The 288,358-nt window shown below is 40.4% G+C and overlaps 1 protein-coding gene and 1 pseudogene across 2 annotated transcripts; one reads left to right on the plus strand and one right to left on the minus strand.

The window, feature by feature from the left end:
- Nucleotides 1-65,872: 65,872 nt before the first annotated feature.
- LOC308439648 (heat shock cognate 71 kDa protein-like) lies at nucleotides 65,873-67,812 on the minus strand (annotated as a pseudogene). The gene has a single exon. The product of its transcript is annotated as a heat shock cognate 71 kDa protein-like (transcript).
- A 58,703-nt stretch (nucleotides 67,813-126,515) lies between these two features.
- Nucleotides 126,516-231,418, plus strand: STXBP5 (syntaxin binding protein 5). The gene is made up of 28 exons (XM_080941818.1): nucleotides 126,516-127,076; nucleotides 128,416-128,513; nucleotides 154,817-154,898; nucleotides 156,112-156,212; nucleotides 166,518-166,652; nucleotides 167,964-168,027; nucleotides 170,601-170,684; nucleotides 172,527-172,650; nucleotides 179,578-179,656; nucleotides 185,388-185,542; nucleotides 186,577-186,649; nucleotides 190,249-190,396; nucleotides 190,626-190,693; nucleotides 190,950-190,990; nucleotides 192,241-192,461; nucleotides 192,863-193,041; nucleotides 195,763-195,888; nucleotides 197,510-197,661; nucleotides 204,975-205,040; nucleotides 207,490-207,549; nucleotides 207,652-207,699; nucleotides 214,261-214,311; nucleotides 220,615-220,854; nucleotides 221,608-221,977; nucleotides 222,339-222,504; nucleotides 224,056-224,167; nucleotides 226,474-226,694; nucleotides 228,445-231,418. Exons 1-28 carry the CDS (start codon nucleotides 126,924-126,926, stop codon nucleotides 228,484-228,486), a joined length of 3,459 nt encoding a protein of 1,152 aa, XP_080797944.1. The 5' UTR covers nucleotides 126,516-126,923; the 3' UTR covers nucleotides 228,487-231,418.
- The last annotated feature ends 56,940 nt before the right edge of the window (nucleotides 231,419-288,358 follow it).

A 288,358-nucleotide genomic window follows, 5' to 3' on the forward strand; every position in this document is an offset into this window, starting at 1 on the left:
AGGCATTAAGTGGAAGGATGGGGTTACCATCTATACTGGCTGGTTTTGTGTGTAAACTTGACATAAGCGGGAGTTATCACAGAGAAAGGAGCCCCAGATGAGGAAATGCCTCCATGAGATCCAGCTGTAAGGCATTTTCTCAACTAGTGATCAAGACAGGAAGGCCCAGCCCATTGTGGGTGGTGCCATCCTAGGGCTGGTAGACCTGGGTTCTATAAGGAAGCAGGCTGAGCAAGCCAGTAAGTAACATCCCTCCATGGCCTCTGCATCAGCTCCTGCTTCCTGACCTACTTGAGTTCCAGTCCTGACTTCCTTTAGTGACAAACAGCATTGTGGAAGTGTGAGCTGAATAAACCCTTTCCTCCCCAACTTGCTTCTTGGTCATGATGTTTGTGCAAGAATCGAACCTTGACTGACTTGACTGAGACACCATCCTACAGTCAAATACTCTGACCCAGAACTGCTCCTGTCTGAAAGAACTACAGAGACAAAATTGGAGAAGAACCTGAGGGAAAGGGTCCAGTGACAGGCCCAAAGTGGGATTCAGCTCATGGGAAGGCCCCAAGGCCTGACAGTGTTCCTGAGCTATGGTGTGCTTACAAACAGAAGCCTACCAAGGCTATACTCAAAGAGGCCCAACAAGAAGCTGACTAAGACCAATGCAGATGCTTACACCCAGCCAATGGACTGAAGTCAGTGACTTCAGTGGTTAAATTAGGGAAAGGCTACAAGAAGCTGAGGAGGAGGACAAACCAATAGGAAAACCAGCAGTCTCAACTAACCCAGACCCCTGACATCTTCCAGACCCTGAGCCACCAAATGGACAGGGACACATCCAGAGCAGAACAGTGCCTGGCTTGGTCTCAGTAGAAGACACTCCTAACCTTCTAGAGACTTGAGGCCCCAGGGAGTAGGGAAGCCTGGCGGGGGATGAGGGATTGGAGATGAGGGAGTAGGATTGGTATGAGAAAAAGTGTGAGAGCAGGTTGGAAGGTGGGTAACGACTAGACTGTAGAAAATAAAAATAATAAAAAAGAAACCTATGAGATGTGCATTTCAAGAACTTTCCGCTTAATATTTTTTTTTTTTTTTTAGAAAATAGTGGAAACTAATTATGTTTTAAATTATCCTTGAGAGAATCTAGAAAGTAGCAGTAAATAATTCTGTGTCTGTGTGTTCAAATGAGGGTCTTGGGTTAACCTTCAGGAACAGCAGTTTGGTTCTCCAGAACAAAACAAAATGCATTCACTACTTCACCACCTGTCTGTTTCCTCTGTCTCTCTGAATCAGTCTGTCTGTCACTACCACCCACCAAAGACAGAGACAGAGAGACAGAGAGACAGAGAGACAGAGAGACAGAGAGCAAGTCTGACTTGGATAAGCTCAGCAGTGGCCTGGGATTAATTTCTCCACAGCTGCCATCCAACCTGGAGAGCTCATTGTCCCGTTAATCTTTGAACAGAGAGGGTCCTCTGTGTCCCAACCTCCCATAGCATCCTGTACTCTTCTGCGTCTGTTCTTTGCACTTCACTGTAACTAACCAAGAAATATCATGTCCCCCTTCATGGCGTTCCTATCTTAGGGTTTTTGTTTTGTTAGTTCTTCTAATTCCCAGTCTCTGGTTTAGTTTCTAAATTTGTAATTAAACTAAATTAAATTCTTAATTTTAATTTTCTATTTTTTTTCTAATTTTTGCACGACAAATGACATTATGGTGTGATATCATTTTAAATATAATTATTGAAGTTATTGAGTGGAGTCTCTTATTTGATATTCCAGATGGATAGGTGCCTTTAACTTATTAAATACATGTCAAATTCTCTGCTGCAGTCTGAGGATTCCTGCAAAGAACTATAGTCATATTCCTTTTTGCATTCACGATGAATGAATGAAAAAATGAGTAACTTAAAACTATAGAAGAGAATTTTAAAAATTGTATACTGGATTCTGTGTATTTCAAATCATTTCCAGACCAAAACAAAACAAACAAAAACAAAATAAAAAAAAAAAAAAACAAGAAAAGAAGTAAAATATCTTGGTTTGTATTTTTACATCTTAAAGTTGTTTTGTCATTTTAAATTATTTGTTTGGTGTTTGTAATTTTTGATACATAATCTTGCCTAATGGGACATTAAACTCTCTCAATGTGGCTTTATCAGAAATTATGTAAGTTGGAGAGCTTGAAGCCCACACAATGATTAACGTAGACCGGGCACTTAAAATCACCAAAGCAGTATTAAATGGAAAGATATAAATTTACTTTTTAAAATAACATATTAAACAGTTTGACATTCAGTGGATAGTTTTGCATAAAATTTGCCCTCAAATTATGCTTGCTATTTTGGTCATCGAATTTGATGCTTCACCCAGAAAATACAAGTTACCTGAATTATGGAATTGTAGACACATGCCATAGATGAATCACATTATCTAAAAAAAATTTTTTTTTTTTACTTTTCAAAACATAGAGGTGACAAACTGACAGAAAATTTAATGGATAAATATAAAAACAGAATGAAAAAATGTTTTTGTGTAAAGTAGAAAAGTTCTCTCTCTGAACAGTTCTTTAACAAGGCTTGGCATAAAATATGTACTTAAATCCAGGAAACCGTCCTGGAGAACATCAGCTACACCCACAAAAGTAACAGTATAGTCTGCGGTTTGAAAATGCAGATCTGGGACAAGAAAACCCAGCTGCTATTTAGAACATGGCAGAAAATCACCAAGTGTCATGACTTTGCTGTCCCCAAACAAGGGAAACAATAAAACCAGCTTTGTTTTACCATTGTGAAAAGCTGGTTAACTTAGCAGTGAATCTCTTCATATAGGAATATAATTCTCTGCCAACTACTTTTAATGTCAAAGAAAGTACTAACTCCAAAGGATGTGGAGGCTTAGTGGAGGAGACCTGGGCTCTTCTCCCATGCCGATTTATCACTCCTTTTGCCATGAAAGGGCATCTTGTCTGTGAACAAAGAAAGCTTGACAGGAAAAAAAGGTGGAAATAAAAGTTTTATTTCATGAAATTCCTACCAGAAAACATTCATGTGTTCATAAACAGGAAATGGATGGGAATCAAACCTATCAGAAGTCATAATGGAAGTGTTGTCTTGTGAAGAGTATTTTTAAAACCCCTTTGATGTCTACTCTCTCCTAGCACCATATCTGAACGAATCTCATCTCTGCATAGACCTGGAAGAGCTCACCTCCCAACCTAGCTGTGAATTTATTGTTGTGTGCAAATGGTTTTGTAACAGGACTATAGAAAGCAAAGCCTGAACAACCCTCTGAGCATACCTTCAGCATAAATGGTCTCATTCTCAGAATACTCGGAAGAGTATCAGAGATGATAGCTCCATATAAAGAAGGTAGCAAGGATTTTAAAAAGGCATATCAAAAAGGGATAAACACTGTATATAAGCCCACACTGGAAGTCTTGATATGAATGGATTAGTTTCGCTACAAAAGTAAACGGGGCTGACGAGGTAATAAGAAAACTTCCTTATAGCATATAGGAAGCTCTGGGATAGACCTCAAGAACCTCATAAAAGGAATACAAGAGAAGAAAAAGGAGGGGGGAGGAGAAAGAGAAAGTGAGGGGGTGAAACTTCATCAAGAGTTTATTGGAACAGAAGGCTCGTAGCACATCCAAGTGGTATGTGGAAGTGAACAGACAAACTGCTCTTGGGGCCCTTACAATCTAAAGAAACAATCCATGGCAAAGGATTAAATACACAACATCTGCTCACAAGGACAAAGATCAAGGGAAACTGTAGCATGAGCCTCATTGTTTATCATAAGGATACAATGTTTAGAAATAAAGTCTCAACTGTCAATACAGACACTGCAAGGCTGGAAAGGTTTCAGTGGAGGGTGTGTCTGAAAGTCAAGCAAGATGATATCTAAATTAGGAGAGATTCCTTCTGAGTGTGTGTGTGTGTGTGTGTGTGTGTGTGTGTGTGTGTGTTTATGAAGTATGAGTTTGTGAGTGAGTGTGTGTGAGTATATCTGAGTATATATATGCATGTGAGTATGTCTGAGTATATATGCATGTGAGTGTGTATATGCATGGATATCAGTGAGAACATATGTGCAAGTGTTTGTCCATAGGTGAGTGTGTGTTAGTGTGAATGTGCATGTATGTGTATGAGTGTCAAAGTGTGTGTACGTGTATGAGAGAATGCAAGTATGTATGTATGCATGCCCATGTGAGTTTGTGTGATCGTGCAAGTGTGTATGTACATGTAAGTGTGTGAGTATGTGTCTGTGTGTGAGCACATCTGCACTTGAGCAAAGTAGCTACCATACAAATACCCTCACTATGTGCTTATTGGATAAACTTGTTTTATAAATCTAACTCTAATCATAAAGCTTCCAGAAAGTCCTCCCACCTACCTAAGAAACACTTGAAAGCAAGAAGTACAATTTTAATAAACACCTACTAGTGTACCTTTCAGGGCTTCCAGATTTATAATGGGAAGCTTAGACTTGATAATATTTAGAAATCCATAAATACTTTCTCTTCTGCCACAGCACCCGCTCTCTCTCCTTCAGTGAGGTATTCCCTATGCTCTGCGTGTCCTCTTTTCTCGGTAAAATCTGAAGATGTGATTCCAACCCAGGGAGCCAGATTCCATTAGCAATATTGGAAAACAAACTCTGCCAAACGTGAAGAAGGCATGGGGTTGGGGGGTGGGAACCTACAGCCTAATAAAGCAAAGTAAACTGTAGCTTCAGTAAATCCGACATCTATAAATACCTGCTCCTGAGTGGATGGAGATGGGGTAACTAATGAAGTCCAACACCCTGAGCACCTTGTACTGAACAACACTATATAGACATAGACCTTGCTTAGCTAAACAACTAGTGTGTACTTTTCAAATCTATTACAAATAAATGTTAAAGGCCTTGGCAGCAGAATCAAAGAGGCATTATTACTTCCCAAGACGCCATTGTTGACGTGTGATAACCAAGCTCAGAAAGCCAAGTCAAAGTAGGTCAAGTGCTTCTCTAGCTGGCCTTGGGCTGCCATTGTTGGAGCTGTGGAGTTTACCCAGCTCACACCTAAGACAGGAACATGGTGTCACTAGCAAGGAGTTTGAATTCCAGAGACAGAAAAACAACATGGCTCTGCTGAAACAGTCTCCTTGTCCCCACCAACTTCCAAAGAGTACTCCTGTGAAAAGAAATGGACCATGTGTGTTCAGAAAGCCAATCAATTGGAGAGGCAGACAAGTCTCATGGCCCCTTCCTGCGTTTTAACCATCTTGGACAGGAGAAACCTGTGTAGTCAGTGTGTTCCTAAGACAGCAGCAGCATGCCCCAGGGAGGCATCGTAGGGAAATAGTGCAATTGAACTAGAATCTTCTGTTCTTTTTACAGACATTTTCTCAGAACTTCCTTTTCCATTTCTGCCTACAGGCACGGCCTCTCCCTTTCTCAGCAAAGGCTCCTGGTAGCACCTGAGCCCAGGTTCTTTGCCCTGTGAAAGTTTTCTTTAGCAAATGGTGTGTAAGGAGGTTTCACACATACTAACATGCTTTATTTCCCTAATACCCCATTTCTGGATTCACTGTAGACATAAGGCCTAAGATAATCTAACTTGCACCAGATTTCAGATCGGGATCACCCCCCTCCCTTGCTAGAGATAACTGTCATGGCTAACCACGGACATGACACCCATGATACAAATGTCTGAACTGTGAGACTCCAGCGTCTCTAATTCTCACTACGGCTTTTCATTGCACTGCCTACTTTCCAATCTTCCATCCAAGATTAGATGGTAATCTTTGGTACCTGACTTTAGTGATTTGCCCAAAAGCTGCAGCATGAAGTGTGTCTCATGCTCTTTAGTGCGTTAGGAACAGCGAGTTCCTGGGAATACAAACGGCAGTTCTGACTTCTGAAAGTAGAAGGTGGAAATTCCTACCGAGTGGTGCCCTTTGCGAGCAGCCAGCCAGTGGAACACAGTGCTGGGGAGGAGAGGGGGGCTGCCAAGGGCTTCTGGGGAACCAAGTGGTTTTGTCTAAATTTTCCGTGAATGCTCGAAGTGACTATCACCAAGAAAAGAAGACAAAACAGTAAAATAAACCAATGCAAACTCAAAGCTGAATCTATGACCTATAAGCAAATCATACTACATTTATTTTTCCAGAGCAAGTCAATGAATATGCAGTGTGTTTCTATGGTTTAAAATTTCATCAGTTCTTGTGAAATGGAACAGAACTCACATGAATCTCAGCAGGCATGGGATAAGGTGAAAGTTCTATCGAAATTGATCTTTGAAATCTCAACTAAGGCTTGCTGAATTTAACCACAGAAAAACTTGGTGAAGTAACCCCTGGGTGGATGAAAGTAGCAGCTTTCTTAGAAATCTATTTTTGCATTTGTATATGTGTAGCACGTGTATGTTTGTGCACATATGTGTGCAATTAGATATATGCAGTGTGCACATGTGTGTGCATATGTGTGTGGATACACATGTGTTGGAGTACTTCTGCACATGTATTCTGAGTGCAGAGACCACAGGATGACATGAGGTATCATCCCATGCTAAATCCAGAGCCCTCTGATTGCCTAGTCTAGATATCCAACTTGCTCCATCTCAGGGGTGAAGACATCTCATCTCTGCCGGAGTTTTAAGACATGCTGCAGCACCAATCAGTTTTATGTGGGTTCCAGAGATCCAAATTCTTTTTTTTTACTTTTTATTGGATATTTTATGTATTTACATTTCAAATGTTATCCCCTTTCTCCCTCTCCCATCCCCTGTCCCCACTCCCCATTCTTCTAGAAAGCTCCCCCTCCCATCTACCCTCTCCCACCCTGGGGAAATGAGCCTTCATAGAACCAAGGGCTTCTCCTTTTATTGATGCCAGACAATGCCATCCTCTGCTACATAACCTTCTTAGAAGGAAGAACAAAATACTCACAGGAGGGAATACAGGGTCAAAAAGTGGAGCAGGGACTGAAGGGTCATTCAGAAACTGCCTCACCTGCGGATCCATCCACCAAACCCAGTCACTATTGCTGACCATCCAAATCCTACTCCTCACCGTCAGCCAACTCGGCCATGCCTTCTGGAACAGATATGAATGCTTCAAAATTGTCATAGATTAGAGGGAAAATACTAACGTGGATAAGATATTAAAAATCACAATATCATACTAAGCATAACTCTCAAATTCAACCAACGATGAACATTTCGATTAACTGTTCAAAGAAAAAAAAAAAGAAGCTTGGAAATTGTAGTCTGAAAACAAGCAATGATAACAATTTTAACAAAGGTGATTAATTTACTCATCGGAAACTTTAAAGAAGCGCCGCTCTCATAAGGCAAGTTCCTAATAACTTTGAAGTTTTATTCTTAGCAAATGGCATGATCCAGTCGGGATTTCCTTCACTTCTTTCTAGGTCCAGGTTCCTTTCACTTGGCTCAGTCCTATTCGTGCTGCAGTTAAGTGCTGCCTCATAATGATCTTTCACCACCTTTATCTCCACAGTCACCTAGTTAAATAACTTTGATGTCCAGCGTAGGGAACAATGGTGGTGAGGCGAAAGTAGGTGGGTGGGAGGGGGAGCACCCTTATAGAAGCAGGGGGTTGTGGAGGGGAAAGTGGGAAAGGGGATAACATTTGAAACATAAATAAATAAAATAGCCCATAAAAAGTTCAAAAATCAATAAACATTTCTTTGCACATAGCCTGCTCTTCTTAGAATGAAGTAATTAATGGATAGGGTGGGTAGTTTCAAAACTGTCATTCAAAATCGTTTATACGTGGTTTGGGTTTGAAACCACATAGATCAAGATTTTCTTGTGTGCTCTAAGAAAATAAAATACAGGTAGAGTTAGAGGAAGTTTGGGAATAGAAGTTGATCACTGATATGTTAAACTGATGTGTTTTAACCGAAATCTGAGGTTTTAAGCCAAATTAGAACCAAATGACATTGTGATCTAGCATCTCTAAACCGAGGTGTCTACAGAAATAAACCATGTTTCATCCCTTTTACCAGTCTTGTTCATATTTTTTTTCCTAAAATATATCAAAATGCTTCCAAGAGCAGCATGATTTTTAACAGTTTCAAACTTCCATTTTGTTATGATCCTGGTTCGTATAGTTGGTAGGTTCTGTTCAAGGTTCAAGGACACACCACTCCTTGAAAAAGGCTGAATGGGAAATTGAGCATCTTTTGGGAGAACACTTTAAACATGTAAAGCTCCACAAGGAATCAGACCCTCAGGGCAACCCTGAAAGTAGGTAGGACCATCTCACCACTAGCATATAACAGAATGAGGAAACAAAAACTCTGTAATGGCTTTGCCCATGTCACGAGAGCTGTTAACAGTTAAAAAAAAAAAAAAAAAAAAGACACACACAAATCTCAGGCATTGGGACTTGGGCTATTTTGTGCCTGGAACTTTCAAGTCTGAGTACATCTTTGGGATTGTGAGTGACTGAATTCTATTCCTAGGACTTCAGTGTTTTCCTATTGAACGTGTTTTGATTTGATAATTGGCAGTGATATTATCACGTATTGACAGCTCACCCGGAGCTTCTCGAGGCTTCCATGCAGCTGTTTTGACAACAGCGTCTTGTCACTCTTCCTGAGCTGTCAAGCATCTCACAAGCCTGCTCCTTGCTATGATCATTCACGGATGCTTAACTGGATTCTTCGCACAAAGGAAGCCAAACAATAAACCACGGCTCAAGAAGAAGGTCAAAGATGGCCACACCAAACTGCACGTTACCTGCACGCTCCTGACTCTGTTCATTTTAATTGCTCTACAAAAACAGACAGCATAAAGGTCACCAAGAAACATACCCAGCGATCTCTAGAAACTGGTTTGCCTGCATTCCTCAAAAATGACAGCACACAGACTATGTCAGTCAGGAGGCAAAGGTGGCTTCTAAAACACTAGGAGAAAAGCGTGTGTCCTCGAACTAGCACAATAGCTGCTGGTTTAGTCATCACATCGGCATAATTCTGAGAGCTTCAGCTTTCGTTTTTTGACTGCAGTAATAAATTTGTTACAGCTTTAAGAAAGTTCTTAAAAATATTACATAAGATTTCTACTGAGAACTGTAATTAATTATCCCACTCTCCTAGCTAGGGATTACTTCTTGATATTAATAGTTTCTTTATAATGAAGGAAACCCTTTTTATTTCAAGTTTGTCCACTAAATCTAACTCTTGATCTAATCTGCTTCCTATTTGCCTCTTTTTTAATTAGCATTGGCTGAGTTTGGCTGTTTAAAATCTGTAATGTTTCCAAAAGAATTAAGTATAGTTTAATGAATAGGCACTAAATACAACTCAGCAGTGTTTTTCTTTTGTTTTCTCGCCTCTGACTTGAGTTTAGGCAAGGCTAATTTATAGTTGAAGAACTATGTCAAAGTGAGCTCAACTGAAAATAAAATCAACATATAACTTCCCAAAACATTCTGCCTCGAATACAAGACTGCAGTCGATAAACAGCCAAATTATATTTTTAAAAAATTGCTATACCTAAAAGCATGAGTTCGGTTTCCTTTTATAGGGTCTAAATGAGGACGGGTGCATCTTGGGTTCTCAAACAGCTAAGCAGAGAACATTAAATGGCTTCCTTTCCAGGAGAGGCACCACCTAGCCAGCTGCTGGAGCAATCCAGCAGGCAGAGAGCAGGACTGGCTGGTACTATGGGGCCTAAGATCTTCCTAGTTCGGAACCCTTGTGACAGCTCGCCTACCCTCAGGACCGCCAGCCTTCCACTCCTATTGAAATGATTAATAAACACACCTAAAGACGCCGGCCGGTAAGATTGCATATGCTCAACTGTGGAACCCAGGCCTGATTTGGGTCTGTGTGCCCAGCACCAAACTCGGTGCTGCTTCTATTCGTGAGAGGTCTCTGTTGACAGACACAGGAGCCTTGGCATGAAAGGTTTGGCTTTTCTGCCCCAAATTTCCCAGGCTCTGCCCCACAGTCAGCGAGAATATTCACAGTACTAAAATCCTCACAAGGATCCTTGTCAGTCAAAGATTCAACATGCCTTAAGGCAAGCAATATCTCTGCCTCCAGACCTCAAAGACACTGGGAGACAGTCATTTCAATAATAATTGTGAAAACCTCGTTTTTAAATTTTTCTCTATGAGCCCTCCTACGCCCCAGATTCCAAATTTCATATTTTATCGTGTTGATTTTACATAGTCATACTCACAAAGAACCAAACCAAATGCTGGTCTTTATGCAGACTCACAGTTGCTGCTAAACTAATCAAGAAGTGTGCTTGTGCATTTAACAAAGGAATCTGCTACATTTGCACACTTAACTGCTGCTTAAGGAGTACATTTGGTTCTGATACACAAAGTATTAGGAAATTTAAAAAAAATAATAATTTAAAACCCAAACCAATGCTCAAGTCTTTTGAAAACAAATTTACAATTCATGGATGGACTAAGCTGAAATATTCCTTCTATAACTCACTTTCCTTAGAACTGAGAAAATATGTCTCGAAGAATCCCCTTGAAGAGCCTAGGCATGTGCCGAGACTCCATAAAACAAAAGAACAGAACAAAACAAAGCCAAACACCAAGCTTGGAGAACCACAGGAATCTTAGTGCTACTGGCCCATCTCGCGTCCGTCAGCTGAACCTCTCAATACTAAAACTGGAAAATGGACCCTGGCATTAAAGATCAAACTTCAGGGCCACTTTTGCTCTTGATTTGTGCTTAGATTTTTCTGTTGTTGTTCAATGAATCTTTGTAAAATCTATGAAGGTCCTCTCCAGAAACAGTCATATATGGAAACAAAAGACAGACACAGTAACAAACAAACCAAATAGCCATGAAAATTCAGATAGGTATCCATAGTCACTAAGGTTAGCTGTGAACCCTTATATCTATTTCTCATGGCAAAAAAAAAATCTGTACTCTGGGTCATGGATCAAGAAATGATAACTTTGAACAGGGTCCCCAATGGAGGAGTTAAAGGATTGAAGGAGCTGAAGGGGTTTGTAACCTCATAAGAACAACAATACCAACCAACCAGAGTTGGTATTGCCAAGGCTTGAAGCCCCAGCATAGGGGAATGTCAGGGCAGGGAGTTGGGAGGGGTGGATTGGTAGGGGGCACCCCCATAAAAGCAGGGGGAGGGGGATGGGATAGGAGGTTTATGGAAGAGAAACCAGGCAAAAGGATAATATCTGAAATGTAAATAAAATATATCCAGAAAGAAAGAAAGAAACAAACAAACAAAGGATAACTTCCTTCACCGTAATAAGAGGAATGGATTTCCCACTTTCCTTCTCAAACTACCCATATTGTTTTTGTAAACAACTCTGTTAGCTTTGGAATTTTATGCATGTATACAATGCAACATGATGGTCCCAATCTCTGATGTCACCATCCAATTCTGTCCCCTTCAGGGACACACTCTCACCTGTCCTCATGTCTTTTATAACCTATATATGAACTCCCCCTTTTGCCTTTTTTGCCAATATGTACACATAATTCTTAAATTTTTGTATTAGTATAGATGCCTGAATTCCACGGCAGTTTATCTAAATGCCAAGCAAAGACTCATACTTTTAAAAGGTAGACAGGAATACCTCAGCCTATTATGTTTTCTGAGGCTCAACCCACAAATGCATCACAGATGTAGAAAGTTACCGGGGAGACAGCAACCCATCTGTTGCTAGAATGGCCACGGAGGTTAAAAAATCCTTCGTGGGTATTAAATACCTTACTTTTCATTGTTCATAAAATGCAATTTGAGCTTTTTTTTTTTCTTACTGCAAAGTAAGTGTTAGCCTGGATTCAGATTTATCATTTAGAAATATCACAAGTACACTGACAAAATTCAGCTCTTCCAGCTAGAGACACTCATGTGACCTCAGACCACATCCTTGATATAGAGGTGATAATTAACCATTGATAATTTACAGAACAAGAGGCAAGCTGAGGATATGTAGACTAGCAGATATATTTCTGTATTTTCAGAATTCAAACTGCCAAAATGACTAAATATTAGTGATCTTCTAAATGGCTTATTGTAGGACATAATTATCTTTTAACTTTCATTCATCTTAAATTTCATAGAGTGTGAATAATAAGGTTTCTAATTTGCATTAAAATTGTTAACATTGTTGTTCATTGGGTACTCTAGAATCTACTATTTATCCCCTCTTTTAAATTAATTTTCTTTTTCTTTTACTTTTATTTATTTTGTAAATTCTAATTCTATTCTCAGAAGTATAGACATATGTAAATACATTCTCATATGTGATCGAACCAAAACAATACAAATAGCATCATGACAAGATGAAATTTATTCCATGAAAATTTTCTTCCTGAATTCCTATAAGTTTGGGTCCATTTCTTCTCCTTAAAATTACTTTAGAACATTTCTTGTCTCAAGTAGAATGGTTACCACGTCATCCAGAAATCTTTACATTCAGATGTTTTCAATTTTCAATTATATTATTGATAGATTTTATGGTGACCAAATTAAACTTTACATTGTTATATACGTCAGGATATGTAATTTTGTGAAATGAAAAGACCACATTATTTTTTTTTTAAGGGAGAAAGAGAAAACTGATAAAGAGGGGTTTGTTGTATTTTTGTTGATTTCTATCCTTGGGTTTAACAATTTATGGAGAAAATGTTAAGTTACCAGGCACATGTTTACAAGTTAAAGATGTAGAAACAAGGAAGAAAGATTTATGATACAAGACTTAGTGATTATGGCAAAGACATAGATATACAAAACCAATCATGTTTAGCTATAATCTAGTTGTGCACGTTTCCTCCAAGACTAAAAGATCCCATTTTGCTGGGAAGCTGTTTAACAACTCCAAAGAGCTTGAGAAAGTTCCTAAAATGAACCAGTTTCACTAGGCCATTTTCTGCCAGCTTCTGCAATAAAGCTACTGAGAGTCAGTCTCAGACAATCAGAGCAGCATGGAAGATTCTGAGACCACACCAACTGCCCAGAAAAAGTAGAAGCCAGCACAAATGCCTATAAGAGTTTTAGAAGCAAGTTACTTGGAAAAGACATTCTCCCATCTGCTTAGCTGCCTACAGGCTCTTTAGTGGGCTTTAGGTTCTCATGCTCTGAGCTTTCACCCATAATGGGTTGGCTCTTGGTGATTCAGCTGTCTTTGAGCCATTTCTCCTCTTGTGGGTAAGTCCACATCCATATTCCCTGTAAGTAACCCCAATAAAACTCACTGGTTCACCAAGTTGGAGTTTCATGATATCCATACTTTGGTCTGTCATGGGCACCCTATGTACTTTGGTCTCTCATGGGTACCCTATGTACTTTGGTATGTCATGGGTGCCCTACCTGGGGTGGGTAAATAGCGTGTTTTGCATCTCCCTAGGAAATAAATGGTTTGTCACATAACAAAACTTATAAACTCTGTTCATGACCAGTTGACATTTCCCAAGGGTATCATCAGGTCAACGAAGGGAAGTATCTTCAACAAATAATGTTTAAGCAATTCAGCTTCCACATGTGAAAGAGGAATGTTGAGATGGGACTATACCTCATTAGTACAGCCCTTGACTAGAAAGAAATATACAATTGGTTAATAAGCACATATAGCATCAAATTAGTTGGAAGAAAATGGAAAAGGCAGGAAAAAAAAAAGACTAGATGAGAGGTTCAGAGGAGTACAGGGTACACAAAAAGGCCTTGCTAATGAAATAGAAGACATGCAGTGTACAAACTTGCCATCGTCTCTCAGATGCCAGTTTGGACCAATATCAACAGAACATCAATGGATCACAACTATCCACAGAAACTCTACATACAAACAACAACACTTTGTACCTGAATCATTTCCATGATTCCAAAACCACCTACCTCTCTTGACTCTGGTCTTAAAAATATGTATACTCATTTTTTTTTCTTTGACTTTCTAAGAGAAATAGAAAGGAGGAAAAGTAGGAAGAAACCTTAATATATTTAAACATTCAAAGTACTCTGGAATGGTTAAAAAAAAATTCCCCAGTCTAGTCTTGCTGCAGTGTCCCTAGTACATGAGGTATTATGAAAAACCAGTCAGACAAAAGTGAAAAAAACTGCCAAGCACATTTAAAAGGCAAATTTCTATTTTTGCATTGCTTATAGAAATATTGAGAACTGCACTGTAGATTTTATGGGGTTCGAAGAAACCAGTGGGGATTATGTGAGCTCAAAACTAGAATCAGGTCTCAGATGGTTTCAATGTAAAGAATGTTCCCAAACAGCTCACATGTGCAAAGGTTTCTTGGTGGCTGGTGGTTTTTGAGAGATAATTAAGTCATGGAGGGACTAACTAATCCACTGATGGATTTATATGTATAGTCAACTTGGCGTGACCTGGTTTGAGGAAGACGCTCACCAATGGGATGCTTTTCAAGGCTATGTGTGCACCAGCCCCTTCCTCCATGTCTCTTTTCTATTATTATTATTTCCTGACCTCCATGAGTGGAGCAGCCTTCTTCACTCTGTCTTTGTCCATGATGCTTTGCTACACCATAAGCAATAAATGCATGTGATCATGGACTAAAACACATGAAACCAGGAGCCAACAAAAGAAAAACAACAAAGTTGCTTTTTATGTTGTTTCTCAAGCATATTTGGTACCATAGTAGGGGATGAACAGGACTCCGCAGAGAGAGGTAACATTGGGTGAAAGTACCTGGAAAACCATCATGAAATGCTTCCAAAGGCTGTTTCTATAAAGGCTATTTCTCATCACTTTTACCTCATCAGAGAAGTGGTTGCCACCCTCATGACCATAAACCAAGAAAACTGAGTCAAAGGACATTCTGGAGGAAAACTACTTCTGGGTCACCAACATGAGAGCATCTCCCATTAATAACCAGATTTCCCCAAATGATGCTGTAACACCTTAGGGCAAATGGTATGATGACTCCACACTCACACCAGAGAATCACGTGGGGAGAACCTTCTTGGACAATGTCTGAATTCTATTTTATCATGAGATTAATGCCTCAGTTTGGAGGATGGGATCAAGGCAGCAGAGCGCTATGTGATTTCTACATAGAGAAGGATATATAGCATGCAGAATAACGCAGGGAAATAAAATTTTGTGAAACCAAGCACTCTCTATTCAGCCTTCTCATCACTCTTCGGCAACCTTTCACCCACTGCATCACTTGACATTTGTTTCCTCTGTGGAATGGTAGAGGCCGCTCAGAATATGAGTCAATTGAATCTATAAATACATTTTAAAACTCAAAAAGGAAAAAAAAGCAATAGTTTGAAAGCCTAGTATTTTGATTTGCAAGAATCAAGCTCCTTTGACAAATAAGGATTTTCAGTACTGAAAGCTTGACTTATACATAAAGAGTAAAAAACCCAGAGATCCAGAAATAGAAGTTGAAAAGAATGTTGCCTCTTCAGTTTTCTTAACTCCCCCCAGAAAAGAGATTTGTAGGCTAGTGGAAGAGAATGCTCAGAGATGGAAAGGAAAGAGATTATATTAGTTATCTCCTTCAGGGTCCTCTAAGAAATGGGGGTCCTGTGGCCCATTTCTGATAAAGAGTTGAGTCTGGAGCATGGAAACACAGCTATGTCTGCATTTCAGAGATCCTCTCCAAAGTGAAGCCTGGAGGCACTTCAGAGATCCAAAGCACCAGAACAATAAAATATCTATTGCTGATGAAAATATACAGACAGATAAGGCTGTGAGGTGGTTGGTAATGCAGTTAGGTAGCACTAAAGTACTCTAATGGAAACAGGTTCTGATTCCTCTGAAGTAGTGGTTTTCAACCTGTCGGTTACAACCCTTTTGGGACTCAAGACATCCATTCATAAGAATCACATATCAGACATCCTGACTATCAGATATTTACATTACGATTCCTAACAGTAGCAAAATTACAGTTATAAAGTTGAAAGAAAAATAATTTTATGGTTGGAGGGTCAATACGACATGAGGAACCATACTAAAGAGTTGCTTTATAAGGAAGGTTGAGAACCTCAGCTCTGAGGATATAAAGTTGAAGGTGAGACTTGCACTATAAGGAAGAAGACTCCAGAATATTTGAACTGTCCACCCAGAATGGCTGACATCACAAACAGATGCCAATGGGCAGAAGATACTAAGGAACAGACCTTCAAACCCAGTAGTTCCGTTGGAAACTTAAACATATTCCAATAAGAGGTTTCAAGAGACACTGAGCAGACCTGGAGTGCCAACTCCACACCCATTCCCACAAAACCCAGAGGAAGCCTGACCCCCTGGTGCTCTAACATGCCCAGGATCATAGATGAGGAGGTCACAGCATCTGCAACAACAACCAGAGTAACTGGGTCTCCCAGGATCTAGGGACTGAGGAACCCATACCCAGCCAATGGCACAGATTTCTTCTAGTCTGAACCTCTCCGGGAACAGACCTCGAGTGATGGCTCTGCATCCACTCTTAAAACATCTAGAGGGAGCATGACTCTGAAACACCCAGGATCACAGGATCACAGAGAAAGCTCAACTGCAAGGAGATCAGACACACCTAGGAGCACAGGAGCTCTGATACAATAAAGATCACAGTTGAAGCTTCAACATTTTTTCCAATACCCAGTGGAACTGAGACCCCCACAAGAACCTGTGCAGAAGCATGGTTCCTTCTAGCTTGCACCTGTACCTGGAACAAACACAGGGCTCAGGCTCCCCACCCACTCCTGCAACTCTCCGAGAAAGCTTGACTCCAGGAGCTCTGACACAACAGAATCTCAGGAACACAGGATCCAAGAATCACAGAATCACAGAGACTGCTGGACTCTGAGGAGTTCTCACACAACCAGGATCACAGGAGAGATAGGCTCCAGTCAAAAACAGCAAAGGCAGGTAGCATTAGAGGCAAGTGTAAGAATTTAAGCAACAGAAAGCAAGGCTACTTGGCATGACCAGAACTTAGTTTCTCCCACAACAAGTCCTGGATACCCCATCACACAGAAAAAGCAAGATTTGGACTTAAAATCACATCTCATGATGATGATAGAGGACTTTAGGAGGGGAAAAAATAACTTTTTTAAAGAAATACAAAACACAGGTAAATAGGTAGCAGCCCTTAAACAGGAAACACAAAAATCCCTCAAAGAACTATAGGAAAATATAATCAAACGGGTTGAACAAAACCATCAAGGATATAAAAATGGAAATAGAAACAATAAAAAAGTCACAAAGGGAGACAACATAGAAATAGAAAATCTAGGAAAGAAATCAGGAGATTCAACAACAGAATAGAAGAGATAAAAGAGAGAAAGCCCTAACCCAAAACATCCAGGAAATCCAAGATACAACGTGAAGAGCAATCCTAAGGATGATAGGTATAGAAAAAAATTAAAGATTCCAATCTTAAATGGCAGTAAACATCTTCACCAAAATTATCAAAATCTGGAGGAAAGGGACAATTATCTAGAGAAATATTGGGTACCAAAGTTAATCAGGATCATATAAACCATTTAAACAGTCCCCAAACCATAAAGAAATAAAAGCAGTCGTAAAAAGTCTCCCAACCAAAAAAGCCCAAGACCAGATGGATTTAGTGCATAATTCTATCAGACCTTCCAAGAAGACCTAATACCAATACTCTTCAAATTATTCTACAAAATAGAAACAGAATGTACATGACCCAGTTTGTTCTATGAATCCACAATTACACTTATACTTAAACCACAAAAAGACCCAACAAAAAAGAGAACTTCAGACCAATTTCATTTATGATAATGATGCAAAAATACTCAATACAATTATCATAAACTGAATCCAAAAAACACATCAAAATGATCATCCATCATGATTATGTGGGCTTCATCTGAGAGATGTAGAGATGGTTCGGTATACAGAGATCCATCAATGTAATCCACTATGTAAACAAACTCAAAGGAAAAAAAACCACATGATCATCTCATGAGATGTCGAGAAAGCATTTGACAAAATTCAAAACAGCTTCATGTTAAAAGTCTTGGAAAGATCAGGAAGTCAAGGCCCATACCTGAACATAATAAGAGCAGTATACAGCAAACCAGTAGCCAACATCAAACTAAATGGACAGAAACTTCAAACAATCCCACTAAAATCAGGGACTAGAGAAGGATGCCCACTCTTTCTCCCTACCTATTCAGTACAGTACCCAAAGTCCTAGTGAGAGCAATTAGAAAACAAAAGGAGGTCAAAGGGATACAAATTGGAAAGGAAGAAGTTAAAATACTACTATTTGCACATGATATGATAAAATACTTAAATGATTCTACAAATTCCACCAGAGAACTCCTATAGCTGATAAATAACTTCAGTAAAGTGGCTGGATATAAAATTAACTCAAAAAATCAGTAGCCTTTCTCCACTCAAAGGCTGAGAAAGAAATTAGGGAAAAGACACCCTTCACAATAGTCCCAAATAATATAAAATACTTTGGTGTGGCTCTAACCAAACAATTGAAAGAGCTATATAACTAGAATTTTAAGTCTCTGAAGAAAGAAATTAAAGAGCTCAGAAGATGGAAATGTCTCCCATGCTCATGGATTGAAAAGATTAATATAATAAAAATTGCCACCTTGCCAAAAGCAATTAATATAGTAAAAATGGCTATCTTGCCAAAAGCAATCCACAAATTCAATGCAATCCCCATCAAATTTCCAATACAATTCTTCATAGAGTTAGAAAGAGCAATCTGCAAATTCATTTGGAATAACAAAAACCCAAGATAGTGAAAACCATTTCAACAATAAAAGATTTTCTGGTGGAATCACCACCCCCGTGCTGGTAAGATGTGGAGAAAGAGTAACATTCCTCCATTGTTTGTGGATTTGCAAGCTGATACAACCACAAAAATCACGGCGCCAAATTTCTCTGAAATTTGGACAGAAGCTGGAAAGAACCCAGATGTCCTTCAACAGAGGAACAGATCAGGAAATGTGGCACACATATACAATGGAGTACTACTCAGCTATTAGAAACAATGGCTTCATGAAATTTCTAGGCAAATAGGTGTAACTAGAAAATATCTGCCTGTGTGGGGTAACCCAGTCACCAAAAAACACACATGGTCTGTACTCACTGATAAGTGGATATTAGCCCAAAGGCTTGGCTCAAGAAGAAGGAAGACCAATGTGTGGTTGCTTCAGTCCTTCTTAGAAGGGAGAACAAAATGTTCACAAGAGGAAATATAGAGACAAAGTGTGGAGCAAAGACTGAAGGACAGGCCATCCAGAGACTGCTCCACCTAAGGATCCAGCCCATATACAGTCAACAAACCCAGACACTATTATGGATGCCAAGAAGTGCTTGCTGACAGGAGCCTGATATAGCAGTCTCCTGAGAGGCTCTGCCAGAGCCTGAGAAATACAGAAGCAGATGCTCACAGCCAGCCCTTTGACTGAGAACAGGGGCCCCAATAGAGAAGTTAGAGATAGAACTGAAGGATCTGAAGGGGTTTGCAACCCCACAGGAAGAACAATAATTTCAACCAACCAGACCCCACAGAGATCCCAGGGACTAATCCACCAACCAAAGAGTACACATGGAGGGACCCATGGTTCCAGCTGCATATGTAGCAGAGGATGGATTTGTCAGGTATGAATGGAAGGAGGGGACCTTGGTCCTGTGAATGCTTTATGCACTAGTGTAGGCGAATGCCAAGGTGGGGAGACAAGAGAGAGTGGGTAGGTAGGAGAGCATCATAGAAGCATGGAGATGGGAGCTGGGATAGGAGGTTCCTGGAGGAGAAACCAGGAAACAGAATAACATTTGAAATGTAAGTAAAGAAAATATTAATAAAAGAAAAAATGAGGTTGCAAGGAAAACTCTGGAATTGCCTGAGCATATTACTTTTGCTAGTTGCTTTGATTAATTTTACCTACATATCATCAAGTCTAGTACTTTGTCATATGATACAACTGAAAATTCAAGAAAATCTCTCCTATTTTACAGAGAATTTAAGAATTCTGCAAACTTAAATGTTCACCCATGAACTTCCTAACAATGACATGTGCTTTCTAATCCAATTGTGTTTAAAACCTAGTATTACACTCACATTATTTTATTAAATTTGCATCTTTTCACTCTAGTGATAGCACCTGCACACTTCCCCATGTGGAGCCACTGATTTCACTCAATCAGTCTTGGATAATTTGCCTCAAACTAAACCACTGTTCAAGGTGTTTGGCTTGGTTTAGATCTGAACACATGATTACATGAGCAAAAAGTGGAGTAGACATGCCTACTCTACTCTATTCTTCCCCAGGGAAGACGAGCATTAGGTTTATGAAGAGGAACAACCAACCCGCTTTTCTTATTAGTGGCTACCACGATAACATTGCACATCACAGATGTCCAGCTAGTAGTTGTGACGATAGATCTTAATCATCAGTTCTGCGAGATTTATCGTCGCCATGGAAACAAACTTCTCAGTATCTCTTCGAGGGATTTTCTAGACTTGGTTAACTGCGGTGGAAAGATAAAAACCTGTACCTGAAATGTGGGCAGCATCATGAACTGAACACTGCAGAAAGGGAACTGAGGAACAACAGCATCAATCTACTTCCTGACCATGGAAGCAATTCAGCCAGCAGCCAGCTCATCCCAACAGCAGCTTTGTCTAGCCATGACAAATTATATCTAACAGAATTGAAAGCCAAAACAAACCCTTCCTTAGGTTGCCTTTGCCTGGTCCTTTGTCACAGCAAAGAGATGGGCAACTATTACGATAGCCATGTGTGGACCTAGCTGAAAAGAAACAGAATTTAAGTAAATTGGTGCCGCCAACTTCTGCTTTGAATTTGGCCATCCAAATACTATGTGTAAAGGACTTACCTTTTCCAACTTACGACAGTATGAAACGGCCACACTCTGATGTGTAGAAAGATACATTTAAATAATGGCCACAAATGCAGCTTTTAGGAGGCATTGATGAACTTGTATGTGATTTGTATGGCTTCTACACTTCACCTGTGAAGGTACTTGGCATTCAGTTTCCTCTGAGTCCCTTGACTACCGCTAGGTCTCCTGTTGTACTAAATCTGTTTCAGTGTATGAAGGACACAACCACAGTGCTATGAAGCTCCTGCATTCAGTGACTGTCTTGTTCAGAGTGTGAATTCAAAAAGGTTACTTGGCATCTTCAAAGTGTGGGCTCTTTATATTTATAAAGCTTGGATAGGTTGCTGTAATCTAAAGTGTTCATCGGAACAAGCACTGTATGAGAATATAACTCCTAGGCTATTGTTCAAATGCTTCCAGGATAAACATGAAACAAAATCGTATGTCTCTTTAGTTTTCCTGCATTGTATTATATCTGCCTAAACACGTGCTATAGAGTAGATAAAGCTGGAGGGTTATGTATTGAAATGATTCTCAAGGACAACACTGGAGGTCTTTGTGTATCATTTAGTCCATAGTTACCAGGCTGCGTCTTTCATTTAGCATCCCTCCCTGAACTATGCTATGCAATGTGTGGACAGTCTTTGTCTTCTGATAGCTCCAAATGAAGCATCCACCAGTTCACACAGAAACAACTAAACAAACAAGATATACAAACAGATTTGAAACATAATAAGGGAAAAAACTTATTAGCCATGTGTAAGCTAAGCATAGGGCTTAACAAGGAAAAGTCTTCTAAATAGGTCAGCCCATAAAAAACCAAAATACTTAGCATATTCACATCTGCTTTCAAAAATATACAAATGAAACATGTGTGATTTTACTCCTCTGAGCTCCTCATAATCCTTTTATTTCCATTCAGAATACATTATAGACGTTTGAGAAACACCAAAAGCAGCATTAAGAGTCATACATGTCCCACCACTAATCACTCTTGAGTGCCTATGCATACTGGTTTCTGTAATTTATTTACTGGCAAATTGTTGAACCCTGTATGAGGCATGATTGCAATGCAAAATGTTATTATTTTTATTATCTCGTGAAACTCAGCAATCTACACGCACATGCCAGGGGCTAGGAGTGCTTTTCTGACCCCAAAACGGCCACAGATGTTTTCATTGCCTGTTCTTTCCTGTGTGTATTTCTGAGACTCACTTCATTTCTTAAATGTGACATTAAATAATACACCAGATCAAAAATGGAACTCATAAAGCCTTCCAGATGTTTACCATAAATAAAACCAAAAAAAAAAAAAAAAAAAAAAAAAGAAAAGAAAAAAAGAAAGATGGATTGGTAGATTAACTAACCCTCTTTTATGTCATTTAATTGGGGAGCTGTTATTGTATTTGATGGTTGAATTTATTTTTCAGACTTAGTAGGAGATCTTGCATGCATGTCTTTGTCAGAAGTTCGGCATGATACTGAAGTAGCTCTACCACAACAATACTAAGCTGCTACAATTGCCTCATTTTCTTGGTAGACTGATGTCAGTATCTTACTGTTTTCTGTCAAACCAAACAACAAAACTGGCTCATCTTGGTTCGGTTCTATCTCTATTTTCCCTCTCTGGCACACGTTTGTCTACCTAAAGGTCATATTCTCTAGCTTGGACTTTTGCCTTGATTTCATGATGCAAGTCAGCAGAAGGTCACATTCAAGACTACACTTCTACCCTGCAGTCAGACACGATGATTTCATATCTGGTTTTTCAATTAATGTGCAGTGAAATAGACAGTTTTCTCACTCATGGGTAGGCTGTAGGTAGTCCTACAACCATTCGTATTTTGATATTAATCCCACTTCCCCAAGAAGGGCTGCCTAGTCATATACTCATGTAGATGACTTCATCTGAGTCTTTCCATTTTAGTTAGTAAAATAAAGGTGAGAGCTGGTGATTGGGCAGGGTGAAGGAGGTAGAGAGAGAGGGTCAGAGGTCAGAAAGTGAGAGAGAACTGAGAGAGAAGTTCCTAGATGGATCTCAGGAAGGATGAATTAGATCCAGGTGGTTTTAATTGGCGTTAAGTAATTATGAACATTTTAAGGGTTTTATAGGTCTTATATCTCATATAGAAGGGCATTTTGTATCGTTGTCTATTTGATGTTATCTTATTGTGTAGAGGGTTTGTGGATTGAGAGTTTGATATATAAACTTGCAGGAAAAGCTATCGGGCACTAGTGTTGTATTTGTGTTGGGATTTGGGGTAAAGAAACACCCCAGGAAGGAGGCGGTAAACAGGCAGAGTAAACTGCCAAGGGAAGGGATGAGACAGAATGAGACCATGTGGGCAGCTCGGACTGAGCAACAAAATCCATGCGCACAGACCCGTACTAGAAACGGTGCCCAAGGAGTGAGACTGTGCAGCTGATAAAAAGATAAAATCATTTCCTTTTTAATATTTACTGCAGCAGGTAGGTGCTAACAGGATTTGTCTAACAGCATTAAAGAACTGAGATGTGTCCATCAAAGTAAACTAAGCAAGATTCACCATGAATTCTCTTTAGTTTCCACCCCTTTATTCGATTGTAAGACTTTGACAAAATGAATCCAACCATGTTCACTCAGCCCGTCTACCTCCTTGCCACCACATGACATTCCAGGCTTCCTCCACCCTCCCCATGCCTCAGCACACTGGACTTTACTGTGTTTTGCATACTTAGGTGCTCCGAACCTCTCAGCTTTGCTTAGATTGTTCCCTGTCACTGAGTGACCCTATCTCATTCTCCACCCAGTCAGAGTCTACAGCCCTCCAGGGCCAGTTCAGATCTCAAGTTTGTAGTGAAGTCATCCCTTAAATGACCCATGCAGATAGAATTGCTCCTTTGAGTATTTCTCCATAGGCTTTTCAAAGAACTATGTAGGAGCCACACAGATGCCCAGTATTGTGGTCACTTGCTTCTGATTTTCTTCACTTAAGTTTATATGCTATGGATAGAAGTCATGTCTCAATGATATGTACATCCAGACAGTCCAGTATCCTCCTTGACATCTTCTAAGACCTGAATAATGATGTCGAAGAAAATAAAAGCACAGCTGGCCTTGCACCTGATTCTCTAGATGATGATTCCTATCAGAAACCTCTACAAAGCTCACATCTTAATTCCCATTCCTCTAAAGAAAAAAAAAATTGTTCCATCTTCTTCAGATGAATTGGCTTCCTCTACTTTGAACTTACGCACTATTTATTCTAGTTGTCTTTAATCTGACAGTTATAATTTCAATATCTTCTTTTCATTTATCTGTGAGTCAATGTCACCCTGAGCCTAACACCTGTAAGACCTGAATGTGTTTCAAACCCCTTCCAGCCAATCCTACACCTACCTGATGACTCCAGGAAGTTGTTGGAAGACATCTGTGCTGTTATCTCCAGCTCTGAGCCTCTGAGCCTCTTCTTTAAAACTTATTAAGAACATAGATCCTCTTACTCTCCTCTACATGTTATTCATTTTCTGATCCTGGTCAGTTTAGAAGTCATAGTCACCCTCTCTTTTGTCTAATAAATAAAAGTAACCGAAGGCACACACACACACTCTTCATCTAAGGTTTTGCAAAAATGTCAAAATTGACTACAAGCTTGGAAAGACACACATAATCTCCTCCAGAGTCCCATAATGATCTAGTTAGTGGCTCGTTTACACTTTATTAACTCAGAAATGAGTGTTGATGCGTGGTCTCTAAAGTATGAAATGGCCATGGTATGGTAGCTCCTTCCTGAAATCTCAGCTTTCAGAAGGTTGATGCAGGAGGATGATTGAGAGCTGAAGGCCAGCCCCACTGGTGCAGAGTGAGAACCTGCCTCAGATAAAAAACAAATTAATAATAATGATACTAATAATAATAATGGGAGGAAAAGGTTTCATGTTATACAGCCACATTTTTTTTATTCAAAGCTCACTACTAAACAACAAGAGAAATAAACTAATTTAGTTCATGTCTCCACAATCCTCAAATGGTACCCTAACAGTGCAATCTGGAAGATTAGTCTTGGGATTTCAGGGCCCTTTTCAGCACATGTGATACCCCAGTTTCACTTCCCATCACTGGCTTCTGATGCCCTCTTCTCAGCCCTATTCCTCTTCATGATCCTTGGCTGTACTTTCTTCCTGGAGCAGTTTCTAGAAATTCCAAATTGCATTCTAAATGCAATTCCGATCTCTGCTGTCTTAATTTTTGAGCATGAACACTAAGCCTCCAATTATATATACAAAAACACCCTGGCGATCCAGCAAATTAAAATAAATCCTTATTTACGGGACATATTTCCCATATTAGCTGCTGTGTGTGAACTGAGGACTTCTTTACATATATCTGCTTTATTCTGCCAGCTAGGCTTTTGAGTCCATGAAAACAAAAACAATTTTAGAGTGTTTCAATCTCTTAACACACTGTTTTTAGAATATTATTTTACTCAAGCAGACACATATAAGCTGTTAGAAAGAGATTCTGATACAGTCATTCCCAGTGTCCCTAGGAGAGTATGCATGGGTGAACAGAGACCTACAGTGCACCGTGGAGGTGCCAGGGACTGAACTTGTCCCCCAGCCCTAACTCTGAGCACTCATGAGAATGAAGCTTTAGCACAGAAGTGTGGTCTTCATCCCAGCATTTCAGAGGCCTATCACAGCCTTCTTGAAAGCAAGTCTCACAGGAGATTCTTAACATCCACAGAAGCCGGTGGGTGAGTAGATATAAAAGACATTATAGTCTCCCTCAAAGCATATAAAAAGACAGAATGGGATAAAAAATAGATTGTTCACAAAGGCCTCTAAACCTTGCTGGTTCTGATAACCCTGCTCTGGGAGTCACTGATGTAAAACTTTAAAGAGACATTTAAACTCCGGTGGAATTTCTTTTTTTTGAAGAACACATTTATTTCATAAAGCAGTAGGCATCAGGCATGCGTGTCTATATGGAAGCTACTAGTAAATGGATCTGCATGGCAAGTTCTGCGCTATTCTTTTAATTTACCAGCACAGAGCCAGACATTTGCTGCAGGTCTGCTTGTAACGGCACAGTAATGAGGTCTCCAGGGTCCGGGAGAAAATGGCTGGAGACGTCTCTTTGAGAATATACTCCGAGTTACTGTGAATTGGTTTTGCTTTGTGAGATGCTCAGAAGATGAAGGAAAAAAAAAATCATTTCACAGTAATTTTTCCCAAATGGGAGTAGAGGCCCTCAGCTATTTTTAGTTCATTGTTCTCAAATCCAAATACGGTTTTATTACTGTCTGTTTCAAGTAGAACCAGGCACATGTTAAAAGTTATTTGTAAATTTCTTGTTTAAAGGCAATGGTAATCAGCATGTGCTCTGCAGGGAACAAACTACTTTCATACTGAAGTTGTCTTAAAAAAAAAAAAAAAACGAAAACAAAAAATTTAGCTCTTTGAAGCAAAAGCTCACGATTCAACTTTGGATCATTTTCCTCTGTTTTATGAGGCAGATCAATGTGGAGATTAGAAAGGAAATCACAACTCAAACTCAGACCACTAGAGAATCATTAAGAGAGAGGAAAGAACAAAAATAGAAAAGAATATGCTTTGCCTTAAAAATTATAATAAACCGACAGATCTGTTAGCTGACAGAGCTTGTATATGCTGTGGTGCACACAGCCCATCTGCTTGGGCTCCGTACCTGGCCACAGGAGATGCTAACTCAGAGCAAGCATTCACGAGGAAGTACTTACTTGTGCACATTCTTCTTGTGTGGCTCAATGGGTTGTTTAAACGGTATCACGAGTGCCAATAGCTGCTTTGAAGTCGGTAGTGCATTTGGCTTCATGACATATAGAAACTTTCGGGAAGAACAGAAACTATTTTCTAAGCAAATGGAAACATTGAAAGACTATGATTATCATACCAACAAAAGAAAAGGAAAATAAAGTGGGGTGGTACTCCTTTCTTCTTCCTGGAATATTTCCGTTCTTGAAACCTAGGTGACTTGCTGCCTTTTATTTTTCAAATATCACCATGCATGTCACCATCTCAAAGACATCATTTCTAAACAGAAGAAATTGCAGTCTCCTATTCCCTAGCACTATATACATGACGTCATTTCCCTTTCCCCATAGTTCTTGAATCTTCTAATAAGCTACATGGGGCAATTTTGCCTGATTCTCTTTATGCAAGCTCCAAAAAGCAAGGATTTTTTTTCATGTTTCTTTCATTTTTTTTAACCTATGGGTCATTGTATGCTCAAGAAATCTGTTCAGAAAAGAGGTAATTATGTGTGATGAAAGATGTGTGCAGATTAGCTGAGGAAGATCTCTCACTGTGCTATTTGATTGGTCTCCATTCTCCAATATTCTTAGGACTTTCCTAGGCACATTAAGTAAATAAATAAACCCAGGTTTATTTACACTTCTTTTCAAATTCCTATAAGCTGTTCTGTAAGACAACATGCTTTTTTGCTAAAACAGATAATGTTATAAATGGGATTTTTCCAAGCAGAATAACAATAAAACCATCCAATATTGTCTCCACTATAACTAAAACACCTTAGTAATTGCACAGAAAATAAAGACACAAAAAATAAATAAACTAGTAGTAATCAAAGAAAGAAATACACATTTATGTTAACTCTTCGGGGGGCATAATCTATAACCAGAATATGAATCCGATGAAGACTGTTTTCCTCACACAATAGAAGTAAACCAACATGGTCAATTCATCATTTAATCAAAATGGTCCCTGAAGTAAAGAGCCACACTAGGAGCTAAGTGTTGGCTTCTGCTCTGGACAGGTCCAAAATTCACAATAGCAGTAGCCGATTAGCCTTGGTAGCAAATGTATGGTATTTCAATATGTCACATGCAGATAACGTATACATATACTTCTAAGTCAGAAGGAAGACCACAAGTAATGTATAAAACCCACATGTTGAGATACACTGTGTGAAATTGTGTCTTTGTCCTTTTTTGCTTATTGGCTTTAACAAAATTCTAATGGGCAATTAGCTGGGCGGGAAGTAGAAGGTGGGACTTCCTGAGAGTGAGAAAGGAACTGTGGGAAGGAGAAAATGTAAGTTGAACCAGCACCATTTGTAGAAAATGCTATATTGTTTCCACTGGATGGTTTTAGTTTTTTGTCAAAGATCAAGTGACCATAGGTGTGTATTCCATTGATCTACCTGCCTGTCTCTGTACCAATGCCATACAGTTTTTTTTTTTTTAATCACTATTACTGTGTAATACAGTTTGAGGATAGGGATGGTGACTCCCCCAGAATTTTTTTTTTTTTTTTTTTTTTTTTTACTGTTGAGAATAGTTTTTGTTATCCTGGAATTTTTGTTATTCCAAATGAATTTTCAAGTTGTTCTTTCTAACTACATGAAGAGTTGAGTTAGAATTTTAATGGGGATTGCATTGAATCTGTAGATTTCTTTCAGCACAATGGGTATTTTTACTATATTAATCCTGCTAATCCATGAGCATGGGAGATCTTTCCATCTTCTGAGATCTTCAATTTCTCCCTCCTCTCTTCCCTTCCCAGTACTTCTCCAGGGCCAGTGTAACTGGTGTGGTTGGAGATTCAGGAGTCAAGGAGACTATTGCAGCCAGTTTATTCTGAGCCTTATCCAAGAGACCTAGGCAGTCACTAAAAGATAAATGACGCACACAAAACTTATATACTCAGGGCTTAGGATGACAGACACAGAGGAGGGACAGCAAGTGTCCCTCATATGAGCCAGACAGGGCAGAGCTGGAGGCCCCAGCTCTGCCTACCTCCAGTCATGGACTTTTTAATCACCTGACTGGGTGTTTACCTCTAAACTTTGAACCCCAGAAAGCTGATAAACTTGTGGCCCAAGGCATAAGGGAAGATGAGGGAGGGCAATCCTAAAAAGACTGCCCAGCCAGCTGATAGAAGCTTCATATATTCTTTGGGAAAGGAAACAACAACCGAGGAAAAGCAGACTTAAAGGGAATAAAACCCTGTGGCACTGCCAAAGAAAGTTTTGAGTCTCCACTCAGAGCTGAGGGTCTTTCGGCATTGGGTAAGATCTCACTCGGAACCTGCAGCAAACTCTAGAGCAAAGATTTCTGGTTCAAAGGCCCTAACATCCCATGGACCCTAATAAGTTCTTTCTTCTGTGCCTTAGCCCACAGGCTATAAGCGCAACACACATGACCCTGCCACTATGATAAACTCTAAAAGATACGAAAGGCTTCAGATATGATGGAGACAGAGATGTCACTCTCACAGTAACAGAGAAATCAGAGTCCCACTGTTAGAAGGACAAATGTTATTATTTTCTGTCTGTCAGGCATGAATGTTTTAATAAGTAATGGAATCCACAGAACCAGTCAATATAATCAACATCATTTTTATTGTTGCGGTTTGAATAATATCTCCTAAGGTTAAGGCTTTAAAAGCCATGGTACTGAGGGATAGAAGGTACTAGATAAATATCCTTAAAGAGGATTTTAGAGTTACAGGCTTTCCTATGCTTCTCTCTGCTTCCTGACAATTGTGAAATAATCAACTCATTCCACCTTGTACTTCTGGTCATGTCAAGAATACCAAGCAACCATGGGCTGAATGAAACCTGTCAAACTATGAGCGAAACTTAACACTTATTCTTTGAGGTTCATTATTCCATACATTTGGTCACAACGATTAAGACTTTTTTCCACTCTGTGTACCTTGGTAGTAAAGGCCCACCCCTGTCTCTCCACTCCACCTCTAGGATTTTATTATCCCCATCAAAAATGGAACATCAACCTAATGGCAGGATTTTTTACTATTACCTCAGTTTACAGGGCAAGGATCAGCAAATTTTCTGTACCACCATTTACACTGTAGCAGCAAAATTCTGTGGCTAAGTTTCATTAACATTTCATCAATGACCATTGACAAAATTTTGCATATGGCATTAGGAAGATGATTAACATCTTAGAAATGTAAAGTGTATTAAGTTTCTCCAACCATCCATATTGTTGAGGCATTGTGGTTGAAGAGTCCTTATAGGACTTACTAGGAGACAGAATCTTACAGCAATTTCCCTGGTCCTCTGTATCTTAGTATCCTACCCAGCCCCGTTCTCTGTTCAATCTGTTCTTTGAGCTCTTTGTGTCGGACAACGTCACTAAGACATGCAAACTTAGAAAAAGGAAAATTTACAGGCCTGGATCTGTAGACAAAGAACTGCAGGTAACTTGGGGTTTCTGAGAATGGGATCAGTCTTCTTCCATCAAGGAGACCCTAAATTAGTTTATTTAAAACCAAGTAGTCAGCCCTGAAATCATGTGTACGGGACACTAAATGGACTCAGCAGGTTGTGTGTGTGTATGTGTTATTTAAATATGTATGTAGTCTTTTAATAAACATTTAGATTCTTTATAAATTATTATATAATTTATGTGTAATTTATATAATATATTATATGGGTATATGATTGTGTGTGTGTGTGTGTGTGTGTGTGTGTGTGTGTGTGTGTGTTTGGCCAGAAGTTTGAGAAGAAAGTGTGGGCATAGGAAAGTTAGAGAAAAGAAAGGAAAAGGATGAAAATGACTTGATCACATCTTAATTAAAAATGTTCATAAAATTCTCATGGTTTCAGGCCATAGAAACACAGGAAGCTTGTCATGGACCCACAAACTAAAATCTGACAACCTCAACACTAAATCCTTAGAATATATTCCCAAGTATTTACCATCCTTTTTGTTCTTTGATGAACTGAAAAGCAACTGGAATTCTTTGGCTCTGTTTTCTATGCACCCCCCCCCCCATAAGTAAGCTCAGTTCTCAGAGGCATTCTGTGGAATTAACACTCTGTAGAAGTAGCCATGTGCAGGGACTATCCTCAGAAACAACACCTCATAGAGAGAGGTGTACCTGAAGTGAGGAGAAAGCACAAAAAAGAGAACACTTCTCTCCTGGAACCTCAGATCACCTAGAAGGATTTCCTTTCCATTGGCCAACTGCAGCTGGAAAATGAAGGTCAGACACCACTGATCAGTCTTAGGACAGAATGAGGGAGAGCATGAGGGAGACAGATTTGAAAACAAATAGAATAAAAGGAACGTATGCAGATGTTCTCCTTTTAAAGGTATAGAAACAAGCAATCATTTGTTCTTGGCCACATGTCGAGAGATGAAACCAAAGTCTCACCACATTCTACAGCTTTGGCACATACTTTAAATCATCTGACAAGTTAGAAGAAAGATAACTTTTGGTGCTTCTTGAAAAGAAAGACGTCACTTGATTACTAAGAAGATCTGATGCCTTAGAATTTTATGTATCAGTGTTTGATAAATATGGCTAAGGAAGACAAAGTCAAGTTTTAGTAACTGAACACACTATTAAAATAAAATACCACAAAAATATACAGTTAGTAGATAAAGGTAATTCCTTCATCTTTATTTGGAGATGATCAATATAGGTCAAGCCAATAAGAACTGAAAAGTATTTATTTTAAGAGAGAAGTTTAAAAACAATTTTTTCAATGCCAGGTATCTTTCCTTTTTCCTGCTTAATTGTTCATAAACAAGACAGATAGACAGACAGACAGACAGACAGACAGACAGAGAATACTAATACCATGTTTCTGTTAATTTCTACTTTATGTTTCTGTATTTTATTCTTGGTTATACCTTAGTGGTACAGTGAAGGAAAGTATCTTTTAAAATGAACAATGATCTGGAAACAAAATAGGAGAGAAGATTCCAGCTTTCAGAAACGCGCATTCTGACTCTAGGAAGTGGTTAGGACTTAAAGGCATGAGAATTGTTTAGCATCTTCTGTGTCACAAGGACTGTCCTATCTGAAAGAGCTGCTGCCTATCTTCAGATGGCAGAGATAAGCTCCCTCAGAGTGCTGCTCAGGCAGAGCCTCAAGCTGTTTCCTAACAGGTCTTCTTGGATTCAGTGGTTTATCTCACACAGTAGGTCTACTCTTCTGCTTTTCCAGTGGTGGTTTAGTCAACTCTCACCCGAGAGGGGCATTCGTGGAGCAGTTTGAGATTCTCAGATTATCTGCTGCCTGACAACAAAGCACGAAATGACAGCTATTGGTGTATTTTTTCCTCATTTTTTCTTGAAGTCTATTTCTTGTTTCATTTGCAGATGACCTTGGCCGTCTGATGCTGACTCCATCTGTTTTGACTAATCATTTATCACCTTATTTTTATCTCTCTTTCACCCTTCCTGGTTAGTCTTTAATATGTCATTCTTTGTCTTCAGACCTGTACCCACTGGAAAGGCACCAAGCTCTCCAAACCTGTTGACATAGAGATATACCTAGTCACAGGGGTCACAAAACAAAAGACATAAATGTAGGGGGAAAAAAAACTTGTAGAAATGTGGGAATAGACAGGGATGAGAGGGAGGCAAAAGAGGTTAGAAATGAGAATAATTAGAATATACATAGATAAATATAAAAAATAAAGTTAATTAAAAATATTTTATAAATATTTTTATAATCAATAAACGTTGGTCAGTTTGAAAAGTAAAATAAATCCCTGATCTTTGTTGTATAACCTCAAAACTGGCCAATGTATGTTCTTAAAGAAAACTATCATCTCCTGGTTTTAATTTAATGATAATTAAGTGGAGAGTGATTTCAGACACTTCAATATCTTGTCTTTGATATTTTGCAACAGAATTTTACTCTGTAGCTCATGCTCTTCCTTAACTCACTACATGTCCCAGGATGCCCTTGACTTGTGCAGCCCTCCCACAGCAGCCTTTTAAGTGCTCACATTACAGACATGTGCCACCAAGCACGCTCTTATATACATATATATTTTTTTTCGAAAAATGTCATATATTTCTTTGCACTATGATTTGATCTTTTTGGTCAGTTTTCAGAAACATTTTATATAAATTCTAATTTAGTGGATGGATTATGTAATACTAGACATGAGATTTTATGCATTTGCAGGACAAATAGTGATTCTTAAAACTTACATTAATCTTGATAAAAGTATCTGATCTAATTATATCCAATATAATTATTAACACGCCAAATTTTAAGTGTGCCATTTGGTTTTGCGATTTTCATCATCTTTTGTTAATAACTTTTTTTCTTATTTACTAACTTTCATTGCATATATAATTGTATTTTTGTATTTTTCTTCTGTTAGAACAGATCTTATCTGATCCGTGTATTTGCTCCTCCCTAGTAGGTCCAAACAGAGATGCGTGGTGGTTTTCCACAGTGTTCGAAGTACAGTGTCGTTCATCACCTCCAGTGGGTTTTTCCAGACCCTTTGTGGGTACCAGCACCTCACAAATTCAAGTTGCTGTACAAGATGGTATAGTGTTGACAGACGCCCTATGCAGTCCTGTCACAGCTCCTGTCACAAATCATTATAGATTACTGAATCTACAAACATTACACGGGGTTTGTTGTTGTTGTTGTTGTTGTTGTTATGTTATTTTAATGCCAAGATAAACAGATGACCATGTTCAGTAGAGCAGTAGAGATACTTGGTTTTTTCCAGTGGCTTTCCACCCATGACTGGCTGGAACTATGGAAGCTGAGTTCACAAATACAAAGGGTTGGCTGTACTTTGGGCCTCCTTTTTTCTGGAGCATTAGTTCCTGCTGGGATCCTGAAAAGCAACTGGAGCACAAATTCTGCCTTGCTTTTCCTTATGTCTGTCTTCACTGTGCTTCGAGATACGAGCAGCCCTATCTACAATGCAGATGTGCCATTGTATTTGGCCTTCTATTCACTGTGTTTTACTACTGACCTCACTCAGGTAAGGACACATTACATTAAATACAACCTTTTTTCCCTACATATTCCAAACTCTTGTTGTTTGGGAGGTTATTTGTCTTTCATACAGTTATATTACAAACATTAAGTAGATAAGAAAATCACAAGTTTCTCTCTCTGTGTTTCTTTCTTTTTTTTTTTTTTGTGATGCTGTTTGTCTATTTCAATACAGGGTTTCTCTCTGTAGCCCTGGCTACCCTGGAACTCTCAGTAGACAAGGCTAACCTGCCTTTACCTGCCTAATGCTGGGATTAAAGAAAGGCAATGCCACCACCTCTTGTAAGAAGGTTCTCTTTTCTTTTGATATTGACATGGACTTAGCTCAAGTACAGTAGATATAACATTAAATAATCAAAGGAAATAATCATACGAACCAAAACAATCATCATTTTATTAAAATCATATTTTAATTCAGTCAAACTTTGTAGAAATTTAGACCATTGAGCTACTAAATTTGAAGGGGAGGGTTGAAGAATAATTCAAAGAAAGATTTGGAAATGGTTGTTCAAGTGTATGTGGCTGCTTGCATGCATATGTGCATTTGTGTGTGTCTGTGTGTGTGTGTCTGTGTGTGTGTGTCTGTTTGTGTGTGTCTGTGTGTGTGTGTCTGTGTGTGTGTGTCTGTGTGTGTGTGTGTGTGTGTGTGTGTGTGTGTGTGTGTGTGTGTCTGTGTGCTTTCTGGAACAGGGACTATTTATTAATTATCCTTGTATTCTTAGCTTTTAACATGTTTCCTGGAAGGGGCTCAATAAATAAATGTTGAGTTGAGTTCAATCGGTGTATTGATTGTTAGTAATTTGTAAGAAGGTCTTCCACGTGGAAATGTTTAGCACTTTAAAGCTCAGGTGAAAAGTTAAAGTTATAAAGACATTTGGTGTTGATTTATTCTTGCCTTCCTGACTGATTCCCATGAGTTAAATTTTACTAAATCAAATACATTGATACTATATATTGATTAATGTTTACAACGTTATTGTAATGATTTCCATGTACACCTAGTACATTGTAATAATAAGCAGAGATTGATTTTTCTAACCTCTCTTCTCTATCTTTGTCAGTGTGTTTAATCCAAGGAATTTTTTTTTACTCAAAGATAATTTAGATACTCTAAGATAATAAATTTAAATAATTGATTTCCCAACTGATGGCAAGTTTAAAATAAATATTCAGCACTGTTTTGACTAGTTTAAAAGGGCAATTAAGTTGGGGAAAAGGACAATAATCAAAATTATGTATGTACCGTTCTACACTGGAGTTTCTCTTTCAAATGCAGCATCTACACATTTTTTAAAAGTTAACTGGTTATTACTAAATCGCTATGTTATAATTTAATCTTAATTTGCTATGTTCAGACAAAAGCAAAGCACAGCTTCTATTTTCAAGACTGCTATGCACTCCTTCTCCTGGACATTATTATTTTTCCATCCATAAGCCCTTAAGTAGGTGTTTTTAAAGTGGAAGTGAAGAAACGCAGCTTTCTTCACGGTTTCCTACAGCCATCTTCTTTCACAGTTTCCTGTGGTACCTGATAATTCAACACTTAAAAGAACTCAAGGGATCTTGACCTCACCTTGCAACTTGGCCAAGTTCCCTGCCTGGAGACACAGCAGTTGTTGCCTTGGTGACCAGCCTTGAAGAAGAGAACATTAGCTAGTCAAGCCCCGAACTGCTTAGGATGAAGGAGTGAAGTTCACAAAGGGGGCGTTCACAAAGAAGGGCTCCTCTATGCTTCCTAATTGGTACCCCGCATCTTTCACTTCTCATTGGGAAAAAAAAGAAAGTAGTTCATAAACTACCTGTCACCCAGCTGCAAACGCAACAGAGAGGTCTCACTTCTAACCAAGAGAATATTTTGAAGCGAATCTCAGCGATTTTCTCATTTCACTTATAAATATTTCAGTGCCTATATTAAAGACAGTCATTAAATACATAATGTAAGCATCACTCTCCTTAAGCTTCCCCCAAGAATGACTAATATTCTCCACTGTCTGGGAAGGGTGCAAACCATATTGGCCCATGCATTCTGCCTTTCTGGTTGCCTTTTTTGGTTGCTTTGAGTACAGAGCCAAACACAATGCATGTACTATATTTAACATTTATGCCTTTTAGTTCAAATATACTCTCCTCTCTTAAGAACCACTGACCAACCAGACACCCCAGAGCTCACAGGGACTAAACCACCAACCAAAGAGCACACATGGAGAGACCCATGGCTGCCACCGCATATGTAGCAGAGGATGGCATTGTCTGGCATCAATAAGAGGAGAATCTCTTGGTCCAGTGAAGGCTTGTTCCCCCAGTGTAGGAGAATGCCAGGGTGTTGAGGTGGGAGTGGGTGAGTGGGAGGGGGAGCATCCTCATTTAAGCAGAAGGAGAGGGGATCAGAGAGAGGGGAACTGGGAAGGGGAATAACATTTGAAATGTAAATACATAAAATAGCCAATAAAAAAGGGAACCACTGAACAGATCCGTTCTTTCATGCAAAGCTTAAAGTCATTTAAAAGATCTCATTTTTATACTCATAAATTTTAACATATAATGTACTTCAATCTGTTCCATTGATATGCAAATGTTCCTGTTTGGCTGGTAGGAACCTTTTCTGGTTTGCTCCTGAGTCTTTCTGATGCAACCTCTGTAGCCTGCTGATCTCCTAATTCTCTTATAGAACATATGTTTCCATTCCTAACCAGGGATCAGATTTGTTAGCAGGTACAAAGGTACTTTGATCCTTATAATGGATATATGAATATATATATATATATATATATGTATATATATATATATATATATATTCATAAGCTCCAGCTAGAGCCTATGAATTGGTCATAATTTGACTTTTCTAGCTACAATTACTGTTTTCCAGTGTATTCTTCTGATCGAGAGCTATTTATGTCTGCGACTTCCTCTAATAGAACATTCTCTCCCTATTTCCATTCGTATCCATCTAACCTGCACTCATCTTTCATATTTCAGCTCAAACTGCTCCAGTTTCTGCTGCCCTACCAACTTGAGTCCCTGCAGTGCTTCCCACACCTTATCAGTGAATCCCTTATTTTCATGACAGACACTAACATCCACGAGAACACAAGTGCACCTTGGACTTTTCTCATTGCTGTGTCCTGATCTCCAACAACGTCCAGACCTACACTAGCCTTTCTTAGTGGACCAATGAGGGTGCCCCAGCATGCTTGCCTGCTCAGAATCGAATGACACTACTCCGATGAAAAGAAAGGGGGTCCTCAGACATGGATTATAGGAAAGGTAGAGACCGGCATTGAACAGCTCTAAGCAGAGGAAATGCCAAGTGCTCCTGGGTATTGGGAGTGGAACAAGGCAAGAAAGAATTTTTTTCTCCAGAGCCTCTGAGAAATCAAGGTCTTTCCTTGGTGTCACTCTGAATTTGAACATCGAAAATCCTGTAGCACTGTGAGAAAGTAAATACATTTCTGTGGTTTAAGCCATTGGACTCCTGGCATTTCCTGATAGGAGCCTTGGAAAGCTAATATAATGGATAGTCTATCATAAAGTGGAGTAGGAAGGGGCTGTTGAAAGAATCAGCGTGTTGCAGTGTTCAGGTACATAGGTAGTGTCTCCTATACATACTGAAAGTCCCCTCCCTCCACTTACTGCTCCTCCCTGTTCCTCCAAACTGGGAGCGTTCACCCTTTTAGTAGAGGCCACTGAAGATCTGTCCATACAGTCTGCACAATACTTGCTCAGGAATCACGGGGGAAGATATGAACGTTCTCTTTGAAAGTGCCGGGGAAATGGTAGTAATTTAAATGGGGACAAAGAAGGCATGGTGCGAAGGAAATGCACGTTCATTACAGAGTCAACAGGAAAGCCCGGTACCTGGGAGAAGCAGTCAGGAAGCCTGGTGGCAGAGATACGTGGTCTGTTAGATGGACGAGGTATCCCCGCCACCAGGCTTTCTGACTCCTAAGGAAGGAGTGTTATGGTAACAAGACCCACTGCATGTATTTGTCATCCTTTGTCTAACCCTGCTGTACTATAGCCATTCTCTCTGCAGCTCTGCTTCCCTGTACTCTCAGCCATGGAACCAAGCTTCCTTTCCTCCAACCCTTTATCCTGTGATTCTCACTCATTCCTGATACACATGCTTCATTCAAAATACCCCCCCAGTTGCTCCATTTGAATGTCCAGTGAATCGATTTTCATCAACAGAGGAGTTAGTTTGGGGGCTGTATGAATTTCCAACAAATAAAAGCAAAGAATTGCTTCTACAGAGCACCAAAATGAAGGCTAAATATCATTTCACATAGATACCAAGAATGTAAATTATAAATAAGGATGACTTGGCTTTTAAACCAATGCTATATAAAATAAGTTCCAATAGCGAGTCTTATGGTATCTTTATTTCAGAAACAGCCCTGGGGATTGTTATTATTTGTCATTGAGGGGGGATTATCACTGAATGCCCCATGTCTAATCATTACTCTTTATCTGACTATTGCATTAATTAAGAGGTTAGCATCCCAGGACAGAAGTGCTATTCAATATGAAATCATTAGATTGGAACCCAATCCGTGGCTCCATCACTTCCACACAGCATACAGTTGGACGGACCATTTCCGCATGCATGGATAAGAAAAGTATGTAGGCATCTAAGTTCACTGCCTGATACATGTTCACATTTAGTAAGACTGAGACTACAATTTGGTCAAGAAGACAAATGAAGACACAATGGCTGCAAGAGCAATGGTCCCACTTTCTGGTGGTCCAGTTGAGCCAACGTGGCTTTCTTCAATCTCCTCCTCTAAAGGTGAAGAACCAGTTCCTAGTGCCTCAAATACCAACAGCCATTAAAATGTACGATTTGTAAGGAGACCTTACCACATTGTAAGTGTTTGATGAATCTTTTAATACTTCAGAGGGATACTTTCATAATTCCAAACATTCCACATACTTTGCATGTTTCAAATACTATGTGACTGAGTTTAAGTCACCACAGGTTAAAATTTGGTCTTTAAAACAATAATAGTGTTAGCAATATAAAATGTAAATAAAATATAAAATTTGCTGGCAAGTAATATGTAGGAGATACAATTTATTTGGCTCTTACTCTCTTGCTCTCTTTAATAATGTTATCAAAATTTGGTATGAAGAACAAGCCAAGAAAGGCAAAGTGCATTCTAAATTCATTTTTCAGTTCCTTACTCTGAGACGTTGGAAATGGTCTTTTCTGGTTTTTCTCTCATTTCTTAATATCCAGGAGTCAGTCATTAGAGATTTGATTATTTGTCTTAAAAGCACATTCCCTGGGAAGAAAACATGCTCTCATACACAAACACCAAAGTGAAGAGGGAACTATCAGAAGTATTTCAAAAGACAACGTGGAGGCGCAAATGTTCCAGAATCAGAAAGGCTGGCTACAGAAATAGCGAGGTAATGCTGTGATGTCACTTTCTCTGATGAAGCTGCCTTCCAGTAGTGGCACAGAAGACGAGGCCTTTGTGTAAATAAGATTACCTTATATCAAAAATCACGTGTATTCTCATATCTGTGCCATCATGAAGAAAACAATGAAAACACTACAAAGTTTTTAGACTAGCTTTTAGTCCTTTTAGATTCTGTAAACAAGACAGGTATTTTGATAGCTGAACAAAGAGAATACAATACGACCATAGGAAACTTGCCCCCTCCAAATGTTTTCCCATCTATTCTGGTGCAATAATTTGTCTAAAGATGACGCAGTGCCGTGATAAATGCTCTAAATCACCCATTTTTTTTAGTTTTTACTTACATATAAAATAATATAAAATATGAATAGGATTGGCAAGTCTGACTTTTGGCAGCCACTGTCACAGCGTCAAAAAGTATAATTATATAATCACCCCCAAAACTATTTTGTCATATTGTGTGGCAGGTAAATAATAGGTGACTTTAATGAGTGAATTATTTTAGCAGCTGGTTATGCAAATGTAGACATTTGTTCAACTGAAGGTTAAGGCTCAGAGAAAGAACAGCAAGCATCCCTGTAAGCTCTGCTCTGCGTCCTCAGCCCTGAGGATACGTTTTTCTTCTGACTATATCAGAATATTGTGGCTCTTTATTTTTAAAGAGTTTATAAAATCTCACAGAAAATACATATTTTAAGAGATGACAACAGAAAATACATATTGATGTGTAGAACATTAATGTACTCGGTTTTCTCTCTGTCCTGTTGTCTTGGTGTCTTGGGTATATGTGCACACACCTCACACGTGCAGAAACAGATGCAAATAAAAACAAGTGTTCAAGCTTATTTAACATGTTAGGATACAAAGACAAGGAAGTAACTTGTGTATAATTAGCACGTTAGAAGCACTAGGTTCTCTGTCCTGTAAGAAAAACAAAGAAAGAAAAGTCTAACACTATGATCTTTGCATCAGCTCAGGGAAGAAGGTTTTCAGAAGTCTTCAGAATCAGGACTGTTTCATGCTAACATCACAAGGAGTCTAACTGATTATGTGTATGCATGTGTGTGCATGTGTGTGTATGTGTTTTCCAAACATGAATCTTAGCTATTTGTAGCTCAGTTTTCCAGCATAGCATCACATAGGTGTATTCACCAAAGCCAAAACAATGGCACCGACAGGCGGACTTTGAAGTTAGTTAAAAGTCCAGTTTAAATATCAGATTTTGGTGAGATTCTGAGACCTTACCCAATGTGGAAAAATACACTGCAATTCCCAGGAAGTCAGCTGCAGAGCTTCCATGCCCGAGTGAGAACGGTTCTTCCCCTCAGTAAAGAAGAGGATTCCTCAGAGGATGTACATTCATATTCCTGTGATTTCTGACACTGTTCAGCTACCAGAAAGTGCAGGTCAGTGTGATAAGAGAAACAACAGGATCTGGGATGTGTGAAGCCTTTCCCCCACAAAATTCATTAAGTCAGAAGAGTCGTCTGAGTCTGCGGTATGACTTGGGGTTTAATGTGAAGGTTGCCATCATAGACCTGAACTCGTGAAGCCAACAGGGGAACACACTTCAGCTTTCTGTGACACAGGGTCCTGCAAAGAATACTTCCAGACAATGAGTCCAACATGACAGGCTGCAAGGCAAAACCATAGAATCATTGACCAAATCATAGGACCATTTAAATGGGTGACCTAGCTCATGAGGTTACCGGTATCCCGTGAGACAATAGTGGGTGTCTAACATGATGGCTGTTTACTGAGATGCTCAGTAAGAGGATGCAGCTGCTTGAGCACGGGGTGGGAGGGGAGGACGGCCTGATGGAATTTAAAGGCAGCATGGAAGATCTGAGAGCAAAGACAAAGGAGAGGCCAAAGTGGTGAGGAGAAAAAGGAGGAGCTTGGGCCCTACCCACCTTGTGTGAGCTGTGGTGCCTGCCCCATTGTCTTCAGTTTCCCCAGTAATAAACTGCAATGAGAAGACCTACCTAGGATTGTTCTCAGTGGCCAGTGAAATGGGTAAGCACCTAGCACAATGGTACAAACACGGGGAACGACAGTAGTAAAAATACCTCACAGGATAAATCTTCTTGGCTTTTATGTGAAACGGACATCTCCAAGAGTTGAAGTCAAGCTGAAGTTGCCCTTGGAAATCAGAATGACCAGCGTGGGTCTCTCAGACCTCTCCCCCTGGCTTGTGTCAACAACAAATGACCAGTACAGGTCACATGGAACACACATGGAACTAGGGGGAGATGCCCTCAGATGGAATTCTGTCAGAGGATTTCAAACCCCATAAGGCCGTCCTCCCCTCCCACCCTGCAATCAAACAATCAAACGAGTGTTGCCCAAGCCATTGCAAGGGAAGGAAGTAGTAACTGTTAACGTTGTCTGTAGAGGCTGCGGGAGATATGCAAACGTGCTGAGCTTCTAATAAAAGGGAAGAACCAGGGCATGGCCACAATCGAATCAAAGCAAAACCAAACTTTAATGTGTAAATAACTCAATATTCAACGCCTGGGGTTCACTCATGATCTCCTAGGCTCCTCCAAGGACCTTGAGTCATTTTCCAGCTCTGCCCTCTGTAGCACACGCGCTTATATTTTAGACTTCCGCTGACTGTGTTCTGTAGCTGCTACTGTGCTCGGACAACCCAGTGTATTGGCATCTCGGAGATGCTGGAATCTTCTGGAATCTTCTGCTGCAGTAGGGCTGTCATTTCACCAATTGCCTCTCCTAGGCATTCTTCATAGTGCCAAGCCACACTTCTCTGAACGACCCCTTCAGTCATGGGCCTTCAACTACCAAAGAAGCTGAAGCTCGCCTCTCCTTGTCCTAACTTGTCTTCATTACAATGTTTGAGCACAAGCACAAAGCAAGCTGGGGAGGAGAGGGTTTAATAGCTTTCTACTGCCACGTTACTGTTTACCATTGAAGTAAGCCAAGACAAGAACAAAAACCGGGCAGGAGCCAGGATGTAAGAGCTGTGCAGAGGCCATGGAGAAATGCTACTTTCTGGCTTGCGTCCCATCGCTTGCTCAGCCTGCCTTCTCCACCAGCCCAGGGACGGCTCCATCCACAATGGTCTGGGCCCCCTCACATCCATCACTAATGAAGAAAATGCCCTACAGGCTTTCCTAAGCTTCTATCCCACGGGGGCATTTTCTTAACTAGGGTTTCTTCTCAGGCTACTACAGTTGTGCCAAGTTGACATAAAAGTAGCCCGTGCGATGACCTCTACGGGTGACCTGGACCACACACGGTGTTTAAGTAGGAAGAGAGGTTTGAACATGGAATTCCCTCAAATGGGTCCAAACCCCATCACCCCATGATCAAACAGCACAATGGTCTTCGCCCTGTTGCCCAAGCCACTGAAAGAAGAGGAAGCGATAGCGCTAATGCTCTTTCTGTGGAGGCTTCGGGAAGTTTGCAAAAGCATTACGCTTGTCGCAAACTTCCTGACCTCTCTGAAGATATCCTCGTGGCAATTGCACATCCTTTGTCCCTTTCATAATTGCCCACACCAGGAGAATCTTCAGAGCTAGAGCAGACCTGAGACTAGAGGGTGAGGACTGGAGTCTGAGCTGTATACTGAGTGGGAAGGAGGAGAATTCTCTATTATATTTCACCATTTGTTAGTTGGGCGGCATCTGTACCTAAGCAAAGGATCTGAGGCAAAGAATGAACGATGCGCTACGAACGATGTAAAGACACAACTGTGTGCATCACAGGTTCAAAGAACAAAAGGAAAACATTGAGAGTCCATAACACCAGAGGACAAGCGAGCACACCCTGGATTCAGTCTCCACCCATCTTCTTTGCTCCTTAATAATCAGAGAGTGAGCTCAGTCCTGCCTCTAGCTGAGAACAAAAGGCAAAAGGAAGGATCTTTTCTCCTTTATTTTCTACTGTACTTAAATTAAGGTCCACAGGAAGCAAACTGTGCAGGAGACAGCGCAGGGAGACTATTCCATCTCTTAAATCAGGCTTAATGACTCCTCTACCCAGGAAATATCCTGGCAATGCACCCGAAGCTAAAAGATGGCTTGCTTCATCGTTTTGGTTTTTTTTGAGACAGGGTTTCTCTATGTCTTGATTCACCACCAAAGACTTCACCTTCTTTGAGCTTCCCCTGCCCTAATAAATACCTAGGATGCATCTGAAATTTGGGGGGGAAAAGAACACAGTTCACAAAATACTGTTTCTCCATCAATGCTAATCAAAAAACATGCCTTCAACACATTCATAATGTGTTAGGATCATGCTTTTCCTGACAACACAGACTTTAGTCCTCATCACATCAGGAGTTATAATTTAAACCAAATAATGTAGTTGTGAGGTTTCATTATATGGACAAAGAGTCTGAACACACTTAGGAAAGAAAAGGCAGGTAGACTGGATGTCATCAAAACCAGAAACTTTTGTACAACAAAGAATTAACAGAATGAAACAACCCAAGAGTTTGCACATGTGATAAACTTGTATATGAGATTTTAAAATGTATATGTGATATACAATTGACCTGCAGAATATATAAAGAATTCTTCAGGCTAACAACAGTGCAGAAGAGCATCGCCACAAAAATAAGAAAGGAACTTGAATAAAAGTTTCACCAAATACTTGGTTGGTCCCAGGTTTAGTCCCTGGGAGCTCTAGGGAGTCTGGTTGGTTGATATTGTTGTTCTTCCCATGGATTACAAACCCCTTCAACTCCTTTAGTCCTTTCTCTAACTCCTCCATTGGAGACCTCGTGCTTAGTCCAATGGTTGGTTGTGAGCATCCTCATCTGTATTTGTCAGACTATGGCAGAGCCTCTCAGGGGACAACCATATCAGGCTCCTGTCAGCAAGCACTTCTTGGCATCAGCAATAGTGTCTGGGTTTGGTGACTCTATATGGGATGGATCTATAGGTGGGGCAGTCTCTGAATGGCCTTTTCTTTAGTCTCTGCTCCACACTTTGTCTCTGTATTTCCTCCCTTGAGTATTTTATTCCCCCTTCTAAGGACTGAAGCATCCACTATTTGGTCTTCCTCCTTCTTGAGCTTCATGTGGTCTGTGTATCTTGGGTGTTTTGAGCTTTATTGATATCACTTTATTTGATATAAATGAGCCTCTTCCTTTTCTGAATCCCAGATAGAATATTATCCATGTACTACTAAGAACCTACTGAGTGAAGTATTCACGCGCCAGGATGTATCTGCTCACAACCACTGGTTATTCTTTCGACACCAAATATAAATCGGTATTGATTCCTTCATATTCTTGATAAAAGGATCCTTAAGCAAAAACCAAACATTTATAAAGAGCTGGCTAAATTGTCTTCAAAAAATATATATAACTCACATTGATATGATACAATGCAAAGGGAATCAAATAATTATTACCAGGTTATTAGGTCATTCTAGCCAGCATGGAGAGTCAGCCACAGAGCATAAAACCACATAACTATTTGGGACAGAACCACGCAAAGAAGAATAAGTTAACTAGAGGGCAAAGCCCATTTGAGGAGCACATAAACTGAAATGTGACAGACAAAAAAACACAAGCAATAAATTCTGAAAGAGGTTCAGGACCCACTTCCAAGTGTCAAGGTAAATGTGTAAGGAGGCTATTGGTTTTGAGTTTGGGCCATGACTTCTTTGGCTTTTGCTAATTCTACTTCTGATGAAGGTAATTTAAAATAAGTCTCTACCTTTAAATTAGTATAATAAAATATTAACATCATTGTTCAAATAGAATGAGTGATTTCTGAAATGTTCAGGTTTTTCATGAGGTTTGCCTAAGACCAATTGTTAAAACCTTGGATTATTGCTGTCTTCTGAAATAGCCTTCTATCAAAGTGAGAACAAATTCTTTTAAGGATTACTCCTCCAACAGTTTGAGTGACTCTTTCCCACAGTTATCTTTCTCAGAACCCAAACCCTAAAGCCTCATAATTCCATTAAATCAATGCACAGCTGGGCAATTCTTTCTTTGCTCACATTATAGTGATCCCCAGGGAATTTATGTAAATCTATGGAAATTCATTTTAAAGGCAGTACTCAGAAAGGGTGCATCCTCATTAACTGAACGATTATCTCTACAAACAAGCTAAAAGCAACATGCGGAAGAGCTAAATTAAATGTTCCATCAGGAAAACTAAGCCACTCTCCTTCTTGTTGAAGCTTTATCGAAATACAATCGAAACTGTAAGACAAAAGACCTTGAAGACATACAAAGAGATAATGGGGAATGTAACCGCTATCAGGCTGCAGGGTCTGACTGCCTGGCTCTTTATTATGCTCCTTGCCTAGACTCCACTGTGCAATGTTAATAACAAATGACTATAGTGTTGTAATACATGGGCTCTCTGGAAAGACTTGGATTAGAAGAAATAACCTTCCCATGTACTTCAAAGGATACTAAAGTCAATCAGTCCCAAGAATCTTCAAGAAGACTGGAGTTGACAAATTAACATCCATGGTATCGTGTGCTTGAAAGAGGTTTTATATTTAACTTGCCTTCATCCAACCTAGTTTCCTTACTTATTAGCTGACAAAACCATCCAAACATCAGGCTTTCTTTTCTTAATGTGTGGACTGCGGATAATTCTTGACAGTTTAATCAATGTCTTATGAGGTAAACTATACAAAGGACTTAGACCAACCCTTGGTACATAGTTGACATGCAAATGCCTTCATATGGGGGCAGAAGTGTAAGTGAGCAAATTTAAGCTATAGAAATAAGGAGCCTAAGCAGAAGAGAAAAGAAGAAATTCCTCCATTTAAATGTTTTGGAGCCTCTAGCACAGTGGTTCTCAACCTGTGGGTCATGACCTCTTCACAGGGGTCAGCTTTGGAAACCATGAATATTGAAATCATGATTTATAACCATAGAAAATTACAGTTATGAGGTAGCAATGAAATAGTTTCATGATTGAGGCCAACCCCGTCATGAGGAACTATATTAAAGGGTCACAATGTCACACATTAGGACAGCTGAGAATCACTGTTCCAGTAGCTATAATGCCCCACAATTCCATCAGATAGATGTGTGATGTCCTGTGGCTGGAAGGTGAGAAGGCATCTCATTCTAATGCTATCTGCAGCATCACTAGATTCTTACTAGGTCATTTTTAGGCTTTTCTCTTATTGGAGTAGAATTTTCTCACAACCCAAACGTCTATATAAAATATATAATATCCTTTTTGGATCCAAAGTTAGAAACTAAAACTGAAATTCTCAAACAATCAACTCTGCTTATGAAAATCCCTTAGGGCGTGGTTAATGAGGTGGTTGGTGGGTGAATGCCTCAAGCATGATCGCTTGAGTTCAGTATTCAAGACTCATGTGTTAGGAGAAAAGAATCTGCTCCTAAGAATATCCTCTGACCTCCGGAAATGTTCCCTGGAACAATTTCTCGGTGAGACTAGCATAGGCCATTTGTCATCCATTATTGGGACAATTAGCTGATTCTTCAGTTGATCTGTGAGTGAAACAGATGAGCTTATTTGTGACTCATACTAGCTCAGAGCAACTCTCTCCTCTTCCCTCACCACATACACACTTTTGTAACTATGTCTATCTACCCCCATATAAAATGCATAAATATATAGAGGGACACATATACGTGTATGCAGAACATTTCGTTTAGTTAGCTGATCATAATCCATAAGAAGTAGCCTAAGGAAGGAACGGGTCTCCATCTCTATGCCAACATAAGAGAATAACTGATTGAGTGAATTGCCCTTCTTTGTGGTAGATGTCTAACCATGGAAGAAATATGTGACATATACATATACAATATATATATATATATATATATATATACAAATATGTCACATACACACATATATACATTATATATGCATAGACATTACACATATACATATATGTATACATATATATCATTTATAAATATACCATATACATATACATTATACATATACATAGCATGATGTGAGCAGATGTTTTACCCCAGTACCCCAGAAATCAGAGCTAGTTGCAAGTAACTTAAAAGCAACCATTTTCACTAAGAAAGTCAAGTATAAACACAGAAAGAACCAAGACAGGCAAGAAGGTCCTGATATACAGAATATATAACTCTGATATATCGCATATATAGCTATGATAAATAGAATACACATGTGTATTCAAGTATACATGTGTGTAGAGGCAAAGGATTTGCATCAGGTGTCCTCTTCAATCTCTCCTCTGTATTATGTTGAGAAAGGGGCTCAGGGTCTGAGGGAACAAACCCAAGTTCTCACGCTCCTACTGAAAGTTCTCAATGGATTAAGTCATCTGCCCAGTCCCAATTTTCTATAAAATACAATGCACACTTTGGCCTTAAGTTTAGATGATCAGATTCTGACACTTAATCTTTCACTCCGAGTCTAAATGTGAACAAAACAGACTCAGTTAAATAGAAACCTTGGAGTCCAAGCAGGCCAACCTCTGTGATCTCTAGAACAGAACTTTTACCTTAACTCCATTGTGACCGATAGACTATGAAGTCACTGTAAAAACTCAACAGGCACTCAAGTCACACCACCAGGAGGACAAATCAGAAAAGTGAAAAGCATGTTTAGAAACACAATAGTTGTAATATATATATATATATATATATATATATATATATTGATATATATATATATATATATATATATATATATATATATATTGATATATATATTGATATATATCAAATAAAATACAAGTAAAATATCTAAAGAACTGATGAAAATGCAAAAGTCCGGGGCAAGATAAAAATTTCTTTAAATATTAATAGTTAATTGTTAAGCAATATTTTTTTTTTTAAATTTTAGAATAGAAATTATACTAAAAGGAACCATAACAAAGTTTTCTATCTCAGTTCGCTTGCACCTTACATGGAGCTGGAAAGTGCAAAGGACCTCCCCAAAGAAATTACCTAATGAGTCACAGAGAAAACAGTAACGTGGGAAAGCAAGGAATTTCGGAGGGAAAGATGAAGGTGTCATGACACTACGTGTCAATGAATGAGGAGCAAATGATCCAGATGATGAAAATGTGAAAGGCATGTGACAAAACACATACCCCTTTGTGCCTGTCACCCAAGCACAAGCTGAGCAGATACTGAAGGATTGGGAAGGTCGGGAATTCAAGGCTGACTTCCACTACACAGTGATTGTATGCTAGCCTACGTTACATACAAAACATGTTTCACAAAAGAAAAAGGAGGAGAAGGAGGAGGAGGAAGGTGACTAGGGGGAAAGAATGGTGAGCAGGATATCAGCTTCCATTTCCCAAGCTGGAGTGTGAGAATCCAAGAACATAAATAAAGAACCCAAAGCTAAAATTAAGAAAGGCTTGTCAAAATGAAGAACTAAAACATAATCTAGGAAAAATGGCTATAATCAGATTTTTAAAGTCACTTTAAATTTTTGTTCCCTACCTCTGTGAAAAGAGAGATCTATTTATCCTCTGGGAAATCTATGTTCCATGGCTGCTTTGAAAAAGTTTATGGCAGGCATGAAGCTCTCATACAGGTGTGTCTGGGATTTTAGAGGACTAGGAGTTTCTATTTTCTGTTCCTAGGACAATCTTGTAGAACTAGTTAAAATGGCATGTGACTACTACCCTTCAGTGGGGGGCGTGAGGCAAAGCTCTGTTGCTACAAGGAATGAGAGAGCTGGGTTCAGCTCTCCATGAGTCCTCACCAAACCATAAGACACAGAAATGCAATTGTTCTGGACTCCAGGAACCTTACAGCATCATGTTTCTGTCATGAGAAAGAGTGGTCAATTCCACATGGGCAAAGAGTGAACTGGACATTTCACTTGACGGCTCAGCTTGCAAAATCACAAGAGACAATAAAGCAGTGGTTATTTTAAGCCGATAAAATGTCCCAGTATTGCATTAGACAGCAAAAGACAAAAGGGGCAATAAGCAAATCCAAAGGTAGCCAAAAGTCGATTTTTAAAAAACCTGACATCTGTGCGCCATCTCAGTGGCTAGGGCTAGAGACGCACAGCCCAGCAGCAGCCTTGAGCTGCAGATGTGAGCTCTCGGTTTAGTTTCCAGCCAAACTTAAAAAGAGAAGCATAGATTAGGCATTTAAAGGCTAAGTAAATGCTTAAAAACAAACAGGTGCATTTCTAGAAAAATGTATAATTTCCCAAAGAAAACTAGTTAAGGAAAAGGAAAAGTGGAAAAATTGAATATTTATAAGCATTGAGTACAAATTATCAGTGTCAATAATTTCGCATTTCTCTTCAAACAGACAAGAACACCGGTTCCTACAGCATCACGGGCATTTCTGCCGTCATGAACAGACTCATTCCTCTTCCAAAACCAGGAATAACAAAGGCCCACGCCGCTTTATAGAAAACTTATCAGACACTGAACTACGAGCAACAGATACAATTAACTTTCCTGGAGAGAGAGAAAAGTGAGGGATACGAGCAATAGATACAATTAACTTTCCTGGAGAGAGAGAAAAATGGGGGAAGATTCCAAACACATTTTTTAAAGGATCATATGATTCTCACTTCAAAAATTAAGGATAAGGACGAAAAGGAAAATCTCTCTGGAAAAGAGTCAGAAGATTGTGAATCCGGTGTCATTAAGGTGAACCCAGATGTGCAGTAAATGACACTGTTGTGACTGTGCTGAGTGGAGGCCACCAAGGAAGGATGGGGGAGGGGGAGGGAAAAGGATGGGAGGGCGAGGAGACGGGAAGATGGAGACATTTTATTCGGTGGTGGAAATTCTTATATGCAGCCCGTGCTCTTGGCTCTCTTAGTCTTAATAGAATTCAGTGGGTCACAAGGAAAAACACAAGAGACATGAAATTAGAAAGAACTTTAATTAGAAGAACCCTCACTTTATAGCAAATAGTGTTTCCTCTGAGGTAGAAACATCCTAGGAAAGTTCATTAGGACAGAAGGGAAATTAACTCAAAGTAGAGCAGATTCAATAGGTTTCTCCCTTCCCAAGAGTAAATAGCCAAGACCACTGAGAGTCTAAGAGAAATCAGCTCAGATGCCCACAAGAGGTTTAGACCAGCTGAGTCACTTGTAAGGACATTATCCAAGCTGTTGAGATGCCCTATAGGCTGCACAGTGTGCTCCAGGTTTTCTAGCAGCTTTCATGGGCAGTCGTCTATAGTGGGTGGACTTTGATGATACAATTGTCCTTGAGTCGTTTCTACCTCTAAGTAACCCCTCATTCATATAGCTGTATGTAACTCCAATAAAACTTACTGGTTCTTCAGGTTGGACTTGGGTGGCATCTTGCATCTGAGCTTTGGTCTGTTGCAAGCTCTTTCTAGGGTACATTTTGTGTGTGTGTGTGTGTGTGTGTGTGTGTGTGTGTATGTATGTATGTATGTGTTGGATTTCCCCAAGAAAAAGGCAGCCACACAATAAATGAATAGCATTACCACTACTACCAACGCTGTCACCACCACCACTAACAAAACTTGAGAGGATGCAGAGATCAACAGATACCGGGGAGTCTACCCCCATAAGATACATCTACACGCCTGCATCTACACAACTCCTGCATCTATGTCTTAGAAAACATAACCAGAGTAAGGAAGAATTGTAAGAGGCAGAATACCAAGAAGTCTCTCATAGAAATGACTTCATAATCAAGACTAGAACAATGATGTCCCTAGACAAAAATATAGGCAACTGAGAGAGAGAGAGAGAGAGAGAGAGAGAGAGAGAGAGAGAGAGAGAGAGAGAGAATTAAACTCTCCCAGAGATGAGCCCCCGTTACTGGTTGTACAATATAAAGAGAATTGACCCTGAAACCAGATTCATGCAAAGCCAAAACAGACTCATCAAGCTGTTTCTATAAATATCTGTGCACAGGCACATGTGCATATATATGTACAATAATCATCATCATCAAAGAAAAAGGAGGTATCAACTTGAGAGTGAAGAAGGCATGAGACAGGTTTGAAGTGAAGGTAACTGGGAGAAGCTAAGAAGGTAAGAGAAGATGATATAATTATTTCAATTAAAAAAAGTAAAAAGTAAATACATATTTTTAAAAAAGGATTGGAGAAATGAGGTCAAGAGGTGGTAGTAGGTGTTAAATGATTGAAATATATTATGCACTTGTATAAAAATTTTCCAATATAATATACCTTTATATATAATAAGATTCATAATTAATGTATATCAATATATTTTAAAACAAAATCAAATTAGCAGGTATATAAAAATACAGCTAAAAAGTATTTACTGGACAAATTTTTATAATGCTCAGAATAAATTAATCTCAGAAAACTAAAAATAAAATAAAATTTAGCATCTAGGATAAAAACAGCAGCTCAAACAAAACAAGAGGGCATATTTTCTTTATCTATACTCATTGAAAAACAGCAGACATTTTCTAATTCATTTTGCTAGGTTATCACAGTTATACCAAAGGCTTTAAGCAATAATTAATAAGTAAAGCAGTATGATACCAACATTGGATCATGGAACAGAATTATAAAAGCCACAGACAGACCGGGGGCATATAACTCAATCTTAGGCAGAAGGCCAAGAAGCTGTCAAAGTCAGGTTATGAAAAAGAAGAAATGTAAAACAACTGGAAATTTTTCAAATGAATTTTTACTCTATTCCAACATGTTACATGAATATATACTCCAGATGAAATCAATGACAATACCAGGAAAAGTACACAAATGTCTACCTTACATATGTTTATGTAAGCACATGTGTGTGTACATGTGAACACCTGAGGTCAACATTAGGTGTCTTACTCAACCACTTCCCACCTTAGTTTTTGAGAAAAGGTCTCTCACTCAACCTAGAACTTGGCAATTAAGCTAGAAAATCTTCCTGTCTCCATCTTTCCAGTGGTAGAATTAAAGATATGCACCCTCTTTGATGCCAGTGCTGGGGGCTGAACTCATGTCTTCATGTTTGCATAGAAAATACTTTACTGACTGTGTCACCTTCCCATTGGATGGTACGAAACCCAGAACAGAAAGCACATAAAAACATGAAGTAACAAGAAGAAAGGGACTATGAAAAATGGCAAAATTTGGGTTTCATTTGAATTGAAGTGAATGCACACACACACAAAAAAAACATGTCTAGTGCCATGGGATTCCCAAGTGAAGGAAACAAGTTTGTTGTAAATACTATTTTCCTCTAACAGTTTGCTATAGCTAAAAATTATGCTCAAACAAGTCTCACATTTTTTTCTGTTTTTTTTTTCTTATTGGATATTTTCTTTACTTACATTTCAAATATTATCCCCTTTCCTAGTTTCCCCTCTAGAATCCCCCTATCCCATCCCCCTTCCCCCTGCCTCTATGGAAATGCTCCCCCACCACCCACTGCCTCCCATCTCCTGCCCTGGCATTCCCCTAAACTGGGGCATGGAGCCTTCACAGGGCCAAGGATCTCTCCTCTCCTTGAAGCCTGATAAAGCTATCCTCTGGTACATATACAGCTGGAACCAAGCGTCTCTCCATGTTTACTCTTTAGTTGGTGTTTTAGTCTCTGGGAGCTCTGAGGAGTCTGGTTGATTGATATTGCTGTTCTTCCTGTGCAGTTGTAAACCCCTTCAGATCCTTCAGTACTTGTTCTAACTCCTCCTTGGGGACCTCATCCTCTGTCCACTGGTTGGTTGAGAGCATCTGACTCTGTATTTCTCAGGCCCTGGCAGAACCTCTCAGGAGACAGCTACATCAGGGACCTGTCAGCATGCACTTCTTGGCATCCACATTATTGTCTGGGTTTGGTGACAGTATATAGGATGGATCCCCACAGTCTCTGGATGGCTCTTCCTTCAGTCTCTGCTCCAAATTTTGTCTCAGTATTTCCTCATGAAAATATTTTGTTACCCCTTTTAAGAACTGAAGTATCCCCTCTTTGGTCTTCTAACTTCTTGAGCTTTATGTAGTTTGTGAATTGTATCTTGGGTAATCCAAGCTTTTGGGCCAATATCCACTTACCAGTGAGTGCATGTCTGTTCTTTTGTGATTGGGTTACCTCACTCAGGATGATAGCTTCTAGTTCCATCCATTTGCCCAAGAATTTCATGAAGTCATTTTTTTTAATAGCCAAGTAGTACTCCATTGTGTAAATGTACCACATTTTTTTGTATTTATTCCCATGTTGAAGGACATCTGGGTTCTTTCCAGCTTCTGGTTGTTACAAACAAGGCTGCTATGAACATAATGGAGCATGTATCTCTGTTATATATTAGAGCATCTTTTGGCTATATGCTCAGGAGTAGTATAGCTGGGTCTTCAGGTAGTACTATGTCCAATTTTCTGAGGAACTGCCAGATTGATTTCCAGAGTGGTTGTACCAGCTTGCAATCCTACCAACAATGGAGGAGTGTTCCTCTTTCTCAGCATCCTCACCAGCACCTGCTGTCACCTGAGTTTTTGATCTTAGCCATTCTGACTGGTGTGAGATAGAATCTCAGGGTTGTTATGATTTGCATTTCCCTGATGACTAAGGATATTGAACATTTTTTAGGTGCTTCTCAGCCATTTGGTATTCCTCAGTTGAGAATTCTTTGTCTAGCTCTGTCCCCCATTTTTAATAGGGTTATTTGATTCTCTTGGGTCAAAGGTTCTTTGTATATGTTGGATATTAGCCTTTTATCAAATGTAGGATTGGTGAAGATATTTTCCCAATCTGTTGCTTGCCATTTTGTCCTATTGAAAATGTCCTTTGCCTTACAGAAGCTTTGCCATTTTATGAGGTCCCATTTGTTGATTCTTGATTTTAGAGCATAACCCACTGGTGTACTATTCAGGAAATTTCCCCCTGTGCCTATGTGTTTAAGGCTTTTCCCACTTCTTCTTCTATTAGTTTTAGTGTACCTGGTTTTAGGTGGAGGTCTTTGATCCACTTAGACTTGAGCTTTGTATAAAGAGATAAGAAAGGATTGATTTGCATGCTTCTACATGGTGACCTCCAGTTGAATCAGCACCATTTGTTGAAAATGCTGTCTTTTTTCCACTGGATGGTTTTCACTCCTTTGTCAAATATCAAGTGACCATAGGCATGTGGGTTCATTTCTAGGTCTTAGGTTCTATTCTATTGATCTACCTGCCTGTCTCTGTACCAGTACCATGCAGTTTTTGTTGTTGTTGGTTTTTTTTTTTTTTTTTATCACAATTGTCCTGTAATTCAGCTTGAGGTTAGGGATCGTGATTCTCCCAAAGTCTCACTTTTATGATTGATTTGTGACTATCAATTTATGTGCTTCTGCAAACCACTTCAAAAATAAGTATGAATATTTATATAACTTTTCTTTTTTTCTTTTCTAGCAATTCCACTTTCTAAGGTTTTATAGTCAAAATAATTAAGTGTCTATCAATTATACATCAAATAATTTGAACACTCTCTCATGTAAAAATCATACAATACCTTAAGATTTTATATAAAAGGAATTTAAAATTAAAGGTGTTTTAATATATACATGATGTCAGCAATAAAATAAGAAAATGCTATCAAAATGATTAAGGTGTGTATATATATATATATATATATACATACATATATATATGTATATATGTATATATATATATATCTTAATATAACTTTATGTTACTTAAATTAAATTATATAAATACAAAAGCCTAGCCACGTAATACTCCTATATAAAAAGAGTAACTTACAAACCAATGTGAAGTGTATATAGTCATTTCACTTAAAAAAAAAAAAAGATTGAACCTTACATTTAGACCTAAATTTTTAATGTATGTTTTTGTCTGTCAGTGTACACATATGTGTGCAGGTACCCTCAGAGGTCAGAAAAGGGTACTGGATCCCCTAGAGATGGAAGTCGGGCAATTGTGAGCTCCGGGAACTGACCTCAAGATCTTCAAGAACAGTAAGTGCTCTAAACTGCATAGCCAGTCCTCCAGCCCCCTTACCCTACAATCGTGTGGGAAATAAAATGCACAACATGGAATAAACACGTGTTCAATTGTGCCACCATCCTGTGTGTTCATAACTATTTTACATAGTGTGTCAATCATAAACATGAATGGTTGGTGTGTTGTATGATGAGACAGAACAAGATGGTGAACAAAAGCAATGAAGATGGAGAAGACTGACTTCGGTCAGTCTGTCTTCCACTGAGGAATGCTCTTTGTCTACACGCACAGCAGCACCGCACCTGGCCGCCCACGTTCTGGAATCCTGTCAGATCGTCTGCATAGAGTTTTGACAGCAGGATGCCAGGAACTTGATTTTGTTTCCTAATTGTTTTGCCTTCCAAATCAGTGTCACTCAGCCAAGTTTTATAAATATTCTTAGACTACTTTCCAACACCATAACATTTCAAAACGTTAAGTGAGTTTAACTGAATCACCATCGGCAGCCAACTTTAGTTTTTAGTTACAAACTTTGCCGGAAGAACAGAACCTGAAAGATAGATGGTGCAGAATTACCGAGGGTTGATAGAGCAGTGACTCTGGATGGAAGTCGTTGAGCAAGACAAACTGAAGTAACAATATGCTTGCACTTAGCGGAGGTTTAAATGCTTCTGCTGGCTAACTTAGGGAAAGGTCCCAGAACGGAACAGATCATATGAGATGCGCATCACAGATCTCCTCTCTCTCTCTGTCTCTCAGGCTCCCTGTCTCTGTCTCTCCATCTGTCTCTGTCTCTGACTCTCTGTCTCAGTCTCTTTGTCTCTCTGTCTCCCTGTCTCTGTCTGTCTGTCTCTGTGTGTCTGTGTCTGTCTCTCTCTGTGTCTGTCTCTGTCTCTCTCTGTGTGTGTCTGTCTCTCTGTCTGTGTCTCTCTCTGTCTTTCAGTCTCTGTCCCTCTGTCTCCCTGTCTCTCTCTCTCTGTATATGTCTGTGTCTATCTCTCTTTCTCTCTGTCTATCTCTGTCTTTCTTTGTCTCAGTCTCTTTGTCTCTCTGTCTACCTGTCTCTGTCTCTCTGTGTGTATGTATGTGTGTATGTGTTTATCTGTCTGTCCATGTCTGTCTTTCTCTTTCTGTCTCTCTTTCCATCATCATGAATTTTTTGTGTTTGTGATTTTACAGTGCTTAGTGTTTGGTCCTTCAAACAACTATATTTTAGGAACAGTGGAATTGACAGAAAGACCAAGTAGGATAGAGATTAACGACCAAATCAGTGTTCCTCTTCTGAACCTAAGATTTAAACAAAATATTGACCTATATTTTAAGAAGCATGTGAACACTTCACCTGTCATCCATCACATGACGTTCAGCTTATTCAGAAACACACCCAACCTTGTGCCACATTTCACATTTTTTCAATATTAACTAAAAATTTCCCACGAGTTGAAAAGAAAGATGTATCCTTGGGGAACAGTCAATAGAAAATGGAAATAATGAAGTTCTGTGGCACAGTAACATTTTGCTGATGATTTGAAAGGATTGATTATGTGGATAGGGGTATGAAAGGTTATAGCTCCCTTTAATTAAGATGCTTAACCATAATAATTTACATTAAAAATTAAAGCCTGTGTCTCATTCTACCATAGCCTCTGAAGAGCAAATTGATTGTTTTAATGTAAAATATTCTTATCTCAATTCTTAAATGCAGCGTATAACAAAAAGTACTCGATAAATGAAAAAAAAAAGTCATAGAAACACACGGAAAAGTTCACTTTTTCTTTGAAATGGGACATAATTAGTTTTAAGATTTTTTTTTAATCTTAGATTAGAGGGGCCATTCCCCTGTTTCCTAATGAGGATCAACATTGCCATGGTAAAACTGAGAACTATTACTTATAATAGATACCAAGTAAACATGGGAAGCAACTCACCAATTAATAGACACAACAATGTTTGACTCCACACTGAATGCTGCAGAAGAGCCTTTAGACGGACACAGCAGCGTATGAAACTCATATACGGGTTTTTTATGGAAATTGACATTGAAGAGTCAATATTTTTGTTGTTGCTGATGCTTCTGCCGTCTAGGCAACACAACCTTACAAAGTAAACAAAGAAAGCCTAGCAGGGTGCCTCTTCCGCATTCTCTTTCTGAGCTAGCTACTTGCCTACTTAACTACAGAACATTAGTACACTTTTTTTTTCTTTCTCAATTTTTAGGACGTTTCAGCATTATTTAGATTTCTAATAAATACAAACCATTTTGGTATTCTGAGTGTTTCCCCTGCCCTGTCCGGCCCAGACAGGAGATTTTTTTCCCCCTTCAATTCCCAGTGCACACACGTAAACATGATTACTCAGAGCAAGGCAACAAGTGAGAGGCGCGGTTAAAATAAGAACTCAGGCGATCTGACTCACAATCCAGCACTCAGCGCTTAGAGCTTGCTGCTTCTCTTTGTCCTCTTTGCTGTGAATCAAGATACTTGCTCCTTAGCAGGGTGTCTCTGCTGCAAATCCACTTTCTACCACTGCAGTATGCAATGAAGTCAGAAGCCTGAGCTGGTGACATCAATACAGGTTGCTATGGTTACTCCTGCCATAAGTATTACAGGTTCGGGTAGGCTCAGAAAAGGGGGGGTTTCAGTTGAGAAGCAAAATAAGGAGCATTCTCAGCTTACATTGCAACAATAATTGGTGGGAAAATATTTTCCAAATAAGCCATCAATTTCATAATTTCATGTTGGTATATTATTATTGAAATCAATCCTTTAATATCTTATTTTAAAAGAAACTTTCACAACAGAGAAGGCAATGCTGCTGGCCTCCCAAATAACACAGTCACATGATCCCTGTCCAAAAAAAAAATCTCACTGCAACATAGCAAATTATCCCTTTGTCTTTGTCCTTAGAGAAGTCAAGTGGGGTGTGTGTGTGTGTGTGTGTGTGTGTGTGTGTGTGTGTATACATTACCGGTTATGCATAAATCCATAATGGAATAATCACAACAGTTTTCCAATCACCAGAATTATAAAGGGGCCTCAGCATTGCATGTATGAGAGCAGTTTTAAAACAGAAGTCTATGTTTAGCAAAGTAGTTGTAAAGAACACCTTCCTTATTTCCCTAAAATATCTCCCCAGTGCCTCACTTTAAGTAGTGAGATGTATTACTCATGGAGTGTTTGTTTTAAAAGATCCTTTTGGCCTCACATTTTTCAACCTGAATTGTAAAGCACACAAGACAATAATTCCCAAGACTGGACTCTTCCTCAGATCCTTTGTCTGTTCACCACTTACATTGTCAACAAGAAAACCTTAATTCAATTCTGCAAACATCTCCGCCCGGGCTACAACCTGTGGCACCTTAGGTATAAGATTCAGGCAACATAAAGGTGCCCATAAAAAGTTCACAGGTGACACTGATAATTACAACAGTAATAACACAAATGATCACAAAAAGCACAGCAATTGCCACGCACACACTTAACTCTAATCTGTCTCACTTAATACTGAAGCTCCAAGTGTCTTGCCTAAAAGTACATAGCTTCTAAGAAATATGGATGGCACTTGAATTTGGGGTGGAGTCCAAATTTTTACTAACCAAAATTTATAGACGGCTTCTGATTACCAGGATAAAATTGGAAAGCTGTACCATGATGAAACTGAGCAGCCCATTCCTCAGTAAAGAACTGGTCGGCACAAAGAGCCCTTTGCACTGGATGAGTGCCATAACTTATTTTCTTATTTATAACATTTGGCAGTAAAATCTATGTTCTCCTGAAGATGCTGTTTTACACTTTGGACAGAGGATGAAAATACACAGGCTTCTCATCAGAAGCTGGAAATGCACATACGAAAGGAACAGCAGACATCCAGTCTTACACCACACACACACAGAGCTCACAATGAATTAAAGATTTAAACATAAATGTGAAGTCCTGTGGGAAAAAAATAAGAGAAGCCTTTGGGGCCTCAACTTCTGAGCTGGCCCTCTTTTGGGGAGCATTTGTCCTTTCTTAAGGAACCGTTTCTCTCCTTGCACCCCCACCCTCCAGCATTGACGTCTGGACTTGCACTAAGCAGCTCTCAGCACAGGAGGCAGTAATTACAAAGACTGGCCTGCCTCCTTTCCATCACAGAGCCTTTGTTTTCAATTACCTGCCCTCCTCATGGAGGAGCCATTAAGTCAATTTGCAACACCCTTGGGACAGTGCTGGCACTACAACCTGTGGCACTAAATTCTCACCTTCCACCCTTCCAAAGCTGAATATGCCTTTTCCTCAAGAACCTAATTTTAAAATGCAGAAGTTTCTCCCTGTTTCTTTCTGCCTCTCTCCTGTCAGTTGCCAAGATTTAAAGTGTCTGCCTTGAATTTCTGGCCAGCTCTTATCAAATGCTCCCCAAGCTTTAAAAAACAAGCAAGCAAGCAAACAAACAAAACCCTTTTACCTGACTGTTTCAATCTGATACAAAAGACATGAACAACAAAATCAAGAGCTACTTACAGAACAAGAGAAAAATATTTGCAAGTTGTATGTTTATCCAATAAGCATGAATTTCGAGGATATATTTTATACAACTCAATAGCAAGAAGATAATAATCCCAATTAGAAAATGGGAGACATAGCTGAATAGACTATATACAAAGACACGAAAATGGCCAGCCAGTATCCGAAGAGACATTAGCATCACTAATGATCAGAGATCAGCAAACCAAAACCACAGCTTCTTTGCCTTTTTAAGACTGGCTGTGAGGAAAAAATAAGACAAAGACAACATGTTGGAAAGGATTTGAGTAAGAGGGATGATTTTTACACTGTCTGTGAGACTATGAGCTGATACAAACATTACAGAAATGTAGGGGTGGCCCTCCAAACTTAAAAAAGAGAACCGATACATCATCTAACAATTATGCCGCTGAGGGTATTTCCAAAGAAAATGAAATCTTTATCTCATCGATAAATCTCCACTTCCATTTTCTTTGCAACTTTATCTACAATAGGCAAGACAGAATAACAACAGACTGTTCATCAAGAGATAAATGGATAAAGAACAGTGAGAAACGTGGATACACACACATACACATGGAGTCAAATAGTATATAGTGCCCTAAAATTCCCATTATTGTAACAATACAGATGGATGTGAAGGGAATCTTGCAAAGTGAGAAGAACTAGACCTAGGAAGACAGTTTCCCTTTCACGTAGAATAAAGAACAATGTACCCCTCAATCCCAGTAGAAGAGTGTTTTCCAGGAACCAAGATACAAAATGTGAAAACATACCGGTGTCAGCATGAACGTTTTTCAGTCATAAGTCAGTTCCGGACCTGGAGAGGTGGCTCACTTGCATTTACTGTCAAAGCATGAAGACTTGAGTTTGATCGCCAAGATCTACATAAGACACACATCTATAGTCCCAGAACTGTAGAGCCAAAGACAGGAGCAGCCCTTGGGCTTGGTAATCAGTCAGTGCAGCTGAATTGAGTCCAGGGTTCTCTATCCCATACACATGTGGAAATGAGTAAGTTCTAAAGTTCCAAAACACACCGTGTTGACTATAGTTAATAATAATGTCACATGCGCTTGGAAACTGCTAAGACATATCTTAAATGTCCTCATCACAAAAGTAATGAATAAAGTGAATTAATAATAGCTCTTATAATAATAAGATTAGTGCTGGCTAATCTTATGCCAATTTGACCCAAGCTCTAGTCATCTAAGAGGAGAAAATGCCTCCTTAAGACTGAGTTGTAGGAAAACCAAACCTGTAGTGCCCTTCCTTCCTTCCTTCCTTCCTTTCTTCCTCCCTTCTTCCCTCCCTCCCTTCCTTAATTTCTTTTTATATTTTTGTTCTTTATTTTTAAGGTCTTATATTTAAATTGTTTACTGTTTCATTTATTCATTATTTCCATATTCACCAATTTCAGCTCCCTCTCTCCTTCTCCCAGTCCCTCTCCTCACTGTCCCTCCTCTTCCCCTCAGAGAAGGGAGTGTACCATCCTGCCCTGAGAAATCCAGTCACAGTAGACTAAGCACATCCTCTCCCTCTAAAGCCCAACCAGGCAGTCCAGTTAGATGAAGGACATTAGTGATTGATGTGGGAGGGCCAAGCCCATTATGGGTAGGTGGTTCTGAGTTCTATAAGAGAGCAGGCTGAACAAACTAAGAGGAGCAAGCCAGTGAACAGCATTCTTCCATGGCCTTCTCATCAATTTCTACCTACAGGTTTCTGTCCTGCTTGAGTTCCTGCCCTCACTTTATACGGACCTGTGAGTGAAATAAAACCTTTCATCCCCATATTCCCTTTGATCACAATGTTTCATTACAGCAGTAGTAACCACAGCTAAGACAGTCATTTCATAGTTCATAGATATAGAAATATATACAAACATTGCAAAGTGTACCCCAAAATGTCATTTTATTTTGTTAATCGTACCCCAATAAAGCTAGGGAAAATGTTGGATTCATAACTTTGCACGAAGTTATTTTAGTATTCTATATGCCTCAAATTGATATAGTATCTTCAGCTTAAACAATATGTTGCATGGTAGCTGTTAAATAATCATTAATTTGACAAATATTTATTTGTTGAGTCCTTGTTATGGGTCAGTTCCCACGCTAAATGCTAAACACTATGTACAGATAAACCTGAAAAGGTAATCCAGGTAAAGGAGCATACTTTTCACAATTAGAGAAAGATGTGAATTATATGACAATATAAAGAAACATACAATCGCAGCAGGACTTATTTAGCTAGATGCTTTACTTTCCTAATCCCACCCCATTTTGCTTTGCATTCTAACTTAAACTCATTACTTCTAACTCCTCATCCAGTGTGACTGAGGGTTTCAACCATTCTTCCAAATTTGCCTTCATCTCACTGAACTCAATTCCATCCATCACCTCGTGCCTTAACACTCATCACTTCAGGCCTCAAGTGTCACAAGAGCTCCCGACACCTCTCCCTCATCTAGTGTCTTCCCTAATACGTACTAGCATATGTCCCTGTAAGCATGTACCATGAAACATTGTCATGGCCTCCATGACATTAAAGATCCCACCTGAACCACATACTTGAGCCACCATTCTTGTCAGAAGATTGAAATACAACTCTTTGACTTGGCATTCCAAGTATGGGGGAATCCTACCCCATCTCACGATCTATCACTCCCTTGTAGGAATCATCTACCAAATCAAATGGATGAATTGTCTCTTCAAATACATATTCACTCTTCAGCCAGTGAGCTTTGGCAATGCCGTGTCAACCATCAAATTCCACATTCCTCTTGCCCAGTGCTTCTCACCCTTCAGTATTCCAAGCATCTTGGATACATTGTTAGACAAATTATTGTACTGATCTTTTGTTCTTGGGTTTATGTATATATTGCATTTTCTCAGCTAGACTGTGAACTCCTGAAGAAAGAAATCCTCTAAGTATATATATTTTATATATATGTATATATGTGTGTGTGTGTGTGTCTAACTAATGTTTATGCTTCATCATAAGACAATGAAAGCTTATCCTGTAAGTTATAAGCCACAAATATTTGCACCAGTACTGTATTGCTTGTGTTTTTCTCTGATCATGATGGATTCAGATACGTGTATTTGTTTCAGTAAAATCTCATGTAATAATGAAAAGAACAGAGTAAGATTTTGCACTTGAATATTCAGAGAGAAAACCCAGATTTTGAATTTTAAGTGACTTTCAGGAGGATGTTTCAAACACAGAGAGTAGAAGCTGACGCAACTTGTTTGTTTCAATCAGAATTCTTACAGTCACAAAGGACAAAGCCTAGCTTACAATTAACTTGAGCGAACAGGGAAGATGATTCATTGGTTTGCATAACTGGAAGGCCATGTGTAGCTCTGGCTTGAAGCACAGCTGGATCCAGGGGGTTGCTTAATGGTATTAATAAGTTGTACTGTCTTTCCTCCAAGGGTTCATCTTGTTTTTTATAGCTGTAGACAGACAGCCTGCATGTGATAAAGACAAAGTTACTTATGATGCCAACACCATGTTAAGTAAACTGAGCATGTTAATTAAACAGGAATCTTCCTACCTACCTTTATCTGTCTCTCATTCACCACCACTCTGTACCCAGAGTTCAGAAAAAAAGTTTGAGGAGGTAATTAAATCTTGAATAGTTATATACATAACTTAAAGTCACTGTACAAGAATGAGAACACCATGAACAACACGTGAACTATGGATTTGGGGAAAGAGAAAACTGCTAGAGGCTGAATGTGTGAGAGACACAAAAAAACGTTGCAGAAATACAAGAGAAAATCAGGAAGGTCTTTGGGTTCCTGTATAATTTAGATTGCTTTACATTCCATCCCCCAATGCTTACTCAATGCTTACTGGGTACCCCTTTATGCCCAGGGGCCCTGATAGGGATATGAATAAATAGAATATATCATCTTCATCATGGGGAGGATATATTTACAGATGACTCAAGGTATTACACGCAATACATCACACACATATGTAGCAGAGGATTCGGGAATAATATACAGATGACAAAATAGGTGGAAGAAGATAAGATGGCAGCTATGGAATGAAGGAGACTAAATATTATTTCAAATGCTTATAAAAGGAAACTCATTGTCCTAAGATCTTTCCATGAATTGTTCCGCTTAATTTTCGAAGGAATTCAGTGAAATGGGTTAATATTCCCACCTAACACATAAAGATACTGTGATGCAGAAGCATTAATCATCTGAAAGAAATGAAGTGCTGGTTTCTTAGCAAGCTGCTCCAAATCTATAATATAAGCTATTTATCATATTACAGAAAACATCACTCCATGTAAGTCAAGATACAAATTCCATTTCACAGAACTTCCTAGAAACACGTCCTCTGAATTCGTAGCATTATCTCTCTTCAGTCCCTTGCCTAATGCATATCCAACCTCACCCCTTTCTAACCTATTATGATGGCTAAAAACAACAACAAAGCTCCTGTTTGTCCAGACAGTGAATAGGAAAGACTAAGGAAAAGAAGAACATGGTTACATCATAGAATACAGTTTGGGCTTTGTACTATGGATTATGCATCAATAGTGTGTACTCCAAAAGACAAATGATGAACTTCTAAGCTCTAATGCTTTATGATATTTGTGACCTAAGGTAATGGGAATATAGCTTCCTGCAGAGTGCTTACCAATTATGTGTGAAGTTCTAGGTTCAGTCCCCAGCAAGTAAACAAACAAACAAAAGCCAAACAAACAAACAAAAACCCAGCTCGAATAAAAAGATATAACTTTACTTTGAAACAGTGTCTTTAAAAGGACATCAAATTAAAATGTGGTTATGAGGATCCGTTCTAATCCACTGTAACCGGCATTCTTTAAAAGGGGAGAACTTTAGTTGCAGATGCTGAGTTGCCCAAGGAAAAGATTATGTGAAGGGCTATAAAAAAAAAAAAAAAAAAAAAAAAAAAAAAAAAAAAAAAAAGGTCAGGTAAAGATTAGGTTAGAACCAAGGGTGAGGCAATATACAAATCCAAGATTGCCAGAAAACTACTAGAACCTAGAAAGAGGCACATGAGAGATGCCTTCAGAGCCCATACTAAGAACCAGCCCTGGTGATACGATATCTCAAACCCCCACATCCTGGAACTGTTAAATCGTATAACCTAAGCCATTTCTTGAGGAACAAGGCAAGGTCCGCTGCTTTCTTTCATGGGACGCCACAGCACAGCGTGCTGCTGTATTGCTTCACACAGAATAGCCAAATGGTTTTATGACCTCCCAGCAAACACTTGCAAATATTCTGCATATTATGATTTCGCCTTGTATTACATGTTTTCATATTTTGTTAAGAGAAGATGAATTTTTTTTTTTCTGGGAAAAAAACGCTCTTCTATCAGAAATCTGATAACAGATCCATAGTGATCACTAAAGGATTCTATGCTTTGCACCCAAGACCTATCTAAGCACTCAGAAAATCAATGTATCTGCTCATAAGTTAAAGGCACACTAAAATATTCTCAAATGTTGCGTTTTATTTTAACAGCCGTCAGTAGTTCATCTAATGGGCTAATTGCTTTGGTGGAAAGCATTATAGCACAGGCTTATGTAAGTATTTTTTAAAAAGACAAACATATGGCATAAGTTTATAGTTGACATCTGTATTAATAACTGTATTAATAACACCAAAGAATAGACAAAATTGCAACACTGAATATTTATTACATTTTTGAGTAAACTGTCAATGCGACTATGACAAGTGTCATTATTGGGGTGATGAAATGGTTCTGCACAGTACTACAATGGTGGATATGTGACCCTACACACTTGCCAAAACTCATAATACGGGCACTATCAATCTAATTAGATATAAGTTTTAATTAAAACTATTTTCAAAGATGAGGTTAACCCAAGATGGGATGCATAATGTGACAAAAAAATTAATTGGACTGGAAATATATCAAATTAACAGAATTAAAGATAAAAGTCACATGGTCATCTCAACAGATGCAGAAAAAGCTTTTCACGGCGTCTTCCCTGAGGACAAGTAATGTAATTACAATTAATGAAAAAAAGAAAAAAAAAGAAAAAATTCAGTGTTGCTAAAAATGTACAAAATATCCTTGCCCCCCAAAAACTTGAAGAGGAATGATGACCCAAATAATGTTGCCAAAGGCAAATAACTTGTCTATAAGTTTATTTGTAATATCTACTCCAGACAATAAGTTTGTTCTCCACGATGTTGCATGCAACACATAGTATTAACTTATATTCACTAGAACTAGACAATGAACTTAATACAGATAAAATATGGTAGAGGTCAGTTTTCTCGCTGCTAGCATGAGAAAAGAAAGACAAGCTATGCACGTGGGGGTCGATGGGAGTTGAAAACATCAGTATGAACCCACATTTCACATATAAGAGGACACACTTGAAAACAATTTTAGATATATATGTATTATCATATATGCCTTCTTTTGGTGACAATCTAGATAGTTTTATTATTCCATGTTACTTGTTTTGGGTCCCTGTGGAACAATGCTACACCCCCTACTTGGACTGACTTAATCCACCTCTTCAATGGTGGGGCCTGAAAAAGTACTACCAGATGGAGGAGCTCCACCACCAGGGAAGCCACCAGGCATTCCTCTAGACATGCCACCAGCACTCTGGTACAGCTTGGGAATGATAGGGTTGCAGATGTTCTCCAGGTCTTTCTGCTGATGCTCAAATTCTTCCTTCTCTGCATCCAGCCAGATGATGATGTCATTGCACTTGTCAGGAATCTTCTGTGTGTCTTCATCATTGATCTTGCCTTGAAGTTTCTCATCTTCAACAGCTGCTTTCATGTTGAAGGCATAAGACTCCAGTGAATTCTTAGAGGAAACCTCATCTCTCTGTTTCTCATCCTCAGCCTTGTACTTCTCAGCTTCTTGGACCATGTGCTCAGTTTCCTCCTGACTCAAGCGGCCCTTGTCATTGGTTATGGTGATCTTGTTCTCCTTTCCTGTGCTCTTGTCTACAGCAGAAACATTGAAGATGCCATTGGCATCAATGTCAAAAGTAATCTCAATCCAAGGAACCCCACAGGGTGCTGGAGGCATGCCTGTAAGCTCAAACTTTCCTAGCAGGTTGTTGTCCTTGGTCATGGCCCTTTCACTTTCATACAGCTGGATGAGTCCACCCGGCTGGTTGTCAGAGTAGGTGGTGAAAGTTTGTGTCTGCTTGGTCGGGATGGTGGTATTGCACTTGATGAGGACAGTCATGACTCCACCAGCAGTTTCAATACCAAGGGACAGAGGAGTAACATCCAAGAGCAGCAGATCCTGGACGTTCTCAGACTCATCTCCAGATAGAAGGGCTGCCTGGACAGCTGCACCATAGGCAACAGCTTCCTTGGGGTTAATGCTCTTATTCTGTTCCTTTCCATTGAAGAAGTCTTGCAGAAGTTGCTAAGTCTTGGGGATTCTGGTAGAACCACCCACCAAGACAATACCATGGATCTGTGACTTGTCTAGTGTGGCATCTGGAAGGGCCTTTTCTACAGGGTCCAGTGTGCCACAGAACAGGTCAGCATTCAGTTCCTCGAATCAAGTCCAGGTAATGGAGGTTAAAACGTCAATTCCCTCATAGAGAGAATCAATCCCAGTACTGGCCTGGGTGCTGGAGGAGAGGGTAGGCTTGGCTTGCTCACAGGCAGTTCAGAGATGCCGGGCAACTCTCTGTGCTCACTGATATTCTTCTTTTGTTTTTGCTTAAACTCAGTGGTGAAATGGTTGACTATTCGGTCATCAAAGGCTTTTCTACCCAAGCGGGTGTCTCCAGCTGTTGATTTGACTTCTGAAATTTTATCCTCAATAGTGAGGATTGAAACATCAAAAGTGCCACCTCCCAAGTCAAAAATCAGCACATTCCTTTCAGTTCCGACCTTCTAATCTAAGCAATAAGCAATAGCAGCAGCAATTGGTTCATTGATAATTCAAAGTACATTGAGGTAAGCAATAGTTCCAGCATGTTTTGATGCCTGCCACTGAAAGTCACTCAAGTAATCTGGAACGTGACCACAGCATTGGTAACAGTCTTTCCAAGGTAAGTTTCTGTACTTTCCTTCATCTTTGTCAGAACCATTGAGGAAACTCCCTCTGTGTAGAATCTTTTTGTCTCCCCCTTGTATTCAACTTGGACCTTGGGCCTGCCTGCATCATTGACCACCATGAAGGGCCAGTGCTTCATATCGGACTGAACAACAGCATCATCAAACCTACGTCCAATGAGACGTTTGGCATCAGAAACTGTGTTGGTGGGGTTCATTGCAACCTGATCCTTGGCCACATCCCTCAATTAATCATTCTGTGTCAGTGAAAGCAACATAGCTTGGTGTGGTGTGGTTACCCTGGTCATTGCCAACTATTTCCACCTTTCCATGCCGGGAGACACCCACACAGGAGTAGGTGGTGCCAAGATCAATGCCAACTGCAGGTCCCTTAGACATGGTTGCCTGCATGTAGGCCCCGCTAGCTATGCTGATGACCACACAAATGCCTGAGAGCTGGCTCCACCTTCAGTGAGCTTATATATGCATTCTCATCTCATATCCTTGCCAACATGACGGGCCAGGAAGCAGCGGTACCCAGAAGACCAAAAGGGATACCATCATGTTTTCTAATGCTATGTTCTAATAAAAGCAATTGGGGATCCTTGCCAAAAGACTCTCTCCTGGAAATCTATTTAAAAATACATGAGCATATTTGTGTCATCATTTGGTCTGAAAAATTATAGAAAATTCAAAAAGAATAACAAGAAAACAAGTAAGAGAATCCACAACAATAAGGTATTGGGGAGACACAGTAACTGACTAAAGAGAATTCTTAATGGTCAAAGCTGAATTTTTTTTTTTAGCAAAAATAAATATATTCCAAAGTGTATATATATATATATATATATATATATATATATACATATATATATGATTCTATAAGACACAGCTAAATAATTCAACAAATTGGAGAAATAGACAAATACCCCTTGCAGAAGAATTTTTGAAATATGTAAATAACTGCTCTTCAGGACATAAAACATAAATCTCTGCTCATTGAGCATGGACTCCATGCATTAGCTTTCTTCCAAAGAACACAGTCTTGGAATGGAAGGGGGACAGAACTTCACAGAGAAGAAACCCAGCAGATACCAGTTCTAACAGCTGATCCCAATGAATCAGCAACAGTAATAGTTCACGGTAAGAGGACACCGATTTGGTGTTACATGCTAAGCGTGACACTTAACCTGCTAGACTTTCATCCCAAAGCTCTACAGCTCCTGTCATAGAATAACGAGTATCAGACAACTCCCAAATGAGGTATATCATGTAAAATACCTGACCAGTATTCTTCAAAACTACCAAAGTCACAAAAAGTCTGAATATCTGAGTAACTGTCACAGCCAAAGGAGAGCCAAGAAGACATGATGACAATCTACTGTTGCACGGCGGTTGGGAGCTTTGAGCAGACTAAGACTGTGGATTCACACACCTGCAATCTAACACTCAGGAGGCCATCAGGAGCAGAGGGATGTTCAAGGCCAGACAATGTGCAACAATGTCTCAACATATCAAAGCACAACAATGTCTCAACCTATCAAAGCCGAAGAAAACAAGCACCAAGGAGAGAGGACCAAACTACCGGCTTTAGTTAAACTTTCCAATCATGACTGTTCAGTACAGATGTGCAACTATAAGATCATAAATACACCAAGGGATATGAGAATTTGCAATAAGACTTCTTGTTCTAAAAAAAAAAGGTTGGCAACTAACACATTGAGTCGAAAAGCAAAACTGCCAGCCAACACAATTAAGCAACTTTTATAATTTTAGATGACAGAATAAGGAACATTCAATAACCATTAGTGTTTCCTTAAATCGTTTCCTCATTTTTATTAGATACTCTGTATTTACATTTGAGACATTATCCCTCCCCCCTGCCATGTTCCCATCCCCTTCCCCCCATTTGTCTTCATGAAGATGCACTCCCACCTAATCACCCTCTTCACCCCATTGCCTTGGCATCCCCCTACATCAATAAAATGTTCCCTCTCTGGACCAAAGGCCTCTTCTCACATTGATACCAGACACTGATATCTTCAGCTACATATGCAACTGGATCAATGGGTCTCTCCATGTGTGCTCAATGGTTGGTAATTTTGTCCATGTGAGTTATGGAGGGTTTGGTTGGTTGATAATGTTGTTCTTCCCATGGGGTTACAAATCTTTTCAGCTTCTTCTGTCTTTTCTCTAACACCTTCACTGGAGTCCCCATGTTCAGTCCAATGGTTAGCTGCAAGTATGCTCAGCTGTATCTGTATGACTCTGACAAAGTTCCTGAGGAGGCATCCAGATCTGGTTCCTGCCAGTAAGTACCTCTTGGCATCAGCAATAGTGCTTGGATTTGGTGGCTGCATATGTGGTGGATTCCTGGGTGAGGCAGCCCCTGAATGATCTTTTCTTCAATCCCTGTTCCTCTATTTGACCTTGCATTTTTTCCTGTGAGTGTTTTGTTCTCTTTTCCAAGAAGGACTGAGGCATCCCCATTTTAGCCTTCCTTCTTTTTGAGCTTCATAAGGTCTGTGAATTGCTTCTTGGGTATTCAGAGCTTTCGGGGATTAGTATTCACTATCAGTCAGTGCATATCATGCGTTAAATCATTTTTAATATTGCTTTAGACTATACCATACTAATTCTTATCCTTGGTCTAGGTCTCTTTGAGTCTTAAACTTAATTTTTTCAATTAATCCCACTTGGAATTTTATCTAGAATGTTCATTGCCTTTGCCAAACACTTCAAAGAAATAAATGTTAGCAGGCCAGTGGCCTTTATGTTCAATTATTGGCCCCTAGCCTTCTGAATCCTCTATTATCCAGCAGTTCTTCATCTATAGATTAGTGCACAAATTGCTTGCTATTAATATGTATCAAAATAAAAGCTAAGTCACACATTAGGTTGATTTCTAGTGACACAAATCCCTGCAGACCATTTTTGGTAACAAAACTAATGTCACTTGTCTTTCCCTCCTTTGCTTAGTTCTTTAATTACTAAAGGTGGAATTCACATATGTAGTTTGTTTTCAAGTATATCTTTAGCAAACTTCACTATGCATGATAGAATTTACACATCTCTTTCTTTTAAAAATAATAAAGAATAAAGATAAAAGCTGCAACAGGAATAACTAAAATACATATTAAGATAAATGTAGGTTCAATAGGTGGTAAATCGCTGTGTAGAGATTGTCTATTCTCACAAAGCTGCCCCTTCTTTTTCACACAATGAACTAAGTGTGCCTGGCTGGCTCAAGTCTTGCGTGAAATCTAGGACAGTGATGATGGAGCAGCGAGATGGGGAGGTGACTAAACTAACTCTACAGTGTTTGACTGAGCCATTTGCCTTGGCGTTCCATCTCTGTCTGGCTTCCCTCTGCACTTCCTGTCACAAGTCCTGCTTCTCCCTCTGTGGCTCTCGGGTCTTACAAGTCTAGCATCTGGGTATACTATACACATAGCCTAGAATCTTGTGGTTATTTCTTTTATTAATAATTCCAATCGTTTACATCTCAAATGATACCCACTTCTGGGTGACCCTTCCACACCTCTCCATCCCACATCTGCCCTCTCCCCCCTTCCCCTTTGCCTCTATGAGGGTGCAACCACCCACTCTCTCTCCGCCACACCGCTCCAGCATCCCCCTATCCTGGGGCATCAAACTTCCACAGGACCAAGGGCCTCCCCTCCCACGGATTTCAGACAAGGCCTTCTTCTGCTACATATGTATCTGTTCTCTTCTTAGCAGATGAACTTTCCTGTAGTGACTATGCCCTGATTCCTTTTTATTATTGTTGTGATAAAACACACTAGTAAAATCAACTTAAGAGACATTGGGTTTTGTTTTTCTCAAAGTTTTAGCTATGTCGTTCATTCCGTGAAGGAAGCCAATGTAGCAGGACCTTGAAGTAGCTAGCCATAGTGCATCTGCAGTCAGACAAAGAAGAAAACAGAGGATAAAGGGACTGTCAGATTACTTTATTTAACAGCCAAGGATGCTCTGCCCATAGAATGTATTACATCTAAGGTCACACAAGGATGGATATCTAGGAAGCTAAGCAAGGTTGGCCATTAAATTTATAAACATAAGATGTCTGCCTTTTTAAGGTTTTCTTTACTTTTAATATATTTTGTGCACAAGTTGTGAATTTCTTTGAGTAAACTTAATTCTAGATACTTTGTTACTTCTGATTCAACAGCAGTTAGAATTTTGTTGTAGGATTTAATTGCTGCTACACAAATGTGCAGTTAAGTATCTTTGCATCTTAAGTTTTATACCTTGCACTTGCATAAATAAGATTCAATTTTTCTCCAGCTATAATGTCATGTTTGTGTATGGTCTTCGTGCTTTCTACATGCAGGGCAGTGGCTTTCCAAAGATATCTGCATGATTTACCATTTGATCCCTTTCGTTCCTGTCTCCAACAGTCTTACACCGTTAAGGAAGAGAAAGCCAACAGCCTTGTCTTGCTCTTAATCTTCGGGACAATGCATTTAGCCTCTCCTCCGACGATAACATTAAACATTGACTTAGTTTAGCTAGTCTTAAGTAGACTGAGGAAGGTTTCCATAATTTCTAACTTGATGAGTATTTTATCCTAAAAATGCCACAGGATTTTGTCAAGCATGCACAGCTGTGAACCATGTACATTTCTGATGCTTCAGACGGCCAGATCCCCTCGACTGGAGTTACAAGGTCCTTGTAAGCCACTGTGGGGGTTCTGGTGCTCAAATCTGGGTCCTCTGGAAGGACAGGCAGCATTCTTAGCCACTGGCCTATCTGCCCATTCCCACTCACTGAATTTTTGATATAAAAATTCTCACTTTGTACAGCTGTAAACATTTTAACACATCTTAGACTTTATTTGCTAGTGTTTGCTAAAAGTGTTGGTAAGTGTAGTCATACAAGTTATTTCTGGGCTGTACTCTACTTTTCTTGTGATGTTTCTGTTTTTTGTGTCAGGGTATGAGTACTCTCTGGATGAACTAGGAAATAGTTTCTCTTTTTGTTGGAGGGCAGGCAAGTTTATAAAGGGTTTCTGCTAATAAGGCTCTAAGTAGTTGGTGGGATTTTGGCAATAGTTGCTTTCTAATTGTGACTAATTCTGTATTTATTGTCCTTTGTCACAGGTGGGCTGTCACAAGCTAGCCTAGTGATCAGACATTTCTAAGTGCCTAAAATCAACATGGGTTTCAATCATTATTGAGGGAGTGTATGTTCATGCTGGACTTTGCTTTCGGTATTTAGTTTACATCTCCTGTTCACTTCTATTCCCTGCTGTAGAGAGAGCCACACAGTAGCTAACCATAATTCCATGTTCAATAGTCCCAGGCCCCTACATCTGTTGATAGCCTTCTAGAATCCCCAGAAATTTGTCGGTTTTTCAAAGCTCTTTAGAGACTCCATTTTTTTTTATGTTTTCCATATAAATCCTGTGATCTGCTATTTTTCTTGATCTTCTAGCCTTAGCCTCTAGTTATCACAAGTTTCAAACACCAGCCCGAAAATACTTTCAACAAATGTCTGTGATGGAGTAGAGACTTAAGCACCAGAAAAGCCTGGATCAGTTTAAATAAAGACAATCCTTTCCGGTTGGGTCCCCCGGGGAATTATCAGGCAAATAAATCCATGTTAACTCTTTGGGAATGGAGCTTTGATAAAGCACCACAGATGGTCTACTTGGATGCTGACTCTTCCTTTGCTCTCCTGTTTGCTTGCTGAACTGGGAAGAGAGATAAGATTAGGCTAAAACACCCAAAAGCTTAATATTTAAACCACAGTTCATTAGTTTTTCCTAAATAAAAAAAAAAAAAAAAAAAAAAAAAAAAAAAAACCTTCCTAGGTTATATGAAACATTGTCTAATTTATCATCTTTTCTGTTTATGCCATTTCAAATGTACACCACTATTAATAGTAATAACCTTATCAAAGTAAAATAATGAATTGTAATAAATTCATCACTAATTCCTTGTAAGCAAGTCATTGCATACTAACAAATATGTAAGATATTAAATATTAAAGCAAACCCTGCATTTCAATATTTCAACTGTGAAAGTTATCACAAAAATTGTGACAGGAAAACATATAAAATGAAGAACATTTAAATATGACTAGTCAGGTATCCGAGAGGCAATTCAAAGAAATGCTATTCATTAATAGCTCTAAGAACTAAATATAGCAATCTCTTTAAATTAGGATAAAGAATTATAAAGTAGTCTGTAACACAGCTTAGCAGGTACCAGTCCCCGTCTCCATGCCCGAAGTCTTGAGTCTGACCCCACATACGCAAATGTTGGAATGAGAAAACTGAGCCCCTCCTTAGATGTATATACTGTCACATGTGCACATCCTGGTACATACATCCACACACACGTGCAAGCAAACACAAAATAAATTAATAAGATGATTTTTTTAAAGATTGTAAGTTACAACCAACATATTAATAGGAAATTGTACCTATGATATCATTTTTTTGTGGCTGTTCTTGCTATTTGCTGAACAGAAAATGAATCCGTAATTGGAAAACAGATGCATCTAAATATGTGAATATTTTATACTAACACAACAATTCAGAAAATTCTAGGCGTGACAACAAACTTGATTTTCCAGTTATTGCATGTTCTGTCTTTATTAAGTTTCACTTTTTTCAATCCGGTTTCTCTGGTTAAATGAGGATCGGACTAGTAAATATCTTTTACACTGTTCCTCAGAGTAATTGATGTGGGCGATCGGTGTTTAGAGCGCTGCCCTATAAAGCAGCGGCTCTCAACCTTCCTAGTGCTGCAACACTTCAGTACAGTTTCTCAGGTTGCAGTGATCCCCCAACAATAACATTGTTTCATTGCTAGTTTATAAACTCTGCCGGGACATCACTCTCCCCTATAGCCCCTCCCCTCCCACCCATCCCAGAATTCCCACAAAACAGTTGTATTTCTGTCTTCATGTTTCATGTCCTGTGTGTCTCTCTGTCTCCATCTATCAATCTATATAAATGTATTCACTTGCAGGGAAATGTAATATTGTGTCTCTCGCCACTTTACCTTCTGTTGTTTCTCCCTACCTTTAGTTCATCTCTGCCAGAACAGTTCCCGCCCCCCCTGCTCTCTCTCTCTCTCTCTCTCTCTCTCTCTCTCTCTCTCTCTCTCTCTCTCTCTCTCTCTCTTTCTCCCTCCCTCCCTCCCCGTTTGCTGTGTGTGTGTGTGTTAAGTCTAAACACTACATATGAAAGGAAAAGGAAATAGGGCATTGTTGTACTAAGTTTGGCTGATTTTACTTTCTATAACCATTCCCAGCTCTATTCCTTTTCTATCCATACATGTAAATATATCCTACTATATTATATTGTAAAATGTATGGTATATTTTCTTTATTTTAATGAGGGGCATTTAGGTTTTGTTGTGATTAGTGTTATAAGAAGCAGACCTATGAAAAAAGTAAGCATTTGAGGAAAGGAATGAGGCAGAGGTTAAGAAAACGGTCCCAAGAGGTAGAGAAGGAGCAAAAACTGTGAAATATTTAAAAAACAGAAAAGTCTGTTGTGTGGCAGGTTTGGCGATCATTGGCACAGCATGGACATGCAAATGTCAGAGCCGTAGCAGTTAAGTGGGTATATATGCGCAAGTGGCTTACCTGGACCACAACATCATAGCTCTGCTTTCAGGTCTTTGGGGGACCTTCCGTATTGATTTTCTACTTGTGATGTCCTTCCCTCATACCCTCACAAGCATGTGTTAGCTTCTGATAGCATATGCCAACTGGAATGCAGTGAAATGAAGGCTGTCTTAAATCCCATTTCCCTGGTACATCCCCCTAAATTAATCCTTAATCTCTGACTTTAAATTAGATCATAAGCAACTTTACACAAATAGGTATGTCTTCTATCCTGTTTTTCTGCTTGTTGGTTTAAGATAGACTCTCACCTACAGCTCAGACTTCCCTAGAAGTTTCTATGTAACCTATGGCAAACATCCCATCTCAGCCTCCTAAGTCCTGAGATGACAGGTATCAGAGACACAAGACAGTTTTGTGTCTTCTAAGTTTGTCTTTTCAACTAGCTAGAATCTTTCAATTTCAAAAACAGTCTTCTCTCCTTGTTACTCAGGAAGGAGTGTACCGTGAGAACTGTTGGCTTAAATAGTTATCCTGACACTGCTTACTCCTTACAACCTAAAACACTTTCATATATAATGTCGTGGAGATCATTGTGAAAGCCAGAATTTGGCCTAACCTTGTCTCCCTAAGCTCCGTTCCTTCCCATAATCATGCTATGCATTGTAAGTGTTATTAGTTTTACTTTCTCAGAGTATCTCACATTCAACTGCTTTTCCGATATTCACATCCCTTCCTTGTTTAACTCTTAGATGGCTGCAGTCATTAAAATGGACTTGTCTAAGTCTCATGGAACACAGCTACCCATGATGCCTCAAGACAGAGATTTCAGATGCAGGATTAGTTTGTTGATCATTTCCTACGACATCCTGGTGCCTGCTAGGTCACAGCTCAGCCTGCACCTCAGACTGCAGGTCTGATTTTCACACACTGAAGGCTCCTTGGTGTCTTGTATTTGCTATGGCAACCCTCCAGCCTCCCAGAACATCTTCTTCCTCATGGCCCACAGTATCCCCCATTCCTCACTGTGTTCTCCAAGGCTGTTCTGTCTCCCCAGATCCTGCCTTCTTCCTCTTTGTTTAAATTACACTGATCGAATTTCTAACTTCAGTTTGAATAGTTCTTTCTGCAAGAAGTCTTCCCCAAACTATTTTTTTAATTTTTATTTTAAAAAAATGTATGAGGCAGGGGAAAAAAAGCGAATGGAGTCTCATTTGAAAATAAATCATATCTTAATTAATCAGTCTGAAAACAATACCAGGACTCAAAATGTTCCATGTAGAGAATAAACAATATAGGTCTGTAAAAACTTTAAAGATATATATGTACATATATCTTTAATTTTTTTCATAATTGGAGTTTTTCATAGTTACAAAGAGAATGAAGAAATACAGAAAACAGCAAGATTCATTTTTCTTTTAATAACCGATCCCTGTAACAGTAATAGAAATTTACTCTAAGCTTCCTCTGGTTGTGAATTTTATATCCTTCCTGGAAGATCTCAGAACACTATGCCCCAGCCACATTCATTTTGGTGCACTGCAATGATATGTCAGCTTTATACATTCTGGGAGACCGGAAGCCAGACCTGTGTCACCTTCCATGTGACTCCCACAAAAATGACTCTATTTTTTGGATCAGCATTTTTTCCTCTTCAGTGACTTTTTTTCTATTAGCATCTCCTCCACCACCTCATTTTGAACAACAACTAAAAAAAAAAAAAAAAAAAAATCAGAAACGGAGTTGAGGGACTCACACAAAATGCTTTACTCAGCATGTTGATCACCCCATATTTTGTACATAAGGAAGCTGAGGTTCAGTGGCTTGGGGACGTTTTTTCAGGAGTCATCTAGCAGAGAACAAGAGCAGGAGAACAGGGGCATGCAGCTGTCAGGGCTGCTTCCCAGACGTCCTTCCTTCGAAATGTAACCACCTACTGCCCTTCCAGGAAACCACCATCTGCCCCTTCCCCATCTTCCCTCTCCTAAAATTTCCCTTCTCAAATCACCCGCTCAGTGGCCCATAAGGACAAAGCTCAGCTGGAGTTGACCAAAGGACTTTTAGTGTTCCCATTGGCAGTTCCAGCTCCGCTGGCTGCCCCACCCACCCACTACTAGAAAGCTGACATTTTCACTTCACAGGGGAGAGCAGGCCTGCATTAAACAGACAGGATCTCTTTCCTGAGTATTTTTGTTGCTTATTTGTTTTTTGTTTTTTTTTTTTAAGTTTAAAGACTGGATTCATTTGAAGGAAAAATAAAATAAAACCTTAACCCAAAGGATGAAATTTTGCATCTCAAGACAGATCCCAAGTGACTGCTACAGATTACACATCATTTTCATAGAGGATATTTTTGTGCAAAATTTACATGCATCCAGGAGGATGTAAGTCAACCCCTGCTTTTATTTTAACAAAAGAGAAAGGTAGGAGAGTGGGGCAACACAGCTGTCTTTTGGGTGCAACTATCAGGAAGGGAAATAGACATGAAGAAGGCAAACTACCTTCTAACTCTCCAGCCATGGTTTAAAAAAAAAAATTCAACTATGGGTATCTCTGCAAAAGCCCACTTCCTAGCTACTAGCAAATCAAATCCACCAGAGAACCGACTCTATAGCACAGTCATCAGTGCTCCTGCACAGCAGGCCTAGGACTTTGTGCTAAGACCAAAGTATCATTTGTCTTTGAGTACCATCTCTGGAGCTGCCCCTTACAAAGGTGCACAGACAGGTCAAGCTACAGTGTTGCGAGAGAAACCAGGACCTGGCTCACCAGTTCTTTGAATTCTCCTATATTCTTGAGGGGAGTAAAGAAGCCAACCCTCCTAGGCAGAAAAACCAGTCAAGGTCACATACATCATAAACTCATGCACCAGCATGGGGTCCCAGTGAAGGACATTTCTAGAAACCTTAAAACACTCCAATCAAGCCTAAGGGCCCCCAACTCACCCCATTTACACCCCTGTTCATCCAAGCTCATCAGTTGGGGAAGAGAGCAGCAGGAACAGGCAGACAGGGGCAGGAATCAAAGACAGCTCTTGAGAAAAGCAGCGAGTTTTCCTGAGTGTTTAAGGCAACTTTTCTGTGCTTCGCCTGAACTGAGAAAACACGTGCCTTCAAAGGAAAATGTAAGGACCAGGGTACTGCTTAGGTTGAGAGAGAGAGAGAGAGAGAGAGAGAGAGAGAGGGAGGGAGGGAGGGAGGGAGGGAGAGAGAGAGAGAGAGAGAGAGAGAGAGAGAGAGAGAGAGAGAGAGAGAGAGAGAGAGAGAGGATTGTTGATAATACTATATTCAGTCCACCCATCCTTTCTGCTACATATGATTCTAGCCCATCTCCTTGGCAAAGACATGCTCTTTGGATCCAAGCACAAAGACTGTTTTTCATCCTTAGATGCCTAACTTCAGGTACAGTTCCTTGGATTAATAACTGTTTAAGGAAAGAATGAAGCACTTGTGCATATAATAAGCCAAGGACGAGAAAAATGTACATCCATGCAGGTTTCTCCCACAGCAGGAGAAACCCCACAGAATAGCTAAAACAGACGTCAGTCAGTCTGGAAAGTTAAATTTCTTTCTCTTCTGTTGCCTCTAACCTTCTGAGGACAGACAGTCATTCCACCTCCTTTCTAGTGCACCCACAGTTTTCCTGTGACCCTTCGCACCTCATTGTCACAGTATGCTAAGCTTCACTCTGTACTCTTGCTTCTGGGGCAGCCTGGGTTCAGCCTTTCACTTTATAGACCAGCAAGCCTCTTAACACTATTCAGTGCTTTCTGGTGATGAGGTCACAGACTCTCTCATCCAATGTTAACAGAAGTCGGAGACAAGATAAAATGCAGCTCTGAGAGCCCATCGGCTATTCCTCATTCTTATTTCTTCTTCGGGCATCTGCCGCCCTGGAGACACTTGACAGCAGGCTGGAACGATCAGTTCTTGAGAGGGATGAGTTTTCTTCAGTCAGCACTGTGATGCACCTTCCGGAGTAGACATATAGCCTCAGAGCTGAAGCTTCCCGAGAAAAGAACGTCCTGATTATTTGAACTGTATTACTGAAGTTCTTCCTAACTACCGGTGATTCAACCCTGTTTGTTCACGGCAAACACAAGCAGAGTTACATCTTAAGGGTGTTCCTAGTTAAACACATATATAACTTCCTCTATATTAAGACAAATATCTGGCTAGAAACCACAGTTCATTTTGTGCTGAGTGTCACACAGAATGAATACTGAGAGAGGGAGAGATATACGTTCATAGAGGTCGGGCGACACATGCATTTTTCTCCCTAAGGAATCCTGTCGGGACAATTATCAAAACTTAAAAGCGTAATAATGTTTAAGGGTTGCTGTAATATCTCACTGTCCAGTTTTTAGTCGTTTTGTGTGTGTTTTTACTGGCTATCAAGCAGATTGGAAAGTTTTGTAAGCAACAGAGAAACAAGGTAACTCTTTATTATCCACACGGTGTAAACAACCCCCTGGCACAGGTGCTACTGATGGAAACCGCAATGCATCATGGACGAGGAATCCAACAGAAGAGGAGAAACTGCTTCTTGAGGTTTTCACTACCAATGACACTTCCTTTAATACTGCTGAAGACGCACGAGGGCTCAAGTCACAGGGAAGCAGATTTAATCCCACCCTTTCTTCGCTGAGCAGAACTTGAAATGAGAAGAGAGGCAACCCCATTACAGCATCGAATTCTTCCAGCTCAGCGCTGAGCGGCAGATGACTCACTACCGTGGGGCATCATGTCTACCGAATCTCTAAACCGCTACCTGTGTCATTCAACCTAACTCAGTTTAGCACATTTTGAGTAAAGCTAGTTTTTGACCGGGACACATTCTGTCCCGGCTGTGTCCTCCCTGCCTGCAGTAGTGGACCGCATAGCATCTCACCATTCGAAGAAGCAGTACGTACGAACTTGGCCTCGTGGGGCATTTTGCCATTTTCCTATTCCAATAGCACGTATAGTAAATGCACGGATAGTTATCAAGTTCAGTGTTCAGTAATCCATGGTGGTGGGCTATGTTAGAAAGTGAGTATACATTTCCTAGAGGTGCTAAAAGTGATGGGAGATAATGAACATGGGTAAATTCCAAAATACAGACATACAAGACATAAATACATAAGAAATTCAGGCATGCCTTGTAACAAAAGGAACTCCTTTTCCCTTTCCCCATGCTAAAATATTTCAGTCTCCATCCCTTCCCTTCTCTCTCCACTAGCCTCTAAGGCTTCAGGACCTACTCTAGGAGCTCAGGAAATTCATTTCCCTGGGAAAGTCAACATACTTGGAGTATTTATATACATATATATATATATATGTGTATATATATATATACATATATATATATATATAAAGAGAGGGACAGAGAGAGACAGAGAGAGACAGAAAGACAGAGAGAGTCAGAGACATAGAGACAGAGAGAGACAGACAGAGAGACAGAGAGACAGAGGTACCTTCCCCCAGGTTGAGAAGCATCATAGTTCTTATATGGACGTGGCCCTGTAAGCATCCCTCCCAGACCTCATCTCTTCTCTCACAGTAGACATAGGCATAGGTCTTAGAAAGCAATGGTAACAAGGAAAAAAACTGAAGCACAGGAAAAGAGAGAGGAAGGACAGGTTAAAGATTCATATTCTCTTTGTCTTTGTCCCTCCCCCTCCTCCTTTCCCCCTTCTCCCCATCCCCATCCTCCGTTCCTATCCCCATTACTATCACTATGCCATTCTCTCCTCCGTGACTTTGTCTCTCCAAATTCTGCCCGACTTTCTATCTTTCATTTCGGAGTAGCGATAAAGGAAGTTGCTTCCTGGTCCTTCTGCCCATCTTGCCTCAGCTGAGAGGCATCAGAGCCCCCTTCCCTCCATTATTCACCCCACTTTCGCTCAGAAAAGAAGGTCACTCAACCATATTGGCACTAATCTCCTTCCCAAATATATACAGATCCCCAAATTGAATTTATTAGGATCCTTTGTATCTGGGTCCTCACCAAGCATCCCTTACTGTTAGAGTCCCAGCTAGGATCTTGTACAAAAGACAGGCTGCTCCTCACCTCCTGTCAAACTGCCCACAGGCCCCAGGGGCTGTCTGTCCTTAGATATCTCAGCTTCAGAGAACTGCATGGTTAGATATTGGGGTAGTTACAAGCATACTGGGACAAGGATGCAACATTTGAACTTCATCTGTTAACATGCTAACTTTTCCTGTGGATCCTCCTCACCCACACCCCCAGCAAATGTTCTAAATCCTCTGCAAGGGTGGGGCTTCGTATTTTTCAAGTGTTGCCTTGTAAGCGCCTCTGTGAGTAATTACAGCTGCTCAGCCATCAGTAGGGCAACCTGCATGCTAACCTCTTAAGATGGAGTTCAACGACACCTGAATTCTCTGGGCAACTTTTCACACTTGAACGCCCTGTTCCCCCTTTATCCTCTTTCACCAAACACAAACACCACTCCTAGGACTTTTCAAAACTGCTGCCTCATCTGAGTCTCCTTCCTATCACAAAACCAAAAAAATGGAGAACTAGGGGGTGGGGAGAAAGGAGAGAGGAGTCAAGATAAAGGAGAGGGGAGGCAGAAGAGAAAGATGAATAAGAAAAACTGGGAATACTCTAGTCATGCCAAATTGTGATTAGTCACAGGAAATAGTGCCTACCATTACACAGGCATTTGTAATGAAAATGCTCATCAGGAACTTATTTTCATCTTCCTAAATATTACGTCAGATGCTCTTAGGAAAGACTCTTCCTCAGCTGTTGTCTGTGCTGTTGCTGTTATCTTTTTGTCAGGAGATCCCTATGATCCAATGGAATCTTATCAAACCTTGACTCAGATATTCCGAGCTACTTTAAATCACTCAAGTTTGCTTGGGATCACGAGGAAAACCCTATTGTGGTTCAGTAATGCATCCTTCAAAGTGCAATGGTTATTATTTTTATCTTGCCCTTCTAGAACGGAACTGAATCAAAACCAAGGAGCAACCTGTATTCGGCTGTCTGTGGCGCCTCAAACTTGTACTCCAGGTATAGAAGCAGATCTCTTTATTAATAAACTGCTTGCCGCTCAGACATATTTGGATACCTCCCAAGTGGAAACGCAGTTGGAAAAGAATATAATCTACAATTTGAAGGCTATCTTTTAAAAGAAAGTTACTAAACTGAAACAGAAACAGACAGAACAAACAACGCTTATGTGCACTTGGGATTTCCTATGTCTTTACCCTAGAGAAGATCTCTGCAGTGGGACGTCCCTGAGTGTTAAATGTTTCTTTCAGTATACTCTATCAATATAGTTCGGTAAACAATAATGTTGCACATTTTATGAGTTGCCATAAATAATGTCCAAAGCAAATATTAAATTTTAAGCCAATGGCTAAATAAGCTGCTGTGTTATTTCTCAAGAACTATTTAGAAAGAAGATGGGTTTGAGTCAACAGTTCAGCAGCTGTCATGACTCAGACTCAACTCCCAGATATAGGGAGCCAGGTTTAGGATACTGAGCATAGTGAAATGCTCTTAGTTTGTGCACTGAGCTTCGTGAAGTATCTTTCGTGTATCTGGGCTGACTCATGAGCAGTCAAGGTCCTTACCAAAGTTCCCAGGCTCTGTGAACACGCTCTTATCTCCTACTGGACATTTTACACAGCATTTTCTTTTATTTCATGTCTTCATTATTGAGCAGCACAATCATTCCTTCCTATCTGATACTTTTCTCTATACTACAATTATTGTAATACAGAAAAAAAAAAAAAAAAAAAACTTCACACCAACTTGTTTCCTTCCCTTCAAAGTAAACATAGGAAGAAGTCCATGCTGATAGTAAAAAGTAGTTGAAAGGTTTCAAAGGAAAGTCCATTTTCCGCTTAGTGTTTTTCAAGGAATGGCCAACAATATGTATAATTGATCCACTTAATCATATTATATTGATTTGCTCGGTAGAGTTGCATGTAAAGCAATGAAAATATAGTTTTAAAATTGCCGAACTGGTAACACCAGGATATCAACAAGATTATTTGTAAATACAAATCTTTAAATTGTGCCACAAGCCACCCATTTGACTTATGCACTGCCAGCTGCTAATGTAGAACCTGATTATAGTAACAGAGAAATAAGTGTTTGTTTACACTCATAAAATTAAGCAGAAAACTCAGAGAAAATATCTAGCTAAACATGTTTGCATGTTAAGGGAACGTGGAGATTTCAAATATTTTTTTTTTTTCTTTTCTAGAAGATAGAAATGATTTCTATGCAGCCAACTTTAAAGTAACTTGAAATCTTCTTAAATTGGTGTATATGGGACACCAATGCTCAGTCATTAGCCCCTGCTTGGATGAGAGACCGCAGCTACTTTGTGTGCTATGAAGTAACCTCCGTCTGTACCATTGGCTCTTAACCTCCAAACCACACTGCACGCAGCCACTTCTTGGAACACAGCTCCTAGTGCAGAACAATTCTCCAAGGAGGAATAAATTAAACATGTTGCCATTTTGCAAAGTGAGTTTTTCTTGCACAGCACTCTAAATATTTATATAGCAAAGCCTCTGGAATGCTCTGAGATTCTTCATCAGAAACACTGAAAGCTGTCCTACGAAGGCCCCTTTTAGTAGACAATAGGTAAAATGCAAGCCAAGAACCCATGCTATGGGGCTGATCCATCTCGTGATGCTTTATAATGTCACTCAGTTTTCTTCCCACCTCTCTCCAAAACATTATAATCCAAGAGCAATGTTCCAACTTAAACATTATGGGACATTTAAGAGACATGGGAGAAACAAATGACCAATCTGAATGACAAACGAGATGCAGAGATTTGGGGTCTGCTTAAGACATGTGTGAGAAGAGGGGGTGTTGTAGGGGAAGAGGCCAGAAAGAAATAGAGCAAGTGGTGGTCATGATACAGTTACCAGCCCAATCCAAAGAGACAGGATGGACAGACCCAGGAAGGCTTTCCTACGCTTTGGAATGTGTTTGGGGGGGGGGCTCAAATACAGTTAATACACAGAGTTCAAAGATGGAAAGAGGTCAGTAGACAGGGGTGTGGAGAGAATGTGAAAGACAATGCCATGACCCACCTCACGCCGACATCAAGCACTGTTATCAGATTCCATTAAAAAAAAAAAAAAACATTAGACTTTAAACGCTTCTAGTTTGATATAAATCTCCTGAAGATCCAGCCCGAGCTAGCTGAGACAATGGATAAATGCTAAAAATTCACCCCATACTACATTCTGCCACTGGCTTCCTTTTATCTTTCCAATCTTCGTCTGAGGAGAAAAACCACAAAACTCTTTTTTGTTTTTTTCCTCTTGCTTATAAGTCCTTATGAATGCCGTTGAGATTTCTCATCAGCAATTCTGAAGACTCTGGGGTCACGAAGGAAGCACACAGTTTCCTCTTTTGAAGATGTGTGTGTGTGTGTGTGTGTGTGTGTGTGTATTCATGTGTTTTCTATGTGTGTACAGGTACCAGCTGGGGCCAGATAAGGGCAACAGATAATCTGGAGCTGGAGTTGCAGGTAATTTTGTGTGTGGCACCTAACATGGATGTTAGGAAATAGACTCAGATCCTATGAAATCATCAGAAGCAGAGAGTCCTCTTTTCAGCCTCCACAGCATACATTCTAGCAATAATTTTCAATTTTTCTTCTATACCAAATAAAATAGTGTAGATAATATATTTTAATATCATCATACACATTTCTTAGAGATCTTATGGAGAGATTAAATTCTTAGTTTTAAAAACTGATTGTGGATATGAAAAATCATATACAACACAGTGTTTATAAAATTAATGAATACCCGAATTCTTAAAAAGTATTCTTCGATGATGTGACCCCTGGTAGATCAACCACACTCCAGGGAACTCCCCACACTTGAAAGTAGTTGAGTTACACACGTTGGACTTAATGGGGGTAGGGTGAAGAAAATACAACATTGGGTGTGTAAAGTTAGAGAGGGTAGACATAGAAGTAGGTAGATACAAAAGGTGAATATGATCCAAATACTTTATATGAAGTTTTTGAAAAATTATAAAAATCATGTTTAATTGCATCATTTCAGAAGAAAATATACTAAAATATTATATTTATTTTTGAATATTGAGACTCTGGCTTTTCCTTATTTTTTCCTAGTCTTCTGAAATATTTTGACCATGAAAAGGAGTCCTTTTTACATCAGTGAGTGGTATTGAAGAGATGTCTGAGGGTCACACTTGGTAAAATTGTTTTTGTTATAAAGTGGCATCTGGTTCATCCGAAGGCAAGCAAGTGAGGGCACTCAGTCCCCTTTCGATGTGGAATAGATACCTCGCTTCCTAAACTGAAGCAATTTGATTCTTTGAGACCTAAGTACATATTCTATCTCTTCTTGAGAAACTCAGTCAGTCCCTCTCAGAATTTAAGTATATATACCTCATAAAGGAAACACATTAGGTTAAAACAAGGGGAGAAAGAGGAAAGAATTATAAAAAAATAAATAAACTGAAGTAATGAGCACCTTTTGAAAACATACTTTTTAAACAAATTTTTATTATGAAAGATTTATTGAAGTCACTTAAAATATGGGACTTGACTGCAATCCTCCAAAACTGAGTGACACCTGAGACACCGTTTTAAAAACAGCTTTCTAGAGGCCTGCTCTTTCAGGATGCTACCCCACTTGTGGGCTATGCTCGCTGGTGTGTTTCAATGCATATCACAAGTATCAGTAAGACAAGAGATTAATAACAACTTCCTTCCCATTCTAAAACTAAACCTCACCCTAAACAGATGTGTACATCTCATGGGTAAATCTCTAAGGGACTAGCAGAATCTCCTTAGTATATGTAATAAATATATTGGTTTAAATGAGAGGTCCTCTATAGTATTAGGCTTTTGAATACTGGGTCTACTATTGGATAATGCTGTTTGTGAGTTTTGGGAGGTGTGGTCTAGCTAGAGAAATCATGTTGCTGGAGGCGAGCTTTGATGGTTGAGAACTTGTGCCATTTTGAATCTGGGCTGTCTTCTGCTTGAGGTTCATGATGTGAATGAGTTCTCAGTTTTTATCTGCAGTTGTAGAACTGGCCACTTTTATGCACCCTAAAATCCTAAGTCCAAATATACCCTTTCTGCTATATGTTGTCTTGGTTATGGTGTTCGATCATAACAATAGAAAGTAGTTAATCGTATATTCTGGATAAAAGTGCCATCAATTTGTTATATACATGCACAATAAAAATACACCTGTCTTTTCTACCTCAGGCAATATGTTAGCTAAGTAATGAAATGAGTAAGAACATCTCCTACCCTTAGGAACTTCTCGCTCTCCTTTACCCAAGATACTAATAGAACACAAAGCAACATGGTTCTATATTTGCCCTGAGCCTTAACTATATAATTAATAATATTTTTGTAGCTTTGAAAGACCATTGATCTTGTTTCAAAGGAGTAAATTTGTTCATTTCTTTTCCATCTTTCCTTCCTTCTTGCTTGCCTGCATTTTGTTGTATCAATGTTGGCGATTTTGTGCTAAACTTAATGTATGCACTGACTGTATCTGATATATGGTTACACAACAAATAACATGTGGCCAGCAGAATTGTGTGCTTAATATAAAGGACACAACCCATTTCACAGATTTGGTGGTTTTTAAAAAGAAATGTAAAAATGACATCAATTTTCCCAGTATTTACTTACTGAAATAGTTGGGTAAAATATATTAAAGTTAATCTCATCGTTAAGTAGGTGGATAACACTTCTGTCAATGCAGCTACTAAACACTTCAAGACTGTACACATGCCCCACACTCTTGCAGAACACTTGCATTGCACTAAGTGCTTATTGCTCCTTACTCTAATTGGCAAAACACAGCAGCCTGCTGCTTGTCATGAAATATCTATGTGAAGCATGAAGGCATAGGCTTTACCCAGTAGATTTTTATACGGGTCAGTGGGTAAGCACTGTGCACGACTCAACCATAGATTTGCACATATGACATTTGTATATGTATATATATGTGTGTGTGCGTGTGTGTGTGTGTGTGTGTATGTGTGTATGTATGTATGTATGTATGTATGTATATGTATATTAGAAATGGAACAATCATGTTTTTAATAGTAATGGGAGAAATTCTTGTCTTCTAATATAGCTTCCTTCAACTTATTGAAAACAAGCACCTCATTTGTAAATTTCATTAACAGATCCACTTTAGTGGGTTTTTAAATTTATACTTCTCAATGGGACTATCTGGTATTCTAAATATGAATGCTGTATATGGATTGCTATAAACACACTTAGACAAGAAAACAACTTCTTGTAGACATGGTGCTATAAAACCAATAGGAAGGAAACATATTACCTCTATTTCTTTGTAAGAGTAGAAAATATCAAAAATTATTTCCAGTTTAACCTGAGTCTGAATTGGTATGTTAAATTGGTAGATCTAAAAGAAAAGTACTTAAAAGATTTTAAAGACTCTGTAGCTTCCTGCTTACCCACCCTAGGCGAATCAATGAGCTCTAGGTTCAGTGAGAAACTCTGTCTCAAAAAACAATGTTGAGTGAATAAAAAAGACATTTGAAATTCTACTCTGGCACACGCACAAACATGCATGCATCCACATACACATGCATACATATACACATGCACATATACATGTACACACATGCACACACACACATAAACACACACATGAACATATACATGCACACATATACACATGCATACATACACACACATGCACATATACATGTACAAACACATACACATGAACACACCCACTGTCATCTTAACCATCATCTTCTGCATAAATCTCATATAAAATTACTTTGAAACAAACAATAATAGCAGGCAATATAAGGTGAAGAGGAGATTGTAGTGGCAAAGGAGAAGAAACAATAAAACAAAAACTAGTATATGCAACATGTCAGAAGAAAATTAACCCCATTTGCCCAAGGTACTGAAAATCAGAGGATTCAGACCCATGTGAGCCAGGATTATGAAAGAGGAGGCTGAGGAGAATGACAGATGGTATAGTCAGCCCAGTCTAATGGGCTCCTTACTTAGTAACTGGAACGTCAAAGCCAGGATTTGAAGGTCACAGGTCAGTGGTGGTAATCTGTCAGTTTGGTTTATTGTACATTGTAAAAGAATGTACTTGCTTCTAAAATATGTAAGTAACAGTATACAGGCAACTAACTTGACCATGACTTGTTGGGGAGAAAGATGCTCTTTGTAAGAGACTTCCAGCTTTTAAGTATGCAGGGAATTGTTTCCAGTAGAAGAAAAATAATGTTGAATAGTGAAAGTCTTTCTCTTAAGCCTCTAATGATCTATTTCATTCAGAACTAAAGCAAAGAATAAAGAGAAAATTAATTGTCCTTTTGTTGTATTTTGTTTTGTTTTGGGTGGGTTAGGTTGGGTTGGGTTGGGTTGGGTTGGGTTGGGTTGGGTTGGGTTGGGTTGGGTTGGGTTGGGCTGGGTTGGGTTGGGTTGGGTTGGGTTGGGTGTTGAACCCACTATGGATCTGAGGCTGGCTTTGAAACCCTGATCCCCCTACCTCCACTTCTGAAGTGATGGGATGACAGGTGTGCATCAGCATGCCTGACTGTGGAACACAATCATTTTGAGGTGTTCAAGAAAAATTACTTGTGAAATTATGTATCCTCCTCTACCGAGGCTCATAATGTATCCTTGAACACGTCATTTTAGGGGAAGTTACTTCTAGGCTTGCCTTGAATTGGACTTTTTTCTTTCTCCCTTTTATTGTTTTGTAACAGGAACTGGTTGGAACAAGAAGTACCCACCACGGTAATGTGCGTGAATGTAGTCCTGGCTGGTAGCCCTGAGAAACTGTGGACACTTTTAGGCTTTGAAAGTGAGCCTCACTTCCAGTTTTGTCCAGACTTCCCTCTGGTATATTTTCCTCTAAGATGGAATAACTATTGAAGGTTCCTGCTGCTCTCCACAGAACCATTGTAGTAACTGTGATTTGACCACTGAGGAAGGACTGATAACCCTTAAAACCGTGAGCCAAAGTAACCACTCCTTCTTGTGCCTGTCGGGTATTTTGACATTAATACACAGACCCTCCCTGCACCACCCCTGCTCCTACATCATGCTCTCTGGTGTATGGCTTGTGCTAATGCATCCAGCCAGGATTTCTCTTTACTTCCCTTTGATGTTATTTTAATTTTTAATTAAACTGGTTTCACCCTTAGCTGAGCACATGGTGCACAGCTTCTGGTTAGCCACCCGAGAGTCACCTTTTCCTCATGCCAACAAGTCAGTCAGGGCATAACTGAAGCATTCCATTTTCTCCCTTCTCTAACGCATTTCCCCTTCCTGGTCTTCTGCTCACTTCACGCCTGTGCCAACACACACCTAATGAAGGCTGACTCCAGCTCCAAGTACACGGCCCTGGTTGATTGTCACGTGGCCACTCTCCATTTATCTCCACACCAGCAGACATGGAAACTTTCATGCTCACTACCGTCCATTGCAATAACGTCATGGGCAAATTTACCGCAACTGTATTTTTTGGTTAATACGTACTTATCATTTATTACATCAAATCATTTAATGCCATCATATTATCATGAAATTTTCAGTTGTGTTAGTTGCCTTGTAAGACCTAGATATGGCTAAAGAGAAAATGGAATTTAGAAGGCTTATAGAAAATATTCACAAAAGCTTCCTACATTGTTCGTCAGAAATGAAGGTGAACTTTCCAATAGTAATTCATACTATAAATTATAGCTTCTCTGAATCTTGCATGTAGAAATGAATCACTACTAAAGGGTTTAAACTACGATGTAGTTTCTTTATTAAAAAAAAAAAACATGATTTGTAAAAAGGCTTTTTACATAATTTGCTTAACAAAAGGGTGTTAAATTTGAGAATATAATGTATCTTATTACTGCAAAAGCATGTGGTAGGAGGTGGAAAAAAACAGGTCTGGAGCAGTAGAATGCCATTAGTCAATACAGGCTGGAACTGCAGCAGAGGTCTCAAGTTGAATGCACTCTTCTCGCAGTGAGCTGCTCCTAAAATCTGTGACATGGAGACATTTTAAAATTCAAGCCACGAATCAGAAGAACTCATTTTGCAAGACAGATAAAGCAACTGGTAAATTCTAATTTCAGTGTTTTCTGGTTTTTGCAGATAGCAGCAAAACCATTTCCAAACTGCAGCTGCTTCGCCCTCTCTCTCTCCCTGGGTGCTGGCCTACTTCAGCTTTTTCAGCTCTGCTCAGTTCTTTTCTTCAACCTTGCTCCTCCCACTGGTCCAGCCTGCTCTGAGGTGGAGGTGTGGGCTGCTCAGTAACAGTCTGCACAGCAGCCTAGACAGAGCCTTTTAAAAATGCAGATGACTGGGTCTGTCTGTCAGAATTCCAGGGGGTACAGTGAATTTCTGTTCAGGACATTTTAGGTAATCTCTGCATATCTGTGTAGAAAATTATTACTAGACAGAATGATCTACCTCAGAAATCTCAGGGTCTCTTGGATTCACAGATAAGTTAGTATGCTGATAAGATAAACTGTATTTTCTTTCATTTTGCTTCTCATGTGAAATCCAACTGTTTTCTTGAAGTTTTGGTAAGATATTGTGGCATTTTTTTAATCGCTATTGCTCTGTCATACAGCTTGAGATCAGAGATGGTGATTTCCCCCAAAGTTCTTTGATTGTTGAGAATAGTTTTTGTTACCCTGGGTTTTTTGTTATTCCAAATGAATTTGCAAATTGCTCTTTCTAACTCTAAGAAGAACTGAGTTGGAATGTTGGTGGGGATTGCTTTGAACCTGTAGATTGCTTTTAGCAAGATGGCCATTTTTACAATGTTGAGCCTTCCAATCCATGAGCATGGAAGATATTTTCATCTTCTGAGATCTTCTCCAATTTCTTTCTTCAGAGTCTTGAAGATCTTGTCATACAGATTCTTTACTTGCTTGGTTAGAGTCACACCAAGGTATTTTATATTATTTGTGACTATTGTGAAGGGTATCCTTTCCCTAATTTCTTTCTGAGCATGTTTATTCTTTGAGTAGAGAAAGTCTACTGATTTGAGTTAATTTTATATCCAGCAACTTTTTTTTGCAGTTTAAAATATACATTTCAGGAACACAACGAAAATTACCACAGAACAAAGCCTAGGTCACTCTGAGAGAAAGGAGCCTGGCTTTGGAGATTAAAGCCATGAGTGGGCAGATCAGTCTGATATGGTGGGCAGTTCTCTAAAGTCTGATCAGGGATGTAGACTTTAGCCGGTTTTATCATTCTGGCTCATTCATCTTCCTCCAAGTCCAGTATGGTGGCTAAAGAAAGCCATTATAGGCAGAAGGGGAGAGATAAAAAGAGATAAAGAGCCTATACCAGTTGACTTGTAAAAAAAAAACGTTACTTGGGGTTCAGAAGTTAGGAATGCTCCAACTGGGAAAAGATCTTTACCAATCCTTCATCTGATAAAGGGCAAGTATCCAATATATACAAAGAACCAAAGAAATTAGACTCCAGAGAAGCAAATAACCCCATTTAAAAATAGGGGACAGAGATTAACAAAGAATTCTCAACTGTAGAATATCTAATGGCCAAGAAGCACCTAAAGAAATGTTCAACATCCCTAGTCATTAGGGAAATGCAAATCAAAACAACCTTGAGATTCTACCTCACACCAGTCAGAATGGCTAAGATCAAAAACTCAAGGTGAGGGCAGATGCTGAGGATGTGCCTTATTGCAAAATAGTATGAAGGGATAAGGGAAATCTCTTCCCATGCAGTGGTGTTACAGCTCTTATGACAAACACTCTACGATGATGGAATAATTGCTGCACACTTTTACTTTCGGGACAGGCCTCATAGATATACAGTTTTGGGGATGGTTCAGAGTCTGACAACAGGTGCTTCCTTGGCTTGGCCTGAGGACTTGAGAAGACCTTCTCTACATATTTTGGGTTGGTCCTGCTTCTGTCCTGAGTTTGGTCACCTCCTCACCTGAGGAGGAGGGACTTGTGTGACTTACACCAAGTTATGGGGAGCTGTGGGCTGCAAAGAGGCCTATTTTCTCAGGAGACTAGGAAGCGCCTGCTGTCTCACCTTAACCTCCCAGGGCTTCACTTATCTTGACCAAGAATCAGGATATCCTTCAAGCCCTATTGCTCCCCCATGATTCATATCCTCTGGTTAGAATTCTGCAGTCTCTTATCAAGGGTCAGAAGCCTAGTGACCTAGAAAATGAGTTACAGTGGCTTCTGCCCTCACCAGCCACTGGTTCCAACTCTCAGCTTTTCCTTGGATACAGTTGCTGATGCTAACTATGTCCAGGAGACATTTTCAGACCTGAAGATATGCCAAATTGGTTTTTTTTTTTTTTTTTTTTTGTTTCCTACCAAAATGTCTAAATATTTTGTTTGACTTTCTACTTTGAAGATTCTAGGGTACCTAAATTGTGTGCAGCGTATGGACCCAGTGTCTAGCAGATGGATGTGGGAAGTCAGTAAGGATGGAGCGTGTGAGCGTCCAGGTGAGTAAACACTGAAGCCTTTTAGTGCAGGAGACAGTAATTTACACCCTGTAGGTCACATCCTGCTGTGTCACCTGCTTACCTAGTTCACAGCAGTCTAATGAAGAACGCCATTTTAAAGTTTTGTGAGCATGCACTCTTCTGGCTCTCTTTTCACTTCCCTCCCCGCTTGTCAGGATCAAAACCATGGCCTCACACTCACTTGGCGAGTGTGTTCTGCCAGTGAGCAACACTGCACGCACACCTTATCTGAAGCCCTTGGGCTTCAGATCTTTACAGCTCCTTTCCCGGGACAATTGTATGATTGAGTGCTTATGGCGAAAGAGAACAAAAACAAACATACAACAAAAAAAAAAAAACCCCATAAAATAGTTACTATCATCTCTTTACAGAAATATCTGTCTGACTCCTTTTCTAAAGCAGTTTCTCAGGCAACGTGAAAAGTAAAAGGTCATCTGAGCAAAGAAAGTGAATGGGCCTGAGTTGGGCAATTGAAAAGGAAAAAGTAAATGTGTTCCATTGGACTCTCTTAAATTCTCTTCAAATGGCCACATCCTGGTTAGTTTTAGGCTCCAAGAGCATTCGTCTCTAGCACATGTAAACTGCTAGTAAGTGTTCATGAAACGCTCCATCTTATCTCTCACCTTTTCTTAAGTCATGTTTATACATTTAACACACATATGTAACCATTTCTAGATGTATGTGATGTGTTTCCGTCCAGAAGTTGTAAGCTCCCACATAGTTAAAATAAAACCAAAATAGACAACACTCACATTCCTGTCTGTACTGGGTAGTTTGTGTGTCAACTTGACACAAGTTAGAGTCATCAGAGAAGAAGAAGCCTCGGTTGAGAAGATGCCTTCATGAGATCCAGCTGTAATGCATTTTCTCAATTAGTGATCAATGTGGGAGGGCCCAGTCCATGGTTGGAAGTTCCATCCCTGGGCTAGTGCCCTGAGTTCTATAAGAAATCAGGCTGAGAAAGCCATGAGAAGCAAGCCAATACGCAGCACCCCTCCATGACCTTCTACCCTAGGATCCTGCTCTGCTTGAGTTTCTGTCCTGACTTCCTATGTGGAAGACTAAGCTGAATAAACCCTTTCCACATCAACTTTCATTTTTTTTTTTTTTTGGTCCTGGTGTTTTGTTGATAGCAGTAGAATCCAAACAAAGACAACTTGTATTTGTATAATTTCTAAGCCTTAAATGCTGCCCTTATGTAAACGTGCTCACAGTGAAGATGAAAATGTGTCTGCTGACTTATAGAAAAAAAGATGAACCAATATAAAATACGTTTTTATATTTTATTGATTACAACTGTATAAATTTTGATAGAGCTGAACCCATTGGATGGGTTGCAGTCTGGGAAATCAACAAGTATCTAATAAAATATGTGTTCCTTTGCTTATGCTACCTGAAGAAAAGGAGAAACTACTGTGTACTTAGTTGTGTTAGTTGTTGATGTTGCTGTGTATGTACCTGAGGTATGAACGTTTGGGAGAATTCTTTAGGACCCAATCACTGTGCTAGCATTACAAGCCAAGTGTGTGCCGAAATCTTCAGATTTGATGTGGATTCTAGTCATTGAAGCTGGGTCCTCCAGCTTCTGTGGCAAACACTTTACCAATTGAACTAAGTTTTCAGTACCTCAAGAAGAGCTTGTCTTAGTCACAGAACTTATGGAATGTCTCTATATTGAGGGAATCTATTGTTGTAACTTACAGTCTGTAGTCTAAATAACCCCGCCAGTGGGCAGCTGTGGATGAGAAGTCCAAGAATCTAGTAGTTGCCCAGTCCCACGAGGCTAGTTGTTTCAGCCAGGCTTTTGGAGTAGGTCCCAACAGATATACTGACAACTAAGTGCAAGCAGGTGAAGAAAAGTGAATCCTCCTTCTCCCAAAGTCCTTAGGAAGGTCTCCAGCAGAAGGTGTGGCCCAGATTAAAGTACCACCACCCTTGGACCTGGAACTTGCATTGTCCCAGGTTGACCTTGAACTCAGAGATCTCCTTGCCTTTGTCTCATGGGATTAATGGCATGTACTATCTTGCCTGGGCTTAAACTTTTCATGGCCACTATGCTTCGAGATCTCCATGCCAAGATTCTGATCAGAAACTTGTGTTTTCCAGCCTCAAGATCTGGATCACAGGTGAGTCCTCCAGTTCTGGATTGTAGTTCATTCCAGATATAGTCAAGTTGACAGCCAGGAATAGCCATTACAAAGCTCACTCTATTTCCTTTTCTTTGACACTCCATTTCCTTCCAACTTTCCCTGCAACACACACACACACACACACACACACACACACACACACACACAAACACACACACAAAGAACACATGAACACAGGAACACACACAAAAGAACACAGGAACATATACACACACAAAAACACACGATCACACACAAGAACACATGAACACACACACAAGAACACAGGAATATCTACACACACAAGAGTACATGATCACACACACACAAGAACACATGAACACACACACAGATGAACACAGGAACACACACACACACACACAAGAATACATGACCACACACAAGAACACATGAACACACATGTGTACCACATTAATAATTCCACTCAGGTCCACTACAAAACAGGAAACTTTCTAATAGTGAAGCAAAAGTAGAGAAGAGATCCATTTCTCTATCACAAATGAGCTCATACTAAGCCACGAGAGCTAAACAATCACAATTCCACACACTTCTAGGCAATAGAGTGTACATGTTTAATTTTCTCTCATGTTCTGGTGCACGATTATTGTGCTACTTCTATTTAATGAAACAAGACATCGCTTGCAGCCGTAACCCTCCCTCTTGTGAGCCTGTCTTACTGTGACTTAGTGGATATAAATTGCTACCATTAGAGCTTTAATGAGCTTCTGGCTGACGAACTCAACTGGGACCTGTTGCAGTTGTTAAGTACACAACTGGCCAAGACACTCTTAGCTATGTTTGAACATCATCAAGAACAGGAAGTAAGCTTTTAAGTAATTTCTAATAGGCACTGTCTGAAATACAATTTGAGAGCTTTAAGAGACTTAGGTAAAATTACAGGTTACCCCATTTAATCTCAGAGAAAAGAATTACACATATAGCAAAATCTTATTCACTTGTATAGTCTATAAATGGTAGGAAAGACACTTTAATATACATGCCTACAAGTACTTCTTCTCTATAACCAATAAAGTGAAATGGAAAGAAACAGGTAGGAGGTAGGAAAGACAATATTGATAGAGAAGAAAACAGCTGGCCAAGTGTGATCTAGCTTTAGGAGTACTGAGAAGTGATATGACCATTAATTCATTAAAAATCTCATCATCTGTTCTACTACCACGTCAAGAGTTTGATGAGATGAAGATGGTGTTATACCACCATGTAGACACTCGTAGCTTGGACTGAAAATGATGTGGCATTGGCTACTTTGCTAGAACCTTTCAAACTCAAATTGAATGAAAGTTTATAAATATCAGTATTGTGGATCAAACTGTCAAGGGCAAGCAATCATTAAATAGAGCCCCCCCCATCATAAATGGATGGCCATCACCATTTCAACAATCCTCAGGTGGGACTACAAAGCTGACATAGGCCAGCATGTGGCAGATGTTCAGTAATTGTCTTAGGCACTGTTCTATCACTGCGAAGGGACACAATGCCCAAGGCAACCCTTATAAAAAATGTGTTTAATAAACCAGGAGCTTGCTATGATTTCAGAGGGTTAGCCCATTATCATCATGACTCGGAACATGGCAATGAAGCTGTAGCTGAAAACTATGTCCTGATCCATACACACACACAAGCACAGGCACACACACAAAGAGAGAGAGAGATTGCTGGGCCTACTATGGCCACCTCAAAGCCTGCCTTGTAACACACTTCCTCCAACAAGACCACACCTTCTAAACCTATCAAATGGTATCACACCCTTATGACTAAGCATCCAAATATATGAGCCCATGGGGGTCATTCTCATTCAAAGCACCACAAGGAATCATCAAAACAGAAGCTTTTAGCTAATTAAGCTTCTTAGCTGAACAGGCTAATAGCTAGCTGGAAGCTTGGGTATATAGCTCCACACAGTTACTTTCAGTCTGGTTAACACAAGGCATGGATTAATGCTCAGGGTCAAACTAAACAGGAAGCCAAGGAATGGTCCAACACCAGAAACTTTCGGAGTGGTACCATTATGTGTGGAAAATTTGATACCTAGCCTCAAGAGGTAGGTCACAACAAGTATGCAAATACTAAAAATGCTGCATAAAATTGTCCTCAGGTATGGATAATATGGTGTATATAAAACAAAATCCCACTCTCAAGTTACGTGATTCTGTATATGTAACCATTGCACGCACACCTCTGTAAGGAATCCTAACTATTGCCAGACCTGTGAATTTCAGTTCAAAGTTACTGAGCTTGAAGAGTGAATGTGTGCAAACCTTTCCAGCCATTATCCACCATGTGTGACCCATGTACAACTAGTTATGGGGGCAGTGGGGAGGATGTTTATAACTGTGATGAAAACATCGTATTATGAAACATTTCTAAACTAAAGTCTGTTCTTGCGGTCACTCCAAGAGGAATTGTTTATTGAAGAATTAATGTCTTTTAGAGAAAGGGGAAGCAGTTGTGATTGGCTCTAGCAAAGTGTCCTCTGCAATTCTGCTAAAATGTGCATCTTCAATGGAGACGAATATATGGACAATAGCATTAAAGATATTTCTTTGTGCCATTTCAGTGCGACTCTATCTAGAATCTAGGGAAAGGGCCATTTTGTTATTCTTAAGAGTTGAGAAACTGACTTTAATCACCTATGATACACAATTGAAATAAATATATGTCTTCTATACTAAAAGCAACCCTTACAAATTGCATGAATTCGCTTCCATTCATCCCTTAAAAATAATGTTTTATACGTGACCACAAAATCAAATGGGTAAGGGGTAAAGCATAAAAATTTGACACAGTGGAATGATTCCTGGGGTTACAATGTGACACTCAGGCCCAGGTTTGTGAGAGAAAATGGTGGCGACTTTGGTATGAAGGCTCTTATTTTCTCAGAGAGCAGAAATTCAGATCTGTGTATATGGCTTTTAAATTTTATTGTGTCTATTTTGGTAACTAATTAAAATGTAGGACACTATAAAGGTCAAAACCGCAGGCCAGACAAAGCTTGTCTGTGGGTTGTGTCTTGCAAGGGGCGATGCTTCACTTCCCTTTTAAATGACCAAATTGAGCTAAGGGAATATTTCACTCTTTATCTTGACTGCCTTCTAATTTATCAGCAATCCATCACATTAAAGGAGCTACATGAATGCTCTCAGTAATGCAAATGTTGATAGAATAACTGCCCCTCCTCCTCCTAGCATGTCCACTTAAAAGGACAAATGATTTTATGTTGTGAAGGAATGATAAATGGAGAACTGAAATTCTAGAGTTGCATTTGAATCACATATGTGACAATGACAAGCCAAGTAACCTTATGAAAGGGAGTGAATCTTCTGATGGTTCAGTTATACACCTGGGAGACGGAAGTGGTGACAAAGGCCATTACAGTGTCATGATTAAATATGTGTGCATGCACGTGTGTATTACGCACTTGCTTACAAATGTTTGTAGTATGTGATAGTTATTATTCACTAGCAGACCCAAGCTTTGACATCAATTAAGCAGCAACTAATATTATATGTTGCCTCAGATACCATTCCTCTTCAGACAGAACACATGGGAGAACCAGGTCCCTGTGGCAAATCCCTGCTGTTTGTTCTTAGCATCAGATATCATAACTGCACATGTCAATAGAGGAGATATACAGTGTGTTTCAGAAAAACTAAAAATACAATCAGCTAATAATATGTCACAATCTCTATTTGTTTTACTGTTTTGAAGACAATCCATTTGAAAGTTAGGGAAATTTTGTCTGTGGCATTGGAAAGCTTGAAAATCCAATGGATTATTTTTTCCTCCATGAGTTAGTGAAGCATGGACACTTACTGACAGATGCTTGAACTAGATATAATTTGCCATGTTAGCTCAGTCAAGCTCCTTTTTGCATTAAATGACTAGTGTGTTCAATTTCCTAAAGGGATACCAAAAGGTTTTTGAATGCCTACAAATAAGAAAAACAGTCACATGACCTCATCTCTACTCAGAGGATCAAATGAGTTTATCAGCTGTAAAGGATAACCTAAAACTGATTCCCAGGCAAACATACTTGTTCACTGGAACAGTTCAAATGCATTCTGCCCTCTAAAGATCTATAACTTGTTTTCTTGTTCCATGGATTCCTACAAATAAATAAAAGTCAGACCTACTGTAATTCCCACCAAGTTTTCCTTTTCCGGTGTCGTAGAAGACAACCACAAACTCTCCAACGTAACTCTGATTTAGGTAGGTCTTTGAAACCCATTTCTCTCTTTAAGTGGTCCTTTTCAGCTCCAGTAAAATCTAACCAGGAGCTAAGGAGAGCACAATCCCAGAGGATGAGAAAGCATCACTGTGTCTTTCGTGTCTGAGACGTGATCAAGACACACTCGTTCGCATGTGCCCTTAACAATAGAAGTAATGCAGAGTTCACAGCTCACGGCACTCACTGCAATCAAACCTAATATCAACTGAATACAATATGTGTCCTCTCTTGAAGTGAGTCCACACGTCTTCTGTGCCATATTAAAATCGAGAGTGCATGACTTGTAAGCCAGCTGTTTCTTCTCTCTAAGCCCTTTAAAAGTCTGTCTCTCCTGGCAGTGCACACACGTAACCGTAGCTACTCAGGGAGGCTGAAGCAACTGGAGCTCGAGTTGGAGATCAGCCTGAACTACTTAGTGAGGCACTCTCTCAAAAGATAAACGTGGAAGAAGGAGGAGGAGAACAAGAAGAACAAGAAGAGGAAGAGGATGATGAAAACAGAAGTAGAAAGAGAAGATGAAGAAGAAGAAGAACAATGACAACAACAACATTCAGGGGTGTGAGTCAGCACTAGAACATTTTCTATATGTATAAGACCTTGGGTTTATTCTTCTGTCTTGGGGGAAAAAAAACAAACAAAACAAACTGATCCGAATATGTTGGGTAGACTTTCAATATCACATCCTTTGAGGTCTTGTTAGAATCTCAGAGTCTTCCATTCACCCTAGATCTGCTAGATGGGTTAGTGTATAAAATCTGAAAGTGCACAGTTCTGAAAGACAACTCAGGGTGTTGTTGTGAACAACACTTAAGTACTGTTAATATCTAGACTGTTATAAATGCCAATACACGTGGAATGGTTAAAACTGGAAAAATGCCTTTAATTTTCTTGAAAACCAATACTAAAATCTCAGATCTTCATGGTTAAGCTGCTAGTACATTCCCTAGAAATCCAAACCTAGGTCTTAATGGAAGCACAGAGCTTATAGTTGGGGTGAGGCACTGTGTATTATATTTTGCTGTTTAAAAGCACAGCTAGCAGTTAATCTTGTAGTGTTTCCCAACAAAGACAGTCTAAATGCTGCAGTTATTTCAAACCAAAAGAATGGTTTAAAAACTGTCATCAAAAGTAATGACTTTCAGTCATATCACTCTCCCTATTAATGTAGTTCCTACTCTACAAAGAAAATATCATAATTATAATTAAATACTACTAAAGGTTAGGTTAAAGTTATGGGTCAAAATTAGAATCACGATATTAAAGTTTAATAAACCAGGAAATAACACGTCAAATCTACAATCATTTATTACTCTAACTTATTTCGTTTTCTTCTCTGAAGAATTAATACAAATTAATGCCTTTGACTCATTTATATCTTAATATAGTAATCATCAGTAAGATCCCCACTAATGTATGCTCAATGTTTTATAGTTCAGCACTCTCTCACTATTTTCTGAGTATGAGTTAACATTACGGGATTGCTCCTCTGTTAGAATTATGGTATACTCTTCCTAGTATTCACAGTTCATCACACTGGAGCTATTGATGACAATTAATCATTAAGAAGTTGGAACATCATGGCCTCTGTTTATAGGTACTTAGGATAATTACATCTTAAAGATAATTAGAGGTGTAATTCTGAACAATGATCCAACAACAACCTAAAGAAATGAAGAAGGCCAAAGCTATTATTATTTTTGTAATTTAAATACTTGGGAGGTTAAGACAAGAGAAGTGTGAGTTTGTGGTCCTATGTAAGTACACTATGAGTTATAGACCAGTCTGGACTACAAAATGAAACCCTCTCTCAAAAACATGAGGCAAAATTGAGAAAAACTATGCATATTCATACAGTAATATTCCTTATGAAGTTTTTGAGTATTTTTCCATTTCTGTTCACTGTTGTATAAGGCAGTATCATCTTAAATGTTTTAAAGTATTTTTTTAACCGAGCTATTATAATCCAGGTGGGTTTCGATGATAGTTTTCTATAAATAGCTATTGAAAACCCTTAAATAAACTAGACAGCGCTAGCTAAATGTTTGAGTATTTACACTGGATCAGTTCTACAATATTGGGAAAGATGTCTACAACCTTCTCTAATGAAAACTGCTTATTGGTGTTTGTGGGATGTTTACAGGCTAAGTTCAACTCATTAATAAACACTACACAAGAATTAAGCTCAAGTGCATGTTAACTCCTGTAAGACAAAAGCAGGGATCTAGAGCCTTCCTTTCCTCAGGGAATGTTACAGACAGGCCAAAGCAGGGCTTGCTGTGAAATTCCACACCTGAAAACACATTTCTGCACCTGGCCAGCTTCCCACCTCTTATCAGTAATGCCCTCCTCTACACTCCAGCCCAGGTCAAAGAACTGAGCTACCTCTTACTTCTACACCTAACTCTCCAAGAGCCCTTACGTTAGGGGCTGTGTTAAATGCATACAATCCAATTTCCTTTTACAGTTGTTAAACACTACTTTAACAAAGAGATGGGGGGGGGGGGATCCTCGAGCTTGCAAGGCTGTGGTACTTAACTAGAAGCTTCTTTTTCTGGGGCTGCTAGAGTATCTGTGGGTTGATGGGTTCCTCAACCTTAGCAAATATTCTCTGGAAGGATATTGCATGTAAACCGTTGATGTTTTCAAAGCATCCATTTTTATCATTGGGGCTCTGAGATAAGTGTTAGCAAACTGTGGTCCTTCTTCTTAGACAACTGAAGTTGCAGGGGGTGACTGCATGTGACGGTTTCATCCTAAAACATAGAATGAAGAAATTGGGGAAGCCCCTAGGCAGCTGCCATACCCTGGAACATACAGTGAAATCATAACCAAGCTAGGTCTGGAACTTGGCCCTTCAGATGATTCATTCAATATTTTCCTAGTAATCTGTCCACAAACACTTCTTAAATTTCTACTCATTCAGTTCTTATATCTTAAAACTTCTATGAATGTAATTATTCTGGAAATATACAGCTCAGCTGGAATATGGAACTAAGCTCAAAGAAGATGTAGGTGGAAAAGAATATATATATATATATATATATATATATATATATAATCTCCACACCACATCTTAAGCATGAAAGAAGACAGTTTCTGGAATACTGGGATTTATATCTGCAAAAGAAAAGAAAAGAAAAAGGAAGTAAGGATGTAAGGCCTCCCTAGGTTTCGGTTTCTCTAGTGACAGCATCTGAAGGACAGAGCATCTTGTTCCATGCTGGCCCCCAGCTGCCAGCCATTGTCATTCTGAATAAGAACTGTAAAGAAACATGTACAGTAAAAGGAACACACACCTTAGCCATTCGCATTCATTCGATTAATGATTCAATTCCTGTGCAATTCACCAATAATCAGCATTATCAGAACTGTATTTATTTATTTATTTATTTATTTATTTATTTATTTATTTATTTATTTACTACAAATCTGTACAGCTACATGAACAACACCATACACTGGGGACGAGCCTCTTTTCAGTTACTTGCACGAAGTTTCTACGTTAGTGAATCCCAGTTCAAATCCATCAAATAATTGCTCACTTAGTTTGGTTTCTGTCCAGTTTCTTATTAAATTTCAATCCTATGCCTCCCACGGGATCCTATTTTTCTACCTGTTTTTTACCACTGCTTTTCTATATTCTACCGATGATTTCATATGTGTGAACTTGACATGTTCTTTCCTTTTTAAGGCATGGACTCTGGCTCTAAAAAGCATCCATGCCTCATAATTTCTGACTGTATATTCATCAGTCAAAGCTGCATAGTAAGTCGGTTTGATACAACAACTTTTCTTGGCCTACTGTTTACATATATGTGATTCAGATATAATAAGTAATATAAAGCCCCGTATAAATAATGCCAGGAAAGCCAGGATAATTGCTAGGGAAAAGAAGATGGGAAAGGAAAACACCAAGAATGTACCTATGTAGTAAAACTCAGTTGATTATCCTACTTGATGCAATGAATGAGAAGGTATGTTGTTTTGAATCTGCATAGACATGCACTTCAGCTAGACCACAAAGCACTATGGGAAGTTTGTGAAGGTGGTGAATGCAGGAGTCTATCTATGTATTCAAACTGAGCTTGGAAACGTGAATGGAAAATACAGGGAAAGACAGTGAAGCAGGATGCTCATTCGGAGGACCCGGCATGCACAGGGCTAAAGAAGTCTGGCATCTTGCAGCAACAAGTAAAAGTATCTAATAAACCTCATCCTGGGAAGGTAATAAGACCAAAAATAAACCTGGAGGACTAACTGGGAAGTGAATTGTGAAGTATTAGTCGCTGGGGAGTTTGATTCTATCCTGGAGTCAATGCTAAAAAGAATTATGACACAGAAACATCAATTCTAATATAAGAATGTCCTGGGACTAACAGAGCCAAAATGCTAATGACTGTATACATCATAATAGCTAGCGTATATCTCAGGCACCGTGCTAAGCGCTTGACAGGCATCATCTCAGCCAGCTCTAAGGCAACTCCATAACACAGATGCTGTTATCAACCCTGCTGTCTAGCTTGATTGTGTTAGCAAATGCAAGACCACCATGGAATCTAAGGGAGATGAGATTAAAAACCAAAACACAAACAAACAAACAAGGATGGCCATCAACATTGTTGTATTATCTCTGCCTGGGAGGACGTCATCTTAATACAAAACATTAAACTAGAAAGCAGAGAAGAAAACTGACAGAGGAGGAAGAAACGAGTCAGATATAAGCAAAAATCTTGTTCAGAGTAGATTCAGACAAAAGGAAAGAGAGACAGTTGATAATGGCCCCACTTACTGACCTAGGAAGGTAATAGAAGCAGGAGAAAAAAAAAGAAATTTGAAGAAAATAAAATATGTTAGACTTGAAACAATCATAGTGTGAAAAGTACAATTGTGTCATGAGCAAATGAGAAGGTATTCAGAAGAAGCCTGAGAAAGAAGATAGGTCACATGAAACAGAAGGTGATTCAGATACAATCACATAAAGCATCGGTATTTCGGGTCAGTGACTAAGTCCCATAATTCTCTAGCATTCTTGCTTAGAAAAGTGCAATCTAAAGTCAGATAAGTCGGCAAGTAAGTAAAGGGTGAATCGTGTGCCTTTCTTTCTAGTGAGACTAGAGTCTTCTAGGAGGCACTTCGTGTCCACATCTACTGCAATGCACCCCCACATAGACAACTGTGAAATTCTATTGTAATGGGAAAAGGACTAACTATTTCTTTACTCTAGAAGAGTCTTTGGAGAGTTTAAAGACATAGTAGACTAGATCACTTAGAAGAAGAGGACACACACACACATATACACACACAGCCACACACACCCCCACACACACCATCAGTACTTTCCAGCATCATCAAAGTATGAAAGTCAGATTCTCTCTTTTTTAAAAAAAATTTTTCTAGCATATTTCTTACTTTACTTTCATTTTCTTTCTTATAGTACTTAGTGCCTGTTAATTTTCTTTTTTATAAATTACCATGGCTGTGATATGAAACAATCCACAGTTCTTCCAAGGTGAACACACGCACACACATTCAGACACATATACACATATACACACACATGCTCACCACACACACACACACACACACACACACACACCAGCATGCTGCACCTTGATACATCCATATCTTCTGATTGATCTGATGTGGAAATTAGCCTAAGCACAGAACAAACATATTCTAAATGTTCATATAACAAGTTTAGAGGAAAAATTAGTATTTAGCTAAACTATAATCAAAAGACTTTGAGGATAGGGAATAGTGACATTATAAGATTTGACAGGCTTACAAGCATTAGAGTTTCTTAAATTTGAGTACATAAGGAGAGATGTCAAAACCATTTTTCAACATCAGTTAACAAGAAAGAGCTTGATTTTATTTGACTATAAGATCAATATACAAGAAGTCTCTGATAGAGCTGTTAAATCTTACCTTTACTTCTACAAGTGCAAAAAATATTGGTACACAAAAGAGTGCATTCAACACTAATATAAATTTCTTGTTTCTTTCTTTCACACAGCACCTAATCACCATTAAGTCTCATCTATTAAGATAGTTTATGGTCCTTTATGATACTAAATCCCACTTTAAAGTAAAGAGATAGGAATTAATTCTCTATTGACAATGAGGGTCCATAATCAGTTATTAGCTTACCATACATCTCTAGGCAAGAAAGAGGCATAGCTTGGTCAATAGTCTACAGTCCAAGTGGAAAGACATGGGAAAGGGCAGTAAACCAATAACCAGGACACACACAAGACTACTTTCCTGTTTGGACAAGTGATGCATGGCCTATCCAATTGTGCAACAGACATGTTGGACACTTCTTGGTTCTGTGCATAATGAGCTCACAAATAACCCATCTCAATGAAGACCACCTCAGTCTCTATCCAATTTCCACCATAAATCTTTTAAGTAATTGGGCAAAGCAGCTCATCGATTCCTTCTCTTGGAATCCTTCTCACTCTTAAATACTTTTACCTTTTTTTAATGTTTATTTTGCTCACTCCCAATCCTTGTTTCCTTATGCTTCTTGGGTGTGAGGTAATAAATCCCAGAGCCATCTCTTGGGGTGACTTTGATGACTGTCAATTATCATAAAACACTAGCTCTCCAAGTTCAGGCTGACCAAGAGCTGAGACTCTTCTTGTCTCACTCAAACACCTGACATCACTATCAATATTAAGTCACTGAATATAATTATACATTATAACATAATGCCCACATTATACAAATAATACATGCATAACCTGGCAGAAAGAAATATATAAAACACAAGCCCTTATGTGCTTTTTAGGAAAAAAACAGAAGACCATTAGCATATCAAATGTAGAGATGTTGGTTTCTAAATATTTTTTATTAAACAAAAAACAGAGATTCTAAAAAGAAATAAAGACATCATAGGCTGGGTTGGAGAAACTCTTAAATGCAACTAAAGTGTTTCTGCTGTGTCGGGAACTAAGAAAAATCCAAAATGTTAAGTATAGGTAGAAAAAATGAAAAGAACCCTAAGACTAGTAGAAATAAAAACATGTTTGATGAGTAAGAAGGTATTTACAAAGTAGTTTCAGGGTAACCACCTACAAAGTACTTAATTGCAAAGAGAAAATAGTAGTGTTTTGATAGATTAGCCTAACAGTCACAAATTTTAAGTAATGGGAATCACTATGAGTAAACTCAGAATGAATTGCCATTATGAGTATTTTATGCCAACTTAACACAGGCTAGACTTATCTGAAAAGAGGGAACCTCGATTAAGATAGTGCTTGGTCTAGCTGTAGAGCATTTTCTTAATTAATGATTGATGAAGGAGGGAAGGGCCCATTCTATTGGAATGGTGCCAACCCTCCTGAGCTGGGGGTCCTTGGTTCTGTAAAAAGAAGTCTGGATGTGTCAGTAAGCAGCATTTCACCATGACATTGGCATCAGCTCCTGCCACTGGGTTCCTGCCCTGACTTCTCCCAGTGATGGACTGCAATGGGAAAGTGTAAGCCTAATAAACCTTTTCCTCCTGTCTTGCCTTTGGTCATGGTGTTTGGTTATGGTATTTCACCACAGGGTTAAGACAATGGAAGTCCATAGAGGACTCCTTGAAGATACAAGACCACTCGAGTAAAAGCAAACATACAAACCCAACACTAACTGTGAGGGAACATGAAAGAATATTCTACAGACTTGCAGCTTTACTCTACCCAAAGCATTATAATCATAAAATAAGTCTGAGGAACTCTACATGTTAAAGAGACGAGACAGTGTATACGCCTTGAGAACTGTGAGCAAAAATTCCTGGACAGAAACTGTATCTGCAAAGACTGATTGATGAGAGTGTACAGACTGTTGCCATCTAGACAGCTCAGCAGTTAACAGCACTTGTTGTAGGAGAACAGGGTTTCACTCAAAGTACCCACATGGTGGCTCACAAACATCTGTGATTCCAAGGAATTGGATCCCCGTTTGACTGCTACAGGCATCAAGTATACATGGTGAAACACATATATGCATGCAACACATACATGCAGGCATCAAGTATGTCCATGGAGCCATACCCACATGCAAATAAAACATGCAGACGTAAGTTAAAATGAACAATTATAAACAAAGATCACAGTGATGTTGCAAGCCAGAGCCCAATTCGACTTTATTCTGAGCTAATCTTACTCACCTAAATAAAACCATTCCATGCCTACCCCTGTGTCAGAGATAACATTCTGTGATGAGTACATTTAAAGTCTTTTGGAATCTTTCAACTCAGCAAACAATTAGTTTTCACCAAGCCAAAAGTTAAGACTGTCACCAGATAGCATCTGGGGCCTATAGGAACCATTCCTCTACATTGCTGTAACCAGTCAGTGAATTTCCCATCAGTCTATTCTTTACTCACCTTGATTGACAGATCTCTTTGCTCTGTGACTACCAAATTCTATAAAACTGTTTCCACCTGGGAACACGGAACATGGAGTAAGCTACCTCCAGAGCAAATGGTCTCTCATTTCCTTTAAGGTGAGAGTTGTAGTTTTTGTGAGGACAGATCAAATCCTCATTGAATGCTGAGCCAGAATTTTATTTTAAAGTTATTAGAAGATCATTCTAAGCTTGTGAGATTTAAACTAGTACTGTGAAATCGATAATAATATTATATTATGTTGCTAGCTGGTACAAAAGTTCTTTGGAGATGGACGTAAATCCCGTGTATTTATAATACATTGGCATAAAAAGAAAGGAGAATAAATGTTAAGCAACTGGAGCAAAATGTTAAGAATCCATTACAGTAAGATCATTTTTGTGTTTTATTCTGTAACAACAACAACAACAAAAAGGTTTAAATGTGACCTAAGGAATTAGCAAGTTCTGTTTTCTAGATCTGGTAGATAGGGCCAGTGGGTAATGCGTCTTTATTCCACTAGTCTGGCAATTTGCATCAGTGGTTTACAAACATAAAAATATAGGAAAGACTATGGCTTCTTTTGTTTACATCAGCCTTGTACTCTTATTTGATATAATTCCTGTTTTAACCCATCCTGACAAGATGATTTTCTCATTTAGCAATCATGTAGTTGTCAGGCTTCAATAGCATAATTTTGAAATAAGAAAAAAGTTCGATCTGAAAAAGTATGATTTGGGATAGTAAGAAATCAAAACATGCTACAGGTATCACATCTCAGGCCATATCCACCCCCAGTTGATTTGAGATACTGAGTGGAAAAGTCTCTTCAGAGAACCAGAAGTTTCGGTGAACTCATCCAGCTGTCCTAGCCACTAGACAGATGCTTAAAACTATCTCATGGAGTTTCTGCAAGTATACTCCTAAAGGAACACTATAAAACATTATTATCTAAATTGTATAAATTAACCAAGGAAGGGCTAAGGATACAATTCAGTGTCAGAGTATTTACCTAGCATGCACAAGACCCTGAATTCAATTCCCAACACTACCAAAAAAAAAAAAAAAAAAAAAAAAATTCAAGTAACAAAGTAAAGATATATTGAGGGACTTTTACAAGTTCACAACCTGTACAAACTTTGAACTAGAACTTTGTCCTACCAGCAAACACAAGGACAATTCTCTTATCACCCTTATTCTGCTCTGTGAATGACATGAAGACCAAAGACAGCAAACAATTCCAAAAAGACGACCGAGTTGGGAGACTGAAGAGAACTGCACAAGAGGGCCCAAGTGCTATACCCTCTCACCCAACAGTGCCTTTCCAGACTCTTTCCCCAAGACACAGCCTACACTGTGTAACAGAAGTCACACCATAAACAGTTATAAAAAAAAAAAAACTGAACCGTCAAATAATGAAATCATTCAAACATACAATAAGCTCAATAAAGCTGGAGAATTTTAGTAATCACAGTAAAATACTATGTGTTTCAGTTTGTCTTCGTTGATATGATGACCACCATAACCAGGAGCATCTTGGGATACAAAAGGGTTTGTTTCGTCTGATACCTTACAGTCCATCATGAAGGGAAGCTAGGTCAGGAAATGATGCAGAGCCCATGAAGGAATGCTGCTTACTAGCTTCTTTCCCATGGCTTGCTCAGCCGACAGTCCCATATAACTCAGGACCACCTAGGGTGGCATTACCCATAAAAGCCTATGCCTTTCTGCCACAACCATTAATCAAGAAAATGCCCACAGATGTGCCTTCCCTTCAATCTAATGGAAGCAATTCTTCAACTGAAGCTCACTCCTCCCAGATGACTCAATCTGTATCAAGCTGAGGGGGAAAAAAGCACTAACTTTCACATTATATTTCATGAAAAATGAGAATATAATGTTTTTCAGAAAGCATAGTTCAGACTGTGTAATTATATGTTTGGCACAATTGTGTTTGTGTACACACACATATGGGGGGTAGAGACAGAGACAGATGCAGACAGACAGACAGAAATATATAGAGAGTGATCAATACTAGAAACAAGAACAAATGCTAGCATAGTAATCAGTCACTGCTGCAGACTGCTTTGGCTTGTTATTATGAATGTATGAATGTTGTCTTCATTTTCCATAGTTTCCAATATTACTCTTGATTAGTTTTGTAATTTTTAAAACTTCTTAACAGTGTTGCAGAAAATACAGTTAATTAAAAAAAAAAAAAAAAACATTGACATTCATGAGAATGAGACTTTCTTATAAATTCGAAGATGAAACACAGTGTATTGGAACATATTTATACTCCCAGGCCTCGGGAAACTGAATCCATCTTGGGCTGCATATAAAGCAGACTAGGGAATATGAAAGACCCAGTCTTAAGTAAAAACAAAAACACAACCCTGAAAGGCAATTCGTTAATCACTCCAACTGTGTCATGAAATCACTGGGACAGGTTTAATTGGGTTAATTCAGTTTGAGTGAGATTTCCTCTAATTGCGTGGAATTGAAGGTCTCTTATCCGCCACTGTATTTTGATGCTTAAATTACCCGAGAAGGAGAATTAATGTTTAGGACTGATTGTGTTGACAGGCAGGTGAGAAGATGGACGGATGCAAAGGAAGAGGGAGAAGGAGCCCAGTGTGAGCTCCTGACGATTTAAACAAGTAAATGATGGTCTTGTCCTTTAAGAGGATGAAATCTAATGGTGATGGATAAGCCAGATGTTTTGTGATATTCCCTCCTGTAGTCTAGGGAATGAATGGTATAACTCAGAGTGTCTCAGCATCCATGAAAAAGTTACAAAACCAAAGAAAGCTTGGAGAACTGCATGGCTAAGTGTCTTGGAAGAAATGACAGTCTTCATAGATCAGATGGCAGAGGACGTGACACTAGCCAATGAAAGAAGCGAGGCGTCTTAGAAGCACAAGCCGAAAACAAGACTTGGCAGGGGAGGACAGCTCTCCATATTTCTGAAATTTGAAGCGCGCAAGGTGGGCAGTGGCAGGAGGAAAATCGGAGGAACAGGCTGGGAGCGGATGGTGAAGATACAGAGAATCCTACTGGATCCTGGAGGCAGGGAGTGAAGAAACATGCAGAGCTTTGAATAAAGTCAGACGTTAGTAGGTGCTGATTTATAAATAAATAATAAATGAATGAACGAATGAATGAATGAATAAATAAATAGATGATGCGGTTTTGTTGAAGACGTGGCTAACCCATGTGAAAGTAATCGAAGTGAAATAGTCAGAGCCCACAGTAAAGAGTGGCAGGAGACAGAGTGCTGCGCCTTGGTAGCCAGAAGCCTAGTTCTGGAACTTGGTGACTGGGTGTCTAGTGCTGGAGGGCTTTGTGTCTGGATAAATAGCAATGGTCTTGTGTGAGGGAAGCATAGAGAAGAAATGGACAACCCGGAGTCTGGGGTTCTGTATGAGGAGTCCCTGTGTAGTAACCCTGGAGGAATAGTCAGATGACAGCTGGCTGCGACATGGATGAATGGGTGTCTTCAGGGTGGACAGCGTCCCGAGATTTGTTAGGTATATACATGGTGGATCAGACAACCTGCAGAAGACAGTGACTTGGTATCTAGGGACTGTCCTTGAGGGGAAGACTGTTGCGGACTGAGGGGCATCTGTTCCCTCGCAGTCAGGATGATTGTGTATCATTCAAGGGCAATTAGAGACCTAAACTTTACATAAAACATGGCAAACTGGCACAAACCAACACCCTAGGCTAAGGCAAATAAGCATGAACAAGTATGTATTCTGAGCAGTGGGAAGCGTGGAGAAACAATGACGCTCCCTTCAAAGTGTATTTTCAAAGCTTCATTGAGGTCTCAAATTTTCAACTGTTTATAGAATGTTGGGTTTGGTTTTGTGGAAACAATAGAACTCTAAAAGAAAAATCCTGGAATGACTTAAAAGAAGGGGTGAGATAATTGATTGAAAATCATTATTAGGAGAGGAATTCATAGGTAAAAGATGGAAACCCTGCACCCCAGAAGGCTTTGCGTATCAATACTGACACAGCGTCTCTGCTCCACGCTGGTACCTGTTCCACTGGACTATGCAAATGATGGGTGCCGGTAAAACCAGCCCAAGTTGCACCTTATTAAATAGAAGTAATTTTTGAATTATAGCACAGTATTCGACTATGCATTTTCGGCAGGCTGCATTTGGATTTGTTGTTTCTATTGTTGTTTGAGTTGTTCAGTTTAAGGATGATGAGCTCCTCCAAGCATGCGTGTTTTAGAGGTTAAAATACATTTCTATTTCAGCTTGAGCAGAAGAACCCTTGAATAACAAGGTAATTATGTTCGTTTCTTTTATCCTTAGTGATTAGAAAGATTAAAAGAAGCTGGGCATGGTGGCTTACACTTGTAATCTGAATATTCAAGAGGCAGATGTAGGAAATTACCCAGAGTTTATGACCAGTCTGTGTTATATGGGGGGGGGGGGTGTTCAGGTCATTTTGAGCTGCAGAGAGAAGATATGTCTCAGAACAACCTATCCGTCTATCTATCTGTCTGTCTGTCTGTCTGTCCGTCCGTCCGTCCGTCCGTCCGTCCGTCCATCCATCCATCCATCCATCCATCCATCTATCCATCTTTACATAAAACATCTATCTACCAGTCATCTATCTACTTATTTATTTATACCCTACATTGCCTTCCAGAAATTAAAGGAAAATCTGACCAAGTCAACGGGTTCTACAGGGAAGGAGGATTAAAAAGAAAAAGACGATTAGACAACACTGTAGCATGATCCCACCCAGTTCTGAGACTGAAGCAGGTTGCTTTTTTTTTTTTTTTTTTTTTTTTTTTTGTCTGCTTTTATATCATTCTAGGTACATACAAAGAATGCGGTCAGCCCTAAGTCATAAACAAAGTACTTAAGGAACAAACAAAGCATTGACAGGGTGGGTAAGAAATAAACAAAGCAATAAACAAAGTCCAGTGATCACTGTTTCTAGGGGCTTATCAGGATGCCCCGGATTATCTGAGCCTACTTCCATGTGCTAGCCCAAAGTCAAACTCTTGCCTGAAGCCTACTTCTTCATTCTAGCCCAAAATTAGATTGCTGCCTGAAGCCCACTTATTTGTCCTGGCCCAATGTCAAATTCCTGCCAAGTTTCTAGAAATGGCCCCAAAAGCTCTCCACATAAGTCCCTATTGCTAAAGGCACCATAGTGGGTTCCAGATATTCCTAACATCCAAATCCTTCATCCTGAGGACTATCCTTCATCTGGATGCACAGATGTCAGGGATGGAGAGTGACATGGGGCCTGGCTTGCACACTTGAGACCTCAACCCTCACCCTTGTGACACACTTCTGCTAAGAAGGCCATACCTACTCCAACAAAGCCACACCTCCTAGTAGTGCCACTACCTAGTGAACAAGCATTCAAATCTATCAGTTTTATGGAGGTCATTTGTATACAAACCACTACAATGTGTTTATATTATATGCATTTATCTCAAACAATAAAACTTGTTGAACATATAAATAAATATTTATAAATATTTTTATAAATAAATAAATATTTATAAAAGAATAAAACGTGATGAAAAGATAAATTCCCTGTGAAGGATACACTTTGTGGACTAAGGACCTTGGTAGAAGTTCTTAATATCTTTCATTTTAGAGCCTGAAGCTTTTCTTGTTACAACTACCTGTTATATATTTCCCAAAAGACTAGAAGGGCTCGGAGACTCCAAATACAAGGATACGATAGGAGAGAAACACCAATTTCTCTTGTTTAGTCATTGCACGCATATATTTATTGCACGGTGACTCATACAAATACACAATTATCACATATTGATACAATTTTTTAGAAATCATTTAATGATTTGAATATTAATAGAGACACGGCCGTAATTAGTACATAAAATTTAACTCCCGTGCCTGTGTACTCAAATGCAATTGAAGAATATACTCTCTAGCAGTCTTAATGATTAGGATTAATTAAAGATCGTCAATGAGGAGAAAACAACCCATCAGGTGAAGAGAAAACAGCTTTCAGATCCAGACCAGATCTCACCCGGAAGGAGAAGGGACCATAGGGAAAAGTCCTTTGAGGGGGTGACAAAAATAGGTCTGGTGGCCAGCAGGGACTGTGACTTAAAGCAAGAGGCAAACACGTTTGCTACAGTTAGCGCTACAGCCTGTACTCGGATGGCTCACAAACACTATGGTAGAGAATAAAGAATTCTCGGCACAGATGTCCAAAGAGCCGAGATCTCACCTTTGCCCAGAGCCTTTCTGACCCTTGTTGCCTCAGTCTTAAAACAGCATCAGTGATATGTAGATGCCGTGAGAAATACTGGCTAGACAATAAAAATGAACTTTTTAATATAAAAAAACCACTTCATTATAATGATCATATTGATAAAAATGTCACAAAGCTAGAATAAGGTAGCCAAACAAACAGAAGCCCAGTGCCGTCTACGTCTCAGTGGATGTCTATACAGATGGAGTAATAACATCTTAGTTTTTTCAGATTTTTACTGAACATTTTTCTTCCTTTCTTTTTTTTCCGTCTGGTTTTGGCATTATCGTGGTGTTCAGGTTTGCTGAGCTTCTGAGTTTCTTAGGTAGAATAGGCAGCTTGGTTACCAGAGAGAGAAGTGCTCCTAAGTTGAACACGAGGCATCATTACAATCCTGAGCCCACAGTTGAACACATGCATACTCAGGGGCCAAGTCAGTCCAGGAAAGGTACATGCCTTGATCTGGAATCAGTAAGGACCCAAAACGTACACTGTAAAGAACGATTGAATTCACACTGGGTATGAGGTACTGTATTCTCTTAGCCTGGAGACCCTGAAAAGGTGAAACTAACTGGTTGCTGTAGCCAGGTGGAGGTTAATCTATGTGTACGGATATGATACCAAGTTCTTCTTCCCTTCCTCACCTCTATACTCTAGGGAACTCAGCTAGAACAGCATCCCACAGGACATGGCAAACAGGAAAAACACAGAGGCCATGTCTTTATTTCTTAGTTACCGTGGTGGTGGGTGAAATTAGGAAAAATAAATAAATAGAAGCAGACATTGTGCCCAGAGAAATGTACTCTCTGCCCTCAGCCTTGAGGTTCAGCAGTAGAGAGTCATGCTTCGTATCCACTGGGGCCTGACACAACTTGCATCAGCGATTTGTGGCAGACAATGGAATGAAATGAAAACATAGCGTCACCTCAGACAAGATGAAGAAAGACTCCACCCTCGGTTGTTTCTCCCCACGGTATAAAGGAGGGCCACTTGAGACACCACTGGAAATCTGCTGATATCCACTGCTACCAATAGCGAGTTTTTTCGGCTACCCAGAATCAAGTCAGCTTCTCAACATCATAATTTGTGTCTTTTAAGGACTGAGGTCCACTGCTGTATGAAAGACTTGGAAGGGGCAACCAAGGTAGGTGTGATGGTTTACGTTGATTGTCAACTGCATAAGATGTAGAATCTTGCAGAGCAGCTTCTGGGCGTGCCTGTAAGGGGTTTTCTAGTTTAGGTTGACGTCTGGCCATGCCTGTCAGAAATTTTCTTGATCGAATTATTTTAGGTAGGAAGGCTCAACTTAAATATCCATAGCAACGTTTCATGGGCTGTGTCCAGAATTGAATAATGATACTGCTGCTGCTGCTAGTGGTGGTGACAGTGATGGTAGTGATGGTGATGGTAGTGATGGTGGTGGTGGTGGTGGTGATGGTGGTAGGGATGATTGATAGTGGTGGTGGTGATCATGAAGGTAGTAGTGATGATAGTGGTGGTAGTGGTGGTGGTGGTGGTGATGGTGTTGGTGGTGATGGTGGTGGTGGTGATGGTGTTGGTGGTGATGGTGATGGTGTTGGTGGTGATGGTGGTGGTAGTGATGATGGTGGTGGTGCTGATGCTGGTAATGGTGGTGGTGGTGGTGATGGTATTGGTTTTGGTGGTGGTAATGGTGGTAGTGGTGATGGTGTTGGTTTTGGTGGTGGTGATGGTGATGATGACACTAAAACACACAGTACAACCCATTTATCTCCGCTTGCTGACTCTTGGTGTACTGTGCCCAGCTTCGTTAAGCTCCTGGTATCATGAGGCACTAGGACTATGAGCCAAAGTGAACCTTTCCTGCCTTAGTTGCTTTTGTGAGAATTTTTTTTTTCTCAACAATAAAGAAGGTTAACACACACAGCAGGAAAGCAATGCTGCTGCCTCTCTCCACTTAGGCATCACTGCAACGTACACAAGGAGCAAACATCTTGAAATGGATGGTTTTTAAACTTCAAATGGCGCTCTTCTTAAGCTTATCTGATATAACAAGATTAATTTTCTACATCAAAGGAAAAAAAATGAGAGGTTAGTCTACACATCAAAAATTAATCTTAGCATTTGAAAATGAAGAATGTCTCATGTACATGCGGATTGCTGTTTGCTATGGTGATCATAATGCCTCAGATGGGATCTTTTGGGGATTTCTGTCCCTCTCCCTAAAGTGTTCCAGGATAATCACTTGGCTGCGACTAAAACAGCAATTGGAGTTGTACAGAAGCCAAGAGAACCTCAGATCCTATGTTTGCTAATTGGACACAACAATCCACGCTCAAGGGCAGGAGACAGATTGGCTTTGTTCTGCCACCATTGTTTTGGTTTATTTTTCTTTCTGTTTGCTTGTTTAGTCATTGAATAGCCCCACCCACCATCTCTTTTCCAAGTTCTCTCAACTCTAAAGTACTTCTCCGGCCACAATAGCATTTCTACTACTTAAAGGTAGAGAAAACATTCACCCTAATTTATCTGAATGTGTCAAGTCTTTTGCTGGGAGATTATGGTTTGATATTGAACATGTCTTTCTATATCTCAAAAACTTGATCACTTTACAAGTAATAAAAACCAATATTAAAATTAGCACAGGAACTCCCCTGTGTACTAGGCAGAGACAGTAGATACTAGTGTGATGTATGATTACTCCACTTAAAATATAATTGATAGATTTCAGGTTGAATTACTAAGAGAAACAGGTAGGTCAGTGATACTGCTGTAGGATCGGCTCATTAAAACGTAATAACCTACAATTATTAAATGGTAACACACGGGAGCTTGAATTATTGCCCGTGCTTGGTCTTTGTAGTGGATGCTTGAATTATTGGGTAATTGTTGAGGTAAAGGAGAAACAATTCCACTGACTATACGAATTATTTCTGAAGATGTAAAATTAGACAGAGAGGATGGCCAGAAATGGGAACATAAAACTGTAGAGGAATTTTAATCCAGATATGGGGCTGCTATAGCAAGGAATCACATCCAAAGACCTCCAGCAGGAGTGCAGACATGTCCTTGCTTATAGTATAATCTGACTGCAATGCAGACACATCCTTAGTATTCATCTTTAATCCCTAACAATAGAGGAAAGGTTAGTTTGTACAAGGAAGCAGCCATGTTTAAAAGTGACATTTAGTTGTGGGGCAGACAAAGTGACAATCAGAGAAAGATTTGACGGAATGAGTCAGAGAGAGGATGCGCCCAAGAACAGCATAGGAAAGAAAGGCTACTTAAGAGTATCAAGAGGACAGTTTCACAGAGACAGATCGCAGAAAGAACAAGGTAGACACAGGTGAAGACAGATGAGCCAGAGAATGAGGAGGATCCAGGAGATTAGAACATATTACCAAAGTTAGGGTGAAGCCAGGTAGAGCAATTCAGTCAGCAGCTGAGAGAAGCCAGAATGAATCTGTCAGCGTGGAAGATTAGATTATATGGAGGCTAGAAGCTTCCAGTCCCAAGCCTAAGGATGGTTTAGAGTAGAGAGAAACACTCTGTTGTATAGCCTGGGTACGGCTGTCATCTCACCCTTTCATCTGAAGAGATAAAAGTGGCATTTATGTAAACCAACAGCCACCTTGACTTTTGAGACTCTGGTATCAAGTGAGTATTTTGATGTGAATTGAGCAATGGGTATAACAGCAGGGGGAGTGAGTTTCTGTAGCTTGGAAGGACCTTTTGTTTGTTAGCACTTTTGACTTGACTTGTTCTCCCCAGCAGATCATACTTTCTTCCCATTCCAGAGAAATGTTTGTCAAGTGAGTAGTGGGTTAGATTGGCTTAAATTGAAAGGTGTAAGATGCTCTGTCTTCTACTCCAAAGTCTTCTAATTCACTCTATCCTAGTAACTGTCCCAGGGATATGATAAAGAAGAAACCAAGTCCCTCACATATGAATGCACAGTGTTTCAGACAACAGTGCAAAGGAGAAAGTAAAAATGGGGTAAGGGTACTATATGGAGCCGGGAAGAGCCTGTGTCTGTGCGTGAGTGTGAGTCTCTCTCTCTCTCTCTCTCTCTCTCTGTGTGTGTGTGTGTGTGTGTGTGTTCTGTGTGTGTGTGTGTGTGTATGTGTGTGTGTGTGATTATTCCTATTTCAAAGGGAAAAGGTCAAGGAGAGCTAATTAATAAGGTGAATCTACTGTGTCCTTGTACTATTATCAGCTTGTGACAATCAGGGAAGCACAGGAAGGAACTGTAGGGATGCATCCTGAAAATACCTGCTGTAAGAGGCAGGTAGGCCAAGTCCAGTCCAGCCATCCATCCTCATAAAGTTTACCAGCGGTCTCCCATTCTCAGTCATTTAACCATTGTCTATGGCTGCTTTGGCAATGTTGACTCATTGCCCATTCAGAAAATACATGCTCCAAAACAATGAAAAATACTTAATATCCAACTAACCGATAAAACAGTTGCCGACCCCTGGTTTATTCAGAGGGAACAACCCTTAAGATGCAAGTCCTCTTGTCTTCAGAGAACATCAAGAGAGCAAGTGTCCCCATGTGGGAAAGGGTGAGAGGAGACAGAGCAGGAGAGGGGACAGAAACTGCCTGGCCTTTCTTGTTCTAGTTTGAAGAACTTTGGCCTTTATTTACAGGGCAATAAAAAGGTCTCAGAGATGTCTAATGCAGGTGTAACATAATTTGCCTTACATTTTACATGGGTTTCTTTTTTTTCAGACTGGATGACAGGGGTTAGTTCAATGTAAGCTGTTAAAAATACAGATGAAAAACAGTTTGGCTTAGATTAAAAGGGTGGTGGTGAGAATTTGTTAAATTTTGTATTATAAAGTAATAAAAGAGCTGGTAACACTTGCCACTGGACTTTATAAAGGTGTGTGTGTGTGTATGTGTGTGTTTGTGTGTTTTTGTATGTGTGTTTGTGTGTGTGTGCATTTGTGTGTGTTTGTATGTGTGTATGAATGTGTGTGTTTGTATGTGAATGTGTGTGTTTATGTGTGTTTGTGTGTCTTTATATGTGTGTGTTTGTGTGTTTTTTTATGTGTGTGTGTTTGTTTGTGTGTTTTTGAATGTGTGTGTGTGTGAGCTATGAATGGGGGTAAGGGAGCAAGTCCTCAAAGCAGTCTGGCACGTGTGTAAACACTTGAAAGGGCACACACACAGAAAGACTGTGTGAGGTATAAAGTACCATTTGCAGTTGGAAATGACAGATTTAGTTGGAACATTAAATTTTAAATGTCTTCTTGAAGATCCAAATGGAGATATGAAAAAGGCTTTATAAATCAAATCTGGGGTTCAGGGAAGAGGTTTGTACATATGCATAGGCATACAGATGTGGGAGCCATCCCCATCTAGGCAATTTATAAGTCTTAAGAACAGAATAAAACCACCACAGCCTGGCTATAGGCATTAGACAAGTTCATCTTATGACAAGTCACTGGGTTTATGTGAGGAAATGTCTAGTCTGACTCCATTTTCACAGTGCTTCCCTTAGGTAGTAGGTCTTTGTGCCTTTGATTGTCAAACTAAGAAACAGAAATGGAACTGTTAAATGACTATTCTGACTCTGCTTAACTAAGGTTCCCAGTATCTTTACTTCAATGGCCTAAGCTTCTGTTTCATGACTTAACTACAAATACAGACTCATGGAAATCAGGCAGGTGAGCCACAGCTGGGGCCTGCTGCCTGCTATACACTGCCCACCCCACACTGGCACTGACGTTGTCACAGGTAGGCACCTCTCTCTTAGTTTCAATTGCAATGAAAAAGTCCCCTTTTTAGGAAACCACTGGCCTTGGGGGTTAGGATAATGCTCTTACCAGCTTCCTCCCAGTTTCCTGAATTTAACACATGTCCTCAGCATGAGCAAGCAGAAAGGTTCTGGCTGAGAAACATAAAAAGAAGCAGCGGCTTCCAAGGAGCTCATGAGTCGGCAGCGCGCGCCGCCTTCCAGCCACACCACACATTCCTTTGGGTGTTTAGCACTGTGCTAGGACCCTGGAAAAAAAATCCTGCTTTCAATTAGAGGGAGCAAACTTCGTGACTTAGAACTAAATACGAGCCACGTGAAACCGCAGAAGGTCAGAGGTCACTGCACAATCAAGGGATGTGACCCACAGCGGCATTACATACTTTACCACATTCTACTTACCTTCACAAATACATTAGCCCTGAGCAAAAGGCCTTTGGCTTAAAACCCAGTCTCAATTACTGTTGTGACTGCAGACTTCTCCAAAGTGCTGCTGTACTTAACTACTGCAAAATAATGTGAAACAGCCACAACAACAACAACAACAACAACAAACCCTCAGAAATCTCTTACTTTTATTTATTGATTTTCTCCCCCCCCCCCCCCCATAGACTGGGGTTAAATGGATCGTAAAAGTTCAAAAGAGGCTCAGTAGCCCACGCTGAACGCCGGATAGGAAGTAACCCATACAAAAGTTTCAACACGCTCACATATTGCAGCGATGAAGCCACATTAGCACCCTCATTACAGTTATGAAGAAACAAAGAGAAACCATGTTTGTGGCTTCTTTAAGAAGATCAAGTCTGGATGGAATTGTATGGTTATGGTGGGCTGAGCAGAAGGGAAAGTGGCTGGTTTGGAATGAGTAGTAGGGAATGGAAATCATTTTAATATCCATCTTCCCATCCTTCCTGGTCCCTGTCTTAGGATGTTCCACTTAAGGAAGCTCATTCTCTGGGGAAAAAGCATCCCATGAAGATGCATGCTGGCAACGCAACTGCAAAAATAATAAATAATAACAATCCTCAAAAACTAAAAATGCTTTGCTCATGGCTGGCTCTTTTGCCTTTTTACAGGTTTAGTGCTTTCTTGTGGGATGCTCCAAGTCAATTTTATCATATGATCAAGACTGCAAAGCTCACAGTATTCAGTAGAGTGCCTGCCACAAGGTCCTCACACAGCAGACTGCTGTGGGATAAAGCACAAAGCAGCAGCCCGTTGGCTGTAAACAGAAACACTAAGACTCAGATTATAGGCTCTCTCTTCGGAAACTCTATGGGTACTTGACTATCCATCTCCCTTTGCTTTGGGGACCTCAAGCGTTGATGTTTTTAAAATCATAGTCATTTTCTTTTTGGCTGATTTATGGAACAAGAACAAACCAGAACTAAACTACGCACAGACCAATCAACTGTGGTCCTTCTCTGTCTTCTGTAAAGAATATCCTTCGGGTTCCCGGGCTGCTTATCCTTCATTCCCTTAATTACCTAAGGATATTAGCTAATAGAATAATCATGCTCCATAAGACAGAACAGAGAAGTCAGGGCCACCAGGGTGGCTTGGCAAGTTAAAGAGCACTGAGCGTCACGCCTGGCTACCTGGGTCTGAACCCCTGGACTCCTGGTTTGTCCTCTCACCTCCAAATGCCAGCCATGGAAAATGCTCCCTGTGTCCCTCTACACTCCCCTCCCCCAAATCACACAGTAAATAATGTATTAAAATTTCCAAACAGGGTGGAGGGAGACACACACCTGGGTAATTACCTCAGATTCACATTAAACATCTAGACTGGGCCCCGTGGATAATTGTTTTCCCCTTTTCGTACTGAAGTTGGATTTAATTAGATAGTTTCTGTTTCCACTTGGGGATGCTTTTTCATGGTGGCATGAACTGTGTAGAGTACAAACAGATGACTGGGTCCTCCCTGGGCCGATCAAAGTCCCCTCAGCCTCTCATTCTTCCCAGCTCAAGAGGAAGCAGTGAGGCTCCAAAGTGATCCTGAGAGGCAGGGCTGAGACCAGCTCCAGTCAGCCGGAAGGTGAGAGGCTCGGGCAGGATGCCTGAGCAGCCAAGTGAGCTGAGGCACTCTGGTGCATCTGCGTCAGGTTAGAGGCCTATGAGCACTCGAGAGCACACGGAAAAGAGAGCGTGTGAGGGACTCCGGAGCACACGGGAGGGGCACAGGACTCCACAAAACTCTGATGTGGGGCGCTGTCTTGACTTTTTGCCTGTTCCTGTGAGTGTTGTCCCAATCAGTGTCAAACGGTTCCATGCGGGATCAACTTCCGGTGGCTAGCATGGGTGTGGCCAGGGGACCAATATTAAATTAAACTTGTGCTCAGAGCTTACTCTGCTACTACATGTGGGTTAATTATATGAGATATGTTGTCAGCCCTTCACCTCTTCAATCTCATTTTCCCGAGTGATTCAGAAGCAAAGCCAACCTTGGGATAAAACAGCACAATGCTCACAATGCAATATTTGAATCTCAAACTAAGGTCCCGTAATTAAAAATAGTGAGATGCACATTCGTTATCAAATATGATCCGTATTGGAGAAGTGACATTTGAACTACTCGAGAACTTGAAGAACCAGTTGCCTAAGGGTGTCCTGCAGAGAGAGAGAGAACTTGACAAGATTGTTCTTTTGTGCCATATACAAATGCACATAACTGTTTCTGTTAATTTTGCTTTGTACTTCTGGAATTATCTTTTCGGTCGACCGAATCGACCTTTCTGACATGTCTTTGCTTATAGCTTAACGATATCTTGGAAGAATGGGTAGTGTACGGGCTTCTGAAGTCTGACTTAAGCGTCTGTCCGATCTGTTTTTCTGGAAACGTTAGAGCTGGACAAAGATCGCAATGTGGTAGATCCTGCTTTTTTGCACTCTGGTGAGCCTTGCTCATTTAGCAGATTGTGTTTGTCAAGTCCATTAAGGTACACGTAGTGACCGAAAATTACCTACCCATAATGCATAGCTGTGGGAATTAAGCTATTCGAGCTTCTTTCCAGCTGAATTTTGAGGTGTGTGTGTCTTGCTCCTTTTCTTTCTCTCTCCCCATGCCATCAGCAAATCCTCTTAGTGCTAGCATTAAAACACAATTCAGGGTCTGACTGACAATTTGCATTACTACCACCATAGCCCTCCTGGCCCGAGTTACCAACCCTGGCTGACTTACTGTGGTAGCCTGTGAACTGTCCGGAGAACTGAGAGGAGGAGCTAAAAGTGGCCAGTGGAGAAAGGCTACACAGCCATGCTTTCTTTTGCCCCATGAGGCAGCTCCAGCCTAAGCTTTTGTTAAGAGACTTGACCTATAAAAGGAGAAGTCTGTTTAGCTACTCTACACAAAAGGGGAAGGAATGGAGAGCTGGTGGCTATTCAGGGAAGGCCGCTGGGGAGTGAATGGCAGGTTTGGAATAGACATCCTACTTTCTGCCAGCCTGGAGTTCAGGGACTGATAGTTGCTTGGTTGCCGCTCTTTAGACTCACGTGTCATGCTGAGTAGACGTGATGTAAAATAAACCACCCAGCCTTATCTCCGTAAGACTTCAGAGTCCAGCCAACCTGGGTGCTTCATAATTATATCCACACTTCCCAGAATTCCTAGTCAAGGGTTTGCTTGATTTCAGATTCCTACCTCCGAGTCAGTGAGCTGCGAACAGTATCCCCCGACTGAAAACCCAGGCCCTTGGTTTTAACAGAATCTAGAAAGCCCTTTCCAAAAAGGAGCCTTAATTAATTAACATCTATATAGCAATTTAAATTCAACACTCTGCTAAGTCACACTGTGAATCAGTTACTGTCATTCTTATAACCCTTTGGGACTTCATATGCTAAAGTTAAGTCAATAAAAATGAATGTTAGTCAGATTGGTTTAGATTTTATTTACTTTCCAGAAAGTGCCAATAAAAAAATGAAATATAAAAAATACTAACTCTCGGGTCTCAATCATTATCAAACTTCCTCCGTATATGGCCTTCAGGCAACTCCCTTTTACATAGCCTCCATCAATCTGGTGACTAGTACATCTGATAAAGAAGACAGGTAGATTCTGACATTTTATACCATTCTGGATTTCTGCATTCCATGTCTTCTAATATAATGAACTCTTATTCTCTCTCTCTTTCTCCCCCCTTCCTCCCCTCCCCAGTGTGTTTGTGTGTGTGTGTGTGTGCATGTGTGGGTGTGTGTATATACATATGCTTGTGTATGCATATGTGTGTGTGCATGTGTGTATGTGTGCATGTGTGTATGCATGTGTGTGTGTATGTGCATGTGTGTTTCCTTGTGCCTGTGCTTAGATTTCTTTTTGCTTTGTATCAAGTAAGGCAGCATTGTTTAGTATCTCCCCCGAGTCAGCTAAATGCAATCTACTTATTGATAAGCTGGCAGTGGACTGCTAGATAGAACACAGTTCATCCTTCGATAAGTAGGTAAGAAAAATCTGAGAAAGAGGCCATCGTTTATCCACAGACACCAAGCTATTGACCTGCTTGACGTCAACTTAGGGATTCATTCATCAAGAGGAAACAGAAGGGTTGCTGAGAAATTGCTACAGGTAAAATTAGATGTTTTCTTTCTGCTAAAAAATTAAATGGACCCATAAAAAGTTTTACTCTATGCCAAATTTTCACACTGTAATTTTTTTGCATATATTTCTTAAATTTTCTATCCTTTTAAGAAAAAAGCAATCAGTTAAAACTGATTTATAAGCCATACTAGGAGAGGCTAGTACAATGGCTCAGTGGATGAAGGTGTGTACCACCAAGCTGAACAACTAAGGTTAATGCCTTCTTCAGACCCACATAATGGAAGAGAAAGTGTCTTCTCTCTAGAAAGTGTCTTCTGACTCCTCTGTACATGGTTCCTGTGCGTACACCCACCCCACCCCAAATATACACACAGGGAAAATAAACACAATGTACAAAGAAATAAAAGGAGTTTGAGGACACCTCATTTTATCCTTGCTACTAAGATAATGACTTGTTTTTTTTTTTTTTTTAACTAAATGGATTTCTGGATATGTTCCATTGTCCTGTGATATCATAAAAACATCCGTCAATTTTGGTTCTAGGGTCTTCTGTATTGATGTTGTGGCCAGGACAGGATAAATGAGATTGATAAGGTATGGAAATCAAAGCAGTAGCTCTACAGTAAAATAAGAGGGGCCCCAGCTTAACTTGGTGAACGCTTAGAGTTCTTTTTCATCTCAAGGATCCTGATAGTCCAAGAAATTGAGATTTTTGAAGAGCATCAGAAGATAAGGCAATGGAGCACTAACATTTTTGGTCATTCCACCCTCCCCCTCTAGTTAAGTAATAAATCTCATTTCTACACATGAAGCATCTCCCATGATGAATCTGTTTCTGAGAAAAATAAATACATTTGCACAGGTTTGCACAGAACGTCAGGGCAGGGACTGAAATTCTTGTCAGGCATATTGAAGCCAGGATTCATCTGCCTCATCACAAGGCCTCTGAACAGAAAAATTGTGGTTTCCCTAGAGGTTTTGTTTGTTTGTTTGTTTTTTTTAATAAGTGGTGATGATTTACTCAGCAAATTTAATTGATACCTCAGTGGGAAAACATATCATAGAATTCAGGGATGGTATTTACCTGTTCCGTAGTTTGGATTTATTTAGTTTGCAGTCACTTGGATTTTTAAGAAAGCTATCTAGGTAGTTCAGTTTTTAAAGTCTCCTTCTACATTCTTGGGAAGACATTCTCTTGAATCTTTGGATCCCTGTCTGTTCATTCAGCATTGGACGGCTGTTCCCATTTCCAGGCCTTCCCTGGCTAATTCAGTGTCCCTAATCAGGCCCCCACCATTGAACTTATTTGGTAATGGGAGGTCGTTCCCTGGACACAGCAACCCATTTGTTGAAGACATGTTTTGCATTTTTAACTCCTCTGTGCCCAATACAATGTGTCAAACTAGAAATATGTGTTTCAGAGAATTAAATAAACCAATAGCTTAGTCACTTAAAAATAGTTTAGAAAAGACGTTAAATTTGGTTTATTACGTCCCCTCCCTTCCGTGAATTAACTTCCTACTCCAACAAGTTTTAAACAGTAAATCAAAGTTTTAAAAGTTCCAACTGAAAGGCATCCTCTTGGCGCACGGAACTTTTAGAGAACTACACTTCCCGAAATGCCCTGCGTCCAAAGCCTAATTGGTTTGCTGATTGTTCTTGAAGACCTGTTCCGTTTGCCCATAGGCCAATGCTGTGAGGAGACTGTACTGAACGGGAGAAAGAAGCCAATAACACAGCAAAGGGAGGTGCTTCTGATTTCGGTGCGGAACTAACAAATCCTAGTAGCATTTCTGTCCCCACCCCAGTCCCGTTCCGCGGTAGGGGCTGGGTCTTATTAAACCTAAGATTGGCTTCTGGCTGTGACGCCCTGGCTATAGCAAAGCAACAGTTCCAACGTTTTCCCCTTTTGATTATCCACTCCTATCACCTTTGCTTACAGAATGCACTGGCCAGAAGGATTTCTCTCTCCGCCCCCAGCACCAATTTCTCTCCACCGGTGCAAACTTGAACCACTCATCTGCCTCTTAGCTCTCTGGGAGACACGCAGGAACAGATCTAAGCAAAAACTTCACCCCCTTCTCCAGCCTGATGATCTCAGAGATTCTCCAAGGGGTTGTCGATTGGTAAATTAAACTGGAAGGTAGACGGGACTTTGTAACAAGGAGTGGCGGGCAGTGCTGGCTGCCACCCTCCCTGCCAAACGGATTTAGGATGATGGGTGACCAAGGTCCGGCTGCTGGAGTTCTTCCCTTCAGGAGAGCCATCCCTCCACCCGCCAGCCTCATTTTACCTCCAGCAACACCTTCATGAAGGAGGCTGGGCTTCTCTCCCTTGGGGTGTCCCTTAGCTGTCATCTTGCCACTGACCTAATCGTTGCCTGGGTGCTCCTTTGCGAGCCCAGATACAAAGCAAGCCTGAAAGCACACTGCGGGAGCTGTGAGTGATAGGGCCGGAGGCGCGGGCCGCCGAGCCCCGCGGGTCCGCCAGCTGCTGCCCCTGGTCCTCTGCGGAGGATGATTTAAGCCGCCGGCCGGGGGCGGGGGCGGCGGCGCGCATGCGCACCGGGCAGCTCGCTCCGCGGAGGCCCAGCTGCCGCCACCGCCGCGGCCGGCGCTGGAACCGCGGCTCGCCGCCTGCTCCGCCGGGCGTTGAGGGCCGGGGACCGAGGCTCCCGGGAGGCGACAGCGAGCGACAGGGGACAGAGCGACAGGCGGCGCGGGGAACGGGCCCCGGATGCCCGGGGCCATGCGGGCCGGGCGGCTGCGCTGAGCCGAGGCCGATCCCCGGGACGCGCCCGAGGGGACTGCGGGCCATGGATGCGGCGGCAGCGGCGCGGGACGGCGGGAGCCCGGCCGCCACCAGGTGAGGAGGCGGCGTCCGGCGCCACTGCAGCCGCGGCGGCCTCGGAGGAAGAGGGCTCGCCGCCGCGCGCCCGCCCGTCGTCGCAGCCCTTCCTGTTGGGATTATCTTCTGCTTCCCCGCTGCTCGAAGCCGCCGCTTGGCTCTAGCGGCTCGGACTCCTTCGCAGCCGGTGCCTCGAAGCCGAGAGACCCCCCTCCCTCCAACTCCCCAACCCCCTTGGGCGAGACCATGAGGAAATTCAACATCAGGAAGGTGCTGGACGGCCTGACCGCAGGCTCGTCCTCGGCCTCGCAACAGCAGCAACAGCAGCAGCACCCGCCTGGGAGCCGGGAGCCCGAGATCCAGGAGACGCTCCAGTCCGAACACTTCCAACTCTGCAAGGTGAAGGGAGCGGCGCAGCCCAGCCAAGCTGCCGTGGGAAGATTGGGGTCGTTTGAGGGGGCCGCTGGGCAGTGCCTGGGAAGCGCCAGGGCAGAGCGCGCCAATAGAGCTCATCGCTCTAAGAAAGCGACCCCCCCCCCCATTGACAGACGTGCCTTGCTGGGGTATTTGGACAGAGACCCCCCTACTTCTTATAAGTCGTTGTCTTTTCCCTTTTCATGAAAAGCAATCATTTCAGGGCAACCCCAGCATACCCCCTTGCCTTGAATCCCCATCCAGATGCTAGTCGCAGTGGTCTGGAAATACTTTTCTCTCTCTCTCTCTCTCTATTCGCGCATATTTTATTATCTTCCACTGACGTCGAAATTTTCCAGCAGTGTGTGATACACGTCGTTTGTGGACAAGGCAAACCTGTTCAACCAGATCTCTCTCTCTCTCTCTCTCTCTCTCTCTCTCTCTCTCTCTCTCTCTCTCTCTCTCTCTCTCTCTCTCTCTCTGTTTGCCCATCACTTTTTTTTCCCCCTTAGAATGCGTGCGAGCGGCTCACACCACCCAAAGTCACAGGATTCTTTTAGCTTGTTTGGTTAAAAACTTAGCGCGGAGGGTTTTCTCTGTGAATTGGCACCGGTGGTTGCCACAAGGTCCTGTATGTAATTCAGAAAGAATGATGCAGCGGATTAATTCCCAGCTGCTAGGTGAGAAAAGCCCAGGAGCCTCCCTATTCAGACCTGCCTGCCTCTTACATAGCCATGCGGTCCTTCCTACGCCGGGGGCTCAAAAGCCTACATACAATTCTGTTCTTCCGTCCTAAAATTATTACAGACCTAATAGAAAATTACAGGATTATCCTTCGCACCCATTTTCCATCGTTAGAATTGCGAATGTTGGGTCCTCGACTAAATCCTTAGATTAGTGACAACTTTTCTTTAGAAATCCCTCCCTTGAGCATCCAAATGAAGACACGATTGGGTGATTTGTCTTAAGATGCAATACGAATCACCCTTCGCAAAGATTTTACAGAATTTTGGACCACTACAAACTTGAGTAATGTGGCGTCAAACAGAATAGTATACGCTAGTAATAGGAAATTGCCCTCCCTCGGTGAAGTTACTAGCATTGTAGCAAAGCAGGAGTTTAAGTGATTTGTGCTTCTGTTGCTTGTCCCTTAGGATGGAGTCCACCCCACCCCCGAACTCCCCCTTAAAGCTGTAAGTCTCTGTGTGCTTTGATCCACTGTAGTTGGTTCCAGCTCTAACGCGCGCCTGTGCGCTGTTCTGTTTTCCGATTTTGCCTGCTGTCCTGGTGGGTTCCTGCGATGCCACTCACGGCCCGTCCCCAGACTGTTCGCCATGGATTCCCCTATCAGCCCTCAGCCCTGGCCTTTGATCCTGTTCAGAAGATCCTGGCGGTAGGAACTCAGACTGGTGCTTTAAGGCTGTATCCTTTCTTAAAAAAAGAAAAAGAAAAAAAAAATCTGCTTGCTTCATTTCCCCAGTCCGTCTGTGTTGCTCATTAACCCTATTTTTCCTCTTTAATCTAGAGTCATATCTGTGTTATAAGAAATTATGCGGTGCAGGCATTTCCTTAGTGTAAATGTGTTCAGGTGGTATGTTGCTGTGTTGCTGTAAGAATGGCTCCTCCCTCTTAGTAGTTCCTAAACACGAATCAAAACAGCAGTCTAGAGTTCACTATAGTAGCAAATTCTATAAATGTAGTGGTATGTCTGTATGATACATATATATATATATATATATATATATATATATATATATATGTATATATATATCTCAAACTATATGGTAGAGTTGTTTGTAATGGCTATAAGATCCTGAGGGGAATGCACATGCTTGTATTTGGGGACTATTAAAGCCCAATGACATTAAAAGACCAAAGTACAGAGTTCAGGACACCATGAACTGCTTGTTAAAGTATTGTATCTAGTTGATGTTGAACTTAACTGTCATTACTCTATGAATTAAAAGCTGGATTTGAATTCGATTTGTTTTCCACATGCCCATCCAGAAAAAAAAAATCAAATTAGATTTCCATAAATAAAAAGGGCTGACATTTTTTAGAGATTCCAGGGCATTGTTTTGTAAAATGCAGACATAGCTATAAATGTACCATGTTGAAAGACTTGGCCTTCTGTAATCTGTTATGCATAGCAGAAACTACTAAGTTAGTATGTTAGTACGTAGAGAAAGACTTTTTTCTTGGCTTTATTTGGATTGTATAGCTTTGGCAGAGCATTTTTTCTTTTCTTTTCTTTTTCTTTTTTTTTTTATTCTTCACAAGAAATTCTCTGAACAATGAAGATGTCCTCATTTTCTCATTTATACTTACTATCTAACTTCGATTAGGATGTGTGATTGCCTTTGTTCTGACATTTGAACACACTTGAGCAGCCCACACTGATGCTGTGCTGGTAATGAGCTGACAGGCTGCTGAGTGAGCCCACTGGACATTGTTGACAAGCCAGGGGTGGTGGGAGGAGCCGGCCTATTCTATTTGCATTTTAGGTTTCTCAGCATTTGAGTTCAGAGAGAACCAGGAATCTTGCAATCTTTTAAGATATTTCGAAAGGAACCTTATATGACATTAAAATATACCTCAAGTTTTACTTGGCCTGATTGCTGTCTTGAAAACGTGACCAGGGGCTTTCCGGGAAATGTATTTCAAACACTGGCAACGCAGGCCTGTCTTTAGCGGTAAAGTCTTCACTTGGTGATTTCTGCAGCAGTGTGCATAAACTGCTCTTGGCCAAAAAGCTAAATTGTCGAGACTAGAATCTTCTTTGACTTCAATTGCTTAGATGTTTTTATTTTTACAAAGACTTTCTATTTTAGTTTTGGAGATAGGGATAGTTAATTTTCTCATTGTTCAGCAAAATTTGGTGTCAGGATCACTTGGCATTGTTCTGGAAGGACTGTTTGGAACCAAAAGAGCTTTCCCTCTGACAAAATCATTCCATTATGTGACTGAGAGAAAACATATCAGTTATTTTTAGATCATTTTACTTTTCTTTCAAAGGTTATTTTTCCTTTTTTCATGTTTTCCTTGGCCTCAACAATTTTATTATATAACTTTTTAACAGCCATTTGCTCCTTTTTTATATTTAATTATATGTGCCATCAGCAAACTGACTCTGTAAAGCAATTATTTGTCTTACAAATCCTTTCAACTCTAATTTACATAATTAGCAAGTGCATCCAACAGATAAAGTTACCATGTCAGGCCTGTGTTAATTCCTAGTTCAAAGGATCAAACGTTGAAAATGGCGCTTCACAAGAGCCTTTGGGCTTACATATCTTTTTATAGTTAAGTATTAGTGAGTAAAAGTGGACATCTGATTACAGTGACATTCTCTTTTAGAAATCCTTGTCGTGTTTAGAGTGAAATCCTGAGAGCTGTTTACTGAGTCTCTTCTGCTTTTCCTTCTTAGAGGTTTGCACCAAGTTCGGCAAATTGGCTTGCTTACCAGCAACATCCCCCAGTCATTCCTCCGGTGAGGGCCAAGAAGAGCATGTAGCTTTGTTTATTGTGGCTCTGGATTATAGAAAATGACAGAGACCTTTTTAGTTTAACATGTATATTGGGTTATTTCCATTTGTTAAATAAAGACATCTAAGTGTATGCCTCCTAACTTTGGAACATTTAACGTGCGTGTCTCTTACAGGCCTGCCTAGGACCACATTTGTCTGGCTTCCTTTTTCAAGCTGGTTTCTTCTAGTCATTCTGTTCCCATTTTAAACTTTCATCATCTACACTATATTTCCCCAAAAGGGTGTTATTAGGAAAGAAAAGTACTTTTAAATAAAATATCCATTGATTAATTGTATAGCAAGATAATAGGTAATTTCTCACTTAGGATGGGGCTGATGAGATTCTGGGTGCAGTATAGCCTGTCTGTAGTGGGATAGCTTCGTAAATGGTGGCAGTGTAGACTGAGTTGACTGGCTTACATGGAGGTGAAAGCAAAACACACCCAAAAGACCAAGTAAAGAACATTTGATATGTAAGGGTATGCATTTAAGGGTAGTGACAATTGAATCCTTAATACATAACATTATTGAAGCAAAACATCTAATTTATTTATTGTGTTCATGTCCGACACATCACTGGTGAAACATACCATTTTGTTCTATCAACCATCGTCCCCTCTAAAGAGGACAAGAGCTCGTCATGCATTTATTGGTAAGAAACAGGAGAACACAGTTTTATATACCAGGCCATATAGTAGTGATACAATTTGTTTTCATTCTTTTTTTTTTTTTTTGCCATAGAGAAATACATAACATTTGATTTTTTATGAGCTAGATGTCAGCTTTGGAAAGAGAGGCCATACTGAAGAATGGACTTATTTAGTGCTGTTAGATTCTTTAGATTTCTCGGTCACGAGTGTGGTTGGAAATTGCTTCATCTTAAGTTTTCGAGCCCTTCATGGTGCTATAACATAATATGTTCTCTATAAACAGTGGGGGCGGGGTTAAAATTGGGACTAAGGAAAATCTATTTCAAATGAACTGAATGTTTGATAATTTGAGGGGAAATTATTGAATAACCTCCTTTTTTGTAGCCCTGACTTATGAGAAGTTCAGTGTGCAGGGCAGTGTCCAGTTTGCTGCGATGAAGTCTTCAGTTGCAGTGTAACGATGCCTACAAGGTTACAAAATGGTGTCTGTATCTGGGAGCCCACTTGGCAGGACTTGGTGAGGTCACAGAGAGATTATAGACTTTTGGCCTGACCGCCAGTTCTTGCCTTTTTAAATCACGGGATTGGTCTTTCTCTTTAAAGTGAAGTTAAAATGAAGGTGCTTTCAGTCCAGGACAGTTCTGTGAGTTTAGATTTCTCTGTGTCGAGGTGAGTAATTCAGAGGAAATGAATGTGTGACCCCTCTAAAGGCTTCTAGTTCTAATCAAAGGGCTGGGGCTTGTCACATACTGTAGTGAGACCTGCTGTCTCTACAGGGTCAGACTCCAGATGGAATTTCTGCACCTGATGAGACTTTTTCCACATTGGTAGACGAGCAAGGAAACCTGTGCGCATAAACATTGCTTAGAAAATAGCAGCAGGTTGAGGGAATGCTGGGGGGAACATCCTGGTTGGAGGAGTGATCCTAATTGAGTTGAGAGGAGAAAGAAGCTAATTAGAGGTCTGGGAATTAGCTGGATTCCTAAAGCGCTTACTGTGCAGCTGTATAAAGACCCATGTTGAAGCCGGGGGTGGCAGTGAGTGCTGGGAAGGTAGCTGACCACTAGCAAAATGGCTGTACTTCAGGTTTCAGTGAGAGATAAACCCAGAGAATAAGGCTGGCCTCAAGACTGTGTAACATGTGCACACGTGGATCTCCACCCACTACACACCGCACACACCACAAAGAGTAGCCAATTGAATTTTAACCTGGAGGTGTTATTCCACTAGAAATCGTATAAGGAGAGATACTCAAGAAGTATAAGGAAGGAAGTGTGATTTATGTGCATGTATTTGGTCAGGCAGCCATATCATGGCTGAAAAAAAAAAAAAAAAAAAAAAAAAAAAAAAAAAAAAAACACAGAAGAAGAAAAACTTACTGAGTTACCATAATCATGTAGGTAGCAACATGGGCCCCAGACACACGCGCCAGAGTGGGCGCTCGGAAAGGACTAGACTGCTTTCTGTGAAGTCTCAAGAGTGAGTCAGGATGAAAGCACCCAAGAAGCGACAGGAGCAGAACAGGATGAATATTGATTTGGAAATTATGTCACCTTCTACTCCACTGGAGTGCCATTCTGAGAAGGCAGTCTGGGCTGCTTTCAGCTCGAGGATTAGATACATTTTTGTGGGTGATACTGTGAATTTTATAATTGAATATATAGCATGATTAATGACTGTTTAGCTTTTGGGATTTGTTCTGTGTTTCTCAGTAGTTCGTAGCGGGTCGGGCAGTGTAATTCTGTGAGTTGGTCCAGCACATCAGGACACTTTATAACTGGCTCTCACCTACTACGTGTCCGTCAGCTTTTCTGTTAGTATGGCAGCTCCATGCACACGCTTCAGATGTGTCTGGTTGCAAATAACTGCCTTTAGCCTAAGTTTTCCATTAGTTAAGAAGAGTCAATAACCCTCTTCATGAGGGTGTCAGGGTTCAGTACAAATAAACTTGGGTAGCTTTTAAGACTGCGGTGTGCAGCGCTGTTTGGTGAATGCTTGTCTGTGCTGCCGTTATTATGAGAGCTCTCCATAGTTTGGATTTTCATTTGGTTCACTCATGTGTTCCTTCAGATGCTGCGTGAGAAACAGCTGTGCTCTAGGCCTTAGAATGGCCTCAGTTTGTAATTTCATCAGCGTTACGGCTGATACAGTCTTTGAAGAAAAGGTCATAAAAATGGTTGGTTTTTGCTTTAATTTTGCCTTTTAGTGTAATTTTTTTCCATGTATATGGAGGTTTTGGCTACATGTGTATCTGTGCGCCATTTGCTTTCTGGGAGGCCAGAAGAGGGCAGATAGTTGTGAGCTGCTGTGCGGATAGTGGAAACTGAACCCATCCATGTCTTCTAGATGAGAGGCTAGTGTTCTTCATCCGTGAGCCATCTCTCTAGCCCAACTTTGCCTTTTAAAGAACTATACTGTTTTCAACCGTAAGTTCACAAAAGTTACTATTTAGATATAAATAGTGCACATAAATGCTCTTATACACAGGGCTTATTAAATTAATAAGTAACGACTCTATACTTGTTAGATCGCATTAGAATGTTTTGGCTTCCTGCTCATTAATGTTATTTTCATAACATAATTATAGTACTGAATGCAAGATTTGGAAAAGATCTTTGTTTGAAATAAAAATGAAGTGAGCTAGTTGAAAATTCATCAGACTTCCATCCGGTTTTTCCTTGTCAGTGTTGTGTTTCTAGGTGAACCCTTGTCATCGGGAACAGAGCTGTGGGGAAGGCAGGAACTCAGATACTATTACACTTGAAGTTGGCACTGTTGAAGAGCACTTAGCTTAAAAGGAAGATCAAGGCCCATGTTGACTGTAAGGTTCACTTCTCAGCATATGTTATAAGAAGCAGGACTTGTAGAAACAGATTTGCAGTGCTGTTTTTTTTTTTTCTTCTGATGAGAAATAAAACATGAAAGAAAGTCTATGGACTTGAAAAACCATGTTAAATATGAAAAATCGATTCTTTACCTTATAAAGATATTTTGCTTTAAATAAAATGACATTTTTTTGTCTGATAGTATCTGCTTCCCTTTTGAGTTTTAGTGTAATTCTTTTTAAAATCACTGTACCAGTTCTAGAGAAGTAAAAGATATTCTAGTGCCACCTTAATAGATCAGTGTGTAGTCTTGAGACTGTTTTATATGATGGGCAAACTGAGATCTTGGTGTGGAATCAGAGGACAGTAGTTCTGATGAGTCCTCCTGGCGCTGTGAGACTCCGTCCTCTCTGTGGAGGGCTTGGGGATTCTTCATGACCTGCTTTACTTGGCTAGCTCTTGAGATCAACTTTGTTACAGACATGCTTCTGTGAAAGAAACTGTATACACACACACATACACACACACACACATAAAGTCTACTATTGGCAACTAAAGTTGTAGACTTTTCTAAAACGATGTTTCATAGAAGCTCTCTGCATCATTTTCCAATAGTAAATATAGATATAATTTTAGGGGAAAAATTACCATTTCTTCTCCTTTTCCTAGTATTAATTCGATGGGAACATTATGTATTTCATATACATTGAAAAGCGACAACGTTCTGAGCATGTTTATTTACATTTACTTGTGCTGAGTTTTAATACATAGGAATCTACAGTGAGATTCTCCTATAGTAAGAGAATGAAACTTTAAAATAAGTAGCCAGTAGTTTGATGCTATGTTAATCTTCATTTGAAAAATGAGGTTTGCTCAAAGCATGATAAAAAGCCAAGATAGAACCAGACTTAGAATGCATATGGTCATTGTAATATAGAACCAGTCTTAGAGTGTATATGGTCATTATACAGTGATTTTTCAACCTTAGTTCCTTTTCTTGTAGATTTGATTCTGTTTCCCTGTTGAATAAGTAGCAGCTGGGACATTTGACACTTTTGCTGGTGAGATTGTCTATTAGTAATGGTTAATTCTCCTCCTTCAACAGTTCTCCACCCGACAGCTCTGCCTCTGCTCTCATCGCAAGAGTACTTGCTAAAGAGAGGTGGCACTTGGTGGCATCAGCTACTGAAGCTCCTTCTGCTGAAGGCCTTTACTTTGTATAAGTTCTTTTTATTTCTGCCTTTGAAAAGAACAAAGATAAACCATATTGAAATGTTTTTCGCCATTTATTCAGTTTATGGACTACATTTCTTCTAATGTGTTATGTTTTTTGTTGTTGTTTTGCTTTTTATTTATTTATTTGTAAAATTACCTTTGTTTTGTTTTGTTTCCTGATTCTAGCTTGCCTCAAATTCACTGTGTAGATCAGGCTGGCCTTGAACTCTCAAAAATCCATTTGCCTCTACCCCCCAAATCCTGGGATTAAAACTATGCCCCACCACACAAGGGCCACTTAGTTATTCTTAGAAAAACAAAGTGAGCCTTTGGAGAGCTTCTCGATGCTAGGAAAATAAATGTCTTTTGCTTCTATTTTGTTTATGAATAAAAAGTGGTCTTTCTAAAGTAACCAGTTGTCCCTTTCCACGGTCAGTGCAGCCACACATTAATTCACAGCTACAGTCACTGCACTTGACCACCATCCAGAGGCCAGAAGGGAGTCCAGTTACTTGCTGATCTCAGTGCTGGTTTCATTTACCTTAAAAGAGGGGTGGCTGACAGATTCCAAATACTGCAGGGCATTTCAATACAGTGTTAAAGCTTATCAATTTAAAGAAGGCTTGGCTTCGCTACTACTACCACCTGTTGCTGTTGCTGCTGTTTTCAGTCAGTCAGGGTCTCACTTGTCTGGAACTGCTGAGAGTCCAACCTCAGCCTCCTGAGTATTGGGACTTCACATTCGAGCCACCATGTCTGGCCAAATTAAATGACTTTTCTTTCCTTTGTAGTTATTTTTAGCATTAAAAAAAAAAAAAAAAAAAAAAAAAAAAAAAAAAAAAAAAAAAAAAACTAAAGAACTAAGACATAGTAATTCATTTAAATGGCAGACCACTAGAGTATTAGCCTTAAAAATCGGCAGAAAAAAATTGAAGTTCACCATTTTCACTGTGAGGCTGTGGCTGTCTTTTACTTAATCTATTAACATCTAAAGAGAGTTCAGATTTCTCAGATTTCTCAGGCCTTTGGCACACCCGTGAATTATGATAGACACATTCTTCTCCCCCAACCTGTTAGAGCATTACACTGGGGTTTCTTCCTGGTGGTGTGTAGATTTGCCAGGCCAGTGATGGCGCACATGAGGAGCAGTTCCAGTGCTCAGAGGTCCTTTCTCCCTCAGCCTCTGGTCTTACCACTGCCTCTTAGAGTGGACCACACATCATTTATTGTGTTCTTTTAGTTTCTATTTATGTAGATCGCGTTTTATACCTTCTTTCTGATATTCTTTACTGATGCTGCTCTGTTAGGGCGACTATAGCATTATAGCAATTCTTGAAGTTCCTTGATAATGGCAAACATCCTTTGATATAATTTTAGATATTTTCCTTCTCTGCATAAACTTAAGCATGTTTTTTTGTGTTGTTGTTGGTTTATTTTTTATTTTATTTTTTTGTATTCACAAAATAGGTCAGAGAGAAACTACACTGAATCTGTAGGTCAAGATCACAGAATTGACCTGTTCATATTATTTATGATCTTTATCCACAAAGATGGAATATATTTTCACTTACTTCCTTCTACTTTGATTCTTTGAGGATAATTTTGTGTTTCCTTATATAGATTTTACACATTTTGATTTTCTATTTAATTCATTTTTAAGGTGTGTGTTTGTGCAAGCATTTGTGAATAACACTTTGTCTTAATTTGAAGTTCCACTGGTTCGCACAGGGAAATGCATCTCATGTTTGCACCGATCATATATTAAGAGCAGCTGTGTCCTGTCTGAGCGACAGATGATCATCTGAGTCTATTCTTCCTGATGTATAATCCAATTATTTCCTTACTGCATGGGTGAGGGTTTCCGGTGATTATATATGTCTTCTTTCTGCTCAGGGAGAAAGCTTTGGATTTCTTTTCATTAAATATGCAATACTTTGGTTTTGGTGCATGCCCCTGTCAAGTTGAGTATATTAAATAGTTACTATATCCCAGTTTACTAACTTTAAAAAAATTATTTTATTGGATATTCTCAGTATTTACATTTTAAATATTATCCACTTTTCCGCTCCCATCCTCCCTCCACTTCACAAAGGTGCTCCCTTTCCCAATCACCCTCTCCACCTCAGTGCCTTGGCATTCCCCTACATTGGGAAAACGTGCCCTCCCTAGACCAAAGGCCTTTTCTCACATTGATGCCAGACACTGTTATCTTCAGCTACATATGCAACTGGAGCCGTGGGTCTCTCCCTGTGTGTTCAGTGGTTGGTGTTTTAGTCCCTGGGAGTTTTAGAGGGTTTGGTTGGTTGATAATGTTGTTCTTCCCAAGAGGTTGCAGATCCTTTCAGCTCCTTCAGTCCTTTCTCTAGCTCATTCATTCGGGGCCCCTTATTCAGTCTCATAGTTAGCAGCAAGCATGCTCAGCTGTATCTGTATGACTCTGGCCTCTGAGGAGGCATCCTTACCTGGTTCCTGCCAGTAAGCACTTCTTGGCATCAGCAATAGGGCTTGGGTTTGGGGGCTGCATATGGGCTGGATTCCCAGGTGAGGCAGCCTCTGAATGATCTTTTCTTCAATCCCTGCTCCTCTATTTGACTTTGTATTTCCTCCTGTGAGTGTTTTGTTCTACCTTCTAAGGACTGAGGAAGCCACATTCTGGCCTTTCTTCTTTTTGAGCTTCATAATTTTTGTGAATTGTTTCTTAGGTATTCAGAGCTTTCTGGGGCTAGTATCCACTTATCAGTGAGTGCATACCATGTGTGTTCTTTTGTGACTGGGTTACCTCACTCAGGATAATAGTTTCTAGTTCCACCCATTTGCCTAGGAATTTCATAAGGTCATTGTTTCTAATAGCTGAGTAGTACTCCATTGTGTAAATGTACCACACTTTCTGTATCCATTCCTCTGTTGAAGGACATCTGGGTTCTTTCCAGCTTCTGGCTATTATAAATAAGGCTGCTATGAACATGGTGGAGCATGTGTCCTTGTTATGTGTTGGGGTATCTTTTGGGTATATGTCCAGGAGTGGAATAACTGGGTCTTCAGGTAGTACTATGTTCAATTTTCTGAGGAACCACCAGACTGATTTCCAGAGTGGTTGTACCAGCTTGCAATCCCACCAACAGTGGAGAAGTGTTTCTCTTTCACCACATTCTCACCATCATCTGCTGTCACCTGAGTTTTTGATCTTAACCATTCTGACTGATGTGAGGTGGAATCTTAGGGTTGTTATGATTTGCATTTACCTTATGACCATTCTTTGTTTATTCTTTGTTGAGAATTCTTTGTTTAGATCTGTACCCCCTTTTGAATAGGATTATTTGATTCTTTGGAGTCTAACTTCTTGAGTTCTTTGTATATATTGGATATTAGCCTCTATCAGATGTAGGATTGGTGAAGATCTTTTCCTGATCTGTTGGTTGCTGTTTTGTCCTGTTGACAATGTTCTTTGCCTTACAAAAGCTTTGCAATTTCATGAGGTCCCATTTGTTGATTCTTGATCTTAGAACATAAGCCATTGGTGTTCTATTCAGGAAATTTCCCTCTGTGCCCATGTGTTCGAGGCTCTTCACCATTTTTGCCTCACTTTGTTTCAGTGTATCTTGTTTTATGTGGAGGTCATTGATCCACTTGGACTTGAGCTTTGTACAGGAGATATTGGTGTTTATTAGTTATTGTTTCAGAATACATGGGAATTTTAGTGATGGCTTGTATTCCTGACATTAGAGAATTGTGTGTTTTTGTTTTTAACTATTAGCTTGACTAAATCTTCTTTCCATTCTTTCTCTCTTTTTCTGTGTGCTTTTAAAGATACATGTCTTGCTGCCTTTTTCAGATTGGATCCATACTTTGGACTTGAGAAAGTATCTTACTGTAGCCTTCCACGTAGCTGGAATGTGGGTATCCTCAGTCTGTAAGTTCCTCATTAGCTCTGTACAGTTCTTGCTGAACGCTCTTTCTTCTGGTCCATATGTCTGGTTAAAATGCATTTTTCAGTTTTATGAAAGTTAAAGTATTTCAATGTTTTTTTGAGGTTTCTACTTTGACTCCCATGTTATTAGCTTTGTGTTGCTTAATTGCCCAATATTTCAGAGAATTCCAGCTTTCATTTTACAGTTTCATTCTGTGGTGGATCAAGTGCAGATACTGTATGATTGCTATCGCTTTTGTTTGATTTTGCCTGTGTATGCACAGGTGTGTGTGTGTGTATGCATGTATGTATGTGTATGTGCTAGTAAATGTGTGTGTATATACATGTGTGTATGTGTGTGTACGTGCATGTGTATGTGTGTATGTGTATCTGTGCATATATTGTATAAATGTGTGTGTACATGTGTGTATGTGTGTATATATTGTATATGTGTGTGTTTGTGTGTGTGTGTGTATGTGTGTTCACATGCATGTGGAGGCTTAAAGCTGACATCAAAATTTTACTCTGTCACCCTTCCCTTATTTATTGAGGCAGAACCCAGACCTTGACAGTATGGTGAGTCTAGCTGTCACGCCTGCTCCTGGGATCCCCTGTCTGTCCTTTCCAAGTACTTGAGTTACATACAGGTGGCTGCCATGCCCTCAGTACTTGTGTGGGTGCTAGGGATCAGAATCCATGCGTCTAGTTTGCCAGACAAAGCACTCTATCCACGGAGCCAACGTCCATCCTTGATGTCTTAAGGCATTGTTCTGGTTTGCTTCTATTGCTGTGACAGAACACCACGTCAGAAAGCAATCTGGGGTCAAAGGGTTCATTTCACCTTCAGATACGGTCGGTTATAAGGGAGAGTAATGGACATCTCAGAGAAGGAACCAAGGCAGAGATGATGGAGGAAGACTGCTCACTGGCCTACTCTCTCCCCAAGACTGTGGAAGAGGAATTTTAATCCACCAACATGGCTGCTCTGGCAAGGATCTCACTCAGAGACTTAGGTCTATATGAGCTGGCTGGAATGCAGACACACCCTCAGCACACACCTTTAATCCCAGACAATGAAAGTAAGGTTAGTTTGTAGAAGGAAGCAGCCGTGTTTGAAAGTGCTATCTAATTGAGGGTCAGAAAAAGTGATGAGTCAGAGAAAGAGTTGACAGCGTAGCATCTGCCCAGCTCTCATGAGAGGAGAAGGAGGGCAAAGGAAGGGGTGGTGAGCAGCTGTGTCCCCCAGATTTGCTTGCAGGCAACCTGATGGAGGCATTTTCTCAATGGGGACTCCCTCCAGCTTGTGTCAGGTTAAGAAGAGCTAACCTTTACAGGTCTGTTTAAGTCTGCAGTAGCCTGTCCTGTGTGAGTTCGAGGAGGAGGAGTACTGAGATGTTACTGGGTGGCATGGCCTATAAATGTTCACTATTGTTGCCTGTTCCACTTAACTTCGTGTCAGGGCTGAGGGGTGTGGGCCAGAAGTCAATGCTGGGTGCCCCATGCTGCTCCTCACCTGAGGTTTTAAGACAGGGTTTCACACTGAATCTTGAGTTCCTCCATTTGGCAAGACTATATTTTCATTCATCTGAATTTTTCTGTGCCTGAAACTAATCTCCGCAGTCCCACTTGGTTTTGATTAGTCACAGAATGTTAAACAGCTCTCCCCATTCATTTACCTTTGATCTGTACGTCTCTGTAGTAAAGCAGATGCTTTGTAGATGATACGTAGCTGAGTTTTGTCATCCTTCTCCCCTTTCTACCTTCATGCAGCAGTCTCCGCTCTTCTGAATTGCTGCAGTTAGATGGTGGACGTTCAAAACTGCATCAGTATCTTTGGATGCGCTTCTGTGCCGCGGTTCACTGTCCTTCTTTCTTAGCGTCAAGGCCTTCACTGGAATTGGCATCCTCCTTCCTGTGTTTACTGACTCGCCAGTGAAGAGCCGTTCCTTAGAAAGGCAACTTGAGAACCAACTGCTCCGACATAAATGTGGTTTCCTCGCCTCTTTCCTGTGCTGAGAGGAGAAGGGGATTCTTCCTGTCATGCTTACTGTGAGAACTTCTTTGGCTTTCATCTGTAAAATTCATGGATGTGTGGTGGCCCTCTCCTCCTTGATGGAACTCTGCTTTCTTGGGTTTCAGACTCATCCAAATGGTCCTCCAGCAACAGTTAATGGCAGTGCCCATTTCTGCACTCCATGACTTCCCCTGTGCCCTGGTTCTCTCTAGTCACCTGTCTGTCCAGGTTGGAACAGTTGTTTGTCTTGAAGCTTACTTCTCTGGCAGATCTAAAAATGGCTTCCTGACTCGTTGGTTCAGCTTTTTTGCTTCTTGTTAACAGTGATGGCTCCCAAAGATCCTTGTGTACTAGACCAGAAATGGTGATTCTATAGTAATGGTTAATAGGTGTGGGGGACGTAACCTTAAAAAAGAGGTCTTAAAACTGACATTTGCCAAGTTAATGAAACTTTCCCCTGGAAGACATTTATGTAGAAAATGAAATGAGGCATACACCGTTCTTTGGTAAAGTTCTTACACCACTGCCTTTATTGCCTTTTCATTTTGGTTTGTTGAGACAGCGTTTCTCTGTAACAGCCATGCCTGTGCTGGAGCTCACAGAGATCTGCCTGCCTCTGCTCCCTCCTGAGGGCTGGGACTGAAGGCATGCACTACCATGCCCAGTTTCTCATACCATTGTTAGGAGCCTGTTTCTGCTACACAATTAGAAGTCACACAGGAGTAGGAAATAACTACAGGTCTGGGGAGTAGTAACTATGGAGGGGTGGTTGAGGGAATTCATAATTGTTGGAAGATGATATTTAGAAATTGATGTCTCCTATAAATCATTTAAAGACAGAATTATATGTTAGAATCATTTGTAGAGAGACAATAACACTGGGTCCAGGCACACGCTTGCTTTTCTTCTCTTGAGATTCTGATTCCCCAGTCTGACATAGAACACAACATCTGCAGGGTTTGTTGTTGTTGACATTGTTGTTGTTATTTATTTTTTTAATCCCCTGGCCACTTGTGATTCAGAATGAGAATTGAGGAATCCTGGATTAAATGCTTGGCCATATGGACAGCAGTAGTCTGAGAGAGGCAGATGGTAGATGAGAGCCATATTCATTACTGTCTGCTTAGAGAGGGCGTCATCTAAAGCACTCATGCCAGCGTGAGTGAAGAGACACTGTGCTGTGTGCTGCTGTCTGCAGAGCAAGCCCTGCTGGGGAGAGACTGGCATTCTGGCTTTGAGCTGTGCTGTTTCCTCTTCCTGGAGGTTTGTCTGTAGACATGAAGCCAGCAGTAGGAAGAGGATCTGCAGCCTTAATAACGAGGTTTGAAGAGTATAGCCCTAAATCTGCAGGTCATCATGGCAGTGTCCTTTTACACTTGACAAGACTCTCGCACAGATACGACATTGTCCTCATAGATCCATCTGGATCCCCGTCTGTGTTATAAATGTCCTGCCCCTGAACCCCCAACCTTCAGCTTTTAGAAATGTCAGTCTTGTTATTTAATTTTTTGTCTGTCCGTCCATCCATTTATCCATCCATCCATCCATCCATCCATCCATCCATCCACCCATCCATCTATCCACCCTTCCATTCAGAGTCTTACTATGTAGCACTTGCTGGCCTGGTATTTACTGTACAGACCAGGCTGGCCTCAAACTGAGAACAGCTGCCCTGGCTCAGCCTAACAATGTGATGCTAGCATTGTCCAGTTCTTCAACACAGCTGCCTTGAGACATCCCATTTTTAACAGATTTTATTATCTTCAGTAAAAATAAATGTGTGATATAATGTCCCTTTTTCCATGTTATTTTTCCTGTGTGGAATTGCAGTTAAAGCAACAGCAAAGCTCAGAAGACTTCTTTATGTTCACACAACATAAAATGAGAATACTGGACCTACCCTAAAGTTTACCTTCTTCCCAGAGGCTTCAGTTGGTATCCGTGGACCACAGAGTGGTACTTCAATGTAGCCACTGGAAGAGTAGTCACATTATGTAAAATCTACAAGATTTCTGCCATTAAGACTCGCTGGCGCTATTGGTACAGTCCTAAGATAGCAGAGCACAGCACCTGAAGAGATTCTAGAAATGGAATCTGCAGCCCCAAAGGTGAGGGAAGCCTGGCTAATTACAGTTGCATAATTACAGCAACTACAGCAGCACAGACGATTACAGTTGTGCTTACTGATAGGTGTTTCAGACAGGGCCATAATGTAGCGTGCCCTGCGCTCACTGGGTAGCTTGCCTGACACTGAGCTCCTGATTCTCCTGCCTCAGCCTCTCAAGGGCTAAGGTTATGGGCATGATCCATCTTACTGGGATGTATGCAGTGTTTCTTAGAAATAAAAATTATGTGGTGCACATGTAGCAGATTCTCTAGGTGGGTCCTGAGTAACTGGAGAGGGGGCTATTCCAAAAGCTGTTGCCTGGACATGTTCTAGCTGGGCCGCTTTGTCTGGCCTCAGTGGGAGAGGAAGCACCTAGCCCCACAGAGACTTGAAGTGCCAGGGTGAGGGGAATACTCGGGGGGTCTTCACCTGCTCAGAGGAGAAGGGAATGGGGAAGAATTGTGTGTGGGGGGTGATCAGGAGAAGGGCAGTGAGCAGAATGTAAAGTGAATAAATAATAAAACAAAAAATTAAATTACAAAACAGAAACCAAATCATGTGATGGTACTTAGCTGTACTGGGATTGCAGGGCAGCAAGTTGCCCTTAAAATCCTTCCTTGCTTTGGAAACAGAGTATCTGCTCAAAAATCACTTTTGTGGAATATGTTGTGACAAAATATAGAATGCAGGGAATTTTGTTGGGTAAGCAAGAATTTGGGGAAGACATAATCGTTATCATATTTATTTTCAAGCTTTCTCAGGTGAGAATTGGCTTTTTCAGAAATGCCCAGGATGTGAGAGCCAGGGAGTTCTTGCTTCTGTTTCATGTTCGCTCTGACCTTCTTCTGGTCTAGTGTTCAACATTGATTTTCACTGTGGGAGAGGACAGAATAATGCCATTCCCTCTCCTTTATCTTAGCCACCAGCTATTGATGAACAAATGCTCAGAGAAGTTATAATCCTTAAGTCATTAATAACCTCCTACCTTCATTTTAGTTTTGTCCTTAAAGCATTCTGTCTGAAACAGTAGCTACCAGTTACATATCTGGCATTTTCCTAACGCACTAGGGAAAGCTTGCCCAAGAACTCTGTGTGTGTGTATGTGTGTGTGTGTGTGTGTGTGTGTGTGTGTGTGACATCACATTGACAAAACATAAAATTTAGAGCACACACACACATTGCCTGTTCTTTACTACTTTTGATTTCACTTTTCTAATAGTACAACCTAAATCCCAGAAACTAGAATAACATGCAAAAGCAGTCCAACAAATAGTTGGAAGATGTGGTAGCTTTAATTATAAGCTTGGCACAATTTAAAATGGTCTGGAAAGGGCTTGTGTAGGTTGGCTTATGGGGAATATCTTGGTTATGTTCATTGGTATGAAAAGACTTGCCTCCCGTTGGTGGCACCATTCCCTAGGCAGGGCACCCTGCATTACACAAGAGTGGGGGAAGCAGCCTGAGGGCCAGCATGTACATACCCATTCACACTGCTTTCTGTGAATCCACTGTGACCGGCTGCTGCACGTTTCTGCTACCTTGGCCTTGCTTGCCACAGGGGTGGACTGGAACTTGAGAATGTGAGCCAAATCCTTCCCTTAAATTGTCTGGCTATCTTATCACAGTAACAAAAAAGGAAGCTAACAAAGAAGATTAAGTGAATGGACTAGAACTGTTTCATGGAAATTTAATAGCCCAGTCTAACTGTATCGGCAAAAGTAGAATATCTTTATATCATGCCATACTTTTTATTTACGTAAAAAGTAATATTGGACCAGAAGTGATATGCCTGGATATAAACATGCTTCTCGTTTTGAAAAAGCTCATTTGGTCACATATTTATTATCTACTGTCTGCATATTCTTTTTCAGCTCTGGGAATAAAGAAAGGAGCTTATCATGGCCTGATGTCTCCCTAGGCCAGAATAGTTTCAAACAGAAGTCGAAGATAGTTCCTGTGCTGCATGGTTTTATGCCAACTTGACAGAGCTAAAGTCATCTTTAGCTTAGGGAACCCTAACGAAAGCGCCTCCATAAGAGCTGGCTGTAGGCAAGCCTATAAGGCTTTTTCTCACTGATTGATGAGGGAAGACCCAGCTCATTGCAGATGGGGCCATCCCTGGCCTGGTGGTCCTCGGTCCTAGAAGAAAGCAGGCCGAGCAAGCCGAGAGAAGCCAGTGTGCGGAACTCTCCTGTGGTTTGCCCTCAGGTTCCTGCCCTGACTTCCTGAAAATGGGCATCGAAGTATGACCGGACCCTTTCTTCCCAAGTTGCATGTTGGTCATGATGTTTCATCAGAGCAGTAGGAACTTTATGACAGTTCTAAAAGGAGGAAATGAGGAAGTGCCCGGGATACCAGGATCCAGTGTTGCTGTAGAATCAGTAAGGGGAACAGAAGAGCAGTGTGGCACAGCTGGAGTTGGGGACTCTAGTCTTGAGTGAGCTGGGATTTGTTCTTTTCAAGTCGTATTCGTCACTAACTCTTTCCCTTTGGCAGTGTCTATGGATCTGATCGTTGTATTATTTTATGCTTCTATTGCTGGACCTTAAGGCCTTTGAGGATGAAGACTTATAATTTGCCTGTTAAAGTTCTCAACTAAGAAACATTGAATGGGTGGGTTGCTCCCTAGGAGCTGCAGTATGGGAAAACACAGAGACAAATGCATGCTCTTCAGTACAGATAACTCTCTGTCATTTAATTTGTCCGTAACCTCAGAGTTGGAAGTGGAGTGGGAGGGCTAGAATTGGGAAGAAACCGGGTTGGTTCTGGATAAGGAAGAGAGTCGAATGCTCCTGTGGATACAGGGAAAGGCTCAAGTTCAGCTTTGCTGGCAGTGGGCAAGTGGCTGACTGTGGGGATATTGAGGCAAATCAGGGTGCTGCGTCTGCTTCCGTCTTACGGCCATCTGCCTTTGAGAACAGACTTAAGGGAAACTAAATCAGTAGATAACATTCATTTTTAAAGATGGTAAGTGGTGTGGGTGATCTCTGGTGGAAAGTGCATTTGGCCGCCCGTGCCCTGGCCTTCTCAGATGATGCCACGCTGTTCTGCCAACCTTGCTGTCTTAAGTAGCTCTCCGTCTGTCCTGGTTCATCACTCCTGTTAGGGCCTGCACACTTCCTGTACTGCTAACGGCTTTGCTGCTGCTTCCCTTCTTTCTGTCCAGCCACGCCGTTGTTGTGAGTTTCTGCTGACCTACCACTCTTCCTGTGTGGATTCCTTGTTTCTAACTCCAGTCACACATATGTGTCTGCTGTACACTTCCCGTTTTAAACGCTGAGAAGAAACAAGCTGTGTGTACTGTGGCTTGTTTTCCTGCTATGCATATCTTGGGGAACAGCTTTTTCTAAACACACTTAATGGCTTTGAGCCATACATCTTTAAAACTAGAAACCACAAATTCAATATATTTTCTTCAAGTCTCTTCGAAATTGAGTTCTGTCATTTATACTTCAAAATAATTTTAAGTCATGTGTGTGCTTGCAAGCATGTCCACCTGTGTGTGTGTGTGTGTGTGTGTGTGTGTGTGTGTGTGTGTGTGTGTCCATAAAGGTCTGAAAAAGGCATTGGATCCTCTCAAGCAGAAGTTATAGACTGTTATGAGCCACTTAGCTGATTTGGATGCTAGGAAGTGAGCTTGGGTCCTCTTCTGGAGCAGCTGCTGCTCTTCATCGTTAAGCTGTATCTCCAGTCCTGCTGGTAAGTATGCTTTTGTTGTTGTTGTTTTGTTTTTTAATATATAATTGTAATTTAATTTAATTTTCCCTTGCTTCCCTCCAAACCATTCTGTATACCCCTCGTGCTCTTCTTTAAACTCATGGCTTTTCACACACACACACACACACACACACACACACACACACACACACACACTCTTAAAAATAACCTGTTCAGTCTCTACAATGTATGTGTGTTGTCAGGACTGAACATTTGACACTAGACAACAAGTCCTGTGTGTTTTCCTCGGAGAAGACCAACTCCTGTCTTGGCCTTCTTCACTTGGCTATATAGTTCTTTGGGGAGGGTGGAAGGCTTGTGGGCTTTTCTTCTTCCAAATTGTCACCTTCACCAGCGTCATCCTTGTTCAGCTCATGTGGCTATATTGGGGAGACAGCCACAGGGTTGGCATAAACACACACACACACACACACACACACACACCACACACTAATAATATACACTCTAGTGTAACATTGCTTGATGATTTAACCTCTAAGTTCTGGTATTAAATATCTTAAGTCAAATCCCAGCTTCTTTGCCAACTTGCTGTGAGTCTAGGAGAGCCATTTAAATTCGCACTTGAATATTCTTGTTTTGTGAGAATAGCTGACCTCAGGTACAGATGTGACGTTATCAGTGCGTATAGGAAACGTTCCATATATCACAGGTGGGAGGACAAGGGACTCAGTTATCTCTAAATTCCTCTTTGGCCCCTCCGTTTCTTCCCTCTCCACCCCTTCACCTCCCAGTCACAGTAACAGTGAAAGTCACTTGGGTGAACTCGAGGTGAATTTTGAGATAGATATGTGGTGCATTAAGTAAAATACTTTGCTAGCTGTGATTTTTGTGGTGTATGTGTGTATTGCGTGGATCTATGCATGCTGAGTGTGTATCATTAGACAATGTTGATGTTGGCTGCTTTACCCCAGCACTCTCCACTTTATTTATTAAGGCAAGGGCTCTCGAATAACCTAGAGTCCCCCGATTGTCTAGCCAGCCACCTCACCCCAAGGACCCTGTCTCTGCACACACATCTCCAGCTTCTACATGGGCTTTGAGAGGCAAACTCATGTTTATTCAATGAGTGTTTTATCCTGGATCCATCTCCCAGCTCTCCTGATGTTCTGTTCTGTTCATCAGTCTTTATGACCTTCTGTGTTAGGGCGTGGATCATCAGTAGATAGAGTGACCTTTGCAGCATGTGTATGATCCAACATTCTATACTCAGCAATAGCAGGAAGTTAAGATCTTATTGGCTCCAAGTTTTGTTCTGTGTATCCATCTCATACACTGCTTCTTTGTCATCCCTCATTAATTTCTACTTTCATTATATTTTCTGTTTAATTCTTTACTCCCAACCACCATTGTATAACAAAGGATCTTTGAAAGACTCAACTACATGTTTCAGCTTTGCTCTCTGCCCTCTTTATGAATGTGTGTGTGTAATAAATTTACTATTCTAGCTAACCCTTAGAAAAGACACAAAATCCGCTTTCTTTGTTTACAAGCCATCAGCCCAGACTGGGCAAGTTTGGAGCTATTGTAACTTGTCCCACAGCTATAGAGTTCTTGGTTACTTGCTGTGTCTCCTGGCTATGTTCTTGTTGGTCCATCTCCTGTCATGGTGTCCTCCTCCATTTCTGTCTCCTTTCTTCTTCCTCCTCCTCCTTTTCCTTCTCCTTCTACACTTTTTCCTCCTCTTCTTCTTTCTCTACCTGCAACCCCCTAACTCAATCCTCAAGACCCCCCTTTCTCCATCCGTTGCCCAATCATAGGTTCTATCTATGACCAGTTAAATTGGGGAGAAGGTTCATGTAGCATCCCTTTGCGTATGTGAGGACCTGCTCATCAGGGCCAACCACATCTTGAGAGTCATAAGAATACAAGCAGCAGCAGACCAACCCACCACATTTCTCCTTTTGTCTAAATTAAAAGGCTCTTTCTCTTATAATAATAAAGAACATACAGTAGGAACCATTATGAAACAATTATGAAAACTCTTAGGTAAGAGTTCCATTTGTAATGTCCAGTCATTTTATATTTGACACCTTAGATCGAGTTTTCTATCATCTACCCCATCTTGGTGAGTTTAGAGTTCTGTACCTAAATCACTTTCTACCTTAGCTTGTGTTACCATCCTAAAAATATCTTCTTAGATCAAGAACATCTTTCTAAATCCTAAACAACTTAAGCTCACAGTAAGACTATGACTATCTAGTTTTCAGTCCTTAATAGATCTTAGAAGGAGTAAATATTACCTGAGCGTGCGGGAAACACAGCGATGCAGCTTCAAAAATTATAGAAAGGAGAGAGATAGCTGACTGCCTGGGCAGTGCCCGGCATTCTCTGAAACACTGGAGCACCATCCTCAGCCTCCTGGCCCAGAATATCTGAAGGGCCTCATTTGAAGTAGGAATTATGAAAGATTTGCTTATCCTGTCTTGGCAGAGCTTGGCAGTTGACTTCCCTGACTCCGTCTGTCCTTTCTGGACAGCATTCTATCTGCAAATAAAGTTAGGGTGTTTTCTTTGCCTGCTTACCAGTGTGCCACAAATGAAGCCACCTCCAACTTTAATGCTCACCATCCCCCTCCAGGCTGAATGGTGTGTTGCCAGGAGCTGACATGTCTCAATGTCAAAAAAGCCTTAGATCAAATAAAACATTTTAAAATACCATACTTGTGAGTCTCTGAGGTTTCTGAGGACCATCTATCCATAGCGTATCTGAAAAAGCAAGCATTGCCTGTCTTCAGCTCCACATTGGATGCATATATGTGCATATATGTGCATATATGGATAATGCATATTTCTCTGATGATGTAGACTAGTATCATGAGTTTGACTGTCAATTAACTTGTATTTCTTAGTCATACATAATAGTTTGTAATAGCAGCAATCAAAGGGAGTGGGACTTTATATTGTGTCTTTAAGAATTATATAGAAACAATATTTCATATAAGAATTTAAAACATATATGTGTGCCAAATAATCTTAAATTTGTATCGATATCTAATAATCTAAACCAATGTAACCTTTAAATTTGTATCAATATACAACATTCTGTATCAGTGTAACAAAATATAGCCTCATCTTTAAATCATAACTCAAAGGTAAGATTATGGCTATAAAATTGTTTTTGGCTTAAGAGCAGAATCAATAATATTCCTCTTTTTTCTTATTCCTATAATATTTCTATATCTCCCCTTTCTTTCTCAACTTTTTCCTCTTACTTAAGAAAGAAAGAAAAGGAAAGGGAAGAGAAGAAAAGCAATCCATGAATCTACCTCCTATTTCATTTCTCCCTGTCTAAGATCATAACTATTTGTAAGAATCCCCGTAAGTGCTGACAAACTTACAACATCTGATAAATGACAAAAATTTTTCACCCCACCTCTGGGAAAGAAAGGGAGTTTTCTTAAAATTGCTGCCTGCCGGATTTGAGGGCTGTAGTTTTCTTTTGAGTGCCCCCCCCCCCCCACATATACATGGAAAGTCTTACGGCCAGCTGTGCGCTGAGAACGTTCAGGCTGAAGTAATGTCCTCATCAGATAAGTCTATGAGGCTGGACCTAAAGAACTAGCTGTTTTGAAGCTGTCTTGGAAACAAGGCTTTTGAGGAACCAGAATTGATGCAGTCTAAGGTAGGATAAGGCAGGAAGCTCTCAGCATCCCTGAGAGTGGATCTTGTCAGGGCTGTATTCTCAGTTGTTTTTTCTGTGAACATAAAGCTTTCAGAGGTAATATATATTTTTGTATTAACATAGTGCATAGAATGTTAAAGATGACTTCTGCTTCTTGCTTGAGCAGGTATAAGACATCTATCTGTCTTTCTTAAGCTTGTTTGGATTATAATCAAAATTACAGTCTATCTCCATCTTTGCCATATGAAAGAATGGCAGAGTGAATCTTGAGGACTTTTGTAGCCAAAGATTTATTGGCCATATATAGCTGAAGTTATGACTGGAGACATTTATATGTCCCCGTCAGTTTCGGACTTGTTTCATTTCAAAGGACCAGCATATACATTACCCGTCTTTTGATTTTATTCTTGTCTGTGGCTGAGATCTTCAGCATGTCTCCCTGTCATGTTTGATTTTTATCAATTTGGAAGGAGCCCATAGGTTTTTTTGTTTTTTTAATTTCTTGTAGAAATAGAGGCATAACTTCTTTCCTAGCATAACATATTTTCTGTTTTCCATCCGAGTTTAGAACATCTTTAAAATAAACAGGCTGGTTTAGCTCAGCGGGGTTTTCCCCCCCATAAACCACAGTCTCTCAGCAGCTGTAGTTTTTTTTTTGTTTGCTCGAATTCAAAAAAAGAAAATAAAGTTAACAAAACACTATGCGCCCTTTCTGATGACACTTATCTGGATAAATAATACCAGGCCAAGTCCACAAGCAGTGTCTGCCAGCTGTTGTTCCTCAGGGCATTGATTTGCTCCGAAAGCAAAGATGACCAGTTAGTCGGATACCCTAGTTATTGGCAGGCAAACAGCAGAAACACGTCCAGATGGGTATCTGAATTAGGAAGTCTGTACCCCTTTCAGGAGAACGCACTGGAATTCAGAGTGACAAGGCACAGTAACACAAGGATAACATTTATCATTAGTAAGTTTGTTCCATAATTGTTCTGATATGTCAGAGTACAGGACAATAAATTAACATTTTCCATTTAATAGATACATTACGTACTTATAATTTCAGATAGTTTGTGATTGTGAATGTAGGTATGAGGTGTAAATATTTAACCGAGTTGATGGTTGTTAGAAAGTTGGATTGTTTTGTGGTAAGGATGTTCTTTCAAAACTGTCAGCATCAGGGGGAGCCATGTGTGCACAACCACCGGTATGCACGGATGTGGAGATATTTGTGTCTGTGGTTTTCTCATCTGTGACCTAATATATCCAAGGCCGATGTTTTCTTTTAGTGTGTTTTGTCCACCGAGAAGTAACAGTTATAGCTAATATAGCAAATATGTTGAGTCAAGTAACTATTACTTGATGAGTGACGTGTGTTTTAATTCTCACTGCATTTCTGCATACTAGACTACATAGGCCTTATATGTAGTTTACAGATTAGGAAGCTGAGAGTTGAAAAATTCTTTGAAGGTAATAGTGAAGATGATAGGGCTGGCACGTGGACTCACTTGAAAGATGAAATCTTAATTCTCATTGTACCTCAGATGGTCTTGTGGCACCCAAAGTACATCAGCTACCTAACCAGTCTGCCCACCCACACATTTCCTCTGGCAGCAGGTTGGGCTGTGCAATAGGGTTGAGATTCTTACCTTCTACCATGGTCAGAGCTACTTGCTCTAAATTTTATGTTTTGTCAATGTGATGTCACACACACACACACACACACACACACACACACACACACACACACACATACACACCCTATCTACTCACTAATGTTTATTAGTCTTTTGTTAAGGTCCTTCAATACCTTCCTACTCCAGCCTCTGTTCATAGTGCTATGGACAGAATTCTCCAGGCCAGGAGATGACAGCCCCAGCGAGGAAAGCTGCTCTTATAATCTTTGCTTCTAATGTTCAGATAATCAGTTCTCTTTATTTTTACATCCGTTTTTATCTTTCAAATTTTACATTCTCATAAGGCAGATCTCCATACTATTGTATAACTTATTAAAATCCAAATTGAAAAACAGGTCTGTTCTTAAAAAAAAAAACAAAAAACAAAAAAAATGTCTACTTTAAGATCTCACAGGGCTAGTCTTTACAATTTTCTGTCTTATCCAGGGTGGTTAAGAGAGCTGTAGGTGATTGAAGAACAAATAATGAGAATTTCTGGTATATGTGTTATTGGAGACTGAAGCCCAGGGTTTATACAAACTAGACAAGCTTGTAACACGAGATATACTATCTTTGGTTTTGGAAACTCACATCTCCAGCTGACTTCAGGCTTGAAATCCACCTGCTTCTGCCTTCAGAGTGCTCTGTGTGTGTGTGTGTGTGTGTGTGTGTGTGTGTGTGTGTGTGTGTATGTGCACATCCTCCTGTGCAGAGTGCTGGGTGTGTGTGCACATCTTCCTGTGCAGGGTACTGGGTGTGTGTGCACATCCTCCTGTGCAGTGTGCTGGGGTTGTGTGTGTGCATATCCTCCTGTGCAGGGTACTGGGTGGGTGTGCACATCCTCTTGTGCAGGGTACTGGGTGGGTGTGCACATACTCCTGTGCAGGGTACTGGGTGGGTGTGCACATCCTCTTGTGCAGGGTACTGGGTGGGTGTGCACATCCTCTTGTGCAGGGTACTGGGTGGGTGTGCATTGCCACAGTAGCTCATGAGGCTGTCAGTGCTACACCATGTCTCATTGCTAGTACCTTCTAGAGTGCCACAAAGGCCAGGCTCATGTAGAAATCTTACAGTTGGACAGCTATGGCTGTATTTTACTCCTGAAAACTAACTCTGTGCTCCAGGTAACACACCTAAACTCAAAGACATGTCTTTGACTAATATAAAAAGATGAGTGGCCAGAGGGATACAGAGCCCAATGGCTGAGCATTTGTTTTCCATAAGTGAGGCCCTGAGGTCAATGCATAGCGAGAAAAGGCAAAACAGAATTCGACTTATGGTGCATTTGTTTTGTATTATGTAGAACGTCATGGCATATTTTATTAGAATATAAAATGGTCCCTGTAAGTTTGCACACAGAGGGCTGGGAGTTATTTAAACTCAACTACATGTTTAAAGCTTATTTTTTTTACTTTGTATTATTTATTAGCTACCCCAAAATAGATTAGCAGTGCGTGAAAATGACTGTGTTCTTAGTTCAGGTTATTGAAACTATAATGCATGTAACAGTACCTCACAGAAAGTTCTGGGCATGTGTGTGGGCATTTTGTTAGGTGTTGATCTTTATTCAGTGTATCTCAGAGAACAGGACTAGGGATGTAACCCATGAATATGTACTTAATATGCACAAAACCCAGGTTTATCCCAAGCTCTTGAGAAAAGCAAAGGAGGTGGGGAGGGGACAGTGGCCACCTTGGAGCCGTGATACATGCTTGGCTGTGTTCTACACTGAGCACACTGGTTCACTGCTGTGCTTCCCGTGCCTGTCTGTTCAGTTTAAGTGGGATGGTAAGAGATTCTTGCTGGATTATGACAGTTAATGAATGACTTTACATGGCATTTCCAGTAATGCCCAACACGTAGAGACTTCGTTAATGTCTGCTTTTACATGTTCAGAGTGTTGGTAGTCCATATCCATGCAAGTCAGAGCGTGGGGACATCTATTGCGATCCTCTTGTCCCCTTGAGCAGCATGGCTGCATAGCCAGTTCTTGATTCTATTTTAGTTTACAAATGACACTGTAGGATTAAAAATTGGCAGTGAAAAGAATATTCCAAGCTGACGCTTGCCTGCCAGGGGAAAAGTCTGTACTCTGAAGATCAATTACCATGTTTCCTCTTGTTATTTTAAGAGGAATGAATAGTTTGGGTCAAAATAAAGTTATATTAAATAACCTTATATTATCTTGGTTGTTGTATATCATTGCTTTTAATGCTTTATTTTTTTTTCCTAGAAAGAGCAGGGTTATTTATTTATTTATTTTAAAGCTGTAATTTATAAGACTTGTGATTATTAAAAATAAATAAATAAATAAAGCTCTGGTCACATCAGCTTCATTAAGTGGCCTGGATTGAATATCAGGTCATCAGAGTATTTATTAGTTACATAATCCAAAAGTTTCTTTTAAAACTGCACATGGTAAAAACTCCTTAATGGGGCCGCTGGCAGCTTCGGCCGTCCAGGCGTGGAATGTCATTGTCAGCACGACAGTGGGGCAGCAGTCATTCAGCTCCAGTTCCTGATCAACGAGGTGAGCACTGCCCTTCGTTCCTCCTACTTACACGCCCAGTTCTTCAGATTGCCCGAGCACACTTACAAGTAAATATTTGAACAAAAACGTAATTTCTTGAGAGTCAGATGCAGACGTAATTCATTCTAAGGCACCACCGCAAATAGTCACACAATATATTTTCTCAGAGTAATGCTGCAAGTAAACTAAAACTATTTTTGTTGCCTTCTGGTATATTTTAACTATTAATTCAAAGATTTTAGAGGTTACATAGCATTAAAACATTGAAACTGTGTTAAGTCCAGCGTTCATTATAGTACATTAACAAAGTGTCCCACCATACCCCTGGAGAAGCAAGCAGCTTCCATTTGAAAGTGCTATGTTCTCCCTGGCTTTGATTCTGAGGATGGGAAGTGTGAAGGGAGCTAGAGGAAATTCCATTTCACAGCACAGGAGAATGCTGCAGAGAGAGCACCCGAGAAGGGCTCCGCTGTCCTTAAATTTGAGGATAGTCTGTGAACATCTTATTTCCCTAAATTCCCAGGATCTATAGCATAAGTCCCCAAATGTGTGTGAGAGATGGGCCAGTAAGACAGTCCAGTGGGCAGAGGCGTCATAATAAATCTGGACATGTGACTAGTTCCCTACTAGTCTACAGACTGTTACTCTTTTACTGTGTCCCTGTCTTCTCTAGGGCTTTTATGAAGAGGTCCTGGCTCTGAAAACTGACGTGTTGAGCCTGGGCAAGACTGAGCCCCTCTGTGCCTCTCTTACCCACGAGTGACAAGATGTGGCTGATTAGTGTTTCCAGTTGTTCAGAGTTGAATACTGTCACAGACTGTTGTTACAGTCTGAGTAAAGGACTTTAATTAGTATTTGTCTTACATAAATAACACGAGGTCACTTTAGATTTTGTTTTCAGTCAAGATACTATCTGTATTAATAATAAAATAATTTGAGGTCTGATATCTAATAATCTTAGTGATCTTAGCCATCCCACTAGATCCTAGCATACTTTTGTATTATGAGATGGTAAATTAATTAAGAAGTGAAAAAAAAACATTGGATGCATATGTATACATACTCTTCTCTATTTGCTGTTTGGAATTTGGGTGAGACAAATATTTCTTAAAGCTATAATCTATAGACAAAACGGTTTTAAATTTAGGACGTTAGTTGGCAGCTATTTGGAAACATAAAAATTGCTACATATAAAATATACTTTATTTTCAAGGGAGCCCTTGTGAGTGCCTTGGCTGACGACACCTTACACTTATGGAATCTACGTCAAAAAAGGCCTGCCGTACTACATTCACTTAAATTTTGCAGAGAAAGGTAAGAAGTCTCTGTTTTCATACAGATAGAACATTTGCTGTTCTGTTTTGATGAGCTTTTTGAACAATATTCTTTCGGGGTTGGAGTGTGATGTACTTCCTGTAACTTGGAGAAGTAATTTCAGCGTCAGAGGACACACAGAGAACTGGGTAACATCTCTCTCCCTTTGACTCCTACAAATAACTGCAGTATATGCATAAAGGAAGCAGATCTCTGGGTGGCTTCTTAGCTCTTCTTTCTTAAAAAGGACATTGTATGATCTTTCTACAACTCAGCTCACCTGACTGCATACCTGATAGATTATCTCATATCAGCCATTTTCATAATTACATTCTCTCCTTTTGTGTCAGAGTATCATAGTGTACCCAGGAAATCTTCATCACAGACATATGTTCCTTTTGCTTTATTATGTTGTACTATGTAATTATATGTATGTATGTGAACATATGTAAGTATATCTAAAAGATAAATTTCTGGGAGCAGAATAGTTGGCCTAGAATATTTCTCATGATAAGACTTGTGAGCTTTAGGTATTGACTGAGGAGATCTTCTTTACAGTTTTGTTAACCACTCTTCTCCATGTGTTTTTAAGAACTCCTAAGTTTTGATTATTATTATGAATCTCCTTTGATTCATATGGTACTTACATTTGACATGGAATATGAAGTAATGTATAACCTTCACAGTTTGTGAGACTGTGTCTAGATGAGTGTGTGTGTGTGTGTGTGTGTGTGTGTGTGTAGTTGGCATTGAGGATAAAATGACTTCTTTTGTCTAGGAATTAGCCTATGTTCCAGTTTTATTGAGTGTTAAGTTTAGCTGTCAGTCTTTGTGGTCTTTCCCCATCCCCCATAACCTTCACACTAGAGCAAGGCAAGCAAATGTAGCCTCTGAAGATACAGCAGTTCACAGTGCACCAATCCCAGCTCGAATCCACACTAAGTGCACGTGGGTAGGAATACAGAGTAGACCTAGCGAGGACTCGGTAACTGTTGCTGTCGGTCACAGTGTGACTGGGAAGATGAACCACATATGCTATGTCAGTTCAGCCATGCTTGCTTCTAGAAGGGCGAAGTCCATGGGGAAAACAAAAAGCAAAATGTAAACTTGTTTTCTACCTCTTGACTTCTGAGCAGAGGCCTTTAATCTGTTGGCTGATGGTTTCTCAGGGGCGCTGTATCGGTTTCAGTGCCATAGACTGCATGTTAGAGGGACATCTGGTCCTGGAATGTATTTCTCGTCACTGTCATCACTGTCATACTCGGGGGAGCTGGAGGTCTAGCAGGGTGGTTGTCACAATCATTTTGGCTCCAAGAAGGCATTTGGCCAAGTCTAGAGATGACTTGCAGTGTCTCAGGTAGGCAAGCTCTGGTAGGTAACTGCCGGAAGCTCGACTGTCCCTGCTGCAGTGCACAGGATGATTCCTGCAGCAAAGAGCCATGTGCCCTGAATTGTAGCACTTCGAAATCATGCAGTGATGTAGAGGTTCTTATAAACAAACTCTAACCGTTTGTCAGAGCATGCTGGGAGCAGGCGTTCTTGCAGAGCATCTCTGGTGCCTCCTTTGTCAGTGACATGCCCATTTTCAGCTGAGCAGAGGACTGGACAGTACATAGTCCAGGCTCGCAAGCGTGTTCAGTATGAGGTGCCTGTTAAATACCCAGGATAAGACGACTGAGCGTGAGGGATCCAATATTAGGAGCTGATGGTAATCCGATATGAATGTTGTTTGCAAAGCAGTATCTCTAAGGATGGGCTGCAGTGTTTGTGTGGCGTCCTTGTGCTTCTTGCCCTGTCCAGTCCCAGAAGCCTGTCCTCAGTTGTGGGCCCTGTTTTGTGATATTGTGGAAATTAGGACGTCAGACCTAGTAGAAAGAAGTAGGTCATTGAGTGTGGGGTCTTTCATATATTGCTCCTTTCTCCTTTCTGTTGCCTGCTTGGCTTCCTGTTTCACATGCAATGATTTTCTCAGTTACAAGCTCCTTCAGTTTCTGCACAAGCATGTGGCACCAACCTACTATAAACTGAACCTGAGAAACACTGGGCACAAATGAATCCTTCCTCCATTAACTCCTTATTACCAGGCACTTGGTCACAGCAATGAAAGAAATTGTAGGGCCTGATGGGCAGTGGCAAGTCAGTCTAAAATGCGTTGGCAGATAAAGGTCCCTTTGTGAGAAGTGCACAAAAGTGGCTTTTCTGTGTAAATGAAGCCTGGTGTTTGTTGTCTTCCACACTCCCTTGATTGGGCACCGCTGACACAGCCCGGCAGTTTGCACCGTTATATGCCATGTTGTAAAACTGGCAAATGAAATGAATTGACGATTTTCTAATTCCAGACCTGGAAGATGTTTATCCACATAGCACGAGGAAGCTTATTAAAGGTGTTCAGAGTTTAGGTCCCCTGAAGTGTTTATGAGCGCGGTAGTAAACAAGAGGTTCAGGCAGGACTAAATGTTTCTGGAATCCATCCTTCGGACGATTTCCTGTGCTGGCTGTGAACAGTTGGTGTGGTAGAACTTAGCTTAGCAATGGGCCCTGGTCTTCACAAGTAAACCTAGTTCTGCTACTGTTTCTTCGCCTTTCTGGATATAGGCGGTGGCCTCTTCAGGTTCCATGTTTCCAATGTAGTGAGTCACCCCTGTTGATTCTTGTCCCAGACTCTTTACTGTTTTTTTTTCCTTTTAAATGTTAAACAGTTTTTTTTTTCCAATTTCCTGTTTACCCTAACGATAATTATAGAATATATAGCTTAGTCCTGAGTGCTGAGCAGAATTTGACATCATAAACAAGGACTTGGGTCTTACCTTTAGGATAATGGTCAATGCTAAGAGGGCAGTCAAACTTCCCAGATACCCAACTAAATGGTATTTTTCATACGGAATGAATAAATACATATTATAGTTTCCACAGGATGATTTTTGACTTTGCATAAGAGAAAACCTAGGATTGTGCTCCCAGCTCAGCAGTCCACTGCTTGTCCACAGGCAGCCAAAGCACTGAGTTCCCTCTTCCTACAGGCCTTGGGCTGGTTCCGAAGCTATAGCCTGAGGATGGACTGTCCTCTCCCTGTGTTCCCTGACTCCCTTCCTATTTGTAAATGCACACAAGCCGCACTGGATTAGCGCTAATAAATGACTTTATCCTAGTAAGGCCTTCCAAATATAGTCACAGTCTTCTCTGCATAAACCAGGAGTGGCTAGGACTTCAGAGTAGTTTACAGCCAACCAGAGTACAACGTACAAGTGAGCACTAAAAAGAAAAAGGGGAAAGTAATGTATTTTCAGCCTTCATAAATGAAACAGTTTTGGTTCTCCCTACAGTTAGTATGTAGGCTCTTATGGTATCAGTAGGTTCAGAGCCTTTTAGAGATTAATCTGCCATGTAATAAGGGATTCATTTGTCAGTAGTGAGCTATAGCATTGAACGGATCTGGAAACGGTGATGTGTGTTAGGGAGTTCCTGGGTGTGGTCTTCGCTGCTTTGACCCCTGTCACAAACTGAATGATGGCTCCCAAAACCCAAAATGTGAACTTATGTAGAAAAAAAAATTTTTTCCAATAAAACTGGTTACTGTGACCAGCACTAATCTGTCTCTCTCACACACACACACGCACAAACACACACAAACACACACACACAAACACAAACACACACACACACACAAACACACACACACACACACACACACTCACAAACACAAACACTCACACACACAAACACACATGCACACACACACACACACACACACACACACACACACACACAGGAGGGAAGGAAGCGTGGATATCATGTAGAATAGTGAATCTTTAATTAAGGAGTAAAGATAGCTGGCAGTACCAGAAGCCAAGCTGCAGAGCGATTCCTACTCCGGAGCGCTGAGAACGCTGCAGCTTCCAGACGTGTCCATGCTAATTTACTGCGCCCGTCCTAGAAACTAACATCGCTTCTGTTGTTCTCGCCACGCACCACTGAGCTCGTTCATGTGGAGGAGGAGGAGGAGGTCTCGGCTTTGATCGAAACTGAGAAGTTGATAAGTGAACTTCTTTGTAGCACTTGCAGAATATGTTCCACTTGGCTTACACTTTGATATTTTTTCCTTTGAAGGGCATTTAATTATGAAGAAGTTTTGGATTAATAAGCAGATACAACTCCCTCTCCGACTTGTAATGTATCACCATGAATTTGAATGAACATCATTTTCAACAATGCTAAATTTTCCTATGAGTTTTGAAATAGAAAGACGAACAATCAAAACCAAGAATTAAAGTAAATATGTAGACTTCCTATTCTGGGCTGAAGTTGTCTAATATTTACATTGAACATACAGTTCTTACTATTTATGAAACTTCCACATAAATCTTACTTATCCTCAGGAAATGAAGAAAACACTCCTCACAGAAATGCTGTAAGGAGGACTTTCCCTCAAAAGCCCTAAGAGTTGCAAGGATAGATACTGAAATTTATTTCTAAAGGTGCAGTCTTTTAATACTTTGATTTGCCATTTACATATGGCTGTTTCATTTAATTGTAGATGTATCTTTTAATCTAAAGAGTAGTCATTTATGCATCCTAAAGTAAATTATGGGATATATTAGTTCTCATACTCAGAATTTATTTTAATTTAACTATCATTGGAGAATAATTGATAGTTAATAAACATCACATAAGAAAACAACTATTTGGTGATAGGAAAAAATCATTCCTATAGCAAGTGAGCAATGGAAAGTCTGTGCTCCCCGTGTGCAGCAGCCTGTCTGCTGTCCTAGCCCCACTTCTCAGTGGCATAAATAAATTAACAAAGCAACAAAAGGCCCTTTACCACATCATACAGTTCCTTTACTGTAACATTGACCGAACTTGCTTATTTATGAAGCTTCTGATTTCCTCAGCAGGCATGTGCGCATCATAAACTAAGAGCTGGAACATGCGGTTGGCCAAAATCCAAAACAAAAATTTCCATACAAGTCTTAGGAAGACTTTGAATTGATCTTTTTTACATATTAAACAAGAATAAGTACAGTTCAGTATCGAATCAAAGATCAAAAACGACAACCTTTGTTGTAACTGCATCATATTACCAAAAGACTACAGCATTTTGCTTTGTTTTTAAAGCATGGGGTGTCGTGTAGCTCAGGCAGGTCTTGAACTCCTGATCTTCTTGCGTCTGCCCGACAAGTGATGGACTGCAGGCAGTGCGCTGTCACACGCCACAGATCACGCCTTTGACAAAAGGTGTAATGAAAGGGTACAAGCCTGACAAACAAAGATTTGATTGGATGAAATTTGGGGCTGTGAAACAGGGATTTGAGAATGGTATTCCGCACTATTCAGAAGATGAGTGGGTGCAGTCTATAACTTTGTAGACCTAGCTGATTCACAGAAATAATTGGTTACTGGTACAGACACAAGTCATACTAGAAATAGATATGCTTAGACAAAATTTTAACAATTTTTTTCAGTGTAAAAAGAGTTTTTATGTGATGAGTTTGAAACTTTTAAAACAAGGTGAGTAGAAAGTTTTGGGTAACTTCTGCGATAAGGTATCTGTACCTTGGACAAAACTTTGGACAAAAGCTATTCAGAGAGATTGGTCAGATTTACAAAGGTACCTTAAAATAAATTAACATTAAAAAGATGAGATTAAAGAAGGGCCCATATTACAAAATGTGAATATGAGAGTATGTTGATATCTTTTATTCAATAGAATCAGTTCTATAAAAATGCCAAAAAGAAAGGAATGGTTACATGGCCGCACTTAGCCAGTGGTCAGCACAATCAGAAGTAGCACAGTTGGTTGTAGGAACAGTGGTCAGAGCACCGTGCAGAATGCGGAGGAAGCTGTCTTCTGCGTCCTGGCCCGGGCAGGACTGCTCAACAACAGTGCTGAGAGTGTAAAGAAGTGTACTGAGATAGCTAATTAATAATGTAAACAATTAAATTAGATAACAGTTTAAATTTAAAAACCTGTTACCAAGAAAGTACAAACTAAGACCACAGTCACCTTTCAGAAAGTAGGAGGAGGCTGAGTTTTTCATGAGCTGCTGGTAAGAAAGCAGTATTCTAGCCTCTCTAGAAAAGCGGTGGCACTTATTCACATGCCCCAGGACAGTCCCTCTCCTCAGTGGTAGCCAGGGACCTAAGCACCTGCCTGACACCACAGAGCTAGCCTTTGTTGTTTAAAAACACACTCATCTAGGTGAGGTGTGACTTATTCGTACATTAGTTCTCCTTAAAATAGGAAGGTTATCCCCACTGGGCTTGATTTAATCAGGGGAATGTTGTAAACGGGCAGCCTGCAATCTTCCTGACACATAAAGCTTGGGGTTTAAGACAGATTTAACAAAAGGGACCTCTGTCCCAGTACTGGGCACAGAGATAGAGTAAATCTCACTGTAAGGGTCGGAGGGAGAGCCAGAACGTGTTGACTGTCTAGCAAGTGCAGACACTGGATTTTTCTAGCAACCCAGATGAGCTTGAAGAAGATTGTTTCACAGTGTTTGCAAAAAGATATTTAGGAACGCTAAATACTTGGTTTCCCAGCACCCTGCCTTTCAGGTGCTTCTGTTGCTAAGCAGAGAGCCTCCAGGTGCCGCGTCCAAACACGTTGAGATCCCACAGAAACTGAAATAGTAAGGCGTCTTGTTTTAACTCAGTGAGTTTGTAGTGATTTGTTACACAGCAGTAAAAACTAATACAATTTTAGAATCCAGAAATGCTGTCACTTAGCAAGGTCTGTGTTCTGAGAAATGAATCCTTCTGTGGTTTCATTTTGCAAATATATATTGGTTGTTTTCCTAAAGAGAAGCAAACATTTATTCAACTGGGTACCATTCACAGAGATAAAAAAGACTCCTCTTTAGTCAAGCTTGCTGAGCCAGTGAGTAGAGGGCTGGCCACAGGAGCTTGGGAGGGTCCCAGAACAGCTTAATCACGGGAAAACCTCAGGCCAGGAAGGGTGGCCAACTTTTGAGGTTGCAGAGATGAAGTCCTCCCTTCAGTTGTGCCCCCCTCCCTCTGTCTCCTCCAGAGCCAACACCACTTGCAGCCAAGACAGGGTGGGAGGGAGGGACAGAAGGAGGGAGGGAGAGAGACAGACAGACAGAGAGAGACATTAATCTCAGGCGGGGATCTTGGGCAGATCTTGAGTCTTCGGTGTGGATAATCACAATGCTGTAGTTCCCAGTCGGTAGCAGACTTACTCTCCTAGAGAACAGCATTTCTCAGCACCATTGTAGAATGTATTTGCGTGAGCTGAGCTGTGACGTCTTAGGCTTCACATGTGTTTGCTGACTGGAAGAGAGTGCTGAATAGGAGGAGAATGGAAGGGAGAGGAACCAGAACTCCAGTAGACGTCACACTCCAATGGAGGTGGCAAAGGAGAGAATGCTTTTGAAAATGTAGCCTAGAGAAAAATACAAGATGACGCTCACCAGATGACTCAGGGTCTCCCCATGGTGTGTATTCTCACAGGAGGCCCCTTTAAGAAATAAAAGGTAAACCCTGGCTGAGATCCAGACCGAAGACCTATGAAAAGTTTAAGCATCTCACTCTTGCTGAGCAAGGTCTAGGAAGGTTTACACTCAGAGGACAGCGTGGCTGGTGTGAAATGGCATAGGTACAGTGGCATCCACTGACCTAATTAGTTACTGAGACATCCGTGTCACTGAAAGCATTGCCCGTGTGGGATGGGCTAGGACCAGGTGACAGGAGCCTGTGACTCCACGCCTGCGGACGTGTGTGATCCATTGTGTGTGCGGTGACGGTCAGAGCTGAGACTCTCTGTAGTGTACTGAGGGCTCACTCTTGTGTGCACTGTAGTGTTGTAATGAGTGCTCATACTTGTGTGCACTGTAGTGCTGTACTGAGGGCTCACTCTCATGTGCACTGTAGTGTTATACTGAGGCTCACACTAGTATGCACTGTAGTGCTGTACTGAGGGCTCACACTCATGCACACTGTAGTGTTGTACTGAGGGCTCACACTCGGTGTGCACTGTAGTGTTGTACTGAGGGCTCACACTCATGCACACTGTAGTGCTGTACTGAGGGCTCACTCTCGTGTGCACTGTAGTGCTGTACTGAGTGCTCACACTCATGCACACTGTAGTGTTGTACTGAGGGCTCACACTCATGCACACTGTAGTGCTGTACTGAGTGCTCACACTCGTGTGCACTGTAGTGCTGTACTGAGTGCTCACACTCGTGTGTACTGTAGTATTGTCACTACGCTCCCTTTGTGCTTACTGTCACTGCAGTTCTTCACTTTACCGTATTCTAATTGTGCTCAGTTGGGCTTCAGCTGCTTAGTGTCAGAAATAAGCTGCTTTCTCCACTTAAACTTTAGAGTGCTTGAATGGAGGTGAACAGTCAAAGGCGGTGAGTCTGAGATCAGGGAATGATGTGGAGATTTCCTCCACAGACCTGCAGGGGGGTAATAAACACAGAAGGGTGGAGGGAACAGGGCAGTCAAGGTGTAACTGAAGGAAGCTTACAGCTAAAATAAAAACACGCTTATGCTGAAAGAACTGCCTAAACTTGCAGTTAGTCACATTTAAAAATAAGAGAAGAAAAGCTAAGCAAAGATACTCACGGACCCTCCCTTCACGGGTGACCTCCTCTCTGTGAGTAGAAAAGGGCGATCGGTCGTTGAGGTCAGTTGTGTGCCCACTGCTGACAGAACTCACACCGACAAGCATTCATCTGTAAACTCAATAGCATTGCACTCGGGAGCTTTGAAAAAGGCTATTCCTAATTCTAAAACTTACATGGCAAAAGGAAAGTTGTACAGCACCCACAACTACGTGTTTTACTGGGTACCCTGTGTTTTCGTGCCAAGGCTCTGGAAATTAAATACAGTGATGACAAGAGGGACAAATGAACGGAACCCAGAATGTCAGTCCAGAAGTCCACATGTGAGAAGGTGTGGCATGTCACTAACAGAGACGCCTGGGCTGCATGCATGACACACTGACTCAAAAGCAAACAGTAAGGAGCGGTGGCTCAGGATGTAAAAGGGGCTTGTCACAGTTTGCCACAGAAGACTGGCAAGTTTCATCCCTGGAACCCATGGGAGAGGAGAGAGTTGTTCCAGAAAGTGTTGTCCAGAGCTGTACGTGTGTACCATAGTGTACATATATCCACATGTATACACACTCACACACACATCATACCACACACACTCACACATATATTCACACACATCATACCACATACACACACACACACACACATTCACACACATCATACCACACACTCACACACACATACAAACATTCACACATCATACCACATACACACACACACATTCACACACATCATACCACACACACTCACACATACACACATTCACACACATCATACCACACACTCACACACATACATATATTCACACACATCATACCACACACACTCACACATACACACATTCACACATCATACCACACACTCACACATACACACATTCACACACATCATACCACACATACTCACACATACACACATTCACACACATCATACCACACACTCACACACACATACACACATTCACACTCATCATACCACACACTCACACACATACACATATTCACACACAGCAGAGGCCTGAGGCTGCACTTGTACACACAGCTCAGTAGTAGTTATTCTCATTGCATAGTGTCTGTCTATGCTCATTATTATTAATAATCATTATTTGTCTATGTTCACTATTATTAATAATCATTATTTATCTATGTTCACTATTATTAATAATCATTATTTGTCTATGTTCATTATGAATAATCATTATTTGTCTATGTTCACTATTATTAATAATCATTATTTGTCTATGTTCACTATTATTAATAATCATTATTTATCTATGTTCACTATTATTAATAATCATTATTTGTCTATGTTCATTATGAATAATCATTATTTGTCTATGTTCGCTATTATTAATAATCATTATTTGCTTGTCACCAGGGTTGCACGTTGGCCTAAATATTAGGTCTGCTCACAGTTGATAATGTAGCCAGATTAAAAACCCATTCTTACTTCACACCCCTTTCCCTTTCCCTTTGATTGTGCCCTGCTATTTCCTGTGACACCATCTACTTGACATCAGTGTGACGTAGAGATGTATTTGAGTTCACATGAGCTGAATTAACATGCATAACTGTCAGTCCCAGCGACTGGAGGAATAATTACAATCATATTATCCGTTTCTCACTTTTCTAGTTATATATGATGAGTAACCATCTAACACAGTCAGGAAAAATATGTCCGCTACTTTTCATCTGGGCCCTGTCTGTGTTTGCTCTCGCAGGGTTACGTTTTGCCATCTGCCTTTCCAGAGTAAGTGGCTGTACGTGGGCACTGAGCGAGGCAACATACACATTGTCAATGTGGAGTCCTTCACACTCTCAGGCTACGTCATTATGTGGAATAAAGCCATCGAACTGTAAGTCTGAGCAGACACTCCAGATCTGCACGTATCGAGTCTCTCCGTATGTAAAAGCCAGTCAGTGACTCATGTGGGATTGTCAGTGCCCTATGCAGATGTTTTGGTCATTTATTAGTATTATCCTAGTTTCATGACAGTCGATACGTTTGAGCCTTTTTATAGTCTCGTGTATTTATAAGTGAGACCATATATTTTCACCTGTGTGCAAACCATTGCAGTGGACAGTCGCAGTGTACTAGTTATTCCTACTGGGTTGAAACTCATTTATTATTTATCTTCTAATTCAGTTATTTCTCTTTAATCTGCTAACTTTTTTTTTGAGTAGTGGTCATAGACCACAAATGTGTTGTTGCCAGTGTTTATAGGATACAAACGTAAGCTCCTTTTATATCTAATAATCTGATATGTAAACGTTTGTAAAAATTATTATATCACCAAGATTAATAAAAACCAGATTGCACTGTGATAGCAAAAATACGCACTTGTAATTTTTATTGACAGTTTTTTGTATCATTTCTTTCATAAGCTTTGTGTAGAATGTTCATAAAGGTTTGAGGCAGTTGGCAACAGGCTTTGGAAAATGCGTTCCACAGTTTTCATCCTCTGACACAGAAGTGACGTATCTCAGACATTTTGCTATAGCTAGAACAGTGTGCTTAGAGTTGGCTTCCTTTCCGTGGCAAGGATGTCTCTACCCTTCCGTGGAAGCTGGGGCAGGGGCCAGGCAGGGGTTGTGGAGAGGTTCAGTCTGCTCTTTGAGTGGGTCATGATGTCTGCTGGGTGGAGGTGGCCTGAGTCTTCACAGGTTTGAAGTGGTACACTGTCCCAGCCCTCCACATTCACAAACAGATACATTTTCTCCAAATGCATGGGCATCATTCCAGTAATATTTTACCTACATGCTCCTTCTTTCTCTAGTATAGGAATAGAGAGCAGTAATCTGCATGTTTTCAAAATAAAATAAAATAAAACAAACCATTTTTCTACTCCTAGCATGAACTGTAGCACTGAGCCCCTCCTGCCGCCACGTTGGCCGCCACATTGCTTTAGAGTCTTAGCGTCACACCAAACAGGGATTCTCGATGTTAAATTATGTGTTTTGACTAAGTTGAAAAGCTTTCCTATGTAGAAAGTGCAGTTATAAAGCTTGTTGTCTTACATTCATATCATTCTTCCCAATTTTTCTCAGATTGGCAACTGACTGAACTATTCTCTTCATGAATGAATCTGTTTTGTAATGAATATTGAAACTATGAGTAAAGATCTCTCTCTCTCTCTTCTTTTTTTTTTTTTTTTTTTTTTTTTCAGGTCATCTAAATCTCACCCAGGACCTGTTGTCCATATAAGTGATAATCCCATGGACGAGGGGAAGGTAGAATTTTTTCTAAACAAACACTTGTTAATTAAATCCATGATGTTTTGACTTTTAAATATGCAAACTGTCCTAGGACTGCCCTTGTGCTGAAAGGTTGAGATTGAACCAAGGTTTGTATATCGAATAACGTGATGTTGCTATTCATTATGAAGAGCCAGTTGAAGAATTAGAATGATTTCTAATTAAAAGGACTAAAACTACTAAAACATTAGTAAGGTTTAATAAGTGTAGGCTATTCATTTATCTTCTTATTTAGAACTTTTCCCTGATTTTCTGATAATGCAAACAGTCCTTTTAGCACTTATCACATCTTATATTGTCTTGTAATAGTCCGTTGTAAATTATCAAATCCAGGCCTGAGGTCTATACCCTGCCTTTGATCATTTAGTCCTGGGATGAAAGACACACACAGCGTTTATATTTACAGTAAGCCTTAGGCAAGCAAGAGCTGGGCAAACACTACTCTCTGTCTTAGGATCTACGTTCCTATCGGTAACCCCGAGTTATGTACTGTTTCCTCTGGCTGTTCTTAACGTCATTGGCCAGCCCACAGAGCCACATTTTACTCCTAAGCCACCTTCTCCTCCCTTCTTCCCCTTGTACTCCACCTATGTCTCTTCTGCTCAGCTATTGGATAATAGCACCTTTATTTATCAATCAGAGATAACTTGGGGGCAGGTCACAGGGGCTACCTGCAGACTCCGGGTCTTGGAGACCTGCACTTAACGTTACAATAGACAGTAAAAGGCAAAACCTCAATAATAGTCTGTATCTCAGCCTCCTTAACATTTCCTTTATAAATAATCCAATTAGTAATATAGAAATGGTTTTGTTGTTTTAAAGTCTTGCTTATTTTTTTGTACTCCTGCAGTTTGTATTCAGCTGTTGTTAATTTGAGTTAGTTAATACATTTAAAAATGATAAAATTTTCTTTTCTATGAATTTCAATTTTCTTACTTAAACTAATCATCTTTCAGGTAGTTCCATTTAGTGACAGCCCCTACCTGAATGAACTCCAGAACATTTGTTAGAAATCTATAATCTAAAGTTTATTTTATGAAGGATTTGACTCATGTTTTCTTCTCGAAGTTAGTGCAGAAGGCAAAGCACTAAATTATTGCCCACAGTTCTCCTAGCTGCCCCTGGGAAAGAAGAGTGTGCCTGGGCTGTGTGGAGTTGGCTGATGGCCATGGAATCTAATGATTGGAAAGAAACTCTACATACAACAAATATGTAGTAACCTGATGATCACTTCCTTTTTCTTTTGCTGAGATACTGGTTTAAAAGCTGAGTGGATAGCCTGAGAATTCACAAGGTCTCTCCTACCTGCAGTCACTCCCTAAGTCATTTCCACGCTTGGTAGTGTCTCTTCTCCTGAGGACACTACAGGTGACAGCAGTCCAGCCAAGTGTTTTGTTAAAAAAAACTTATACAATATATTCTAATGATGTTTCCCATCCCTAGCTTTTCCCCAGCTCCCTCCCCAGTGACTTCATGCATGATCTGTCTTTCTTGTCTCTCTATCTCTCTCTCACACACATATACAGCGAAACTCAAAGCAAACAAAAAAATCAGTTAGGCCAACAAAAGCCAGAGTGAAACAAACAGTCCTTCCCCAGTGCCCGTGAGTTTATGAGCACAACAGTCATCATATGTATGGAAAACTTCTCATACCCTTCCCCCTTTGTCTGACTTTCATATTCTCTGTGTTCCCTCTTCCATGATGTTCCCCAATTGTGTGTGTGTGGAGGGGCATGGATAAACACTAAATAGTCACTTTCAGTGCTTGACTAGTTAAAAGTGCATTAACTGCTACCATTGCAAAATGAAGTATTCTGATAGGAGGAAATTCTCCTGACAAAGGTGAAGTAAAAGCATCCGTCTCTCCATCAGCGTCAGACTTTAAAACTGTTCCTACAACTACAATGTAAAATGGGTGAGGAAAGAAGTCTTTTACACTTTTTCAGAAGGTCGGTACTAAAAATGCAGGGATAAGTTAGAGAGATGGAAAACATCACCTTAAAGTTCCTGGACGGTTTTTCCATATTGGCCAGCATTCATGAGGACTGCGGTCTTTGAGAACTGATTAGCTCTGGGGGTCAGGACACAGTAGAGAGCCAGCAGGCTCCTGGGTCATCGGAATGGTGAGAATGAGTTCAGGAAGGAATATGGAGCGATTATTTGAAGTGAATCAGTATGTACATTGAATGAAATTCCTTGGGAAACTACAGATCCTGGAAAGTATGTAATACCTCAAGCACATGCAAATGTACATTTTATTAGTACTTTTAAAAAATGCATTAGGATGTAAACTCATGATTTCAAAAAGTCTGCTTTCTCTTTCCATTATCCGTTATATTTTGAGTCGCTAGTGACCAAAAGCATGTAAATCCACCCTGCTGCATTCTCGGTTATCTTCTGTGTGATTGGTAACGCCCTGTCCAGGTGCTTAGTGATGCTAAAGTTTTACACGTGAAGGGTGTGAACAATGATTAGCTTTACTGTCCACAGATAAGTATTTTACCGAGTAGGTAAACCATCCTCAGTAACGTGGCCTTTCCTTTCTCCAGCTTTTGATTGGCTTTGAATCTGGAACAGTAGTCTTATGGGACCTCAAGTCCAAGAAGGCTGACTACAGATACGCGTACGACGAGGTAACGGCTCTTTACTGTCGCCAGAATCTTGCCGTTGCTGTGATTCATGGCATCCATCTAAGAATCCAGTTTTCAGGTTCAGCTTAGGTCTGATTTTAGGTTCGTCACAGAGTGTTTCTAATCCCACTGAAGCGGAGGCTTTCTTCCATCCATAAAACATCCACATCACCTTCATGCATCTGTGTCAGAAGACTCAGAGCACAGTGTATGGGTGCTGCCTTTCACCAGTGAGCTTCTGAGTCCCGGGGATCTCCCTGGGAAGTGACATCATCATTACACACACACACACACACACACACACACACACACTCCTTCTACAGCACCCTCTGGCAGCTTCAAGGAAGACTGTTCTCTCTAATGTTCTTCCTGGTCTAGATCCAGGTCACACTGCTCACCAGTCACATCCCAAAACAATAGATGTGCTTCTTCTTACTTGTTAGAAATGTTAAATAGCATTGCTTTAGCATCTCAGCACCAATCACATTTCACTTGCCGTATATATAAAGGAATGGCTCATTTTAAGATTGAGGTTTTAGAGTGACGTGAGTGTATTTTAGACCAGTTTATATTAGTATTCTATTTCAAGTTTTGATAGAAACTCCTTGATACAGAAATGTTGTGTTTAATGCTGGCATTTGTGGTATCTGCTCACCAGCATGTAAATGTTTTTACCCAACCTGTATTAGAATACTGTATAATTTTACCTTAAATTTATAAGCACACAAAGAACCCAAATAAGCAGCCACTGACTTAATTGAAACTCTTGAGAATGTATGTGTGTAAAAGACCTTTTCTTGAGTTTCAGTTGAATGCCTTCTTGCTGTGCTGTGCAATTCCGGTAGTTCAACAGGGCACCTTTGAAAGTCCATTAACCATTAAGACTGAGAAGTACATCACCATGACTTGATAATAAGAAATTAATCAGCCCACAAGAATTGATTTTCTAAAAATAGGTTCTTATAGAGAAAATTCATAATTTAGAGCAAAAGAAACCCCCCAAAACAAACAAAAACAAACAGTGAACACCTAAAAATACTTTCTAGATAGTGGATTAAAAGTATAATATTGTTATCACAAAAGGGTCTGCTCATGGTTCTGAAGAGATGGCACAGCAGGTAAGGGTCTTCTTGAGGGACTAAACCGTCTTGGAACAATAGGTGCTTTTCAGAAGATGCAGGTTTGATTGCCAGCATCCACATCATACCTTACATCTGTTTGTAACTCTCATTTATAGAGGATCCCATGCCTTCTGACCTCTGTCTGTGTGCACTAGGAATGCACACGGTTCACACACACACACACACACACACACATACACACTCAGACTGATGTACATGAAACAACATAAGTAAAAGGAGAAGAGGGTGCTCTCCCGGATCACAGCCGGCCTCCACAATGAAGAGATGCTCTGAGGGTCGTCTTGTAATTGATCTTAGTCCTGAATATGTGCTGTGAATTTTACTATAGATTTGCAGCTCTTTAACATAATTTATAATCTCAGGTAATGAATTCCTTCAATCAGTCATTGTTTGTAGTAACTTGATAGTTTATGCATTGCTAGGACATATTTTGGTAAACTCTAAGAAAATTATTTTCCTGAAGGTGTCAATAAATAGCACATATTTTATTATTATAGCTTCCTAATGCAAATTTAGGAAATATAGTGATTAGGAAGGAATAAATTGTTTCAATTGGAAATGTTTTATTTGAATTATAAGAGGACTAAGTCATTTTGAGAATGTAGGTAAAATATTGTCCATCTTGGAAACCTGAATAATTCATTAAAATCACTACCAAAGAATTCATTAGTAGTTTAAAACACAGTTTCTCACCTTTCTGTAGGCTATTCACTCTGTGGCTTGGCACCATGAAGGAAAACAGTTTATTTGCAGTCATTCTGATGGTACATTGACCATATGGAATGTGAGGTCCCCTGCTAAACCTGTACAGACTATCACTCCTCATGGTAAGGATCCCTTTGCTTTTAAAGACCACCCAAATTGTAATGGACTTTTTGGGCTTTGTTTTAATGAGTGAAGAGTAATGTGATTGTTTCATGGAATGAATATTATAGAATCTTTTAAGTATCATTTTTTTTTTATTTGTCCAAAAGCAGATAGTGTGGTAATGCATGCCATTGTTTCTGAGACTTTTACTCTCCAGTTTTTGGTTCTGTTGATGTTTCTTGGATGGGTTGGAGCCATAATGTTGCCAAATGATTTTTCTATTTAACCTTGACTTTTTATACAACAAATGCATTGTTTTTTCAGAGCAAACCTGAGGAGGCAATGTAGATAAGTTCCTTTGGTATTTATCGTCTCTTGGCAGAAAAGAGTCACTAGCTGAACTTACTGTTAACACAGTAAGGAAAAGAATATTTGCTTTACTTTTTTTTCAAAGTTAAAGGCAAACAATATAAACAAAGCTCATTATTTTCCTGTGACTTGTGAAGAAATAGACTAGCTTTGCTTACACAGTACAGCTGTTGAAGTATGCATGTTTAATTTTATTTCTTTAAAATATTTTGTATATAAGTACATTTTGCAGGAAGTAAATTGTTTTCTGAGTTTTATAATGTCTTCCACTAAGCGCTTAGCCTACCAACATTACATTTTAGTTACTATCGAGTTTTATAGCTAACTCATTCCACTTTAGTACATTACAATGCAAAACTATTATTCTATATGTAGTATATTTATGGTACATAATTTTCAGAATATCAATCACTCATTCTAATAGAACAAAACTTAGTCCTTCCTTTTTTTCATACTTATACTATAACTTCTTGTTTTTAATTTTTAGCCTAATGATTGCTAAATTACTTTAAGCATACTTTATTTTTAAATTTTTGTGCATTGTTAGTTTGGGTGAATTTTGATTAGATGCTGAGAGTCCCCTGCACAGTATAAATAATGCCTTAGCACGGTACTGTGATGGTGTGACCATGTTTAATGCTACCGAATTATGCTTTCTTCTTGTGTTGCTGAGGATGGAAGCCAAGCCATGCATGCTAGGCAGACGCTCTGCCATTGTGCTTATTAGGAAGGTATGCACTCTGCCTACTGAGCTGTATTTCCAGCCCTGAGCTTTATACTTTCTTGAAAGATGTGTTCAGAAGACACAACAAAACATTAGTGTAATGTGGGATTTTAAAGCAGGAAAGCCAGTTAGCATTTTTGAATCTCATTAATATCTATAACTAGAAATGACAAAATTTAATCTAGTTTCCTCATGCTGCTCTGAGAATTGTGTTTATTCAACACATGTTTATTGGCTCTAATATATGGTCATAAACTATATATATATATATATATATATATATATATACACACATACATACATACACACACATACATATATAACTGAGTATCTGGAAACTATGATGTACTGTGTATGTATGTGATCTACTAAATAGAGATTTGAAAATTGTATTTACTCAGTGAGATAAACGAATGTTTGCACATTCATTTTTTTTGTTTACATATTCTGTTTTTATAAATACCTGTTGGTTTGTTTTAGGGTTATGAGTTGTTTGGTACAAGAAGTATATCAGAATTTAAAAGTTTTGGTCTTGCTGAAATAAAGTTGAAAATTTTCTTTCTGGTATGACACAACAGTGATTTTGATTACCTAAAACAAGCTAAAGTATTGTCTCCTTTTATCACAGTCTTTGTGAATGTCAAACCATTTCTGTGGGAACCAGACAACCTGAGTCTTTTTCCAGCTTTGAGATACATGATAGACTTTGTAAAGGATCTGAAAATGTAGCTCAGTGGGCAAAGCATTTATTTGCCCTGCAAGTGTGAGAACCAAAGTTCAGATCTTTAAAATCCTTATAAAAGACCAGGTTCATAATGACAGCCACCTCTAATGTGAGCATTCTCATGGCAGAGGCAGGAGATACCTTGAGCAACATGACTGCCTAAATTAGTAGAGATCATCAGGCTCTGAGTTCAGTAGGAGGCCCTACCTCAATTTTAGTGGAGAATCATTAAGGCAGGACATCTGACATCAACTTTGAGTCTCCTTTTATATGCACATATATATATACATGCATTTCCCCTTAAAGACACACACACACCCAAACACACCACACACACACACACACACACACACACACACACACACACACGCATCCCCCACACACATGCACACACCACTTATAAAGATAGTTACTAGCCTACTCTCTGATGATCCTTTTTGGTTTGCTTTTCTGCTGTGACAGAAGCGCTTTTATTGAGAAGAGAATTTTTGACAGTCCTGCCATGGCTGTTCTTATTCCGAAACCGTCATCTTGCTTCAGTGATTTGTTGAGTCAGAGCCCCACACAGGCTGCATTGTAGCCCCGGGCTGGGTGATGTACCACTGGATGAGAATTTTTGTAATTGTCAGCTTCCCCAGAATCATTGATTCCCTGAGGAAATGGAGATGCTAGACAGTCACAATCAATAGATGTCCTCAGTAGGAAGTGATGTCTTAATTTTCTAGGTGTTTTAAGTTTCAAGAGTATTCTCATCCTTGCAGTCAACAGTTTACCCATAGTACGCAAAGGAGAGGTTTTATCTTATGAAGGGTCATTGAATTAAAACTAAGATTCGGGCTCATCACTATCAGAACTCACAGCCTACATGCAGAGATCTGAGCAACCAGGAGCACTCTCCCTCCTGATCCCATGGGCTTACAGACCCACAAGAGAGATAAGCTCCAGTCAGAGACAGCAAGGCCAACTAGCATCACAGATAACAAGATGGCAAGAAGCAAGTGCAAGAACCTAAGTAATGGAAACCAAGACAACCTGGCAACATCAAAACCCAGTTCTCCTACCACAGAAAGTAGTGGATATCCCACCACACCAGAAAAACAAGATTTGGACTTAAAATCATACCTCAGGTTGATGATGGAGATCTTCGAGAAGCACATGAATAACTCCCTTAAAGAAATACAGGAGAACACAGGTAAGCAAGTGTAAGTTCTTAGAGAAACACAAGCAAACAGGTGAAGGAATTGGTAAAAACCATCCAGGATCCAAAACAGAAATAGAAACAATAAAGAAATGACAAAATGAGACAACCCTGGAGATAGAAAACCTAAGAAAGAAATCAAGAGTCATAGATACAAGCATCACCAACAAACAACAAGAGATGGAAGAGAGGATCTCAGGGGCAGAAGATGAAATAGAAAACATTGACACAACAGTCAGAGAAAATGCAAAAAACAAAAAGCTCCTAAAAACATCCAGGAAAATGCAGGACACATTGAGAAGACCAGACCTCAGGATAATAGGTGTAGAAGAGGGCGAAGTCTCCCAACTAAAAGGCACAGTAAATATCTTCAACAAAAATCATAGAAGAAAACTTCCCTACCCTAAAGAACGAGATGACCATTAACATGCAAGAAGCCTACAGAACTCCAAATAGATTGGAACAGAAATGAAACTCCTACCAACACTTAGTAGTCAAAGCACAAAATATTCAAAACAAAGAAAGAATCCCAAAAGCAGTAAGGAAAAAATAACAAGTAACATGTAAAGGCAGACACCACCTTAGAGTAAAAGGATAGGAAAAAATTTTTCAAGCAAATGGTACCAGGAAATAGGTTGGAGTAGCATTTCTAATATCCAATAAAATAGATTTTTCAACCAAAAGTTACCAAAAACGATAAAGAAGGACACTTCATACTCATCAAAGGAAAAAATCTATCAAGATGAACTCTCAATCCTAAACATCTATGCCCCAAATACACGGGCACACACATTCATAAAAGAAACTTTACTAAAGTTCAAAGCATATATTACACCACACACAATAATAGTGGGAGACTTCAACATCCCACTCTCATCAATGGACAGATCATGGAAGCAGAAACTGAACTGAGACACAGTGAAACTAACAGAAGTTATGAACCAAGTGGATTTAACAGACATCTATAGAACATTTCATCCTAAAAAGAATATACCTTCTTCTCAGCAACTCATGGTACCTTCTCCAAAATTGACCATACATCTAATCAGCCACAAAACAGTCCTCAACAGATACAAGAATATTGAAATAATCCCATGCATCCTGTCAGATCATCATGGACTAAGGCTGGTCTTCAATAACAACAAAAACAACAAAAAGCCCACATACACATGGAAGTTGAACAAATGTTCTACTCAGTGTTAACTTGGCCAATAAATAAATAAAGAAAGAAATTCAAGATTTTTTAGAATTTAATGAAAATGATGGCATAACATATGCAAACTTATGCAATACAATGACAGCAGTGCTAAGAGGAAAACTCATAGCTCTGTGTGCCTCCAAAAAGAAAGTGGAGAGAGCATACACTAGCAGCTTGACAGTACACCTTAAAGCTCTAGAGCAAAGAGAGGCAGATACACCCAAGAGGATTAGGCTGCAGGAAATAATCAAACTCAGAGCTGAAATCAACCAGGTATAAACAAAAAGAATCAACAAAACCAGGAGCTGGTTCTTTGAGAAAATCAACAAATTGACAAACCGTTAGCCAGACTAACTAGAGGGTGAAGAGAGAGTATCCAAATTAACAAAATCAGAAATGAAAAAGGAGACATAACAACAGAAACTGAGAAAAATTTTAAAAACTCATCAGATCCTACTACAAATGCTTATACTCAACAAAACTGGAAAATCTAGAGGAAATGAACAATTTTCTAGACAGATACCATGTACCAAAGTTAAATCAGGATCAAATAAACCATCTAACAGTCACATAACCCCTAAAGAAATAGAAGTAGTCATCAAAAAGCTCTCAACCAAAAAAAAGCTCAGTACCAGATGGGTTTAGTGCAGAATTCTATCAGACGTTTATAGAAGACCTAATACCAATACTCTCCAAACTATTTCACAAAATAGAAACAGAAGGAACACTATCCAGTTCATTCTTCAAAGCCACAATTGTGCTCATTCCTAAACCACACAAAGACTCTACAAAGAAAGAGAACTTCAGACCAATTTCTCTCATGAACATTGATACAAAAATACTCAAAAAAAATATCTAGAGTATGTTTAGATTGACTGTTTCTTCTTGAGTCAGTTTCAGTACTTAACTTCCTAGGACTTTTTTTTTTTTTTTAATTGTGTGTTGCGTGTGCATGTGCAGACAGGTCAGAGAGGGCCCACTGGGGCTGGAGTTCCTGTACAACTGACTGCCTGGAGCTTAGCTGAGATCCTCTGTGAGAACAGTACACGTTCCTAACAACTAGGCTGTTGCTCCAGCTCTCTCTATTTGTAATTCTGTCTCTGACTCTGTGGTTTGGTCTTTTTTCTTTTCCCATTCTGGCTAAAGGTCAGTTTTCTCGTTTTACCTCAAAGAATCATCTGAATGTAATTCTAGTTACTTGTAATGTGTTAACGTTTGCGTATCTTTAGTATCTCAATTTTTCTTGCTATTCATTTCTAACTTCATTCTTTTTTGGTTGGAGACATTATCTTGCATTAATTAATTCTTTTAAATACTGTTACGATTTATTATATGACCTAATAAGGTCTTCTTAGAAAACATTTTAAATGTACTTAAGAATGTATATTCTGTTTTGTTCAGTGGTGTACTTGGTAGATGTCTGTGGACCTAATTAGAGTTAGAAGCTTCAGTTTTCTTGTTGATTTTCCGTTCCCCTTTCCATAGGAATTTCTGTCCTCTAGAAACTGAGGTGTTGAAGTTCTTAACTATTGTTATTGACATGTCTGATTTTACCTCTGTGGTTCAATTTTTTTTGTTTTATATCCTTTAATGCCCTGATAGTAAGTGTGTATCATTTGTATGTCTCCCTGGTGTGTTGGCTTTTAGCCTACCAACGAAAACACATAAGGCCATAGACTTTTGGAAAACCGTTTGTTCAACTGTCCTTTACCTCAGAATTTATCCCAAAGAAATAACCAGGACTTGTCCGTTAATTTTACTGAATACTAGCCAGAGTGTGAAAGAAGAAGTATTTAGACACACACATGCACACATACGCAAACACATACATGCATACACACACACACATGCCCTTACAAACACACACATGATTGTGAGCACACATAGACACACACACTTGCTGAACAATAGAGAAAGGGAAGGAGCAAGGGTGAAGTGGAGAATGTGGCAGGGTCTTTGGCCCGCAGCTCATGTTGTGACGGAGTGTGCATAGTGTTAGCTTGTGAGGATCCTTGAGACCATTTCCTGTTTCTGATTTGCCAGACGAAATGGGATGATACTGAGAGTAATTAATCTGCTCTTTAAAAAAATCTGGAGGATAGATGTTTACATTTTCTTGGACTTTTATGTCTCAGTCATGAACCTCTAAAACTAGATAACAAATAACAATATTTTTTAAGTAATGAAAATGTTTATAGAAGTTGTTTTGTTTATCATCATTTGATCATAGTAGCCCTGTGGGGTTTTTTTCTAGAAGAAATGTCAATGAATTTATTAACAATTTTGCAGCTCTTGGTAGTTTGGTGAAAATGTGGTAGATTTCTTTCTCTCAGATTGTGCTGTTTTAAGATGTTTATTCACTAGGCAGACTGAAATCCTCTTTTGCTTACTATAGGTACAGTTAACATTCGGGAAGACTATCATTTTATCTTGCAAGGATTTAATCACATAAATTAGATTATTCAGTCTATTTGCTTTTTGATAGCATTTCACACAGTAATTTAACATCATCACTATAAAATATCTTACTTTGTACTTAATTTTTAAAATTGTTTTAAAATATTCCTTGGTGGGTTTCATTATATTTTATGTTCATCTTAATAGTTACGCATAAATGAAGTTAAGAGCTATTTTGTCTAATGGTGGGTTTCACTATGTTTAATTTTCAGTTTATAGATTAGCAATGTAAGCACTTACAGTAATGTAGAATTTAACGTGGGGAAATATATTTTAGGAAAACAGATAAAGGATGGGAAGAAACCAGAGCCATGCAAGCCTATCCTCAAGGTGGAGTTCAAGACGACACGGTCTGGGTAAGATTGCTCATCCCTTGCTCCTCGTTACAGGGCAATGCCAACGGCGCCGGAAACTACACAGTTAACTCTGAAGCCCTACTATGGAGTAGTCTATCCTGGTCTTCAACTTTAGGCTTTCATCATTTAATAAAATACATAGAAAACATTACCCATGGGCCTTCTGGCTTTAGCAGTTTATTTCTACATGTTGGAAAGTGAATTGTTTTTCCTACCAACCGTGACATGTTCTGTTGGTCTGTGGAAATGGAAATGTGCCTTTGCTAGTGTGACACGTGTGGAAAAGTGATGAAGGGAAATAATTAAAATATTCTCCATCCCATGTGTGTTGGCTAAGAGTCGTCCCTCAGAAATCACACTTCATAAGAATATTTGACAGTCACAGAAATGAGTGCAGCTTCCTAGGTAAGAAGGTTGTCATTGGTACCCAACACTGAGACCCTGATAACGCCGATATGAAATGATGTAAGCATTAGTTGGTTCCCACAACCTAATTGTCTTAATTTCCTGTATGAATTACTGTACTGAATATATAAATATAACATGTATATTTAGAGAAAACTTTTAAGTATTTCTTTGAAAACTTATTCATTTTAACTTCGAAAGGCATTTTATTCTCAGCCGTGTTCTGATAGTCCTTGCCCACAGTATCTACGAGAGGGGTGTATAGGATAGTTGAGTGGGTGGTCCTCAAATGGAGGGAGCTGAGCCCACAACACGACGACCTGACTTGTCCCTCAGTCCACTCAGGCAGTGAGTCAGAAACTGCACTGAGAGCCAGAGGCCAGTTTTGACCTAATCTGCAGGAAACTCTGCTGCTGTTGGCACACATCCGTGCAGGAGTTTGTAAACATGGTGCTAGGGCTGCCTGCCCTCGTTCCCTTTTTAACGTGTTACCTGACTCAGCTTGGTCAGACCTCTGTAGAGAAAAGGCCGTGGGCTTATTTTTTTAGAAAGAAAGAAAAGCTTATTCTTGATTTGTTCATTTCTTCATCGTCCTGTCCTTCCTGTGAGATTGCAGACAGACACACAGACTCGATTCAGAAACAGTCAATCATCTGGTTGACTGCAGGGTTAAGAACACCCACTCAATTGACCTTGGAAGCCCTCACTGTATGATCTTTGACACAGAATTCTTTGGCTGCTTTGTGCTTTTATGTTGTCACTTTTATATGCATGTAGAATGGATGCGATGATTTCAGTGAGTTGCTCGTGTGTACAGAAATCGCACATTACCCGGTAGATAATAAACCACAAGTGGGTAAGAAACCTTTTTGCATTAGGAAAGCTTCAGGCACCAATTACATATAGTTTGTTACATTTACCCTATTACAAAAGAATCAAAATGGGGAAAAGAGAAGGGCCAAAGCAACAGCAGCAGAAGATAAAAAAGGAAACAAAACAGAAAAAAAGAAAATTCTGTGCTTATGGGCACCGTGGAATGAGGTCTTTAACCACTGCAAACAGAGAGGCATTCCCAGGCCACTGTCCTCCCTGTGTCAGCCTGCTGCCTCTCATGGACCCAGCCACTTCCTACTGTCCATACACCGAGGAAGGCAGCATTGATTTTAAAACGGTGCATTGCTCTTTGGTAGGCTTTCGTATGAACTATTTAATGTCACCAATAGGCTCGCCCTTTACTGTCTCCCCACCCCCACCCTCTCTCTCTTACCTGGAATAGAAAATTCAGTAAATTAAGTGAGACCTTGTTTTCCTCTGCTCCACTGTCCATCGCTTTCTTCTTTGGTTTGATCGAAATACTTACACTAGCCCCTGCCCACCTGCTGCTGCATTTCCTGTGGGCAAATCATGAGATCTTAGAGGACTGTTCTCACCCATTCAGGGGTCTTGTATTTTCTTCTGTTTTCTTAGACGTCATTCTAGGAGTGAGCACTTTCTTTTCCAATCTTTCTCAGGTTCTTCAGAAAGATGCTCTTGGCAGATGCAGTTTTCTGTTCTAGGACCTGTGCATGCAGTTTTATTTATTGTTTGCTTGTATCTGTTTCCGTGTTGAACTTGGGGAAAGCAGCTGTCTCACTCTAAAGCCCCACCACCCTACACCTGGCCATTTTCAAGATACATAGGACAGCAGATGCTGACAAAGGGATATGGGACAGGTGACCCTTTATGCCTAATGGGACATAGACTGTCATAACGGAAAAATGAACTTGAAGCCAATATCAGATATCCAGTTATATACCACTTTGAGATATATACCTGAAGAATAAGTCAGTAATAGGCACACATTTGTAATCCTATTTGGGCAACAAGACAAAGGTCACTGATCACTGCAAAGGTGAGGCCAGCCTCTTCGACGTACTGAGTTTCTGGTCAGTCCAGGATACACAGTGAAACCTGTCCCCAGGCATTGCAGTCATGAACGTACAGCAGCTATAGGTGCCTGCACTCTCGTGTGCTATAGGGTCTGCAGAAGAGTATATGGGTCAACAGACAGGCCGTGACGAAGGAAGGAAACGGGGTCCACTTCTCATTGCTGAACTGTGTATGACTGATAATGCGGGGGACGGTCAGCCTTCAGTTGTGCACACACCAGCGACCCCACTACAAAGTCTAAAAATGAAGTCACAGAGTAAGTCCAAAGACTGATGACAGAAAAGCCGTTCACCTCAACCAGAACCAGCAAAGAACTGTGTCCATTCTATTTGTGTGACAGACACCTCAAGCAAAACCAAACTAGGGACTGTGTACATGCTCTTGGCTCTGTGTCATTTTGACAGAATGTCTCCTAGAAACAGCTTCAGAGAAGAGGGACTTACTAAGACTCACTTAAGAGTGTATGCATGCCATCGTGGAAGGGGCCTGGCGTGGGAGCAGCTCTGGCTGCGTGAGCCAGAACACTCACTGGTCATATTGTGTACAGCATGAGGAAACGGAGAGATGAAGGACTCTATTTCTGCACATTTCTCACCTGTTTTCACTCCAGGACCAGCATCTGTAGAACAGCGCCCCCAACAGTCCAGGGTTGTTAACTCATCACAGTTAAGCCTCACTGCAAACTCGCCTACAGCCACACCCAGCTGTTTACAGGATGTCAAGTTGACAACCTAGATTAGCAGACATACAATTTCCCATTGGCTTGAGAAGAGCCGACCAACTAGGAGACTCTGAAAACCACAACCTTCTGCTTCCATTCATCCTGTGTAAAACACGCGGGTCCTTCAGACAGTCTACAGAGTCTTGACGGTTTCAAGGTTGCTCAGAAATCTATATCTGGAGTCTTTACTGGGACTCAGAAAATCTCTTGAGTGCAAAGCTTAAGTATTAACAGTGTACATTAATACAGAGTAAACATTTCAAAAAGGAAAAATGGGGCATGGCACCTTCTGGGGTCACGTACACAAACACATTTATTCACAAGTCTATTTACTATTATATATTCAACAAAATAATGCAAACAACTTTTTGATACAAGATGTTAGGCCTTAGACTTTCATCAGACCACGCAGGTTAGACACTGAGCATTTACAGTAGAGCTTGTGTGCTCTGTATGGAAGAGAAAGCAAGTGCTGACGAGGTAAGAGATAAGCAATATATATAGTTAGTAATGTAGACAATGACGGAAAACTGACAGTGTAGTTTCATGTCCGATTAATGAATAACATAGAGTGCTAATTACGGCTCACACTCTGTGAGGAGGGCTATTATCAGCCTATACTCTTACATTTCCACAGAAGCTTACTAGGACAGTAAACAGCACTGTTATACGCTCACTGGTCTTTATGTGCTTCTTCATTATTTTTTAAGGCACAGAGTCATTTACTGCTTGACTCTTAAGTGACTTTATTTAGCTTTAGTGTGAGCTTTGGTCCTGGCTTTAACAGGAGGCTCACTTGAGTCTTCTGCTTCTTGTGTGACTAGACGGGATGTGAGAACACCTTTTATTCCCCAAAGCCCTGATACTCAAAAATATTTGAGTCAGAAAATAGATGTTACCATAGAACTGCATTGGGTGAATCATTTATTTGTATGAATTCGTAATTTAAGATGAATTTTTGAGATTGGATTTTTGGAGTTTAGCTAGAAAAATCATATTATCCCAACCACATTAATAACGAATGTAAATAATAGATAGAAATCAGTTAATGAAACATAACTTTGTTAATACATTTGAAGGACAGTATAACTTTCTGTAGTGTGGTGAGCACTGGTTTAGATAAAGCAGCAAATAACAGATTCTTTTTAAAAAGGATTCATTGACAGTATATTTTGATGAGACAGAATGAGCAAAATAAATTAGTTTTCAATTGTAAGTGCTGTAGAAAATAAAGCAAATGAGGAAGGTAGGTTCATCAGAGTGAAATTGCACAAATCCATTATATAAAGAAACACAGATACTTTTTATTCCCTCACAGTTTCTATACTCTAAATAAAGTTGCCCGAGTAAGAGTTTTTTTTTTTCATTTGCCACAATACTATATTTACTTACAAGATATCTAACTAGCTGCTAATCTAACTAACTAAATTTTAGTGAATGTATTCTTGTTTTATATAAAAATTGTTCGAGGTTTTAATTTTCATCTTGTATTATTTATTGTGTATGTATTTTGGTGAATGCTCCCCATAAGGGAAAGTTTCCATGCACAATTGTGATGGTTTGATGACATCAACAGTTATAATGGGTAACGCTTACCGAGAGTGTTGTGTGGAGCAAGCACTGCATAGGTGGAGTAGTCTGAGGGGTAGGGACCTGTCAGTATGTCTCTCTTTTCTGGAGGTAGAATCCAACTTGTAGAAGATCAGAGTTAACTAGAAATGCAGGTGCTAGAGCTTCAGACCTGGCTGCTACCCTCACATGTCAACACCTGCTACTTATGGTAGATTTGAAGCTTGAAAGGTCCACAAATGGGAAAAAAGGATGATATCGTGAAAACTAAATGTGTAGGCCTTACAGTAAGTCTTTTCTAGATACACAGATACACCTTTCATTGAAAATAAAGTAAAAACTTTTAGAATTCTTCAAAATTATGAAAAGATTATTTTTAAAAATTATGTAGGTGATTTTGAATGATTTACATGCTACACATTAAATAACTTTATATAAAAGATTATCAAATCAAGTCAAGGATTAAAAAACAAAGTCTACCCACATTGTGATATATAAAAAGATACTTAGGAGTAGCTTTTTAAACATAGGTATAGCTAAATTGTATACTTTTCATGGTGACTAATATGGGTAACATAAGGCTTACAGAGGCAAGCAGCCCACAGAATATGTGCTGTAAGACTTGAATGCTAATACAGGAGATTCTTGGAAACATTAGAGCCTGTAGGAAATGCTGGAATGACTCTTTCCCAGTTGTCAAAAGTGGTCTCTAACTACCACAGTTCTTGCTGTATCCTTGAAGTCAGTGTCACTTACTGTAGCTACCTGATGTCGGGGGACTTTCTCAGGAACATTTGTTAAGTAGCCTTGCTAGGACCAAAGGAGAAGCCACTCAGCAACTTAAAGAAGCCTTTATGGTGACTCTTCACAGGTAATAAAATAAGGACCCAGAGCTGGTTGACAGCCAAGTGTGGCCCCTGACCATGTATATATTGTAATTTAATTTCAACAAGCTAGGTTTGAACTTAATCACATTAAAAATTCTACATATAATTCTTCCCTTGTGTGATATATAAACTTCTTAGAGGGTCCTGTCACTGAGTTAATATGATGCTTCAGAAAAGTGTCCATTCAGATGTTTGCAAACATACTGTGTTTTTTTTTCAGGGAGCCTTTTATTATTTTGTCGGGAGGCTTATCATATGACACCGTGGGAAGAAGACCTTGCCTAACAGTGATGCACGGGAAGAGCACGGCAGTGCTGGAAATGGACTACTCAATTGTTGACTTTCTCACACTCTGTGAAACGCCATATCCAAACGGTAAGTCCATCAACACACACACTAACATTCAAAGGAGACGCGTGCTGTTGTAAGGGGTCTCCATATCCCATTGACTTAATCCCTTAGGAGAGAAGGTTCTGCCTTTATAACAGATTTTATTGTAGCTGATGGGTTGTTCTCAGTACACTTTATCTCTTTCATATTGTACATTAATATTAACTGCTGTGCAACGACACTGAGCATATTAAGTAATTTAAATTCCACAGGACAGTATTTTTCTAGATTTCTCCAAAGTATAGGTATATGCATCTATATATAAAGGATTGCACTAGGTATGTGTGTGTACATGAAGGATCGCAGGCTAACAGTCCAAAAAGTCGAGAATGAGTTAAAGCCATGGTTCTGAAGCATGGGAATCTCCAGGAGGAGTTCTGGGTTTAGACCTCACAGAGTTCTGTCTTTGTTAGGAAAGTTGTCTTTCCCTTAAGACCTTCACTTGATATGCTTAAGCCCAGCATTTGGAGAGCAACTGCTTTGTCCCATGTACCCAGCTGACTGCTAGTGATTTCTAAACTATTCCCCCATGACAGCACCTAGACTGACACAGCTGGGGCGGCTGGGGCCGCACAGGTTAACACAGAATGTGCTTGAACGTCTCTTTCATTACGTTTGGATCTCTTTAATGTTCAAAGATGTAATTCACATTGTAGTTATTAACAGACATGTATCAACTAACATGAAAAAGAACACAGACCACTATCAGCTTATTCTGAGATTCTATAATGATAACTGGCCAGGATTAAATTGGGTGTCTCTGCCCCATCCTTGAAAATGTAATATCAAAAAACGTTTCTTTGGGGTTCCTGTCTTACTCTTTACAAATATATAAGAATTTTGAATGAAGTATTTTGTACATTTATCTCATCCAAGACGTATCGATTTTATGAGCTGTCCTGGGCCCATGAAAATGGTAAACACTCAGGAGATGGAAACAAGGAACTCAACTGGATGTCTGTCTCCTGTGCTGCCCTGGAGTCTGTAAGGTCTGCTCACGCAGTGCTCTTGTGTTCTAGATTTTCAGGAACCCTATGCTGTGGTTGTTCTCCTGGAAAAGGATTTAGTGCTGATAGACCTTGCACAAAACGGGTAAGGACACCGAGTGGGCACCTCTGTTACTATGTGGGAAACCACAAGATCTCTTTTAGCATGACATTGAAGTATTAGAGTCCCCTGAAAACTTTACATTTGTAAACATGATCTCTTTTTAATGCTCCAGATTCCCATTTCTAGTCATTGGAAATGTATTGATTATAATGGAAATCATAGATTTTTGTTTCTTTTCTTTTTATTGAAAATAGTTTGTTTCTCTCACTTAATATATCCTGATTATGTTTTCCCATCTCACCTCTTCCTCTACCTCTTCTCCCATCTGGATCCACCCATTTCTGTCTCTTCTTAGAACATAAAGAGTTCTCTAAGGGATAATAATAAAATACAATATGAAAACATAACACACAAGGATTCAAAACCCAAGAGAGCCGAGACCCACTGTTTACACACTCAGGTATCCCATAAACACATTAAACTAAATGCCATAATATACACAAAATACATATAGGGTAAAAGAAGAGGAAAATTATATATAAATACAATAAAAATAACAGTAATGATAAAACTAATAATAATTATAAAAAATAAAAAGGGCAAGCCCTGCCATGACATTATGAGACAGTGAGCTGTCGTAGGCAGGGATGACTAGTTTTCTGCTGACCGGTCATTTGCAGGTGGTTAGCAATTGGTTATGGGCTTTGGCTTAGAGGTTGGGGCAAATGTCCTCTTTCAGCTCTGGGATCTCATCTGACGCAGACCTGTGCAGACCCTGTGCATGCGCCTCAGACTCAGTTCACAGCTACATCGTTCATGTTGATTTCAAAGGCCTTGTTTCCTTGGTGCCCTCCATCCTGTCTGGCTCCTACTCTTTCTGCCTCCTCTTCCATGGGGCTCCCTGAGACCTGAGGGGAGTAACTTGGTGAAGACATCCCGTTTAGGGCTGAGTGTTCCATGGTCTCTCATTCTCCTCATAATGTCTGGCTGTGGGTCTCTGTATTTGTTCCCATCTGCTGCAGGAGGAAGTTTCTCTGATGATGGCTTAGCAGGGACTAGTCTATGAGTATTAGGGGAATGTCATTAGGGGTTATTTTATTACTATTTTTTAAGACCAGTATTATTTGGTTTTACCTTAGGTCTTGGTCACTCAAGCAGTGTCAGGTATGGGTTCTGTTTTCTGTAGCGGCCTTCAGTTAACTCAGATGATTTTTAGTTATTCTCACCAAGTCTGTTGCCACCATTGCCTGACATATATTTCAGGCAGGATCCCATCGTAGATCAGAGGGATTGTGGCCAGACTGGTGCCTGTGTTTCTCCTTTGGTAGCATGCACAGGACCTTCCTGTACCAAAGATGACAGCTCCTGTAGGTACCAGTTCAGCTTCTCCATTCTCAGTAAATTGTGATTTTTCTGTTACTTACCTCAGGTTTCTTTAGTTTCTTACTTTTCTGCTTCTTGCTTGTGTCTGCAGAAGCCATATATAAAAATGGACCCCTGTCAAGTTACCTCTGATGACCATTTTAGTCTTTTGCCCTCTCTTCAGTCTGTTATGATATATTGTTTCAGATCCCTGACAGGTTAATTATAACCTACCTCATATTCCTTATGACTCTAATTTAAACTGTTGGTTGCTATTATTGTTTTAACTACTCTGCCTGCTACTTTACAAAGGTGGGTATTACTTCTAAGCTGCTCTCTTGCTATCTTCCCATGCTGGCCTTAATTTCTGAGGTAGCAGCACTGTGTGTAAAGATCACATTCCTCATCTTCTCTCCCTCCATTGTTCCACTGTCATCAGAGTCCACACAGTGTTCTCCTTCTCCGTGTGGTAATGGCTTTCCTAGTCTACAGACATGTCTGATCCGTAAATCCCTCCCCCATCACAGCTCTTTGTAAGGGCTCCTGGTGTTTCCTCTATTTGTTGCCTGTTGTCAGGGATACTCTCTGTCTTGTGAAGGGAACCGCCATATTGCTTATGGTAACAATCATATGGTAAATGATTATTGTATATGGTAAATCAAGCACAGCCTCAGGCCAAGGTGGCTCTCTCCCCAGGGACAGTTCCACAGGCTCTATGTAGATACTTTGTTAGGACGCTGCTGGCATCTAGTGGGTAAAAGGCAAATAGCCTTCAAACATCCACAATGCACAGGGCGGTCTTCCAAGTAAAGGCTTCTCCCAGTGTGAGCAGTACTAAGGTGAGGAACCTAGCACACGAGTGGTGCTGTTCGCTGGCTTGGTTTGTGAGCACCTCTCAGCTTAGAGGCTGGTATGTGTAAGCCATTCAAAAAATAAATTATTTTTTGACAGCCCTAAAAAATAAATTATTAATGTATTTTTCTTTATTTTCATCTATTACATAAGTCATTTTAATAATGGGAATTTGTTGCACATGATTTGTATTAAGATATGATTAAATTAGGAAAAATCCTATTGAAATCAAATGGGAAAAGGTGTGTGTTTTATCTTGTGACTGGAGTAAAGATAGAGATGATTAGACTCACAGTTTACAAATGTTTTTTTATTTATAAAGACATTTTAAATATTATTAACAGGGGACAAATTAATAAATCTTATACAGAATAGCCATTTTATACTTTTTAAGTGTCTCAGCTAGTTTCTACTTTTTACAAAGATACTTTAACTAGACTAATTCTAAGAGACTTTGCTAAGTTTCTAGTTTTAAGCACATTAATATTTTAATGATTTTAAAGCATTGTTTGATTATCTTGATAAATTAATTACATGGCTATAAAATGAGGTAACCTCATGGCTCACCAGTACTGTCTCTGATTCCATATATAAAGAACATAAAAGGTATAATTATAATTTGGATTAATGCTGAACTAAAATGCATTAGCTTTTCACGAGTGTGACAGATGCTTGAGAGAAAGGAAGTATTTATTTTTGCTCATTGTTTGAGAGGGTTTCGTCCATTGTGCGGTCTCACACTAGGCAGCATCTCATCCTTTCAGGAGATATCATAAAGCAGTTGTTAGGCTCCCAACCTCCCGTCAGCCAGAGAGCAGGCAGGTGTGCTGGAGCTGGTCCTCTCCCCCTCCACTGCACTGGGGTGGGGCAGCCTGTGAGCTGGCTCCGTCAGAGTGACACACAGTGGGCTCTGCTCACTGTTCTCTCGGCTCAGCCACACTCCGCTTGTGGCTGACTATCACGGGGAACAACACTGGATGAGGTTTACATTGATGGAGGAAAAACAGAATTGAAAGCTATGTTAGCTACACCAGCAGAAGGGTAAGGTGCTTGGTTGACATGCACATAGCTCTTTGATTCACGGCAGTTTCAACTTCTCCTTCAGCTACTTCCTAGCTTACATGGCTGACAGACACTCAAAGCCCGTGTTGTTCAGGAAAATGTATCATAAACGAGGTATGAGAAGCACATGAGGCAGATGTGTGGAGCGCAGTCTTCTGTGTGGCCATGGTTTATGGCTGCAACCACAGCCTTTCTGTTTATTGGTGGAAAAAGAACATCTTCTATAAAAAAACTCCTCAATGTCTTTACATAGTTACATAATGAAATCAATGTACTCTTAGTAGAATGTATAGTAATGTCTTCATGGTTGTGTTAATCATAGCTTACAATGTGTTAATGTGTTTTTCTTTTTCCTGTTGTTAAAGATACCCTATATTTGAGAATCCCTACCCTTTGAGTATACACGAGTCCCCTGTTACATGTTGTGAATATTTTGCTGATTGTCCTGTGGACCTTATTCCTGCACTTTATTCTGTTGGAGCTAGACAGAAACGTCAAGGTTACAGCAAAAAGGTACCAAACCTGAGTTTCACTGTTTAATGCATCATGTTATTTTCTTAAATTTGTCTCCTTGAGGTGTTGATAACACTGTTAAATTTGTAGGAAATCAGTTTTTGGAAGTAAATTTTGTGTACTATGCTCATACATTCCTAATATACCTATAATTTGTATACTACTTATCTGCTATAGAGAATATATATTTCCAAGTCAACAGTCAATGATTGTTTTCTTTTGGATATAGGAATGGCCCATCAACGGTGGTAATTGGGGCTTGGGTGCTCAAAGTTACCCAGAAATAATTATTACAGGGTAAGTAAAAGTATATTCTTACCAACTAAATCAGTAATAGTTAATATACTTAGTGACAGCTAAATTTTAATTCATTCAGTAAGTAAAGCTCTCTTTCATGTTTAACTTCATAATAAGAACTACCTGTAAGATTTCATTGATTTACAATGATATTTGCTTTTTACTCGTCTAAGTGAATGAACTAGTTTGCTTAAGTAACAATATTTTTTCTTTTTTATTTTTCTCTTTATATTCTTCTCTGTCATGTTTGTCCTAGGCATGCTGATGGGTCAGTTAAATTCTGGGATGCTTCTGCAAGTAAGTGCTTCAAAGGCTTAACTGCTTGTCATATTTCACTGCTGTTTTCTTATACATGATGCTTTAAATGACTGTACAAAAAATTTTATACATGACCCTTTACATGACTGTACAAACCATTTTATACATGACGCTTTAAATGGCTGTACAAACCATCTTAGATTCGAAAGTACCAGGTTATCAGCTTAATTTATTGGCTTATCCAATATGTGAGTTTAGAATTTTTAAGAATAAAGATATTTTAAAGTTATTAGTACACCAAATAATAATTCTCAGTAGTGTTCCAATCTTTTTAAATTATCTTCAGAACATCTCTTTAGAAGTCAAAAATAGAAGAGAACATATATTTCAAATCAGAAAATGTTTATGTCCAATTCTAAGTTAATACTACAAAGGTTTACATTGTCATTGTAAATGAGACCTCGTGATCAGACAGGAGCAAACATGGGAAGATACAGCCTTGGAGGTTAGAGACCATTTATAGCAAGCATTTAGGGGGATCACTTCAGGATAGCTAATATTTTATAAGGATGTTTGATAATCCCGGTGCCTTTTGGGGAGGATGTGTTCTCCATGAGTTTACACCAAAGATTTTGTGCCAAATTCCTTTTGTAGTTTTTTTTTTTTTTTTTTTTTTTTTTTTCAGATTATCTAAATCCTTTGTGAAGGTGGAAATGTCTTAGTATATAAAATATTAGAAAATAGATAAAATATTGTTTATTAAGTATAGGTTGTATTTTTTTCTATAATATGATGAGTAACCATTATATTTGAATGTTTAATGATTTGATGGAGTTTTTATTTACAAATTTTTATACAGTATTTGGTTATGTTTCTTTTCCTCCCTCAACTTCTCCTGGGTTGTTCCTGCCTTTAAACTCCTTTCGGGCTTCTGAGGAGGCATGTTGTCTTGGTTGCTCATGTTTGGGATTTTACCCTAGAATCTAGATATCTAGAGTCATGACTCTTGAAGTGTAGATATTTTGTATAGATATTTGTTTTGTCCTGGGAGGTCGTTCCATTCTTTGCTTGCTGTTACCCACTCTGGGTTCTAGCCAGGTGTGGAACTTATGGTTTCCCAAATCCCAACAAATATGGAGGTTTTAGGTCCCTGGTAGAGACAGATTAATGGTTGGCAGAGAGTCATTCACAAAGAAATGGGGATGGGCAAGAAATATCTGAAAGGGTGGCAGGGAAGAATTAGCAACTTTTGACTTTTCAACTAAAATTTGTAATATACTTTTTTCTAGTAACTCTACAAGTACTGTATAAATTAAAAACATCTAAAGTATTTGAAAAGTCAAGAAATAAAGAGGACAGACAGAACACCGACATTGTAGATGAAGATCCATATGCCATTCAGATCATCTCCTGGTGCCCAGAGAGCAGAATGCTGTGCATAGCTGGAGTGTCAGCTCATGTCATCATCTATAGATTCAGCAAGCAGGAAGTGGTGACAGAAGCCATTCCGGTAATCATCTCATAACTGCCTTTGTGTCAATTTCTGATATTTTTAAGCTTTTAAAAAGTGTTTAGTAAGCAGTTTGCAGTTGCTTTGTATAAAAATTTTGGAAACACATTAGTATTTAAAACACCACTTATTTTGTAAAAACAAAAAAAAAAAAATAGCAGTAATTTAACGGACTATCCTAATCTTTAAGTATATTATATCTTTTATTTCTATAGGCATGATTCATGTGCATGTGCGAACTCATACCTAGATTCACAAGCTTTTAAAAGTTTAGTCAAAACTCATTTTTAACTTTTAAATATAGCTTTTTAAAAAACTTAAAAAAATATTCTTTCTGTTACATTATAATACAATGAGTATTAAGCACTAGGAATTGGTAAACAGCTATTCTTTCATGACAGATGCTTGAAGTCCGACTGTTATACGAAATAAGTGACGTGGAGACACCGGAAGGCGAGCAGCCGCCACCTTTGTCCACCCCAGTGAGCAGCTCCAACCCTCAGCCCGTTCCTCCCCAGTCTCATCCGTCTACCAGTAGCAGCTCATCTGATGGGCTCCGCGATAATGTACCTTGTTTAAAGTAAGTTGCAGAGATGTAAGCCTGTTTTATGTTACCTCTTAATTTAGATACATAGTAATTGTTGGTAAGCTTATAATAGCATTTTCCTGTAAGTGTCTCTGTGTGTTTGGCTGTGGTTAACTGAACCGGTACTTTTATGGTTTAAGCAGGATGGTGACTCTGTAGTGTCACACCTAAGATGACTAAGGTTTAAAATGATGAGGTGTGGTGACTACATGTCACCCTGTGTATATCACTAGGTCTTCCCGTGGTCTCAGTCTGGATCTTCGTTTAATGTGACTCATGTTCCTTTTTTTCTCTAAACGCTGAAGGTTCTGCCTCCTTTCATCCTCACCTTGAATTTGCTGTTCTCATATTTTTTTTTCCTCCAATCACTTTATTGTTACTTAAAAGACTCAATTTTTGAGTCATTTTAAAACCATACTTGTCCACAATGCAAGGATACATGGGATAGATGTTTTCATTTTTCTGCTCAGCTTCTACTTTTGAGTAGTTAAATTCTTAGGACATAGAGGAATGAAGCAGTGAGCACATAATGAAGATCACTGGATTGCACGAGGACTGTGTGACTCGCAGTGTGACTCGGGAAGTAGCTGGAGTCAGGACGGGACGAAAGCCATCTCTGGGGTGTTCTGAGTAGAGGGGTGGACAGGACAGCGCTCGTTCTAACTGAAGAACTAGGCATTGTATCACTTCCACGGTGCATCTTCCAGGACCTCCTCTACTAGTGAGTATATGGCGACTGGCACCAGGATGGTCATATAATAAAAAAGTCACTCCTCCAGAAAAGGCCAACGGACTTTGAAAAATCACAATTATACTTAAATTACATGCTTTACAGAAATTCTCCACATGCTCTTGAAAACTTGAGTATAGATTTTAAACGTGATTATCAAGTAAGGATGATCTTGCCTATTTCAGGATATGTGCCAATGTCTGGAGATACTTTTAGCTTCGCAATAGGGGGTGGAGCTGCTGGTGATGTTGATTTGGTAGAAGGACATCTGCGATGAGGGTCACTTCTACAGTGGGCACAGCAAAGAATTCTCCAAACTATGGCAGTCCAAAGTCCCTGCTTTCCCATTCCTTCTCTCCATCTTGCTTTCTCCCACCGTCCCCTCTCTCACACTTAGGAACACACATCTCCTTTTAGCTACAGTTACAGCATATATGATCTAGAATGAAGCTTACAGAATTGTATGGCTTTTATTCTTTTATTACTCAGTACTACTTTAACATTAATTTATAAATATTACTATGATTTTTAATTTTATATTTTTAGTTTTTGTTAATTTTAGAGGTGGCTAAAATATAATTTACCTTTTATGTGTATTGGTGATTTTCTATTTTCTTAATTCAACCAGTTATATTAAGTAACCTTTTAAAAATATTTAGCACAATGTTATTACAAATAATGTGAGATAATTGTGTCATCTTCAACAATATTACTATACCTTAATTTGGGCTTTAAAATTACTTCCACCTCTACATGTTGATAGATATTTAACAGTCTAAAACAAGAAATCTGTTTTCCTACCCAAAGAGTAAGCACCATCAATACATTGCTTTCCCATGCCAAGAGAGGCCAGGGAATAGTTATGACAAGGGACACAGTGCTCTCAAGCCAGAGTGGCACGACCTCTGACCTTGGCTTCGCAGATAAGAATAAGAAGCAGGTCTAGGAGGCGCATCTCTGTCCTTTGACTTTGCTTAGGTGGGTGTTAGCACCTGCAGCCAGTAAGCTGAGCACAGAGCGTGGCATCTAACTACTGCCCACTGACTGTGACCTAGTCACCCGCCCTTGTCCTCACACTTGCAGCTCAGGGCCCAGGTTGAGTTGAAAGAACACAGCAGAGCAAAGTAGGATTTCAAGGACCAGCCAGCATCACCAGTTGTTTAACAGGTGCCAAGCAGTGATAGTGGCTTCAGAAAGCCATCAGGAAAAAATAATAACAAAACCCTTAGCTTTTCCAGTAAATGTTTTATTGCACCAAGAAAGGATGCAAACTGAGAGTGGGCCTGGTGCCAGAAAGGAGCTGTGTGTTTTATGTCGGCAGAACTGGAGCAGTGAGGCTCCTCGGGCTGTGGGGCCCAGATGATGCTACCACACGCCCCAGGCACCAGACGTGAGTCTGCAGGGTATGGTGGCTCTCTTAGGATTTGGTCTTCATTTGGTATTTCTTTTCTCCTTGTCTCCTGTTTCCTGCTTTTGGAATGGGGATCTTCACTGTATACTGGGAGTATGCATCTTTTTATTTTCTTGTTTTCAGGAATGCGCACGCATGCTCTCATTGGCTTACCTTGTCTTCTACTCTGTATGGCATATACCCACCAAATGGGCCTCAAAAATCAGAGAAGTGCTCTGCTTCATTTTAGATGGTGAAATAGTTACCCACTAAAACTTAGCTGCTCCTACTTGGTTTTGAATTTCGTGGTGTGTCTTTTGTGATTTTAGGCTTCATGTTTTCATGCACTTTTCCTCTCTGGTTTCTTACCAGTCATTTCCTACCTTGGGGATTTCTGTCACTTAGACATGTGTTCCTATCTACTGCTTGGTCAAATACTTCTACAGTGTAAGGTTCTGATTTTCACGTGTGAGGAAGTCTAGTGTTGTTTCCTGTATAAAGATATTCTTGCATAACCATGTATGATTTGATGTGCATAGGACACTCAGGTCATTGGAAGAGTGTTAAAGCTAATGTGTCTCCCTTTTTTTCTCAGAGTTAAGAACTCACCACTAAAACAGTCTCCAGGCTATCAGACAGAGCTAGTCATTCAGCTGGTGTGGGTGGGTGGAGAACCCCCACAGCAGATCACCAGCCTGGCCCTCAACTCTTCCTATGGACTGTAAGTAGGAGGATTTTTGTTTTGTTTTCTTTTGTTTCCTCAGTCTCTCATAATATTCCCTATATAATTTGTATTTAAGTTATAAAACTATAAAGAACTTAGGCTTTATTGTATCATCACCTAAAATGTTGCTGGGTAAGTCTAAGTTCAGACTTTACTGGATGCTTTATTTGGGACCTGGTTTTGTTTTGCATAGTCTGTACTGAGACTACAGATACCAAGTATTGGCCGATACTCATGGAGATAAAGGGCCAAAGTCAGCATAAGCTCTTCACCAATTTCCTACAGAACAATTTTCTCAGCTTCCCTTAAGACCCTAGCGTAAGACTGCATAAATGGATTCTGTAGTTAACAGCGTCATTTCTTCTTTCTGCTTCCGAAGTTAACTTTGTAAATCGAAAGGGCATAGTGGTGGTTTTAAGGAGGTTCTCTTCTGTACATGATTGTAAGTTTTCTCTGGTTTTGTTGTAGAGATCAAGCATGTGTTAGTCCTTTTTCATTTGTAAAAACCCAGCTTTGCCATAAGAAGCTGCCTTGTGCTGAAGTGTTTGTCTTGCATAGCCTGCCATTGTCCTCAGGAGCAGCCCTAGGAGTCACTTGTCCCCCGCCCATCCCTGGTCATTACAGCCCTCTGTTTCTTGGTTGTAAGCTGAGGGACTTCTCTGATATCTCTCATTGGCTGCTTTCTAACAGAAGAGCACAAGCCCCTACCTTCTAAGTACTTTATTAACCATAACCGTTCAAATAGAAAGGCAAACAGCAGATTAAAAACAAGAATCAGTAGGAAGTTTCAAAAGTAATTCAAATTAACTGATTAATTATAGGACTTACCATGTTCATGGGATCGTTTCTTAGTGGGAGTTTTTGCACTTTCTGTATATTTTAAATTTAAATTATTTGCCGAGACTACATAAGTATAGGTGCATATTTAAAGCTTCAAGTGAAAAATCTAACTTTGTGCTCCCTTTGTGCATCTGGGCATTGTCTGGACCTTGGCGGTCATTGCCTGCTTTCCCAAGTCTTAGCCATACTCTGACTGTGGTGGGAACTCTCCGTCCATGCCTGTGTTCATGACAGATTGTGGTCCCTGAACTGTAAGGAGACAGTATTCTGAGCACCTCAAAGAGAGCCTTCCAGGAATCACACTGTCTTTTACTTTAACAGAAGAATGACTAGACGTTACCCAATCTGTAATTTATCTTCCAAGGGGCAGAACAAAGCTTCATCTTATATGTCAAATCTCCTTAGAAATGGCGTAGATACTTGGTTCAGTGTTGTAGGTGATGCCTACAGACAGGTAGGCAATCCCTTGAGCAGGGCCGTGTGTTCTGTGTCCCCATGCCAACTGAGGCAAATCCCCAGACCCCAAGGTGGAAGGAAAATACCTAACTCCCAAGGGCCATTCTCTAACCTCCACATGTGAGCTCTACATAGCACACACACATACACACACACACACACACACACACACACACAGAGAGAGAGAGAGAGAGAGAGAGAGATAGAAAGGGAATAAAGATTTTTCTGAAACACCCATTACCCTATTTTCTTCAGCTTTATAGTTTATATTTCTTCTTAATAACGTGTTTGCACTAAAATACATATGCTTTTCCGTTGCCAGGGTGGTTTTCGGCAACTGTAACGGCATTGCAATGGTTGACTACCTCCAGAAAGCAGTTCTGCTCAACCTCAGCACCATTGAACTGTACGGCTCCAATGATCCTTATCGGAGAGAACCTCGGTCGCCCCGTAAATCTCGACAGCCTTCAGGAGGTAAAGAAAAGAGCAACTCCCTGAGCTTTAGCTGTGAACAGTCCCACGTACGGGATGTGTGTCTGTGATGCTTCAGTTAAGCAGTGGTTAGCGGTTCGTCTGATCTGAATGTAATGTAAACAGCCAAAGCCTAGCTAGAGATACAAGTCTTATGTTTTTGTTTCGTATCACCATTGTTGTCGTTTGTTCTTAATAATCTAGAGTTTTATTTACTGTCTGGAGAGAATTTGCATAATGCTATAATGTATTTCCAGTTATTACAGAGTAGAAATAGATTTCAAAGTTCTATTGTTTGGCTCTTATAAGCCAATAATTGAGTTTTAACTATTTAAGTCAAAGTCATGACTCCTCATGCAAAAGTGTGGCCACAGAAGTGATCACATGCCGATTTTTAAAGAATCTCTCTAGCATTCTTCAGTGTTTGCTAAGTATCTAGTATTCATATTAAAGGTTTTTAATTTGATACCTCTTAGAACATAGAGTACAAGTATTTCTAGCTATATCCTGTACCCCTTGCCTGGTTTCCCTTTATGATACACAGCAAATAACCCTGCTTGGGCTCGTTTACTCCTCTGCAGAGTCCTGGGAAGTACTGGACCACTGATCAGGGAACTGGTCTAAACATTCTTTACACCCAATGCAATTCAAGTTCCTCTTTATTCAGAGCAGTCATGGGGTAGAAATTTGCCCAACATCTGCAAAGCTCTGGGCTGGATATACATTCATGTATAGAAACACACACACACACACACACACACACACACACACACACACCAACCCTCACACATAACATTTTAACATTCTCTCTGAGATTGTTTAATTGTTCTCAGCACACGTTTTGGCTAATGATAGCTACCAAGTTTGTAAATACACGAGAAAACTAAAAAAACAAGCAAAAAAGAAAAGTTAATTTTAGGTTTTTCTATCATTTTGCCTAATGGTCATAACTTTCTTTTCTGAGTCCGTTTCACGTTTTTTGTCTGAGTTGGATCCTTTTGTCGTGTATGATGTTCAGCAGTAGCTCTGTTCCAAGCATGCCATTTTAGTGTGTGTCTCGTTTCTTTCCCTCCCCCTCATCGCACACTGAGGTATACTGCTTGGGACTCCTTGCATGTGCGGCCTTTCTAGCTTGTATTCTGAATCTGTGAAAAAACTCCGCTCTTCTGTCTTAAGTAAGTCGTAAAGTCACTGCTGCCTTCTTTATTTTACTTACTAACTAAAATACTTTATATCTAAGAGACTAAACTCATTATTTAGATTTATCTCACAAGAGCTATTGAGACAGTATGCCCCAACCAAACTTCCTTATAAAGCAAAGGCAAAAATATTTATATTGGGGGCTGGAGAGATGGCTCGGTGGTTAAGAGCACTGACTGCTCTTCCAGAGGTCCTGGGTTCAATTCCCAAAAACCACATGGTGGCTCACAATGGGAGCCAATGCTGTCTTCCTGTGTGTCAGAGGACAACAATGATGTACTCACATACAGAAAATAAATAAAATATTAAAAAATATTAAAATATCTTCATGACAGTTTTTTCCTGGAGAAGAAAAATTCAGATTATACAAAGTTGTAAAAATCTTACTAGTCTTAAAATTAATTCTCCTCTTTATACTTTAAGAAGTTTATATTAAATTGCTAGTAATTAAGTGTCCAAACTTATCTAAGGGTAGCAACAAGTTTTATTATACCATTAATTTTTTTTAAAATTTTACTGCATTCCTACTTTATTCCATAAATCGAATAATATCATTTATATTCTTATTTACTTTATTTTATAAGGAAGAATTAAACGTTAGGCATATGAGAATTATTTGAAGTTTTTATTAGTTTAAAATATTTCCCATTGTAATTATGCCTCACTTCATTATTTAAGCTTTCCTAATAAGTGAAAAATTTAGGCCTGGGGATACATATGTCTGTGATAGAAGAAGCTCTGCTTCATGGAGGGGGGGGCAGGAATGACGGTTAATTGCTTTTAAATGGTTTCAATAATATCTTGAGATTATTTGTGACTCTAATCCCAAAAATGTCTTACTTATTTTTCTTATAAAATTAACTGTACAATAATTGGTACTAAAATTCTTTCATTGTACTAATTAGTGTTGGGGTGCAGGCCCACAAATTTAGGGTGTCGGAGTCTGAGGCATGAGGATCTCTGCAAGCTCAAGGTTAGCCTGCTGGAACCGTATCTTAAAACCAAAAGTTAGGTGAGTTAAGAAGTACACATGCCCATGCCAACCCCCCCCACACACACATGCATACACCATACCACACGCCACGCATATACACATACATACCACACACACCACACCACACTATACCACACACACACACACACACACACACACACACACACACACCACACCAGCAGTGGGTCTGTAGGCATGCTGTGATAGCTAACTAGCTTGCTTGCCGCTTGCTTGCCTTTTCATTTTTTCTTTTTTCCCCTTGTTTTCTTTTCCTTCTTTTCTTGTAGTGAGTTCTTGATCTGTAGCACAGGTGCTGTCACGCTGTCCTTCACCATTTTTAATAGGGCAGTTTGATGCAGAATTGGATTTTCCACTGACAGATATAGTTTATTTTGATTAATCAAGACTCTACGGTCACTTATGAATGTGATTTATGAGATAAAGCATTATCACTTGAAATTTGAATATTACTATATTGAATATAGCTATTACATTGCAGGTGAATTACTGCTTGAGATAGAAAACTGTTAGGCGGATGCCTTGGTGGATATTGGGCCCATTCCAGACCTTCTGTGTGTTGTGGATTCTTGCCTTTGGTACGGCCTGTGCAGTGACATTGCTGCAAAATACCGAAAGAAAGGGGCGCCTAACTTAAAATTTAGATTAGTTCTAGAATTTACCCCTTAACATTTCAGATCAGGTTAACTGTGAGTAATTAAAGCCACAAGAAGGGGAATTGTAAGAAGTGTGCGTATTCAGTGTGATAGGTTCGGAGTCGAGTCTGTAAGTGTTGGGCTGAGCAGGTCGGTGCTAAGCCTCATGTGCTGGGCTCAGTTTCCAGCACACACGTGGCAGCTCACAATCACCTGCCTCAGGCCCTGCATGTGAATGACACAGACATAGGTGCAGTCAAACACCCAGACACATCAAATATAAACAAATATTTAAAGCGAGAAGATGGAGGTGACTGGACTACTAAGGTGGCCGGGTAGATAGAGGTGCTCCCTATGGGAGCCTGGAAACCCGTGTTTAATCTCTGTATCCCACATAAACTTAGAACCAATTCCACGGAATTGTCCTTTGTCCTCCACATATGCCCCATGGCATGCAAACATCCTGCCACCACACAACCCTCCCAAAAAATAAAACAACAACAGGCAACAACAACAACAGTTTCCAAAGACCTAAGCTGGAGTTAGTAAGTGCCAGCAGGGGTTAAGAGTGACTAAAGTAAAGTACAGTCTAGCCGGTGGGTTTGCCAGGCTCGATGCCAGAGCAGGTGTCCATAGTCCTGGGGCTGGGAGGCCGACGGCAGGCGTGGCCCCTGAGCTCACCGGCTAAGCCTCCAGGAGTTCAGTGAGGCTCTGTCCCCAAAACTAGGGTGGAGGGCCTGTGCGTGCGGGAAGGACACATGCAGAGCTGTTTCTCCCCTCCCTTTTCACCTGCATTCCAGGAATTGAACTCACAGCGTCAGGTTTGGGTTGCAAGTGCTTTACCTGCTAAGCCTTCTTCCATGCACAGCACTACCTTTAAATCTGATAGCGACATGTTTCATGAAGTTAAGTAGGTATTTAATGCTGAACTCTGACAGTTTTTTCAAACCGAGTCAGCACCACTGACTAAAAGTGACACTTGGCACTTGATTGACATAACCTGACTTAGCAAACAGTCCACTGCCTGGTTCTCAGGTAGTTTTACTGTAGCAGCGCCGTGGTTTTCATGACGTGGCATGCCTAGTATGGAATACGCACGGGCACATAGTTCACACATAATTCCGCTGTTACGTAGCTCAGGTAGTAAATCGTGCTTCCTATGAGATGTCTGAAAGAGAAGGCAGACTTACTAAAGCCACCCTGTTTAAAGGGCCACTGCTGCACTTCGAGGGTTGGAAGCTACTTCCCTGCTTCCATCATACTTCTGTGACTACAGATTACTGTGTGACTGGGGTAGTTTAGGTCTTTGAAAAAATGTCATTATTATTGTAGTCGTCCTCAGTGTTGTTGTTGTTGTTGTTTTCTTTGGGAGGGTTGTGTGGTGGCAGGATGCATGCCATGGGGCATATGTGGAGGACAAGAAGGGGGTGGAAGGCAGAGGGAAGAAGAGGAAGTAAAGGGGGAGGAAAGATGTCACAGTGACACACCTGCACCTCTACCGTGTAGGGCTGGGGGAGACTGACGCTCAGCAAGAGCAAACTGACGCAGAGGGCTTTGCTGCTATATTTAACTCATTTACTGTGATGCAGTATCCGTAACATTCATATTAAACTGTATCAGCCCACTTTGTTTAACTGGGCCTCTATCTTTTCCTAGACTACTTTTAAAAGATAATTTTGTCTATGTGTGTATGTGCATGAGCATGTGCGTTGGTGTATATGGAGTTTCTTCAATTATTTCTAGCTTTTGAGGGGGAGACTGTGGCTTGAGGAAAACTGGAATTCAGTGTTCTGTCTGGGCTCCCACCTCACCAGTGCTGGGCTGACAGATACCTCACACCTGGCTTTTGTGGGGGTTGTGGGATCTGAACTCCGGTCCTCAGGCAGGCACCTGACTGACCAAGTCGTCTCTCCAGCCCCTGCAATGACATTTTATGATCCAGTGTTTTCTGGACTTCAGTAGAATTTATAGTGCACTGAGAGGGCAGTGTTGACAAAAGTACTGAGGGGTTAGAGTCCCCAAAGTAAGTTATGGTTCTTATTCTTTTAAGTAGTAGGAGAGCAGACCCCGCCCACACAGCGTGAGTGACGACGGACTTCTCATGAAGCTTTCCTGTGCTGTCCAGTTTCTGAGATAATCTACTCTTCCCAACAGTCTCCCTCCTATTTTAATGAGATGTGTGTATTTGTGTGTGTGAGTTTATGTGTGCTCATGCATATACATTTGCATGTTTGTAAATGTGTGTCTGTCTGTATGTGTATGTGTGTGTGCATTTGTGCTTGTGTATCTGTATGTGTCTGTGTATGTGTATCTATTTGTCTGCATGTGTGTATCTGTGTCTTGTTTGTATGTCTTAAGTATGTATGTGTCTGTGTGTGTCTTTGTGTCTTTTATGTGTATATGCCTCTCTCTCTGAATGTGTGTGTATCTTTCCATCCATCAGTCCGTCCAGCACATTTAGTCAGTGTTTCATGAACGTGGGTAGGGAAGGTTATTTACGTGAACAGTTTACTAAGTACTAAACCACTGAGACGTCTGCCCCTCTACCTCAGTAACCATTAGCTGTCTATTGCTTTGCAAAGAGCAGTGGGGCCTCGTGATCCCTTCTACACTTCTCGTGGTAAGTTGTGTGTCCCTGTCACAGAAGTCTTATATAAGTAACACTGCTGTGAGTCCATGGGCGTAACAACAATGCCGTGTTCAGAAGACAGCAGTTGGCAGCACTCGGTCCTAACCTTCAGCTCTTTATTCTTTCTGCCCACGCTGCTGCACTGTTCCCTAGGCCTGGGAGGAATTAGTACACACGTTCTGTCTAGGGCTGAGCACTCAAAGCAAATATTCTCAGCAGTGACAAGCTATGTCTCTTTCTTAGCTGTCACCCACTGCAAGAAGATTCTCTAGAAAGGCGGAGAGCGTTGATCTATGAGTATCCACAGAACTGTTTAGAAGGCTGGAGAGATGGCCCAGGGTTAAGAGCACTGACTGTTCTTCTACAGGTCCTGAGTTCAATTCCCCACAAATACATGGTAGCTCACAACCATCTATAAAGGGATCTGATGCCTCTTCTGGCGTGCAGATGCATATGGAGTAGAGCACTCATGCATTAAGTAAATAAAATTTAGGGGAATAAAGATAGTTTGACCCTATATCAACTAAGCAAAACAACAGTGGTAGATTATACACAGAGAGAGAAAGAAAAAGGTAACACATATGCACAGACATGCATACACATAAACGCACATATGCTGCATAGACACATGCTCGCGTACACACACACACACACACACACACACACACACACACACACACACCATCACCTCCCTGGCATAGATTTTGGTCCCTTTAGAGTACAAAGCATGAATTTCCCCCTGTGGAGCAGACCTAAAATCCAACTAGGAGCTGGTTTGTTCAGTAACCCCATGAGTGTGCCCAGTGTTTCACACCATGCCTGGAGTGTCAGCACTGTAGCTCAGAGGGCCAGCTGTGTAAGATTTTTGCTGACTTTTCCCTGGAAGCCCACATAGCACTTGGCAGTGCTACGATGCCAGCCAGCAGGGAGGAAGCTCCGTTCCTGCTTGGTTTCTGTGCAGCCCCAGTACGTGTTGTCTGTAACAGGAAGATCGTACGCTCCGGTTCTGGCAGGCATCTCAGTGCACAGCCTGTACCGTTTGGGGCGGGGGTGGGGTTCCGGCCCCTTCCAGACCAGCAGCTCAGAGGGAGGCATCTCACACCGGACACTGGCATTAGTGTTTAGTAGTCTGACTTGGGAACAGCACCTCTCAGGGTGCCAGCCTTTACAGTCTTTATTATCATTACTACCTGTTTTACCTCCTCATAAAATACTTCACAGTGTTTTATATAGTAATTTAGGTCAACTTATAGTTTGACTCATGTATAATATATATAATTCATATGGAGTTGAGAAAATTCTTTGTTAACAGGTTTTAATATGTGATATTATAGTTTTTAACAGAGATACTGTATAGGATAAGTAATGTGAAATATAAATTTAAGAGATACAAAATGTTTTCTTAAGTATTTAAAAATATTTAAGTGATATAGTCAAGATTTACTTGAGGAAAACCACTTAGAAATTTAAGTTGAGGATTCTTGGGATAAAAAAAAAAAAGAATCGCCAAGCTTAAGTGTTTTTTCTTCCTTGCAAAATTTAAAAGGGCATGTCATATGCCTGTACATCCCTGGTGTGTAACAGATCCTACATCATGTCTGATATCCTTAAAGGACAATAAAGGACCTCACTAAAAACACTGTTTCTATATCCCTTGTCCAGGGGGCTACAGCCGTATTAGTTGAATGTATTTTGTTTCCAGAATGTTCCCATTGCAAGCCCATCGTTGCCACAGTCTGTTGGTCTGCCTTCAAGTGGGTCATCACAAGGTCGACCCTAGAAGTAGGAGATCAGTTACAGAAACTGGCGTGGGCTCATTTGCTCTTGGTTTGCCTTTCAGCGGGCCTGTGCGATATCACTGAAGGGACCGTCGTCCCTGAAGATCGCTGCAAATCTCCGACTTCCGGTAACCTGGTTTTATTTCATTAATAATTATGAGTTTTTTAAAAAAATTAAGATGGCATATTGGTATTCTTTTCATCAACACTTAAATCTACATGTGAGAAACATGCCACCTGTCTTTCTTAAAGTTTTAACTGCTTTAATAAGTGGAAAGAAGCATCATGTGCTAATTAAAAATCCATCGCTTGTGCCTGTTGAGGGCTGTATGGTTGCCCAGTTAGCTCTCGTATAGTTACAATGTTAAATGTACTTTCTACTTATCAGTAAATAGAAGGTCTAGTTAGGCTTCTAGATACTTCTGGAAATGCTTCTAGATACTGCTAGAGCTATGCCTCTGGAGTCTACTGGCAATCCTTAGTAGAAAGGAGTAAAAAAATAAAGCCACATATTTTATTCTTATTTTATTTACTTTTGGTATTTTGAGATAGGCTTGGTTAGCCTAGAACTCACTACGTAGACCAGGTTGAGGTCTGCTTCCTACGTACTAAGATTAAAGGTAGCCATACTTAGTTTTGTTATTTGTGGTTTTTTTTAAGTTTTTTTTCTTTTAATCCTATGAAAATATCAAAAATACTTGTCTGAAATACTTACAATGAGATAGGATATAAATAAATAAAATGGTCAAATGGCACGTTGTAAATTATTTAAAACAACGGTTAATATTTTAAAAGTTAGTATTTGTAGGAAGGAAAATGATATGTATAAAATGGAATTGGAACTTAAAACGAGTCCTTCATAAGTACTAAGAAGAGATCAATATTTAAAAGTATAAGTACACACGTGCCTTCTGTCAAGTCTGCATTGACCAAACGTTATGCACTCAAACAGAGGAAACTGAGGACATTTTAAATCTATAACTACCCAATGTGGTCAGCTGCTCATCTGATTTTATAAATTCTTCAGAAAGCATGCAGAGTTTCCCTTTGCATTTATTTAAAAAGAAACCAGTGGTCTTTCTGAAGCTGACACCATTGCTGTCTGCAGCTGGATACACCAAATAAGCAGAGGTGGAGAGGGGCAGGCGCGCGTGGTGTGCCTGAAGGCTTGGCTTGGCTCAGCCAGCACCGCGGAAGTGGGGCTCCTGTGACGCATGTCTGTAGTCACACACAGAAAGTGGGAATCAGGCTATTTTAGACTAGAGCTTCACACTTGGCAGGATGTAAATGCTGCCTTTGGTGTTCATATGTGGACTGAGGACATAAGGAACTGAAGACACCTCGCGTGTTTGTTTAACTACAGTAATCTGGCAGAATTAAATAAACTTTGAAACTCAGTTTTCAAATATAAATTAAAACAACCAGTAGTAAGCATTTTCAACTAATATTGCCTGTTTATAGAAAACAGCAAATATTTCTCTAATATTTACATATGGAGCTGTTAGCCTGATATCTATCTTGATATGAACTACATAAAATAAAGCTATTATTTATCTCCATTTTACCGTAAATGTTTGAAGTTACTTGGCAGCAGAGATGATAACATGTGGAAGTTTCTATGGCCATTATACTCTCTAAGTATTTTGTATTTGTATAAAAACTACTGTACTTATTTCTAATCTGGAACTATAACTTAGATCAGTATTGGTTTTATGTTAGTCCTGTATGAGATTTGGGAGAATCTATGGTTGTCATTGACAAAAAGAACATGGATTATTCAAGGAACAGTATTTGCAAACCTCTGTGTGTGGTTGCGTTCTGCCCACGTTGTGGGTTTTTCTTGATGAGAACGTCCCTCTGGCCATAGTAAAGAAAATGATTTTGCGGGGTGTTGGGGTCAAGTTCAAGTTTTTCTGTTTCTCCCTAATTCACTAAGGTCAATTACTTTGATTGGGATTCTTTTAAGCACAGAAAAGGAAGTCTTTTTATTTACCTCCAGTGATTTTTTTTTTTTTTTTTTTTTTTTTTTTTTTTTTTACATATTTGCCTCTAGCAGAAAAGCTTCTTTCGTGTAGCTGATCTGAGCACGTGACATCTCCATATGTCCACGCCACAGGTCACGGATAGGGCAAAACAGTAGAAGTCTGTTTCAGTGAGGAAGGTCATTTTGTATATTAAAAATACTACATAATTAAATGGTGACCACTGTATCAGAAGGATGTAAAGTGTCATGAGGGCTCAAAGGGGACAGTAATCCCCAATTGGGAGGGTGGTGAATAATTTAATCTATGAAATACATTGAACTGTACTAATAGGCGTCTAAATGTCATGTTTCCTCTCTGTGTTCTCTAATTTATTAAGTGCAGTAAAATTTTGCTCAGTTACTATGTATTAAATAAAAATTACTAGAAATAGTGTTTTCTATAATGGTGTCTGCTGTAAGAAATTGTTACTATTGACCTCGGTACTACAACAGTCTCATGATTGTGGTCACTGGGGTTTTAGTCTGTGGTTGTTGCTGTGCTCTGTTTGTGATTGACCGTGTGCCCATTCCTCACGTTGTCTTTATTTGTGTAGGTTCTTCCTCGCCACACAATTCAGACGATGAACAAAAAGTGAATAATTTTATAGAAAAGGGTATAGTATCTTTATTTTAAAGTATTTTGTTTTGTTTATACTTAATTTATCTAGTTTACGCTGAATAGATTTTGACATTTTATATTAAAATATTATTTTCAGTGAAGACCCAAAGCAGAAAGTTTTCCAAGATGGTAGCCAGTGATCTAGGTAGGAAATAGAAGTTTTTATTTTGTTTCTAATCGTTGCTCCATGCAATGCTAACCCAACACCAGAATATGATCCAGTGCATTGCATCTTGTGTATGTTAATTTGTTATTCTTTCGCTAAATAATAATCTTTGGGCTGTATCTATTCTAAATGCATTTGGGAATTAATTTTTAAAATCGGTTAAATTGGGTTGTGGCTCTTTCTCTTGACTTACAGAGCGAATTATTCTGTTAACCTTTAGTTTCACTTTGTTTTCAAATAAAGCAGGGTTCAATTTATGCTCCACACACCAGGAGCACACTCTTCAAATCGTGAGTCACTTTTCCTTTATGGTTGTACCTGGATTTTTTTTTTCTGCCATTACTCCCGTCTCTCTCATATTTCACAGTCCCATTTCAAGGGAGTGATCCTCTAAAAGATGGCACTGCCGGTCTGTAATCAGTATCGGTATCAAGGGCATTCACAGTTTTCTGCTAAGTACCATCCCATTCACAAGTAAAAGATGTTTATCTACTCTTGGTGTTCTGAACACAGTATAAAGCCAAAGAAGAAAATAAATAATCAAACTTGGAAACATAATCAAATTAGTTTAGTAGGTTACAAAAAGTGGAATATTTTCTAAAACTTTTAAAGTCTTGACAAAATAATATCATAGAAAACTCATAAACACACATATATATTTCCTATGCTTCTATCACATATTTTGATTTATATTATTATTTATGGGATAGTTAGGCATATTTGCTTATGTATGATTATATAATGGGGAAAGCATCATTCCTTAGGTGCCATCTTTTTGCTTCTTTTGTTTTGCTTTGCTTTGCTTCCTTTGAGACAGGGTCTTTCACTGACCTGGAGCTCACCAAGTAACTGACTAGACTGACTAGGAAGTCCAAGGACCTGTCTCTCCCTGCCGACTCTCGGCTCAGGGATCTTAAATACACACCACCATGCCCGGCTTTTTTTAATGTGGCTTCTGGGGATGGAATTCAGGTTTTCATATTGCAAGGCAAGCATTTCTGCTGAGTGAGTGACATCACCTTCCCTACCACATACGCCTTAGATCGAAAGTTGATGAGTCTCTGCAGCTGGAAGAGGTTTTACTCTTCCTCACTTTATACGGTTACACTTCCAAACACTACTACATGAAAACCCCTGTTTTCTGAACATTGTAAATTGAACCCTGTTTAGTTATATTAATGGTAAATGACTATTCGCCCTCTGGTCATTCTTAAATATGGTGGTTTATTCTTGGGTAAAGGGCTTTTTTTCAATTGTTTATTCTCTATTGTGGTTTCATAGTGAATCTGTTGGTAATAATAATTTAATCACTTTCATTATGTGCTAACTCTTCGCAACTAATTTCTTTCTAGCACATCATATCCTGTTCCATTGCAGTTCTGCTGCACTGTTCTTTTCTACAGAGGTGTTGCTAAGTGACTCTTACAGTTACATTACCTGACCTCGGAGAATTCTCAGAGTTAACTTCCTTAACATAGTTCAATGTGATTTCCTGTCCTCAGACTTTGTTTGCTTTATTAATGTACACCTTCCCATGTTGTTTCCTTTTCAAGTAGATACATAAATTCAGATATTTTATGTTCAGATATTTAAAAGACTTTATAAACAGATTTTCTGGGCTGGAGGACATGCTTGGAAGTGTATGGCTTAGATTGTATTCATCTTGTCTATATTATTTTTTTTGTGTGTTTCTCTTTCTGTCATGCCAACCAACGCCTGTAGTAATGTTTCTTAGAAACTATGTCGACTTTAATCATCTTTCCAACATTATGCTACTATATGATTCTCCCTGATTATTTTTAACCAGGAACATTTTCCTTACCTATAATGTCTTTGTTGTATTTTGCAAGATTTTGTCGCATGTCTCATTTTTGATATAACAATTGTTATATGGCAATAAAGGTAACGTCTCATGGTTTTCCTTTTTCAAATGGAATCTGCCCTAAATTTCATGGGAGAGGTTTTATAGTTAAAATGTTCCACATTGAATATATAATTTCTGTATGTATCTCTACATTATAATATCTATTTAGTAATAATTAGCATCAAATATGCTGTTGAAAAACATGAAATATCAATGAACTACTTACCAAGATTAGTGTTTGCTATGGAACACTCTTCATGAATATATTAGGACTTGGGTCTGGAGAGATGGATCAACAGCAGTTAAGAAAATGTATTACTCTTGTAGAGGACCCAGATTCAGTTTCCAGCACCCACATCCGACATCTCCCCCCCGCCCCCCGCACCTCCAAAGCCACTAGGTATGCACATCATATCATACATACATGCAAGCAAAGCACTCCTACATACAGTAATTAAATATTGTTAAAGATTAACTATAGAAGCCACAGGAACTCCCTCAGCACTGCTAGCACTCAGTATTCCTCACATCGAGTCTGCAGCGCTCAGCCATGAACTTCCGTGATTGTGCAGTGGCCATGTAGAGTAAAAGTTAGACTCCCAGCTTCCTGCTGATAAGAGAACTGCCTTGCATTGCCATCAAATGGTCCTGTTTCTAAGTTTCCCTGATTGGAGAATAATCATTGCTGGCACCAGAGATAGTGTGTGGGTTGCTAGAGGTGGGACAGGGTGCCATTCATGCTATAGAATTATTTTTAAATTTATTTCTTTGAAATAGTTCTTTTCCACAAAATATATTTTGATCATGTTTTTCCTTCCCCCAAGCATGGAAAATAAAGGATTTTTCCCTTCCCATGGTCTTTACAATGCAGCAGAGCTAGATGACCTAAGAACAACTTTCTAATACAATTATCTATTATGTTTCTCGTAGCATTGTACAGCACTATAATTTTTCTTATGTAATTAGCTTAGAAATACCATGACTGTTACTTCTCTGTTTTACAGAGGAGAAACCTCAGTATAAGTTATATGTTGGCTGCACAGCTAGATAGTAAAGCAAGGTATAAAATACTGCACAGCCGGATAGTAAAGCAAGGTATAAAATACTGCACAGCCAGATAGTAAAGCAAGTTGTGAAATACTGCACAGCCAGATAGTAAAGCAGGTTGTGAAAGACAGTGGTCTAGTGCCACTGTCTGTACTGTGTTATCTCTTACAACTATTTGGTTAAAGCCATAAAGGTTTTATATACATATATATGTATTTATAATGTACAATAGGAACATTATAAAATCCATAGATAATCTGGCTCTGGTCCTACACTGCTGTGTAGTAACCTGGGGAAGAAGGCCTTATAATTAAATGCTATGCATGTTTTTTTATTGACAAGAGTGTATTAATAATAATATTGTTTAAAATTTTAAGACATATTTATTAAAGAGAAAAAGTAAATTCTATCTGAATTCCAAATCTTGTCCACTGCTTTGATACCCATTGCCCAAGCATAATATATAGTCCCTAGATGTCTAACTATCCTAAAAATCACACTCAAGAGAGTGAACAGGGGCAAACTAGAATGCACTGGCCACTGACACCAAAGCACGGTTGCTTCTCTTGACTCCTTATTGGCAGCTAATCCAGGAAATGGCTCACAGTGACTTCCTTACTTTTGTGCAAGAAGAGCAGCACCTAAAGGAATAGTAGTGGAATATAATGCAGTAACATCATGTGCAAAGAAAAGTTACATGCATGTAGTACATACATAGTGTGCATGCCCATTCTTGCTGAGGATCAACCTAATTAGTAAAATACTAAAGGCCAGTGGTATCCTTTGTTTGACTGTTAGTCATTTCCGTAAGTCACTTAGAAAGTGTGATAAGTAAAACACAATCCACATGCTAGCACTATTTGGTAAGAAAACCAAAAATAACTGCTGAAAATTCATAACTATTTGATAATTATTCTATCTCATGTCATGCTAAAAGTCATGCTAAAAAGTAGCTTTTTAGTTGGATTCCATGCCTCCCGCTCCATTTTCATTTCTGTGTGCCAGGAATTACCAAACAGCCCTAGTATTCACAGGCTTGCTCTGTGCTGGTGAACTCAAGACTAACCGAGTTGATGGATGCTGGGCTATAAGGGGCTGCAGTTAAAAAGATTAAGCAATTAGTAGGAGTTAAAACAATTAATATGAATATATAATTAAAATGTTTTGACAGCTCTAACAAAATAATATATGTATTGAAAAAGTATTGGAATTGGATCACAATTGCTAGAGAAATATTTAACTATATTCATGATTTTTATATAATACAAAAATCATGGTGCTAGACAGAAAATGTTATTTTATGGGAAGAATGTGTTTGCATTTTCAAAGATATATGAGGCTATATAAATTCATTTCTAGTGGAAATTCTTTAAAAAAACAAGAGAATTTAATGAAATTCAGATTTTATTTTTGTAAGAAAAAAATTAGGAGGTCACAGGTCTGGTAACTGAGTCAAAGTGTATAGAAGTACAGGTCTTTTCTATGCCCACCCTTGCTCTGAAACAATGACAGACACCTGGTTTGCTTACTGAACACTTCGGGTACTCAGCTGGGCGAGGTCCCATCTATTCTAACCCAACTATATTGGCTGCTACACAGCCTCCTGCCTGTTACCTGCCATCTTAGTCTCCCCTGGCTGCTTCTGCTCCATCCATTTACTCATGGCGACCCTCCCATGGTGACCTCTGACTCCTCTCTCCACATGTGTCCCCACACACTGGCATCAGAAGTCCCACCTTAGCTCTCCTCCCATCTATAAACTGATCAGCTCTTTATGAATAAATCAGAAATGGTGGGGAACAAATTTTACACAACATTGAAACAGAAGATGCTTCAATCATCAAGACAGTGCCAGGGTCTAAACTGCAGCCAGATCTCTGGGCACAATAATCAGCATCTGAACACACAGTGCCCAAAACTAACTCCCAACAGAAGTGTCAATAAAACATTATAATTAAGAAATTACTCAACCTCATAGTATTTACTTCAAGGGAGACTATTTACAAATTATTTGTGATAGTTCATTTTTCTGTTTATATCTGTATGTTGAATTTGGATTTTGAAATAAAAAGTTGAGCTTATGTTGATATATGACATCACCCCTTTTCCTAAGAATGTTATCACAGAATTGGGACAATGAAGCAGGAGGCCATCTACAAATGCTGTAACAAGTGACTGAATGTGTCTGAAAAATTCGAATTAGTGGCTCACAATAACTAACCTAGCAGAGTAGTGGGGTCTGCAGAAGTGACATTCATGACATAAGAGTCTTTTAAAAGTTGTTTTTGAGCTATAAAAGACTGATTTTTCTATTTCAAGCTTTGCATGCTACCAGTCTGTTTATATTGGACCTGTGACATCTGGTAAAAAACCTCCATGGCTTCTCTGAGAGTGTTGATTTAATATTGTCTTTAGAAGTCTGCTTGAGGGACACAATGTCTTGTAACTCCAAGGTTATCTTACGCCAAATACAGTAGCACCCAGGTACAGCAGCCATGACTGTAGTCAGCTATTCTAATTTTGTATTGCCTTCTACATGTTGCCTCAGACTTAGTGAGCCGGCAAAGCAGAGACAGCTGATATGAGTACTGCCAGTTGGAGTGTTCTAATTAGCCTAGACACACGGAGCAGTAACTAGATGATTCCTCCCCGTCTACTGAATGCCTATTCCTAACACTGGCTTTGTCGTTTTTTTAGATGTGAAGGTTATGTACTATGACTGGATTTCTCTTTGTTTACATGGCGCCCTTATGGACTAGCAGGGTCTGTGCTTTAAATATCTCCTAACCATCCAAACTTTAACCAAATGTATGCATTCGTGTATTAACCACTATTTTTTTCAAAATTTCATATAGGAAGCACTATTCTCTGACGCATGCACTACCACTAACAGAATAGTTGTAGCAACTGACTCCTAACTTAAACCACTTCCTAAACTAAAGCAATAACTGATTTTGAGGATGGAAAGTGAATTCCATGAAGTTTATGGATGAACTTTTAATTTTTCTATCATATAAAAATACCTATATTTACATTTTATATAAGTACCATGATCTTAGATTAAGCATGACTTAATTTTTTTTTTTACTGAAATAGAAATGGAAGTATTAATTTATACCAAATAATAGCTCTGTCGGATATGTTTGTTACATAAATATTTCGATTTGTTTCGAGATACAGGTGTGTCTTACATTCTAAGCATTAACTTTGAAACAATGCCTAGTGCCAAAACCATGCATTGGGAGCTAGGGAGACCTTCTGCCACATCCTAGCCTGTCCTCATGCTCTGGCTTCCCCTGTAACACAGAGCTGGGGAACGTTTCTCTCTGTGGAAAAGCCAAGCTTCCCCTGTAGCCCTAAGCAACCATTATTTTTAAGTAAAGAGTGTATAAAGCTGCCTTGAAGGAAGAGCTTCAAGCACACAAAGATTACATCAAGTGAGTACACACTTTTAAAAATTTGGAAGTGAGATTTGTTTCTTCCACTCTTGATGTTACTAAACATAGTTTAATTACCCCGGAATCTCGATTTAGGAATAAAATTATTCACTTCTATCTTGAAAATCAGTTGCTATGATAAATACCAATCAAATATTTCTCAGAATTTTAAAAATATATTTTATTTTTCAGCAAAGATGTCAAGGAAATTAAGCTTGCCAACTGACCTAAAGCCTGACTTAGGTAAGTAGAATAAATATGCAAAGTAACTGAACCTGGAGGAGGAGCTTCTGAAGGTTCTGCTCATGGCTCAGTGGGAGGCAAATGCACTGTGGTCCATCAGCACAGTTTACAGGGCTGTGGAGATCTGAAGACAGGAAATTACTGTAGATTATGCTGAGTCAGGGTCACAGTGACAAGATGCTCAGTGATTCACCACCTTTTGAAACAGTATTTAGGTTGCACACTCAGGGAAAACAAAACACATATTCACTTGCCTCTCTTACTTTTTTTTCAAATAATATTTAGTTAAGCTTTCTCAATTACGGTTTAATTTTTACTGAAACTATTTACATCCCATCCATTCAAAAGCCTATTTGGAAGTCTACACATTTAATTCTGTACTAACTTACTATTTTTAAAACAGGCACCTAGTTTTTCATGTGGAACGAATGTCTTGTTAAAGACTGCCGTTGTTGACTCTGAGAGTCAGCAGTGGGAAGGTGCTCACAGCAACTCTCGGTGCTTTATGTTGACAAATGGGATCATAATAAAAATAACAAGAGCCACATGGTACAGCAGTGGTGTGTGTGTCTGTGTGTGTGCATGTGTACATGTTTGTGTCATTAGAAGTATAATTTATAACTAAAAATATAAAAGTCATAATTTGAACCCAAGTATTTTTAGGCTTACCATGTACATTTCTTAGGCTTACCATGTACATGTTTGCTCTAGATGAGGATCCAGGACTTTCCTCATATGTGTGGAGAGGCTTGTGGTTTTAGTAATAATAAACATTGCCAGTTTAAGCTGACTGTGAGTCTTTCAGTATCTTGACAATACCGTATTGTCAAGTACCCATTTAGAAGGACTTCGGCACCACGGCACATACATTTAATCTTTAATCCCACCACTCAGTAGAATCTGTGAGTTCAAGACCAGCCTGATCTACAGAGCAAGTTTCAAGACAGCCAGGACTGTCTTTTAAAGCTAGTAATAGATAGATGTGTGTGTGTGTGTGTGTGTGTATGTGTGTGTGTGTGTGTGTGTGTGTGTGTGTACATATATATGATTACAATCAACTATTTTTAAAGTGTATATTATACCTCAATACTATACAGGTCATTTATTCTGTGTGTCCATCCTGCTTTTATGGGCCTCTTTGACTACTTGTTAAATGATACTTTTTGGGGTGATTATGTAGATTGAATAAGAATGACAATATTATGAACACAGCTGGCATTTGGCAAGCCAGCAACCTTCATCTTCTTCATAGTAAAGCTGTTCACACGGTCTAGTAGTACACACCTGTTTTCCAATTCTCAGTCATTCAGACAAAAAGCATCAAGAAGTTTGAAGTCAGTCTGGTCTACACACTGAGGCTGTGTCTCAAACAAACAGTGAATGAATACTTCTGCTTTGTTTAGCTTATGTACTTTCTAAAAAGCCATGCCACAAGACCCATGCGATCTAACTTATTGAGGATAGGTGGAGTTGTATTTCCTGAAATACTGAAACGTCTACTTGATCAGTAGAGGATAAAATGGCCAACCTGTGCCTGTCGTGCTGGAGGTTGGTGCTAGTCAGTGGGGCCTGAGGACTTCTCTGATGATCTAATTCTTATTGGCAAATCTCATAATAGAACTGCTATGTAGCTTAAGATTTTGATGTTAGTCTATTAAGTTAATACCACTGAGTACAGGTGGCATTGAATTAACACTTAAAATGTAAATTATTGCTAATCTCCTGTAATTTTAAAGACTATGACAGATTTTCTACCTGTTCGTTTGCTGAAATTTCTATCACCAACTTTTCTCTCAGCATTACTTTCCGCCATTATCGCCAGTCCACAGTTAATATTGTCTGATCTTCATATGTTGGAAAATACACTTAAATTTTCACTTTAAAAAGTACCTTTGAAGGTTTTTCAAAAGTTAATAAATTCTTTTAGTGAGAATTTTATAGACTCATCCACAAGACTATAGGAAGTTGTTTCTTTTACACTGTGACTGTGAACTTTTTGTCATTTTGCTATAACAAAATACCCAAGTTGTTAGTAAAGAGTTTATGTATTAATAATTCACATTTAAAGATCTACCTGCACGGTGCCCTCGTCTGCTTATCTCTGGTCAGGGCTTTCTGGCTGCGTTACATCTTGATGTATAGAAAGCATCATGGTGGGAAAGTGTGTCAGAGGGACGTGTCACATGGCAGCAAGGCCAGAAGTGAGACAGAGTCAGAGGCCAGCCTTGTTGTCTTCTCATTCGGGACCTTCTCATGTCAGCTAGACCAGGGTGACTGTCGTCTGTGGCTGGTGCTGTGGTGGCATGCACCTCCCCCTGGATCCTGCCCTGAACGGTGTGTCACGGTCAGCACTGCCATTCTGAAGAGTGACCTTCAGCACGTGAGCTTTGGATGGCTCCCTCACAGTCCATGATGTCACAGACGTCACGGCAGTCGCCTTTCCCTCCACATTGTCTCTAACAGAAGTGCAGACTGTTGGACAGAAGAAGGGCGCATTTAGAAACTACAGTTAGATGAGGTTTCACTAAGGTCAGCTATCACCAAAATTACGTTAAATGAAATTACCAAGGAAATATTTTCAATTTGTGAATCTAAATTTGTTTGCAGGAAATTTGTGGGAGTATAGGGATTGAGTAATAATCAATGTATTATCAATAACTTACATAATTCTTTTTATATTACTAAAATACACCTTAGAAGCTTTTTGGCATTTTTATTAGTGACATTTACTTAAGAAAATATTGAAAGTCATGATTTCAAAAGTGAAGTGTATCAGGTGTGATCCATGTTCCTGGTAATTTTAATGTATCCGAAGGCAGTGCTGAGACAGGTCTGAAATAGCTGGAGCTATTTCCTGACCACTCTGGGAGAGAACAAAGCCAGAGGAAAGACCTCTGTGGCTTAGGAGTCTTGAAGAACCTACAGAGATCGGAAATGTTGCTTTGTACAAAAGGGTTGGATGCAAGGACCAGATCACAAAACTTAAACACAGGCTGTGTTTGTGCTGGGAGTAGACTCTGGTGTGGCTTCAAAGACTGGTGATCTCCAGACAGTCTAGCTCTCTAACTGTACTGAAATGCTGATGATAACTTCTGAAAAGTCTTAAAACTTTTCTTGCTCTTTCTGAAGGTTCAGGCAGTTGACACCTGTAGCCTCACAGCAGGGAATTAAGTAATGTGGCCTTTGTTCTAGCTCAGCAGGAACTTCTTGCTCTAACCTTCACCCTGCTTGTCAGAAGTTGCAGGAAATAAAAGGGACACTTTGAAAAGTGATTATAGCATTTATTTCTAAGTTGTAAAAATATTCCTATGAAAGCCATCTAAGAAAAAGGGGGAAAGTGGAAAGATCCTAAGTGGGGCAGGAGAAATTTTTTTTCTCACATTCTTCTCTTTGGAGCAGTAAACTTCTGTTGAACCAGGAGAAGAGAATAACACTTGCAGAAGGAAAAACTTTTACATAAGCAGACATGCATAAACTCACATAAGTTCATATACAGATTTATGCATATGCATCTATACATTTCCATTCAAATCAGTTGGGCCTGGCTTGCATTCTCATAATTACATACCTGCACACACACACACACACACACATTCTCACAGTTACATACTTAAACACACACACACACACACACACACACACACACACATCTATACGTACATATGCATTTGGAGCAAAAGACCAAGCACTGGTGCAGAAAGAACTCTCTCATTCTGGATGAAAAATGAGCTCCAATCTTTATTACATAGAGAAAGAAAACACTTCTCCCTTTTTAATGTTAGGTAAACTAAACCCAGGTTTGTAAGGAAAAAAAAAAAAAAAAAAAAAACCTTTTCTCCTTTTACTAAGACTAAGCCTGCCTTGTTGTTAAGAAAGGACCTGTTCTGTCCCATGGTAAGGAGAGGCCTGTCTGTTCCTTCTGCTCTCTGCAGCTTCTTCCCTTTCCTCTTTCCCTCCGCATTCTGCACATTGCTCTCTTAGTTTTTTTTTGTGTTACCCATAGTCTCTAAGTTATCCCACTCTGTGTTCTCCTAATCTTGCTGCCTCCTCCTGCTCTGATGTCACAACCATGTTCTTACTCTCAATGCCTTTCCTCCTAATGCTGTGCCTATACTTGTAAGTTCTTCTTCAGTTCTGTCTAAAAAGTGTACTGTCTAAAAAGTACTCCTTAGTTCGGTTCCGACTTTTCTTTTTTCTCAAAACTTATACATCTTTCAGAATACATGATCACATGTTAAAAAGTTCATCACAAGTTCACACACAAAATCAAATTATAAATTGAAAAAGAAGTTTACAACAGAGAATTTTACATGCATATCCATGCAATTAGTAATAATTACCTGGCTAAACATTCATTACCTGTCACAATTCATTGAAAGTTGAAAAAAACATAACTAAGTTATTAGTGAAGTTTTGTGTAGATAAACCCATATTCAGTCTTCTGTCCTAGCTCCTATAATAACCATTAGTTACCTTTTTATGACCTTCGGTTAATGATTTTTATAGCCTCTTGGAATGTTCTCTGAGTAGGAGAAAGTCTGGTTACTATCTAGAAGCAATTGGCTGGTGACACATGGGAGACTGGCAGAATTCTCATTGCAGTCTTGACCATTTGCAAAAAAGGACCTAATAGCAGTCCCACTATACCAGGGCTTAATAATCACTGATAGGATTTTAGGAATTCTTATAGAATCATCATTAAGACTTAAGTCATCCATTTGTCTACATGGCTTTATTACTAGACGGCACATCTTCATATATCTTCAGAGATATACTCAAAAGTGTGGGTACCTTGTGGTTTTTATATATTTTAAATAATAACAGGGAAAACATATTAATAGCAGGAATCTTTCCTAAAGTGATTTATTCCTGGGCCTTGCCTATCGGAGCTTCTTCATAGGTATTTACAGCAAAGTCATCTCAGGAAGATCACCTGGTAGTTATTAGCTTGTCCTATGATGGCTCCTCACATATTTGGGGAAAAAACAGGAGTCTCCAGAAAGGTATAACATTGGGAGACAGAGCCAGGGAGTTAGGTTTGATGTGAGGGTTCTAGACAGTTTCAGTAAGACTGAGAGCACGGGTACATAGACAGGCGGTGCCTCTCAGCGGTTTCTAATCCCTGCAATTGTTAGAACTGCGCCATATATAGTTGAGTTCTATTAGCACTGAGAAACTTAAGGTGGAACCCTCAGACTAGTTCTGTTAGCACTGAAAACTTAAGGTAGAACCCTCAGACTAGTTCTGTTAGCACTGAAAACTTAAGGTAGAACCCTCAGACTAGTTCTGTTAGCACTGAAAAACTTAAGGTGGAACCCTCAGACTAGTTCTGTTAGCACTGAAAACTTAGGGTGGAACCCTCAGACTAGCTACATGGAGAATCTGAATTCAGAATAACAGAACTCGATTGGTGACAGAAAGACAAGAGACAGCCTTGTGGCAGCACATGACCCCCCAGAGAAAGCATGGAACCAGGACTCTGGTTTGCTCCTTAAAATAACCTGAAAGTCCTAATGTCAGTACAAATTAGTGCATTGTTAATGGTATAATTTCTCAGGAGACAAGGCAGAAAGCATTTGGTAATGCAGTTCCCAGAGGGAGAAAAAAGCCAAGACTTGAGATGGGCTCAAAAACAAGAATCTAGTGGAGAAAAATTAGTCAATATAATCTTAAAATGGCTACATCAGGCTAGGGGTGGCTTGGGAGATAAGAACTGGCTGTTCCTAGAGAGGACCTGGGTTTAGTTTTCAGAACCCTCACACTGCTATCCGTAACCCTGCTTCCAGGGGTCAGAACCTTCACACACGCATACCTGCGGGCGAGACATTAATGCACACAGAAATTAAAATAAAGTAGCTGTAGCCTTACAGACAAGCTTCAGTGGAGAGATGTGCGTGGCACTAATGGTGAGCCAAATACCAGTTACACATTCTGACGCCAGACTTCTTCGATGAATGTTGTTTGTGATCAAGAAAGTGGGGGCCACGTTTTGCCTTGGTTTTCGTGCTGGTCATCGGAACAGACTAGGAAGAAGAAGTGGAAAAGACCTGAACATTTTTAGTTTTATCTAGTCAGGAATTGGGATGCCAAGGGTGTGAGAGCCGCTGTGAGGACAGAGCCTCTTCCATAGCCTAAACCGTTTGTTTGCATCTTACCTGTAAGAAAGGGGAGATCTCATTAACATCATTGTCCTTTCTTTTCACCTGAAAGGACATTAAAAGCTTCATTTGTTGTGTTGTCATAACAACAAAGAAGTGTGGTGTTTTATAAACTAAGGCAATTCCACATCTTAAATCATTCCAGATGTAAAAGACAATTCCTTCAGCAGATCTCGGAGTTCAAGTGTAACCAGCATTGACAAAGAGTCCCGGGAAGCTATCTCTGCTCTCCATTTCTGTGAGACTTTCACTCGGAAGGCAGACTCGTCCCCGTCCCCATGCCTGTGGGTGGGAACCACAGTGGGAACTGCCTTTGTCATCACACTAAACCTCCCCCCGGGGCCTGAACAGAGACTCCTTCAGCCAGTGATTGTGTCTCCAAGTGGTACGTATGACCTGGTGCAGTGTGCAGATGTGTGTCCCACGGTCCTCTGGCTTCAGAAGAAGCTCCAGCTTTACATTTACCGATCTAAGCACTGTAAAGATAAATGATATTAGCCATAGTTTTCGTGGTTTAAGAAGTACATATTCTAGGGCCACAGGGAAGGCTCAGATAGTAAAACATTTGGCGCTCAAGCCTGCCAACTTGTGTTCAGTTCCCAGAACTCACATAAACAGCTTGGAGCAGGTGGCTCACATCTATAACAGTAACACTCCCGTGTCAGGATAAGAGCCCTGGGGTCAGCCAACCTGGACTGCACAGCTCAGAGAAGAGGATGCTCTGCCCCAGAAACAAGGGGCAAGAGATACCCAACTCCCAACATTGCCCCCTCATTTCCACAGGTGCCCGTGTGCACAGATTAGGTGTTTGTTTTAATTAAAATAAATTTTCTACTTTAAAGAAAACAACATATCATTCACTTATTAATCTACAGGTCAGATATATGTGTGTGTGCAGTATTCATTATTTAATTGTAAATTAATATTTGACACGTGTGTTTAGAGCGTGTACTGATGGCACTTTACAGGCTACTGAGTACATGGCGTGGGCTTTGGATCTTACCAGTGAGCTGGTACAATCACATATCCAGTGCGTCGTTGAGTCAGCAGATGTGTGTGGGTTTACTGTCAGAGTTGGAATAAGCATATTTACTCTGAATTTTAAAATGGAAGTATATACTAAACTTCTACATTCTAGGTACTATATTGAGGTTAAAAGGTGCAATCTTGAGAATGGCATTTCTGGATGCCACGGGCTGCTTAATGCCACCTGCACATGAACCCTGGAAAGAGCACAACGTCCCCGAAGAGAAAGACGAAAAGGAGAAATTGAAAAAGCGGCGACCTGTCTCAGTGTCCCCCTCCTCTTCTCAGGAAATTAGTGACAACCAGTACGCAGTGATATGTTCTGAAAAGCAAGCAAAGGTCATCTCACTGCCGACCCAGAACTGTGCACACAAGCAGAACATCACTGACACGTCCTTCGTGCTCCGTGGAGACATTGTCGCCCTGAGTAACAGTGTCTGCCTCGCCTGCTTCTGTGCCAATGGCCATATTATGACTTTCAGGTAAGCGTGGGGCCGTTCTTTAACACACACAGTATTCCTGCTTGGGTTACAGTATAAAATCCAGCTCAAAAAACAAAACAAAGCAAAACAAACAAACACTGTATTGCTTACACACCGAGAATGTGTTTAATTGTAAACAAGGATATGGGAGGTACAGATTATATTTTTATCTCTGACTATATAACAATTTTACAATGCCAGAGATTTCTCTTGTCTATCATTATTTTCTAGGCCAGCATTCAGAGCAGTGGTTCTGAGCATCCTGTCTTCATATGTAGTATCATTGTACATTGTCCCTGTCCTGTAGCGTCTATAAATAACTTGTTGCTTATTACCAACAAATTGTTTACTTTCCCTCAAGTCTGCCAAGCTTGAGGCCTCTGCTGGATGTCTACTACCTGCCCCTCACCAACATGCGGATAGCCAGGACATTCTGCTTCGCCAACAATGGACAAGCCTTATACCTTGTTTCACCTACAGAAATCCAGAGACTCACCTACAGCCAAGAGACATGTGAAAGTCTTCAGGTGAGCAACAAAACACTAGGGTTTCTGTAGAGCCTGCGGCTCCTCCTGCTGTCCACTCTTCTCGTGGGAGTGGGTAGAGCCAATATGGAGAGCTCAGAATCCTGTTGCTTCAAGTCTGTCTGTTTTATCAATTCTGGTCCTATGCAGGGCCAGTGAGGCAGCTTTCCTGTGTGTGGATAAGGCATGTGGGCCACAGCCTTTTCTTTTCTCCGCCTGCCCTTAATTAGTCCTCGCCAAGCCCCCTGCTCTCATGTCTTCTACACAAACAGAACTTTATAGATCAGGATACAATCTAGAACCCACAAATGGGAAAAACATGGAATTTTGTTGTTCTAAGACACACTTAATTTGCTTAATCTAACTATCACAGCAGATCACCAATCTGCATTTTAGCTCCAAACTGTAAGACTCTTAGAAGCAAATGAATGGGGAAAAAACTCTGTCAGCCTAGATTAGACAAAAGATCTCTGAGCTGCAGCCACAGCGCTTCTTCCTGCCGGCTGTAAAGACACGAATTGGTGACTTCAGAGTAAACTTTTTCTCAGAGTGAACTTTCCATAAAGTGAACTTCTAGTCTTCGGAACAGAACCATGTAAGAAACTAGGACACAGAATAACTGTGTAAAGCTTTCTTCTGATCAAGCTTTGTGATAAATAAAGGCCTTCTCCCTTCCTCTCTGCATCCCTTCGTTTCCTTTTTATCTCAGTGCCCTCACGTTGTCTGCTGACAGTGGAGAGTGCAGGCCACGCCTTGTTCCGTCTCAGTGGGAATGGTGGAGGCAGTCTGTTTCCTCTGTGGAATACCACAGTGTGTTATGTTCAGTGTGCATCTTCCGGTCCTGGCCACTCCCTGTGGGTGGCCGTTCCTCTCTCCAAACTCATCTCTTTTCCTGTCTGGAGAACATTGGCAATAAGTTCAGAGAAGACTTGACATGTAGAAGCCTCTCTTCCCTCTTCTTGTCATGTTTCTAAAACCCCACGTGTCAGAATGGTGTTTATGAAAACTGCATGCTTATGAGAAAGAAAACTGGTGTGTTACCAGTCAAGATCATAATCAGAAACTGAATGTGACCTCTGTTAAACTGGATGCCTTGGCCTACAGGTAGAGACTATTCTTTCTATTAGAAGGTGACCTGGTTTTCTTGAACTAGATTGAAGTGTTTTCTTGAAAGTCAAATACTCACTTAGCATGTCAGTTCTAGGATTTAGCAAAAGATTTTGTATCCCAGGTTAGCCTGGGATATGACTAAACCAAGACGGTCTCTGACACAAAAGTTACATCACCTCACCCTCTAAGCCACATACTGTCTTGCCCCTAATGCAAATAGTGGGAAGAAGAAACAGCAAGTTTGCCTCAGTGACTCTGGTCTTGGAAACCAACTGTAGAGCAGGCAGTGTGTTCCTGATGTGACTGCTTGTGATATGCTTCTTACCTGTTGGTGAATCTCAAGAGGACTGTCACCACCGTGACAGCATTTGCAGCGCTGACCTTGTTAATTAGATTTCTAGTTTCCCTGAAGCATTAACAGTATAATTTGTTTTGATTTTAAAGGAGATGCTTGGTGAGCTCTTTACACCTGTAGAGACACCAGAAGCACCAAACAGAGGGTTCTTCAAAGGCTTATTTGGAGGCGGTGCACAATCTCTCGATAGAGAAGAACTATGTAAGTTGGCTGATCGCCCCTTAAGACAAAAATATTCAATCCATATACAGTTTTTGTTACATGTATAAATTATGTTTTTTCATATTCATTGCAACAAAAGGCATTTTTAAAATTACTTTCTCATTCTGTCCTCAATCAGCAAAATAATTTTCTCAGGCAATCCAAATCAGCATACCTTCAGTCGGACCTGGGGAAAGCAACAGAAGAGGGGTAAAGCTGGCTTTACGCATATGGGGTGTTTCTCCCGGTTCTGGGAGTTGAACCTCGGGCTTTCACATGATGGACAAGCCCTCTCCGGCTCCATGCTACAGCCTAGCAAGAGTCTCGGTGGCGTTGCTGACTGTGCTGGAGCCAGGGGAGGGAGACCAGCCTGCTTCCAGTTTCTTTCCTCATAGCATCTAAGTGAGGAGTGGCCAAGGCCCTGCTGTTGCTCTCAAGGGCAGAACAGTCTGTAGCTACAATTTCCACAGGTACTGGAGAAGCCAGTACACAAAGTTTAAAGTCAAATATTTACCAATTACTATTTGTATCAGCTCGCTGTCGTTGCTATTATACTACAAGCCTACTGACCTGAAACAAGCGGGCATAGTAGGCGTCTCGGCCTTAGTTCTGTATGTAAGAAACAAGCATGGTTTATCCTGGCACCGCCAGCACGCTGCTCGTCATCGAGAGCTCTGTTCAGCTTCTGGAGGTCACCTCTGTTCCTTAGCTCCTGATGTCTTTGTCACTGTGCAAGGCAGGGCTGGGTCTCTGTTGTTCTCCATCTGCATCTCTCCCTGCCTGCTAAAGGCTCTTTGTTCTTAAGGAGTCTTGTGATTTGTTTGAGCTCACCAAGATGATGCACGGTAAGCACTTCAGGTCCAGGTCCTAAACTTAATCACATGTGAAGCTCCTTTCCCATTACCTGGTGACATAGTCCTGCCCTCCAGAAATTGAAATGTAGCCATCTTGAGGAACGGAGCATTTTTCCACCTACCAGCAGTTATTTGTTTTTAGAAAAAAAAATGAGATTTAATTTTAGCATAAGGGGCTTGCTACCACACACAGGTCCTGATTGGATAAAGAGATAGATGAATGGATGGGTGGACAAGTGTGTTGGTGCACATGGCCACAAAGTAAATGTTAACAGAAATTCAAAACTTCCATTGACGATATTAAAATGTTCAGAACACTTTGTTGAGAGAAATAAAGGAAGATCCCAGTGGGTCCAAATACTGGGTTCATGGACTGTGTGAGTTCCAGAGAATAAATGAAGTAAATTGTAGTTTATCTATATGAAAGTGTTATGTTTCAAAAAAAAAAAAGAGCAAGAAGAGAAGATGATAATTCCAATAGGGCAAACTGCATACATACCACACGTGTTTCCTGATAAAGTCTACATCCAGGGCATACAAAGAACTCATAATTCCACATTAAAAGATTAAATAGCCCAAATTGAATAAATAGAAGGTTTGAGGTTTTTTCTTAGATATTCTTGATCATGTCCAACATCATTTGTCGTTCAGGAAACAATCTGTACGAACGCCATCATGTTCGCTAGGATGGCCGTCATCAGGACACATGAGCACTGGAGAGAGACTTTAGCGTGTGATATGGATTATTTGTGGTGGAGCTAGAATAGAGCAGGGCCAGGAAAAGGAGAGTTAGGCAGTGAGGCTAAGAGGCCGCAGGCTCCTTGTGGGCCATTGAGACATTCTGGGATTGGGAGTGTGAGAGAGTACTTACAGTTCAGGAAAGGAAATGCAAGTTTAAGGCCATATACCTGGACTCTAACCACAGGATCTGAGACTTGCTGTGAGCTGGGTGTTAGATAATCAGGGTCTGGGTACCAAAGAGAAGGGGCAGACAAGCTATTTTAACAAAATTATGATTTTCTGTATTTGAAAAGTGAAATCATTAGTAGAGACAAAGAAAGTAGGTCTGGGCTACCGGAGTGGAAGCAGTATCTTTATAAAGCAAGTGTGGAACAAGAACACTAAATCAAATCTGAAGACTTCATCTTAAATATAATGTTAGCAGTTTTAGTTACTAGACCTAGCAGCCCGCGTCTTCCAACCATTGCTAGCTAGCCCTGTTTCTCCAAACTCCTACTGTATGATCTGGGAGAAAGTAGGGTGTTTAAAACAGTGCACTGCAGTTTTACATATTTGGAAAAGCATCGAGAAATAATTTAAAATTATTTTACACAAGAATGGTATGTTATAAAGTTGAACATTAATATTCTGATTGCACTGCCAAAAATTGTACTCTAATGTTGCCACATGGTGGGATTTTTATTTATTTTTCTACAATCTACTGAAACCTAGTTGGAGAGTCATCCTCGGGGAAGGCCTCAAGGAGCCTTGCACAGCATATCCCAGGCCCTGGCGGGATTGAAGGCGTGAAAGGAGCGGCGTCGGGAGTGGTGGGCGAACTTGCCCGAGCCAGGCTGGCCCTTGATGAAAGAGGACAGAAGCTCAGCGACTTGGAAGAGAGGACGGCCGCTATGATGTCCAGCGCAGACTCGTTTTCCAAGCACGCTCATGAGGTACGCCTCGCACACGCTCGCCAGGAGCTAGATAAAGCAAACGTTTGCATATATTATTTCTACAAGCCTGGACTTTGTATAATTTCAAATTCCAATTTTTACAAGAGGGAACCATACAAGAATCTGGTCCTGACCTTCCTGAACTCTGTACATTTTGAAGGGACACACCTACCTTTAGGAGCTTTGTCAGCAGTGTAGAAGCTTTGCAGCTGTTTGGCTGTGACCTCAGTAAAAATGCCAGCCTTCCTTAATCCCTCAAGCCTGGGAAGGAAGTCAGTTGTCTCCTGGGTTCTTCCAAGTTAATCTAACTTGCTGAAATTGGTTATAATGTTGAGTCTGTGTGTCAAGTAGACTGAGGCATAAGAAGTGGTGGGGAGGGTTTTGTAGTGAATCCTGGACCTCAGAAACAGACGCCATGAATGAGGGAGCCCCAAATGAGGTCCCCATATTTTGCTGACTGTACGGGTCTTTATTAAAAATTAACCTCCAAGCTGTAGGGATGGCTCAGCAGGTGCGAGTAGTCACTGCTCCTACACAGGGCCTATATTTGGTTACCAGCATCCGCATGGCAGCTCAGAGCTATCGGTAGCTCCAGTTTCAGAAACCATTGCCTTTCTCTGGCCTTGAAGCATAAGCCGGTACACATACAGAAATTCAGACAGGAACAAAAAACAAAACCTCATGCACATAAAATAAAAGCAAATCTGTAAAGGTTTCTTCCGAGCTTTAAGGCCTTTATGTGCCCCACATTATTATTTGGCATGCGAGTGACTTCCTCATGCTTTGGGCTTTGCCTTCTCAGTTTTGTTTCCTGGCCTTTGAGAATATCTTAAGCTTTTGCCCAGATGAACAGTGTGAAAGTTATCTTTTACCTTTGACCCTCTAGTCTCTATACTGTGAACATTCCTTTAGTTTTTCAACAACTAGGCATCTCCTCTTTGGCTGTGTTACATGAAGGAGATAGTTTGACCTGTAAGATACTTGTCCGGAGCATCCATGGGAGTCAGGGTGCCCACAGTAACCCCAGTGGAAGCAAGTAGCCCTCAGTGTAGGGCAGTGTAGGGTTGTGTTGCCACAGTCGTGTGCACCACAGGCACGTCCTCCACTTTCAGAGTATCTACATTTCGAAGACGGCACACGCTTGCCTTTCCCTTCTGCACACGCAGGCTTCAACACAGTGAGGAGTCTAATGAGGATGGTGCAGAGGCCGTGGATTCTAGAATTCAGATTCCTAGGCCCAAACCCAGATTCACCATTCTATTAACCTCGAGTAGAACCTGGAAACCTTAGGGTTTTATTATAAAATGAAGAGGAAATAGTGCACACCCCAAGGATTGTGCAGAGCAGCTGAAATTGAATGAGGAACATTTGTTGTATGGCTTACAGGCTTACAGCAAGGGATTGGTGAACTTGAGATACGGTAGTTTTTCTGGCCTGCCTTATTCTTAAGTTATTTGCTAAGGCACTAAACATTGTCACACATAAAATGGAAAGTTCATATCAGAAGTCTGAGCACCTTCTAGGAAAATTTCTATAATGAATATTTATAATTTATATAAATAAAACAATTCATACTCCTTTAAATAAATTCAAGTAAGCAAGGTGTAATATCAGTTCAGAATGTTCCAGAACAGTATGCTTTATAGATACAGTTATAAATAGTTTTGGGAATTTTGAAAACATATCTTTCTTGATGGTTTTGGGTTTGTTTTTTTTTTTTTTTTTTTTTTTTTTTTTTTGCCTTTTTCAGATGATGCTGAAATACAAAGATAAAAAGTGGTACCAGTTCTGACAACTAGAACTGAGTTCAACCAGGAGGAAACAAATTTCCTTGTTGATGTGTGTCACTGACGTATTGGGGGAAGATAACGGGAAAGGGACGCACACTGCTGAAAACTTCTTCCCAGCACAATCACGCACTGTTTTACCTCAGTCACACGGCTTTAACTGAGAAGAACCCCCATGCGTGCAAACAGAGCATCTGCGGTGTGCCGGCTGTGCGTTAGCAACGGAGGACCGGGTGGGGTCACACTGACGATGAACATACAGAGAATGCGGACAAGTCCTGGACGGCTGCTCCTTGGATCATTCCTGTCTCAAACTTTCATATGCCAAACGAGTTTGTGCCGTTGTGTCTGCCATCATCAGTGTTTGATCTGCTGTGGGGAGAGGTGATAAATGACAGGTAGTGAGTCCACCAAGGTCACATTGTGTCCGACTGCATTGTGAACCGCTGTCCACACTCGTCCTCTCTCAGACCGCTCATCAGTATCATTAGTGACAAAGCAACAAACTGTCCCTTCTCCTTAGACCCTGCTCAGTGGTGGGCTTTACGGAATCGAAGCACACACCCAGCTCGTGTGCGGGACCCTCTTCGGCTCTCGTTACTGCACACCATGTTCAGTTCCTACGTTTTCAAAAGCAAAACAAGGTGATGGATCACTTTTCATGGAAAACCGCGGCGCACGACTGAGGCGCTCATCTTCGGGGAGTTTCCATGTAGTGGCCAAGCAGAGTGGAAAATGAGAAAACCTCCATTGTGGTGAGGAGAATTCTTCAATGTCTTCTGTCCCTGTTCACATCAACTCAGCTAAAAGTAGACGTGACCAAAACAGTAACTGGTTAAATTTGTAGAAAAGTTGAAATTGGCTAAGTTTTTAATTTTGCTTGAATTTTTATAAAATGTTTAACCAAATGTACCCTTGCATTATTTAATTAAAATTGCTAAAACAACAGTGTTTTATCATGTCAGTAAAGTGCTCAGCTCCCTTTGAAAGATGCCCTTCATTTGCTCACAGTCCCAGTACACTCAGGTGATGAGCCGGTTTACTCTTAGTGCACACGCTACTGCATGGAAAACTGCAAGTGTGTCTTGTCCAATTACCCAGGAGTCTGACGAGCTACAGAATAGCTCCGTAGAATTCACCACACACGTGTACATATCCTTTGAAATACTAAAAGCAAAAAGAAAGGAAAGTGTGTTCACTTCATACGATCGGTTTGGGCAGAGTAGCCTGGAGAGGAAGCGCCCTGTAGCAGAGCCAGGGGCTGTGATTGCTAACGCTGCAAAGGAAGGGACTGAACAGGGCACAGATTGCTGGGGCTCCTGATTGCCGTCTGTTCTGTCTGATGAGTCAAGCTCCTGTCTGTCCTTACCTCCAGCCAGTCACTTGCCCGTGTCTCTTTCATTAATGATCCTTTTGTTTACATTTTACAATGTGCACTACTGGATACAAAAGTTTACATCAAAGTTTACTTTAAATAGCATTAGGTGAGGGATAAATATCTGTGGTGAAAAGAAGTGATAAAGATGTTTTTAAACTATAATCATTTTTTTAAAAAATCTCTGAATCTGTAGAAAGTGAAAAGAACATTCGTTTCACGTCTGTTCTCCGAACATTTGGCAATTTGCGAGTTGCTTAATTTACATTATATACTGTCCATTAAACCCATGTTCCATGGTACCTCACTGGAAGAATTGGGTCCTTTTTTAAAGGTATAGTTTTATGAATATTGAGAGAAGTACTTAGTACCTAAAGCACTGCTTGACTCTGTGGGGCCTGAGCTGCTTAATTTGTTGTGTGATTTGTGTTATCAAACTCCTTCCTACAGTCACTTTAACCTCTGTAGATAAGATGAATCAAAGGTGTAATTATTTACTATAGAGAAGTAGATACGTTTATCAGAGTTGGATTTTATAAGAGCATTTTGATTCATTATTTTAAGTTATTTGTTTTTATTTTAACTAATCTACATGTTGTGCACAACAATCTAAGAAACCATTACTAGAAAGTACAAAGTATTTTTCAGTGGAGAAAATGAGTGTCCCAGAGCTGCGCTTGATTATGTACATAGGACAGTCCGCAGTGATAACTGGCCCTGGGGATGGACTACAGTGTGAAATGGCCTGCCTCCTCCCACCCAGCCCTGTCATTTTTGATGCAAAAAGCAGTAGCCACCAGCAAGCCAAAGTTTCAGGAACTTTAACAATAATAACAAAAAAAGTCAAAATAAAAAATATCAAAAAATGGAAGTGTGTGTGTGTGTGTGTGTGTGTGTGTGTGTGTGTTCTCTCTACCCTCATTTGTCTTTGATTCTGAAATTTAAGTATTCTTCAACTAACTTTATCAATGGGAAGAGATTTCTCTGTATGTACCACTTAACAAATTCATTTTATTCCGCAAGCTAAAATCAGCCCGTTTGCTTAGAATGTTGTTGTCTGAAGTATCTCATTTTGTCAAAATCTTTTATGTGCTTGAATATGACATCACCTTAACACCTGCTCACATTTTGGCCATACCACTTCTAAAACCCAGGTTATAGATTTAACAAAATGTACTGCTGATTTGAGGTTTCCATGGGAAAACGCTGCTACGCACATCTGCACACCGTGGCAGGTGCCACAGTTTGGTCAAGAACATTTCCCTCTGTGTTCGTTCTTCTGCCGTGAGTTCAGGCAGACACTGTGGCTGCGGGACGGGTCTGGAAGAGTGCATATGTTTAGAATGTGGGGGATGCTGGGAGACAGGTGAGGAGCAGAGGGGTTTGCTCCAAGTGTTACCCTAAGTTCTGTATCCGAACCGTGTGCTTGGCTCAAGGCATTTTGCATGTGACATTAGTAAAGCTATCTCCAAAGGTTTTTGTTTGTTTTTGTATCTCTTTTCCTTTCTTTTTTTTTTCTTTTTTTCTTTTTTTTTTTTTTTGTGGCAAAGATTTATTTTAACTCGGGGGATTTTGTTCATTTCTGTGTTTCTGTTAAATAAAGAGCACTGGACTTTAAACTTGAATTTTCCTGCACTTTTTTGAAGTCATGACCTTTGTTTGATCTGCACCTTTCGGTGTAAATCAAGTGATGTGTGTATGACGTGTACCAAAATCGTGATTATGCTGCTTGCGTCACCTGAAACCAATCAGTCCTAAAACCATTCACGGGGCTGTCTATAGCTTTTAAAGGTTAAAAACGAGGGAAATGATTTGCTGTATGTTTCAGGGTTCTTTTACAGTCACATGGTAACACGGTATGTCTGTGTGCTGCTAGGTAGTATACTTTTAATTTTAGATAAATGTTTATAAATGTAGTCTTTAATTTTAAAAATGGTGAACTTGTAAATCAAAGTACTAAAGAAAGTGTGTATTTAATCCATAGAAGAAGTTATGTTTTACCCTCATACTAAGAATTACTGGTATCTCATTTGAGGTTGTTTAGGTTTTAAAAGGCCATGCATTATTGAAGTCTTCACACATGACCAAACACAATTATGTAGTTAAAAAAAAAAAAAACTCTGCCAAATATTATCAAATATAGATCCTTCTTTTGAGGGGGAAATATCCACAGCAATAATTTCTAGAACTTTTCTGTAGCTTCAGCTTGCTGTTGGATGCCTATTTTTGCTATTGCTTTAAAATATAAATATATATATATTGAAAATGGTTTTCCAGATATTTTCTTCTACCTTTTTTAAAAATAAATTTCCAAAAATGGAAACAGAGTTTATGTATTTTTGTCAATGAAGGTTTTTTTTTTATATAGTTTATAGAATTTGTTTCTTATCAGTTTGATACTTAATCAATACTCCTAGGCTTTTTTATTTTTATCTGTATTTACTTTGAAAAGAGCACTCCTCTGTAGTCAGTGTTCCTTCTCATTTTCCGGTGTTCTTTCTTTTCGGCATTGGTTCTGGGTTGAGACTGATCCCAAGCTTCTGATTCGGACATGAGTTCGCAGCGGCTGGCTTTGCTCCTTCCTCGGATCTGCTGTAGAGGACGCTGGGCCCCGTCACCCTCAGATGCCGAGAGGGTTCTGTGGACAGAAAACAGTTGTTGCGAATGAAGGGGGCAAAGCTGTGTCTTAGCTTTCTGAGAAAGTGCATGATTTAGTAACGTCCCAGCTCTGGGTCTGAAGTGACCAGGTCAGCTCCTTTCTGCATCCAGCGCTACCTCCAGAGTTGCTTAAGGGTGACTTCCTCCTATTCCTTGAAGGAAATGGGATTATATTTCTGCCAGTATTTTTCAGTGAGACACAAAGTTTAACTCTTCCTCGTCTATAAGGTATGAATAAGTGGTGTCTAACCCTTGTAGGTCATTCGACTCAGACATTTTTAAAATGTGTAGGTTAATTGCTGTGGGATCCTATTTTTGTGAGTTTGGATTTTTGATTTTTTTTTAAATACCATTTGTATTTTGTTACCTAAGCTTTGCTCCAATTGAAGAGAGCACAAATGTGTTTCAGACAGACTTAAGGTGCACCGAGAAAGTAACGCAAAGACGAGAAATGGCAGTTTGAGCTCTTTCTTTTTCTTTCTTTTTTGTGAATAGTCATGTGACAATTTAGGTGTAACCTCTGCTCAACAAGGTAGGGGTGGGGAGTTCCATTTCATTTCATCGTAAACGGGTTTAAAGAAAAACCCAATTATAAAAGAAACAAATTAGTTTCCTGGCGATGTCCATGCTGAGGGAAGGCATGCTTGGTCCAAAATGCTAGCTTGTATGTCTACAGCATCCTCTGTTCATCTCCTGTGCTTTCTTCTGTGGAGTGTTTCCTTTTTAAAAAGCACTATTGCAGACACTGAGAAACTTCCTCAAACTTTGAGGTTCTTTTGCATTCCTGTAACTCACCAGAAAAAAAAAATACTGTCATCACAGCAAAAAGGTTCAAAATTAGGTGACGCAATATTTTTGTAAATAAATACCGTTAAGGTGGTAGTTTAAGAATGTATTACCAATTAATGTTTCTGGAATATGTTCATATATATATATATATATGAATTTCTTTGCTGAAACGCTCTGATTGGGCAAAATAAAACCCGCGAATCTCTTCTGAAACAAACAAACAAACAAAAGGGCCTTTTTCTGGAAATTTGTTTTAATATTTTTTGAGTTGTAGAATAAGCCAAAAAATGATCATATTTCCAAAGACATGTCAATAGGTAAATAAGACCACAGACTTTCTTGATGAAAGTCTCCTTGCTAGCCATGTATTAGGTGGGTGAGCTGGGATGGAGCCAAGAGTTACATCTAAATGGACACAAATAACCCGGGAGTCTTATTAAGATACCGGTTCTGAGTCTGTACGTATGAGCAGGGGTCGGAGTGGACGTCTCTGAAAAGCTCCACTAAAAAGCACTGTACTGGGCCTTGGGACACCCTTTGAGTAGTGGGAATAATGGATATTTCCATAGTTAGAACTTTCTAATTGATTTGTCATTATCAGTGTGTAAGTACTTGCACCCAAAAATGAGCGAACAGTTAATGGGTCTAGAATAAAGTGTCTTGAGGAATGCTGACTTCATTCGTGCTTATTTCTAGATTTCTGCCTCTTAGTGTGATACAAACTTTGACCACATGGGGGCAGTCACGTCTTGCACAAGAAGTCATTACAGTAGTTTACAGGGGAGAAGGGCTTTCATGATGGATTGATTTTTATCTGAAAACTTATTCAACACATCATTTTATGCCATTGCACAGTACTGTAGATCATCGCATATTGGTCTGACTGACGATCAAAAGTTTTAGTACTTTCATACTCAAGTACAAATTTGAAATCTAGATTTCCTTCTATCTCTAGCCATGCCTACTACTTAAGTGGCCTGTGTTAAGTGGCCCTGTGTCATTCGATGCTTTGGGGTAGACACACTCTCCTGTTCTCACTGTCCCTCGAGGTCTATAGGAAGATTCTAATTTTTCTCCCATTAACTTAAAGTTAACACCGTTTGCAGTTTCTGCATCAAAAGTTGCTGTCATGGGCGCCCAATTAGAAGCAATTAAAATGTGTGTTGCTGCCTGGAAGATGTAAGCATCTTTTAAAACAAAAAGAGTTCTCTGAGTAATTTTCAAACTTTATTCCCTCCATCTGTCTTGCTTAAACTTTACATGCTGATCACGCTTAAAAGACAAAATGAAGGCAGGAAATGCAACTTATTAATAAAAACAGGTTTCAGATGGAAAAAGAAAAAGAGTATTTGTTACCGAAGACATGTGAGGACTTTGCCTAATGTGAGGCTGGAGTTCTGGATTAATAGTTCATGTGTCTTCCTCCAGATACAAGCCTCCTGGTCGCTATGTTGAATTCCACCTCCCCTGCTCCTTCGTTCGTCTATCCCTGACTGCCACGCCTCTCACCCCAGCTCACACGTGCTTTACAGTTCAGTGAATTCATTATATGAAAACTTTGTTCCTTTAGTAGAAGATACTATTAACTCCCGTTCTTAAGGACTTACTCCTAAATAGTGGGTAAACGTATAAATACTGTTTCATGGACACAGTGGGATCTACTGCTTGCAACATTCAAACTCTCAAAGCTCCACACCAATAAACAGTTAAACACGCTGCACTGGACCAGCATGGCGCTGAGACAGGCACTGGTGCAGAGAGCCCTGTGCCTCCCTGGGACTCAGCCAACTCAAATCTGGGTTCAAAATCCCAGATTCCAAGAAACCCTGGCAGTGGATACTTCTAAAGGCATGATCTCCATGACTCGTTAGCCATGGCTATGTGACTGAACGTGCTGTTAAATGAAGTCAATGTACTCGGATCTGAATGAGAGGGTTGCAGACTTGGTCTCTCGGATCGGGCGACAGTCACCAGGCTCTGTCTCTGCCGAGGGCATGTAAGAGGTGGAAACTAACTTCTTCAGAGTTTCTTTCTACTCTGTTTGCTTAGTCGTAACAGGGTTTTTGCTGTGTCCCCCAGCCTGGCCACCAACACCTGAGCCTTCTGCTTCCATAACCGGAGGTCTGGGATAAAAGGCATTCCCCACGCACTCACACTTTAACGGATCCTGTTTCTTCTTCAACTCTCAGAAGTTGCTAAAAGTCCTCAACCTCCAAACCGGTTCTCATTGCCATTTTCCTATTGAAATGTTGGTCATCAAATACTCCCTGAGGACTTCCAAGTGCCGGCACCTTCAGTATGGTCCCTTCCTTCCTTCCCTGATGACAGTTTCTGTATCTATCATAGGATTCCTCAGAAGCTCTCCTGCAGTTCAGGGAAGAGGCTCTGCTGACTAACTCTGGACAGCTAGACCCTTGAGGGTGCTTTGTCTGTCATTCTACTGAGCCACTGCCTGGAATCTCCTCTGCCTCCAGGGGACTCTGGCCTTGATCCTTCTGTCCTTCCCATTCATTCCACCACTGACCCTCCTTAGATCTAACCCAGGAACAGGCTAGCAGAACCGCCTGTTCCATTTCTCTACCCAGAGAGAAAACTATCTGGTAAGCCTTACAGAGGGCACAGTGTGTTTTTTCGTGATAGACCATCTATAAAGTTCTCTCTAGAAAGATAGTTTGCCTGGACCTAGAATTGTGTTCTTCTCTGCTTTCCTGGAGTCTCCAGAGACTGACTTCCTTCCTCCCCCACCTACTCCTCCAACCCCCTCTTCTCCTCCTCCCCTCCCCCCTCTCTCTCTTCTGAGACATTCTTTAAGCTCCTTGTTGTCTGATAAAAAGAGTCTTTATAAAAATTGGTTTCCCCTTCAAAACTGTCATCCGAATCACAAACTCTAAAACTCCATCTTGAAATTCACTTCGCAGCTTTTTTGTTGGCTTGCTGGCCTTTTGTTATTGCTTTTAGCATCACGTCACATAGAACAACTTGGCCTAGAGCTCACAGACACTCTCACTTCCTTGTCCCCGATGCTGGCCTTACAGACGTGTGCCACCACACCAGACTCCAGCTATTTTCATTCCACAGATAAGTATTGGGCACTAAGATGTGACACTATTATAAAACTCTGTAAATAGGAACATAAACTGGAACAAGGCCCTGAAACTTGTAGGTGTTGAGTGTGGTTATTTTTGTTTCTGTCGATTTAGGATGATAACACTAAATTCAGGTCAAAAGTGGGAGACCTGGCGGCCAACACAAGGGAGCAAGGGATTTCTTGGTGGGGGATGTAACCGGAAATCTCATCTCCCCTCCCCCTCCCCCACAGAGCGATGCCCCCTCTGCACCTTCTCAGTCACTCCCATTACACTTCCCTGTTTAAAGCTGGGCTCTACCTCTGCATCTTCCATTTGAGTTAGAATGGAGTCGCCCCTCCTCGCTGGTGAGCTCTCTTCCCTTTCCAGAACATTCTTCCCTTCTCAGTTCTAGTTCAGCTGCTTCTCTCCTAAACACCTCAGACTTGTTTTGTGACCTGTAGCGAAGTTCGGTTCGTGAACAGTGTGGCCCCTTAGCCCTCACCCGTGGCCACCGACTGCCCTGCCTTGCTTTGTTAACATTTGCTCCTGCCTTTGTTGCACACCCTGTCAGCCCTTCCCACCTTTCCGGCACATCTGGAACACACACCCCCCCCCCCCCCCCCCCGTTTCACACGGCCTTTATGATCAGGTTACCTATTCTCTTGACTGCTTTCTCCTTTTGCAACAACAAGCATTTCCTTCTACCAGTAGTTGAGTCCCTATTTCGGTGTGGCCTCACTTGTCCACGTACAACTGCTCCCTAGATTCTGAGCTCCTCAATATAAGAGACCCTTGTATATCCGTGTTACACCAGTACCTACCACAGTGCCAGCCAAGTAGAAAGTGGTCATTGGTATTTGTTGGCAAAGTGTCAAAATCCAAGAGTTCTTATTCACATTTCTTGACCCGAGGAAGTCATCACAATACCGTGTGCACAAAAAGTTTTATAGACTTCATATTGTATTGTCTGTATTTCCGACACAAATGTTCAGCAGTTGCTGATGTTTTGCTTGGAATTTCTCCAGAAATATGAAACTATGTTGTATTTTGAAAATACTCTATTTGAGGGCTGCCCATAATTCTGATTCTAAAACCTGGAATTTTTATTTAACCTTTGTAATGACTCTCACTTGCTATATATGTACGTGCAAATTTCACTAACACCTTTCTTGAGGCCTTCTTAGGTGCTACTACAGAGAACCATGAGGCCTCACGTGGAGTCTACCTTAGCCATGAAGAATCTTGACACCCATCCAGGGCAGACAACAGGTGGGTCTGGAAGTTGACTGCAGCCAAGACCCACCTTAGGAAGTCCATGGGTATGTAGACGACTGTTGCTTTCCTCTGATTTTGAAACACTTGACGAATCTCCAGTAGTGCCGTCCCTAGGTTGAGTTCAGGGCAACAGAAGCAATCGGTAAGAGATATAAACAGCTGCCAATGGGGCTTGAAGTAGCCTGTGTCAAAGAGTGGCAGGAAAGAGGGACGGAGAGTGAACACGCCCCATGGTCAGTAAACCATGCAGATGACCTATTCAGCAGATTATAAAGAGCAGTACTCAGAGAGGTGCTGGACGGTCATGTGAAGTAGCCATATAGACAGCCCTGAAGGTGAGGAGAGAGATGACACTTCTCAGAGAGGTGCTGTCTACAGAGAGCGGCACAGTCTCAGTCTCCCTGGAGCCCGAGCGTGAAACCTGAATTAAGCCGTCCAGCCGCCTTTCCCCGGCCCTCGCGCTCCATCTGGAAAATCGATGAGGTGCTTAGAGAGATGAATGACACAAGGCTCGGCCACGAACCTGATGGTTTCTAAGATGCTACATCACAAAGAGAGCGAAATTGCTAACTTAATGCATGCTTGACCTGCCCTTTCCGTGGAAGCTAATGAAATATCAGAGTACTTACCAATCAAGGGAGTGAGAAGCTAATATGTCCTGTAAAAATTGATCCGAACCCTACAGACACACTATAATGCACACCTGAAGAATCACTGCAGAAGCTAGCTGGACACCTACACACACACACACACACTCACACACTCACACTTGTGGCGCTTTAGTGGCTGTGCATATTTTTATCATGCTATTTAATTTCTCCGTCCACGTGCAGACTTTCTGTGGCCTACAAAGAAAGAGAATGTAAAAGACAACTGCAGGTAGTTATTTAAAAGGAAGAAAAGGCAGCTTTGAGTCTGAAGTGTAGCTTTGTGAATGGCAGGGCATGGGTTTGACACGTATGAGGACCTGTTTTCCATTCTGAGAGGGTTTATTTGGAAGATTAAAACAAGTGTGTGATGACTTTGAAATCACCTCCCTGACGTCTGCTGGGACTTGAATTTCATCTACACGAACCTTATTTGTTCCCCGGACTTGGAACAAATGAACCAATTTTTCAAGTCGTGACTGTCCCTAGATCCCCAAGTCCCCCTCATGCCCCACATTCTGAAGCCAGCTGTACTATTTTATATTACGAAATATGTTCGCATAGTCAATGTGACCCTAGACAGGATCGTCTCCTTGTTTAGTGAGATGCAAGCCAAACACCTGAGTCAAAGGCATGAAATTAGGCAATCCCGAGTCAGGGACCATGATGGTGAGAAATACATCGGTGGTACTTTGGATGAGAACGTTCCTCATAGGCTAGCAGACTCATTTCCTGAGCACAACTCATCTCTTTGAGAAGGATAATTAAATACAGCTTAAAAAAAAAAAAAAAAAAAAAAAAAAAAAGCCATGCAGTTCATAGGAGAATCGAATTAATGTGATTCCGCAAGTGTGTTTTTTTTTTTTTGCTTCTTGGTGCTGTGATTAAAAACACCTTGATCAAAGGCACAAATAGGAGAAAGAATTCTATTTCTTTCTGCCTAGTGGTCCCAGAGGGAGAGGAGTGGAGCAGACTGTCTTACTGTCTCACTTATCCAGTCTTCCGTTGAAGGCAACTTATGGTTGTGAACTCTTTGGAGACCACTCTACAAGTTTTTGTGTGACTAAAATTTGGACTTGGATGTTTATTTGGTTGATTTTGTAAAGCAACTGGAAACCTTTAGAGAGAAATAGGACAATTGAACGGTAACCACGGATGTCAATACCAACTTTGAATAATGGATAGAACAGCTAGGTATGGTAAGAGAGGAATTAAGGACGTTCCATGATGCAAACAGATACACAAAGAACATTGTACAGAGTAGCATAAAGCACATGCTTCCAGCCTCAAGGGGAACATTCTCCAAGATAGGTCATATGTTAAACAATTTCATAAAGCCTCAATAAATTTAGAAGATTGAAGTCATAAAGGCTATTTTCCAACCACAACAGGATGAAATCATACCTCAAGGATGGAATCTGCCAAATTTGTAAACAAGTGGAAATTAAAGGGCACACTTAGATGACTTAGGTGTTATAGCTCAAACCTGCAATAGGTTAAGGTGCCTACTGAACATGTCAAAGCAGACCTGGCTTCCAGGTTCTTCCAGCATTCCTCAGTGCATACCTGTTATAGGGCCCTCCAGGCTGAAACACTGCACCTTAAACTTCCCCAGCCCAGGGGCTGGGCTACCCTTCCCCTACCCGCCCTTCCGTATATAATTCAACTATTTGTGTTACCTAGGTCTTTTTGTCTACCCTTGACCTTTCTGGCCTCTCAGTCTAGCTCTCCCATCTCCCTCTCTTCACATGACCCGTGTTTGGTCGTGCTCACTCAGGACTCTCCCAGATGTCCCCACATCTCACTGTGCTCTCCCTTCCTTCTATCTGTCTACAATAAACTCTCTTCTTCATCATACCTAAGAGCAGGCATGGTTCTTTCCTCTTGTTTTTTTTTTTTTTTTTTTTTTTTTTTGTCCTAAATCATTCAATAGGTCAATGAAAAATAAATCCAGAAGGTAGAAAATCCTTAAAACATGCCATATCAAACTTGGGAAATTTGACTAACACTATGACACTCCACAAAACTAGAAAAAGACAAACAGATTAAAGTCATTATAGTGGATTATAGTTTGCTTTTTGCTTGGTTTTTTTTTTTTTTTTTGTTTGTTTGTTTGTTTTTGTTTTGTGTTTAAAGTCAACAGTAACTAGCCAGCTGGCAGGGATGGAGAGTAATTGCAAACTTTAAGTTTTGCTGTCAGGTATGATAGTACTAGTACAGCCATTAGAGAGAGAGAGAGAGAGAGAGAGAGAGAGAGAGAGAGAGAGAGAGAGAGAGAGAGAGAGAGAGAGAGAGAGAGAGAGAGAGAGAGAGAGAGAGAGAGAGGGAGAGAAAGTCCTCAAAACATTAGGCACAATCACCCAATGAGTCCACAGATATCACACAGAGAGAACTGAAAACTTGTTCAGAGTTTGGAGAGACAGCTCAGCAGTCAAGAGCATTTACTGCTCCTCCAGAGGAATTCAGTTCCCACACCTGGGTCAGGTAGTCACGACTGCTTCTAACATCAGTTGGAGGGGGTTCAATACGCTCTTTTGGTCTTCATGGCCATCTGAGTACCCACCACATAATTCTCTCAAAGACACATACATATTTAGATAATAAAAATAAATTTAAAAATGTTTACATACACACACACACACACACACACACACACACACACACACACAAAACCTTGTAGAAGTGTTGCTAGCACAGTGTCGAAAAGGTTCAAAACCCTAAGGTCTCCCCAACTAAAAGAAAGATAATCATTGTATGATACATTCATACAGTAGAACATTTGCCAGTAAAAATGGGATAATGATGAACTTGTACAATGTATGAAACCTGACAATATTATGCTGAGTAGAAGATATTAGACAAGACTGCCATATATTATCACACTTAAAAATTATCATCTAAAGTAGCAAACTCACAAGCAATATTTATGAGCGTTTGCTAGATGCAAATGGAAGACATAACAGAGAGGAATTGGTGCTGGGTTCAGGACTCCTTTGGGAAATGATTACATGTTTACAAATTAAATAGTAGTAATGATAAGAAAAAATATACAAGTACATTAAAACCCAATCTAAAGGCTATACATTATGGAAAGGTACAATATTGTTCTAGTTTTCTTTTCATTCCTATGATCAAACCTTGACCAAAATCAACTTGGGGATAAAAGGCTGTATTGTCATTCATCAAGGGAAGCCAGGCCAGAAGCTCAAGGCAGCAACTTAGAGGCAGGAACTAAAGCAGAAGTTAGAGCGATAGTGCTGCCTGTTAGCTTGTCCCTCTGTTCTGTTCAGCTGCTTTCCTTAGACAACTCACACCCACTTGGCTAGGTATGGCACCTGCCCAAAGTGGGCTGGGGACCTCCCTACATCAATTAGCCATTAGGTGAATGTATCACAGATGTGGCCACAGGCCAGTGTGACCTGGCACTTCCTCAAATGAGAATTCTTCTTACCAAGGGACTCTGGGTTATATCAGTTGACAGCTAAACTGCTCTGTGACAATTGTATCTTTTTAAATAACAGGACAAGCTTGCCTTGATTATATCTGGGGCCCTAGAGAAAACCTACAATTGCAACTTTCCTAACTAGTGTAATTTTTCTAAATGCTTCCTGAGTAAGTTATCTTCATACCCATATAAAAATGTTGAACTCAGTAAGGAGGCTTCTTTTTGCAGCAGACAAATACCACCATAAAAATCCACAAGTGGTCAAAAGGCAGAGAGCAATTGACTGTGGGTTTCCCATTAAAAACAATGCAAATTCTACACCTAAGTCTCAGGGCACATTCTGCAACAGAAAGCAGAGAGACTGTAAGATCCAGAGGACAAGGAAGTCTGCTGTGAGAGAGTGTCTTCTATACATGACAGGAATACTACACTCAAAAATGTCAACAATATGCTTGACTAAATGAGATCTGCACAATGACAACATCATTTGAAACACGGATAGGGGAAATCTCACAAGGCCCCAACACTAGATGAAGAGCTAAAGGCAATTAATGGCTGCCACGAGACAGTAAGTTTTCTCTAGAGATAAGCCCCCTCAGAGTTTATCTAAGCCCTAAACACAAATACATATGAACATAACTAAATAAACTCAGTGTGTTATATAAATATGTGTATATACATATATGTGTAGACACACACATGCATGCACACACACATGCACACACACACACACACACAAGCTTATTTTTATATTGCTTTAGTTCAATGGCCAGGTTCTCATAAGGCGTCCTCAGCTATGGTAGCCTTCTTTTCACTCCCAGCTTAGCATCCCAACTCTGCCCTCAGCTTTTGTTGCCTAGCACCCTATCTCTGCCCTCAGCCTAGTTATGTTTCTAACCTCCCGCCTGCTACCCCAGGCCCAGTAGGAAGGTAGCCAATGGATACTCCATCCAAAGCATGGTGAATCTCTTTCTCCTCTCCCATGCTTGCTAGCCTACATGTGGGAAAACTGGAAGTCCTGTCTATTTAGCTCACTGGCCTCCAGCATCTTTATTGATTGATCAAGAACAAGTTGGGAAACAGAACCTTCAGTGTTCACATGCAGATTCCTGATCAAGGCATCAGAGCTACCCCTTACACACACACACACACACACACACACACACACACACACACACACATATACACACAAACACATGTACATGTATGTTTACACACACATATATATATATATACAAGTGAAATACATATATTTAATACATAGATGTTTGTGTTATGTGGCAGATATTTTCATAGGAGACATTACACACTTATCTTTACTCACTCAAGAAAGGGAGCCATGACAGGCCAAAGTTGCAGTTGCACCGATGTGTAGTTTGGTGAACTAACGACTTTATTTGGCTTATTAATGGGAGTATAGGTAAGGAGGTAATTTACAGGGACCAGGGACAACTCAGAAGCAGCTACATCCCAACATGGGAATAATACTAAAAACTGCCACATTGGGGACCTTGTGGGCAGCGTCCAGGTAATAAAAACTTCCACAGTACAAATGTTCCACAGTTTGGCTGGTCAGAGTCACTATCCTCAGTGACGGTTTGTTCCCTGTTATACTATTAAACTTGGACCCTGTTTTAGTTTTGGTTTCCGTTGCTGCGAAGAGACACCGTGACCTAGACAACTCTTATAATGGAAACACTTAACTGGGGCTGGCTTAGAGTTTCAGAGGTCCAGTCCATCATTATCATGGCAAGAAGCATTCAGCATCCAGGCAGACATGGAACGGGAGAAGAAATTTGGAGTTCTGCATTTTAATCTGACTGTTTCCAAGAGGCTGTCACTTCCACACTAGGTGGAGGCTGAGCATTAGGAATCTTCAAAGCCTACCCCCACAGTAATGTACTACCTCCAAGAAAGCTACACCCATTCCAACAAGGCAACACCTCCTATTAATAGCACTTTCTGTGACCCAAGCTTATTCAAACCACCACAGGCCCTGAAGAGTCTTCCAATATTTTTTTGTTCTCCGGAACATGTGACATTTATTTACATCCTGAGACTCCAAGCCTTCCCTTCCCTTCTGGAGCAATTGCTTACATTGGAGGGAATTGGGGAATTAAATTAAAAATAGAATAAAGAAAAATTGTAGAACCATTAAAGATGCTAAGAAGCCAAAGCAATCTTGAACAAGGATGAAGCTGAGGCCTCACACTAATGACTTCAAAAGATACAAAACAAAACAAAAAACAACAACACTAGCCAGGCACAGTAGTGAGGCACACACACATACAAGTGTATGCTTGTAATTCCAGCTCTTGGGAGGCAGAAGCAGTAGGAGCAGGTGTTCAAGGCCAACATAGGCTACAATAGCCAGTTCAAAGGCCATTGACCAATCAAAGAAGTGTGTGTGTGCGTGTGTGTGTGTGTGTGTGTGTGTGTGTGTGTTACAAAAGTGTGTGTAAGTGTATATTCAAAAAACTATAATAACTCAATGGTACTATTTTAAAAAACAACAACATAACAAATAAAAACAAAAACAAAAAAAAAAAAACCTCACAGTCTATTCCATAGACCAATAAAAGAAAATAAAAATACCAGACATTACCTCACCAATTTTCTGCCAACTGATTTTCAACAAAGATAACAGAAAAGATATACAAAATGAAAAAGATTTTTTTTTCCAACAAATAATCTGGAAAGTAGAATTTTCACATGTAGACAATGTAATTGTACTGGCTATTTTCGTGTCAACTTGACACAAGCTGGAGTTATCACAGAGAAAGGAGCCTCAGCTGAGGAAATGCCTCCATGAGATCCAGCTGTAAGGCATTTCTCAACTAGTGATCAAGGAAGGAGGGTCCAGCCCATTGTGGGTGGTGCCATCCCTGGGCTGGTAGACCTGGGTTCTATAAGAAAGCAGGCTGAGCAAGCCAGGGGAAGCAAGTCAGTAAGTGACATCCCTCCATGACTTCTGCATCAGCCTCTGCTTCCTGACCTGCTTGAGTTCCAGTCCTGACTTCTTTTGGTGAAGAACAGCCATATGGAATGTAAGCTGAATAAACCCTTTCTTTCCCAACGTGCTTCTTGGTCATGATGTTTTGTGAAGGGATAGAAACCCTGACTAAGACAAATTGGTACCAGCATAGTGGGGTATTCCTGTGACAACCTGACCATGTTTGAGGGAGGACTGTGGAAGGACTTTGGAACTTTGAGCTAGAGGAGCCATTGGGATGTAAGAGCTCTGTGGGATGTTCTGTCAGAGCTTGGAAGATAATATTGAGAACAGTGCAGAAAATGAAGGGAGGCCTGGCTTGTGAAATTTTAGAGGGAAGATTAAAGACTCTTATTAGGGCTGTGGCTGTTTTGATTGTGAAGATTCTGTGGCTTTGGTTAGCTGGGGCTGAGGAATCAGCTATGATGAACAAGATTCCAGAACTACTAAAGCAAAACTTTTGCATTACTAGGACTATTGATGCTGGTCAGCTGGAGCTAAGAAGTTAGTGGTGATTAAGAAGAGACCAGCATCATTGAGGTGAGATCTTCTGGGAAGGGTTTCCTGAGAGCACAAAGAAGTTGTTTTGCAGAGATAGACAAGGTTGTACCTCCTGCTGTGGCTGGACTTGGTAATGTGTAAGAGTCACCCAGGTGATACTGGTTTTGAAGGAATGAAGGGGTCATGGAGAGCAGCTGAGGCTCGGCACTGTGAGAGGCCTTGGAAGGCCATTGGTGAAGGTCCAGTTGCAATTAATGCCCCCGGACAGCAGTGTTTTGGAGATGCCAGTACCATGAGATGACCACCAAGAACAGCAGCAGCATTGAAGAACAGGCAGCTGGAGCCTAGAGGACAAGGTGTGTGCTACAAAGGGAGAAGTGACCTAAGTAAGCCCTTGGAGGAGTTCATGAGTAGTTTCCAGACATTGGATTGTTAGATTTTGATTTTGCTTTTGATTGTGACTGTGCCCTGATATTTTTCCCTCTTGAAGGAAGAAATAGAGCCCACAGTTAAGAGATTTTGAATCGTAAAAAGACTTTGATTTTTAAAAGAGACTGGATATTTTAAAGGGATTGCAATTTTTATATGTAAAATTTTGTAAAGACTGTGGGGGCTCTTAAGGTTATTTAGATCTTGGGGACGAATAAGAAAAGAAGGTGGAGGCTTCATGTAAATACGTTTGTAAAGTTGACAAGGGTTCAATTTGTACTGGTTTGTTTTGTGTCAACTTGACATCAGCTGGAGTTATCACAGAGAAAGGAGCCTCAGCTGAGGAAATGCCTCCATGAGATCCAGCTGTAAGGCATTTTCTCAACTAGTGATCAAGGGGGGAGGGCCCAGCCCATTGTGGGTGGTGCCATTCCTGGGCTGCTAGAACTGGGTTCTTTAAGAAAGAAAGCAGGGGAAGCAAGTCAGTAAGTGACATCCCTCCATGGCCTCTGCATCAGCTCCTGCTTCCTGACCTGCTTGAGTTCCAGTCCTGACTTCCTTTGGTGATGAACAGCCATGTGGAAGTGTAAGCTGAATAAACCCTTTCCTCCCCAACTTGCTTCTTGGACCTGATGTTTTGTGCAGGAATAGAAACCCTGACTAAGACAGTAATCAGGCTGTAAATTAATCCGTATAGAAATTTCACCCCAAAATTAGAGACTTACTCAGAACCAAGAGTGGGGTGGGGTAGGAAAACATATCAAATTAAAAGACTTGAAAATGTTTATTTCTCTGGGCAGTGGTTTTTTTTTTGAACTAAGAGCAAAATTCAACAAACAAAACAAAAAATAGTCAAATAGGATTGCATCCTGCAATAAAGTTTCTATATAAAGAATATAAATCTTCAAAAGAAGTAAAGGGGCAAAGTGGCAAAGTACTGTACAGGAGAAATTCTCTAAGCCACATGCCAAAGAAAGACTCAGTATCCAGACAGAGGTAAAGACTGTGCCATAGAACAGTGAAAGTCAAAACTCCAAATAAAAAGTGAGCAGAAACATATTTTAAAAAATACAAATAAAGAAGCACTTGAAAAAACTCAACATCATTATCATCAGAGATGTAAATCAAATCTATAATGAGTTATCCTTTCATAGTTACTAAAGATAGAGGAGTTATCAAAGATGCCCCAGTATGGGGGAATGACAGGGTGGGAGGGGGTGGGTGGGTGTGGAAACACTCTCATAAAGGCAGGGGGAGGGGATGGGATATTCCAGCGGGGAAACAGGAAAAGGGGATAACATTTGAAATGTAAATAAAAATATCCAATAAAAAGATAAAAGAAAACAAAAAGATGTAGAGAATAGAAATTGATACAAGGAAACCTGCATAAGAGCTACTTAAAATATTAAAAATAAAACCACCACAAACTCAGTCATTCCATTATTGGATATAGTTCCGAGAGACACAAAGACTATGGCAAAGTCACACCTGCACCTCCAGGTCAATGCAGAATTCCTCATAATGACTAATATTTGGGTTCAACTTCAGCAAACCTATGCATCCACCAATGGAAGAATAGATAAACACACAGAGATGGATATTTCTCAACCATAAAAAGAAAGACGGTTCAGACACGGAGTCATGACTAAGCTAGTGAGTGAGGCCTCGGTTCAAAGTCATTTATATGTGGAACTTAAAAAAAAAAACTATTAAAACCTGGAACTTGAACTTAAAAGAACAGAAACGAGAATGGTGATTTCCAGGGTAGGATGGCTAGAAATGGAAAATGTAGATCAAACCACATAATGTTTCAGCAATGCGGAATGGATTTCTTGTTACTTCCCCATGGCTGTGACAGTCTCTGATGGAAATCGTTTGGTTTCCTCACAGGAAGGAAGACATGGCAGCATCCCTGACTGTAGAAGCATGAAGGAGCACCCCACATAACCAAGAAGCTGAGAGCTCAAAACTCATGGACAAGCAGGTAAAGCACTCAAGCCTGGCCCCAGCAGTCCACCCCAACTAGCTGCGACAGACCTCCCAAAACTCCCATGGTCTCTCCAGACAGCTCCACCAACTAGGAAGCCATCAATGAAGGATGAAAGCCTGTGTGGTACATTTCATGCTCAAACTACAGAAATCAATATTATAGAAATATACAATGTGGTGATTATAATCAGCAATGATTTATTTTACACACACACACACACACACACACACACACACACACACACGGGGGGGGGGGAGATTGTGTTCGAGCTACTTGTTTTACAGTAGTTCACATAGGGAGACATTATCCCCTGAACCTTAAATAAATGCAATTTTATTTGCCAATTAGATCCTCCTAAAATTAGAATGACCGGGAACAGTGGTTTTGAGAACAGGTAAACAGAATTTGTCCAAACTAAAAGTCACAGAAAAGGACTTAAACATGCCTCCCCAGAGCAAGAACAATAATTCTGCAGACCAAGAAAAACCAAGAAGAGTCATTTCCTACAAAAAAAATTTTTTTTCCACTGAACAAAAATTTGCACGTATTCGTGGGAAGACAATTATCTAACATAAAATTGTGTCTGCATGAACATTAAGGAGCATTTGGATATTATAAAAATGAAAAAGTAAATCTCACACTCGTTATTTTGCCTAACAGCTTTCTGGCTGGGGGTCCAAACAGAGCTGCCCAAGAAAAGCACACAGCCACAGAGAGGGAGAAGCGCAGGAAACGAGCTCCAGAGATGTGTTTCCAAACCCTGAGCCAGACCCGGGAGTCCCAAGTGCAGTTCTCCTCGTAGCCTGAGAGATAATTCTGTGGTGTGGCGCTGGGAAAATGGAGTGCGTGTACTACTTTTTTTTTTCAGTCTAATTAAATACAAATGTCAAAGAGTATGAAATGCATAGAACAGCGGCGAACACTCTGAAAATTTAATAAGAGCAACCAGATTAGGGGAGAAGAATGGAATTTAGAGTGTGATCATGCCAGCGCCCCACCTCCACTCCTGAGACCCAAATGCTAGCTAGCACTTGGATCAAGGCAAACAGGACTTTTACAGCAGCCCTGGCTGAATAGGGGATTTAGAATGCTGAGTTCTCTTGGCCCACAATCTGAAAGAAATACTTGGGGGTGGGTGAAGTTGGAATCACAGCAGAAGCTGCCACTCGCTACAAAGAGAACCTGAAGGCAGTCTGAGAAAGGTAACCTTCAAGCAGAAAATCCTGCGTCCTCCCCTCCCCCACCCCCCTACCGCTTGACCCCAGATGCGGATGTAATTATAGAGGTTGGCTGAGAAGTAGGTTAAGTAAAGTCCCAGTTCTCTGGCTATGGGAGCCAAACAGGACTGCCCCAGAAAATCAGAAAGTTCCAGAAAGAGAGAATGTCAGAAAAACAACCCAGAAATTTTGTTTACAGACTCTCGGCTTGTCTGTGAACTGCACATTCGTGAATCTACTCATAATCAGCAAACAGGAAAACCTCAAGAAGGCGATGGACAATTAAACGTCTGACCAGGTCCCAGAAAAAATACCAGTACAGGAAGAGTGCATTAGAAACCTAGCTGACATTACAACCATAGATCAGGAAGGCTGGACTAGAACGTGTAGCCCAAACTAACCCGGTCAATTTACTGCGACAACAAAAATATCCGAATGTCCACAGGACTTGTAAAAAGACCTAGTCTCATTCAAAGAGCCTAAATCAGAGGCCGGAAAGATGGCTTTGTGGTTAAGCACCTGCTACCTTTGCAGAGGACCAGAGTTCCATTCCCAGCATCTACACAGGGTGACTCAAAACTGCCTGTAACTGGAGTTCCAGGAATCCTATGGCCCCTTCTGGTTTCATGGGTACCTGCACACGTGTGCATAGATACGCAACTGTGCACGCACACCCACATTTTAAATGTGTAAAATACAAACCAAAATTACCTGTCATGGATCTAGAAAAATCTTGAAAAGGAAGTCGGTGGATACCACCCTCAAGATGACACCAATTTGCATTATTGCTGACGATGCAAAAGGTAATTTTTGTACAGATGCTGGTAAATAAAGAATAAAATGGCAGTTTAAGGGTTAAAATACAGACTAACAAAAGTTCACCGGAGGAATAAATAGTAGAATCCCAATGGACAGGAACAACCTGAGCCACAGTAAGAACAACGAACTCACACAATTATTCAGAGCAACTCTACAGTCACATGACTGCTCCCACTCTCCAGGTAAAGAATATTAAGGCTCAGAATACTGAGACAGGAAAAGCTTGGATCTGAGAGGCCGCTCACCCACGTGGCATTGTCCTGTGTCCATTGGGTCCTTTGTCTATTGATTTTTATGGCGTGAAGGGTCCTCACCTCGCCAAATTGAGACACAAACCCATTACTCCGCTCCTTCCAAGACCGAGAGCAGCTTCCCTGGGTCCCAGATTAGACACTGATTTCAAAGCTCTTCTGCCAGACCTCGGTGCTTTTCCACTCGCTGGCTAAAGGAGCCTTGCTTTAAGAATTCTGGTAAGAAAAGAGGCCATTTCCTGTCATGGAGAAGTAACTCATTGGTAGAATTTTGTCTGGCATGCACCAAGTCCCATCAGCCAGGCGTGGTGGTGCGTTCCTGAAATGTCAGCCCTTCAGAGGTGGAGTGTGGATCCAGAGTAATCTTCTGATACGTTTGGAGTTCCAGGCAAGCCTGGGTTACAGGAGAAATGATGATGATGGTGATGACGACGATGATGATGGTATCAAATTAAATTTAAAAGATTTTTTTTAAGGAAAAAAGAAAGTTTTTTGACAACTGCAATGTCATTAAGGACCATATAACTTGCTTTTTCAGTCATTGTTGTTTGGTTGGTTTGGTTCTTTTTGGTTTTGTTTTTAAGAAAAACAAAATCACTTAAAACAAAATGAACACACACACACACTTTTCTTCTGACAACAAAGTAGATGGTCTAGCTCACTGGGAAATCCATTCTAGGACCCAAACACTTCAACTAGGACAAGGCCAATGGCTGGCTGTCTATGAGCAGAGGCTCATAGGATTCTGATAAAGTCAAATCCAAGAGGCACAGCTATCAGGATAACCTGCCATCTTTAAAGATAAACTGGAAGTCCTGCGCTGTGATGATCAGTTACTGGCAAGCTTCTCTAAGGATCCTGCCTATGCTGACTCCCTATGTCCCTGGAGCTCCACTGAACACAGCAGACGCTCCCTCGGCCTTCGCTCAGTTACCTAGAGAAACCTGGGTCCCTTGCTCTTGGAACCTAATTGTTGCAACCACTATCTCTGATGCCAAGTAGTGCTTACTGCCAAGAACCTGATAATGGATGCATCCTCAGAGGCTCAGAGCCATACTGATACAGAGGAGGATGCTTGCAGCTAACCATCAGGCTGAGCATGGGGACCCCAATGGAGGATCTAGAGAAAGGACTGAAGGAGTTGAAAGGGGTTACAACCCCATGGGAAGAACAACATTATCAACCAACCAAACCCTCCACAGCTCCCAGGGACTAAAACACCAACCAATTAACACACATGGAGAGACCCATGGCTCCAGGTGCATATGTAGCAGAGGAAAGCATTGCCTGGCATCAATGGGAGGAGAGGCCTTTGGTCCATTGAAGGGTTGTTTTCCCAGTGTTGGGGAATGCCTAGGCGCTGAGGTGGGAGAGGAAGCACCTTCATGGAGGCAATGGGATTCAGAGGGGGGATGGGATTGGCAGAAAGGTGATAACACCTGAAATGTAAATACAGAGAATATTAAAGAAAGAAAGAAAGAAAGAAAGAAAGAAAGAATCCTAATTGTTTCCTCTTGCTCGGGCCACACTGACTTTGAACTCTAGGATCGTATCCTCATCAGACTTCCCTTTCTTAAACAGGTACGTCAGCCTCAATATCTCAGATAGATCCAGCTTCAATGTCACTTTCCCAAGCAAATTGCTGTGACTTGGAATAGATGTGTGTGTTTAGCTTCCTCTGCACAATTACCTCTTCAATGCCTCCCCCTTCATGCTTCTCTGGGCCTATTACTCATCCCCTATCTCTGTCCTGGCCGCAGCCCTAAGACACTTTCTATTCAACCTCCTTTCAGAATAGACCAGAGGCTCTAAAGCACATACATCCCTTTGCACGCCCCGATATTTCCATCCTGTCTCTTTAGACGTCTGTCCCATAGGCAAACTGACCTGCTTTAAAATGCCGGGTGCTGGACCAGTGTTATCAACCCACATCTTCCCGTTTTTTATGAGAAGGAAATGACCACTGTGATGTTTAGGGGGTAAAGGTTTAATGACTTTCCCAGTGACACATGGTTAATAGAGTACAAAATTTAGAGTTGGACAAATGCCTAGGTAACCCCCACACACCACAGCCTTTCCACCACAGCCATTCTTCCTCAGCATCAGTGATATGTGAGCGGGTTACACTTCGGACAACAAGAATGTTCAAAAGCTGATGCATCCACACCAGCCGGTAGCTTCTAGAAGCCTCTGTACAGCCATAAAGAATGCATTACAGTATTGAATTCTAGAAATAGGAAAAAAATGACAGGTCATCCTTCTCGTTATAACCTGGGAAGCCCAGTGCTCAGGAGGTATCTCAGCTTGCACCACCGTCTCCAAAAGGCCCACTTGCTGTCTTAAGAGATGCTGCCCAGCTGTGTGAGTGTGGGGTATGATTCCACTCAGCAGCTGTCTATCTCGAGCTTAAAGTCCCAAGAGGAGAGTCAGCGCTTTGAGGGAACTTTCTTAGGATGAATCAATGCCTTCAGCCATGCCCTATTGCTTCCATACGGTGTAAAACCCAGGTCTCTCCAGTGTGTGTGGTGATCCAGGTCTTCATTTTCAGCACTTGGGAGGCAGAGGCAGGCAGATCTATGAGTTTGAAGTTAGCCTGGTCTACAGAGGGATCTCCGGACCAGACAGGACTACATATTGAGACCCTGTTTATTGCCCCCATAAAATAAATTATTGCATAATAATAATAATAATAATAAGAAGAAGAAGAAGAAGAAGAAGAAGAAGAAAAAGAAGAAGAAGAAAGGAGGAGGAGAAGAAGAAGAAGAAGAGTCTTAATCATCACCAGGATCCTCTTCTCATTCTCTTTCCCCCTTTCCTTCCATAGATGCCTTCCTCCATCCCCCTGTTTACACAGTATAGACACATTTCTCACAGCTTCCTCTGTGTCCCTCAAAATTCACTGTCATTAGTACATAGACCTTTGCCCTAGTGGCTCGGGTCCTCTACTTTGTTCTAACTGGGACACTTCTTGCTTCAACCTTTTACATGCCAGACCCTTCTTCTTGCATTCTACGTGTCTAGGGCTCAGCAGCGAGTAGGCATTCCACTTGCCTTTCTTGTAAAGTCCAAGTGACAGCTGGGTGGGAATTCCATTCTATCACCACGCAGCAGACCTGCCAACATACACCTGACATCCATGTGACCTTCTTGTCTTCACAGGTGTTTAAAAGCACTGGCAGGACCACCCTCCCTCCAGATCCCAGTTCTGACTTTTACACATTCAAGGGGACATTTTCTGAGCAAAACGTTCTTCTCTCCATCACAGCCAAATCTCTCTCCTCTATGCATACCTGGGCTCTAGGACTCCCTATATTTGAAAAAGACATTCCCCTGAGCCCAGGCTACACCCTCCTGTAACACCCCCATTTCACAACAGAACAAGTGAGTTATTTGAAGTCATGGCCTCAATAAATTTTCTTGAACAAATTATCACTTCTCTTGCCTACTCTAGTCCGTGGTCAGAAGCCATCACAATGTTGTCAAATGCAATGGAGACCTTCTTGCTCTTACTTTCCTTAAGTAGGTGACACAGGCCTGTAAGCCTAGCCTTTTTGAGACTGAGGCCAGGAAAACACTTCCACAGCATTTTAAAAAAATACCCAATCTGAGAAAGACCGAGGAAACAAACAAGGAGTCTGCTCCCTGCCAATGGACATTGTAGTTGGGTGGCTGAGCTGTTCTTCCTTTCCTGTGTTCTAGGATGGACATATAGGGCTTGCTAGGCAGAATACAGAGGGATTGACTACCTGTGATTCCAGAAAGCTAAAATCAAAAGTCCTCAAAGCTTCCTTCTAAACATGCCTTCTAAAGTGTCTTATTGGAGAGACCTCTGGTTTGGAAATGAGACAGAGCCCCGAGAGTTCAAGAAGAGAGAATGAACAGTCAGTTCAGCTCACGGCCATCCACAGCATCTAACCTATGGGCCATGATGCCCTGTCAGATGCCCTGTGCAGCATCTTTGGCCACTGGGTTGTAGCCAGAATGCACAGGCACCAGGAAAGTGGTTAAATGTTGTCTTTAGCCATTGCATTTTGAGGTAGTTCATTAAGAAACAAAAACAGGAGAAAACTACTGTGACTAGTATGCAATGTAACGTGTACTAAAACAAACAAGACAATAGCTTAAACCCCCCCAAAGCATAATAACAATCCATAAAGTGTTAGAGTACATGCAAAAATATACAACATTGTATTTATAGAAAGGAAGCTAGGGGCTTCTAGAGGATTCTCACTAGGAAGACTGAATATAATATGGTGCTTCACATGATTGAAAAAAAAAAGGCTCAAGTGATATCAGCTGTCTGGGAGAGATTTCATAAGTGATTCAGAAAAGGAAGATGCAGAGAAATATGTAAAACATGATCTTTTTTTGTAAAGCAAAGAATGAAGGAAAAGGTCACCACACACATCTGCATGCCATATTTCATTAAATCCCGACTGCAAGGCATATGGCAGTTTCAGAGATGTGAAAATGGGAAAATAATTACATCTCGGATTTGATGTAATACACCATGTATGCATATCTCATGGGCTGAACAAAGGAAGACAGCACACTAGCGTACTGAGACAATGTTGGAGAGTCGTGTTAGGAGTACAGGATGGGAGGGAAAGAGGGGAAAGGACCAAACTTCACAACACGATAATGTTGTGTTTCTATAAAATGCATACATTTAAAAAGAAATTAGACCAAACAAGAGATAGGTGTGTCTGATTAACTTGGAATGCTTCTCTCTCTCTCTCTCTCTCTCTCTCTCTCTCTCTCTCTCTCTCTCTCTGTGTGTGTGTGTGTGTGTGTGTGTGTGTGTGTGTGTGTGTGTGTGAGAGAGAGAGAGAGAGAGAGAGAGATTTGGTGTGTGTGTAGTGTGTGTGGTATGTCTGTGTGGTATATATGTTTGTGTGGTATGTGGTGTGTGTATGTTTGCGTGTGTGCTTGCGGGTGCACACAGCGACATACTTTTTTTAAAAAGTGGCAAAATAAAAGTCAAATTATAATATGAATCTACTTGGGCAAAACCCTTCCATTCAATATCTTTATGATCATGGAAATGACTGTAAGAAAAATATACTTGAGGCTGGGCAAGGTTATTTATATTGTCTCAATTTTTCCCAGAATTATTACTTTATGATTAAAAAATGTTAATAAGGTTAAAATTGACCAAATTTGATAAGAATAAATATATCATGCTACTCAACAATGAAACCCCTTTGTCAATAATATCATCAGCATTCCAATAAAGAACAAGTCACCTGTTGGTTCCTTTGATACACCATGACAAAGTCTACCCAGGCTGTCCACCCAATTTATCTCCCTTAGTCTATCTTCAACATTCTTAGTATATCAGTTACTCAGTTCCAACATTAAAGACTAGGTGGCCCATGCAAAACGTTCAAGGCTTTTCTCAGATCTTAACATTGAAGAAATTAGTACAGAGTTACCAGTAAGAAGTCTGTTCAGACTTAATACAGCTATGTCTGTTCAAGTAATCTTTTCCCTTCCATCATGGGAGGTAAAAACACCACCACACCAGAGTCAATAGAGCGAGATTACTGCTCTGTGTGGCCTTTGGGTACCTGTCCTATGGCATCAGTCTTTCCCTGGGGTTCAGTTGGTTCATTATTGAAAGGAGAAAAGGCCAGATGTGTGGATTTCAGGCATCTATCTTAAGCCCAAATAAAAAGATGTAAAAACAGTCAGTTAATGACAATCCGTGAAAATTCCAGCTAGATCAGAGACGTTGGAGGGAAGACAAGGGGGACAGGAGTCAGAATCTGCAACTCAGGTTTTTCCTCTGTCACTATCTTCTGGGTGATTACTGTGAGTCCGGGTCAGACTCTATGATATTATACCATAAAACAGGAGAGTGGAGCTCATGATTTTTCGTAGTAATCTATTTCTAATACAGGAAATAAAATCTCAAAGCTGTGAACTTATGCAAGTCACATAACTTTATGGATCTGCACTTCTTTTAGGCAAAGAAAAACAAATCTTTAATCATCCACGTAAGCCGGGTGTTATTTTAGCTGAATGAGCTCCACACCTATAAACACGCAAAAAGTATATTTTGTACTAAATGATAATGAAAAAGGATTTCAGGGTCCGGATAACAAATGAAGATAAATGTATCCATGAAACTCTTTCCATAAAAGTGCACAGTCTTCATTTATCTTCTGGGCTGACATCTATTCCTTTAAAAATATTTCCTTTATTAGATGCATTTTAGTGTCTGACTGTGCCTCTCCATGATTCTTACATCTATTATAAACTGCCGAGCCCCCAAATCTCTCAGCTGAGACTTGGTTCTGCTGACTTGCTGCGTTCCTGCTGCTGATGGATGGGTCTCTCTCTAATGGGGCTGCCAAAGGAGCAAACAGCAGAAATTGTACTCTGCCCCTATTATGACTGTGGTCCAATAGAATTCTTGTCGAATACTATATATAATTCACATCTGCCACTGCCCACCGAAATGTATGATTTACCTTCTAATAGTGTGTTCCAAAACAAATACGAACAAAATGCAATTGCATCCACGCTACCTTCCGAGTCTCATGTTTTGTTAGTTACCCACAGTGCAGCTTCTTTTGTGACAATGGTTTCAATCGATCTACTCACTGATCTATTCCAAGAAGATTCAATGACACATCAACTCGAGTAGACCATAGTGCATCCAGAGACTGGGTCAAGCAAAACTCTATGTGTTTTGGATGAGGTAAGCGTCTGAGCTGCCAATCTGAGTTAGAGGCACCATGACCCCATGGGGTGGGCAGGCCTTATGCAACCAGCTGAAGACTCTCGAGCCGCCCAGCATTGTTAAATGGGAGTAGATGGCATCCGCTGGCACCATGCAAACTACAATATCAGTCTTCACATATCTGCAGACGAGAGCTCCACCTTTCGCCTTCTGCATTCATTGGCCAGTGGGTTAAAACTACAAACATGTATGTCCAACTCTGCTGGGTTCCCAGCATGTTCACACAAACTTAGCACTACTCAGTCTCCAGAAACATGGGGCAGAGACTCCTTACTTACGGAGTGAACTGGGGAGCGAATGGGAACTGATACAACCTCCCAAAGTGTGGCTCTAGTGACCAACCTCTACCACCTAGGTGACAGATTTCTGACTTTCTGCAGACTCCTAAACAGGGCTACCCCCTGGAGACTATGTTCAAATACATGAGGATGGGAGGTGGGGACATGTCATGTTCAGAACATAGCAAGGTCTAGAAAGTGACCATCTTTATACTTCCATGAACAACAGAGGCCATTGGGAGATTTTCCTTTTTTCTTTTGTTAAGTGGTTAAGCCCCGATAGTCAAACCTACAGTTATTCTGTGGGTGGTTAGGACCACACTTTGAAATATTTCTGGTTGAGACTGTTACTGTTTGGAGGAAAAGGCCTCACTTAGATAAGGATAAGCCCCTGGTTCTCAAACTCTAGTCAGAATTCCATAAGTGCTGCACTCCCTCCCCAGTGTCTAATTCAGCATGTTTGAGGTCAAATTCAATAATCACCCCTCCACTTGGCTCTCATGTATTTTCTCCTTCTGTTGACCAAGGCCTGGGACCACCAGGTCAGGCTGCATTCTTCAATATCAGTACACAGCTTTGAATCTTCTTTCAATTTCCATCCTTCTCTGGAGCCAGCCTCCTCCTCATCTCTACCTGATTCATCCTTCCATCTGTCCATTCATCCATCTGCCATCTCTCCCTCCCTCCATCTCATTATCCTTCCATCCCCCTCTTTGTCTCTCCATTCCTCATTCACCTGTCTCTCCTAGAATATTGGTTTCCCATGCATGATTCATCCTCCCATCCCTCCATCCATCCGTCTCTCCTAAAGCATTGGTTTCCGGTACAGGATCCACACGACTAGATCCTGACTCCTTAGAAGAGTACTGGGGTAAGAGCACAGCATTTGGTATGGTTTTGTTCTTTCCAGGTTTTCAGACACCCCAAATCCCGCCCCTTTCAAATCCACAGATGGCCTAGGAGCTGCACAGGATGTTCGTATGTACCCACACCCTCCACTACAAGCACCCTGACCTCTTCCTGAGACAAACCAGGAAGGCCTCCCATCTGTAGGGGTATTTGGCTGTGGTTGGAAGAGTGTTGTGGAGCAGAGGATCCACACCCCTGTCTCTATCATAAGGGTTATTGGCAATTGACAACTGCCAAGTAAGGAAGAGTCACCCACCTTTGGGAATATGGCCATTGATAGTTTGCTTATACTCCAAAGGATAGCCACACATGCATGTGTGTATGGCCAATTCTAACTGGACTCAAGGGCTCATTAATAAAAAGTATATTTAAAAAGAAGAGGAGATGAAATGGGGGCACTAGAGAGAGTTGATGGAGGGTGGTTATACATAGATATCAACAATATACATTGTGCACATGTATAAAACTTTCAAAGAATAAAAATAATTCTTAAAAATTTAAAGAAATTATTAAATATATTCTCTCTCCTTCCCCCTTCTCACCTCCTTCCCCTCCCTCTCCCTCTGACACAAGGATAAGCCAGATCAGACCAGATTGAAACCAGATAAATGCAGGTTTGTTAGGCACTGCTCCCAGAAGGCCCCAAAGAAAGGGGCTAAAGAAGTCCAGTACAAGGCTAAGGCAGGAGGTCATATAGACTTTGATCAAGGGATGGTGATGTGTTGGCCAGGAGCTGGGTCTGTGCTCAAGTACAGCCCAAAGCTAATCCTCTGGGTAGGCACGTGGGTGGGTTGGCCATATCAGAAAGGCGGTCTTCATCAGCTGCCAAAGTAAAACTGAGATTTTGGTGCCATTCACTAGTTCAGAGTTTTCTTAGAAGAGGCAGGGCTGGGAGAGGAGGGCAGATGGGGGTTCCCAGCTTGGGCAGGGGCGAGCAGAGCCAAACATGTTAATTTTTATGTTAGCTTCTTATTGTACGCTTCCTTTAATGTTAACTTTTCTTTCAAATAAGCCCAGCTGAATAAGTGAGAGAAAATGACTTGGCTTGCTGATTGACAGCTGTCAGACCCTTCCTTTCTGTCTAATGGCCTTCAGCCAGAGCTGTCAACTGAGTGGCCCTTCCCTTGTCACACTGTTCCACTCCTAGAGTGTCATCTTGCAGCTCTGAACATGTCACAGTTTCTCTGAAGCGACTACACTCTAACCGCAAAGATCACTGTGGTCATGCCTCTGCCACAGCAGCTCCTACTTCAGAAAGCTTCGCTGTAGTCAAAACTGGTGTAAGCAACTTAGCCCTGAAGGTAAAGATTCACCCTGAGCAAGACAATCATCTGTGGACTCCAGATGACCCTCCTTATCCTGCAGATGTTCTCTTTCAGTACCATCAGCACTGCAGAGACTCAACCAAAGGACCATGATGGGCAAAACTAGACTGCAAAGCTTTGGTTGACAGAAATATTAGAGAGCCATGCCTTCTTTTTAGCTTCTTATTTTTTTTATATTATTTTATTTATAATGTATGTAATTATATTTATGTTTATAAAAACATTTTATATTTAGCCTTCTTTTTAGCTATTTCTCAGGGTAGACTCGGGAGACTTCTGTCCCCTACTCGACTGGCATTACAACATTACGCTCTAACATTGGCTTCTTCTGAATGGTGTTCTCTCTCCTTGCAGGCTTTCACAGGTAAAATAAATGAGATGAGCTGGTTGCATGAAGAGCAGGCAAAACACCCAGGGCTTCCAGCCCTGGCTTCATCAGTGGTGCTGGGAAGGAGGCTGTAAAGTTTTGGAAAACTACTTAGGGCTAAGGGATTCTGATACCCGAAGCTCTGAGCTATAGGCTGATGCTGAAGAGCTTCGAAGAGTGTGTGAGGACAGAAGCTAAAGGACACTAAGTTTATCAATTATGGCAAAGTATTGAGAAGGTGAGACAGTGAAGAAACCAGACTGTGGGAGGTGAGAGTCCAGAAAGAGCTGAAAGCAGGAGTCAGGACTGTGAAGAGTTAAGTCCTGGACCACTGGAAGGGTCCTGAAGAGACACCACTAGTTAAACATCTGAGGCTTGAAGGTTTTAACTGTAGCTGCCAAATTTTGGCACTCTGAGCCCAAGCAATAGGCTCTATTTTGGGCACATATAGCAAGAAACTGAAACCCTGACTCTAAAAGCATCTCCCTCTCAAGACCTCTGAGTTCAGGGGTCCAACCTTGAATTTAGAGTCTGTGGAATTTAGAGCTGTCAACACAAAGGGCACGTCCCTGCCTATCTGAAATTTCTTTCTAGAGAGAGCTAAATAATTTATTGGAGGGCTCCAGCAAGCAGAAACTGGTGAGGGCAGAGGGCTGGTCCTGGGCAGAGGATGCTTGCTTTATTTTCCCATTGCTTCAGCAGATCTCTTGGAAGTGGTCCCCTGCTAGATAGCGCTATCTTAACTCTGTCTGATGCTCCATTTCCCACCCAACCTTCAGAGCTGTGCTTGCTTCCACAATGAGTACCGTAACTTCCCTTTGCATAGGAACCCCAAGTCTTCAAGTCAAGGGTCAACCCTGCCAGCTCTATACCCTTTATCTGCTAGTTTAGTTTTGTTTCATAGTTAGAGCCACTTGTATCTTGGAACTAATCCTAGGGGCACAATTCTGTCCAGACTCTACGGATCCATAAACTCTCCCGTGCCAATGGTGACCCATTAGTGTGTTGACTGTTCATATTGGCAGTTGGCAGAATGGAGCAGTTCTCTTCCAGATTGGGTCAAATAGAGGCCTAAAATCTAAATAGATAAATCTTGACAACAAAACAGAAAACATAGAAAGGTACACAATGTGTGTGTGTGTGTGTGTGTGTGTGTGTGTGTGTGTGTGTAATACATATACAGACTCCTTGGTCATTCTCAGAATTCGAAGCCTGGATCCTAAACTCATTAATGAAAGCAAAGACACAGACACCCCAGAGGCTGTTTGCTTCTCTTGTCCCCCCTCCACTTGACTGTGACAGAGATGGCGTGAAGCATGACAGCAGCCCTCAACACAGAACAGGATCAAAATTCAGAGCATACGGATTTTGGCTTTGACATTCGCATATTTATAACCCAAGGGAAATTATTTAAGCTTTTTTCCCCCTCTGGCCCATGACACACCTGTCAGATCATGTAGGATTTATGTAAATGTCATGTTTGATTTATGACAGAGTCCAGAAACTAGCCATAGGCTTTTCTTTTCAGCAGAATAAAATAATTAACAGAGCTGTTTATTGGAACATTGACCTCTAAACTTTAAAAACAGAATCACCTTCAGAGTCTTTATAAAAAGATACATTGTATCAGAGGGTCAGCAATTACCTGTGACTTCTGATTTTCACCGTCCCCAGTATTGCCAGCCTTAAAGGATCCTGGGACTGTAGGTCAGACTGGAGAACTCTTGCTCCAACGAGTACTTCTTACTATTTATCACTAAAAGAAACCAGTCAGACTTTGGTCATCTGCCTCTGTTGTGACTCACTTTGGAAAGATGGTCACATTTCAATTATTGCAGAGGTCCCCATTGGAGCCTTGTCATCTCATCAAGACACACAATGAGATCTAAGTTGTCAGTACGCTAATGGGCAGGCTCCAGGGATCAGACATACTCTGCCCAGCCACCGCTCTCTTTACCTCCCCCCCCATTCCCTTCCTTCCTCCTTTCCTTCCTCTCTTTCTTTTGCACATGCTCATGTGTGTGAGGATCAGAAGCTGAAGTTGGTTGTAAAAGGCTAGGCATCGGCTCAGGATCCCCCAAAACCAAGTTGTAGGCACAAAGGAGATATATTCGCTCTAAAGGGGCAAAGGGCAGGGGGAATAAGAGACAAAGACAGGAGATAGGAGAAGGGGAAGTGAACAAGGGAGAGGGAGGAGGGGTATTTGTCCCAGAGGAAGACGAAGGACTGACTTTGTATAGACAGACTTGGAACATAGGAAAAAGGTAGTGTACAAAAGTAAGAGAAACCCCATGTTAGGATTAGGTGTTTAATTTTGATTGGGCATGCTAATTAGGTGAGCCAAAAGGGGGCACTTGACTGCTGGACTTCAATACTTTGATAGCTTTTCTTTGGTAGTCAGTCTCTGGAGGTGGAAGCAGACAATAAGGGATTAGACAGACCTTGATGGCTACCTATAGAAATGTAATTCAATGGTTTTGTGAGGCAGAGGGGGTTGGTGAGACGGGCAAGGCCTTCCAGAGTCATGTGTACCATGTTTGGGCTGGCTAGAGTCCCTTCTGGGTGGCTTTCTTTTCCTGGTTGCTCTTCACCTTTTTGTAAAAGACAGAATCTCTCAGTAACCCATCTGAGGCAGTACCCAGCAAGCCTCACTAGCTTCCTGCTGTTTCTGCCTCTGGGAATGGAATTTTCTATCTATGGCTAAGTGATCCAGTGTAGTTGTCTTTCCACTTCTCTCCCGGCAGGACTTAGCCCCTCCACTCCGATACTTTTCAGACCTTTCTTTCAGCTTCGGAGGGTTATATGGGGCTTTGAAGAAACAAAGCTAGGGTTTGAGGCGGATAATCTTTCCAAAAAGACTTTGTTAAGGTCAGTAGAATTTTATGGGATGGAATCGGGAGCCTTATGTTGGAATCCTGCAAAGGTCTCACTTAAGGTAATGGGAGGAATGAGGGGAATGCCGAGTCATGCATAGGATCTTTTAAGAATTAAAACCAAACCAAAGCCAAAGCGATAAAATACTAAAATGAAAAAACATTAGTAACAAAAATATATTCAAAGATAAAGGAGTTGAGATGAATTGACATTCACATATAGTGGCATCCAGCCATGCCTTCCGGCTAGTTTTGATGGCTTAAAGTTATCAGTTATCACTCTGAGGGACGGAGGATCGGAGGATTGGAAGATATGGGGGAAACAGGAAGCTTGTTTAAGCCTGAAAAGTAGGCGTGTCTTCGGTTCCGGCTGCTGAGCTCCGACAAACCCTGAACACCGTGGCAAGCTGCCTCTACTGCATCCAGATCGCTCAGACACAGCGTCCGGAAAAGACCGTTTGGGTCGCCAAGCAAACCAGTAGAAGACACCCTGAATCTACTTTCATTTATTTGGGGGCGAGGAAATGAATCCAAACTTTAGCTAAAGCGACAAGTCACAAAGTGCGTTGGAAGCAGAAGTCAGCCAACACGACCGCGTCTATTGACTGAGAGGCTTTTGTGCGGTGCACAAGCAAAAACCACAGAGCAGATACTGAAATCGAGCAGTCGTGCGATCCTGGAGGCTCCGCAGCACACTCCGCAATCCCAGCAGCACCCTAGGCTCTTCGGCGGTGCTAATCTGAGTGAACTGTTACCAGATTACAGTTACCGGCTCAGAAACAATAATCCCAGAAGGGCATTCTGTTCCTCTCTCCGGCCCTGTGACACATCCATCACTTGAGATGGGGCAGTTCTTCAGAGAGGCTCTGCCGAAGGAGCCTGTGTGTGGACATGACAACCCCAGTGACATTCTTAGCAAAAAAAAAAAAAAAAAAAAAAAAATTACATTTCCTAAATCAAAAAGATCTCCTTACTCATTCGAGGCTTCCTTGCTTAAAAATCTTAAAAACAAAGAGCCGGTGAGATATCTGAGTAGGGGTACTTGCTGTCAAACCTGTTGATTTGACTTCATTCCCTGGGTTTCACCTAGTGGACAAAGCAAACTGATTACCATGTGTAATCTCTGACCACCTCTTGTTCATCATGCAGGAACACCACACACACACACACACACACACACACACACACACACACACACACACACTTTTAGAAAAAAAAATATCTTTAAAATCACACCTAAATGTTGAAATCAAGTCATTTTTCCACAGTCCTTAAAATGGATGCATTTACCAATACGTACGATTCCAGCAACAGTAAAGAGGACATAATAGGGAACTTCAGGGAAAAAAAATATCTCTCCATAGACAAGAGCATCCTACCTTTTCCATTTGAAATGTCTAAATGGGTTGGTGCTTAGCAACAGCGCTTGAAACACTTCTGATAGCAGACATGAAGCTACTTTCATGTACTTTGGGCGAGGAAATGAATCTAAATTTTATCCTAAAGCGACATTTTATATTCGGCATCTATATATTTCCTGATATGTACCATTGTTTCTGGATCTTCTGTGGGTCCCAGAAATCTCCCAGGGGCTGACTTCCTTGCATGAATCAGCCAAGCCTCTTGTTTCCTTGTTCGCAATGGAAGGCATCTGTATGGGTCCAAGGTAGGGAGGAAACAGAAGAGGTCTATAGGGTCAGGACAGTTCGGAGGACATTTTCCTTGTCTCACAATAGAGAAATAAAATACAAGTTTCCAGAAGCCAGATTCCTAAGGAGGGTAGACCATTGCTACCATACGGATGGCTCCAGAACATGGAGCAACTTCCCGAGATTGGACATGCTGGAAATGAGAACCAGAATCAGCCCAGAGTACACACTAGCCATCCCAAAGACACACGCAGTTTGCTGAGCAGGGACCCGCCCTCACCCACAATCTTCCATCCTGAGTCTACCTGAAACCTCGTTACCCTGGCCATATATCTCCTTCTCCCTTAGTATTGGTAGTGCCATGTGAAAAACTCTATGATCTCTACAGCAGTGGATGGGGATGATCATCTGGCAGCTTTAGAACAGACTTGACAAAATACAGTTGCACATTCCTGAATATATATTGAAGACTTGACTTACGACCTCAGAGGTTGACCCCAGGAACACCCTGTCTGGCTTCCGAATGAACTTAAGGAGCTTACTGCTATTAAGATATTGAGCTGGTATCTTGCAGTTTAGCTCAGACTCGCCTGGAACTCAGATCTCCCTGCCTCAGTTTGCCAAATCCAAAGTTCTGGGCTCACGGGCGTGTGCCATTGAACTCGAGGCTTTAATGTTTCCTACTATGAACTGATCCTGGAGCTTTCTCCACCCGTGGCTCTTACCTGAAGCCTATGTAAATTCAGTCTGAACAGCTTTTGTCTTTCTGTCCCAACTCTTACTATCAAAATGTTATTGGCCCTTAGGTCTTGTAGTTTTATTTCCAACTGCTGTCTAGTTGGATTCTGATGGTCCTAGGATCCTGTCCTTTTCTGGCTAACATTTTTCATTACAGAGAACACTTTACCTGAGAAGCTCTGGGTCACCGTACCCTGGTAGGCTCTCCTCCACCTTGAGCTCTCTCTACTGCACAAGTGGTAGAAATTGGGGTCTGACCTCCTCTCACAGCTTCCTTTCCTCACATGAGGCCACCATGATGCACGTGTGCATTGTGTGGCAAAGTATAGTCCTTGTCTTGATCTTGTTTTATCAGTTTTGCACATTCAAAAGAAGCCAAAAACCCTCATTGTCATAGGACTGTTCGACCTCTTCCCAAGCTGTGACCAACACAGATAATATGAGTCATAATCCAACCAAGCACACATAACATTTTGGGCTACTGTAACAACTTGCTATAGCTTAGATGACTTTAAACATCAGAAATTCAGTTCTGTGATGCAACGGTCTTCCAAACCACAATGCTGTCAGATGAGGTATCTGCTGACATCAGGTAAAGTCCTCTTCCCATTGAGTTGGCTGTATCCTCACTGTGACCTCATGGAATAGAAGGGGTGGTTCTTTTCCAATTCAATTGGTCATGATCCTGGGTCTTAATCACCTCCCCAAAGCACTACTTCTTAATACCATCGCTTTGGGAATGAGGTTTGAATCTATGAATGTTGAAGAAAAACAAGCACTCACAGTAGACTGTGGGGCCACAATGGATGAGGGTTACAGAGGAAACATCACATCGGACACCTCAACTATGAGGATGGCAGGAACTAGATACCTCCCTGCTTCTAATTGGCACCATAAAGCTGGCTTCCCCACCATCGATCCCCATGAGAATCCATTAACCTGACAGTTATCAGACTCCACTTCTGTGTGACTTTATAAGGTACTCCACCCCCAGACCCTACAGGCCCTGAGTATGTAGATGAAGCATCTTCCAACACCCCTGCCCTGTCCAATGATACACGACCACATAAACCATGGCCTGAGACCCTGGCTACCTCCTCAGGGGCATATACCCCTTTCTTCCACCGTCTACAATAACTGAATCAGTGCTTGAAAGCTATTCCTGAGTGTGTTTATGGCTACACACTCATGGTGCCTGGCTGAGCTTCCTTCCTCCAGACCAGCTCAGTGTACAACCAGACCATCTACCCCAAGGGAGAAGCACATATGAGGTGGCAGTATGAAACACACACACACACACACACACACACACACACATCAGGGTTACAGAAGAAACATCAAATACTTCAAACATAAAGATGGCACATATGTGCGTGTGTATGTGTATCATATCTATATAGTATATACTATATATACATGCTATATATGTATATACTGTATATATATATGATACACATTGCATTCACATATGTGTGCACATATACACACATACACACATACCCACACATATATGCAAACATACACACACATACACACATACCCACACATATATGCACACATACACACACACACACATATATATATATATATATGTGTGTGTGTGTGTGTGTGCACTGTGTGTTCTATATAAGAAAGCTATCTAAGCATGAGTCTGTGAGCCAGTTAGCAAGGGGTCTCCTCTATGGTTTCTGCTCTATTTCTGGACTGTGAAGTAAGTTCCTTTGTCAGAAGCGGCGCTATGTAGAACAGCAAGTAGCCTACCTTCAAGTTCTTGCCTTGACTTCCCTCAAAATTATCTGTACTCTGAAATAAACCTTTCCTTCCCCTAAGATGCTTTTAGTCACAGTTTTTCATCACAGCAATAGAAAGGAAATGAGAAAAATGGTATATAAGCATAATGTATATGTGGAGTGTGTTTGTGTGTAGGTGCGTGTGTGTGTGTGTGTGTGTGTGTGATATAGTTTGGTGTGTTGCTTCTGTGTGGTGTGTAGTATGTATATATGTAGGGTGTATAGTGTGCACAGTGTATATATAGGTGCTGTACATGTATATGTGGTATGGGTTATATAGTGTGGTGTGTGTGCCCAGTGAAGAGGTGTGGTGTGGCTCTTGTGAATGGCTCCTTTACATTCAGTCTAACCAAAGCTCTGGAAGATGACACACTTCACCCAACACTCTCATTGCTGACTTCTTCCACTCCCTTTGCTCTACTCAGCTTTGTATGTTCTGGACGTCTCTACACCAATTGTTCCCCATACTCCTTATAGTCTATGTTACAAACTCTATCAGCCAACACTCTTCTTTTCATCAATACCCCCCCTTGAAGAGGGAGACTCTAATACCTCATTCACCATAAATATTAGCAGTTTTAATATATATTAAAATATTAATAAATAATACTATATAATATTATTATATAATGATAAAATTATATATGTATATATGTATGTATGTATGTATATATATGTGTGTGTGTGTGTATATATATATATATATATATGCTCAATGACTGAGCTTGATCGCTATGGTGATTTGTCTATGCTTGGCCTGTGGGAAGTGGCACTATAAGGAGGCAGGGTCTAATTGGAGGAGGTGTGGCCTTGTTAGAGGAAGTATGTCAATGAGGAGGGGCTTCAAGGTCTCATACACATGCTCAGTTCTGCCCAGTGTGGAAAGAGTCTTCTCCTGGCACCAAGTCTTGCCTGCATGTTTCCCACCATACTGACAATGGACTAAACCTGTAAGCCAGACCCAGTGAGATGTTTGACTTTATAAAGTTGCCTCGGTCATGTTGTTGCTTCACAGCAACGAAACCCCATGTTTAGTAGTTCTTAGTTTGATTCGAGTGTCCTCTGCCCTGTAAGATATGTCTAAAATGACTCTAATTCCCTAATGTAGATTTTCTTCTCTGAGAATGTCTGCTTCAGGCTAAAGCAATATTTCCCAAAGAAGGCTCAGAGAGATGAATGCTGTAGGATGTTTTCAGTTTATGTAATATATAGTCTATGTCATCAGAGTTCACACAGGCCCAGTGAATGCTGGGAACCACAGCACCGAGACTAATGCATGATGTCAGAAGGGGCCAGGTTTGACCCTGTGACCTTTGCAACTGCATTTTAATCTTCATGAGAACCAGGTCAGGAACTCTGCCAGGCAAGCTTGCCAGGGTCAGGTCTCCAGCTAAACACCCTCTGCACAGGAGCAAACAATTTATTTTTCATAAGCCAAGATAAATATTTCCCCCTGTTTTTGCTTTGAAGATATCTTAGTAGTTTTATTATGAAGGTCAATACTAAAAACACTGCCCATTAGTCACCTGGTAGGCTGGGCTCCAGGCCTGGAATTTCCTGTACATTATTTAGTTTAAAAATCTTCTATTCATGACTTAGAAATAACCAATATAAGTCACTCAAGTGACAGCCCAATTACAGAGGTAATTACATTGCACTAAACAACAAGAGAAACAGAAGAAAAGGTCCTTCAGATGAAGGGAATGCTCAGGGGCCTAGTACCTGGTAGTCTCTGACACATGCTCAGAAAAAGAAATAAGAGCTGTGGTCCTCAGGTGTCCTTCCCAAGTGGGCAGTTGTGTGCAATAGATGTGTGTAGTAAGAATTGCTCAGCTGGGAAGTATCATCTTCAAGCTACACAGGGTGGGGGTCCCACGAGTGATCGTTTTATATGCATTATCCAGATGTGTCCAGTTGTTTATATCTTTATACTCTCCCAAGTAAACAGTTTCCAAAAATTAAAACAATATTTGTATTTTCATTGAATTCATATTTACAGCACAAATAGACTTTTCCTTGGTGAGTGTCTGTGTGTTTGTGTGCAAGAGCATGCTGGGAGCTGCAAGTGTGCCACAGCATGCCCTCGGAAGTCTGAGGACAACCCCAGGTATTGTTGTTTTCTGTCTTGCTTGAGGCAGGGTGTCTTTGTTGTTTGCTGCTGAGAATGAGGGTAGCTGGTCTGCAAGTGTCCAGGGATTCTCCTGCCTCTACCTCCCACCTATCCAGAGGAGCATTGGGAATATAGACACATGCTACTCAGATTGACTTTATGTGGCTCCTGGAGATTTGAACTCAGGTCTTCATCCTTGGTTGACAGATGATTTACTCAGTGTACTCAGCCCCTACAGACTTTTTCTAAATTAATTGTTAATTTGATGACATCTAAGGGAGCTTCATTACATAATTCCTTGAGCCAAGAATCTGTTATGGAATATCTATTATTTTGTCCCCAATCCATATGTTGAAGCCATGACGCCAACGTGATGAGTCTTGGAACCACAGCCATTAGAAGTAATTAGGTTCAGTAATATTGTGAGTGTGGTATTTCTACAATGACAGTAGGTTAGAGGAGAGAAAGGGGGATCAGAGCTTTTCCCCTCAGTATCATGTGAGTGTACATGTTCCCTGTAAACTAAGAAAATGGCCCTCATCAGTGTAGTCCCCTCTAGTCACCCTGTTCTTGGACATCTAAAAAAGAGAACAAATGTGTTTGAGGTACCCATTTTGATATGTCAAACCAAATCATCTCAGATAGAATTCCAGTCTCCAATGGGTGTTTTCTAGCTTTTTTTTGTTTTTGTTTTTTGTTTCAAGTTAGATTCTTCATCAATTATAATGATAGATTTTAGTTCAGAGTCATAAACAAGGCTGCCCATGGTGATGTCAGTGTGAGTAGCCTGATGTTGATTCCACACTCTTGCTGCGACTCACACAGATCAGCCCAATGTATATGACTGATGAGTAATCTTTACATGATCAGTTCTTTTGGGGTCATTTTATATTTCTCCATCACATAAATTTCCACTTTGGCCTGTAAGTAAATGGATATAGTCATTCATTCCATCTGAAAAAACAATGAGTCCTTAAACATTCATGGGGAAATCTGAGACTGGTTGCTATAGTTGGCCTTTATTTAGCAGCCAAGACCAATCCCACCAGAGAAGTGTGATCTCAAGGGGAAGCCACTCAAAGGACGCCATGTTACATATTCATCACCAGCTTGTAACAAAACCAAATGGGTTGTTATAAACACGTTGGCTACAGCTAACCTGTCAGCAGACCTTTGAAGACCATTGTGGCAGATAAGTTGATCAATTATGAATGCAGCATATTCAGAGTCTATTTCTATCTTGCCCCCTCAGGTATTGCTGAGTGCTATTATAAATAGCATTGTATCCAGGGGGAGCTGGTCCTGGATGCTCTACTGTGAATAATTGACATTCCCTGATGATGCCCAGTGGTTTTAAACTATACTGACAGTGACAGGGTTCCATCTGAATGAACTAAAACAATGTATTTACTTACTGCTTTCATATACTATGTACAAAAGGAGCGTGAGTAGATCTCTCCATGGCTTGGGAAAGTATTCCAATGTGTATTGCATTTAAAAGGACAAGTGTGGAGATCGAGACAAGTGGGGAAACATAGAGGGGCAGAAACTTGAGTTTAATGCAATAGCAACCATGAAAGAGATCTTGGTTCAGTGGGAGATGGTTTGCAGAAAAGTACAGGGAGTATTGCTCATCTCTGTCTGGCACAGAGCCCTGAACTTGCCATATTTGCATCTGAACTGTTTGCCAAAGGCTCCTGTTTTGAATGCTTGGTCCTCACATTGTGGTGATGTTCTGAAGGCCATGGAATCTTTAGGAGGTGAGGTCTGTCTATGAGAGATAGACCATGAAGGGAAACACGTTGAAGGGTTTGCTTGCTCCAAGAGGGATTTGGGGTGTGTGTGTGAAAAATATTGTCCCTTTGTCTCAGAGACTCTTAGGGTATTTTGGCAAAAAATATAGCTGCTTACAGTTTGCATTTCTAGCTTGAATTCTGTTCCGTTGTCCACGGGATGTAACACTGCTGCCCTAAGATTTCACTGCCATGGACAAAGGCCCCACTATTATGATTTTCCTGTCAAGATGCACTGAGGTCTATCTGAAACTGAGCCAAAAACACCTTCCCTCTGTAGATTGTCCTGAAGCTGTTTGTATTTTAATGTTAATTCCACTTCCCTAAGAAGGGCTGGCTAGTCGTGTGACTCCAACTGAACCTTCACATTTTAATTAGTAAAATAAAGGAAAACCAGTGACTGGGCGGGGCGAGGGAATTAGAAAGGGCTGAGAGGTTGGAAGAAGGTCAGAGGATGGAGGTTAGAGGTCAAGGCAACATGGAGCTTCCCAAGGACCAGCTGGACCCAGGTGGGATTAATTGGTGTTAAAAAGCTATGGACATTAAAGATTTTACAGGTCTAATATCTCATATAGAAGGGCAGTTTATATCTTTCTCCTATTTGATGCAATCTTGTTGTGTCAAGGATTTGTGGATTGAGAGTTGAATATATAAACCTGTATGAAAAGCTATCGGGCTGTAGAGTTGTGTTTGTGTGGGATTTGGAGTACAGAAATACCCCAGGACAGAGGCAGAGAACAGGCAGTAGAAAACCGCCCAGGGAAAGGAGTTGCACAGACAAGTTGAGCCATGATGATGACTTGGACTGGGTGCCAGAAGAGCGTGCAGCTCCGAACTAAAACTGGGCTTGAGGAGTGAGACCTCAGGGCTGGGGGCGGGGGAAGATAAACTGTTTCTATTTTTTAATATTTACTGCAACATTCCTCCTTTGTGTTGTTTCTGTCTGGTATATGGCAATAGCTTGGCTTAATCTTCCCTTATTCTTCTCTTTGTGGTGGAAATATCTGCCCTTCGGCATTGTATATTGAAAGTATATACCTTTCCCTTTTATTTTAGAGGAAGTTTGGTTAAAAGACTAACTTGAATTGATAGAAACGTCAGACTTTTGAACATTGTTGGTCCTGTTACGTCCATGAGAAGTGTTGAAGGTGAACCAAATCCATTTTGGATGACGAGGTTGCCATAAGCCTCCTGGTTCCAGAGACGGAAAGTTTTGATTTGAATCTGAAATAATTCTTTTGGGGGAATAGAATCATGCTATGGATACTCAGCTTGCAGCCTGTGGTTTATTTTTGAAAGCTACAGTGCCAGTAAAAGGTGATGTCTGGTGGCAAAGGTAGATAATTACTTGCCATGGAATTAAACAGGAAATCATAGAATGTTGAGGTGGATGAGTGGGAAAAGATATTTCCAAGCCAGAAGACCTGAATTCAATTGCTAGACTCACAAAGCAGAAGGAAAGAACTGACTTCCACAAGTTGTCCTCTGACCTGCACATGCATGCTATGACCTGCACTCCATACTACATGAATGCAATAAAAGTTTTAAAAGACAAGAAATCTCAATGTATATTGATAAAAATAAATGATGGAATGAATAAGTGGGTCTATGGAGGAAGGAAAAAAAAAACCCCTCTCATTATTAAAACTCTTGTTTACCGATGAAGAGATGCAAAAGAAATGGTGGGACTAGGAATTCATCCATTGATACCCACTGTGGTGTTTTAAAAGAGAATGGGTCCCATAGACTCATGTTTGATTGCTCAGTCCTCAATTATCTGAACTGTTAGGAAAGAATTAGGAGGCGTGGTCTTATTGAAGGCAGTATGTCTTTGTGGGTGGGCTTTGAGGTTTCAAAACTCCATGCCAAACCTAGTCCCTCTCCTCCTGTTGCCTTTGTAAGAGGATGTAGCTCTTAGCTCTGTCTTCAGAACTGTGTCTACCTGTTTGCTGCCATATTCCCCACTGTAATTATAATAGACTAATCCTCTAAGGCTGTAAGCAAGCTACCAGCTAAATGTTATCTTTTGTAAGACTTGCCTTGGTCTCTTCATGGCAGAAAAACAGTGATTAAAACAGATATTGGGAGTAGGACATTGCTGTGGCAGATACAACTATGCTGTATTTGGAAGTATGCGGATGAATTTGGGATTTGGACCAGAACCTTTAACCAGAGCTTAACTTGGTCATCCTAGTAGAAACTTGGAAGACAGCAGTGCTGAGTGTGACATGGACTATATAGGCCTAGATCAAAGAGTTTCAGCAGTGAAAAATTTTGGCATCTGGCTCACAGATCTTTTTTTTTAATATATATATTTTGTCAAAGAATATAGCTGCTTTCCCTAAAAATCTGCTTGAGGCTAAATCAAAGAATTTTAGATTAGTGTTATTGGCAGAGATTTCAAAATGGTCTTAAATTGACTGTGCCACATGATTATTAGTGGTCACTCTTTTTCAGATCTGAAATAAGAAAGAGCAAGGAAGTGAAAAACAAATAGAAAATGTAATGTTAGAGCTCACTCACACACAAACATTGAAAAAAGGCCTGATTCAAACTATAATAAAATGAGTGGGACCTTCAGGACAAGACTCACTCAGTTAAACTTCCAACTTATGAAAAGGAGTTAAAGAAAAATTTAAGCAGCAAGAGATGCCATCAATAATGAAAACTTAAGCAGCAAGAGATGCTATCAACAATGGAAAGCTTATGCAAATGCAACTTAAGGAAAGAGGCAGGTTCCAGAGGAAGAACCCAAGAGCTTTAGCAATATGGTTTTGGATTTAAAGCCAAGGATACAAGAGAGGGATTTTGGAAAGGGATTCCCCTGAGATCAAGGGAAATGTCCAAGGCCAGGGGTATGTCAGGGGTGTCCCTGAATGAAGACCTGTGGTGGCCCTTGCATAAAGCTGTGAAGGTAAAGCCTGAATTGTGTTAGGGCTTCAAGATGATGGAGACACAAGAGTTGTGGAATAACTGCCAAGAAGAGCAGCTGACAGGGAATGGAACTAGTTCAAGAGAGAGAACTACATTGTAGTCAGCAAAGCTGGAAGGGAAGGACACATCTGATAAACTCTAACATCAGACATGAGTTGCACCCTTGGGAGTTTGCCATGTTGGTTTCATTCTTGCTTTGGTCAAGTGTTTTCTCACTATACCCATTTCTCCTTTTGGAGTGGCAATGTATATTCTGTATTATTGTATATGGTAATTATGTGATTTGCTTTTTACTCTTTGCTTTTATGGGGTTTACAGTTAAGAGGTTGTCCTGAGTCTCAGAAGAGATGTAGAACTTTTAAATAGTCTTGAGAGTGTGAAAGACTATGGGGACTTTAAAAGGTGGACTAACTGACTTTTGTATAATGATATTCCACAAGATTATGAAGTTCGGGGGATATGATTGTGGTGGTTTGAGTGATAATGGCACTCACAGGCTCATCATATGTTTGAATACTTTGTCCCCAGTTAGTGGAACTGTTAGAAAGGGTTAGGAGGTGTATTAGTTAGGGTTTTACTGCTGTGAACAGACACCATGACCAAGACAACTCTTTTAAAGGACAACATTTATTTGGGGCTGGCTTACAGGTTCAGAGGTTGAGTCCATTATCATCAAGGCAGTGTCGAGGCAGGAATGGCACAGGAGGAACTGAGAGTTCAACATCCTGTTCTGAAGGCAGCTAGGTAAAGACTGACTTCCAGGCAATCAGGATAAGGGTTTGAAACCCCACACCCACAGTGGCACACCTGTTCCAACAAGGCCACATTTTCTAATAGTACCACTACCTGGGTCAAGCATATACAACCCATCATAAGAGGTATGGCCTTGTTGGAGGAAGTTTATCATTGGTGTGGGCTTTAAGGCTTAAAAACTCCACACCAGGCAGAGCTTCTCTTTCTTTTCCTCATGCCTCACCTCCACCCCCCACCCTGCCCCTGGCTGCTGCCTTTGGATGAAGATGTAGCTCTCAACTACTGTTCCAGCACCATGCCTACCCACCACGCTGATAATGGACTAAGCATCTGAAGCTGTAAATAAGTCCACAATTAAATGTTTTCTTCATAAGAGTTGACTTGGTCATGGTGTCCTTTAGCAGCAATAGAACACTGACTAAGACACCCATCATGGTGAAGATGGATTCAACTAAGAAGTATCAGTGAATATTGAAAGTAGATTGTTATCTGAGTAGGAAAATATTTTTACATCAATCTGTACCCTATGAATTTCATTAATTGAAATTTTTGAAACAATAACTGCAGTGGGGAAGCCTGGCTATTAATACTGCCATCTTTACCCAGGTGATTAAACATTATTTGTAAGAAAAAAAAACAATGCAAAATCAAGAAGGAATGTAAGGTAAATCCAAATTGAGACCTTCTGCTAGGTAACAAGCATAATATATAAAATTATTGGGGAAGTGAAAGATGTAAAGATGATAAGATAGTACTGTTGTTCTTAGGGACCATAAGAGATGTATGAATCCATAAATCCTCTGCCATAGTGAAACTCACTGGATACATAGGGCACTTACATGGGCTCAAATGAATTCCCTGTGTGGGCCTTGAGGGACACTGCAACTGAGGCCAAAATAGTTTGTCCTGGTACTGATTACGATTGTGATACAGCTCTTTGCTTCTGATCCAGGGTTCTGGTGTCTTCTCAAAGCCATCACTTTTCAGGCGAGAAAAACTGACTATTCACAGTTCCTGATAGATACCGAAATGAAAATGACAGAATAACAGAAGTTGGAAGAGCAGAGGAGGAGGAAGAGGAGAAGGAAGGCAATGGAATCATAGTGGACCACTTCTAAATACAAGAATTCGAACTAAGCAAGCAATGACAATTTAGTAATCTAAAAACAAATGAATGAACAACAAACAATAAACAACAACAACAAAACATTTCCTTACTGTTTTAGTAAAGAGTACTTTTCTATAAGAAGATAATAACTAAGGTTCAGGGACTTTTCAATTTTTTCCCTTTAAGGTTGGGAAATTTTTAAAACACCATTTCTTATAAATTGCATTAATTCTGTGATACACTATTTTCTAAAACCTGCTTATTTCTCTATGCCCCTTTTTATCTGCATACATGTACAGAGAATAATCTAGAACAGTACTCATCACTTGCCGCTCTTAATTGAGAGTGACGGAACTTTGGTCTATTTTGTAATCATTTTCTTCTTGATACTTTTAAATATTTTTATAATTTAATAGATATTTGTCACATCTAGAAGTAGGAAATGTCATTATTTGAGAATTGCTGTCTATCTCAGAATGACCTTGAACTCTTGATCCACCTGTGTTCAGCCTTTTGACTGCTAGGATTTTGGACAAATACCATCATACTAAACTTAGGTTTATCAACATCAATCCTCCTCCTCCTCCTCCTCCTCTTCCTCCTCCTCATCATCATCATCCTCATCATCATCATCAGTTGTGGGTTTTACTGTGCCATTATTGTTTTATGCTAAGAATCAAACCTAGTGCCTTCTGTGTGTTAGGCAAAGTCTCTACTACTGATCTATGCACCAAGTTCATTATCCTGGTTTCTTATCATATTCAAAAGCACCAAAACTACATGCATATCAATTGACGAAGTTCACCCTAAAATCATAGCTCTGACTTCTATAGACTCTCTGAAGTTACATACGGTGTGTTTAAAAGTACGAAAAAGTTACTGAGGGATCTTTCGTCAAAGAGCAAGAGTGGAGCTTTCGTGCTAATATGGAAGCCAGAAGCTATTTCTTTCTGCTCCAAATAACAAGAACCGAAACAACTCCTTTTTTTTTTTTTTTTGCCTAATGGTATCCCTCCGAACATTTAAATGAAGAGAAAGGAGGAAGTGTTAGTCAGTGTGTGAACACCCAGTATAGCAAGGGGTGGACATTCATAATCTAATGTGGCTTTGGTGACAGTGAAGAGAAGTCATTGAATCCATGATGCCAGTCAGTAAGAAAGCACCATCACTGCCCTGTATTTGTTAGTGTTACAAACATGACCCCATGGAACAACTAACTCACAATGCTTTTTCCCCCTGCTACTGTCTCTTTAATTGGCATGCTGGGAGACAGGTAGCCAAGCCTCTGGTGCTTGGGCTGCTGCCCTTAGGCTTTGGCCTTAAAATTCATCTCATGGTCAGAGGGACCTTGCAGTTCTAACTGGATCTGTCTATAAAGTGACCTAAACTCCCTTGCCTAAATGAAGATGTTTCTGAAGTCCAATGGGTTCAATCGCTAGACACACAAGCATACAGTACTGTCCCATGGACACTTTCCTGTCACCCTCTGCCTGATGTCTCCCTTCCAGTACGCTCACACTTTCCATGAGTGACTCCCCTGGACTTCTCACCTGCTCTGAACAACCTCATTCTTCTGCTGTCAAAATTGAAATTAATCTCAGTGTCCTATGACAAAGTCTCCATCTATGAATCATAGATAAAACCCCTCTCTCAGTAATAAAAAGGTTGACGAGATAATGCATTCCATGACACCATAAAAGTGCCTCAGAATGAGGATACTCAGAGGTCAAATAGACATTTTCTCCTCCAGGCCACACCACTGAAACCTCTGCTTGAGAGTCAGCCTTTCTGATGGAGAAGTTTTAGGCTTGGAGTTCAAGGTGGTCGCTGAGGTAGACTGGTTTTCTTTTTGTCTTTGTTTTGCATTAGAGTAGTGATTCTAACCCTTCCTGATGCTATAGCTCTTTAACACAGTTTCTCATGTTGTGGTGACCCCTATCCCTAAAATAATTTTGTCACTTCTTCCTAACTGTAATTTTGCTACTGTTTGAATCTTAATGGAAGTATCTGATATGGTGGATATCTGACATGTGACCCTTGTGAACCCCAAAGAGGTCACTTCTCAGAGGTTTTGAATCACTGCATTAAAGGCCTGTGAGGACAGATGTTAATAGCTCTAATAGATGTGCAGAGCCTCTGAGTTCAGGCCTACATGGCAGCGTGGTTCTTACTGGTTTCAGGGGAAAGGGAAGATCCATGATGTGTTTACATCCTAACTAGCAGTCAGCCTGTCTCTGGGCCTCTCCCCCCCCTCCCCCCCCCCCCCCCCCCGCCCAGGAGAGTGGGCGGGGCCAGAATTTAGAGAAACACCTGACTTTAGTTTGGGGATCCAAATCTGTATAGTGTGGCGAATTGTTACAGTTCCCCCATACTGGAGGAGCTTTACAGACAGAGTGGCATTGGTTGATGCTGGGAAGCTGGCTGGGATGCAGGTTTAGCTATTACACTGGATACACTGTTCTCCAGATGCTCAGCTGTGGTACCTTTCTAAACGCTTGGCTTTTGTGACATTGCTTCTCAGAAAACTTGGGACATTTTATTCACTTAGAGAAGGTATGATCTTGTTCTTTATATTTCTTCCAAGAATTATTTTCAATACATTTTATGCTCTCATCAACGAAAGCCTATTTTATGAGAACATTCTTTTCCATTGGTCAGCTTCTACACCCTCAGACTTAAGTGGAGTAAAATCTATCAATTTCCAGAACTAAGGATTTCATGTAAGTTCTCCTTTTGTCATTTACAGGGAAATAGAATTGAATTGTTTGATTTAGGATAGATTGTGAATTTCCTCAGTTTAGAGTGAGGCTTACTCATGTAGCCTTTTTTGGTTTTCACAGCGATCTTATTTTCTGGGTCTGTGGGTACTGGCCAGGGTTTTCAGTTCTTGTATCCCTGACCAAGTATTTGACTGAGACACAGGTCGTAAAAGAGACAGTTTGGAGGCTCTTGGAGCAACCTCTTTGACCTCTCGAGTTGGGTTCAAGTTACCATTCATTAGCTTCTAAGTTCCTCTGACTCTTCTTCCTTTTGAGTCACAAAACATTTTCTTTGCACAGTTGGTCCTGTTTTTCATCTGGTCTCCATAGCAATACAGAAGAGTGGCCTCTAGGTCTCATTATGAAAGGCAATCAGCTTAAATTCAGGAATTTGCAGCCTAGGAGGCATGCTTTCTAGCGTGGAGGTAGCACCCACAGAATGAAATAAGTTCCGAAAATCCAAGTAAAAGTCTTGTACCCAGCCCCTTCCTCGGGAATTTTCCTAAACAAACCCAAAGACTCAAAACCTCTTATATAAATATTTTCTTTGTTTTTTATAACAAAAGATTCAGTTCTGGGACACCGATGGTCTCACCAATTTACACCAACACAGCCAATTTGTATCATTACTTGTGTGTGCTAGTGTAGAGGTAAGAGATCAGTCTCAAATGTTCTTTTTCATGAGTGGCCCACCTGCTCATAAATTGCAGATTGTCTTGCTGGGACCTGAGGCTTGTTAATTAGATTAGACTAGCGATCAAAGAGACCCAGGAATCTGCCACATCTGAATCCCCAAGGCTGGGATCACAGACTCTACACTACTACATCCATTTTTTTTTTTTTTACATGACTGCTAGGAATCACATCCAAGTCTTTAAGTATGGGCAGCAAGCCTCAGCCCTGATTTGTACCATTATTAATCTTGACACCTCAGTGTATGTCAAACAGCTTACCTGTGGCATCATCACCTGCAGTGTTTCCACAAAGCTTGATACTCCAGCTCAATTTACAAAAATCAAAATTTCTATGAGAGGCTGTGGAATTCTCTGTTTGAGTAACTAACTACTCAGATACCACTTTGTGAAAGCCAAGAGCGTTGCTCAAGAAGAAGCCAAGGCCATTTGTGCCCCAATGCCCTGTCACCTTACAGCTCCCATGGGACTTGTCAATCACTCATCTCTCAGAGCATGCTGGGCTCCATTCCATACAGGTGTCATGTTAGTGGGTTACAGTTCAAATCCAGTAGATAAAGAAACGGAAGTCTAAGGAGGGTAAGGGGCTATTGAAACATGTTCATCAGCATTTCTCATACCAGGAAGATAATGGATCAATTGTTTCAGCTGTTTCAAGTCTTTGCAGGCCCTAAGACTCCCCATAATAAATTACATCTTCCCCTATATGCTATTGATGTTGATATATTATCAATATTATATTAATAACATCAATATAATATATATCATACACTCAATACACACATGTCTAATCTGTGTGAATTGGTTACTTTTTTGTTGTAATAAAACACCAAGTCCTGGGTATCTTATAGAATAAATGGCTTACTTGGGGCTTCCAGTTCCAGAGGGATAAGAGTCATTCACCACACAGTAGGGAAGTACTAGGCATATAAGCAGAAAAAGATGAGAGCTCACATCTTGGCCTTCAAGCAAGAAAACAGAGAACAGACTTCACAGCTTAAAATGGCACTAGATTTTAAGCTCTCAAAATTGTTCCCAGTGACACACCTCCTCTGATAAGGCCACAGCTCCTAAACCTTCCCAAGCAGACACCAACTGGATAGCAATTACCCCAGTGTGTCTTTACACGTATACTACTACTTAGGTGCAAACAAGTCATTGACATATTTTTATATTTTATGGGTCCTTAGCCTACCATCCAGCATCAGTTAATTTGACTTAGTAGTTTTCTTTTAGAATGCGAAGTTTACAATAGTAACAGTGGGTGGGATTGAGGGTCTGAGATACAACAGTACAGCCAACATGCCTGCAAGGAATGTGACTCATGTATCCCTGAATCTGGCTAGCTGGAACATTGGAACAGGCATCCAAAAAATTGGTTTTTCTTCGGGGACTCTTATGCTGGGACAAGAAAAAGGCTAAAGCCTTTAATCAATTCAACAACTTGTCAGATCCCCTTTCAGGAGCAGAGACAATGCCAATGACAGATAGGACCACACCTTGAGCATAACTCCTTAACTATGCACCTCTCTTGCCTTCTGTTGAAAATTCACCCTCATGTTAGAAGTGGGAAAATGGAGATGAAGAAGGTTGCTGAGTCTATGTCCTTCTTCCCAATGTGGCCTTATTGGATAAACCCCCTTTTCTTGCATTTTAATAACATGTCTTCTTTTAATTGGCTTATTAATGACAAGCCCGGTGTCCTGGGGCTATCAGGGCTCCAGCTTTAATCCTTAGGAGTTCCAGAACACTGACTTACAGAACGGTGGGTGACTTAGTCTGTCTGTTAGAATGTGCCTTATACACTTCAAACTTCTGTTTTCCTGTTCTTTAATCCTTTTGGTTTCAGAATGGTTTGCTCAGAAGTCACCAGGTGAGCATCCTGACAAGAGATGCGGTAATGGATTGCAAATATGATGGCTAATCAGCAGTTCCCCATGCCCTTGTCATCTGAAGGTCATGCTGTTGACTCTGGGGAGAAAGCTGCCTTGTTAGATTAAGTTGGGAAGTCAACCTTGTGATTATATCTGAGAATGGACACAACTGTCTTTATAATTATTTATTTCTCCTATCCATGGATATTGGTGAGGATCTAGATGCTGGCTGGGGGATGGAGATGGAACAGTACTTTCCGACATTTGCTAGGATTTCTGCTTTGCAAAATGATTATCTTTTCAATTCTGTCAGAACCTGTTGCTGTGGATTACACATTAGTACAATAGCTTTTCTAATGTGTCCACTTAACTATGACCTACTTTGCAAAATGACTGTCATTTCAATTTTTGTCAAGATCTATTGTCATGGACTCTTATGTTTATTTGGTAGCTCTTCTAATGTGTCCACTTGACTATGGTATGTCTAAATTCTATTTTATTTACTAGACAGGGAGAAACAGAGGCAGAGAGAAAGGCTGGGAGAGAGTAAGAGCAGGAGAGAGAGAGAGAGAGAGAGAGAGAGAGAGAGAGAGAGAGGGAGGGAGAGAGAGAGATGTTTTCATATATGTACTCACAAGTGAGTAGAGGGTTCATATGGTAATTTTGCATTACTATCTAGGAAACCATGAATTCAGGTACATTGTTTTATCTTACTAACACTGGATATATGTCCCAACATTGCTACATACTTCCCAACACTTGTTATTGTAGCAAAGGAGAATGACGAAAATATCTCTTACATCCTAAGAGATTGGAACTTTTACTAGACCTTACATCCAGAGTTAATGTACCTGGAGGTTGCTAAGGACGTAAGACTGATATCCTACCGTGTATTCAGTTTGATTATTTAACCTGCTTCTAAGAGAATCATGTAACCAACAACTTTGTATTTCCCACATAATGAACTTTTCCAACCTAAGCTAATGCACATCTTTGGTATCATTCCATACTCCTCCATGCCTTTGATACACGTGTGCTTGAGTGGCTGTTTGCTGAAAACAGTAAAAATGGAAGTTGAAAGCCATCTTCAACTATAAATGAATATCCACTCTAGATTTTTGTACCAACATTTGAATATTGCTGGATGAGCAGTGATGTTTCTAGGGCCATTTGTTATCTGGATCCACTGGGGTCAGTTGGAGGCAGTGATTTAATCCATTGTAAAACTCTTTAACACTTCCATAATGTTTCCCTTGTCTGTTGCCCATGTGATGCATCCTGTGTGCTGTTCAATAAATACAGGACAAAGATCTTTGTTAGGGATGGATGCTCTCAGGCAGACACAGGGAGAGATTCACAAGATGGCCGTAAGGTAGGCAGATGCAGACGCTTACAACAGATGGAGGATTAGGAACAGAAAACATGGTAAGTGAAGTAACAACGTCAACACTAACCGAGCTTGGTTAAATGACACCAAGGGAAAGTGCTTTGATTTCGTTCCTTAATGCAACACACTATTGGCAAATCAGAGTTTCCTCTTAATGCATTCAAGCCAGCTGCATTCTGGTGCCCTGGGTGAGTAATTTCTGACGCATTTAATTCATGCGGTTATTGTTGAACATCTTTTAGTTTGAAGATTCCGTTGGATCTTAAGTCACTGTAAAGCATCCTCGGCTCATTCTTATGTCAGCCGAAATCCTATCACCCACGTGGCTTTACAGCAACTTGGAAACCAGGAAGTTAATATTCTCCAACACCATTCTCTCCATTCTCTCCTCTCCTTCAATTTGCCCCTTTTCCTTTCTTCCCTTCTTCTTTCCTTCCTTTTCTTTTACCTTTGACTTTTCTTATTTCATATATATATATGTGTGTGTGTGTGTGTGTGTGAATTTTGAAATTTCATTGCAAATAAATGACCTACAGTTTAACAGGCATTTCAGAGAATCTGCCAATGGGCATGGGACATATTTTCACCTTAACAGCATTAGGTCTTCTGATTCATGTATGTGTGAGGTCTCCTCCCTTTATCAGTTAATTTTCTTAAGCTTTACAGTTTTTAGAATGTAAATTTCATGGGTTTTAAATATTTATTCAAAATATCACAATGCAATGTTTCTTAATAATTAGTTTCTATATTATATATTATAACTAATGGGTTTAATTATATTTCATTCCCTAAAATTTTTATTTTTGCATGTTTAGTCCTTCCACAGTTGTTCCTACTTAAATAACTTGAACACAAAATGATATCACAAATCTAAGTATAAAAATAAAAGCTATAAAACTCCTAGAAGATACCATACGGGAACCATAAACAACCTTGGGTTTGGTAATGACTCACAATGTTAATAGGAAACAATAGTGAGGTGGACCTCATTAACATCAAAATATTCTACTCAAGGGAAGGCACTCTAGAGGGAAAGAAATGACAGACACAGAATAAAGAAACTGTTGTCTGTTATTCAGGACATTCAACAAACACTTAAACCTCAACTGGAGGAAACAACTCAGTTCCTTAAAATAGGCCAAAGCCCCTTTGTCAAAGATCAAGTGGCCATAGGTGTGTGGGTTCATTTCTGGCTCTTCAATTCTATTCCATTGATCTACCTGCCTGTCTCTGCACTACCTGAGGACCCAGGTATACCACTCCTCTGCATAGACCCAAAGATGCTCTAACATATAACAAGAACCCATGCTCCATGTTATATGTTCATAGCAGCCTTATTTACAATAGCCAGAATCTGGAAAGAACCCAGATGTCCTTCAACAGAGGAATGGATACAGAAAATGTGGTACATTCACACAATGGAGTACTACTCAGCTATTAAAAACAATGACTTCATGAAATTCTTAGGCAAACAGATGGAACTAGGAAATACCATTCTGAGTGAGGTAACCCAGACACAAAAGAACACACATGGTATGCACTCACTGATAAGTAGATACTAGCTCAAAAACCTTGGAATAGCCAAGAAACAATTCACAGACCTTATGAAGCTCAAAAAGAAGGAAGACCAGAATGAGGATGCCTCAGTCCTTCTTAGAAGAGAGAACAAAATACTCACAGGAGAAAACACAGGGGCAAATAGAGGAGCAGGGACTGATGTAAAGATCATCTAGAGACTGCTTCACTTGTGGATCCATTCCATATGCAGCCACCAAACCTAGTAACTATTGCTGATGCTAAGAAGTGCTTGCTGACAGGCGCCTGATATGGATGTCTCCTGAGAGGCTCTGCCAGAGCTTTATTGACACAGATGAGGATGCTTGCAGCTAACCATCTGACTGAGCATGAGAACCCCAATGAAGGAGTTAGAGAAAGGACTGAAGGAGCTGAAAGGGTTTGCAACCCCATGGGAAGAACAATATAAACCAACCAATCCCCCCAGAGCTCCCAGGGACTAACACACCAACCAATGAGCACACATGGAGAGACCCATGGCTTCAGTTGAATATGTAGCAGAGGATGGCACTGTCTGGCATCAATGGGAGGAGAGACCTTTGGTCCAGTGAAGGCTCGTTTTTCCAGTGTAGGAGAATGCTAAGATGCTGAGGTGGGAGTGGGTGGTTGGGAGTGGGAGCATCTTCATGGAAGCAAGAGAAGGGGATGGGAATGGGGGGGAAGGGGGATAACATTTTAATTTTAAGTACAGAGAATATTAAATAAAAATGATTTTTAAAACTGGGCCAATGCAGGACAGGAAGGGAGATACACAGAATAAATAGATCAGCATAAGGAAAGAGGACCATAAGAAAAGCCACAGGGGGAGTGTAGACAGGAGCCATTAAGACACCGCCATACACCTACATAAACAGCCCAGGTCCACCAAAGCCAACAGTATGGAGGATGTGCAGCAAAAATGACCTCACTTGGTGGTTTCTCATAAAACAAAATATATTTTGTTATATATGTGAGAAATTTCACTACTTGGCCAAAACACACATAAGTTGAAAATGCATGCTGAAAACCCACACACCCACACAAGATAGGTGGGGATTGTGTTTTCAATTGTGCCACAACACAACAGGAACCAAGATGTTCTTTAACAGGCCATCTGCACAGTGCCGTAGTGTTCAGCATTGGAAAGAGACAAGATGGTGAATGATGAGAGCCATAGCAGAAACTTCATACACATTACTGAGCAAAGAACAATATGAGAAGGGGGTGGTGTTTTATTCCAACTATATATCTCGAAGTAGTAAAAGGGCTAGTCGTTGTTGGAGGCTCGGGAGGGCAGAACTGAGTAGCAGGAGTGTGGGAAATTCTTAGAGTAGTGAAAGTACTTCTCATGATACTTAATGGTGGCTACATGCTAGCGTTTGCTAAAACTTACAGAATGAATACAGCCAAGCGTACACCCTCGTGTGAACTGTGTGCTCTGGTGACAGTGGTGTGTCGGTAGGGACATCAGTGGTAACAAGCATCCCACTCTGACGGTGGTCAGAGCATTGGCAAAGGGGGAAGTGATGTTTATTGTGGCAGGGCCCGAGGAAAATGTTTGGTTTGTCTGCTTGTTTGTTTTAATTTTGCTCTAGACCAGTAGCAACCCTTAAAGTCAGAGTCTACTGTTAACACAATGGTAACGATCGGATTGCACCCAGACTGATCCTGTTCAGAACCTACGGTTGTCCCCCATTTCCTCTCTCAGGACTTTGGTTGCAGGGACTTGTGTCAGGCTCGGTTTGAAGGTGTTTTCAGGAAGACATGAGTTTATGTCTGGGAGGACCTTGGGAAAACTGTTAAACCCATAGCCGGCTAGAGCTAAGGTCTTGGGCATGTGTTTGCTCATGGATACAAAGGGAATGTGGGTTTCGAATTTCCCTCAATGCCAGTTTCTTATTAGGATACTTGGCAAGAACAAGTGTGTTTCTTGTTGCCACTCGGAGCCACACCTGTTTTACCCTATGTCATGGCTTGAATCTAACTCGTTCCCATAGGCGCACGTGCTTGCACATGCTGTTTTCTGCTGATCAGGTTGTTTGGGGGAGATCATGAACCTTTAGGGGATAGGGCTCAGCTGGCAGAAGTAGGGTATCTGGGTCCAGTCTTTGAGATTTACATGCAACCCCTGGCTCTGATCTTTTGGTCTGCTTTCTGGTTCACCACAAGGACAATAGCTTTAGCCTTGCTCCGTCACCCTGCACTGCAGATCCACTGTGCCATGCCTCCCCCAACAGGATTCACTGAGACCTTCCAAACTGTGAGTCACAGTGTTTCCTCCCTTATGATTTTCTATCTATCTCACTGAGGGACCACAGGGACAAGTGTCACTACTGCATCCCACTTCTGAGGTCATAGTTTCAGTTGAGGTGAGGCTAAGCTTTATAAATGTCTACTCTGGTTATATGTGGTCTTTAGAGCTCAGCTCAGTGGATCCCAGAGATTGGCAAAATCATGGTCAACTCCTTTATGACCCCAGGATGTTCTCTTTTGCATTTTTAAAAATAGTTTTGTCTTTATCAGTTCAACTAAATATTGTAACGAATTTCCCACTTCTTAAGGCAATTCTTTCTTTCAAATATTTGTTTGGTAGTGTTACCTGATATGAAATTAAATGGCTATCAAAGTTACCACCTCCCAGAGAAATTAGAAAGCTGTGGATCTGATACAGCTTGACCTTTGGTGAGTCTTTTGTTCATTCCTTTCCTTCCAATCTTCAGCTTTGAAGAGTGAGGGGAGACAGGATGATCCCTGCAGATGTTTCAGCTACGCATGGTCTGGATTCTTAGATGCGGTGATTCCTGACTGTGCAGCGTCCTCAGTATTGGTCATCTTTAAGATGTTATTTTAACACTTCCCTATCTCATGTTGTCACTCTGCAGAGGTCTGCAGACATCTTTGTACCTTCTAAGTGCAAGGTACTCCAAAACACAGGTTTTCTCTGACCTGCACAGCTTGTTTATTTTCCCTGAGAAAGTAAGAGTTCTGATACCTAGGTGGGGTGCACACTTGGTTGTTGACTATTTAAATTTTACCTTAAAGTCCGGTAGAAGCAACAACACCTATATAAGTAAGATAAAGTATATAATTATATAAGCAACTATTGCTATAAAAGTGAGAATTTTGTAGAGTTTGTTGTCCTTGTCCTTATTGTGATTCTAACAGAGCCCACAGGTAAGATAACAGTTTTTGGATTTGAAAGTAATTTATACTTTTTTGGTCATTCATCTTAACACATCATTTGGATTTCTTTGTAATAATTGTTTTGTAGATCATAGACCACAAAAGGCTACCTAAAACTCTGGAATGTGTGTGTGTGTGTGTGGATATTGCACATTCAAAAATTTTAAAGCCCTTCAAAAAATCAAACCATAAGCCAGGAGCAAGCATCAGAAGGGGAACACTTTCCGGAAGGAAATGCTGTTGATTGCTGAGAAGCCAGAAGTGAGAATAACTGTAACCTGAGTGTTTCCCTTCTGCTGACTGAAGATGCAGGAGCAAATTGTAGCCTTGAAGTAATAGAACACATCGAGATGAGATGCTCACGGCTAATGTGATTTCAATTGTTTTTCATTCCATTATCCTGGGCTACTGGGCACTTAAGTTGAGGCAGATTTATGAGCATTTCCTAATTAACAAGCAGTTCCTCCTCTTGGACAAAGAAAGTAGCTCAACGGGGTGGGGGGGTAGAAGAGTGGGGGTGGGGGAGTGGGGGGTGGGGGGTATTGGGGGTGTGGAAGGTGTGGGGGTGGGGAGGGTGTGGGGTAGGGGATGGAGGTGGGGGTGTAGGGGGACACGGGTGGGGGTGGGGGAGTCTTTTTGTTCTGTATTCACTATCTTTCTCCTTGGCACCTTCCTTTCCACTGGTCTATGGCTCCATTAACTTTAAAAAACAAATTGGCCTCTATCCTTTTTTAACTTTTGATTTTTGCTAAAATCAAAAATGCACTTAATTAGCTTGCCTCTGGGGTATATTACTGCAAAAGCAGGATCCTTATAAACAATATGCAATGGTGGTCTAAGACTGAATTTAAAAAAGAAAAATCTTTAAGTGAGTGTGGTCAATACCTAAAGATATTCTGGAAAAGTCTGTGAATTCATTCAACAGACTCTCCTGAAAATGAAACCTTAAAAGACCTACGTTGCTTTGCCAGGAGACGGTGAATATTTTGAGAAAAATAAAAGTTTGCATTTTCATTCCAAGGTTATACTAAAACCTGAGCAGAACCAGTTCATTCTAATATATATAATATGTCAGGTATATGTGTGTGTGTGTGTGTGTGTGTGTGTGTGTGTGTATGAGAGGCTATGGGAGGAACGAGGTAGCATTTTAGGTCCTGAGGACCCCTTGCTGGCAGAACTCGGTATAAACATCTCCAGATAATGTTAGATATATTAGATCACTAAAGAAGATTGTTGTCTATAGGCAGGTGTATAGCATAACCAGAAGACAAATATGTGAGTAAGAAGTTCCTTTTTCTGTATCTGCCATTTCAAGACTTAAATATTCACTTCAAAACTCTAGTTTCTTACTTTGGACATAGAAAATGGCTTTATAGGCCATCTTTATTTTGTTTATAAGAGATTTTCTGGTCTTCCTAGAAGATATACAAACATTATATGTGAATGGATAATGTACTCAAATGACTTATCAACATTTACAAACATCATGTCGGGTCTATAAATTATTATGAATTAAAATACCTGGTGGTGGTCAAAGCCTGAGGACAAAATATTTAAGAAAATAATTCTTTAAACAGTTTGAGTATTACATTTTTAC

Source organism: Micromys minutus (assembly GCF_963924665.1).
Source record: "Micromys minutus genome assembly, chromosome: 30".
NCBI classification, from domain to species: domain Eukaryota; kingdom Metazoa; phylum Chordata; class Mammalia; order Rodentia; family Muridae; genus Micromys; species Micromys minutus.

Bases quoted from the DNA above. Each gene is read 5' to 3' on its own strand.
- STXBP5 (XM_080941818.1), top strand. From the start codon at position 126,924: ATGAGGAAATTCAACATCAGGAAGGTGCTGGACGGCCTGACCGCAGGC. The intron at 190,397-190,625 runs GTACCAAACCTG...TTTTGGATATAG, and splicing joins GTCAAGGTTACAGCAAAAAG to GAATGGCCCATCAACGGTGG. The intron at 214,312-220,614 runs GTAAGTAGAATA...AAATCATTCCAG, and splicing joins TGACCTAAAGCCTGACTTAG to ATGTAAAAGACAATTCCTTC.